The sequence below is a fragment of the Sebastes fasciatus genome, chromosome 4 (assembly GCF_043250625.1).
Source record: "Sebastes fasciatus isolate fSebFas1 chromosome 4, fSebFas1.pri, whole genome shotgun sequence".
Taxonomy (NCBI): Eukaryota; Metazoa; Chordata; class Actinopteri; order Perciformes; family Sebastidae; genus Sebastes; species Sebastes fasciatus.
This window is the reverse complement of record NC_133798.1, coordinates 18,226,386-18,438,734: the sequence shown is the minus strand read 5'-3', so window position 1 is coordinate 18,438,734 and position 212,349 is coordinate 18,226,386. Positions and strand designations below refer to the sequence as shown.

Below are 212,349 nucleotides of genomic sequence, written 5' to 3'. Positions count from 1 at the left end.
GCCTCATCTTTTTCCTCTGTCATTATGCCTTTGCATTTCCTGCATTATGTTACCCACTTGCTAGCTTGCTAAACTGTTAGCCTCTGTGGCTTCTAGACGCCAACAGTAACGTTAATATTGCCGTTTCTTAGCAGTGGTGTTCTCACGACTTTGACAACTTGAATGGCAAGCATATCATGTACAAGACTTCCCGTGTTGTAAACACAAGCTCATGAGTTTAATTTGAAGGCATCAAAAGACACCACAGGCCAGTGGTGCCAGTTGAGCTGGTTTATTCAGATAACAGACAAACAGTGCGGTCACACCGGGCTGGAACATGTCTGGAACATTTATCTTCAGTAATGATGTTACTAGAAACATTCATGTTACCACACAACAACACACAGCTTGGTAGTTGGCAACATAGCACATGTGGTTGTCCGTAGAACAGACATACTAAAATAAGTCTTTGTCCATGTCTCAACTCCTCTAGGTACATACAGTATACATTTATATGACAAAATTATGAACCAAAAATCTGCACAGTGTAATAATCGTGACTTACCCCCTCACACAGTCAAGGTAAACTGGCAAGAATGTGAGGTGCGTCATTCCCTTAAAGGCAACCACACATATTTTAAAGTGACAGAACACTGAACCAAAATAATGGCAAGTGTAAGCATTATTAACCGTGTTACACCTGCATGTGACATAGTAAGGGGATCCAAATCTAAATGGCTTGTTGAATCAAATGTTTTCTGATCTAGGCAGCCCACAGAAAACTGACTGGGTTGTCTTATTTCAGTTTGTGGTTTGGTAGGCACTCCAGATACCCAAATGTACGTGAACAAGCACTGAAAACACGAGTTTCTCATGATATGTCCCCTTTAAATTAATAGTGTCAAATTTTTGGGTGCTCAGATCCTTTACTTAAGTAAATGTAGTATTTCAATGTAAAAAATACTCTCTTCCAATTAAAAGTTCTGAATCCAAAAGGTATTATCTGAAAAATGCAAATAAAATATCAAAGTAAAAGTTTATTGAATTCTAAGTAAGCAGCATTTTAATGTAGCTGATCAACTACTTTATATACTGCTGGGTAGTTCAATCTAGAATAAGAGGTGATATCTTAATTGTATGTTCTGAATGTAAACTCAATTAGTTAATAGCTGTCAAACTAAAGTGCAATACTTCCCTCTGAAATGTGGTGTAATAGAAATATAAAGTGGCATTACATGTACTGTAAATGTACTTTTCACTTATACATTACTTATTGTGTGGAAGTATGTGGAAAAACATCTAAATCAAATCCATAATTCAAAGGAGAGACACATGAATTGTAAAAAATTTAAAATGAAAAGTACAAATCATGTTTAAAGTAAAAAAAAATAAAGCTTTACCTGAAATTATCCAAAAGATGTTTAAAATAAGAAAATGACTTGAGAGGAATATGCACAATAAACAAGTGTGAGGACTAATGTGAAAATAATAATTTTGTTTCAGTGAAAGGGGTGAACATACAGTAGGCTACTGTAGGTAACGGTTGAATTGAGGATCTAATTAAGTGTAAGTAAAAAAATGTTTAAAAGTAATTTATTGAAATGTATGACAAGAATGCATTGGTACAGTAGGAAGCGGTAATATTGTAAGTATGTGTCTGATACTCTTCATGACAAATATGTTGTATATTGTAGGAAGAGTTGTAATAAACTGTATTTTCAGCCTACTCAGTCTGTTGAAAATCCTCTATGTTGTGCTATTGTGTGGTGTTGTATCCTACAGGGTTGTTTTTCTGGACGTAATGGTCTGTTTTGTTGCTTTTTTACTTACATATTCTTTACTTTATTGTATGTATGATAATCACCTTTCATGACATTTTATTTATTTATTTTATATTTAGAATTATTAAAGCTATATCTGTAAGAGTAAATTAAAGTTAACATCAGAGACACCTTGTTTTGCAGCACTTTCCCCAATTTCGTTCAAGCAGTAAAAGCCAAAGCCCAAAGAAGAGGCCATGGGAATAGACTGACTGGCCCTTTCACTCACATTCATTCAGCTTGGACTGAGCTAATCCACCTAGTTGTGAAAAGCCCACGTTGCATAACAAATCGCTTAACCTTTACAGTTAACACACAATAAGTATATTTGTTTTTGCAGTTGCAAATTGTCTGGGTCGTCCTCTTTTGTTTGTACAGTGACATGCATTAACCTCTGTGGTTCAAAGAAGGTGAAGTGATGTGATGTGATGTGGTGATATGATAGGGCTGTGGAGAATCACATAAAGAGCTACAGGATAACACTGAACAATGGACTTCTAAAAACAGCAGCAGACAATATCATCTGGTCATCAAGTTTTAATGGAGTTAATCAGTGGACACATTCACTGGGTAACTACAGCACAAGAAAGCATACAGGTGTTGTCCTCTGTTCACCCATATCCACAGAGCACTGATGAAAAATTGATTTGCTAATAACACTCTGAAAGTCTCTACAGTCGTTTGCACTGCAGCCTGCGACATCTTCTACCTTCACGTCACTTGACACAACAGTAAGTCACCGGGGTAGGATACAGATTTTGCATTATTAATTCAGAAGGAGCATGTAAACAATCTGCCGTGTTTACAGAAACGGGCAAGATCCATGGTTACTGAGTTTTCTTGACACGTTTATTTAAACTCATCATGTCTGGGACAAAGAGCTATTGCAGGTTTTCTCTGGAAAGTTGTCCAGATAAATCAGTAAACATGCTTCTAAACAGCCCCAAAGTGGGCTGATAAACACATGCCAGCCAGAGTCAAATTGTGAATTAATGCAGGATGGCAAGACACTCCAAAATATTAAAACTAATGGCAAACTAGTGGCAACCTACAGTGGTCGAAACATGTTGGCTTTTTTAACGATTTAGCCACTATAATAAGGGCTTTTTAAGATATTCTCGATCCTCGTTTGCCACTTGTTTTAATATTTTGGAGTGCCGGGATTACCTTCCTGTCTATCCTGATTTTTTTACCCATATTCCAACAGCAGCTGACACGTTTTGCTTCACGGTTGAGTACACCGAGCAACCAGTCATCTCTCTTTCCATTGTGAATTAATTAGAGTTGTCAAAGTTAACGCGATAAGAATGCGTTAACGCAAATTTGTTTCAACGGCACTAATTTCTTTAACACATTAATGCAACTTTTGCAACGATTTTTAGGTTGCTCAGTTTTAAAGCTGGAGTGAAGTTATATCATATGAAACTAGAAAACCAGATAAATCCATTGGTACTACATCATACTAGCTTGTCGTGAAGGAGCCTAAATAACTAAATAAATAAACTTAAGCTACATTTTTGGCCAGGAAAACCTGGCATGGCCATTTTCAAAGGGGTCCCTTGACCTCTGACCTCAAGATATGTGAATGAAAATGGGTTCTATGGGCACCCACGAGTCTCCCCTTTACAGACATGCCCACTTTATGATAATCACATGCAGTTTGGGGCAAGTCATAGTCAAGTCAGCACACTGACACAATGACAACTGTTGTTGCCTGTTGGGCTGCAGTTTGCCATGTTATGATTTGAGTATATTTTTTATGCTAAATGCAGTACCTGTGAGGGTTTATGGACAATATGTGTCATTGTTTTGTGTTCTTAATTAATTTCCAGTAATAAATATATACATACATTTGCATAAAGTACGCATATTTGTCCACTCCCATGTTGATAAGAGTATTAAATACTTTTACAAATCTCCCTTTAAGGTTCATTTTGAAGAGATACAAATGTGCAATTAATCATTAACTATGGGCAATCATGCGATTAGTGACGATTAAATATTTGAATCGATTTACAGCCATAGGATTAATGCATTCGAGGAGGCAAGAGACAACATTTCTCACCCCAAAATCAAATGTTTATGTGTAAGGGGTCAGTTTGGATTGACAAAGGTCAAAGGTTGATTAGCTTGGTATACTCAGAGGAATGTTTGCTTTGAACAGTTTGAATACTCCATTGATGTTTCTGTCTTAAACTGATTACCTGGCACAGAATTTACGTAAGCCTGTTTTTGCATTTGCAGGATTTTTGCAATAACATGCAAATACACTGCTGCCTCTTTAATCAAGCGGCAAAAAAATGGGCACTGTTACAGAAAGTACTTGCCTGCTCTTCACCCACACAGAAAGCCTATTATGATTCAGACTGCTGACCTCCCAATTTATCCCAACATGACTGAGCATTGGTCCAACACATCATATTTTTGGCTATTTGGTAGTCTATAGCCGCTGTCCCAAATACTGAGGCAAAAACTAAATAGTGTTAAAAAGCATAGAGCCTGAAAAAGAACACTTGATTCTTGCAATCAGTACAATCAACAATCAGCTCCATCTATCCTTTACTGATATCCAATAAAAAAATGAAAGCGCTATCAAATAATATGGGAACATGGTTGAAAGGCGTTTTTATTTTCAAATGAATTGACCATTTTCCATCCACATTAATTTGTCCAAAAGATGGAATTCAGGGAATTACCAAGTGCTGCCCATTTTAGCCTCCTTGGTGCATTCTATATACAAATCTATATACACACACAATAACTTCATGATGTCACATATTTGACAAGTGATGCTGCCCGATCCTTTGGATTGGCAAACAAATAAGAAATAAAGGTTAGAACCTTTTTTGCGATAACAACATCTCACAAATCAATTCACATTATGACAAGTTTTTTTTCCTCATAATTATTAGAAAATAAAAAAAGCATGAGCATGTAGGAAAGCCGTGAAAAACAAACCTGAATCCTGCAAAGTAGAAGCAAGATCTGCAGAAAAAGGAAAGGCCTGGAGGCGATGAAGCATAAAATACTATGTACAATAAAAAGCGCAATCTACTATGCAGGTTTCGAGGGTTCGTTCCTGAATGGGCAGATGTTGGCAGGCTCACTTTGCCACTGGAGTTGATTTGTGTTTGTCCTCTTGGTGCTCTACTCGTTACCAAGGAGTCAGAAACAAGAGCAAGGTGAAACAGAAGTCCCATAGGATGCTGTGTCATAAATACAGTATGTTGTGACCACTTAGTGATCGGACCGTGGAGTACTCTGATTGGCTGGCTGTCCGGTTTTCACAGTCCAATGTTGCAATTATAAATGGCACACTTGTGTCAGACCCCGGAGACCGCCTGGCTGTTATAATCGGTGGACTCCATTTTGAGGATGTAAGGGATGATGCTGTCGATCTGCACGTTGCCGATGAGCCCGGCGAAGAACAGCTCCTCTGTGACAGCTGCACTTATCAGCCGGAGGGCAGGGAGACGCAGCAACAGCTTGGATAACCTGAGAGCAATGAGAAGGGAAATGAGACATAACATTAAAACATGTGTACTGTAGCAAGTACATCTGTGATATCATCACAAATCTGTCTTGCTTAATATAAAGCAATACATCAGACAGGCATTGCATCCTTTTTTGGGGGAAAGAAAGGCGCTGTCACATATGGAGAGAAACGGGAAATGCAGAAAAGCAGTTGTGTAGGCTTTCACACTGAGATTTGAGAAACTTAAGATGAGTGAATATTCACTGTCGGTGTGGTAAATCACTAAATGATGTTGTGACAGTTACTACTGATGGATAAGTTAGCTTAGCTAGCTTGAGTGGGAGGCTGCTGCATATGGAGTCAGATCAGTCTCTTTATTAATGAATGCACACAGAAGGATTTACAAATGTATTTTCTGATATATATACATATAATATATATATATATATATATATATATATATATATATATATATATATATATATATAAATAAATATATATAAATAAAAAAAAAATATATATATAAAAATATATATATATATAAATATAAATATAAAAATATATATATATATATAAATATAAAAATATATATATATATATAAATATAAATATATATAAATATATATATATATGACTCTCTCCAAAAATATTTTTCAAAGCACACATAAAATATTATATATTGTTGTATATAAATGTAAACAAAATCCACATGAAAAAAACCAAGGTTCACAGATATTTTTTCTGATGCACACACAAATATGTCTTGTTTTAAATAAATGTAATAGAAATCAACAAATATATGTATTTAAAAATATTTGCATTTCTCATCGTAAACATATTTGGATGTTACATTTATTTACAAACGAATTGTCATGTGTGAACCTTATTTTTTTTACATTTATATACAGCGATTACTACTTTTGTGTGCATTGAAAAATATTTTTGTGGAGAGTCATTTATATATAAATCACAAATTACATTTGTGAATGCTTCTGTGTGCATTCATTAATATAGAGACTGATCTGACTCCTTAGCTGCAGTACAGTCATACAGTACGGCAGCATCAGACTGTTGTCTCTGACTAAATCTCAGCCTAAAGATCAAGCAGTTGGCTATTAACAGGTTAATTATTTACAGATAACGCTAAGCCTAACAATACCTGGTGATTCAATCAAATATGTGGTTATAGATGTCTGGATAAGCAATATCAGGCCACTGTGTCAGGTCATTCATCCACTTGGGGAAGACTGAAAGGGCATGACGACGATCAACATTAATTTATTAATTTATCGCGATTGCTCAGATTCAGGCAAGGTCGCAAAATAATTATTAGAAATGTGTATAAGACAAATGTTTCTATAACAAGAAATAAATGCATACAAAATTGTCAAAATTACAATCCAAACACTTCTATTCGATCTTTGGTTTTCAATCCAAAAAAGGATTGCGACCTTGACGTTGTTAAAGTACCGTATGTGCCGGTCTGGTGTATTCTGTATTAGTACATCATTATGTAGTACAGAGGTAAAGCCTACTGACCGATAGCAGTCTTCCGGGTAGGTTCTGGTGACGTAGTCCTGCAGCTCCATGTAGGCCTTCTCCTGAAACCGCTCTATCTGTGGGGTATTATCTATGCCTGGGTGATCTAGTACAGAAACAACACACAGTCAGACAGGAGTCAATGCACATTTGGCTCTAGGTTTATATACAACTTCTGCTGAGGATTTTCCTCTAAGGATTCTGCCCCAACAGGACGACAAGAAAAATTTAATTTTCATTTTGTAAAGTGGTCGGTTGTCTACGCACCAGGACTAAAGAGCACGATGGCTTTGAGGTAGGCATACTCATAAGAGTCTGGGGTCAGCTTGATCATGCTGTTACAGAACTCCTGCATCCTCCAGATGTGCTCCATTACCAGTTTGACTCGATCTGGGGACAGCTTATCTGTAGGAGATAAAAAAAAGAAGAAGAGGAGTCAGGGATACATGGGGAAGAGCATCAGTATAGTTTTTCTTTTTGCAAATTCAAGACAGACTGAGCCACAAAATAAACATGACAAATCTCAAGGTAGGGCTGTCGCTGTGAACGAATTTCACCTGCAGTGATAATGATTGGCTCAACAGCGCGATATGCAGTATTACTGCCATTTCTATTGCAAATTACTGGTTTTAGTGCTATATAAATAATCTTTATTGTTAGGCTATTATTAGGTAATGTATATTGTTGCTATTTAAATTACAAAGATGACAGTTTTAAAACTAATTAAATACATGTTTATTGTTAAATGCAGAACACAGAAGGGCAACGAGGCGCAGCGTTTTTTTGGTTGCGTCTGGTTGCTATGATGTGAAGTAGAAGTAAAAATGTCGGCACAAGGTAGAGTATTTGCTCTGGGTGAAGGGAAGGCTGAAGCACGTCGGGAGGGGGGACGGACCCGCCGGTCTATGTGAATTAATTTCTCCTACATTATTGTTGTTTTTGTTCAGCAACATTTGTAAACTCTCGACGACCAGAAAAAAAACAACAAACGAGCAGCACTCAGCGCAGAATAGACACTCAGCGCCTTGTCAGGCTGTGGTGTTTATAGTGTAAATATGCAGCGCTCTCGTTACAAATAATTCAAAAAAGAAAAAAAACTTGAACATAGAGGTTGTGGCAGTTGGCTTGACAATAGTATTACAGTATTGAGGTTATTGCGACAGCCCTATCTCGAGGTCTGCTTGGCATTAATTGTGTTAAACCTTGCAGACAATCCCAGCAGAGCCCTCCTACCTTCCTGTAAGCTGGTCTGCAGATGGTTGATAATGGCACCTAGGATGGTACCAACATTCATGACGTTGGAGCACTGTGCCAGACCCAGGGCAAACAGCTCATTCCAGCAAGCTTTCATTAAGTTAATGTCATTGTCTTGGCCACTGTAAAATAAAATAAGATTAATGTTACTACAGAGAACGGTGTGGCCGCATTAGAGAAAGCTCACTTAGCTGTCATTTTATAACTGACATGTAATGACACACTCCAATGCCACCATTTAAAAAGGTGTTATAAAACAATGAAAAAATCTTGTGACAAAGGCTTACCCAAGGGTTTGAAAGGCAGGGATGGAGCGCGCCCAGTGCATAGAGAGGAAAAGTAGCCGGGAAGCTGACTCACAGATGTAGTTGACATTGAGGTACTCTGGCACAGGCAAAGGCATCATAAGCTGTAGGAACAAATGGCAGAGTAAATGAGGAACACATGAATGCAGCGCTTATGAGACAAAATGTTTAAAAATGTGTAACTCAGTAAAACATATGTTCACATTTCTTCATGCTTCAACTGCTATATACAATACTGACTTAACTCAACTGTACAATAATTTAACTGTGCAATACTCTGTCATTAATACAGCACATTTCAAGAAATATTCTTATTTATACCATTCTTGTTTTTATTTAACACACTTAATAGATCCCATTTCTAAGCATTTTGTATATACTTATTTGTACTGTGGTTTCATGTTATATATATTGCATGTTGTACATATTTCTTATATTCTCATTTCTTATTTTCTTATTTACTTATATTTCTCTATATATATATCGTGTTATATATTGTAGCATTATGTAGATAATTTACATGTTACATAATCTATTTCTATCTTTTTACGTTTCTTTATGTTTATATAAGAGCAACTGTAATGCCCAATTTCCCCCTGCAGATCGATAAAGTATTTCTGATTCTGATAAGCAGGGGTTTTGGTCATCCTGAGCGTAGAGGTCAGTGGCCGTGGTTTTACCTTGAAAGGGATGTGGCTGTCGGAGAGTATCGGTCCCTCCAACTCCACCACAGGACCTGTCTGGTCCCCTGACATCAGCTGCATTGTGGCCTCCAAGGACTCTCCCGCTGAGCCATCACCAGGGTGCAGCACTTTAGCCAGGGTATCAAAAGCTCTAATTGTATGCAAAATATGAACACGAAAAGTTAACATTAAAAAGATCCAAGTTTTGAGTTAAACGTCTAATTTATATATATATAGCTTACACAGAAACACAAAATATAGGATATAACTCAGAGCAGCACTGTAGTGCACCCTGGACATATGGTTCATTTTGATCGACTATGGGTGAATCTAATTAAGTCCTTAAGAGCGGAGTCAGAAACCACATGGCCTTCCAGGAAATTCTATTAAAGCTTTTATGATGAATGGGAAATAACAGCCCCTGGGTTTCTTTATAGCCCTCTAAAGCTCATGTCGATCTCTAGTATATGTATCAACTTATTCAGACACAACTTCTGGTTAGTATCAAAGCCTCTTGATCCTTTATGACATCTCCCTCACCGAGTGATATCACTTGCAGTTTGCTCATCTCCTTGGAGGTCTGTCATCGAGCTGTCCCCGTTGCTGAGCGTTTCATCTCCCATCAGATCATTGCTGCAGTCACTTGCTTCCCTGGCCTTGTTGAGGTGGGCGAGGGACGTCACCACATTTGCCAGCGTGCCGAGGTCACCTTGAGAATGGTCATCCTGCTGAACAGGAAGCAGTCATGTATCAACCATGTATCATAAACACAAAAGTTTTTAAATTTTGTTTTGCACCACAAGCAATTATTCCTTTCTAAATTTTAAGTTAACAATCTGATGTATTTAAAACCCCAACAATCTCAGGGGCTTTAGTATGGATTGATTATAGACTGACTAGGTAGGACTACGTTAAATGTACTGTCATTTGACTGCATCAGTGTTACCTTGTCAGGTGATGCTGGAATCAAGATGGTGTTTTCCATCTTGGAGAAGGGTTGTTGGATGTTGAGCAACATGCTTGACTCAAGCAAACTTGTAGACCTGAAGTGAAGAGATTTAATAATTCAAATTGCATTATGTAATATGGAATCATGCAATATGATTAAATCATTACTCAAACTCTTATCAATTTATTAGTTACACTTGTACAATCTAAGTTAATTCAGTCCAATGCAACAAATTCCATATTTCTTGATCTTATACTGGTCAGATAAAGACAGTGTATCAGAGAGACGCTAAGTCAACTCTGTGGCATTTTTGATGCTGTAGTGATGATGTTGTATTGGACTACATTAGATTGAGAGGTGTTTCTAGTTTCCTTTCTCCATAAAGTATGGGAGGAAAAACGTATGACAAAAGTGCTACAGGAATGAGTCATTAAAGCTGGAAATGAGTTTGCATTTTAGCACTTTCGGTTCCCTCGTCTGGAAGTCTGTGGTTAACACAAGCTGAACAGATTTTTATGTTTTGTTCTACTACATAAAATACATCAACAAATATCCCACTTGTGAATTTTGAAGCCTTTATGTGTGCTAAAAAAGGCGGTTACTAACAAGTGACTACTAAAGGTCATCACGCCGACTCGTCTGACGTTACAGTCTCATTGTTTATACTAGCGTTCATGTGACCGTGGTGTTGTTCGTTAATAGCCTCACGTTAGCTTTATATTTTTGAATCTGGCGATTGCATTCACACTTCAAAAATCAGAAAAGTGGTTTTCATTTGTGAAGATTATCTTGCTGAACAAAACATGCAAGTAATCCAAAACCCAACAGAAAAATCCCATTGGCAAAAATACGTCATCCCTGCACCACCATCCGCATTCGCAGAGTTACAGACGACCCTTTCCCAATGTAAGTCTGTGGGAAAAAGTCTTTTTGGGACCAATGGCATCACGTGATGGACACAGAAATTGTAGTACCGCCGTTTGGCGACTATGAAAATTTGCTTCAAAGCCGAGCGCTTTTCCTGGGGGCTTGTTCACCACTCTATATGATGCAGTCCATAGAGATATTAGAATTTAACAGAGATATTCTTCACACCAGGGCTATTTATTGTGTTGTATTAGACTGTACAGGTGTATCTAATAAACTGGTAAATTAGTGTATTGTATTTTGTGAAGTGGCTGTACCTAGCAGTTTCCTTGTCGGACATAAAAGTGGGTGTGGCCGCCAGAGGGCTACACAGGTTTTTACGGATGTAGATTTTCTCAGTGGAGGCTGCGCAGTTGACAGATTTTTCTCTGGTGGTCACTTCAACGGGCTTCCTCTCACATTGCACAGCTAAAGACAAAACAAAGACATAACAAAGACATCAGACCATATCTATGTAAATGACATATCCACAACTGTATGTATATAGAATATTACACTCTCTTACAATCCTGTTTCATGCCCAGAGATATGCAGCGCTGCAGTCGACAGTACTGGCAGCGGTTTCGGTGGAGCTTGTTGATGGCACACTCTCCGGAGCCCCTGCATGTGTACACAAGGTTCTTTCTAATGCTGCGTTTGAAGAAGCCCTTACAGCCCTCACAGCTGACAGCTCCGTAATGGCGCCCTGAGAGAGGAAAGAGAAAAAAGGGTCAGATTAGTGAATGCTTGCTCATGTGTGTTACTGAAAAATAATAATGTTAAAGAAAATTAAACTTATTTACTACCAGAGGCCTTGTCCCCACAGACAACACAGTACTCGACAACCGGCTTCCCAATGGACTGGTCTGACCCTTCAGTCACAAACTGACAAACAACATGAGACAATGAAACCATTTAATACAGCAAACATTGCAATGCGTGTAGACTGACTAAACATGTTCATGCTTCAGTCATAAGACCTTTCAGTAACTTGTTTATGGCTGAAAGAAGCCGCTAATATCCTCCAGCAATACCTGAATCTGCTGCCCAGCCAGATCAGGAGAGGCAAACAGCAGCTGGTTAACCCCAGAGCCGTCTGGAGCGGCGAGGATGACCTTGTTGGGTGAGCCTTCCTGCTTGGCCAGGATCACCTTCCCACCAGAGGAATAGTCAGCATTTGCTAAGATATACTGCTGCTTTCCAGGGGAAGATGGCTCAAGTGCTGTGACGATCTGGATCTTCTGACCAGTCTGCTGATCAGTTACAATCTATTAGAAATAAAAAAGCAAAACATGAGTGAGTGCTGACTGTATGCAAAAAGAATTTGGGAGAAGTTAAGCTAATGATATAATAAACGAATAACATTTTTAAAAATAAAAAAGTGCTTGTCATTGGAGGACTACGGAGAAATTGTGCAAATACGAGACAGTGCCGGGTAAAACCGCTGGCTATTCTTTGATCTTGGATCCAGTTTTGCCAAAATTAAGCGCAGATTTTGTTTATTCACACACAATTTTAAAAAGAAAAGCATTCTCTAGAGGAGGACAGGCTGTCACATCACCTGTATTCTGTGTCCTAATGCCATGTTGCTGTCTGCCGACACAAGTTGAATCCTTTGAGTCTGTCCATCCATTCTGATACTGCACACACCTTCTTGTACCGTTCTTCACATCAGTGCCCCATGAGGCATGCACACCTGTCGAGAGAGCATATGTTTTCTTTTATTCAAGCAACCTTTGAGTCAGGTAAGGGAATTCCTTCAAGGTCTTCATAATTTTTTTGCTGCCATCAAATCCCTTGTATAATACTTTCTGTCGTTTCTGACTTCTTTTTTCCTTAAAAAACAGGTCATAGTCACGTTTTTTAAAAGGCAAAGTAATTTCCTAAAACAGCTGGGCGCTGTAGTTTTAGCAAACGTTCATTAGGTGTTCTAGTACTGGGGCTCTCAAACTTAGTAATAAAACATAAGTATTTACAGAAGCAGGACAGTGTATGTGAGATTGGCGCAAAATAAACTACAAAGCCTCATGTTCAAGGTACTGCAGAAACATGTCACCCAGTGCAACAGTGGGGCTCAGTTGTGTTTTTAATGGTTCTGGGCGACAGTGGAAGTCTATGATACGGAGTAATCAGCTCTATCAAGTAGTGTTGTCAAATATTGAAGCATCAATACATATCAATACTGAATATTTGAAACGGTTTCAATACTCATTTTCTGCACTATCGATACACGGGTACCAGCTGCACTTTATGCTCTCCAACAGTGAGTTGACACACACACACACACACACACCGCTATTTATGTTTTAATAAAAATCTAAGTTTTGATGACCTCAATGTTGTGTTAATTTTTCCCCGCGGTATTGAAAATGGTATCAAATGTTGATTTTTTCAAGGTATTGGATTGAAGTTAGAAATTACATTATCATGACAACACTACTACTGACAATACTCATTGATAAGATCTCAATGTATTGTTGGTTTTGGTTTTGCAGGGAAACTTTTTGACGATAAAAAAAATATAGAATATTAACGGCCTTATCATTTAATAGATTATGTTTGTAAAAACACTCCATAAAACATTTCATAAAACTTTTAACACGTGTAAATAGCATGCATTATATACTGATGCTGCTTGGACTCTAAATGATTTGGTACCCTGTATTATAGCTCAGTGATGTTATTAAGATGACAACTAAGAGCGGATAAGTCTTACAAACACCATTATCATGACAACACTACTACTGACAATACTCATTAATAAGATCTCAATATATTGTTGATTTTGGTCTTGCAGGGAAACTTGTTGACAATAAGAAAAATACAGAATATAAACAGCCTTATCATTTAATAGATGTTTGGGATCTGTTTGTAAAAACATTTCATAAAACCTTTTATACTGTATCACAGCTCAGTGATGTTATTAAGATGACAACTAAGAGCGGATAAGTCTTACAAACACCTAACTAACTCATATCCCTCCTGTTTACTAGTTTAACTAACGGTACCTCTCCCTTTAGCTAGGAGATATTTCTGGACCAAACTTGATTGGTGTTAAGAGCCAACTAAATATAAATTAGCTTGAAATTATCTATAATGAACCAATAGGTAAAACATCTGATTTATTATATTGCGTGCCACTAACTAATATTAGTTTGTGGCCTATGCTAACCTGGTCTTGCAGGGAAACTTGTTGACATAAGAAAAATAAAGAATATTAATCATATTATCATTTAATAGATGTTTGTAAAAACACCCCATAAAACATTTCATAAAACTTTTAACACGTGTAAATAGCATGCATTATATACTGATGCTGCTCGGACTCTAAATGACTTGGTACCCTGTATTATAGCTCAGTGATGTTATTAAGATGACAACTAAGAGTCTTACAAACACTTAACTAATGTTACAACTACTCTCATCCCTCCTGTTTACTAGTTTAACTAACGCTACCTCTCCCTTTAGCTAGGGGATATTTATGGACAAAACTAGACGATGTTAAGAGCCTACTAAGTCTAAATCAGCTTGAAGTTATCAATAATGAACCAATAGGTAAAACATCTGATTTATAATAACTAATATTAGTGCGTGGCCTAGATGCTAACCAGGCTAGCTAACCGGCGCTAGCTGGAAACTGATCTATAGGATGGCCTTGATATGAAAATCCGGCTTTAATATCACTGTAAAGTGACAACGCATGAGCTGGTAAAGCTGCAGTAGCAAAACACAAACAAGCTCCTGACAGCCAGCTATTTAAAAATCGATACGGAAGATAAAGGTATTTCTTTTCCTGTGGGTGAAAGGTCAACATTGAAGGGTTAAAGCACGCCAGGGTTCAAGGCCCATCATGATGAAGAAGAGTAACAACAGCGGAGCTTCTGCTTCACACAAACTGAAGCTAAACTCACCTTTAACATGATACTGGACTTCCACATTAACCGGCAATTTAACAAGACTCGTGATTGTTAAACACTACGACACGCTGCTGTCACACTCAGACTTTAAATTAACGATGTGGCTGCTTAGTTACGGAGGAGGCTAGTTAGCATAGCAACGCTAGCTTAGCAACGCTAGCATAGCAGCTAACATTGAGCTAACTAGCATGTGCGTTAACTATATATTGCTGAATAGTTAGCTACATATTAACATATAAAGTTAGATACAGAATCAGCTGTGCAGTCGCATACCAACACCAACATTATTGCATACTTGCCTGGTTTAATGTTTTAACCGCTGAGCTCCGGGAGGACAGTGCTAACAGGCTAGGCTAGCTGTGTTAGCTGGTTAATGGATGCTCTGCTGCTGTAGCAGCTCTCTGAACACTCCCTCTCTTCCTGTGTGTGTTACACTGGTGTCTGCTTCTTCAGCCTCTCATGGGTTAGAGTTAGTAGATATCTCTTACCTGCCGAGGAGCTGCTGGGTTCAGATAATGTATAAGTCTTCAATTAATTAATATTTTAACTGTTTATTGCTAGTTGTTGGGAGGGTCAGAGTTCGTGACCTTTTCTCCATCAATAAACGTGGTTTACGCGCATGCGCAGTAAGGTAGTTCATAGCCTGCACCAGTGAGTGTGTGTATATATCTGGGGTTGTGTGTGTATATCTGGGGTTGTGTGTGTCAACCTGTCAAAATGTATTTATTTAACTTTTTTTTGGTCACAGGAGTAATGGCATATCTGTGGCAGTCAGTTAGATCACTTCAAGGAGAGGAAAACATGCACATTCTCAAACCTGTTTGTGGTGCTAGGAGTAGACCCCCTCCTATATTTACTTTTCCAAAATACTCCTGCACACACTTTTCTCTGCTTTATTAGTCAACGTTTCGGTCAACAAGGACCTTCAGTCAGTTAGATGGCATCAGGTATAATTATTGTGTTATTTTATGAACAGTTCTGCATGTCACAGTGAGAACAAACACACGTTATGCTCAAGTAGAAGTACTCATACCACAATATTTTACTTAGGATCAGGGTCTGAAATTCACCTTTTTCCTCACCTGCCACTGTGGCAGGTCACTGAACATTTCTACCGGCCACTCATTTTTTTTTGTCTGCCACTTCTGAAATCTAGGTAGAACGCTTTAACATTGTAAACACTGAGTCAGAGGTACCAGACTGTAGAATTATGGAATATATCATGTAACCTTAATGCATGACTATATTTAATAACACTTTAAAATTTCATGGTAATTAGGTGATAATTAGCAAGTCACCTATTTGAAATTTCTTTGGAATTACTGCCAAATTACCCAAATATTACCTCAAGATTTATCGAAAATTACTTTATTATAAACATGATTTTAAAATGATATACTAAAATAGTATATAATCGTTAAAATAGGGCCCTTAGGCGCTGCTCTTCATCGGAGGTGGAAAACCAAAACTAATAGAAGACACTTCTGATCAGCACAAATCTCACTGTGTGACTTATTGACTACACAAATGTAACCTGGTAGCTGATGTCATGATTCAGGGAGCTTTTAGAGAAATTTCAAAGAAGTTATTTGCTAATTATTATCTATTTCCAGTGTGTGTCTGTCTGGGGTTGTGTGTGTGTGTGTCAACCTGTCAAAATGTATTTTTTTAAAAACTTTTTTTTTGGTCACAGGAGTAATGGCATATCTGTGGCAGTATGGAAGTTTTTATTGGACTTTATTAGTTGTAACCCACAGAAGACAATTCACAAATATGTACCATGATCTGCAAATATTTCACTTCCCACAAACGTATTTTTGTATTTGTGTTGTGTAAGGTCACATCCACAGAAATACAGGGCGATTTGCAAATACACATAACTTACTCTGTAAATTCGTATTTTAAGGTTTACATGTAAAGTGATAAACACGCATTTGTGCATCTATTTCTACACGTGGAATGTTATTTCCACATTTGCAGATTGCTTCCTGTTCATTTGGCAGTCTGTTAGATCACATCAGGTATAATTATTGAGTCATTTTATTAACAGTTCTGCATGTCACAGTCAGAACAAACACACGTTATGCTCAAGTAGAAGTACTCGTACCACAATATTTTACTTGGGAGTAATTAAAACGTACTCAGAATAATATTTTTTTTTACAGAGGAATGGCTAGATCATTGGATGTAATATTATGAATACAGATGTCTGAGAAGACTTCATCGTAAAACCAATAATATAGTGAATCAGCCTATTGCTCTTCACTGGCTACGCAAGGCTCTACAGTTGTAAAATTGCTGGTATTTCTGCAATAGAAACCACATTTTTGTACTCAAAATGCTATTCAGTTACAGTAGGCTACAATAAGTATTTTAAATATATTAAAAAATATATATTTTAATCAATTAACAGTCCTAATATTTATGTAATTTATTTCCCTGTTTGCTGACTATTGCTTTTCCACCATATTAATGTGCAGCCAAATTGATGACCGTGACAAAAAGCAAAGTAAAACAAATTTATTACAGTGACAGAATTTAAATAATAAAAGTGAGATTCATGGAAATTTGATTACATTTCATTTACAATGCTCTATATTTACAGAAGGTACGTGTGTGTGTGTGTGTGTGTGTGTGTGTGTGTGTGTGTGTGTGTGTGTGTGTGTGTGTGTATATAATATATACAGCCGTTTGTGTACAATTACAATACACATTATGGTAGTTATGTCCAAATAGTGAATAATCCCCTGATAAACAATTAACACTCTAGGTTAGACTCAGTTACAGAAAGACTTAATAATGTAAGGTGAACGTTTATTAACATCTGTGCTACGGAGATCCAAGCAGGTTACTAGGAAAATAATTAAAAAGTTGTGACAATAAACAAAGTGTAAAATAGCCACAGATGATTGTGGCATATGATTCTAAATTTGTAGCCAAAATTGCATAAATCCCGGTGAAAAAAATTAATGTTAATATACAAAACTAACATGGCTAAGTAAAAGGTAGTATGTCTGATAAAAGCAATAAAATTATATATTTGCATTTTATTTCAGACAGTGCAACTAATACGGTGTCTCCAGATGCTGTTTTGCAGGATTCAAAGAGCACTGAGGTAAAACAGTATGTTGACCAGCTACACACACTGTCAACCGATATTAAAGCACCGTGGCTCCTTTGAATGAGTCGATCCATCTGTGTAAAAAAACAAAACAAAAAGTATTATTATCATTGCCTTCACCATATGCAACAATAAGTGTCACTCTTCTTTATACTGTACCTCTGTGCTGTTTGGAGGTCGTCAGCTTTAAAATTGTGGTACAGTGTCTTTTTGTGGTAAAGCTTAAACTGTAACTTCTGTGATGAATCAACTTTCAACATAAATCCTAAGAGGGGCTGACTCTCTAGGGCTGCAACATCCTGCAGGAAGACACAATAAAAGACGGTGTTAGATGGACATGAAATCAATACCCTTTGGTTATATTAAGGGCTTTCAATCGATTAATATATTTAATCACGATTAATCGCATGATTGTCCATAATTAATATTGATTAATCACACATTTTATCTGTTCAAAATGTACCTTAAAAGGAGATTTGTCAAGTATTTAATACTCCTCTCAACATGGGAGTATGCTTGCTTTATGCAAATGTATGTATTTATTATTGGAAATCAATTAACAACACAAAACAATGACAAATATAGTCCAGAAACCCTCACAGGTACTGCATTCAGCATAAAACATATGCTCAAATCATAACATGGCAAACTGCAGCCCAACAGGCAACAACAGCTGTCAGTGTGCTGACTTGACTATGACTTGCCCCAAAACTGCATGTGATTATCATAAAGTGGGCATGTCTGTAAAGGGGAGATCGTGGGTACCCATAGAACCCATTTTCATTCACATATCTTGAGGTCAGCGGTCAAGGGACCCCTTTGAAAATGGCCATGCCAGCATTTCCTCGCCAAAATTTAGCGCACGTTTGGAGCGTTATTTAACCTCCTACTATGACATGGTAGGTGCCGATGGATTCCTTAGGTTTTCTAGTTTCATATAGTGCCAGTATTTTCACTCGCTTTAAATCTGAGCCTGCTACAAACTCTGACAGATTGATAGCGTTAACATGTTATTATCGCGTTAACTTTGACAGCCCTAGTTATATTATAACATGACACTGACACAGGCAGGAGATCTTACCTCGCTTGCAGCGTACGTGTATAGGACCTTGTTTTTGATAACGAACCATAGCCTCTTCCCCTGCTTCTTATTGCCCTTTGACCTCTGCAGGTACCCACTCATGGAGGAGTTGTCTGTGCTTGCTGTCACCTGAAACAAACAAAACCCATCTGATGAGCCATCAGGTCATTATCACCACAACAATGCATCTTGATCATGACAAAGCATCAGTCACCTCTTTGAGTGCTGCGGGTATCTTCTTCTGCCTCCTGGAGAAAGGAAACGTTCTGTTTCCAGGGGATAGTGGTGATGAGGGGGCTTCCTTACCTGATGAACACCAAATGTGGAACATGCAGTTGTTTAATACATAGAAAAATACATAGAATAAGTGGATTACCTGTGTCTAATTCACACTGATGTTTGTTGACAACATAAAAATATGAGGATGACAGTGTGTTTGGATCATATTGTTCTTCACGCTGCACGAGTTGCAGCTTGTTACAGCAGCGCCTGCTCACTGTTGAGCTTTTCTCCTTCAATCTCTTTAATTTAATCAACGTTTTTATTAATCAACGTAATTTATCTTATCTTATTTTACTGCAAACAATGGTAGAAGGAAGCCCGACTTACTTTTCTGGTGCTGAAGAACAGGGAAACACTGGTCACACACTCGTCCTAACTGGTTCTTTAGGTATTCAAGACAGTATTTGTTGGAGGAACAAGACTGGCACACTACCTGATGGGACGATAAAGCATAAAATATGTTATCTCTCTCTTCATTTTAAAACAGCATTTTTTCCTATGTTTTTTAAGAAGCCATTTTCTTTTCTTGTGCGCTTCTTTTTTTGCACTTCTTTTTTATTCATCCATCACACTCAATACAGAAAACATACAACTTGGAGGAGATGCTTATACATAGGAATACAAATAAATAAAATAAAATAAACGAGAGTAAGAAAAGGAAAAAAGAGGTGATTAGGGTGTTCTGGCATCGCCAGTATTAATGGTGACCATCTTTCAACAAACTTGTCTGTTTTCAACTGTAATCTTGCTGTGATTTTTTTTCCATAATAAAGAAATTTTTTACCCGGCTATGCTATACCAGGAAATGTATGCTTTTTTTAGCTATTAAAAGCAGGATTCTCAGTAAATTAATTAAATCTGTCCGTCATATTATCAAAAAGTTCAGCTGTCATTCTTTGATAAAGAATATTTCAGAAACTACATTTGTTTTAAATGGGAGAGAATTTTTCTAGCAGAATTAAAACATAGATCCGCACACCAAATATCTCCCGTTAGAAGGATCTTTATTGCTGTAATGTTTCGATCACCAGGATCTTCCTCAGACTTCTTTTTGTCCCCTTACCTTTCCACATGCGCGGCAGTGATGTCGCCTCCATGTTAGGGTGAACTCACAGGTGCAGATCATACACATGGTGGTCCGCGGGTCAGGGATCCAAATGGGGGCTTTGGATCCCAAAGGAGTGTCATCATCGTCATCCCCCAGCTCTACCTGAATATTAAAAAGACACAGACAAGAGTTAACTCTCATTGCACATACATGCACTATAAAATAGTATTCATCACTATAAAAGAGTGCAAACAGGAGATGTATAAGGTTGAACTGGTTTTCTTACCTCTTCTAGAGATTTGCCAGATATGAAACTGATCTTCTTCCTTGTGTAGTCGTTGATCGCCGTGGAAATGGCCTCAAGCCATTCGTCTCGCTCTGTGGCTGAACTGCAGGGAGAAAACACAGTGTGATTAACACACCTACACAGTATTCACAGACCGTATGCACTGCAAGGAAAAACAAAGAAACAACACATGTTCATTAACTACCAAGATATACACCAATCAGCCATAACATTAGGTCAGCATGGGCACCCTGACCGGTCTGCAGCTACGCAGCCCCATACGCAACAAACTGCGATGCACTGTGTGTTCTGACACTTTTCTATCTGAACCAGCATTAACTTTTTCAGCAATTTGAGCTCCAGTAGCTCTTCTATTGGAGCGGACAACACGGGCCAGCCTTCGCTCCCCACATGCATCAATGAGCCTCGGGTCTGACCCTGTCGCCGGTTCAGCATCCCACAAGAGCTGCAGTTTTGGAGATGCTCTGACCCAGGCGTCTAGCCATCACAATTTGGCCCTTGTCAAAGTCGCTCACATCCTTATGCTTGCACATTTTTTCTGCTTCCAACACAAAGTTCAAAGTTCAAAATGTTCACTTGCTGTCTGATATATCCCACCCACTGCCAGGTGCCATTGTAACGAGATAATCAATGTTATTCACACTGTTACGGCTGATCGGTGTATATCTTTTGTTTCTGATCATTACCTCGCTGAGAGGATGAAGGAGCGCTCCACGCTCTCAATGTTCAGCTCGTTCTGATAGGCCTCTTGGCTTGGTTTGCTAACCTGCAATTATTTTCATTGTGAGCAGTGATGGCAGTGTATAATATATCCTGAGATAATAATATAAATTTATATGTGAAAAGATGAAGAGTGCAAAGAAATAAGGAATGAAGTTCTCACCTTCATCCCAGCCAGAGGCAGCATGTTCTTGACCTTGTACTGGCCAGACTGAACAGGAACGGTGTACAGCAATGTGTCGTTAAACTAAAGGAGAAATGACAAAGACACTTAATTTCTGTCCATTCTGTGTTTTCTAATACAGTAGAGAAGAGCTCAGAGTAAGATTAAGAAAATACTGGTAAAAACAATTTGATTTCAATATTTATTTGGCTTCATTAGCCTCAATAATGTTTTGATAGGAGCGGTTACAGCGTTTGAGGTCATATCATCGAAGGGCTCGATCACATTTGAGCCTTAATCTCAGGACTTCCTGAGGATCTTTAGTTAACACTTCATTTTACAGGTCCGCAAAGTTCATGGTAATTAGGTGATAATTAGCAAGTAACCTATTTGAAATTTCTTTGGAATTACTGCCAAATAACCCCAATATTTACCTCAAAATTAAAAAAAAATTACATTATTATAAACATTATTTAATAATTATATTCCGCTATTCCCCAATAGTTGATCATTTATTTAATACATTTCCAGGAAAAGAATACAAAGTTAAGTGTCTTCTATTAGTTTTGGTTTTCCACCTACGATGAAGAGCAGCGCACAGCCGCTTCTCAAGCCTAAGTGCCCTATTTTAACGATTATATGCTATTTTAGCATATAATTATTAAATAATGTTTATAATAAAGTAATTTTCAATCATTTTTGAAGTAAATATTGGGGTAATTTGGCAGTAATTCCAAAGAACTTCCAAATAGGCTACTTGCTAATCATCACCTAATTACCATGAAATGTGCGGACCTGTAAAATGAAGTGTTACCGATCTTTACAGCAGCATAAGAGCACATCAGCTCTGATAGATACAAGCATGTATGACTTTATAATGCCTTAGAAAAGAAAGCCTTCACAGAAAAACAACGCCAGAGTGATTATCTCTCTGATCAATCAAAGCTCCACAGAACACACTTTGAAGGTCGGAGTGAGTGCAGTAGATGGTTTCGGCCGATTACGGTCATTGCAGTAATACAATGATTATGTTGTGTAAGAATGAAATAAGGAAGAGATGGATGAGATGTTGACGGTGTTTTACTGTACCAGGAAGAACATTCTGGGCTGCATGACCTTCCTGGACAGCTTCTTCAGGGAGCCCTCTTTCAGGAAGATCTGGAGCACAAAAATGTCACAAGTTCACATTAAGTCATGTTTGTTGTTTTACGTATGATCACGATGGCTATTTTCTGACTCTTGATCTTAATATGCATAAAAAGAAGGAGATATATAAAAAAAGAAAGACTGACATTTTAAAGTTAATAAGTTATTATTTTCTTCATTTTTTCCCCACATTATTATCATTCATTTTTCACTATAAAAAGCATAAACATTGTAAGAATGCTATAAGTATGAGCAACATCATATGTAAGCAAATGTAAACATATGTTAACTCCTGCAACAAAGTATGATTTTTAAAAAATGTCTGTCTTCAAATGAAGCACTATATTACAAGTCCAAGGTAAGAAAAAAAACAAAAAACATTTGCATGATAAAAAATAATGTAACATTTTTATTTATGTATTTCCAGTTAATCAGTAGTTATTAGATTATTGTATTTACTTTAATTTTGAACCTCGAGGACCTTGAGGTGAGATTGTTTAATCAAATGTTACTTTCAAGGTCAACACTGAACTCCAACATGGACTAGAAGTACTTCAAGTAGAACAACAAATGGACATTTAAACATGTACTAGTTCATGACAACTGGGCAGACTTCATCTGCTGAGGAAGATCGAGTGATACAATCGAAAGCTCCAGACTAAATGGAGGAACTTAACATGAGACTGTGCGTTCTCAACTTTATTAATTATGTTGCTGCATCTGAAAAATGTGTTAATACATATGTGAAAGGGTTTCGGTGATCAATGAAGTGCAGTTCAAAAATTTTAATTGTTTTATTAATGGAACAGAATCAAATGTAGGTATGTTTCCAAATGGTTTATATTTAAAAGAGCAATACTATCTTTTTATTTATTTATTTATTTCATTTTCCTACCCTATTTATTAATTTTCAATTTTCTTTATTTCTTGACTTTTTTCTGTTACTATTAAGGTGTACTGTAGTTATTTTTTCTCTGTATTGTTGTTTATTATTTTAACTTTATCCATAATTTAGAATATATCTTCTGTCGTCAGCTGTGTGTTTGTTGTTTGTGTGCGCAGATGGATGTGTGATGGGACACGGGTGAGCTTTCTTGAGAAAAACAAAATCCTTTCCCTACACAGTTATTGTTTTATTTATTATTGACGATTAATAAAAATACATCTGAAAGAAAGAAAAGAGCAACACTCTATAAAAGAACAAGTCTTGGCAATATCTTTATGGCCTTACCCTCCCAGGTTGGACGATCTCATGGTGGCCGTTCAGACGGCACTGCACCTGGATCAGCTTCTGGAAGTTATCCTGAGAATCAAAAACAGTGGACATCAGCGATCGTATGGAGCATTTTACTGTACCAACATATTAATAGAATACGTCTGATTGGTTCTCACCCCTTGTTTCATGATGTCGTTGGCGTGATTGGCCACCTCTTTCACTATTTCAAGAGCAGCTGAGTGGATAGAAATTTGAAAAGATGTACATCACATCACATACACGTCGGACAATGTTTCTATGTCAGGTGAGTTTACAGTGTACATATGTAAAAAGGTTTACCTTGTGTGTCCGTGTAATCATCTGAGTCTTCAGACAGGTGTTTTAGATAATCTGAAACACAATTAGAAACATTTAAGAGTCAGCACCAACAGCGAAAAAAAACTCCTTTGTACACTGGGCTACAAGCACAGTAAACTCCTGGAATTAAAATCCTGGATAAAAAGGTCTGCAGGTGCTTACATAATACAATTACACAAGAGTGACGTGAGGAACATTCTTCACATTTTGGTCCCGAGGGATCGACCCTGATCCATTAGACTCCTGAAACACTAAGCTCACTTATGATAAAGCTCGTGTTATGTCACCAAATCTGATTTGGGCTGCACTTCAAAAATCTGATTATATGAGGATTGAAGGGGCAAGACAGAAATACCAAACTATGTTTGTTTTTCTGGCCACCAGAGGGCAGCATGACGCCAATAATGACACATCACAGGTTGGTGCAACGTTTAGGAGCCAACAAATACAATGATGAAGTGATGTTGGATTTAAATAAAGCTTTGACTTGCATATATTGTGAATGAACGAGATGAATGTTATGCTGTGAAAATGACTCTTTTGCAGATATGTACCTGTGAGCAGCATCCGATACTGAGGAATCCTCTGAACGGGCTTCAGTAGGTAATGCTTCAGAGCCAAGTTGGCACAGCGTGGACTGGCCTTGGATAAAATAAAATGACACACATTATATATGACACATTTTACAGGATTAAACTCACATGCATAAACAATAAAACCCAACAGACACACCCCCTCAGACAGAAAAAACAGGTCAAGCAAGCCTCATACCTCAAACTCCCGAACCACAACGCCGAATGCTGGGTTCTTCTTCGTCTGCTCTTCCAGTAGAGCCACATTCTTATCAAACTCGCGGATGTAAGTGGAGTACATCTTCAGATAGGGCCCTTTCTTCAGGAAGATGTCTGCCAGCTTGGCGTTCTCATCCCTGTACACAGAATAAAGTAGAATGAGATAAACTAGACACTGTGACACCACCTTGTGAATGTATGTGTAACTAAGCTGTATTCCTGTAGCAATAATCATAATATATATACACAGTATATACACATACATACAAATATAAAATATCATTGTATTCAGTAACATTAAAACTATTGTTAATGGAATTACGCCGTCTAGCCTAAACCATGGAAAATCTCCCCGGACCAAAATTACACACAAATATGGGGACAGGGGTTTCCATATACCTTTGGCCTTATAGACCTTTTGAAACTTGACAACATAAACATGTTCATGTCTAGAAGGTAATCCCCAAGTTGTGAAACTCTCACAAAATGGTTAAGGTTAGGCATTGACCTTGGCTACGTTTCAAATTGCATACATTTTCTTTTTACTTTTAGTACGTACTGCAGCTGCTCTTACAAAGTACATACTGTTGCATGCAGTATGCATACAATTGGTACATACAGTACTACTTTGTTATAACTTCCATACTAACATGGTATTTAGTATGCTAAAAAAAGTGTGTTCGATTTTTAAGTATGTCCGAACCTTATTATGAAACCAATAGCATGCAAATTGCATACTATTTCCGCTGAAATATTACAGTATGCAAACCCTGGACACTATGGCGACATAAATATCCCACAATGCAATGCGGTAGGGACGACAATGTTCATAACAGACGCTTAAATTTTACTGTAAGTATAAGATTTCACTTTGCTAGGCGTAATATACATATATATTTTAAATTAATTCAGATTTTGAATCTCACAAAGCGTCGTTTTGGTCACATGAGGTTGGTACGGGTTACCATAGTTACACGTCTCCAACCGGCAAGGAGGCTCACAGGAAGGGACGACGTAAATTACTGCTCAGTGCGTCCGAAAAGATACAGACTACTGTTTATTCACTGCATTGTATGCGATATCGGACAAAAGCCTCAATCTTTTTCTGGCATACTAACTAGTATGGTGTATGTTTGTTGTAACGCACAGCTCGAATGGTTACGTTAGGAGGGGTTAAGTTTGGATGGGTTAAGTTAGGATGGGTCTTCGGGCAGCGAGTCTCGCGAAAGTTTTGCACCTTTTCAAAACTTGGGGGTTACCTTCTAGACACAACCCATAAACATTGTAAATGGGCCCCTTTGTATTTCCTGTTGCAGTGTTTGTTAATGCAGTAGCTGACAGGAAGTCAACCTGGATTAAAGCTGTTGCCCTAGCAACAGAATGACAATGAAATGCCATTGTGTTCTTCGTTCATGACTCAGGAATAGGCCTATTATTTATTTTATTAACATTTTATATTTGTTTCCAGTGAGATATTATTGAGTGTATATAGTGGCTTTTCTGTTGTAAACATTACCTTAGAACAACATTTTGTTATATTTAAAATATAAATAAATTCTAATCCTGTTCTGAATTTATTTGTTTTTTAAATAGTATATTAAAAAGCAATTATTTAATAATGAAGAACCGATAAGGGTATTGATAAAGAACAAAACCGATAAGGAGAATCGAAAAGAGTAGTAGGCTATTATTGATAAAATCCTAACAATAGCCATCTCTACTCGTGTTATGAATAAAATACGTTATGATGTTATTTTGTTATTAATCGTTACGGATCTCTGACGTTGAATAAAAATCAGATGAGGACCTTTGAGTAATAAGTTTGAGAACCGCTGGTCTATAGTGTTGCTGCATATGTTGCTGCTTCAGCCAGTAACAGTGATCAGTACACACAAAGGTTAATACACTTTTTAGGATTGTGTTGTACCATTTGGCTACTCTCTGCTTCAGCTCTCTGAGCAGGTCGTGGTTGAGTTCGTAGAGCTGTGGGAGGTAGTACAGAATCTGGTTGAGAAGACGCTCCTCAATCACGGGCTTCCCACTCTGACGAGACGCCATGGATGCTGCGTCACGGAAGTCCTGTCAGACACATAAAGAGTCAGGTGGTCAAATACAGGAACTCAGGCACATACAGGGGAAAACCCAGAAGCAAATTTCAATGAAGTACTAAAGAAGAACTGCAACATGGTCCCAAAAACAACGCAAACCAGAAACCGTCAGTATAAAAGATGAAGAGAAATAGTGCTGACACATGACCTACACACACCTGACTCGCATTAAGTATTTGTGAAGTTCCACGATACCATGAATCAGAACTAAGAAAAAGAGAACAAGAGACCCTGAGGGTGCAGTTTCTGCTTCTTTTTCTGATGATGTGGAGTTTTTTTGTGGTTTATGAGGACACATGGCAAATAAAAGTGCTTACAGACTGAGCCCCCACTAGAGAGCTCCTGTGGTTAGCACGTGTGATCTGATGGCGAAGGAGGTGCGTCATGTGGAAACGGATTTGTCCGGGAATTAGAAAAAAAAGCTGGATGGTTCACGTGATAAGAAAAGATTACAATGAAGACGTAATCTTTTCTTAGACTAGACTAGACTAGCTGATTTAGACTGAATCAGCAGCAAGTGAATACAATCTACAAGAAGCTGTGGTTCTTCAGCTTGGTGCACGTTTTCACTTCAAATAAAAGCTATAAATCAAAGCTTTTCTTGTCTTTCTGTTGCTGGAAAGTTGACATTTTGGAGACAATATATAGGTTTTCACCTAACAGCAACAGTACACAGAGCACTGCTGAAAATATGGCTCAGTTCATAACTCAGATAAAAACACACAACAAATGGCGTGTGGTGTTATCATTAATCAGTTGGTGAAAAGCTGGCCGGGTGCCTGGTAGAGATGGAGAATGAACAAATACTAAGTCACCTCTACATTCTTTTGAACTTGGTATGACTGATCCTCATTACTGGACTCCATTCCTCTGCAGTCTGCAGAGACCCGAGCACTTCCTGTCTGAGCTCTGCAGCGAGGCGTCATTGTTTATGACTCAGTCCCACTACAAGCTCGCTTCGAGACCTTTGTCTCTCCAAACATCTGCTCACACTCATTCTTTTTTTGTGAAAATAAAGAGGCTGAAAAACGTTAACTTTCCAGTAAAGGACTTTAACTTTGAGGTAAAGCAACATTGCAAAAACAAAGGAGGGTCATATTAGGATGTATGACGGTTAGCAGTCTGTCGGCCCTTTATGTATTAGATATGATCTTATGTGTCCAATTTTTAAAGGCTTAAAGGGTAACTTTGGTATTTTTCAACCTGGACCCTATTTTTCCATGATTTTGTGTCTAAGTGACTAATAAGGACAACAATTTCTGAATTTGGTCCAGTATTGAGGGATAACGCTGTAAACAGCAGCTGCTCACAGGCTGCAATATGATGCTATTGGGGCAAGCTGGCACCGTCATTTACATCCACTAAAAGTTCTTGTTTTTGCCATACCAGGCTCTTATCGTTATTATAAGTGTCTGACATTATGGAAAGAGTCTCACTCAAGGAGAAGTCGCGTTTTGAAATCTGGCGAGGTGACGTGTTGCTGGAAGACAACGGTGGAATAGTGGAATACATCCACAGTGGAAACGCCAGGGCCAGCTGGGCAGAGTTTGTTATGTTGGAGTACAGAAAGTTTAGAGCTGAGTGTTATCTAAAAGATTTTCAATCACATGGCTGAATATTTAGAAGATTCCAATAATGTTGATGAGGTCTTTGGATTCAATGGCCGCCCGTATTTATTTGAGTCAGAGTATACGGATATTCAGATTTCATGACTAGACTTCTGCTTGAGCGGGACTTGGACAAAATAACAAACAGACCGGATCAAGAGAAAGGTAATAAATTGTTTTATTTCTCTATAGGGTTCTTTCCATAATGTTGTCAGACACTTATAATAACAATCTGAGCCTGAGTCAGCGGCAAAAACAAACACTTTTAGTGAATGTAACGTGACATTGAGGCTGCTCACCGCCCTCGCAGCTCGTTTCGCGGTTGCAGCAACGCATTATTCCTCAGTACTGGACCAATTTCAAAAAGTGTTGTCCCCATTAGTCACTTAGACACAAAAACATAGGGAAATAGGGTCCAGGTTGAAAAACCAAAGTTACCCTTTAATTGTCCTTAATGCTAACACGACCCACCATTGTGGTTGCGTTTGTAGTTGTGATTAAATTACATAAGAAATCAAATCCTTTTTTCATAAACTGTCTTTGTTTCTTTTGTCTGAGAGAGCTTATGTTTAGTTTATGATTTACATTTGGGATTGTGCTCCTTTATTCGTTTATATACTGTACATTTCATATCATGTGCAAAGCAACTTAGTGAATGCAACAAGACGGTTTCTATTGTGAGATTATTATTGTAAGACAGCAATGGTTAAAAGTTGGTTAGAGTTACACTGATCTGGGCGTGGCGGATATGGTGGGGACTGGAGTAGGAGAGGGATGGGGACTATAGTGGAATTATGTCATTTGTTGATTTTGTGATTTATAAACTTCAAAATTTAAAAGTTCAAAAAAAAGATTTATACTGATCTGACAATAGATACAAATACTCAAATTTCTCAAACATATTTTGAGGGAAGTACAGCACAGAAACCAGATAGCCGTATCATTTTGGTGGATTTGATCCGTTACAGATTACATTTCTCAAAACAACACAAAGAGACAACATGTCTCCATTTAAGTCCAGACGTACAGCATTACAGTCAGATCACACTAGCTCTGAAAAAGCCGGTGAAAACCGTGAGGAATGTGAGCTGTGTGGTGGAGACTGAGGGTCTAGTGCACAGTCGGGTCTACACACAGTCTGATCCTGCATGGGGTGTGCCCCAGTGGCTTTAATCAAACACATATGGAGAATGTGGGCTGTTGACTAGATAAAACATATAGAGAGAGCCATAGTGAAACTGTCTCAACAGTACCGTATGTGGTGTGGCACGCTTCATATGTTTAGATAAGGATGGTAGTTTTTTGAAAAAGCATCTAATATTGTTTGGTCAATTTTTAGTTTCAGTTTTATTTGTCATATGTAGGTTAACACAGGTTCAATGGTACAATGAAATGTATAGGGTGAGAGAACGGGTCAGCAATAAAAGCACTAGTCGCATAAGTTGAGATAAAATGACATTAATAAGATAGAAAGACAACGATAAGATAAAAAGTGATTACATAAATAAAATAAAATATAGTAATATATACATTTTAAAATGAGGATTGTGTGTAAAAGTAAATGACTGTATCTCCAGTATCAGTATTGCATAAATGTAATGAGTAAGAGGAATGAGACATGGGTTATAAGACAAATAGATAGATAAATAAATTAAAAAAAAGAGAAAAGAAAGCGATATTTATATGTTTTTTAGCTGCCTTTAACGAACACCATTTCACATGTGGCCGATTTCTGTACTCTTAAAGTTGGCTGGCTGTGATAATATCTTAAAAAAACAAACTTCAATATGGAATTGTATCTCTCACTTTGTTTTTAGGAGGTTTAAAATGTCTTACGGTGTATGATTTTAGACAGAATTTTCCTCCCTCTTTGCAGCTCTATAACACCAGCCTCTGCTCTTATCACAGCAACCATTAGGCTTGTTTCTGTGTGACGCCAATAACATGAAGTGTGAGGGTACTTACGACATGAAGCAGCTTCAGGACATCAACAAACCTAGAAAACAAAGAATGGAGAAAATTAAAGAAATTATAAAGAGTCGCTTCCCCAAAAGAACACTGTTCACTGTTTATCTATTTAAATCTGCTTTTAATCTGTGACCCCTCCCCTTCAATCATTGTTGTAAATCTAATGTAACTGTATTTAAACAGTTTTGAAGTATTTTGATTGTCTTTGACTGTTATTGCTTTTAGTGCATCTGTTGCTGTTTTTACCATGTAAAGTGCCTTTGAGCACCTTTTAAAGCGCTATATAAAATAAATGTGTTATTATTAGTATATGCCAGGGTGTTGAGATATCTGTCTCCCCCAATAAAATGGGGGTGAATGGAATTTCGTCTGTGTTGCTCATAGCATTAAAAAAATTAAAAATTTAAACAATTCAACAGCTATCAAAAACAATGTCCTTTTGATAATACATAATTTAGAGAATTTCTGTTACTTTGTGACAGACAATAAAGTTTATTTAATCTAATCCAGTCTAATGGGAACACTGTCTTCAACATAAATGCTGCTGAAGAAATTTTAAATGTCCTTTTCCAACGTTGTGAGCAACACAAGTAACATTCCTTTCACCTCAAATTGGTGGAGGCAGAAACCTTTTTTTTTTTTTTTCATAAACCTACACTTAAAGAAAAACAAATGAAGACTCTTACACACTCTCGGAGGTCATGATTTCTGTGGCGATGTGGTGAATCTTGCTCTTCTTCTGTCCACTCTGCATAAAACAAAAAGGTGCAAAAACAAAGACGTAGAATTACAATGCAGTGTAATAAATTCTCACTGCAGACACATACTGTGCATCATAATATATTCATACAGAATTAGTATTTACCTGATATTAACATACTGTAATATTGTATGGGCAAGTACTTTTCCAACTTATCTGAACAAAGTATTGCTGCTACAGAAACAGTTTATTAGATTAGCAACATTTTCTAACGCTGTTATACCAAGTGCACCGCTTTCTTTAAAATGACTGTACAGTTGTTGACTATATTTGACATCAACAGTCTTCAAACCTGCACATTTGTCTTGAAAAGCGAGATATAAGGATGCAGATTTACCTAATAGTAATAACTCTCAATTCCATAATTACCAACCAGACAGGCTGACAATCTTCATCTTCCTTTGTATCCCGCGGTCAGTTTTCTATCTAACTTTGTGGAGTTATCTTATGGAATGAAAATGTACATTTAATGGATTCTTTTGTCATTGTCTATGTACAAAAAGAGACAGAAAAAATGATCACTCTTAAACTGTAAATATGGCAATTACTCCTGCTTCTCTGCATTGTTTTGTTTGAACTTTACTCCTACACTTATTTTCATATGTGAAACTTTTGAGCACTAATATCTAAAATGTACTGGTTACTTTTGTATGGTAGTATTTTTACCTTTGTATGTCCTTTGGGTGTGGTTTTTATAGGTTTCTACCACACCCTCGCACCCATTTTACATTCCTTTCATGTGAATTGTATTTTGATGTCTATTTATATGTGTGAAACAAATAAACATATTAATGAAAGTTAACAGTGTCAAAAGGAAGAAAAGTGAAATGTTATTGCTGACAACTTGCAAAGGACAAACCCTGTGAGATGATACCAGGAAGTACAGTATTTCTGAAGTCATAAATCTAACAGTGTGTGCTTCTCACCGTACTCTCCTCTGGCTGCTCAGCGTCTCCTTTACTTGAGAAGGAGCTGCTATCGTCCTCGTCCTCAGAGGTGTTGCCCAAGACGTCATCATCTGAGGGGCCATCATCTGAGGGATCATCCAGGGGCGTCACCTCCTCATCGACAGAGCTTCTGTCAAAAGGGACAGGATGTTAGGGTCAGAGAAGCAGCTGAAGACATTTGTTAAAAACACTGAATGCAGCACACAATGACCGCATCATTCACATGACACGTGATTATTATAAAAAGTACAAGAAAGAGAGGATGCTATTCATAGAAGAGGGGGAAAGAGATGAGACGAACGATGTCTTTCAGTCAGTCCAGCAGTATTTGAACATTTCCTGCTCTGATCAAGTGGGAATCATAAACCAAAGCACACACAGGAAAGGGAGCACTTGACACAACCGACACAAAAAAAACATTTAAGGATAACCATCAACGCGGTCACATGCTGATGCTAGCCTCGTCCAACAGCAACAGAAGAAGAGCAAACCACTAACCATCACACATAGCTTTAAAATGACAGCATGTGAACAGCTAAAAGAGAAACTACATATCTAAAATGCCTCAATTCCCAGAGGGAGAACTACATGTGAAGGTTCCTCCCTGAATTAAACTGCAGAAGAAGAAATAGGCCAAGGCTGAGCTGGAGTCTGTGGGTCTAACACACTGTGGGATGTTTACAATAGCTGTTGCATTAAGCTGTGGCTGCTCTCTGTTTGTGAGCTTGTTAACATGTGACTGTTGCACAGTTTGAGCTACAGAGGGGCGACTCACTAAGCTGTGCGAGGCCGAGTGTACAGTTACACAAACTCTAATCCTATTTTTCCAACTGACTTCTGCTCACTGGTCATTCATAACACAACATATTAGGACTTCTTTGCATAAAACATTAATTAGAAACATCACTACCAAGAATATAAACATACCAAGTTTAATTGAGCTGATTAAGTATCAAGATAGTTGTTCTAGCCAAACTCTTTAAGGATCGGTTCACTCAAAAACATATTTTCTCACCGTCCCGACAGCTACTGCGTATCACATGCAGATATTCTAGTTTTGAGCATTTAAGAATTTAATTTGTAGAGGAATAGAAGTGTCTTTATTCACAATTTCAGTGTTTTATAGGGACCGTTTCTTTGAAAGAAAAAAAAGACTTTCAATTAAAACTGTTGACAGTGGGCTCTGTGGCTTATAATTGAGATTATTTTGACTGATATTGCAATATTATTTACAATATTAGAGGGAATGATGATTTTTGCATTGTTATTTTCGTTGAAAAACATATTAAAATGATTATTGAGTTTGTTTGGTACAGATCCCTGCAAAGATCATATGGGGATCTGTACCAAACAAAATGTTTTTTTTAAGTCTGTAGAATATGATGTGTAGACCAGGACATCACAGCAGCATGACAATATTTAATTTAAAATAGTATTTTGACTCATTTCACCTTAAATATTGCGCCTCCTACGATTTGAAAATTATAGTGGGCCATATTTGTGATTTCGATAAAAATTGGATTAATTGTGCAGCCCTAATATGAACATGGTTTCTGGAAAGACATCCGCTTTCTAAAAATACCTTTTCATTGCTCTGAGCATCGCACATGTAATTAAATCACTTCCATTATATTTGAGTGTAGGCAAAGATCTCAGCAACAGATCTCTCAAAACCTGAGCAAACTAGAGACCATCTTGTAATGGATCACACCAGCTGCAACGCCAAATTGCCAAATACTTTTAGTAGACTGAAAAAGATAATGATAAAAACTAAATCCTTTAAGAAAAAATAAAACTAACCTGAAACGATATTGCCTGGGTAAAAACTAATAAAAAAAATAAAAATAAATAATGTAAATTCATTACAGTTTTACTTTTATTTAGCTATAATATAGCACTACCGAAAAGAAGAAGACAGCATGAATTTCCGTCAACTCTCGTGACATTGAACAACAGAAATTGAACAGGCTTGACATTCCAGGAGGAAGTTCCTACCCCCTACTTCCCCCTCATCTTTCACCTCTGCCTTTATTTTGATCTGAACTACACACATGTAAATTTCGTGACTGCAACTTGCATCGCGATGTGACGCTATTGTGTTGACAAAAGCTGACAAACATACTGTATAAACACCTGGCAGAGTAAAACCGCTTCTGTGGTAGTTCCTGCTACAGTAGGTGTCCAAGACCACATTTCACCACGATGACACACAGACTCCCAGGTGAAAACAATAACGGCCACACACTGTTGACAAAAACTGTCTACATGGCTAGATAACACTGGAGATGTACCCGAAGTGTCCTCTTAGCCTATAATAAAGATAAAAAAAAACTAAATATACACTCTTGCCTTTGAGGCCAAAAGTTGTGTAGTGTTAGAGCTGCTTCTCATAATAACTTACAGCATGAAGTGTATATTTTAAAAAGACTATGTGCAATCTTAATTATTAGTCAACCCACAATCCATCAACACCTGAAAGGCTGAGCACGCGTACCACTATACTCGTCCAACTCCCCGGACAGGAATCTGCAACAAAGGACACAGTGTGACATTCTTCTCTGTGGCTTTCCCTGTTAACTCCCTGTAATCAACTACATCAATTACTGATGATTGTTTTTAAGACGCCGACGGTGTTTTCCTGCACTCCCTTCAGAAAACAAGAGAGCATCTAATATATTCATAGGTAAGATCAGATGTGAGGTACTGAGAGAAACAAGACAGAAATGAAGGCCGTCATAATCTACCTCTCATAGTCTGTTGGCGTCTGACACTGTTGGCGTCCAGTGTTTTTCTCAAAGGCCATATACGGCTCCTGCTCCTCGTAGATGCCCTCATCATTATACTGCCAGTCTTCAAGCTGAGAGATGGAGGCCTGAGGGGACGTCACTGCCCTTCCTAAACGCACATTCATGTAGTCTGGTATCTCCTCATAGTGAGGCATGTTCTCGTAGTCATCAGCTTGTTCTGCTCCAGGAGAAAACTCATCTCCGTCCACACTTTGCTCTACTCCAATCAGCGGGCAGGATAATTTGCGCTGAGCACTGAAATGCTCGAAGAGGTCCTGAGATCCGTCTTGGCCCCTGTCGATGCTTTGTTCGTTATCGCTCGCGTTGCGCTCCGGGCTCTGGCCTCCTTTTGCTATCAGCTTGGGGAGCATCTTCACAGAGAGCTTCAAGTCTAGCAGCTTCCGGAAAGAGTTTCTCTTCTGCCCGTCGGAGCGAAAGAGGTCGGCACCCGAGAACGACTTGGCTCTCTGTTTGCCCAGGCTGGACCGAGAAGGCTTGGTGATTCCAGGTATTGTGAGTTTGCTGCTCGGTTTCACATCTGGAGGCGAAGGCAGCTCCCTCATCACTCTCTCCTTCAAAGCACTGTCTGGTACAGGAGGGGCCGTTTTTTTCTCGTCGTCTCCTGACTTCCACTCTTCCTCAGAGAACTCCTTCCTCTGCATCCACGCCATCGGGCTGCTGTGTCTCTGGGACTTCTTTGGAACGACCTTGACCGTCTCGTCTTCTGCTGCTGCTGCGGTGACGGCAGGAGGCCGACTCAGCTCCGGTTGATTGAGCAAACTGCGAGAAGGAGGTGTGAAGTCACTGTAGAGGGCGTCCTGATCATCGTGCGTTACTTCCTCCTCCACCTCCACCTCTTCATCTTCCTTGTCAACCGATACCTCCATCTCCTGGCTGCTGCTGTCCCAACCCAGGTCGTACTCCTCCACATCCTTTGGGAGAGCAGAGGTCGGCGCTTTCTCAGGTGCAGACAGCAGAGGCTTCTTCCTGGGCGGAGGTGCCGGCTGAGCGCAGGCTTTTCTCGCAGTCAGCGGCGGCCGGTTTCCAACAGGTACACTGACAGACAGCGATGAGCTGCCTTTCCCCTCCGATGACACCTTCACCTCTTTGACGTCCATCTCCCTCCCTTCCTGCCTCGCAATCTCTACACTCTCCTCCTCCACCTTTTCCTGGCGGGCAAGCACAGGCGTCCTGGGTTTCCGTGGTACCGGGACAGGGATGGGCTTCCTAGAGGGGACTGGTTTGGCCTGGGGTGCACGAGATACGTGCTCTGAGCAAAGAGCATCTTCCTTTAGTCCTCGCCCAGGTGCACCCTGGGGCGTTATATTACCGTTTGCCTCATCGCTCCATGTTCTGTGAGGAAGGGACGGCCTAGCGGTCGCATCGGGACTGAAGGTGTCTGTGTTGAGAGTTCTGTCTAAAGTTTCAAGAGGTTTATGATTTGTGAGGTGAGTATTGGCGGACGTGTTCATCACTTGATGAACGCCGTTATCCACAGTACCTCGGGGAAGCTTTCTGTTTGTGTTCCTGACGCACGTGCAGTTTAACTGGCTGCACAGACAAATGGGAATAATATAATCCCAATCTGACTTTTTGTTCTCCTGTTGTATTCCATTGTGGGAGTTAAGAAGCCCCTCGATCCGCGGGGTTTCTGTCGCAGATGTTTGGAGCAGGCTCTTTGAAGCGAGCGGTTTGGTGGGTTTGGAGAGGCAGGGTTTGGGGGCCAGGGCTGGTTTGACTCTCCTCGGCGTGCCAGGAGATGGGAGCGAGAGGACGTCTCTTTTGGGGGTGGAGGGAGACAGCCCTGGCCTCTGGGGCTGCTGGGCCAACTTTGGTTTTGGGGCCAGAGGTGGCTTTTGCATGCCTGAGGAGAGAAAAACAAAATATACGCACTTGAAATTCAAATCTGAAACCCATCAAAAAGATTATAGATCTAATCTGGCACAATAAAAAAAAGCACATTTTTAATATCCAGATTTTGTATTTGATGCATTTTCAGTAGTCAGACAGATGTTGCCTCATTTGGTTCAGTCTTTAACTCACTGAGCCTAGTGACAGCGTAGTGGAAAACTGCTGTAAACCACCTCACCAGGGGGGTCAAATATTACAAGGCTTATGTTTGCCACTCACAACAGCACAGTAATCCGGCTAATGGTGTGTGTCAACAGGCAGAAGAGGAGGAGGAGGAGGAGCAGATGGGAGATGAAGAGTGGGAGAGACATGGAGAAGGAGGAGGGGGGGGGTGAAAAAAGTCATGCAACCTGGTACATCTGGCTCAGATAGTGGCCTTAAAATGTTCAGTGGTGGACAAAACAATAACAAAGAATGACAGGGAGGGATGTTGTTTTTTCCCCTCAGCACATTATTTCCTCATTGAACAAGCCACAGGTTTGACACTAAACACATCTACAAGCCTACAAAAAACACTGTCATGAGTTTTGATTTGGAGATCTGGGCACAACCAAACACTGACTGACTGACAGACACATGCACACAGTCTGTTTAATGTCTTTTGATGTTTTTATCTAAAAATCTGTCAATAGACTATTTGTTTATCTGTTTTAACTCAAAGATTTAAAAGTATATTGAGGAACAGAGGCTGCAGATTCGTTTCTTTGCTTCTCCCTCTGTGTAGCAATGTTTATTGCTTTAATAAATAAACTAACACATCAATAAATACATAAACTTCCTGATTTGCAGCACTCACTAACAAATCTTTCATCGAGTCTCTCCAGTCACTTACCTGAGTTCATCATCGCTTCTCTTTTGTTTTCTCTGTCCTTATTCATCAGTAAACATCTCTTGTGTCCGGATACATCTCAAGCAGTCGACTCCAAATAAGTTATCGGTCAACAATCGACATTTTCATCGCTTTTTTGTTCGAGCAACACATGTGATCCCGATGCACACAGTTAGTTCATTCTCACCGGAGCAACAACTGACTGACTGGCTGCCAGCGACCTGAAGCAGACAGCTTCCTCTGTGCTTCCATCAAGCACCCACTAGAGGTCCTCAGGGGCCACACACACAGCGATCTAGATAAAAAGGTTGGTAGCTCTAAAGTGTATCATTAATTAAGTCAGAAGAGTGTAAGAGAAAATCCTGAATACTGTGAAGGAAGGTTAGTTCTGTGTAAACTACAATCTACTGTCATCTATCATCATTACATGGGAATTTCCACCCACTCACATCTTTCCACATACATCATCATCACTGCTATATTAACACCACTAGTGTGACTAAGAGACCAGAAATACGTGTGGAAGCCAGCTGATGCTTTAAAAGCTATATTTGATATATAGTTGAGGAAGTAAAACAAAAACAAAAAAACATAATTCATCTGGGTGGGGCTTTCATCATGCTGTAACTTTGTCACCAGGTTGATTAATCAGTCAATCTTACAGGAAACTGGACAACACACGGAGGAAGGGAGGTAGATGGCAGCTTGTCAAGATCCTGAGACATTAGATAAAAAAAGGAACCACAGTTCTGGATAGTTTGGTGTTTTTATTAGTTTTTCTCATTCGCTTTTGCTCAATTCTTGAATGAAAATTGCTTTTTTCCCAAAACAATAAGTTCAAATTTCTGACCAATTAGTTTGTTGTTCACTACAGTTTTGAATGTCTCATTCTTTTAAGCAAATTGCACGTGTTTTGGCATGTGTGTGCAAAAGAGTAGGTACAATAACCACTTGCACGTCTTACTGATGAGTTGATTCTCTTCACAACTTCTGCACATTATTTCATCATTTGAGCCGTCACATGCAAAATGATCCATTCAGTTTTCAAAAATCTGTCAGACATGCATGTATATTCCATAAATATCTGTGACAAAGAGGTACAATTTGTTGTTTTTTAACTGAACTACTGCATGTTTTTTCATTGTTGCAGGGATGTTGTTGTGTATTTGGCATGGATGTCATTTTGGAGCAAAATTTCTGTTCACTGTATATGAATTTACATGAAAGATCAAAACTGATTTTTTTGTTCACAGTAACACATTGCTACACAAATATAATTACTGTACACATAGAAATGTGCATATTCTTTCTGTGTACTATTGTACAGTATTGACTTTTCCCTGTAAACTTTGACCTGCTGTTGAAATGGGAATCTAAACATCTCAGTGTGACACACAAGAGCCTTCAGCTGGACAAAACTGACTTGTATAGTACTGTCAGTCAACACTCAGTGTCAACAAAAAAGGAATCACAAAACAGAAATTTGTATATAAGAAACACTTCCAGGGTTGACTGTCATGGTGAAAAAACACCTAATCATTTTGACCGGTACGGCTCACGATGACAAAATAACTTTTCGTTTTGGTGGCATTGGCCAACTTACTGACACAATAACTAGGTTTTGAAGCATGATTTAAATGTTTTGAGCGACTTACTACCTTTTGCACACCTGCAATAGATTTGTGATGTGAAAATGTTGTGACAATTGCACTTCCATTTTATAGAAAGTTAAGACTGTTTAAATAAATGAGCTGAAGCGATCGAGAAAAACTGTAAATCTGCTCATAAAATATTACAATGAATACAGATGTTTCCCATTATATTATATATAAGATGAAAAGCCCACTGAAACATCAGCCGTCCCTGATTATCTTTGATGATAGATCTTTAGCTCTGATGCCTCTCAGAGTTGTCTAAAAACATTTTGCATTTCAGGTACAGATTACACTAATCACTGTTGTCAACCTGCATATAAGCAATTGAGTCATTTGCAGTTTGATTGCACATTTACCTGAAGTATTAACCCACAGTTGATGCAGTTTGGAGACTTTTTAATACATGTATATAATCCAGTCACTGGAGCGTATTCAGTGTGTGATAACAGGAACATGAGGGAGTGCTGGAGTCTCCTTTGGTTTGATACAAAACTCTCTCTGTCGTTGGTTTGACACCTCAGGAGCTGGATTGTTTTTTCTGTTAAGGAGGAAAACATTGAGCATCTTTAACACCGTTACTGTAATTAACAACATGGGCAGAATCAAAGGCGGTAAAGATTTATGAGAACACAACACATGAATTAAAGAAAATGTGCGTGTTGTGAACCATCAAGTTACATGTCAGGAATATGCAGGGATCTATATAGTCACATACCTCTCGCTGGCCTTTCCCTTTTCCAATGGAGCAGTCGGCGTTGTGTCATCTCCTCCTTGCAGTGTTGCATCTTGGGAGTTGTGTGCATCTTTGGCTGCAGGGATTTCAACTACATCTCTGCAAGGAAAGGACAGAAAACGATGAACACCAGTGGCGGAAAGTCACTGAGTACAACATACGGTTTTGAGATACTTGTACTTTACTTGAGTATTGAGTATTTTAGGATATTTTTAATTTTAATTTCAAAACAGGTGGACCTGTTGGACCAGTTTACTTTAGATTAAAATACCAAATAATATATGAAACAGATAAAATTAGCTCCTCCTCGACTAACTACAAAATTGAAGTACTGCTTGTACATCATTACAGTAATAACGATCCAATGATAAAACACTGACAGGCCATTCTGCCTCATGAGTACTTTTACTTTTGATACTTTAAGTACATTTTGGTGGGAATAGTTTCATACTTTAATATTACTTTATGTATTTTAATAGTGTGGTATTGCTACTTTTACTGTGCCAAAAAAGGGGCCAGTACCCTAATTCAGCAATTACATGACATGATCATCACGTGTCTTGTATATATTTATATTTATACGTATATCTTGGTAATATATCCCACTTCAAATGTATTTCTGTATGCATTTCATTACATACTTTAGGCCTTCATACAACATAAATTTCCACAGTTTGTACATAAATGTATATACGTATGGTTAGTAAACACTTTTTATGCAGCTACTGATACAAATCAAATTGTACACAAATATAATATTGCATATACACTAAAATAAAACCAACTGAAAATATGATACAGTACTGGTTGGCCTACAGATTAAATTGGATAATGAGAAGGAATACCAAAAGCATTTATAGTGTTGTTTTCTCAGCGTGAAGCTAGCTATGTGTTTACACAGAGACACAGGTATACAGGTTGTTTAAGGGTCCACACCTAGACTCACCAGGAGGTGGTGGTACGCAATAAGAAGGGTGCTCAAGTAGACAAAAATTATACTCAGTACTGGTGAGTTTCATTGACAATTGTTGTTTAATCCCCTTACATTCACACTATATCACTACATGACTGGGTGCGGTGTAGTAGTACCTGAACTTGTAGTCTGCAGGGAGGCTCAGACCTGATCTGTAGTCTCCCCTGGTTTTGGAGATTTGCTCCTGAAGGTCTCTGACTGAGCAGCCGTCACCACTGAATACTTGGCCGACAAACAGCAGCTTCCCTCTGATGTACATCTATCACATGAACAAGGACAGTTTACATCAGATGTGTGGAAACGGAGAAAATAAACCTGCATACACTGCAGTTGTCATTGTGACATTTACAGTATAAAGCATGACGCCATGTATTTCTATTTAGATTATAGAGAAGTGGTTTGCGACACCATGCTTATTCCATCATTTCATCAATAAAGTGGATATTTTTAGATTTCACAACAGAGGATCCTACAGTGTGTGAATACATCGTACAGCTGCCTCCTCTTAGTTGGTTAGTAGATTAATCGACCGTTTTGGTCTTAGTTAACTAAGATTTCTTTAGTCGATTAGTTGTTTTTTAAGCTTTTTTCATGCTGAATGACTTATTTCTTAGAAACTTACGAGCACATCTCTGGTAAACACAAGATTTAAAGTGGTGCTTTTTTGTGATTCTCTGTGGAGAAACTCAGTTTTACAGATCTGTTGATTAAATCGAACTAATCGATTATTCGAAAAATAGTACGAGTGTTAGTCGACTAAGAAATTCTTTGGTCGAGGACAGCCTTAGTAGTGTGAGTAGGACTTCAAGGTCTTCTGTTTGATTTATGGAGTGAAGGAGGGATTTTCATCTTACAGCAAAAATCAGTAAAGCAGCTGTGAAGACCTTGGGTTAATAATTAGACCACCCTTTTGTAATTAAGAAGTGCCATCCCTCACTGCTTGTTAGCCTACAGTACTTTATAATAAATGTCTGGGTTTCTTGGAAAGGACAGCACCTTACTGCTGTCCTCCTCACTGCTGCTGCCACCCAGTGGGAACCATGAACTCCTGCACCGAGCAGAGCCTGCAGTGGGAAGGTTTACTGACCAGGACCATGCCAGGAGTAACGTTGTGCTGCTGCTGCAGCAGGATGTTCTCGTCTCCCCAGCTGGGCTCCCCGGATGACATCTCATACCTCACCAGGCGAAATGAATCCATCTGGCACTAGATTAAAAAAACAAACTGTTACTGAGTTTCCAGAAAAACATGCTGTAGAATATCCTGCTGACTAGTATGTCTTTCACTGACCCATTGTTTTGTAGTCTGTGCAAAGCTGTACATATTTACTGTAACACATTTAGTGTTGCTGATTATGTAAACTGGATGCTATTTTAACTACAGTGATACAGGAAACAAATGATGCACACACTGTGAATCAGACTGTAACCAGAAATTGCTGCTTATTGTGTTTTTGTTATTTCGTCCCCCCCGTGTATGTAATACAGCAGTCACACCTGAGTACACGGCATGGTTCTGTGCTTGTTCCTCCTCCTGTAAAGCTGCTCCAGTACGTCCTGGTTGGACACTGCTGCATGTGCGTTGACAGCTTGGCGTGGCTGAGGAGTCACGCACACCACCAGGATCTGTTGACTGTGCGGAGGCTGGCCCATAACGAAGGCATCGTACTCCAGGTCCGTCACCGCTGGCATCAGCGTAGCGCTGCAGCAGCACCGCCGGTGCCCCCCCTCCCCCAGCAGGGAGGCTCTCAGCCAAGCGGGGCACACTGTGAGGGGGATACAGGGGGGGTACAGCGACGGTGGAGCTGGACAGCGGGTGTCAGCGAAGGGCTGCAGATCTGCACTCTTTGGAATAATCCCTGACCTGGCAGGGCGAGGGGTGCTGCTGAAGCTGTCCCTGAAAATATACTCATGCTCTCATAAACTGCAGTAAATGTCATTTTCTAATATAATAACATTTGAATGTGCCTCAGTAATACAGGTGGGTCATACTCAAGTTTGATGCTGCCATGAATTTGAAGGAGTCCTATCTGAGTGACACAGGGCTCCTCTTCCTTTGTTCGCTTTCTTCGTGTCCTAACATAGAGGTCAAAACAGTGAAATATCATATATTATTATATTATATATTACATAATGCAGCATGCATCTGTGCAAAGTATAGCAGAGCTCAAGCACTTGAAACTGATCAATAACCAGTGTGTCTCTGTCACTACCACAGGATGGATAGGTAGACAGACAGACAGATAGACAGATAGATAGATAGATAGATAGATAGATAGATAGATAGATAGATAGATAGATTGATAGATAGATAGATAGATAGATAGATAGATAGATAGATAGATAGATAGATAGATAGATAGATAGATTGATAGATAGATAGATAGATAGATAGATAGATAGATAGATAGATAGATAGATAGATAGATAGACATAATAGATGAGACAATTTAATATTTCATATATATTTAACACAATCAGTTAAATTTATGTCAACTCACAAAAAGCGACTAAATTATGATTTTAAAGTTATATTAATGGGCTCTTCCACACATTTGCCACATTTCTCATGTTTAAATCTGTTTTCAGGCTTTAAAAAATCTAGCCCGTGACGGGAGACTTGTGATCCGGCCGCCATATTGAGATCAGTTGGAGCAAACTTTCTCATTTTACAGCTAAACAGTACACTACCAGATTTTTCTGAAATCACTTGAGGCGAGACATAGAAATTACAGTAGCAGAATATTGATTCATATTTGATCCGCGTTGCCTAGTTTGACCGTTCGATCAGAGTTCGTGACTGATTTAGAGCCGGCTCTCATAGACGGCAGCTGGACGGCAGCCTCTGACGGCTCTGATTGCTTGTTTTCCTTCGGTCTGTGAAATCATGCAGATGCCATTAGGAGCAGCGGAGGACACCGGAGGACACAGACGCACATGATTTCCTTCAGATTACCTGTCTCATGCACTACTGTCAGGATATAGTGACCATTTTATATTAATAACTTTTTTCTAATCATATATCCATTTATACCCACTGCAGCTTAAGTGCAAATGTAATGATGTTTTCACTTTGCAACGATGATATTGGATCATTGATCTTTGAATCGATATATCAATTGAGATAGATAGATAGATAGCTAGCTAGATAGCTAGCTAGATAGATAGATAGATAGCTAGCTAGATAGATAGATAGATAGATAGATATATAGCTAGATAGATAGATAGATAGATAGATAGATATATAGCTAGATAGATAGATATATAGCTAGATAGATAGATATATAGCTAGATAGATAGATAGATAGCTAGATAGATAGATAGATACTGGACTTTGGTCAAACATTCTGGTCTTATGTATTGATGTAAAGTGTGCACCTTGGCAGCTTGACGCAGGAGTCCAGAGATCTTTCTGTTGGTGCGTCCACTGACGCAACGTCTGAGTTACGTCCGCACAGATCCCGTAACTGAAACCATACCATCTCCTCAGGCTGGTCCAGTTTAGCATCTACCCGCTCAGGTGGGTTCAGAGAGGGCAGAGCATCTGACTCTACCTCACTCCTCAGCCTGGTCCTCAGTGGGCCATCTGGCATCCGCTTCACATTGAGACACTTGATACCTGAAGGAGAGGAAGAGGTCACTCAGAAATGCACACAGACACCGAGTGACACGAGTGACCGTGAACAAGATCCTGATGGAACTATTCAATAATGTTGAGTTTGCAGGATGAGGCGATACTGTAACTTTTTCACTTCACTGAATCACTCTGAAACAACCTCACTGGGTCAACTTTTATCTGCACTGCTGCATACTTTGATAACTCATAATGTTCAGTACATCACACCCACTGGTTGCAGTTTTTATCCCAGCTGGGGGGCGTGAGCACACATTGTACAGTACAGGGTGCAGGTACGTACCGACGGCCACGCGATAATAATCCAGCCAGTCATCCAGGGTGTTTCGTGCTCTCTGCTGGAGCTTCTTCACCTCCCTGCTGCCAACATGCTCTCCACTTCTCCACGGTGCTGACGGCTCCTCCACCTCTCCGACCATCTGGAGGATCTCCTGGGAGCACACAGACACCTGCCATACATCATTACTCGCATGGTAGATTACATGATATAGAACAACATAAGGCATTTAGCGAGCTGTTTTATACAAAGTGACTCAGTGAAGGCATCTTCAAAGGTACTGCCTGGGCTGCCCTTTTGATATTCAGGTGTTTTGAGTCAATAAAATGTATTTCATGCCTTCACTGAAGCATATGGTGATAAAATGTACAGGTGTTAGCACCAGGTTCCTCTTGCTCTCTGGGACCACAGCGGGGGATTTTGTCTTACTCACCGGCAGGAAGTCTTGAGCAGAATCAGAGATAGACGTCCGTTCAGTCTGCAGGGTAGATGTTAATTGTTTATCATAAATCTAATACTTTTACTCATTTTACTTTATAATCTTAATCTCACCATTTCCTGTGGTTGGTTAATGTTCGACAAGGCAGAAAGAGGAAGTTGAATGCTTTCGTTGTTACACCTGAAGCTGAGCATGGCAGAAGTACCGCTGAGCAGCCTCACAGAGATTACATCTGACAACTGTAGGAGACAAAAAACAAACACATCTACCGGTGAAAATTGTGAGCACTCATAATTTGTGATGAATTCCTCTATGGTTATCTAATCTGCACGCTATAGACCTGTTATAAAACCTCTCTTGGTCCTGTCAGAGGCAGTTAGTGTTGGTTCATCAGTAGGTCATGCGTCATACCTCACATGCCCTGCTTTGTTTCCCCTAAATGTGACATTTCCCATATGTACATCTCACAATTATCTCACAAGACAGGTTCTCCCCAGACTCTTAGTCCCTCTGACTACCCTTGTCACTGAATATATTTCTTGTCTGCCGATTACCTCTGGCCTGGTCTCTATATGCCACATGTTGCTGACTCTGTTTGTATATTACACAAAGAACGTGGACATCATTTTTTATAACAGTACCGGCAATGATTTTTGTCCACATGAGTAGCCTTCCCTTACTTCTTATTGCGTACACCTCCTGAATCTAGGTACCATTTGAAAAGACCTCAGCTGCGATGTTCAACATGCTATATGTGTATTTACTGCGAGGGGGGAAATGTTGATTTACCAGAGGATAAGGATGACATTTAAATAATGTGCTTTCAGTTATACTCAATTTATATTTATTTGAAACGCTGACATTTGATGAGACTGCATTATTGGAGCTAAATAAATGCAGTCTTGTCCATACATTATGGACTTGCCTTTGCCATTTTCAGTTGGTTCTATTGTAGTGTATATGCAATATATGTTTGTGTACAATTTGCTTTGAATATATATTTACAAAAAAAAATATGAACCAAATACATGTATGTACTAACTGTGGAAATGTATGTAATTAAATGCATTAAAAAAATTTAAGTGTGATATATTAAGATACGTGTATAAATATAAATATATCCAAGACACGTGATGGTGATGATCATGTCATGAAACTGCTGTATTAGGATACTGGCACCTTTTATGGTCCAATTCATTCACTGGTCAGAGGTAGAAAAAGTTGTGGTAGTCTCAAGGTCACTATTCTAACATTGTGGCTGCACCTGTATAACAATCTTGTCCATCTGTGTGCGGTCTGTCTGCCAGCTCCACTCCTTCGTTATGTCCCCATGATGGTCACATATGAATCCACCATGCTGGTCCCACACTGCTGTAATGGCAGAGCTGGAGGAACATGTTATATAGCATGTAAACATGTTCTAGTAGAGCATTAAAAATACACACATGTACCTGCAAATGAGCATAATATGACACTATATTTCATGCACTATATTAATTTCTAACAGTCTCTTCTGCACTATATTCACTTTTTTAATAGTCCTGTAACACAGATGTTACCCTGCACTATATTCAGTTTTTCTTCATCTCCTTGTATTTTTATATCTGGTATATTTTTTTGTACTTTGTACTTTGCACTACTAACTTTTTTACTGCCTTTTTATTAACATGTTTTGCACCATGGAACTGTGATGCTGGAAACTTGAATTTCCCTCTGGATCAATAAAGTTACTATCTATCTATCTATCTATCTATCTATCTATCTATCTATCTATCTACAGTATCTATCTATCTGTCTATCTGTCTATCTATCTATCTATCTATCTATCTATCTACAGTATCTATCTATCTGTCTATCTATCTGTCTATCTATCTATATATCTGTCTGTCTGTCTATCTATCTGTCTGTCTATCTATCTATCTATCCATCCATCCATCTATCTACCATTAAAGCTGTCACCAGGGTCCAAATAACAGGGGGGATGGAAGGGTGGGGTCTGACCCCCATAATTAATACTTGGACCCCCTTAGAAAAGGTAAAAACAACAGGTCGGGGGTTTCGAAACATGTTTATATCCTTCTTACCTGTAATCGTAGTTAAATATTACAATATATTCCCCCATATTAATAATCATGCCTTAAAGAATCTTGTAATACGATTTCAGACACCCCTAAAGTGGACCATACCATTTATTACCCTTGACGTTGGTTGAACGCAGGTTAACGTAAACCGACGTCAACGTCTCTTCTGCCTGTAATGTAAGTAGCTAGTTACCTAGCTCGTTTAATATTCTTTACTTTCTTACCTTCAGAGTTTCTAAATTAAACTGTGTGAAGTGTCTACGGATGAATGCTAACGTTAGCTAATTACTAACCTTTGTCTTTAGTTACAGTAGCTAACGTTAGCTAGTTACTAACTGTTGCCCTTAGTTACAGTAGCTAATGTTAGCCGGTTCAGTTGGTCGTCTAGAAGGTAACTATGGACACTCGCTGCCCAACAACCCATCCTAACATTAAACATCTCGCGAGAGTTTCTCAATTTGCGCGTTACTTTGAGGACAGGACAGTTGTTGTGTTGAAGTCAGGTATGGTTCAGCAGGTTTGCGTAGGACAGGTGTCTGTAACCTGTGGCTCTTTAGCCCCTCTCCAGTGGTTCCCTGTGGATTTATTAAAGATTAGTGGAAATTAATTACTGTTTTTTGTTTACATTTTAATTTTTATTTCTCATTGTTGTAGGTCTATGTTACGACGGAGTATTAGGGCCACATTGAGGAAAAAACATAAATCTGAGATTTTGAGAATAAAGTCAGAATATTACGAAAATAAAGTCATAATATTATAAAGTGGTAATTTTATGTTTTCTTTTATTCTCGTAAAGTTATGACTTTATCCTCGTAACATTACAACTTTTTTTCTCGTAAAGTTATGACTTTATTCTCGTAACATTACAACTTTTTTCTCGAAATATTATTTTATTCTCGTTATATTACGACTTTTTTCTTGTAAAGTTCTGACTTTATTCTCGTAAAGTTATGACTTTATTCCCGTAACATTACGACTTTTTTTCTCGTAAAGTTCCGACTTTATTCTCGTAAAATTACAACTTTTTTCTCGTAATATTATTTTATTCTCGTTATATTACGACTTTTTTTCTCGTAATATTATGACTTTATTCTCATAGCATTACAACTTTTTTCTCGTAAAGTTATGACTTTTTTCTCGTAATATTATGACTTTATTCTCTTAACAATACGACTTTTTTTCTCGTAAAGTTCAGACTTTATTCTCGTAACATTACAATTTTTTCTCGTAATATTATTTTATTCTCGTTATATTACGAAAGTTATGACTCTATTCTTGTTATATTACAACTTTTTTTCTCGTAATATTATGACTTTATTCTCATAACATTACGACTTTTTTCTCGTAAAGTTATGACTTTATTCGCGTTATATTACAACTTTTTTCTTGTATTATTATGACTTTATTCTGGAAATCTCAGATGTTTTTCCCCACAATGTGGCCCTAATACTCCGTAGTACATTGTCTCTTTGGCCCTCACTGCATCCAACTTATATACTATATACTTAGACTATAAACTGTGTTACCTTCATCACAATGCTCAAATGTTTTGCGGCTCCAGACAGATTTGTTTTCTTTTTTTTTTGCCTAAAATGGCTCTTTTGTTAGTAAAGGTTGCTGACCCCTGACATAGGGGGAAAGACATATCGACGGGAAACAGTACTCGACACAACACCTGTTCGGTCCCCACCCCGATATCATGCCCGATATGCCCTCACTTCATGTGTACTTTATATTTTTGTAGATAAATGTTACTGTGTGTGTGTATATATATACACACTTTGTATTTTCTGTAATTACTTTGATATTTATATTAAAGTACTTATTACTTAACTTATTATATAAGTTGCCATGCCATTACAGGGTAAACACATGTGTAATTAATGACATTAATTATGGCCCTGTTCCATTTAGGTGGGCCAGGGCCCTGGTATTGTGCATGCTGGCTCACTGGAATGGCTGTGACACTAAATAGAAGGGGACCATAATTAATTTGATCAATTACACCCTGCAATGACAGGTCAAAGTGGCTGCTGTGAAAAGGGCCTATTGTCATTAATATATAATACATTAACATAATATAATAATTCGCACTCTAGCTGTCACACACACTTTATTATAAAGAAAAAGACACAGTTTAAAGGTATTCAGCATTTTGGAGAACACACTTTGGGGAGTGAGAACACCGACATCAGTCTCATGTTTGTGTGTTAAAGGGAACCCCTTTCACTTATTCTGACATTCTCCCATATCAGCACTGAACTCACCTATGAGGATGTGTCACAGCGCCGTGCCCAAACGCCGTGATAGTCGCCAGAATAACGGGACACTCGCTGTCACTGAATACGTTAGTATAGAAGCCTCTACAGGGCAGACCTGAGTGGCTCTGGCACACTGCGATACAACCAGACGGGTAGCTGAGAGGACAGAGTCAAAGGTCAAAAGGTCAGCTGCAGTGACACATTAGATATATGCCGTACATTTCATTTGTTTCTGGGACAACTACTATAATTAAAATAGTTATGGATAAAGATGAGAGTAGGATACTATATGAACGAGGAGCCGTTGTTGATCTTGTAGTGTAGTTTCTGCTGTTCTGGATCCTGCTGCTTCACTTCTGGTATCTGGGGCATCCCATTGACTAGAGTGGCAGGTTGGACCTTTTTCCTCGCTCTCCTGTCCTTCAGTTTTGGCTCTGGATCACCATAGTAACGGAATATGAGGTTCAGGTCCTGTTCAGCTGTTTGCAGTTTTCTATGTAAAGATGAAGTAATGTGTTATGCTTAAATCTTTCATTTAGCATTAATGAGGAGTTACATTGCAAAATAAAACATTTACAAGTTTCAACAGCAGATGACCAAAATGTTGTGCCAGTCCATCTAATAAGTAGATATGTCTATGGATTAGTGAAAACTTTGACCTGCTGGTGATGAAAAGTCACAGGATCACCAACGTTTTGTAACGTAACCCCTCATTTGACAAACATTTGCTGTTGACTAAATGCAGCAGCAAAGCTTAACAACCCACTCAGCACTTGTTGCCGCCCGGAGTTTCTCCAACACCCACTGACACAAACGGATCTGCTGCTCAGGCTCATCATAGGAGGGCTGCTTCTGCTGGATGATCCAACCTGGACACAAACCACATCCAGCTGAGGCTGCAGGGCCACACAGTCGACCGCAGACACAGTGGCCTAAATTAACACACAATGCTTCGGCTCCACGTCTTACCTGCATTACTGCAGCGGTCGGATGACAGGGAGAAACTGGTGGTGGTGAAGGTTTGAGCTGCTGGAGAGTGAGAATATGGAGCTATCAGCTGAGGTCTACATTCACCTCTTTATTGAATCTGGATACTATACTGGCCGTATATCAGTCACTTACAGTGGCATCAGGGAACTTAATAGTGTAACTCAATAGCCCTGTAACTGTAACAGGCAGCAGTACATCTGTGCCTAGCGACCAGCTACCTTGTCCTGTCTGGTAAACTAATCCGCTCACTTCCACCAGCTTGCAACCAAAACTGTCCTCATGTTCAGCCTTAAAAGGTCACAAGAATTACTTAATGGGTTTTCACTTTTATCACTCTCCTTGTTATTGTTTCTTACTTACATTAACTATGGCATGTAGTAAAAATGTAGTTCTGTCTGTCCTACCTTATTCTTTTACATATCTGTACCCATAACACTAGCATTTTCTAAAGCTATGTATATTTTATAAAGGGTTTGTGTGCTGTAACTAAAGGCTTAATTAATGGTTAATAAATCATTTATTAGTACTAACTTTGTAAGCCATTTGTAAAAACGTTTGGGTTGTCACTTTGTAAAAAAGGCCCTTTCGCTGATGTATATACTCTTGTAGCGTAACTTGTTTTGTATTTAGCAAAAAATTTATTAACATTTACAACTTGATTGATTATTGTAGTGCAGAACTAGAGCTGCAACAATGAATTGATTAGTTGTCAACTACTAAAATAATCGCCAACTATTTTGATAATCAATCAATGGGATGAGTATTTTTTTTAAGTAAAATAATCTCTAATTCCAGCTTCTTAAATGTGAATATTTTCTGGTTTCTTTACTCCTCTATGACAGTAAACTGAACATCTTTGAGTTGTGGACAAAACAAGACATTTGAGGACGTCATCTTGGGCTTTGGGGAACACTGATCGACATTTTCTGACATACTATAGACCAAACAACTCATCGATTAATCCAGAAAATAATCATTAGTTGCAGCCCTATATAGGAACAACCCATAATGACTTATTTCTATCTGCAAACCTGATGATTTCTAAAGTGAGCATATCACTTTTATTTATGACTTTCCATCCATCCATCCATCCATCCATCTGCAACCGCTTATCCCGTTAGGGGTCGCGGGGGGGCTGGAGCCGATCCCAGCCGACATTGGGCGAAGGCAGGGTACACCCTGGACAGGTCGCCAGTCCATCGCAGGGCTGACACATAGAGACATACAACCATTCACGCTCACATTCACACCTACGGGCAATTTTAGAGTCCACAATTAACCTAACCTGCATGTCTTTGGACTGTGGGAGGAAACCGGAGTACCCGGAGAAAACCCACGCTAACACGGGGAGAACATGCAAACTCCACACAGAAGGGTCCCAAGCCGGATTCAAACCTGCAACCCTCTAGCTGTGAGGCGCCAGTGCTAACCACTGCACCACCGTGCAGCCCTTTATGACTTTCTAATAACCCAATTATACAATCATAAACCGTGAAGCATTCAGTTGTTATTAAAGGTCCCATATTGTGCTCATTTTCAGGTTCTTACTTGTATTTGGAGTTTCTACTAGAACATGTTTACATACTTTAATTTAAAAATATATATATATATTTTCCTCATGCTGTCTTCTTGAATATACCTGTATTTACCCTCTGTTGGAAACGCTCTTTTTTAGCACATTTCAATGAAATTGCAACAGAATTGCATGGTCGAAATATTGTAGATTTGTGACATCACAAATGGACAGAAATCCTAATGGCTTGTTTCAAAAGCTCAGTTTCTGAATATGGGATGTGTGTATTACTCTGTGGATTAAGCGTTTCAATACTTTCACAGTATTTATATAGAACTTTAACCTGCTTTTATAATATAAAAGCCATGAAAATGTCACTTTTTACATTATGGGACCTTTAAATCAATATAAGCTATTGATTTTGCTACAGATGCTCTGCAGCGCAATTTTGAGGGGGATAAACCTCAACCAGATGGTGTTTTAATCTTGAAGGTTTTAATAAATAATGTATTAACCATTAATAACAATTATACCCTTATATGAGATATGTCATGTAAGCCAAGAAGAGAACAAAATAGCTAATGTGAAATGTTTGCAGTATCTCACAGTTTTGACTTATTATGTCTACTTTTTTTTTACATATATCATGAGTATTTTATGTATTTTAACTATTTAAGGTAATTTTCTTTTCCTGGTGGAAGTGGGTTTCCCAAAAACTGTGACCCAGAGATTGATTTACCTTTGGTAGAGTTGAGTTTATGCTTTTTCATTTGAGGATTTGAGCTGACTTGTGGTTTTCTTGCAGAAACATTTCCCACAACACGCGAGTTTCTCTCTGCTGCCTCCCTCTTGTTGTCATCTGCGGACACCCGTTCGTTAGTTTTTGGCGGATCCTCCCAGGGGCAAGTCAGAATATTTTCAATCCCCTGAGGAATCAGTCCCTCTTCAGTCCAGTCATGTTGTGAGAGCAGAAGAGCCACTTGCTTTAACAGCTGAGGAGCTGCTCGCTTGTATGCCTCCATCAGATCGTGCGTTTTTCTGTTGACAGCGGATAAGCTGTCAGGTGCACCACGTGTTTCACCTGACAGCTTATCATCGCCTGCTTTGTTGCCTTTCTCTCTGTGAGAAAAATGTTGAAATGTAGGTATTAGTTGCACGAAAAGTAAAATAATGTTGAAGTACTATAGGGGGATTGAATTACCTTTGTTTTGCATCTTCTTCCTGTGCCAAATTAAAACACAATCGTGCCCCTTTATCTCGGTCTCGTTTTGTTGGCTGCAGAGAGATCAGTTACAAGGTTATGATGACATCTTTCTGTTTATTTTAAACCAGTAAAAAAATGAATTAATGTAATTAGCCCACCTGGTCAAAGAAATACAAAGGTGTAGATTCCGTCCGCAAAACAGAAGAAGTCATTATTTCCTTTAAAAAAATCTACTCTAAAGAGTCGCCACACGCAGATAACAAACGTCCCTGCAAGAAAACATCAACAAACCCGAACTGTTGTGCTTTAAAATCCACCTTTCATTCCTGTACGTGTCCTCTCAATGTGCTGCCAGGCTTGTTGCTTGGATACGTCTCCAAATACTCGCGATACGCACCATTAATGATCGACTCCGGGCATCAAACCTACAATACAAACAACAAAAACATTACCTACAATAACAGATGAGATGTTTTCCAATGTGGACACACTGGGAGAAGTGACACTAGAGTGTTTTACGAGCAGCTGCAGGTGCGCACAGTAACCTGAAACTGGATGTTCAGACAAAGTGATGATTCTTATCATGCAGTGCAGCTCTATACAGACCATTTATCAGGACACGATGGACACATAACTACGATACGATCATCTAACTCTGTTTCCACTTTTAAAAAACGTTTGAAAACACATTTTTTTAGGATAGCATTCCTATAAGTAGAAGGGTATAAATATATGTATGTATACATATACATACATATACATTTATACACATTTATGTATATATATATATACTGTATATTTGTTTTATCAACTTGTCCTACCATTTTACCACTTCTATTATTATTGATATGTTCTGTGATGTTCTGTTTTATCAGTTACCAAATCTTTTACTTTATCTATCTGCTTTTATTGTCTTGTGGAGCACTTTGTAACATCTGTTTTGAGAAGTGCTATATAAATAAATGTATTATTATTATTATTATTATTATTATTTTATAACTAAGCATTTCAGCCTTCAACTTTTTTTTTGTGTGCCAAAATGTAATTCCCCCTATACAGAGGAAAACAAATGTGATGATGAATGAAAGTTTTCTGCTCCTCAGGACAGATGCAGGATCGTCTTCCTGCTCGGGTCAAGTTGTTGCACAGAGATCGTCTTAATGGCTCATTATTGGCTCAGCATCCTCCAGCACACTTTTCCGCTTTGACCACTGGAGGCTCTCAGCAGTTTATGCGTCACTTCACCTCTCAGTCGCTGATCATGGCGGAGCTACAGCTACAGCATGAAGTGGAGCCGCAACTTCTTCTCAACGGGGGCGACTTGAACGAGGAGAGGGAAGACGCAGACGCCTCGGAGTCAGTGAAGAAAAAGAGAAGAAAGAAGAAGAGGAGTAAAGCCACGGCAGCAGGTAAGAGGCATCACTTTGTTTGTCTTGAGAATGGGTTGAAAAAAATAGCGCAAAATTGTCTGATATGGTGCCACTCGATGCATCAAATATGCAGGACAGGAGACTTTTTCAACCTGTCAGATGGTGTCCAGTTTGTCCCAACTCCAGCTCACATGGAAACAGGACAATCTCTGAATGTACCATCAGAACTGATTGAAAGCTGTCATTTTGAAGATATGGGTGGAATAAAATAAAATTTTACTCCAGCTTAAATGTTCCATAAATCCCCCCTAAACTGCATGAAATTATGTAATAGAAGTATCCACAGTTTTAGTGCAATAAGATGACAACCACTCTAGTGTAAAAAAAACAACATGATAATTGCAGCCATACTGCCTCATAATGTGGAAAAATAAAATCCCAGAAAGTATGACTTTTTGAACCTGACATAAGTCAAGTGTGGTCCCCACAGCTCTGTCTTTGAAGGACTAAATGTCATAATGCTGCATGGTACATATGCCCTTGAGGATATTGACTCCCAAGGTATAGAAAGAAATTATGCATAGAGCCTGCCAAGTTGAGATCGTAGTGGATGCACTTTCTTGAAATGACTCTGAACCACAAATAATTTACTCACTCTATGTGTGTGTGTGTGTTTGTGTGCTGTAATGTGCACGTGCGTGTTCACCTGCACATGCATGCACGATGGTGTGTGACTTTGCAGCAGGGACAAACGAAGCTGAGGGGGACGGAGAAGCCGGAGGTGTTGGTGATGTGACAAAACAGCTGGAGCAGCATACACTGGAGGACAAAGAGAGGGAGGAGGATGGAGAAGAAGGTAACTCCTGACCATCACCATAATTATCACCATCATCATCATCATCATCTTCTGCAGTGGTGATTGTGTTGAACTTTAAGCCCCTGGAAAGTGCACAGCGGAACCCAGCTGGTCATATCTGCAATGTGATATCTGATTTTCAGTAGCACGCTGGGAATTGTGCCCGAGCTCCCTGTCGATATTTCTCACTTTGCAAAAACTGTATTGAAACTAATGACGCTTTCAACAGATGGGGATGAAGGAGAGAACTCAGCTGGAAAGAAGAAGAAGAAGAAGAAAAAGAAGAAAGGATGTAAGCCGTTTTCTTCTCAGTGCAGCAAACAGTCTGCAGCAGATCACTCTTTGGCAGCTGAATCACATTCACATTTACTCCATTCAGAATTTGAATTGAAACTGCACAGGACAGAATATTTATCGTCACTGAGGCACATCAGATTTTATAGATAGACTAGATCAGGGGTTCTCAAACATTTCGGGGCCAGGGAACCCTTATAGCGGAGAACATTTTCTAAGGACCCCCTCTTAATCGTAACATTTGTACTCTTAGATGCCATTGGAACTATTTGTATTCAAAAACTTTTCAACCTAAAGAAACACATTTCAACTTGGATCATGTGGAGATGAGATAATCCTTTATTAGTCCCACAGCGGGGAAATTTGCAATAAACAGAGGATGAGTTTATTCAAATTGCATTTGGACTCAACTTGACAGCTTTTATAGCCTACATTAATTGATCTTAAAAGCTCTCAGAAAATGAACAGTAATGAAGGCTGGCATAGTCCTAATAAAACCAGATATTTAAACTTACCAGTCTAAAGCTGACTGTCAGCAAGTGCTTCAATTTAAAAATAGAGAACTTATTGCTGTGTGTCACAATCATATCAGATTTTATATTGCCCTGAAGCTAACATGGGTGGGATTAATGGACACAGTATTCTTGTTCTATTGGCGCAAATGGTCCCCATCTGTAGATATGCACTTTTTAATGATACAGCACAATTTTATAATTCATAGAAAATGAACCCCACTTTGAGAATCACTGGACTAGATAGCACTCTACAGCGAAAGCTTGTCTGTGTTTGCATTGAGTGCATCAGAGTGAATCATTAGGTAAATACAACAAGTGCACAAAAGCAGGTTGACTTGGTTAATTAGTGTCATGAGACTTACATAACGTAGGACTGACACAGGAGGTGTAGGACAAAATGCCACAGGACCTTACACGACAGGAGAAAATTAATGACATCATACTCAGTATGTCCTACATGTCGTTATAACCCACTACATGAACTACAAGTGCTTTTATATCGCCACAGAATTTTCTAGCAATATAATTCAATGGGTTTCTTTTACTCGAGGGTGTCTTGCCTAATTAGATCTGCAAGTCAAGAGCTGTACTGTATTCTCTAGCTAGGTTAAAATGCTAATGTCACGGACACGGGGAGCATAACTTGAGTTTTCTTTTTTCCTCTGCTTCTCCTTCTCGCTATCTGGGCCACAGCGAAGGGACAGACTGACCCTCCCTCAATCCCTATTTGTGAGCTCTATCCCAGCGGAGACTTTCCAAAGGGAGAGGAGTGTGAATATCCACCATCGAAAGACGGGTGTGTGACCTCCACATCGTCCCTCACACTCAGCAGTTAGTCTTTCACTGTGTGACATGCGTAGTTTGTATTTAGGTCTTTGCACTTCTTCATACTGGACAACATAATGAGGTGCCGTGTTTAGTGTGTGGTTTCATTTTCTTTTAATTGTCAGATCTGACAACATGACTTTCACCTGTGCAAAGTTTCCACAAGTGAGTCATATACCTCATTACAAGTCTTTGTATAATGAGAAAATAATGAGTTCCTCCTCTCTGTGGTGTGCCTGTCAACCTCCCACCAGGCGCAGTGCAGCGTGGCGAACCACCAGTGAAGAGAAGCGGGCGCTGGACATGGCCAACGAAGAGATGTGGAGTGATTTCAGGGAGGCGGCCGAGGCACATCGGCAGGTCCGCTCGTATGTCAGGAGCTGGATCAAGCCGGGGATGACCATGATTGACATCTGGTGAGACATGCACTGAAATATTCTCCTTTTAATGGACTTTAATCTCGGCTGCTCATACCTGCCTGAGCTCATTTGAGACTGAAATGGTCTCAGCACTTCTTTGTCCTTAGCCTGCAAGAGACTGTTTCAAAATGATAAAAGAAAGCACAAGTGCTTTTGTGGTTTCTCTGAATGCATTATCTGCCCTGACAACAGTCTCATTGTTCCTGTCATCCGTCATCTCTTTGTGCTGCTTTCTGTTTCTGGCAGTGAGAAGCTGGAGGACTGCTCCCGGAGGCTCATCAAAGAGAACGGGCTAAAGGCGGGCCTGGCCTTCCCCACCGGCTGCTCCATCAACCACTGTGCTGCTCACTACACCCCGAACGCAGGAGACCCCACGGTGCTGCGCTACGACGACGTCTGCAAGATCGACTTTGGGACGCACATCAACGGTGAGAGCTGGCTAGTAACTTTTTAAGTGCTTTTGGAGTTCTGCTTTGCCATTTCACACTTGGCATTTATTAGGATGATTACATTATAATTCTTACTGCCTGGAATAAACTGTTCTCGTAAGTTAATTAACTTTTTAGATTAAAACATTATGAATATTTCTGCAAAATGATAACCTCACAGAAACTGTTGTGAGTAACTAAACTTTTTGGTCTTTCAGGTCGAATAATAGACTGTGCCTTCACCGTCACTTTCAATCCAAAGTATGACCGGCTGCTGGAGGCTGTGAGAGATGCAACTAACACCGGCATTAAGGTAACACAGCTCTACCCCCTGCATGGTGCTTCTTTGTGTACGAACAATCCTGACTACTTACCAAGGAACGAGAATCATCATATTCAGAGCACATTTACATTAATATTTATATCTAGATTGCAATCTTATTATGATTAAACCTTTAAAATGATACAGTGATTGAGAATTGAGTTCTATGTGGCTCTAATGGTGGATTCCAAGTAAATATTCAGTGGCAAAATGTGACTTGATGTGACACAAAAATGGCAAGTTAATGTCATTAAAAAGCAATGATGGATTCCTCCTAACATGACACATGAAGGGGTACACGGGAGGGCATACAAATAATATTGTCTTAAACAAAGAAGTAATGGTTAAAATAAGAAAAATTGCAAGTCAAATGCACAAAACAAATTAATTTCATATTTATGTATTTATTTATTTACCAGGGACTGTGCACATTAATCAACATTTCAGTTTCTACCTTGATATAAAAGAGCTAATTTGTATCTGTAGTCCCTGGGCAGGTAATTACAAACTATAAATATTACCAATACAATGCTTCAGCAAGCACTACAGTACAACACAGTGCAGCACAATACAATACTATTCATAAATACATTACAAAAGTAGCAGATATATAAAAACAATGAGAGTATAGGCGACAACAGTGCCATATGCTGAATATGTGCACAAATACAGGCACTGAGTGGCATGAAGAACACTGAAAATATAATTTATATGCTTTAGAAATCAGTGGATCCCCTAGTTTGAATAAGATACCTTAAAAAAACGACACATTTTGAGCAAGCGCTGTATACGATATGGAAAATGAAAAACAAGTATAAGAGGTACAATATACAGCTTATATAAAGAGTAACTACAAAGTGTGTTGAGACCCAAATAATCAGGAGATAAGGAAGTTACAATAAATGATGAAATACAAAATTGCATTTGATTAGGTTTTGGTTTTGTGCCTCTAAGTATCTGGTTCAGAGTTCAGGAACGAGTCATTTAAGTGGTCAGTATACAGATTCACATTCAAGGAACTAATCATTAGATACTAGTATACCATATACTAACATAGTAGCTACCTGACAAGCAGATTTTATAGAGGTATTCAGGAACTACTATTCATTTATTAGCAGTTAGTTTCTGATTTGTTCCTTATTTGTGCCCTTGGTAACTACTCAGGCAGGCTGTTCTCATACACCGTTCGTAGATTCGTAGAACGAAGTTGTTTCCTGTGAAGATAGAAGTTTATTTAGAAAAAACGGGAGCGGAAATTGATACTGGATGTTTGTAGGATAACGCACAAAAAATGAGGAATTACCTTTAGTAAGATTTTTGCAAGTTTTTGCAGATCTCAGATCAGATTTTCGAATTTACGGGTTACCTTCTAGACACGACCATGATACGAACCGTTGTATAAGAATACGTTCACTCAGGAGTTAGTATACTTTACTGTTAAGTGTTTCCGCGCTGCTTATAAATACGACACATCACATTACTGTCCAGACTGTCTGTTTGTGAGCAATGTGATGATGTGAGTTTACACCTCTCTGTCTCAGTTTGCAGGAATTGATGTGCGCCTGTGTGACGTCGGTGAGACCATTCAGGAAGTCATGGAGTCTTATGAAGTGGAGATAGATGGGAAAACATATCAAGGTAATGTGAGTTTATCATCTTTTATTTTCATGCTGCTGCTTCCTGTTTACTAAACCTCTGTATCTCTTTATAGTGAAGCCAATCAGGAATCTCAACGGCCACTCTATTGGACAGTACAGGATACACTCAGGGAAGACGGTCCCTATTGTGAAAGGCGGAGAAGCCACAAGGATGGAGGTTTGTGCAGCAGTTACTCTTATTCATCTGAGCCCAAATGTGGATGTGACTAGATTTTTGAGCACAAAACAACACTGCAGCCTCCTTTGTCTGAAATTAAACCTTTATTAGCTGCTTGACCTTGCTTATAAATAACCCCTTTTTAATTCTTAAGTGTAATTGGAAGAACATGTGGTTGGTTAGGGTTACGATCGGGTGTAGAGAAGTGTTCCAATTCACCGCACTAACAGCTTCTTAGTCACCCTTGTCAGCACTTTAATTACACCTTTTAATGGAATTACCAGCCGCATCGAGTGGCAACACGTGTTAAAACTACAGCAGTAGTGAGCAGTGAATTGTGGGCATCCAGAGTTCATTAACAAGGCCGGTGCTTCTCCAAGGAGAAACATGGCTCTGCACTATCTTACATTTCACGCTGAGATCCACGGCTGCCTCACGCCCGCACAGCTGCAGCACACGACTGGATTTGGACAGAACTGAGCATTTTAATTGGCAAGTTGCTGAGTCGAGCATTTTACCTGATGGTTCCAGGAGGGTTAGGTGTATGTGGGGGAGGGGGGGCGGGGGGGCGGGGTTGCTGCTGAGGTGGCAGCTCTGCGTGTTGTATTTTTAGCTGAAGCGTGTTGGTGTAACAGGGCCATTACCCTCTTTGTGATCAGAGAGTGCACGGCTGGAGTGGCAGCTGGGCGTGCCATGGGGCCGCGGGCACTTTGACTGATTATCGGCGCAGCAAGAGAGGGTGTCGCAGTGTTATCAGCTAATACCACAGGGACTCGAACAACAGCCACGCGCTGATAGAGACACAAGACGGCAATGAAACCCAGCCAATCAATTCGCACGAGGCGCCACAAAGGACACTACTGTCCTTAATAGACTACCCACGAATATGTCAGCCGCTGGCATTTTGAGGTTTTTATTAAATTCACTTTCAGTCCCCCTGGAGTGTTTTTGTCCTTTCAGTAACATCACACCCACTCAGACCTGCATAAAGGTGCATAGATACAGACTTTAAAGGACCAGTGTGTAACAATTGGGGGGATCTATTGGCAGAAATGGAATATAATATTAATAATAGGGCTGTCTTTAATTTGTTTTTAATCACATGATTGTCCATAGTTAATGCGATTAATCACACATTTTTATCTGTTCAAATGTACCTTATAGGGAGATTTGTCAAGTATTTAATACTCTTATCAACATGGGGAGTGGACAAATATGCTGCTTTATGCAAATGTATGTATATATTTATTATTGGAAATCAATTAACAACACAAAACAATGACAAATATTGTCCAGAAAATGCAAAATGCTACTAAAATATGATGAGACAATTTTATTGTTTATTGTTTAAATGAAAAACATTTTGAAAAAAAACAAAAAAAAACTGATTCTTTTCAATAAAAAGAATACATATAAAGTGGGAATTTCAATATAAAGGCGTATCTAAAGGCCCAGACACACCAACCCGACATCAAAGAACTAGCGGCAAAATGCTGACGGTTGCGTCGCCTCACGTCGCCTTTGTCTTGGCCAAAAAGTTGCACTCGAACACAACGCAAAGACTACAGCCGACGGCCAACTACCATGCAGTTTTTGTGCCTGCATGAGATGAAATAACTCCACACCAGCAGGCGGCGGTAGTCTGTAGTCATCATTCAAAAAGGGAAACCTGAAGACCGAGGACAGCGGATATACAAGCTGTTGTTATGATACGTACATGAAATAAAGTGGTGTATGCTGACCATTTTCACACCACTCTCACTCACCACTTAGCTTCATTTCAGATGGCCATGTTGCTGTGAAAATATCTCTGTATTTTAATGACCAGATGAGATGAAGATGAAAAAGCCTTCTGTGTGTGTCCTGTTTTTACTCGTTGGCTTGCTTTCCCCTCTTCCGTTTCTCTTCTCGTGCTCTGATTCGTTTAAGCCAATCAGAGTGATTTCTTTGACCGACGGGCGCCGCCGCCGATTCAACATGCTGAATCGGCCGGAAAAAATCTAACACGGGCAGACTAGAGCCGACTGTGCAGGACACACCGCAAAAACTAAGCCGACAGACGCTCACCGACGGCCCCAAACTGTCCGACGGCCGGCGTGGGCATGGTGTGTCAGGGCCCTTAAAGATGATATGTTTCAATATTTTCACTTTGCATCGCTGATATTGGATCGTTGATCATTGAATCGATATATAGATCCAGATCGATGTACCTTTACACCCCTAAATTCTACATTTTACATCAACAAATAAATCAAGAGTTTTTGTGTTTTTGTTGTTGCCCTTCAGGAAGGTGAAGCGTACGCCATCGAGACATTTGGCAGCACAGGAAGAGGTGCCGTCCACGATGACATGGAGTGCTCACATTACATGAAAAACTTCAATGTTGGACACGTACCAATAAGGTTGGCTCCGCTCTTTTCATCCCTGTATTCAAATGCAAAATATTGATTCTGTAAAATAATTTAAAGTTTGATTTGCTCCTCATATTGTCTTCCAATCCTTAAATCTAACAAAAGAGACGCCGTATCTGAATGTTTGTTTACATCGATAGTGTCGATCTCCGGTTTGTCTCACTATCGACTCCCGTGTTGTTCCTTTGCTGCAGACTTCCAAGGGCTAAACATCTGCTGAATGTGATCAATGAGAACTTTGGCACCCTGGCGTTCTGCCGCCGCTGGCTGGACCGCCAGGGCGAGAGCAAGTACCTGATGGCGTTGAAGAATCTGTGCGATCTTGGCATCGTAGACCCGTACCCGCCTCTCTGCGACATCAAGGGCAGCTACACCGCTCAGTACGAGCACACCATCCTACTCAGGCCCACCTACAAGGAGGTAGTGAGCCGGGGAGACGACTACTAAGCATGCGCCAAGGCAAACCAGGAGGAGCATGACCGCTCAAAGACAACCTAACCTCTGCAGACTGATAGCAAATTATGCAATATTTCTCTGACCCGAATTTCCACTGCTTGAGTAGGTAATTATTCTAGCAAGAGCAAAAGACTTGTGTCATGGCAGTAGCTTACCAGTATTTATTTTCCAAAGGATCGAGCCAATAGACAAAGGGCATATCTTTAAGAAATGTAGTCATTTTAGTCATATTGTGCTGCTTTTAGGAAATATGCAAAATTAATATATGCAAAAGAAACATGCAAAAAAGGTTTTGGCGAACACCTCGCCTAAAATGCTTTGCTTCATTGCGTTGTTAAAACCTTGTGAGGAAACTGCAATGAATTATTTATATTTCTACATTTATTTGCTCTTATTTTAATTTGAGGCAGTTTTATAAAAAATAAATTGTTATTAATCTTGCATCGATTAGTGTGTGCATATTTATAAGTGCTTAAGAAGTGCTGAAATGTAACTAAAGTACTGTACTTAAGTAGAATTTTGAGATACTTGTACTTTACTTGAGTATTTCCATTATGTGCTACTTAATACTTCTACTCCACTTCATCTCAGAGGGCAATATTGTACTTTTTACTCCACTACATTTATTTGATACTTAGTTACTAGTTACTTTTTCCATTTAAAAATATATGTAGATATATAAATTATGGCTGTCAATCGACTAAAATATTTAATCAAGATTAATCGCATGATTGTCCATAGTCCATCACACATTTTGATCTGTTCAAAATGTACCTTAAAGGGAGATTCGTCAAATATTTAATACTCTTATCAACATGGGAGTGGGCAAATATGCCTGTTTTATATAAAATGTATGTATACATTTACCTGTATACAGAAACCTTCACAGGTACTGCATTTAGCATAAACAATATGCTCAAATCATAACATGGCAAACTGCAGCCCAACAGGCAACAACAGCTGTCAGTGTGTCAGTGTGCTGCCTTGACTATGACTTGCCCCAAACTGCATGGGATTATCATAAAGTGGGCATGTCTGTAAAGGGGAGACTCGTGGGTACACATAGAACCCATTTTCATTCACATATCTTGAGGTCAGAGGTCAAGGGACCCTTTTGAAAATGGCTATGCCAGTTTTTCCTTCACGATCAATGGATTCCTTAGGTTTTTCTAGTTTCATATGATACCAGTATCTTCACTCTAACTTTAAAACTGAGCCCGCTACAACATAAAAATCGCAAGTTGCGTTAATGCCTTAAATAAATTAGTGTCGTTAAAACGAATTTGCGCTAACAAGTTATTATTAACTTTGACAGTCCTAATATAAATACATACCGTACTATACAATGCATCGGAAACTGGGTCTGCATTGACAAACAACAAAATCTTAAAATGCTCTTTAGGTGTATTTGTCAGTGATAAAAACATAATAATATAATATTCTATAATAATATAACGCTGTGAAAGGAGCCATTCTGCAACTGAAGCCTCTCATGTGTGCCAAGCGTGTTGGAGAGCTACGGTGGCCGAGGCGAAAACACGAATGGCCCTCTCTAGAGCCATTTTGAGCAGAGCCAGTGTGTAGAGCGTGTGTGTGTACGAGGGAAGTGAGTGGTGAAGCAAGTGAGAGAGAGCGGCGGTAACGTTATCGACTCCGGCCCAAGCAGGGTTTGGTTTGTCCGTTCTGTGCTACTGTAGAAACATGGCGGAGCAACATGGTGGACTCCGTGGCGAGAGGACTCGCTCCCGATGTACAGTAGATATAAACGGCTCATTCTAAGCGAAAACAATGATTCTTATTTTCAGGTGATTATACGCTAAAGAAAACATAGTTAATTAATATTATATTCCATTTCTGCCAATAGATCACCCTAACTATTACACACTGGTACTTTAAGTACATTATGCCGATAGTACTTACATACTTTTACGTAAGTAACATCTTGAATGTAGAACTTTTACTTGTAGTGGATTATTCTCACAGTGTGGTTTTAGTACTTTTACTTCAGTAAATGATCTGAATACTTCCTCCTCCTTAAGAGTTCAGCGTAGAAGATATAAAGGTGTATTTCTCTCTTGTAACCAAAGGAGGGCGGTACTAAAACATGGGTCAAACATCAGTCAGCCACCTGTAGATATTACACACAAGTAACACACATCAGGCTATTCATAGTCATAATGTCACCATGGACGGAAACAGACTTTTCCCAGAAGCATTAAGAAATGAGCACACTGATGTGTCGTTTATACAGTTTAGATTTAAAACAAAAAGAACACGTAGGACACACAGAAATAGAATTACAAATATCACAATGACGGCAGAGTACATTCATCACCACTTTGTCCTTTACAAGGAAATCTCCGGCCCGTTTCTCTTGTTTTGGTAAAGTCTTTGGGACAAGGACACGGGCGCTGATGTCATGTTTGAGGAATGCATCGTGTCTCCTCGCAGAGTTTGTCCTTCTCCTCGGAGACAGCGGACCAGACCTATTCTTAACTGGGCCTGGCTCAAAAATGGGCCTGTGGACTCTGGATCTGATACACAGTGATGTCAAAGGCTTTTAATACATGTTTATTTTGGGGCCAGCGGGAGTCACAGGCCAAAAAGAGGAGCATATGTTAAGAGAGTGCTCTCTTTCTCACACACACTGGCTCCCACAGGGTCCGGTTCGGAGAAATCCTCCTCATATGGAAGCAGGTTGAACAAGGACAGCAGAAACTCACAGAATCTGACCGAAGCACTCTGACGATGAGCCACTCACGCTGTGAGAGCAAACTTAATCCTGAGTGTTTCAGTCGGTTGCTTGTACTCCAGACCAGAGAGGGTGGAGCGGAGTGTGTTTTGCTCTCAGACAGCAGGCGGGCGAGTTTTGCCAAAGCAGAGCTGTTCAGATTAAGCCGGCTGATTCCTTTAATGTTTTTTTTTCATCCAGGAGTTACTTGTTCTGACCTGCCACAGACTCCCTGCCATCAAGGACATCCAGCGTGCGCACACATCCACGCTCACACACACATCCTTATGTTGACTTCATTCATGATTTATCGGCGATATCTTGTGAGACGACGAGGATAATTCAGTCTGCGCCTTTGCAAAATATCAAAGTAAACAGCACTCAATGAAATTGATGCAGGAGGACGTGACTGGCTCATCAACTTCGACGGCAACTTTGGCCAGGAAATAATTGAGTATTTAACATGCATTCCTTTATAAATAACCTGGAAAATATCATACAGTAACACAGGAACGGAATTCAGCTTTGTCTTTGTTCAGATGAAAGTCTTTATGGCTTGCTTTGTTCTGTTTGAACAAGTGACTAGTCTGGCGAGGTATGTGCTTATTTCTACCACAGCACTGTGGCGTTGTAGCTGTTTCTTGTGGCCGTGGACTCCACTTTAGAAGCAGAAGAAACAGTGAAATCTCTGTAGTAGGCGTGGGGGTTTTGCTTTCATTTTAGTGTCAAAGCAATGCCTAATTCAAACAGTTCATTCTGCACACTCCTGTATGTCCCTCTGTCCGCTGCAGTCCTTGGCGATGCCCTACCGGCGGCCGCAGTCTCTTCTGATGATGTGGAGGATTTTGCGTCCCAGGGTTGACTTCCACGGTTTAACCAGGCTCTTGGTGTTGATCATCAGTCGGCCGGTCTTCCAGTCCTCGTGACCAGCCACCACATACTCAGATCCTGGAGAGAAGAGAGAGCAGAGTAAGCCTTACTGAATTTCAAGTCAACCTAGAATGTCACTAAAATACACAGAACAGAAGAAAAATATGTAAAAAGATCATTATATAACTATAATCAACCAGTGAAACACTGTGCTCCTCTGGCTGGCTTGGATGAAATGATTATTGTGAAAGTTTTAGATGTGAAATAGTCTCATAACAGAGACGTGGCTCTAATATTTAAGCTGTAAATGTCCAATCTAAGTGAGTGATGCTGGGACGTTGGCAAACCACTGACAGATCCTTCAGAACGAAGCTGGCAGATTGTTCACCTCAAGAGTTAAATATTTAATAACCTTTTGTGAGCAATAAGTGGAAGTGAGTGCAGCTGACCTGGGTTGAGGATGGGACATGTGCAGCCCTGGGTGGTCCAGGACTCTGGGTAAAGGGTGACGCTTCCCATCTGGATCTTCATCTGAGGGTTCTGGTACAAGACTTTCTTGACCTTGACCTCCACCTCCGCGTGGGAACCTTTATCGTGAGCTGACATGACCTTCCCCACCAGCACTGCCAAGGCAACACAACGAAACATACAACACATTAGCAAAATACAATTTCCACTTCTCAAACTTTTATTCTTTCGCACCAGACATATTTCTAAGATTAAAGGGGAACTCCAAATCAGTTTACTAGTCAGTTCAAGTCTAGGAAAATAACCAGTGTCAGGATTTGTTTCTTGGCTTGGGTTTTGGAGACTGCACATATTTGACAGACAGCCTGCATTATATACTGGGGGCATTGAATTTGAAAGATGTGTCTGTGAGTCAGGGAAAGACTAATGAAAAGATGCTATCGAGTTGCAACATGGGAATTGTAGGATCCAGCGTTGATCCATGCTGTGGACTATAAAGCCTTGTTTATACTCCCAACAGCTGCGGACAGTTATTAGTTAGTAGTTCTGTTTATACTGTACGCTCGGAGACCGAGCTCCACACATGCGCAGTAGATCGCTATGCTAGCACTGGTAGTATAGTGGATGCGCAGACAGGTCCGCGCAGACAAAATGTACGTCATGCAGACCCTCACGTACACACGGATGCAGAAGGTATATCTTGGCCTCTGCTGCATCAATTTTAACCTTGATGTGCAAAACAAAATTTCTTTAAAGGTACCCTGTGGAGTTTTAGAGCAATGTTTTGGTGAGTGGAGTGAACTTTGTTTTGTTTGTCCTGGTGCACGTGCACGAGGACGACGGGATGCACATTCCTGCCGATGGTTTCTCACTATACCATTGATCCACAAGGGGCAAGAAACGCAGTGATATGCCAGCAAAGGCAGGGAAGAAGAAGACTTCTTGCAAGTAAACATGGATGTAAATCAAGCTCCCAGGAAGAGCGCAGGGCTTTGAAGTAATTTTCGTAGTGGTCAAACAGGGGTACTAAAACTTCCGTGTCGATCACGTGATGCCATTGGGCCCAAAAATACTTTTTCTCATAGACTTACATTGTGAAAGAGATGTCTGTAACTCAGCAGATTTTTTTTTTTAGGTGAATCAACTCCCCAGTACGAACCCTCTAATAGCCCTTATTTAAATCATTAGGTCCTAAAAGGTGTCAAATGCATTAATAGCTGAATCCAGAGTTATTTCCCCTCCTCCGTTCATGTGAATGAGGCCCAGACCGAGGCCTGAGCGAGGGCTGGGAGGCGAGGTTAAAGGAAACGCTACTGCGCCAGCTCTATGGGCCCAATGACTGCAGAAGATTGACGGACGATCCGGGTACTTTATCTCTCCGGAGTCGAGCCATTTTGGCTTCATGCGCCACTGAGCAACTCTCATAGGAATGAACAGGAGACCACCTACAACGCTGTATCCAGTTCTCTTTTATACATCCATGATGAAAACAAAGCAGGTTTTAAAAAAATCCAAAAGTGGCTTTGCAAAAGTTTTATGAGGAAGAAAATTCATTCAACACGTTTGATAGGCCTCAATGATACACATAATGTGTTTTGATGTAGACAGAAAATGTGTTTGTTTACAAGAAAACTTTAAAGAATCACTGGACAAGATATGAAGAGGAACAACCAACATTTGGAATTTTATTAAAGACAGATCTGATGGGTTTTAAACACTCCATTATGTTGTTGAATAGTGTCCTTCAGTGGTGTAGTGGTCATGATAAGGTGGGTGTACTAGTTGGGTAAGTTACCGAGGAGGAAGTGGGTATACTCTACAATGTATTCCAATGGCTTTTTGTGGCTGATAGGTGGGTATGCTGTAAACCGCCAGAAAAAGATGTGGGTGTACCCCGCATATACCTGCGTATACCCTCCTTCACTGCCACAACTGGCTCACACAATACTGAATCGATTCCCTCTGTCAAACAGCACTTACCATAGTCGTACTCTGCTCCACAGAAGAGTTTAGGACTGCCAAGGGTTACTTCCACACACTCACATTTCTCTGTGAAAACATGAATAATAAGATTCATATATCATCATGATGTATAGATTTCAAGATCAAAAGAGCTGTGTTTTATCTGCGTGGGCTGATGAGTGTGCGGTGCATTATGTGACCTGTGACTCACCAGAGTGGTGCAGTGCAGAGAAAAGCTCCTCTACCCTAAAGAGTGCCGTCTCACTATTATTGCTGCTGCTGCTGTGTCCCATGTGGCCGGTGGCTGTATAGAAGACCTCCACATCTGAGCTGTGCCGCAGAGGTAAAACCAGTCAGAGGCAGGGCTCCACTCAGCGTTAATCACCCAGAATGCACTCCACCTCTACGCCATACATCACTTAATCCAAGTACAAATACATATGGATATGGCATTAAGCCTTGGCTCTCACCCAGAGACGCAGTCACCGTTGTAGGGGTCACAGTCTCCCGTGCAGTCACATGGACGGCAGCCGTATTCATGAAGCCCCCAGTATCCCAGCATGCAGCTGTCACAGCTGGGCCCCCCAACACCGGGCTTACAAGTGCACTTCCCGCTGCTAGGGTTACAGAGAGGGCTACCTCCTGAGAGGACGGAGCCTACAGGGTGGCAGGAACAGGCTGCAGAGGAGCGGGGTGACAGAACAAGATGTTAACATTTCTGTTTGTAGGTCAAAAGACGTCGTGTCTCCTTTTCTGGCACGGACCTTGAAGCACTCAGTATACATTATGAGCCTGCAAAGGACAAACACACTTGTAGAAGCACAAACAAACACATTTAGAGTGTACACAGTGAACTCCCGTGGCAATATAAAAAAGTGTAAACTGTATTTTTTCAACCTCATGTAACAAGCAACAAGCTGGGAGAATGTACTCAGCGTGCTTTAAGCAGCAAAAACAAACAGTAAATCATTCCCTCTCTACGCTGCCAGACCGGCCGCCTGATGCTCCCTCGTGATGGCAGATTGATTTTTTGTTACTTGCTTTGTCTGTTTCCAAAAACGGCATGTTTGGTCTTAAAAATGCTCGGCGGGCCTGGCGGGGGGAAAGGGCAAGAATGGGAAAAATGTGCTCGCATGGTCCGTGGGAAATTCCTCCATTGTTTGCAATTACAGTCACATTCCAAAACAGTGCGGTCGCCGTCATTCCTGTTTAAGAGCGGACTAGAGTCGTCTTACTATCTCATCACTGGGGAGGCAGTGACTCAGAGAGGTGCTGGGGGGAAAATAGCCTTATCAAAGAGATCAATCTGCTTTAATCTCGAGGGTCAAAAGAAAAATCAAATCACCATTACCCGCCCTCAAAATATCAAAGGCTCGCCCTCTTAATTGGATTTCTCTGCTGGCATTCATCCAGACAGAGTTATGGTTTAAAGAGGATCTATTATGCTTTTGTGCTTTTCCCCTTTCCTTTAGTGTGTTTTTTGAGCATGTAAAAGGTCTGCAAAGTTACAAAGTCCACGCCAAAGGCTCTGTTCAGACCTGGCATTAACATGCGACCTCAGTGATCGGATCACAAGTGGACAGCTTTAAGTACGTCTGTTCACACCTGGCATTAGAATACGTCTCCACACGCGTCTCCAGTGTCCACTTGTGATCCGATCTCACTTCCCCGCTCTATATGCAAATAAACACGTGGTAAACACACAGCTACTACAGCAGACGTTGTGTCGCAATATTACAGGAATTTCCGAAGTAATATCCTACATTCGTGAATACATCAATTCGTGGTACATTTTATTAACATCAAAATATAAGGTTATTGTACTGGCGGTTCCCTGGGACCCCCATGCTGCTGACAGCGCTGCCTTTGCCAGGCACCAGTGGGGTGCAGAGCTTCAGAGAGCCGGGGATGAGAGAGAGCGAATATGTGGGGGAGCAGGCGAGCGAGAGAGCGTGCGGGCGGACCGGTGTCAGCTCCGTGCAAAGCACCAGAACGAAAACACGACACATCTCCGACAGTATGATAATAATGCACTTCGCATGCCTAGCCTGACGGTCTATAGATTATGTAGCCTATAGATAATATATAATATATATATTTTAATAAAATAAAGTTGTACCGACAGAATGCAGTAGAGCACAGAAGCCGTTTCCATGCTGTGAGGCAGACGAGGACTTGCGTCTGCCTGTCTATTCACATGAGGAGCGCAGAGACCCACGGATCCCAACGAGATGTCAGTTGAGTAGGCGGTCCTTCAATGTGGCCCAAGACACATTCACGTACACACAGCTAAAATAATGTGGCCATATGTGACCCAGACCACCTCTGAATGTGATCTCAATGCGTCTTGAGTGCGTAAACACCTGTACTTAAAGCTGTTCACTTGTGAGCCGATCACTGAGGACGCATGTTAATACCAGGTCTGAAAAGGGCCACAGAAACACTGCTTCTGAACTGTCTGAAATGCCTTGCTTGAAGTCCTGCCTTTTCTTCCGTATTGTGGTGATGTCACCAAGTAACACATTTACATAACACTTGTCTAGCGGTTAGTTTGGCACGCCCTCAAACAAAGCTATTTAGAGTGGAGCTGGAGCAGAGTCTGAAGAGTTTGGTTCGGTTGACATGCGTTTCAGACAGAGGGTGAAAAGAGGTGCTGCAGCGCAGCCGGTATAAGAAAAGTAAAGCGTTTTTTTAACATTAAAGCATGCAAACGTGTTCTAGCAGGAACCCGAAATACAAGTATGCAGCTGAAAATAAGCATATATATGATAGGTCCTCTTTAAGGAAAAAAAAAAAGGGCTACACTTTGCAGAAAAAGATTTACCTTTGCAGGAGTCAGGGGCGGTTTTTGGTCGGCTGGGGTCTCTGAAGAAGCCCTTCTTACAGTTCTGGCAGTGACGGCCCTCCGTGTTATGGCGGCAGTCGTCACACACGCCACCGCTTCGCCGTCCCGATGCCAGCCACAATCCACGACTGAAGTGACAGCTCTTGGCATGACCATTACACTTGCACTCTATAGGTTCAGATGGACATGTACAATCAACACACACTGAGACGTTTTTCTTTGCTCGGCTGATCTCTCACAGCAGTGATAACTCTTAACAGTATAGCTGACATAAAAAAGAGGAACTGCTCTGTTATTCATCTTGCGTGAGTGTCTAGGTCATATGTGATTTATGGGACTAAATTCACTTTCGAGATACGTCTGCATGCTGTGTGTCCTACTCTGTGTTTGACTCTTTGCCCCATCACTCACTTTGGCACTCATGCGGTGTCCCTATGATGCCGTTGGCGGCCTGCCAGGGCTGGTCATTGTGGAGAGGTGCACAGCGCTCGCAGTGGTCGCCGGCTGTGCTGTGTCTGCAAACACACTTGCCGTGGACCTGTCAGAAAAACACCACAGACAGAAACGGATTAATTTGATTGTATCTGCATGCATCTTTTAATTGTTGACTGTATGTTTTTTCAAGTGCTTCAGGAACATTGCTTAGAGAAAAGTGAGCAAGTGGTACTGCAGCATACTGTGTATTGTATCAGAGCTCAACACTAACTTTTAAAAGTGGTTGCCAAGCTGGCAACCAGGCAACAGCTTTTGGTTGCCGAAACAGCAAATAGGGTTGTCATTTTTATTAACTATATATTTTGAGTAATTACTATGCAGCTAGATGTTAATAATGAAAATGTGACATACGTACATACATGCTTTGCAGTATAATTTTCCGTCCAGCTCAAAGATGCTGAGATACTTCACCTCCCAAGAGAGAGATTTCCTTTTGTTTTTTTGTTCAGGTTCATCTGGTCTCTGTCAGTTGAATCAATTTGCACATTCGTTTTTAATGTTAACTGAATGTTGCAAATGTGTTACTTGGTGACATCACCATGTTACGGAAAAAAGGCAGGACTTCAAGCAAGGCGTTTCAGGCAGTTCAGGAGCAGTGTTTCTGTGGGGGAGAGTAACTCCCCCTGGCGAGGACATTGGGCTTTGTAACTTTGCAGACCTTTTACATGCACAAAAACTATATAACCTTAAAGGAAAGGGGAAAAAGCACAAAAGCATAAAGTCCTCTTTAATTAAATGTATGGTCTTTAGTTGTATGCAGGCGTTACTCTTTTCATTGAGCCTGATATACTTCTGAAGTGGTTACACTGTGCAGCTTATTACTACCTGTGTAACGTGTCCACACCCCCTTAGACCATGTTGGAATCAAACAAGTGCTTCTATTCTCCATTTACAGTAAAGAGAATAACTCGACAGAGACTATGGGCTGTTAAAGCATTAGGCTGAATACCATAATTAAGGTTTCCACATCCTTAAATCCCTGTAATGGTAGGTAAAGCTACCCAGTCTTCACTACAGCCTTCATCTTCAGCGGCACATACCAGCATACAGCTGAGTAACAAGGGAGGGGTGGGAACAAAACCACAAACCTTCTACTCCCAGTCTCACCCCATGAACAAATAAAAACGAAGCCATCGGCAGATCTTCAGTGTGACACAATATCTCAGTGAGTTCTCACAACAGAAGAGCTTTTCCTTGGTGGAGTATCACTCACCACGTTGTTGGTCTTCTGCAGGCTGGGTTGGTAGCCCCCGGCTGGTACACAGTGGTCAGCATGTCCATTGCAAAGGCAACTGCCTTTGACAATAAAATCATAGATGGCATAGTGGTCTGTGGGGAGGACGGCGGCACCGGGATGTTTGGCCTGGCAGGGACACTGCTGGCGCTGCAGCAGATGGACTCTGAGGTTGGTGATCATGAGCTGATCCTGGGCAGCCGGTCCATACGGATCCACTGAGTGCCACGGCGACAACGCTCGATAGATCACCTGGAGATAAGAGTAGAGGAGAAATGTCTGTTATTCCATTTGTAAAAGCCTCTTTAACAAGTGAAAAAAACACTGACAGACCATGAACATAAATTATGTCAGTTTCTCTTTTTTCTTGCTCTGCCAAATAAGAAACAGGCATCAATCTGGTTCGCCTTTCATGTTCCTCAAATAGCTGCTATTCTAGGAAAGTCAGACTAGCTCCAATGTAAACGTGGACAAATGGTTCTTGTTCTCCCTCGTTAAGTTAAGTTGAATGTTGATCTTTCAGATAAATCCTCTCTGTCTGTTTATGAAAATGTGCACAGATATTAAAGAAAAAACCATAGGTCATTACTCTTCATCACATCAGGAATGAAAACTGGCAGACACACAATAAGAATTGTGTGTTTTATGGAATAAAATTGAAAGAAGGAAGCATGAGTGGATAAGTTCGAGACCCCAAAAATATAGAAATCTGGACAAACTATATCCTCAATACATTCTGTTTCATTTTTCAATTTTTCATTTTTTTGTAATTGTCTCTGTATCTGTTTGTACTTATGAGCATATGTACAATAAAGAAAGTATATATATTAAAAAAAAAAATGTCAACAAGTTTCACTGTATAATCATTGCACTTGACAAATAAGCTAATTCTGATTTGCAATAAGAAAAAGTTCACTTGTGGTGACCATATGTTTATACTTTAGCTCATTACTGCAAGCAGAGAGTTTAAAGTAAGTATATGATGTCTGTAGTGTTACTTTATTATTGAAACTCTACTTGTTGAGCAACTAATTATAAAGGGTGACAGGCTTACACAAGAGAGCTGACATCTACTGTAGCAACAAGACGCATACTTGTTCCAAATACACTGCAATTATGAGATCAGTCAAAGCCATATCTTCATTCAGAACCTCCCAGCGTGGTCCGAGGTTCCAGTGAGAGTCTCTCTGTGTGAATGAACGGCCTGCTCATGAATTAACCATCGCTGGTTATCTGGCTCAGACCTCCCTGATACAGCTGCTCCAAAACAATGCTTTGAGGGAACATCAGAGGTAACATTGATATTCTAGCTGTGCATGTCAAAGCAGTTTGCAGCTTTTGAAGGCTGACCTAACAAAAAAAAAGTCTCCCAGCCATCAGAGGAGGTCAGTTTACACAGCGACTGTTAGTTCAGTGTGTGATATCAGCTTATATAGAGCATCCTGGTGCCAATAAATGGACAACAACAGCAGCAGAGCAGAGTGTTACTGCTGTGAAGTTCTGTTTTGATGTGGTCACTCTCAGATCTGAGAAATAAAATCACAATCCAATATTGAAACTTTTTCTCTGAGCGACAGCAACCTCAAAGATCACTGATCGTAGTTATAATAGAGTTTTAATTTAGTGAAGATTAGGCTTGGGATGGATGGTCATTTGTCTCGACCAAAGTGATTCTTAGTCGACTAACACTCATATGATTTTGTCTGAGTTTCTCCACAAAGTATCACACAAAAGCACCACTTTAAATCTTGTGTTTACCAAAGATGTGATCATAAGTTTCTTGGAAATAAGTCATTCAGCATGAAAAAAGCATAAAAAATGACTAATCAACTAAAGAAATCTCAGTCGACTATAAGACCAAAACGACCGATTAGTTGGCTAAATGACTAAGAGGGGGCAGTCCTAGTGCTAATTCTATATTATTGTCCCCAAACTTTCTGTGGAATAATATTGTGACAATATGACCATATTTTGTTATCGGTTCTCCAAAAATCTGTAGTTTAAATTAAGTTTTTAGCAAATTTCGATTAAAAACTAAAATGAATATTAGCTGTCAGTGTTCTTGTTTTATAGATGTGAAGCCATAAACATTCATGCACACTTACAGCAATCTGGGGTTTAGTATCTTGCCCAAGGACACTTCAACATGTAGACTGCAGGGATCGAACCATCAACCTTCCGATTAGTGGCTCCTCAACCTCCAGAGGCATATAAAATGGTTGTGCCTAGTATTTTTGGTGCCCCTAAGTTCTCATGTGGCCCCAGCCTGATATTTGTATGATATCATGCTATGTATTTATTTTGCATTTGTTTTATGTTGTGGCGTCTGAAACTTTAATATATGTTTAAATGCTGCTGTCTTGGCCAGGTCTCTCTTGCAAAAGAGATTCTTAATCTCATTGAGTACTACCTGGTTAAATAAAGGTTAAAGGGACTATTTGTAACTTTTTACACGTATAAATCTACCGGGTTAGGATCCCATATGCATATGCACGCTCGCGTGCTCTGCTCCTCTGCCTGCTTGCCTTCATTCACACACCGTGCGCGTTCTCGCTGTCTCGCTCCACCTTTAGACGTGCATGCACGCTCACTACACACTGCAAAAGAGTTAGTTTAGCTCTGAAAATATCTAGTGGGCGTTTGTGCAGAAATAACTGCTGCAGCTCCTCCAGACCAACAGAGGTTTTCCGTGACGGGGCTCTGCAGCGAGAAACGTTATTGTCTCTGACCGGGTGCCGGTGTCTCCCAGCGGTCGCGGTCAGGAGGCGATAAAGTTTCTCTTCCTGCCTCAGCCCCGCTGCTTCAGCCTCTGGGGCTGAAGCAGCGGGGCTGAGGCAGGAAAAGCCAACTCTAGGATCAGCATTGATTCATGGAGAGACCTTCGTCTGGTCAGCTAACATTACTGTCAAGCAGGTGAAATGTAGTGATATTGTGGTTTTAGCTGACGTGTGTCGCCTCACTGTTAACAAGCAATTCTGATTCTTACAAACAGTCCCTTTAAATAAAATAAAATAAAAATATATAAATCTGTCTAGACCAGCTCCTCACCTCTCCTCTGGTACAAGGGAAAGCTCCTGAATACTTGGAGGTGCATGTTGCTCCACTCTCCCCGGCTGCTGACCCCTCAGCCGTACCAAACACCTCCTTACAGTCTCTGGCAAAGAGCCTGAGTGCTCTCCACGTGGTCCCGTGGTCCTGGGAGCGCTCCAACACCATGGCAGCCGGGCGTGGTGAGCGGAACACCAGGATGAGATGAGTGAGGAGGAACTCCGTCTCCAGGTCGAGCTGCAGCGTCTCCTCCTTCACCCCCTCTGCAGACTGCCACCAGGTGTCCGGGTATCGGAAAGAGGAGTCGCTCATGGCGGATGCAGGGTGCGCCTGGCTGGGGATGGCTGAGTTGCACTTGGTGCATTTTGCTACCGAGGAGCAGGACTCCTTCGTCCGCGAGGAAGCTGTCTCTCTGTAGACGCAGTAGGGCTCCGAGGAGTTGGAGCCGCAGACCGACTGGGTGCTCAGCACTCTGCCCTGCGCCAAATTACCCATGCGGGGGTTGCAGGCCCTCCTGGAGCAGCGGCTCTCCACGGCTGCTGGCAATCTTGATTTAGACATCTCTGGTAAGAAAGAGGTGCGTTAGTTTTTAGTATAAACCAGTGGCAGCTGGTGGAAATTTTTCTAGGTAGGGCTGTGCCACATCCAATCAATTTCAGCAAACATCCGGGTATGATTTAAAGGGAATATTGTAACTTTCAGAAATGCTTGTTAACAGCAACACTTGTGGCTGTTAAGTCAACGAAAGTCAGTGTCGGGCTCGCGCTTGCTCGCTCTAAATAGACATGAACGAGCATCGCTCAAAACAGTGAGGTGACACACGTCAGCTAAAACCACAATATCACTCTATATTTCACCTGCTTGGCAGTAATGTTAGCTGACCAGACGAAGGTCTCTCCATGAATCACTGCTGATCCTAGTGTTGGCTTTTCCTGTTTCAGCATCCGGGGCTGAAGCAGGAAAAGAAACGTTATCGTCTCCCGACTGCGCCCGCAGGGAGACACCGGCACCCGGTCAGAGACGATAACGTTTCTCGCTGCGGAGCCCCGTCACGGGAAACCTCTGTTGGTCTGGAGGAGCTGCAGCAGTTATTTCTGCACAAACGTCCACTGTACATTCACTAGATATTCTCAGAGCTAAACTAACTCTTCTGCAGTGTGTAGTGAGCGCGCATGCACGTCTAGAGGTGGAGCGAGAACGCGCACGGTGTGTTAGTGAAGGCAAGCAGGCAGAGGAGCTGAGACTCCGGCAACACGCGAGCGCGCATATGCAAGCGTGACTTGGTAGATTTATACTTGTAAAAAGTTACAAACAGTGCCTTTAATGCAAAAAAAAGTGAAGGTATCAAAAACACATTGCTACTTTGCAGTTAAATAATTAACAATTATTTTATTCCAACAGGAAGAGTAAATAATGCTTTTAAAAAACACAGCAGTATAAAATGTACTCAGTGGTGGAATGTAACTAAGTACTTTAATACAATTTTGAGGTACTTCTACTTTACTTGAGTATTTCCATGTTCTGCTACTTTATACTTCTACTCAACTACATCTCAGAGGGAAATATTAGACTTTGTACTCCACTACATTTATCTGACAACTTTAGTTACTTTACAGATTCAGATTATTAATACAAAATATAATCACATTACAATCAAATTACACATTACAATCAAATTATACATATTACTGGGTGCATTCCATATTTAAAACACAAATATTGACAATTTGTATAATTTTTATTATTATTATTATTGTTATTATTATTAGTAGTAGTAGCCCTCTATTGGCCGGCCGCCACTGTTTTTTAGTATAAACTGAGTTAAAGTGAGAGAAGAACTGCACCAACTGCCTTTCTTGAAATGTGTGCACATATAATGCTGTGGGGTCAACTGGATTTCCCAGGATAACACGCGCAAAGCTTGTTTTATTCATTCACATCTCCATGAAGTGCGTAAAAGTCTCAGAAACTCACCGGCTGCCAGAGGAGAAGATGCGCACACCTGGATGAACACCTGGATGAAGACGAGTAAAGTCCACAGTCTCATCCTGGAGGAGTTTGTTGTCTTCTACATAAAGTCACCTGTCCAATATAAAAGCGCCTTTAACAGCTTGATCCAACGATATTATCCAGTCGTTAATAATCCAACATGTTCCTCTATGATATAAACTCACAAAAAGTTCCAGAAATCAAGAAACTCAGCAGAGTTGATGGTGATCTCATGTCTGTCTGTCTGTCATGGTGTAGTGATGCCTGTCTGAGCGCTCATTATTATCCTGAGATTATTCCAGCCGACGCACTTCAGGGTTCAATCTGCTCTCTGTGGAGAGTTCATTGACATTTGTGAATATGAAGAGGTTAGCACCGCCCTCCTCTTCTCTTCTTGTCTTCTCACTAACCCCGCCCACACTGCTTCCTAACATCAGACGTTTCAAAAGGAGCAATATAAAAACTATGGAAGACTTGTTCACTCTGTTTTAAAGGGGATGGTTTCATTATGATTGTCAACATCTTTATATGTTTTCACCATTAATGAACAATCATCTAAGACCATTTTTATTAGCCTCAAACTAATAAATGCATATTTTTAGAGTAAAAAAAACTACTTTTGGGTTGCCAGGTTGTAAACCTGTCTGATGTATATACTCTTGCTTTATCTTTGTATTTAGCAAAAAAAGTATTAACATTTACAGCTTGACTGATTTTTGTAGTGGAAGAACCAGATGCAACGATTTATCGATTAGTTGTCAACTATTAAATTAAACAGCAACTATTTTGATAATCAGTTTGAGTAATTTTTTTAAGAAGAAAATCTAAATGATCTGATTCCAGCTTCTTAAATGTGATTATTTTCTGTTTACTTTACTCCTCCATGACAGTAAACTGGATATCTTTGAGTTGTGGACAAAACAAGACATTTGAGGACGTCATCTTGGGCTTTGGGAAACACGGATCTACATTTTTCACCATTTTCTGACATTTTATAGACCAAACATGATTAATCGAGAAAATATTTGTTAGTTGCAGCCGTATAGATATTTGATCTGAGAGCAGCGTTTTTCCTCTACATTCCTCAATAAGCACATATAATGAAAGCAGTTGGCTGTCATCAGAAGGGTAGGAAAAGCACTGGTCTAAAACAATATGTGAGACATTTAGATTGCCTCCACTAACCACCCAGGCACTTGAGCGCTGACCGACAGGCACGTCATTGTGTTGCATTCCTGCCACACATCAACACTTATTCCTAACTGCCAATCATTAACAACGCTTTACCTGCCTCGTCGTCAGACCTGGACCTGAAGGGGTCACGCAACTCGTGACCCCAATAATCATCCAGTTGCATGCCATTTTATAAAAGCTTTAACAGTGACGTCACCTTATTGAGTCATTTCAAAAAGAAATAATCATATGATACTACAGGTAGATTTGCCAGCGGCTAACATTATGTATCATATAGTCATTTGATACATGTAAAAGCAAAGACAGGACAAGCTGACGAGTGAAGATGAAAAGGGAACGGTGTCATTGAGCATATGCATCATACCTGTGAATACATGAGGTCAGGTGTTCTCAGAGTGAATATGACCTGTCATATGAATCATCCTCTCTCATATGTTAAAGGAGAAGAAGGGGGGTCGTGAGCATTCTCCGTCTCTTCCCTAAAGGCATCCCGGATCAGGACATTCCTTGAATACTGCTACTCTCGTCACAGTGACGGCCTCTTCTCTTTAAAGGGGGACATGGTTCACATCTGTGTGTTTTTAGATTTGCATGGGTTATTTTCGGTTGTCTCCAGATGATCCGCCGGGGCAAAGGGGTGATGCACCCTGAGCTGTTCTCTTTGTACATCACTTGCATGTTTTTCGATCCTTAAATCCCAAGAGGAGTCGCCGTGAAAAAAATGCTGCAGAGGAAGGATGTCTAATCTCGGCCAGTCTGTGGTGTATTCCCCTGGCAGGATGAAAGCTACATGACAGACAAATTCCTTTACTCTCTTTAACTCCAGCTGTTTGTTGTTTTTTCTCTGTTACACAACTTGAAATCTACTGAGCCAAATCATTAAAGGACATTTTGGGAAATATTCGTATTCTCTTTCTTGCTGAGAGTCACATGATTGGATGAGAGTGGTATCAATCTTCTCATCTAACTCTCAGCAAGTAAGAGAATAAGAATTTTCCCAGAATGTCCAACTCGGTGGGCAACTCTGGGGTCTGAAAAAGTGAAGTCAATCATGAAATGCTTTAAACCTGCATTATTTCTAATAGCCAGCAGGGGGCGACTCCTCTGGTTGCAAAAAGAAGTCTGATTGTATAGAAGTCTATGAGAAAATGACCCTACTTCTCACTTGATTTATTACCTCAGTAAACATTGTAAATATAAGTTTATGGTCTCAATCGCTAGTTTCAAGTCTTCTTCAATACAGCATGATATTCATTTAGTAAATTATGGTCCCATTTAGAGTCAAATAGACCATAAAGCAGGGTATGCTTTAGGGCGTGGCTACCATGTGATTGACAGGTCGCTACTAAAGCGTTGTCTGGTCTGGGTGTTGTCCGTGTTTTCGTTTTACAACTTTCACAGTGTGTTTTCAGTTCATGAAGGTTGATCATAACTTTTTTGGTCACCTAAAACTATCATATTCAGCATTCAGTTGTACTTAGCTCCACCCTCTCATGTTACTTCTGGTTGCAAAGAACCAAGATGGTGACGACCAAAGTGCTGAACTCGAGGCTTCAAAACGGCAGTTCACAAACCAATGGATAATTACGTCCACTTCTTACAGTCTATGATCCAACTATTCCATTAAAGGTACTGTGTGTAAGATATTATATTATTATATTATATAAATATTATATTCAATTTCTGATAATAGATCCCCTGAAAAGCTACACACTGTTCCTTTAAGAGAAAAAACTGTACTCTTATTCCATTAAAAAGCTCAAACTAGTAATTACCCCAGTTTTGTTGTATGATTATAAGAAGCTCATGTATCTATGTGGGAATACTACAGATACGTCCAGTTATGAATAATGTCAGGCATTAGAGCACAGTCAGAGGGGTTAGTTTAACAGCACATGAAATATTGGGATGAAATACTCTTCTCATGTTAAATCACCTCCCTGCCAGCTTCAGTCTGGTGCTGGACCTCCACAGCCGGTGGTGCTGCTGTGGCCTCGTCATCTAATGGCCCAATAAGATGATAGACGTGGGGCCGCTCCAGCGCCGCCGGCCTGCTTTATTTCCAGACTGTAAAAGGATATGGTTCCCTCCCCCTCTCATGCTGCCATGTCACCTAGTACCTTCAGCTCACTGAACCGTCTCAACCCTTGCAAGTAATCTGTCTACTCTGCTGTAAAAGCCAGACAAAAAGCCAGACATGCTCCAGGCAAGGAGGAGTAGGTGCTTTGCCCACAGGCTAAACACCTTCTGTCACTGGTTTCCTTGCTCCTCGCTTCCATCTTTATGACGTTTATCATTGCTATCTGTCTGCTTCTTCATAGCCATAACATTCCCTTCACCCACATTTTATCACATGGTTTGATCTGACATGACACAAAAATGAAGCAGGATCTGCGTTATGTAAATATTAGTCCTACAATGCAACTCTTCCCATGATGTAACTCGTTTGGCATTAACATTGTTTGTTATTCATATTATACAATGACAGTAGTAAGACTTTTGATACTACTTAGCACAGCAAAGGCCTCCACACACGTCCCCCCTAAACCCATCTCCATCCAGACACTTCTGGAAGTTTATACTCTATATTTTACGTCACCTTTTGACACATTGCACAGGAAAGACTCAACAGATGACTGAGCACAAGCCTGGTTTTTAAGAGCGGACACAGAAACAGGGGAACTGTGGGAGTTTCACCTTCATAAAACCCAGGCAGGCGGATGTGTCCCAGTTTTATTTTTTAGTGTTATGTGGGGGGCGGACGGAAAACCCATAGAGGGCTGAAGTGTACCTGTGTCATGTCATCTGCCACATGGTATGATTAATAAAAAAAAAATACAATGAACAGCAGGAGAGGAAACAGTGAAACGTTTTAAGATCGTACAAACCCCAGGAGTGAGTTCTTCTTTTGTGTATCTGACAGGTGAGAGCTGGAAAAGCAGACTAGCAGCCAAACAGGCGGAAATTACTATTGATCCCTTTTGCATAATAAATACTCAATGTGAACATTTTAAAGGGCCAGTGTGTAACATTTAGGGGGATCTATTGGCAGAAATGGAATATAATATTTAGAACTATGTTTTCTTTAGTGTATAATCATCTGAAAATAAGAATCGTTGTGTTTTCGTTGTGTTTTTTCCCAGAACGGCAAAAACAAACACTGGCTCCGGATAGGGCCATTTACGTCTTTACGTCTTTACGTCTTTGCGTCGGTCACTGTAGTTCTCCTAGACGTTTGGCACACGAGTGAAGTTTCAGTTGGTTGCAATCTGCAACCTCACCGCTAGATGCAGCCAAATCCTACACTCTGCACATTTAAAGGTTTGTCTAGTACAATAACATTGGAAAATAACCAAATGCAATGTTCCCCTTCATTTCACCTTTCACTCGACATGGGGTTGGAATATTAAACATGAATTCTTCTTGCTATCGCTTGTATCATCATTCATACTATTGTTGGAGATCCCCATGTCATACATCAGCAATAATGTAGCTTTACAAATAATTGTTGTTGGGATTTTTTATGTCAAAATGTTGTATTCTGTGAGGATGTAGTTAAATCCACTATAGTGGACAATAAAGTTGTATAAAATTCCTAAAGTGGAAGCTCACAGTCTCACAGCCTGAAAAAGTGATGCTCCCGGAAAACACATATAAATTATATATTAGTTCAGGAAAAGACTGTTTTTCAATCTCACAAAAGCAGTTTTTCTAAAAGAATACACGTTTTCCTTCAAGACTTTATATTAGATACATTCCTACATTCAACACTAAATACTTGGTACACACAATTACATGTTATAATTACATGTTTTAAAACATCTAGAATGTAAAACGTGTTTATTTTATTGTATTTGTTCTCCCTTACTGGTGTTGTCCTTTTTATTTTATTATATTTCCATGTATAAGATTTGATTGTACCCTACCTGGGTACACCGTTTAACACTTTTGTTAAGAACTTTCTTTTTATTTCTTTTTTATTGTTTTTTCTAAAACAAAAAGACAACAACGACATTGAAATTTGTTTACTAAAGAAAGAAAAACATAAGGAAAAGAAAAAAGAAATGATATATATAAAACAAAAATGGTTGTAAAATAAATTTGTATCCATAAACCAAACTAAATTATTACAAACAAACATGGTTAAAGCTGTAGGCAATGAAGACTCATAATAGTAAGGGTACATAAGTCTAACTGGTAATGATTCTTACATCCCACAGAAAGGGAGTAAAGAACAATTTGGACAGTTTAAGAAGCAGTGAGCAGCTGGATGTCCTCCCTAATGTAAACCAGAAAACGGTTCCATAGGAAAAAGACATGCTTACTTGCTATTTGGGAGATTTTCAAATATGATATTAGTTGCAGCTCAATTGACATTCACTGGCGCACGCATAGTTCTGTCATTTCCTGTCAGCACAAAATGTAGTAAATAAATCTATTGTACCCTAACCTCCAAAACAGTGCACTATAAAAGGTACTACTTAGCAAGTGTATACTTTATAGCTTTGGCATGCAGTGTGGAAGTGGGACACGGAGAGATGTGGTTGGCACAATGTCAGAGTGTTATGAGTGTTTTGATCTCCATTGTGCAGGGCTCATTAGGAAATGCCCATGTAAGTCAGCCCAAAGAGACTGTTTTCCATTGTATATGGTGCATAGCAAAACACTACAAATACCCTCATGGGTCACATGGGATGGCCCCTGAGGATGTGACATACATGGTGACCTTGGAAAGCATATTGAAGACCGCTGGCAGTTGTTAAAGGGACTGTTTGTAACTTCTTACACGTATAAATCAATCCGGGTCGGTGTCCGCGTGTGGCTATGCTGTTTTTCCAACAAAAACTACATGGAAGCACCAAAAACGCAAAGTTATATCTAGTGAAGCCCGTCTTGCAAAACAGTGTTGGCCGCAGTCGCGAAATAACTGCTGCAGCTACTCCAGACCAACAGAGGTTTCCTGTGTCTTGTGAAGTGAAGGGGCTCCGCAACGAGTTACGTTATCGTCTCCAACCAAAACTCTTGTGTGTCCCCTGTTCCCTCCGGCCGCGGTCGGGAAGCTGAAGCAGGAAAAGCCAACACTAGGATCAGCATTGATTGTATTGTGGTTTTAGCTGACATGTGTCGCCTCACTGTTTTGACCGATGCTCGCTCACATTCAGGTAGCGCGTGCACACAGGCGAGCGCAACAGGACACTGACTTTCGTTGACTTAGTGGCCACAGGTGTCGCTGTTATAACCAATTTCTGATTCTTACAAACAGTCCCTTTCATCATGAGGATGCCTTTGGGCTGCTCCGTGCTAAAACTTCACCTTTTCCACCTAAAATTCCACCTACTCTTCCATTTAGTTGTCCTATTTACTGCTTTTAAACACACTTCAATGAGGAAAAAAAGTCATAAAACATCTGAAAGTTGCAGCTAGATTGAGGATAAGCATGATGAGTGTGTTGTGAAGCCGTCTATTAGTTGGTTATGATTGATGGTAACAGGTCTTGAAGATTTTACCTCAGGCGGGTGAGGTTAAGTAGCTCCTCGTGGATTCTCCGCTGAGAGGCTGAAAGGATGATAATCTCAGAAAGAGATGGATGAGATTTGAGCCTGCCTGTATTATGCGAGGAATGTCTGCTGCCTCACCAGTGTGACCCTGCTTTAGCCTCCATGTCTGTCACATTGTTGTTGTAATGTATATGTTGAAGCAGCAACACATGTAACACATTGCCTTTCTGTGTAACAGGTCAGGACAACATGAATATATCTTCCTTTTAGGTGAGTGGACGTGTACAGAGAGAGCAGTCTGACAGCAGGCATTGCTATTTATCATTACATGCCTTTAATAAATCTTGCTGAAAGCATTTATTGTCGTATATAATAAACAGTAATATGAATCTTTTAGGACGCACTGAGCAGTAATTTACATTACGGTTGGAGACATGTAACCATGGTAGCCCGTGCCAACCTCATTTGACCAAAATGACGGTTTGTTAGAATCAAAGTCTGAATTAAATCAAAATATATATTACACCTAGCAAAGTGAAATATAATACTTATAGAGGCGCTATTGATGTTACAGAGATTTTCTAACATCTGTTATGAACGTTGTCGTCATTACTGCATTGCATTTTGGGATATTTATGCCGCCGTAGTGCCCAGCGTTGCATTCTGTAACATTTCACCAGAAATAGTATGCAATTCATATACTATTGGTTTCATACTAATGTTTCGGACATACTTAAAAAATCTCACATACTGTTTAAGCGTACTAAATAGCATGTTAGTATGGGATTGCGGACGTAACCTAAATATTGTAGATTTGTGACATCACAAAGTTACAGTAATCCTTAAAGCTTGTTTTTTAAATCAAACGCACAGTTTCTGTGATATGAGCTGTGTGTTTCTCCATGGATTGAGCTTTTCGATACTTTCACAGTAATTATATAGCACTTAAAACTGCTTTATACTAAAAAAGACATGAAAATCTCACTTTTTACAATATGGGACCTCTCAAATAAATGTCCTGAAGTAAAAAGCACAATATTTCCCTCTGAAATATAGTGGAGTAGAAAGTAACATAAAGTAGAAATACTCACATAAAGTAAAGAACTATACCTGTACTGTCAGAAGACACTGATGTTTTCCAGCGCTGGTGTTTTTCTGTCACTGATACCAATATCTGGGTTTAGTGACCCTGGCTAAAGGCTGATTCTGCAGGTGGCATATCCCTTGCTTGGCTTTGGCGTGTAATAATGTGTGGAATTGCTGTTTGAAATTGAATTTCCCCTTGAAGGATTAATAAAGTATACTTTCTTACTTTCTTATTGTGTCAGAGAATCATGGCCAAACTAACAGCAATCACATACAGACGTTGGAGGCTGATCTGTCATTGTGACAAAAACACAAGAGGATTGTGATACAACACCTGAAAAATCCTCATTACATGCATTTATCTGGTAAACCTGTCCTGATACTCAAACCACTGGCAAGGTCCTGAAATGAAGCACACGCTATAAATTTAAAAAACCAAGCGAACTTCAAAACAGGAAATGATTTGCCCTGACCCAAAATTTTATTTTTCTCAAGGAAGTAATTATATAGCATATACTGTGTGATTTTATTTATCCCATTTTAACACTTTTAATCACACTTTTTGTGTAAATTTGTAACGCTGTATTATGATTGTTTTCCCCTTTATGTGGACCACCTTGAGCTTTTTGTTGTATTTTAAAGTGTGCTGTATAAATTAAATTAATTACTGTTATGATTATTATTATTATTATTATTATTATGATTATTATTATTATTATTATTATTATTATTATATAGTAGGTGTGTTGATTCAAGGAGAAAATGGTGTGATATTGCCACCTAGTGGTTAAAGTTGGATTTAGCTTGAAAGAAGGAACAATGCAGTAATTTGGTCAATAGAAATGACATTCATAAATATAAATTGTTGCGGTTTTAGACAAATCAAAGAAATACAAGTCATCCTCAAGCTCCTTAATGCTCATCCAACAGACAAAATATAAATTAAATAAAAAATATAAGCCTGTTTTCTAGAAATGTCTTGTTTTAATCACTAGAACAAGACACATGGGATGTATACATTAGCATAATTTGTAGGCAAACATGCATCTTTCTACAGAGATCTTCTGCTCCTGTCTATCAAAGGAGTTTGTTCTGTTAAATTTGTTCAGAGCAAAAACATAGTAGCTGTCAATACATCAGTGTTTAGAAGATACACTGACCCCAGGACCAGCAGGAAGAAAGGAAAAGAGTGCAACCCCATCCCTGATTATACAGCTCAGGTGCAGCTTGAGGAAACCACCAATCCTCAACTTCTCCAGAGAGCAATCAGTGCAAGACCTGTTACACACCTGACTGTGTCTGTGTACAAGGCAACAAAGGTAATGTTGCTTATTTATTAGTTTTCACACCTTTAGTAGTATTGTTAGTTTGTTGTAATTAGGATCGGTCGTGGGTTAGCGGTAATGCACCAATTAGCTGGATGTCAACTGCCTGCTGCTCTACTTTGTGACCGCACTCTCGTCACGTATGCTGTTTAGATGTTAGCTATGCCAAGAGGCTAACTATCAGGATTATTCAATAAAATAATAGCATCATATTTCGGTCAGCTTTTTATACGGATGTGTGAAAGATGGTTGTCAGCGTCCCTTCGATAGCTCAGTTGGTAGAGCGGAGGACTGTAGTGGTATCAAGCTGAAATCCTTAGGTCGCTGGTTCGAATCCGGCTCGAAGGAGACAAGTTTTTTGTTTTTCTCTCTCACAATTTTTACCGTAAACCTATAAAGCCAGCTCTATAGCGCCATCTAATCGTCACCATTTGTATACTGTTTGCCCCGCTAGCAAACATTTCTGCCTCGTGTTAGCTGGCTAGAAAGTGAGTAGACTACCCATACATTTTTTTTTTTTTTTTTTACTTGTGTATATTCTTTTCCTTATTTTTTTTTTCGATATAATATGTTTTTCCTGTATCTATACTGGCTTATTTTATATTAATATTAGGTTTAAGTGTCTTTGTACCGAGGATGTTATTATTAGTGACGTTTGTGAATGTTTGTTCTGTTGTTTCAAAATGAACAAAAAAACAATAAATATAATATTGAAAAAAATAAATAAAAAGTACTTAAAAATCATTGTAACCTTTGCAAACTAGCTACAACTTTATATTGGATTATTGGTTTGCTCAGATTAGATGGATGAATGGATGTTTTGAAACAATCGCAGGCTTGCCATGCCATTTAAGAACATTTAGATTAAAACACTTCTAACATGGGCCTGAACTGTAAGAAATAATGGTGGCAATGTTTTTATTCTGTTGTTACCCCTTTTAAAAGACTCCTCTCTGCTTAATCAGGAAGTACTGAATTTAAACCTGTATGATTGTGGTTTGTGTAGCACATTTTTGCCTTCATTCAATGATGAGTAAAGTCAAATCTGTGCAGAAAACTTAATTCAGTTTAGTTTGAGGGTATGTTTTGGAAAAAAAGTGAGATTGCAACGACACATATGAAAGCTAAGCACACAATGACAAAGTCTTTACTGTAAGACTGGACTATTTATGTGCACAACAGACTTCTGCCCCCTTGTGCTACTATCTGTGATGAGTTGTTTGTGTAACCTTTGAATTTGTTGACCAATGCTGCCTTTGCTGTTTTGTGACATATGCCACTTTATCTTCCTCAGAGGCCTGTACTACGAAGCAGGATTTGCGGTTATCAAGGTATCTTCAGGGTTAACTCTGGGTTTTCCGTACTACGAAGCTGGTTCACTTCTTACCGGGGTAGATCACCATGGTAATTTATGCTGAACGGCTAACCTGCTCCGGAGCATGTTATGTTCCTGATCAGAGATCAACTCCTATGAAAGCACCTCCTACTGACCCATCAGAGCTCAGTGCGGTGATTGTATGATAATATCACACACATGTGAAGAAGTTTAAGTCATAATCCAGACTAAAACAACACAATTTAAAATGACAAATGCAAGAAGGATAGTTTGATTTATGTTGTAGGTGTTTAACTCTTTGAATTATATTTTTATATTTATTTATTTTTACTTCCTCTTGAGTCCGTTTCACACCGTCACAGAGGGGGGAAGCAGGTGAAAGGATTTTTAAGTAGTCATTCATCTATTATGCTATTTATATTTAGACGATTATATCTGACTTTTGAGTATTCCGTTAAATTAATAAATCTGTTAATTTACGCATTCACACATCCGGAGTTTTTTCTTTTACCAGCTGTTCTTCCTGCATTTGGCCGCTTCAACTGTGTTACTTTTAGCCTGGATTAAGTGTTTAATTTCTTCGTATTTGTCTACTATAGTTTACTCTTTGTTAAATGTGCCCATCAGCCTGTCTGTCAGTAGACTTGTTCATGTCTGTGATTGGTCAGATGCTGCAAACACCTCCTCGTTCATGTGAACGCGCTCATATCCAGACTGAGAAACCCTGGGTTGATTTACCGAGTTGATAACCAGTTTCGTAGTACAGTTTAGCGAGATCTCGTTTGTTAGGTTAAGTGAAGCCAGATAACGAGAACATACCCTGGGTACGTTGAACTCGCTTCGTAGTACAAGCCTCAGGTATTTCATCACAGCACCTCAGGGTGGCAGTGTGGGCATCTCAGCCTGGACAGGTAGGTGCTGTTTAACTGGACTAGGAAGCTTCTGTTAAACTTACTTCCTACGGTTCAGCACACAGAGAACAAAAACATGTAAATATATAACCCAAGAACACATTGTGTATGTGACTTAGATACTCGACTGAAAGATGATTAAATATCTTTTGGTTAAGAAAACCAGATGACGTCCTTGTGAGGCTGATATTCATTGTTTGGATTTTTTTGATGGGTTGCTAATGCTCACTTAGATAAAGATTTATATTATTACTAGCTGTGCTCTTGATTCCTATATTACAGGGTTTTGTTTACATTCTACTTTTAACTATTTTTTATAGGTTTTCTGTAAATTAAAGCTCAATAAAGTATTTCTGGTTCTTATTCTGACATTACCCAGTGGTGGAAGAAGTAAGTACTCATATATGTTACTTAAGTAAAAGTAGCAATACCACTCAAAACATACTAAAAGTATTAAAGTAATACTTGTTTGGGAGAATGGTCATTTTCAGAGTGTTATGTTATTATATTAGGGCTACAGCTAATGATTTATTTTCATTGTCGATTAATCTGATAATTTTCTTGATTAATCGATTAGTTGTTTGGTCTATAAAATGTCAGAAAATGGGGAAAAATGTAAATCAGTCTTTCCCAAAGCCCAAGATGACGTCCTCAAATGTCTAGATTTGTCCACAACTCAAAGATATTCAGTTTACTGTCATAGAGGAGTAAAGAAACCAGAAAATATTCACATTCAAGAAGCTGGATTCAGAGAATTTTAACTGTTTTTTTCTTAAAAAAATACTCAAACCGATTAATCGATTATCAAAATACTTGGCGATTAATTTTAATAGTTGACAACTAATCAATGAATCATTGCAGCTCCAATATAGATCATGTTATTGCATCATCTTATGCTTTTAAAGATATATTACAGCTGCAGATGGAGCACATTTGAACTTCTTTATATACTGTTGGATAGTTTAATCTATAGCACAGTATCAATTTTATATCTTGACCACCAGTTGTTTGTAAAATCTGAATCTGCAAAGTAACTAGTAATTCCAGCTGTCAGATAAATGTAGTGGAGTAGAAGTATAAAGTAGTAAAAAAATTTGAAATACTCAAGTACCTCAAAATTATACTTAAGTACTTGAGTAAATGTACTTAGGTAATATCGGTGGTGGAACAGTTATAGGAGATAGATCACTCCTGCTATTGCAGACACTACTATCAGTACTTCTACTACTAACAGTAACCTTAACAGACTGTAATAACAAACCAGAAATAAGTATCAATAAGCAATATGCTTTCTGTCAACCACAAACATGCCCTAAATGTATAATCATATTAATAGGAATAGTAAGCAGAAAGCAGAAACTTTTATTGTTGTATTCTCTAATGGAAATATACAGATAACATTCATTTAAGATTTCATATAATTACTACAGAAAACAATATTTAATCATAGTAATATTTGTGCTACATCATTAATTGATATGAAAATGGTACAATGGCTGAGGTAGTCATGTGGCAATAAAAACTAAATTAGGCACATTTTAAAGGGACAACAAAAGTGTAGATAAATACAACTCTAGTGCACAGCGGTGCAGGGCAAGCTATACGCCCAATAATTACTAGAGAAATACCCAATTATTAAGTTACCAAGATATCCTCAATGATTAAAAATGACAGAAATCAAAGTGTGAATTCAGTCTACGAGGGTCAAAACATCTTCCAATCAATCTTTGATCTTCAATCAAACATTTTAGGTGGTTTTCATTCAAATCCACACAAGTCTCAATAAATTATGCTTTTAATTATAGTTATTGCAAAGTAACAAAATGGTTTTCACTCATGACGGCAACGCTTCCTCGGAGATGCTGGAGCCTCCAGAGAGAAGGCGGTAGGAGAGATGGGACGGGACTCAGGGATGACCTCAGTCTGATACTTGTCGATGTAAGGTTTGGCCACGTTCCACACCTGAGTTAAAAATATAAACACGTTACTTAAAAAAATCACCATTTTTGTCTTTAATTTCCATCCCTGTGGAGCTTAAATGTAGATATACAGTAGATTGGACACATTTAACAGCCACAGTAAGAATGAGCATTACTTCCTCCGTAAGTGTTATCACTTGCCTTCTGGTCAAGTAGAAGACGGTGAACGGCTTCAATGTCTGGAGACATGAATCTGTCTTTAATCCACGGTCTGTTAATGGCAGAATGGTTGAGAGTCAGAAGTTGAACAGTGGATAAATATTAACTTTCCTGTACATCATTTCAGTGGACTGAAAGTTGTGTACCTTGTGTACCACATCTGTTTGACTTACTTGACCAAACTGCGCACAAGTTCATAGACCTTCTCCAGCGGAGTGGTGGTTTTAAGTGGGCGGAGGAACTCAATGCCCTGACAGGCTGCCAACAGCTCTATAGCAAGAACTGATCACAAGAAACAGACGTTAGATCTGACAAAATGCATAATCACTTTTTGAGTTTTAAAAATGTCTTATTTAGGTTAGTCCTCTTTTTAGTGTTATTTATTTCAGTCACAAAATTAAAACATTACATAACATCTGATGTCACTACTTTTGGCGTGTTAAATGACAATCCAGTGTTTGCAGTAAGGTAACAGTGCGTCTAGTCAGCACTGCATACTGAACACATTAGAGTGGATTATATAACATGATTCAAATATGAATCAATATTCTGTTACTGTAATGCCTATTTCTCACCTCAAATGTTTTCAGAATCATCTCGTAGCATACTGTTTAGCTGTAAAATGAGAAAGTTTGCTCCGGCTGGTGGGCGGTGCTTCATATTTCCTCAAGAGATCTCAACAACTCTTGTCATTTTACAGCTAAACAGTACACTACAAGATGTTTCTGAAAACATTTGAGGTGAGAAATAGGCATTACAGTAACAGAATACTGATTCATATTTGATTAGCGCTGCCTTGTTTGACCGTTTGATCGGAGTTCATGAGTGATTTACAGCTGCTCAGAGATGGCAGGCTCCAGCTCGGCTCTGATTGGTTGTTTTCCTCCAGTCTGTGAAATCTTGCAGATGCCATTAGGAGCACTGGAGGACACCGGAGATTTTTTTCAGTTTACCCGTCTCATGCACTACTGTCAGGATACAGTATAATGACTGTTTTATAAAAATAACTTTTTTTAATTATATTTGCTTCAATTCTACCCACTGCAGCTTTCAGGAGAGATTTGTGGAGCCCAATGAAGATGCTTCAGTTCATCCAATCTTTGAATTAGTTTAGCAACGTGTCGATTGTAATCCTATCATTTTAAAAATCATAAGAGTATCATGTAAACTAGATATTATATGTCCATATAGAGCAGCCACTGGACTCAACTCACAGTACTCCTCCAATACCATTAAAGATCCACTACCATTTTTAATAGTTAGAATAAGCTGTTGATTTTAGCTTTTCAGTCTATTCCAACACGTATTTTTCCACAAAAAAATAAGTGATTGATTTAGTTGTTGTTGTTTTTTTACCTATAGTTTAATAGTCAACCCCTATATCCATTCAATATCACAGTCCTTTGCGATGCATTTATCAAGCAAGTTAACATTGTGATGACGATAAAACTATATATTGTGCAGTCCTACACTGTATACGCTGCTGCTTGTTGCTTGCGAAGCTTACTTAAAGTTAAGTGGTTATTGGATCTTTTTAAAAAGTGCTGATCATTGAACTGTATACAACTGAACTATATCGCAGCTTGTTTAACTGATTTTATCGCTTTAAAGTTAGCCATTTTTCCATTGGTGTTTCAGTCATTTTGGCCTTTTGACTGGTTCATTTATTTGATGCAGTTGATTTGAAGTCCAGAGTACCTACATTAGATTTATTTGTATTTTGTTAGTGTAATTACTGCATCTCTGTGTTTAACAATTTTATGCCCATATCTACGCCTCACAATTACTGTAATAGGATGTTTTTAAAATATTAATAGGAGCAATAATCCAATCATTCCTGGATTTTAAAAAAAGGCTTACCTTGCTCCACATGCTCCACGACCCTCAGGGCCTTCCTGGCAGCCCAGCCTCCCATGGACACATGGTCCTCTGTGGCAGCACTGGTGGACAAGGAGTCCACAGACGATGGATGACACAAAACTTTATTCTCTGAAACTAGACAGTACAAAAAGGAAGATTAGAGTTAAAATTCATGCTAAAACATTGAGTACTAAGGGGCATAAATACAGATAAATATGATAAAATGCCACACCATATATATATTGGTGTTATTCTACCTGAAATTCATCATTCAATATTAAAACCAATTTAATTTTACTGACAAAAATCTATTTTATTCAACATAAAGTAGCATATAATTAACTTTACTGTTGTTAATATTACATTTTATTTAATTTTTTTGCACACTAACCCAAGGCAGCAGCGGTGCAATGAGCAATCATGAAGCCTGAATTGAGTCCTCCCTCGTTGACGAGGAAGGCCGGCAGCTCGCTCAGAGACGGGTTACACAACCTTTCAATCCTCCTCTCACTGATGGAGGCCAACTCATGGACTGCAATGGCTAAAAAGTCCATAGCCTAAAAGAAAGGAAAGGGCAATGAAAAACAGGACGAAAAAATAGAAATACCCAAAAAATGTTTCACAAACATGCATACCTTAGCTGGGTATTCGCCATGGAAATTCCCCCCTGAAATGGTCTCACCTCTTTCTGCAAATACCATCTTGTATGGCCGTTAAGAAAAATAAATCACCTCTGATTTACAATAAAATCCAGTACATAATTTGTGGCAGAACCTAGAATTTGTGGTTGAACCAATTTACAGTTTTGAGAGACAAAAGTGGCACATCTAGATTCACATAATGGATTAGTTTTCTGGTCTTTATGCCGGGGAAGGATACAGGATTGTCAGTGGCGCTGTTGATTTCTGTATTGATGATGTTCTGGACAAATTTTATTGTGTCAACGGTGATTCCATGAACCTGTGTACAGAAATGAAAAGGCATGCTCAGAAACCGTTGAACAACATTTTAAGCACAGTCCTACTCCCAATTCAAAAAATCTGAATGCTCTGCTTCAGGACTATCATTCATTGAATCTACCACGAGAGAATCCACCACAGAGTTTTTCCCAAATTGAAAGTGTAAGGATCGAGGGTGTACAAACTGTTCAGTCCTGAGGGAGAAACTTATGATTTTGGGATGTATAAATAAACTTGACTTGAGGTTACCTGAGGACAGCATCGCATGGTGTAGGCATCCTGGACTCTATCACAGAACCGGTGGCTCTCTGGAAAAACATGCCAACACCAGATGACACACATTAAGTACTACGTGCTTAACAGGGAAATGCGTGCATAATATTACCAAAAGCTATACTTTTATTAATCCGTCTGGGGAGATACGCCCTTTGCATTTGAACCATTCTAACTATTTATGAGCTGTGGAGCAGCTGTGCAGCCGCAGTGCTCCAGCTCTCAAACCAGTGGTAGAAATATTCCTTACAGATGTTTGTGTTTTGGTTGGGAGGAAGCCCCCACAAACATGTGACATGCAAACTCCACTCATTGTGGCCCTCATTTGACATTTGAACACAGGACACACTTCTTGCTGTGAGGACACAGTGCTGCCCAGATGTTAAGTGTATTACAATAACTTATTATATAATTTTGTGCTACTTGTCTGTTTTAGAATATGTCTTCTGACCTGCAATCTCGGATGGATGGTGATCAGAGTCCAGCAGCGAGCGGAAGCGTAGGGCCACCTCGATCTGTCCGGGGTGGGGCCGCAGCCTATGAATGTCTGCAGGAAGACACCAGAAAATGAAGGATGGAACGGATACAGAATCTTCAAGTTTGCGGTAAATATTTCAATCTATTTTTGTGATTTTTGTTCACCACCACGACTGCTGCTGCTCACCACTGTCAAAGGCCTTGGTGGTTCCCTTTAGCACCTCCAGGGTCAAAGCAGCAATGATGTCTGCCTGGCGAGCAATCGCCTGGGCTCGCTCCACGGCCTCAGCCCCCAGAGAGGTGATCATCTGGGTCCCGTTGATCAGAGCAAGACCCTGTTAGGGAAAGACAGAATGAGATGGACATATTTTCCACTTTAAAGGACCAATATGTAGCACTGACAACTATCGTTTAAAATGGGTAGCGCAGTCCAAATTCAAAACATTGGAGCCATGGCCCGTACGCTCCTCTCTGGTGTGACTGATAGCAGTTAGCGTGTGTTAGCGTAACGGCGTTGGCCTCTGGCCACCAGCAGGAGTCGGAATCACTTCACCAGCTGTGTGTTTCAAATACTCGCTCCCTTGATAACTGAGCTGCACACGGATCACACAGAGATGTGCCGAGGCTTTTCAGGTTTGGTAGAATCTAACGTTAACATTATCTCTGTTGTTAGCTTGCTTTCATGGCTGCAGAAGGCTGTTTGTGTGCCAATTAGTTTCATATGTGGCAGCGGGGTGTCGAAATGTGCCGTGGACAGGATCACACCGGCCAAAACAAAAACAGACGTTCTGGACCGGAATGGAAATTTCAAAGGAGAACATACTGGCTGTAACGTTGTTGTCGGAGAAGCCAGTATTTCAATTTTCCATGTTTCCTTAACCTCTGATTAAAAAAAGCTGTGGGGTATGCACATCCGAAAGGTTTTTACAGGTGCTGGATCAACACAAGGCAAGAAAACGGGATCCGCCCACTACATTGGTAGCTCCCAGCAATTTTAATAAAGCAATATCATGGTGATTTTATGATTTATTGCAGTAGACATATTGGTCCTTTGAAGAGCCACTAGGAGAATACAATGTAGTATGCACTATATTTGTTGTATATTTGTTGTTTGTATAATTGTAAATATGATCACTTATTGTTCTTCTAAATTCTGTCCTTGAGGAGAAAGCACAATGTATTGCCAGTGAACCCTGGGTCGGGTCTTTAGTGCAGGCAAATCAAATATGAGAGAGCATGGTTGGTTTTAAACATTACCTCTTTAGGCTTTAGTGATATTGGCTTCAGTCCATGGGCCTCCAGGACCTGGCCACAGATGAAAGGAGAAAAAACATGTAAAAGGTCAAGGGTCATCAAAAAGCAAACATGTTTTCCTACTGGACCTTGCAACCTGTCACTGTTACAAGCAAAAGGCACATTCCTCCAGCATTATGCAAGTTATTGTTGTACAACCACGGAATAGTAATTATGACAGGATCTTACATATTTGGCATCTGCCCATCCGCTCTTGGGAGACCACATTTTACCCTCTCCCATCAGCCCCAGGGCCAGGTGAGAAAGGGGTGCCAGGTCTCCACTAGCGCCCACTGTTCCCTTCTCTGGGACGAAGGAGAGGCAAGAAGCTGCAGAGGCAGAGTGGGTTAGAGATTATTAATCATACGACAGTCAGCTTCCCAAATACTGATCCCTAAAGGAAGTTATCAGCCATCCACTGCAGCTGATATGTCAGGTCAGATAAGGTAAAGTGCGGCCGGTGGCTGACCGTTGAAGGCTTGGATCATGGCATGAAGCGTTTCCGGAGAAATTCCACTGTGCCCTTTGGCCAGAACATTGATCCTCAGAGCGAGCAGCATGCGGGTCCTTTCTGGGCTAAGTGGGTTCCCAACACCTACACACCATAGCATAACATTAATGGCAAAACCTAGCAATGAATATCTTGAAATTTTAAATTCTAGACTAAAAATTGATCTTTACAGAGAGCTTTATTACCTGCGGAGTGTGACCGCACCAAGTTCTCCTGCAGCTCCCTACGGGACAAGCACAAATCAGCACATAAAAACAGCTCATTGTCCAACAGAAGATCTAACTCTGACAAAGAAAACGGACGGTAAAATATTGTCTTTACTTGAGCTTGCTGACAGGAATGACTGTTCGGGCAAATTTGCCAAAACCTGTTGTGATTCCATAGACAACTGGAGGAACACAGAGAGATACAGAGAACTCAATATATGGGATCATTGATGAAATACTGCATTTTTGCAGTAGCTGGATAACCGTAAGATCAATGCATTTAAGGTCTTTGTCCTACCTTTGTTTTCTTTGACGATGGTGTCCAAAAGCTCTCTGGATTGCACAACTTTTTTTTCTGCCTCCATAGTCAGCTGAAAAAGTGAGTAAAGGTAATGATTACGATAAGTCAAAGATTACACTGTCCAGCCGTGACAACAAATACAATTTGTTGATCATTACCTTTATCTTGTAGAGTCCCCTTCCTAAGTTGACCAGATCTGTCGATGACAGGCTGTTGCCATCCAAGGCAATAAACTGCACAAGGAGAGCCGTGTTACACAGAAGTAGTCGGTAAAATAGGTTTTAAATTTTAATAGAGAATGGGTAAAATAAACACTTACCTCTCTGGGTTCTTTGTATGCTGCTGTGCTATTTTACATAGTTTAATTAAGGATAACATTCAGCCAAATAAAACGTTGCCCTATACTGTTATTTTATTACAGAAGTGATAATTACAAAATGTTTTTTATTAAATATATGACTGAGATTTATTTTATTCTTTCAGTCAGTGTTACCCACAATTGAAAACAATGTACATGCATAAACAAAATTAAAAACTAATTCAATAAATTGGATTTAGTACCTAGTAACTATAGTACCCAAGTACCCACAATAATTAATATGGCACACATGTTTAAGGATACAGATGAGAAACTCCAGGCTCATACGGGATAAAGTCAGGAGACATGGTGTCGCCTTCAATAGCTGTAAGAACAGGATAATAATAATAATACACATTGTACACATTTCCTCTTATTGGTAGATAATGTAACTTTATTAAATGTCTTGTATCGTTGGCACATAACTAAACATGCACAGTTACTAGTGGCAAAAACTGGACCCCAAACTGCAATGCCTATACATTTCTTATATTTTATATATGCATACAGTCACTTTTTATATGCATACAGTCACTTTTTTATATATAGTCACCTATTTATATGCATACAGTCACTTTTTTATATGCCTCACTTTTTTATATGCATAGTCACTTTTTTTTATATATATATAGTCACTTTTTATATGCATAGTCACTTTTTTATATGCATAGTCACTTTTTATATGCATAGTCACTTTTTATATGCATAGTCACTTTTTTATATGCATAGTCACTTTTTATATGCATAGTCACTTTTTATATGCATAGTCACTTTTTATATGCATAGTCACTTTTTATATGCATACAGTCACTTTTTTATATGCATAGTCACTTTTTATATGCATAGTCACTTTTTATATGTATACAGTCACTTTTTATATGCATACAGTCACTTTTATATATGCATACAGTCACTTACCCAGCTCGACAAAGTCATTATCCTCCAGCACATCCTCGACGGTGTCGTCCGCGTCCAGCAGACCCTGACCCTGACACCTGCGCACCCTAAACCGAGTGTCCTTCACGACCTTGATGCCACCGTTGTCCGGTTTGTTCTTCATGTACCGTTTGAGAGCTTCGTGTCCGAGCCACTGGATGGTGTTGGTGGTGTCCCGGCATGGCACCGCCAGCCACTCATCTCGGATGTGGACAGTAAAACGAGGCATTGCGCTTCAGCTTCAGACTCTGCTGCAGTGAGCGCTGCTAGACGCTCCTCGGAGGTACCACCCAGACACCTAAAGCTCAGCCGCCAATCAGACGCTCCGCTCGGGAGCCACGCCTGGCTGCTGTGCCACACCTCTGGAGACCACTGACCTCTAAAGGCCACACTGCTCCACAGTCACATACATGTTGGGACATATTGACCCAAATGCGTTCACGTGATAGAAACGACTGCGAAAAAACATGGAAGCGTTCAGGCGTTTGAAGGAAACGTGATGAGTCTACTGACTTTTTTTTTTTTATATACTGGTTGACACATAGCCAATATTGTGTAACAACCGAACCAATTATTGTTTTACTAGCAACAACAAAATCAAGTGAAACATTCTCAAAATGTAATCACAGATTAATCTGAAGAGAGCGAGCCTACCCCAGGGTTCAGCAACCTTTACTATCAAAAGAGCCATTTTAGACAAAAAAATAAATAAAAAATCTGTCTGGAGCCGCAAAACATTTGAGCATTGTGATGAAGGTAACACAGTCTAAGTATATAGTATATAAGTCTAATGCAGTGAGGGCCACAGTGCAAATGTACTACGGAGTATTAGGGCCACATTGAGGAAAAACATCTGAGATTTACAGAATAAAGTCATAATATTACAAGAAAAGTCATAACTTTACGAGAAAAAGTCGTAATATTACGAGAATAAAGTCATAATTTTACAAGAAAAAGTCGTAATATTACGAGAATAAAGTCATAACTTTACGAGAAAAAATTTAAATAACACGTAAAATTAATACTTTATAATATGATTTTATTCTCATAATATAACAACTTTTTTTCTTGTAAACCTTTGACTTTATTTTCATAATATTACGACTTTTTTTCTTGTAAATTTATGACTTTATTCTCTTAATATTATCACTTTATTCTCGAAATCTCCGATTTATTTATTTTTCCTCAATGTGGCCCTAATACTCTGTCGTACCAAAGACCTACAACAATGATAAATAAAAATGAAAATGTAAACAAAAAAACAGTTATTCATTTCCATTTTTATAAATCCACAGGGAGCTGCTGGAGAGGAGCTAAAGAGCCACATGTGGCTCCGGAGCCGCAGGTTGCTGACCCCTGGACTACCCTATTACTACTGATGCCTTCACTTGCTGTCAAACATTTCGAGTGCTTGTAAATGTTATAGGATGTGGACACAATATTATGAACATTTGCGACTCAGTTAGTTGTTGATTAAACATGTTAGGTGGTAGGGGTGCAACAATTTTATGATTAAAAGCATCATCTAAATCTCACATTCTACCCACAATTTAACTTGATTAGAAATAAAATCAATTCTCCCAAAAAGTGCTCAATGAATGTAAGCTGTAAAAAATAACTTAAATAATTCATGTAACAATTATTAAACATGTCCTTGCACTAAGGCACTCAAAGAATGACATATATTTACAGTCATTATTTACAATTTACAATCGTTCCTCCTATGCAGAATGGAGCTCACAAAAATTACCTAAAATTCAAAAGGCTTTTGCAGTTTTCTTTATTTGTTTAAATTGATTCAAACATTGGAATTTGATGCAGTTCACCTCCGACCGACGTAGTGTTTTGTACACCACTGTTTGGTAGCAAATAAAGACTTACATGTGCCGATAAAACCTGAGCAGCTTTCTTAAGAATCACATTTCATTTATTAGCAAAAATGCCGACAATATTATCCTGACCATAACTACATACCAAATGTTTAACTTATTCCAAATTAGTGTTTTTGATGAGATTAGGTTTGCTTTGTCAGATTTCTGTAAAAATGTCCCTTGCATCACTGAGCAAATACTGTTTACAAAACCTATTACAAAACAAACATTCAGTCAATCAATAAATGTCATAACACACTTCCTCATCGACCGCTTGATCTACACAGGCTTAAAACACACTATCTGCGTGTATTACGTCAGGTCTTCTGTGTAACGTTACCTCTGGACTCCTGAGAGCCCATACGTAAGGGATAATGTAGATCATTGAAAGAATCCCCGACAGGTCTCTCATCGCCCTGAACGGGATTCTTTCACAAAAATGACCCGCTAGCTGTACATTATCCCGCTTATTACACGGCTTCTTACTTAAGAAATTTATATTTTTTGTCACAAAAACGGTCACCCACAATCCGACATCAGAGCTGCGCCCATAGCAACGGTCTGTTATACATAGCAACGGTCTGATATAGAGAAATTACAGACAGCAGAACGCAGCAATTGACCAATCAGAATCGAGTATTCAACACAGCCGTGTAATATTCTGATTTAACAAACGGAGGAACAAGAGTTTATTTGTTCAGTCTAAACTGACTGATCTTTGTTGCATGTCATCCCCCTTTGCTCTTTCTATTGTCCCTATTATCAAATAAAGGCAAAAATGCTTAAAAACCAAACTTAAAATATCTATCAAAAAAATTAAAAATATCAATGTATGTATCAGTAAATTTGTAATGTATGTAAATATTCGTCTTTTAGATTTCCTCTGAAATGTGGCACATCTAAAATGTTGATGTAGAGGTCACTGGAAAAGCAGCAGAGAAAATAGTTGCAGAGGCCAAAAGGAGGAGATGGTACTCCGGTACCAGAGGGCACTCAGCCAGGAATGTGAGGAGACACACAAACTTACTTAGAATTTTATTTGAGGTTCTTGAAATAAAGTTTGCCATCATTTCTATGAAAACTAATCCAAGTTTGTTTTCCCCTTAGTACTCGACGTCGGTGCTGCAATACTCCCGCTCCCCTACCTCTTCAATGGAAATCCAGTTGCTCCTGAAGGTAAGAGCACCAGCAGTCCTTCATAGGTAGGGCTCTTGTATACCTGCTGTGTTTTGTTTGTTTTAATGGAACTGTGGAGTGTATTACTCCTTTGGTGTGGTTTATTTGGATAGGTGAGTACAGAAATACATTAGCCCATCATGCCTACTGGAAATTGTGGAACTTTCTTTTGCTTATCAGTCTTGCAAATAATATATTTCTATAATTTCTTATTGCATATAATTGGATGAACAATATAACTTACTGCCAAAAACGCTGCTCATGTGGTAAACATGATCAGGTAAAAAATCAGATGCGCTGACGAATTGCACATCATAACCTTTGGAAATTGCTGCATTGCAAGAAAGACAGATGCAAAATTGGTGCTTGAACTCCCTTTAAACTAGAAGTGCACCTGGAGAACGCAGACCTCCGCCAAGGCAGGTTTCATGTACGTCGCTGCTCCCCTGTGGTGGCCTGTGGTGTTTATGCACAGGCTGAGCAGAGTTATTAAAAAAAATTCCTGAAGCCGGATCATGATCCGGATCGCTACCAAAATCTAATGAATTGTTCATCGTGCCACAACCCACCCCTCCAAAAAACATCATTCAAATCCACTGCAGATTTTTGGAGTTATCCTCCAAATGGACAAACCAACAAACAAACCAACCAACGCCTGTGAAAACATAAACTCCTTTCTAGGCCTTTGGCCTTGGTGGAGGTAAAAATGCACTCACTTGTTACACTTGGAAGTTTGCTTGTTCCACGATCACCTTTTGAAGGTAGCCCTGGCTTTTGATATTCAGTGCGCATCTTGGATAGATTAGGGCATCCTCACCTCCCAGAATGAACCTTGAACCTTTTTTTGAAGGTTCCTCAAAGCACCTTAAGAGGTTCCTCCACAGTTTCAAATTGAAAAACCTCCAAAAGTTCCACAAGGATCTTGTTGTTTTTACAGTGTAACCATCTAGAAGCTCCTACCCACACAGATTAATATTTTTTGGGCCAATCATAGTGCTTCTGTCTTGCACAGTAACAATAAATATGTCATTAAGTAGACATGCAACAACTGATGTGATTTCATTGTGACATTTCATACAAATGGGATAATCACCAGCCTTTGATAATTTTGACAAAATATTCAAAATGTTGACATAAATGCAATTCCTGAATGTACATTGGGGGCGTCGCGAACCCAGTTTTGGAATTTTTGTCCTGTACTTTAAGGTTCAAGATTCTTTATTTGTCATTTGTCAATTCAGTCATTGGCAATGAAAATCTTTGGTCTCAGGTTCTTTCACCAATGCTCATGAAATATATATATATATATATATATATATATATATATAAAGAGTATTTCCATTTTATGCTACTTTATACTTCCACTTTACCTCATTTTGGAGGCAAATATTGTAGTTTTTACTCCACTACATTTATTTGACAGCTTTAGTTACTAGTTACTTAGCAGATTTAGATTAAAACAAAATATAAATAGACTAAAAAATAATTATTTTATTATCCCCACATTTACCAGCTACAACATTAAAGTGATATACAATTAAAATTCAGTAATATAGTACAGTGGTTTTCAAACTGGGGTCCAGTGACCCCCAGGGGTCCTTGAGGGGGTTCCAGGGGGTCCCCAGCAAAAAGGGGAATAATTTATTTTCACAGTAATTACATCCATAAGTAACACAATGGCATAATATATGACTATTTTGGCCATGGGTTTCATACACTTTCTGTAATATAACATCTAAAAGCAAAAATCCTGTAGTGTAGGAACCACTGGTGTAGTGTATATATATGAATCTGAAATTGGCCATTCTGCATAATGAGTACTTTTACTTTCGGTACTTAAAGTATATTTAATGCTACTTTTGTACTTTTACTTTAGTGCTTTTACTTGCGATTTTAAAATGCAGGACTATGTATTTAACTATGTATTTGTACAATGTAGTATTGCTACTTTTACTTAAGTAAAACCGGAATACTTTTTTAAGATTTTATTTTAAATCTGTGAACAATACAATAAACAGTTAAACTGATACATAGGTAAATAAACCATATAAAGGAAATGAAGGGATCAATCAAATAAAATGAAGTAACATAAAACTTGCCAGGGGTTAATATAAATAAATAAATAAATAAAGAATATTAACTTAAAGGTCCCATATTATAAAAAAAGTGAGATCTTCATGTTTTTTTTTATTATAAAGCAGGCTTAAGTAATAAGTGACGAATATACAATATTTAGACCCTTGACACAATTTTAAACGTAAACAATCTAAATGTGTCCCAGTTTATTTCCTGGTTGCAGTGTAGAAGAAGTACACATGGACCCAAGCTGTTGCCTAGCAACGCAATTCCGTTGCAATTTCCGTCAAAATGCGCTAAAACGGAGCGTTTCAGACAGAGGGTAAATACAAGCATATTCAAGCAGAAAGAATGAGGAAAATAAAGTGTTTTTTTTAACATTACAGCATGTAAACATGTTCTAGTAGAAACACAAAATACAAGCATGAACCTGAAAATGAGCACGATATGGGACCTTTAAGTTAAAAACATTAAAATGGGAGCACAATCTCGCCGTTTTAGTTATCTTTTTGTTTTTTTGCCAAAGTTATTGTCTGAATATATATATATATATATATATATATATATATATATATATATATATATATATATATATATATATATATATATATATAGTTCCATTGCTTTCTTGAAAACATTAAAGTGAGGTTTAACTCTCGCAAATTTACATTTATGAAAGATTGGAATACTTTTCCACTATACTGCGGATACGATAATACGATACGATAATACTTTATTGTCAGACAGGTCTGAAATTTGTTTTGCATCACACCAGCTCCATTTGCAACATCCCAAAAAGGACAAAGACAACAAACAAGGATACGTACATTTAAACATTATAATCACAGAAGACAATATTCAGGGCCCTTCAACGTACATTTGATCTGGGATTAGGCTCCATATTTAGTTTTAGGATTGACTGGTGCACAAAAGAGTGCTTCAGTCTAACCTTATTAAATCGTCGAACCCTGTGTCTCCGATTTGATGGTAACAATTCATATTCACTGTTCAAAACATGGTTGGGGTCAGAGACGATGGTGTTAGCCAGCCTTAATATGTTATTATGATAGGCTGATTCATAGAATTTCTCAAGGGGTTGACTTACAATCTTTAAGTAGATTTTCATTTGGTGGAGCAGTTTTGACTTTAAAGGGACTGTTTGTAACTTTTTACATGTATAAATCTACCGGGTCGGGATCCCATGCACGCGCTCGCATATGCGCGCTCGCGTGTGGCCGGAGTCTCTGCTCCGCTGCCTTCTTGCCTTCACTCACACCGGGCGTGTTCTCACTGTCTCGCTCCACCTCTAGACGTGCATGCGCGCTCACTACACACTGAAAATATCTAGTGAATGTACAGTGGACGTTTGTGCAGAAATAAATGCTGCAGCTCCTCCAGACCAACAGAGGTTTCCCGTGTCTTGTGAAGTGACGGGGCTCCGCAGCGAGAAACGTTATCGTCTCCGACCGGGTTCCGGTGTCTCCCTGCGGGCGCAGTCGGGAGGCGATAACGTTTCTCTTCCTGCTTCAGCCCCGGCACCGACCCGCTTTTCCTGCTACAGCTGTTACTGTAATGCCTATTTCTCACTTCAGATGTTTTCAGAAACATCTTCTAGTGAACTGTTTAGCTGTGAAATGAGAAAAAATGTTATGTCAATCACAGACCAGTAGAACTGACAAACAGAGGTCGACGAAGGACAGCAGATAAGTTAATAACATATAATAAGTAAGGTTTAACTCTCGCAAATTTACATTCATGAAAGATATGAATACTTTTCCACTATTGACTAATCACATGACTTGTTGAGTGTTTGAACTAACGAGGCGCGCCTGAACGCCTCACACCCAGCAGCAGCCTGCGGACCGATGATGTCAGTGTTTCTGGGCTGTAGGAGTTCGTGTATCACCATGTGTTCCGACACAGAGTGAGTGAGTAGGCCTACTGCTGCTGCTGCTGGCCGTCAGCAGGCAGAGGAGAGAGGAGAGAGGAGAAGAGGAGGGGAGGAAAAGTGTGTTTACACAGACGGCAAACTGCCTGGGGAATCGTCGGGGAGAGGAAGTCAGCCGGCTCTGTGTCTGCCTGCTCCAACTTCCTGCTCAGAGAAAGAAAAAGCCCAGGATCCTATTTCAGTCCAGCACAACTGTGTAGACCAGAAGTAAAGCATGGAAAAACAAGGAATCACACAAGCTTCACCGTAAAGTTACAGAGGGAAAACACCGAGCCACAGATCGCAGGTAACGTAAACATAATCTTGCTTTTGTTGGCTTGTAGAGCTAAATATATAATATAATGCATGATTAGCAGTATAGCGACTGTATTCACATAGATTATCTTAAAGTAAAGTGTTCCACATGTGTTAAACTCTTCGGATTGAGTGTATTTGTTAAGTTTAAAGCAAAGCAAGGTTTAGATGCGGACATAATTGTGTCGTCTTCCGGTCCGAGCAACATCTTGAAAAATGAGTCAGTGGGGCAGAATAGGGATCCAGACCTCTGTTCGTAATAACAGTAAGTAAAGTAGTGATCAAGAGTAACAGTAAGTAAAGTAGGGATCCAGACCTCTGTTCGTAATAACAGTAAGTAAAGTAGGGATCCAGACCTCTGTGCGTAATAACAGTAAGTAAAGTAGGGATCCAGACCTCTGTGCGTAATAACAGTAAGTAAAGTAGTGATCAAGAGTAACAGTAAGTAAAGTAGGGATCCAGACCTCTGTGCGTAATAACAGTAAGTAAAGTAGGGATCCAGACCTCTGTGCGTAATAACAGTAAGTAAAGTAGTGATCAAGAGTAACAGTAAGTAAAGTAGGGATCCAGACCTCTGTTCGTAATAACAGTAAGTAAAGTAGGGATCCAGACCTCTGTGCGTAATAACAGTAAGTAAAGTAGTGATCAAGAGTAACAGTAAGTAAAGTAGGGATCCAGACCTCTGTGCGTAATAACAGTAAGTAAAGTAGGGATCCAGACCTCTGTGCGTAATAACAGTAAGTAAAGTAGGGATCCAGACCTCTGTTCGTAATAACAGTAAGTAAAGTAGGGATCCAGACCTCTGTGCGTAATAACAGTAAGTAAAGTAGTGATCAAGAGTAACAGTAAGTAAAGTAGGGATCCAGACCTCTGTTCGTAATAACAGTAAGTAAAGTAGTGATCAAGAGTAACAGTAAGTAAAGTAGTGATCCAGACCTCTGTGCTTAATAACACTAAGTAAAGTAGGGATCCAGACCTCTGTGCGTAATAACAGTAAGGAAAGTAGTGATCAAGAGTAACAGTAAGTAAAGTAGGGATCCAGACCTCTGTGCGTAATAACAGTAAGTAAAGTAGTGATCCAGACCTCTGTGCGTAATAACAGTAAGTAAAGTAGTGATCCAGACCTCTGTGTGTAATAACAGTAAGTAGTGATCCAGACCTCTGTGCGTAATAACAGTAAGTAAAGTAGGGATCCAGACCTCTGTGCGTAATAACAGTAAGTAAAGTAGTGATCAAGACCTCTGTGTGTAATAACAGTAAGTAAAGTAGTGATCCAGACCTCTGTGTGTAATAACAGTAAGTAAAGTAGTGATCCAGAGTAATAGTAAGTAAAGTAGTGATCCAGACCTCTGTGCGTAATAACAGTAAGTAAAGTAGTGATCCAGACCTCTGTGCGTAATAACAGTAAGTAAAGTAGTGATCCAGACCTCTGTGCGTAATAACAGTAAGTAAAGTAGTGATCCAGACCTCTGTGCGTAATAACAGTAAAGTAGTGATCCAGACCTCTGTGCGTAATAACAGTAAGTAAAGTAGTGATCCAGAATAATAGTTAGTAAAGTAGTGATCCAGACCTCTGTGCGTAATAACAGTAAGTAAAGTAGTGATTCAGACCTCTGTGCGTAATAACAGTAAGTAAAGTAGTGATTCAGACCTCTGTGCGTAATAACAGTAAGTAAAGTAGTGATCCAGACCTCTGTGCGTAATAACAGTAAAGTAGTGATTCAGACCTCTGTGCGTAATAACAGTAAGTAAAGTAGTGATCCAGACCTCTGCGCGTAATAACAGTAAGTAAAGTAGTGATTCAGACCTCTGTGCGTAATAACAGTAAGTAAAGTAGTGATCCAGACCTCTGTGCGTAATAACAGTAAGTAAAGTAGTGATTCAGACCTCTGTGCGCAATAACAGTAAGTAAAGTAGTGATCCAGACCTCTGTACATAATAGTAAGTAAAGTAGTGATCCAGACCTCTGTGCGTAATAACAGTAAAGTAGTGATTCAGACCTCTGTGCGTAATAACAGTAAGTAAAGTAGTGATTCAGACCTCTGTGCGCAATAACAGTAAGTAAAGTAGTGATCCAGACCTCTGTACATAATAGTAAGTAAAGTAGTGATCCAGACCTCTGTGCGTAATAACAGTAAGTAAAGTAGTGATCCAGACCTCTGTACATAATAGTAAGTAAAGTAGTGATCCAGACCTCTGTGCGTAATAACAGTAAGTAAAGTAGTGACCCAGACCTCTGTGCGTAATAACAGTAAGTAAAGTAGTGATCCAGACCTCTGTGCGTAACAGTAAGTAAAGTAGTGATCCAGACCTCTGTGCGTAACAGTAAGTAAAGTAGTGATCCAGACCTCTGTGCGTAATAACAGTAAGTAAAGTAGTGATCCAGACCTCTGTGCGTAACAGTAAGTAAAGTAGTGATCCAGACCTCTGTGCGTAATAACAGTAAGTAAAGTAGTGATCCAGACCTCTGTGCGTAATAACAGTAAGTAAAGTAGTGATCCAGACCTCTGTGCGTAATAACAGTAAAGTAGTGATCCAGACCTCTGTGCGTAATAACAGTAAAGTAGTGATTCAGACCTCTGTGCGTAATAACAGTAAGTAAAGTAGTGATCCAGACCTCTGTGCGTAACAGTAAGTAAAGTAGTGATCCAGACCTCTGTGCGTAATAACAGTAAAGTAGTGATTCAGACCTCTGTGCGTAATAACAGTAAGTAAAGTAGTGATCCAGACCTCTGTACATAATAGTAAGTAAAGTAGTGATCCAGACCTCTGTGCGTAATAACAGTAAGTAAAGTAGTGACCCAGACCTCTGTGCGTAATAACAGTAAGTAAAGTAGTGATCCAGACCTCTGTGCGTAACAGTAAGTAAAGTAGTGATCCAGACCTCTGTGCGTAATAACAGTAAGTAAAGTAGTGATCCAGACCTCTGTGCGTAACAGTAAGTAAAGTAGTGATCCAGACCTCTGTGCGTAATAACAGTAAGTAAAGTAGTGATCCAGACCTCTGTGCGTAATAACAGTAAAGTAGTGATTCAGACCTCTGTGCGTAATAACAGTAAGTAAAGTAGTGATCCAGACCTCTGTGCGTAACAGTAAGTAAAGTAGTGATCCAGACCTCTGTGCGTAATAACAGTAAGTAAAGTAGTGATCCAGACCTGTGCGTAATAACAGTAAGTAAAGTAGTGATCCAGACCTCTGTGCGTAATAACAGTAAGTAAAGTAGTGATCCAGACCTCTGTGTGTAACAGTAAGTAAAGTAGTGATCCAGACCTCTGTGCGTAACAGTAAGTAAAGTAGTGATCCAGACCTCTGTGCGTAATAACAGTAAGTAAAGTAGTGATCCAGACCTCTGTGCGTAACAACAGTAAGTAAAGTAGTGATCCAGACCTCTGTGCGTAACAGTAAGTAAAGTAGTGATCCAGACCTCTGTGCGTAAAGGCTACTGCAACTTACTTTACAGTCCTGGATACATCTGTAGGAGAGACGCAAACAAAAGACGACGCAACTGTTTAGAGATGCTTCTCTTTAATATTGGGCCCCTGTTGAATTTTCCACCGTCTGAGAACAGGAAGAGTGCAGATTTAGTCATGGCTAAGTAATGTCTGCACACACCATCTAATCTCATTAGCAGTTTCCGTTCAGCCAACACTGGATGGCTTTGTGCGCACAGCGAGACGTCTCAGTCCAAGCATCCGCAGCAGGGCTCCTGATTCCCGACCAAAAACCAACACAATGATCCTGTAATATTCCTAGAAAGAGTTACACCATCACAGATACCTCATTGCAGGGGATTGTATCCCTGTGTTGCTGGGCATATCACTCTAATATTCAAATAAGGTGAGGTTATCACTTAAAGCTCTGCAGTGGGTAGAATTGGAGCAAATATGATTACAAACTGTTTTTTTGTTTGTTTGTTTTAATACAATAAAACGGTCATTATATCATGACAGTAGTGCATGAGACAGGTAATCTGAAAAAATAAATCATGTGCCTCTGTGTCCTCCGGTGCTCCTAACGGCATCTGCAAGATTTCACAGACCGGAGAAAAGCACCCAATCAGAGCTGAGCTGGAGCCTGCCATCTCTGAGCAGCTGTCAATCACTCGCGAACTCTGATCAAACAGTCAAACTAGGCAGCGCTGAGCAAATATGAATCAATATTCTGTTACTGTAATGCTTATTTCTCATCTCAAATGTTTTCAGAAACATCTTGTAGTGTAATGTTTCGCTGTAAAATGAGAAAGTTTGTGTCCCAGCAGTTATGTTGAGATCAGTTGAGGAAATACCAAGCACTGCCCACCAGCCAGAGCAAACTTTCTCATTTTACAGCTAAACAGTACACTACAAGATGTTTCTGAAAATTTTGGAGGCGAGAAATAGGCCTTATAGTAACAGAATATTGATTAATATTTGATAAAGCCTAGTTTGACCGTTTGATCGGAGTTAACGAGCGATTGACAGCTGCCTCTGCTGAATGAACAGCCAATAGGAACGCTCTCTCTGAAATGACCTGTGATTGGTCAAAGTCTCCTGTCATGGGCCAGATTATTTAAAGCTTGAAAACAGAGCCATGAGGAGGTGCAGAAGTCTAGTTTTCTCTCAGAAAACTTGAATTACAATATGCTGAAAGCTTATTATGCAATGTTTGCCCAATGATGCCAAAAACATTCTGCCTACCGCAGGGTTAATTGTACTTTATGCTTAAAATCTGATTTCTGTTAGAGGTATTTCTGACCTACAGTAGCTGCTCCATACTTTCAAGTCCCTCTATGCTATTTACAGCATCTTGCAAAGGTGAATGTTTATAAGTCACACTGGGCTAATTGTAGACCTGTCAGCTCAGCAGCCCTGTATTGGCAAGCTTTACTTTTCAAAGTGTTTAAAGCCAAGCTGAAGTCTGGGTTCAGATTGGTTTAAAGGGTGGAGCTGTGGAAAGGGGACAACCATTTTTTCTTTTGACCTCTCCCTTTGGGATTTTAGTGGGAAGTGTGGCAGGACTGGGGAAATGCTCCCCTGCTGTGGGATCCTCTCTCCTCAACATTTGTCCTTGGAAGTAGAATAGGAGGAAGTCCTGACTTTGACAGGTTTGTAGTTTCACATGGCAGATAGAAAACTCAGGGGATAGCTTGTGTCGGAAATGAGTTCAGCCCTCCCTCTCTCCTTTCTGGACGGAGATACGTAGTTTGTTGAAAGGTCTGTTATCATTGTTTTTTAGCATCAGCCACTAATCACTCCTCACATCCACAGATAAGACAGCAAAGTATACAAGATGAGACTCAGTCAGGTCCATCTAAGGGCTGTGTGTAGTGCCCGAAACCATACCTGATCAGCTTTTTTGTTTTTGATACCTGACTTTGAGGAATATAGATTTGCTCAGAGACGGGAGGTTCCAGATCGGCTCTGATTGGTTGCTTTCCTCCGGTCTGTGAAATCTTGCAGATGCCGTTAGGAGCACCGGAGGACACAGAGGCACATGATTTTTTTTCAGATTACTTGTCTCATCACCTACTGTCAGGATATAGTGTTTTATAAAAATTACTTATTTTAATCATATTTTCTCCAATTCTACCCACTGCAGCTTTAACAATAGAAGTCAAACTGCTCACACAAGCAGCTGAAGAACAAATCTGGATGATTACAAATTTGTCTAAAATTGTTAAAACTCTGATTTAAAATGGTAAATATCTGTTTAAAGAATAAGACTACAAATCAATTACGGACCTGATCAGGCATTTAATACCAACTTTTGGTACTTGACAGTTTCTGTTACTTAGTGCTACGGACTAATTACAGTTGGTAACAAAAGAGTACTTGAGTATGAGCCTATCTATACGCGTCTCTCCGGCGTAGGACTGCAACTAACTATTATTTTCATCATTAATATAATTTTTTCCATCTCTAAAAAGACCATCACAGTTTCTCAGATTCCAAAGATTCTTCAGATAGTTTGTTTTGTCCGATCAAAAGTCCAAAACTCAAACATGTTCAATTTAAAACAATACAGGACTAAGAAAGCGGCAAAACCTCACATTTAAGATGCTGGAAAACAGCAGAGTTTTGTCATTTTAGCTTAATATATGACTTAACGATTAACCGATTATCTAAATGTTTGCCAATTTATTATGTCATTCAACTAATTGAACACACTCACACACACACACACACACACACACACACACACTATTAATATGTGAGCTCTTAGTAGGCAGACAGGAGCTTCGAGGCTGCACATTCCTCTATTAAAGGAATAACCCACCCTGGGCCCGTCATACTTCCTGTGGAGAGAGGGCCAGGTTGAACCGCAGCATATTTCTGGCTTGAGCTGTTGTTCCTCCTTATATTTTTTTTTCTCTGCTGCTGCTACATTACACTACACTCTTTAAAACACACTGTTCTATTCATCACCGGTCTACTCTTCCTTACACCACATGTTACAGGCTGTTTCCTCTTCAGCTAGTAACCTAATTAAGTCTGTATGCAGTGAAGCACCAGGGGTGTAAATCACAAGCTTCATCACGATACAATATTATATTGATTCTTTGAACAACGATACGATATTTGCTCATATCACAAAGTCTGCCACGTTATGTTTTTGATTAAAGTCAGGGGCCTGCTGTCGATATATCATATGCCCATTTAACACAATCGGTTACATTTATATCAACTCACAAAAAGGAATTAAAATCTGATTTGACATTTTTATCTCGAGGCTCTTCCAGACATTTAAATGAAAAACAATCTATTCTTTTTAATAAATAGAATAAATTTAGAGCTGTTGCACTATAAGGTGCAACATTTATCATGTTTAAGTGCAAATGTTTTTTAGGTGCGCTTGGATGGAAATGGGGACACAGACGTGCCATGGAAATGTCAAAATAAAGGCATATTTTAAAGATAATATGTATTGATCTTTGCCATAAAAATGTCAAAACGGTCATTGTTATAAATGTCTTGAAAAATCATAATTTTTTAAAATGATACCCAGCCATAAAAGTCATAGTATATTATGTCATAAAATGTTATAATATGTATATATATCATGTGTGAGAAGGGGGCGGGGTGTCTGTGAATTTGATTGGATTAAAATTTAAACAGGTTCAGGTATTATCAAATGTATGTACATATTTTTTTAACCTTTAGCGAGCCACACAGAAACGGGTAGCGAGCTACAGGTAGCGAGCTACTTGTTGGAGATCCCTGGTATAGTATGTCGTAAAATATGGCATAATAAGTCATAGTACAGTATCTCATAAGAAGTCATAGTATTTCATAAAATGTCATAGTATAGTATGTCATAGATACATGACATAATGTCATGTCCTCATACCACATCATATTATGAGTTTAAATATGACCAATGGGGGTTTTGATGTTGAGTGCTCCGTTCCATCCGAGTCAAATGTTTTCACTCACGATGATCATGTCTTGCTGCAGGTATGGACAGTGCGATCACCCTGTGGCAGTTCCTGCTGCAGCTGCTGCTGGACCAAAGTCACAAACACCTGATATGTTGGACGTCCACAGACGGAGAGTTCAAGCTCCTGAAGTCAGAGGAAGTGGCCAAGCTGTGGGGGCTACGCAAGAACAAGACCAACATGAACTACGACAAGCTGAGCAGAGCCCTGCGCTACTACTATGACAAGGTGAATTAAACTGGCTATGGTTCATGTGCAGGAGCTGCCTCTGTGTGATAGTCCCACTAGTCATTTCATTGCAGCTTTGCGACTGATGGGACGTGAAGGCACGTGAAAGGAGCGTAGTACCATGACAAATTCTTTGTTGTTCTGCTCTTAAAACCACAATCTCCCCTGATAGTCACTTCCACTTCCTCTTTCTCAAAAAAATGCAGAGTAGAAATCCGGCTGTGATGTAGCGCTCTAACACAAAGTATCAGTATGTTTCAGTTTGTCCTCGCTGGAGTGAAATGCTGTCGTCATCCCTGTGATAATCAACATTTCTAATGTTATTACTTTGTAGATTTATCAGTTTGCTGATTATAAGAGTTCTCCTCTTCAGTAATGGTGTTTGTCTGTTTTACAGAACATCATCAAGAAGGTGATTGGCCAGAAGTTTGTCTATAAGTTTGTGTCCTTCCCTGAGATCCTGAAGATGGACCCTCAGGCGGTGGAGATGGGCCTGGCTTCTGGAAGGTTTCCCCTTCAGGAAGGAGAGGTCTCAGAGCTGGAGGTAGAGGTAGAGGAGGAAGAAGAAGAGGAAGGCGAAGAGGAGGCCCAGAGGAGGACCCTGGCAGCCCTGGGGGCGCAGCAGTGTCGGAACGACTACCTCCGCTCGGGTCTCTACTCCTCCTTCAGCATCAGCTCCCTGCAGAACCAGCCTGAACTCCTCCGTGCCCTGAGGGAGCGCCAGGAGGAGCCGCGCTCCGTCATCCGCTTTGGCAACAACGCCAACGAAAGGAGCTCCCCTCCCTCTGCCAAGCCCGAGTCCTATGTCTCCCCCAGGTTGTCCAAACTCCATTCCCCGTCCTCTCCACACACCCAACCCTTCCGGCCCGGCCGAAGCTGGAGCCCCGCAGCCAAGGAGGAAGAGGAGGACTCTGACCAGAGCGCTCAGCCCCTCAACCTCTCCTCTGGGCACAGGGAGCGAGCCCTGCAGCCTCCCGAGAAGAGGAGCAGCAGCAGTGGTAGAAGTAGCTCTACTAGTAGTAGTAGTAACCAAGGAGATGGACTCCCTCCAAAAAGCAAAAAGCCCAAAGCTCTAGAGATCTCATCCCCGTCCCTGCTGCTCGCAGGGACTGACATCGGCTCCATCGCCCTCAACAGTCCAGCACTGCCGTCCGGCTCCCTCACTCCTGCCTTCTTCGCAGCACAGGTGAGATGATTTATCTGAATAATACATCACTATAACTTCAACTCTGGGCCACGCAACCAAAATTGATAATAGCACTTTGTGCGTGACGTGTGTGTGTGTTCTGCTCATGTTCAAATAGGTCTCCTCTGACACAAGTCTGGTGGTTTAGAGACTCAAAGTTATGATTATCAGCACTCAAAGATAGGGTCGACGATGTTTGAAAGGTAGCGTAATTTGAAATCAGCATCGCCTAAGGAGCTCCGTCTAAACCCCCCTCTCCCCTCGGGGCTCCTTCCAAGGCAACGCCCCCACACACACATGCACGAGCACCGCCGCATCGTAACTACTTCATAGACACAGAGCGGAGAGAGGACCTCAACTCAAAAACGCTACCTCATGACAAGTAACCGCGGCAGTGCTACTTTTGGCCGACGCGCTTTGAGTTCAGGCTGGTGCACGCTAAGGGTAGAGTATGAGCAGGGAGGCATCTGATTGGTTCTTTCCAAGCGGACCGCAAGGCAGTGATTGGTAGACGTTTTTACAGGATTACAGCGGCTACAGATGACGGCTCTTTTCCGGTCCTTTTTCAGAGCTCATAAGTAATCGATCGCTGTCGGAGTGTAAAGACGATTTCAACCAATATATCAAATAGTGTATACTGGAGAACATCGTCAACCCTGCCTTCAAGGGAACTGGTGACCCATTCAAGGTGTTCCCCAGCATTTTGCTCAATGTATACTGGAATAGGATAAATACTGTTAATTAATGTTAGTATGATGACCCCTCTAAAACCTTCATCTCTATCTAGTCCAGACATGTTTATTCACCCAATGCTACTATTTGACACATGTTTACAAGCTATCTTATTTCTGCTCTCAATAATTTAAGGTAGACCGGAGATCTTGTCGCTCTGTGCCAGCCACAGCGAAAGCACAGTGAGCCCAATAATAATCAAATCTCAGACAGAAAGAGAATAATTCTGTGATGCTATCTGTGTCTGTCCTGTCTGTGCGGTGGCCTGGCTGGCCACAGGGAGTTGATGGGATTTATCCAGAGTATGATGTCAGTGTCCCTAAAGTGGTCAGAGAGCAGCAAGAGACATCTGACACAGCCTGGCATGTGCTGGTGGAAAGACTACTGCTATATTTATTTAGTATTTATTAAGTAGTCACTTGAGCCAAAACTTCCTTAAGAAACAAACAGAGAAAAGGAATGAAAAAGGTACATTTGGCATGATTTTAGTGTGAAATGTGCACGGGCACTTTCATGGCAGAAAGACATTTTACATAATTTTGAACAAATGCAACTTAATGAGTCATTGTCTGTGTTTGGTTTGGGATTAAACTTTCCAAATAATTTCTATAAACAGCTCTGTGTGGTAAAAGCCTAAATACTGCCGAAATGTTTATGCGCTGCAAATAACGGGGCTTATAGAAGTATGTCTGTACTAAAATTAAAGTTTGAGAAATTAAAGTACACAAGCAAATGTAGATTTGATATAATATATACAGTGTATATATATAATACTTTTTTCATGGCATACTATACTATGACTTTTTTTTCGACATCCATTGATTTTTTTTGACATGCTATACTGTAATTTTTTTTATATACTATACTATTTCTTTTTATGACCTTATTTTCGACATACTATATTGTTAATCATAACTTATTTTGACATACTATACTATGACTTGCGACATTTTTCAACATGCTATACTATGATTTTTTTTCAACATACTACTATGACTTTTTTTTACTTTTTTTGACATAGTATACTATGATTTTGTTTTTTTACATACTCTACTATGACTTTTTTACGACATACTACACCGGCTTTTTTTTACTCATTTTTTCAACATGCTATACTATGACTTTTTTTGAAATACTATGCTATGTCTTTTTTCAACATACTATACTATGACTTATTTTTTTATATACTATACCGTCCTTTTTTTTGCCTCGTTCTACATACTATACTATGATGTCTTTTACTTTTTTTCCAACATACTATACTATGACTTGTCTTTAACTCTCGGTACTATACTATAACTGTATTGACGCTTCTCAACATACTGTAATATGAATTTTTTTTACATACAATACTACGACTTTTTTTAGACATTATACTGACTTATTTTTGACATTCTATACTAGGACTTTTTTTGACATGCTATACTATGATTTTTTTTCGAAATGCTTTACTATGACTTTTTTCTGACATACTATACGATTACCTTTTTTTTACTCGTTTTTCAACAAACCATACTATGATTTTTCCCCGACATACTATATTATGATTTTTTTTACTCGTTTTTCGACATACTATACTAGGACTTTTTTTTACGACATATTATACCAGGACTTTTCTGCGACATGCGACATGCTATACTATGATTTTTTTCGACATACTATACTATGACTATTTTTTATATACTATACGACTTATTTTTCGACATGCTATACTATGACCTTTTTTATGATTTTTGTTTTTTACCTCTTTTGGTTTTTCAGTCTTAAACATCATGACGGCTGTAAAGTGGATTCAGGTTTTACGGTACTTTAGTGTGTTCTTCCACAAGTTTAGTGTCCAAATTAATCAAGCTGTGACATTTGTTTGTTTTGGTCTTTGTCACCACAAAACTCCAAAGGCTCTGCTACAAGCATAAACTGGTATTTAACAATGTGTTTCAGTTAATAATGTGTTTGCATTGGACTTGTTACAACGCAAAATGACTCTGCCACATCAGAGGTTCGTCCACATGTTGAGAAAGCCATTAATACTACACTCACACTGTCTGTTTATGAGGGCACAAAAAGTGAGATCAGAGGCAAACAAGCAATTTACAGGAATCTTCTGCAAGTCCAACCTATGAGAGGGGGGTGGGGGGGAAGAGGCCCTAAGTGATGCCATATGCTCCAATAATTCCATTAATAATGGGAGCAGGGCTGGGTCCCTCTGCAACACTGGCTCACTTCTCTGAGGTGACACAGGGGAAAGTAGGGGGGAGGGGGAGAGAAGACCAGGGGAGAGAGGCAGAAATTGATTTCATATGTTTTCTCTCTAGTTGGCGTTCCAAGTGCTTTAGGACCCCCACCTCCCTCCCCCCCCCCCCCCCCCCCCCCCCCTCCCCAATGAACAACAACCCCCACCGTCCACCTCCTCCTCTCCTCCCCACGTCACCCCTGTATTCTGGGGAGAAACCACAGACTTCCTTCCTGCTCCGTCAGTTTGTTTTTCCAAACGCCGATACACGTCCATTTACCATTTCAGCATGTTTTGCATTACCGAAGCCCTCGGAGCAATGCTCCTCTAACCAGTGGGTCTCTTGTGTCTTTATTTTACTTCACTGGTTTCTCTTATTTACATGAAGCTTCCCTCCCTCTGTGTTCCTCTCCTAACAGACTCACTCTGGTTTGCTGCTGGCTCACAGTCCGCTGTTGTCAGGCATCCACTTCTGGAGCAGTTTGAGCCCCGTTGCTCCGCTCAGCCCCGCCCGGCTGCAGGGCCACAGCTCCCTCTTCCAGGTAAGAAGCACACACAGGTGTAGACACATCGGGTACAAAAATAGCACGAGATGAGATCAGAAGGTGTGCTGAAAACGATTGTTTACTGGTAGTGTTTGAAAGCCCAGGAGGAAGTTGTGAAGCTGCACAGGTAAAATTAGCGCTGCTGCAAAATCCCCGTACTTCCCAGCAGTTGTTAAAATCAGCTGAGTCGGCATTATGCCAGGAGATTAAGATGATGGAATTTCCAAATATTTGCAACAGGTGGGCTCCTTTTATGAAATCATTTGTTTCTTATACCCATCATGTGGGTCATGCTCTGTTATGTCCTTAAAGTTAAGTGCTTGTGCAAAGCAAGTGCCACTCTTGATCTTCTACATCTTGCATTTTTCATGCAGGTATTTACAGAAAGCACACATAAAACAATATGTTTTTGAGATCTGCAAAAATAGCAGACACTTGTGAAACTAGTTGCGACTTAGTAAGCAGGTCCAGAAGAGGTGTCCTGTTTCAGCGCTTGTGAGAGGGAGAGGAAATCCTGTGAATACTTCCTGTTTGAGCCCAGGGGAGCTAGTCTGAACAGGGTGGACTGGTTTGAGAGCTGCTCCTCATTTGTGAAACACACACCACACCCCCACCGCACACACCGTACCGGATTCTTTGTGCACAAATAATGTTGACTTCTCCTTCTGTTGTGGAGGTGCAGGGCACAGAGACGAGAAGGAAGAGACACAATGAATTAAAAAAAAACAGGAAACCAGAGCAGTGACAATGCTGCAGTTCCTTACCGGAAAGCTGCTTTCATAGAGCCTCCGTCCTCTCCTCGCTAACTCTCAGCCCCTTTCTCTTCCTCCACAGTTCCCCAGCCTCATGAACGGACACATGCCTATGCCGCTGCCAAACCTGGAAGGAACACCCTCATCCCTGCTCCTGTCCCCCACCACCCACAGATCCTGATCCAGGGTCTGTGAAAAGAACTCCCATCTTCATCCATCTCGGTTCTCACCATCATTGTCATCATCAGCAACGATCTCTTGTCCGTGTTGTTAAATTTTGCTTCAGTCCTACGAGACAGTATGTGACCTCACTTTTTTGCACTTGAGTTGCTTCAGATTCCAGTGGTTGAAAGCACTTGGTAAAAGCCATACGCCACGATGTCTGTGAGACGTCTGGCTCTTTGTGATAAAGTACAGCACATTTCCACATGACCCTGTCCACGATGGACAGTAGTGACGTGTCGCTAGCTGCAAAAGGCTAGCCCAGCCGCTCATTCTGTGTAGAGAGCTTGGTTGTTTTAATCTTGTATAAAAAAAAAAAAATCTCATTTTTTCCTTAAGTGTTTATCACAATGTGAAACTAGTTGTTTCATGTGTGGTATTGTATGTATTGTATGCACTATGCTTCTCAGATAGTACCGGCTGTGCCTTGTTGTCCTATTTTTCTTTTTCCACAATCTTTTAATGAAGACGAGATTTCAAATCAATGAAAAAAACCTTTGTAACATGTTCTTTTTTTATACTGGACTTGGTATACAGTTTGTATTCTGTATAATTTTGTATTGTGAAGAATGTCTTGTCATTTTCAATAAATAAAGCATTGAATGCTTGAGCGCAGTGCCTTGAATTACACATCTTAAAGTAGCTGAAGTGTCTGTGCAAGAGGAAAAAACAAAACAAAACCAGTTAACGTGACTTCCGTTTAAACTTTAGATTTAATTTTCTTTACTCTGGAAAAAAAACATATGGGAGGGCATCTGCAACGAAATCCCACACCAATAACATAACAAATAAAGTTAAAGAATATCATACAAAACATCTTTTGTAACACTGTTAAATAGACTTTGACTCAGTATCGTATTCACTAGGGACAGGACTATAGCTAGTGCTCCCTGAATTAGGAGTTCAGTGGCTGTGTGCTTCCTCATACAACAGAGCAGGCATGCAACAATGATGGAAGCAATCCAGAAAACAGGGATACATTTTTACAGTTGATGGAGATGGAGATGGGAATGGCAGAGAGGAGAACACATCTGTCATGCACAGAGGCAGCAGATTCCAACACACGGGATTCACTTTGCATCTCCTCTTCGCAACAGACTGGAGGAGATGAAGTGTCAGATTGAGTTAAATATTTAGGTTTCCAGAAGAATTTAGGAAGCGTAACTAATCCTGTAATGCCCTTGTTATTAATTCTACGTTGCCTTTTTCCTCCTGCATTTGTTCATTGGTCACGACAGGGACCGCAGCACCCTGGAATGATATGCCAGCATCTGACAAGAATGTGTTTTTTTTGCACAGGAGGTTGGCAGCACTGCTCTCATATTAGCCTCCAGCTGGGACAAAATTATCAGTTATATCAAAGCTGGCCTCAAAAACCTTTCGAGTAAACGGTCACAAATGATTTGTGCAGCAGAGAACAGCACCGTCCGACAGATAAATCAAACCCTTTTGAGTTGCTACAGAAACATCCCTCTGCTTGTCTGTGTGCATTACATACCCACACATACTGAGGAGCTTTGAGGTGGTTTCTCATGTATGAAAATGTAAATAATGACAAAAAGAATCACTTAAAATACCACTTCAAAAAAAAGAGAAATTAACAATCTATACACATTGCATGTACTCATTAAAGTGACTGAGCCAGTTAGAATTCTAGACAGTAGTTGGATTTAGCAGCAAATTCTCTTCTCAATAAATATAGATGTACAGTATATAAATGTCTCTTTTGGGCCAGGTTCAGGCCAGACCTGGGAATGGGGTCAGTCGCACTGTGGACAAGTTTCCCAAGTATCTTGGGGGGGAGTGATGATGATGATGCTCCACGCCAACATCCATCTCGGGTTACTGATCCATCGGCAAGACTGCACAGGTAGGAGATTCTTCCCAAATAAAAAAATGACAGTCCAGAGAATCTAAAACAGCATGCTTTGTCTTCTGCTCTTTCCGTTGCCTGAGGGGAGACAACGAAAGAGCATTAATCTTTGTTTATATAAACTGGAAAAACAAAGTTCGGAAACTTGTGTTTGGTGGATTATTTCTCTGTTGTTACAATGCTAATGGTCATTGTATTTTACATGGTTGGAAAGCCTGTTTATTTACCTTCGCAATAATGTCCAATTTGCAAGGATCATGCATTTGTGGGATTAGGAGCACAGCTGATTATGTGGGTAGCGCCCAAGAAAAATTTGCCAAAATGCTCCGTCAATGGTAAACAGTGTATTCTCCTGTTGGTGTTGACTCTTGTTTTGAGTTGTTTGGTGGATTGGATGATTGAACTCTCTATCAGTAACAAGGAACAAACAAGACATATTGGCAATTTTACACTTTATTCATTTAATGCAATGTGTCAGGAGCCTCAGTAGCGGTGGAAGATCCATACGCAGCCACAACAGCCTGGCACCTCCTCCTCATGCTGGTCACCAACCTGGTCACACGTTGCTGTGGGATGGCGTTCCATTCCTAAACCAGGATTCATTGCAGGTCAGCCAGCGTGGTTGTGTTGGTCACTCTAACACGTACAGCACGCCCAACCTGATCCCACATGTTGAATTGGGTTGAGGTGTGGACTCTTGGCAGGCCGTTCCATTCTCTCTACTCCCACATTTTGGAGGTAGTCTGTGATAACCCTGGCTCTGTGGGGGCGAGCGTTGTTTCTTGGAGGATGAAGTTAGGTCCCAGATTGTGGAGATATGGGATCGCCACTGGCTGCAGAATCTCATCCCGATATCTCACTGCATTGAGATGGCCTTCAGTGATGACAAGCCTTGTTTTGCCAGTGAGGGAGAAGCTGACCACCAAAAGCTGTTACTCGATCGGTGCAACAATCAGCATAGCGTTCTCCGCGTCGTCTCCATACTTTGACCCCGCCATCCAACTTTCGCAGACAGAACCTGGACTCATCACTGAACATGACATTCCCCCTCATGTTCAGGTTCCATTGTCTGTGTTGTCGACACCAGCGTAAACGGGCCTGACGGTGAAGGGCAGTCATTGCAGGCTTCCTGGTAGCCTTATGAGAATACACTTTTTACCATTGGCAGAGCATTTTGGCAAATTTTTCTTGGGCGCTAACCACATAATCAGCTGTGCTGCTCATCCCACAAATGCATGATCCTTACAAGTTGGACATCATTGCGAAGGTAAATAAACAGGCTTTCCAACGATGTAAAATACAATGCCAATTAGCATTGTAACAACAGAGAAATAATCGACCAAACACAAGCTTCCGAACTTTGTTTTTCCAGTATAGTTTACAGCAGGGAATGTTAGAGTCAGACACTGTGGGCCCCCACCCCAGAGACGACATTGAAATATGATATTATTTATAAATAATGAATATCATTCCTCACCTGACTCAGGGTATGATGAGTTCCGGTAGCCAGGATCTCTCTGCAACTGGACTTCCTTCAGTGTGAATATGGATATGCCTGCCAGACGTAAAGAGTCGGTCAGTAAAACAGACATCAAATCTTGGCAGGAGAATCGTGTCTTTGATTTGAGGCTGTAACCTATCATCACTGCAATATCCTTCAACATGTCATTGTCTTGTTAGAGTATGACATAAAAAAGTCAAAGTATAGTATGTCATAAAAAAGAGTAAAAAAAGTCAAAATATAGTATGGTGAAAAAAAGTCATAGTATAGCATGCTGAAAAAAAAGTCATAGTATAGCATGCTGAAAAAAAAGTCATAGTATAGCATGTCGAAAAAAAAATTTAAAAAAGTCCTAGTAAAGAAAAAAGTCATCGTTTGCAAAAAAAAGTCATAGTTAGTGTGTCGAAAAAAAAAGAGTAAAAAAAGTCATAGTATAGCAAATTGAAAAAAAAGTCATAGTATGCAAAAAAGAGTAAGAAAAAGTCATAGTATGTCGAAAAAAAGAGTAAAGAAAGTCAGTATAATATTTCGAAAAAAAGTCATAGTATAGTATGTTGAAAAGAAAAGTTCTAGCATAGTATGTCGGAGAAAAAAAAGTCATAGTTTGTCGTAATAAAAATCTGTATAGTATGTCGTAAAAAAAAGTTAAAGTACAGAATGTCGAAAAAAGTCATAGTAAAGAATGTTTTAAAAAAAAAAAGTGGAAAAATAATCATAGTAAAGTATGTCGAAAAAAAGATTAAAAATAGTTAGTGTATAGAACGTCAAAATAAAAAGTCATATAGTATGTTGAAAAAAAGTCTAAATATAGTATGGCGGGAAAAAAAAGTCATAGTATAGTATGTTGAAAAAAAGAGTAAAAAGAGTCAAACTATGGAATGTCGAAAAAAAAGTCATAGTATAGTGTGTCGAAAAAAAGAGTAAAAAAAAGTCATAATACAGTATGTCGAAAAGAGGGTTAAAACAAAAATCAGTAGAGTATGTCTAAAAAAAGTCAAAATATACTTTGGCAGAAAAAAATCATACTATAGTGTGTCGAAAAAAAGTCATAACATAGTATGTCGAAAAAAAGAGTAAAAAAAGCCAGTATAATATTTCGAAAAAAAGCCATAGTATAGCATGTCGAAAATAAAAGTTATAGTATAGTATGTCGGAGAAAAAAAAGTAAATTAAGTCATAATATAGTATGTCGGAAAAAAAGTTAAAGTACAGAATGTCGAAAAAAAGTCATAGTAAAGTTTGCTGAAAAAATGAGTAAAAATAGTCATAGTATAGTGTGTCGAAAAAAGAGTAAAAAAAAGTCAGCAGAGTATGTCTAAAAAAAGTCAAAATATAGTATGGCGTAAAACAGTCATAGTAGAGTATGTTGAAAAAAAAGTCATAGTTTTGTATTTTTAAAAATAAGTCATAGTAGAGTATGACGAAAAAAAGAGTAAAAAAAAGTCATAGAATAGCATGTCATTAAAAAGTCATTGTATAGTATGTGTAAAGAATTAATTAAAAAAGTCATAGTATAGTATGTCAAAAAAAGAAAAGAAAGTCATTGTACAGCATGTTGAAGAAAAGTCATAAAATAGTATGATGAAAAAAGTCTTTAAAAAAGGTAATAGCATAGTTTGCCATTAAAAACAAAGTCAGTCAGTGTAACAGAAATCCCATCTTGTCAGGAGAATAGTGTCTCTGTTATGAGGCTGTAACCTCTCCTCACTGTACACTGCAATATCCTTCAACTTGTATCTAGCGGAGCCTGCCAAGTCTGCATTACTGCATTGCCATTTCATTACTCACTCTCTGGCAGTGTGCGCACACGTGGCCCCAGGCTCCTGAAGTACGGCTGTCTCATTGCTTCATCAGCAGAGATCCTCTTTTTCGACTCATACTGAAATTCGGGGTGAAAAAAAGAAACACAGTCATTAACGAATGACGAATGACAATAAAATGGAGTCAGCAATTCGTGATTGCGCCTTGATTCACTTCTCTTCAACAATACAGTCCTAACATAGCTGCAAAATGTGTCACACTGCTTTTAACATCCCAATCATTCCTGACAGATATAGTGATACTCACTCTTAGGAATGACAACAGCAGGTCAATGCCATCAGTGTCCAACCTACAGGAGAGGAGATCGGAGAGGGAGGGGGAGAGAGAGCGCGAGAGAGAGAGAGGTCAGTGGAGGTGGGGTGACTCACAGATGCCGGCGAGTGTAAGGAAGGAAACACAGTCAACTATTCCACAGGATTTCCTTACAGGAAGTGACAAAGAGCACACAGTTCTAACTAAACAAACCAATAATACTAATGTAACTCTCTAAAATCTAAAAAGCTCTACATGCAGTAACTTGTCTCGTACCTGGGTCTGATTAGAAACATTTGCTCATTTCCATCTCCACTGATTACAGGGCTAACAAGAGAGGTGATGGGGAAGTGTTAAGAAACTGTAAAGTTGTAGAATTGCCATGTAAATATCTTAAATAACCCTATGTGATATTTGATAAGCTGCAATACACTATATCTGAAGTAATACAAAAAGATTATCCATATACTGTATAGTAAAAGAAGGATAAAAGGTTCCCAGTCTTACCTGGGTGCGTGGTTAATGAGCGGCTGGATCTTGTACTTGGGGAACTTATAGGACTTGAACTCGTCCATAGAAGATATTCCAGGCCAGCTGTCTTCTGTGGGAGTGCCTGTGGAGGAACATTCAATCGACCCTGTTAGTCAGGCTTTACTATGGCAGCTGGAGGGGCTTTTCACGCTGCCACAGGGGCTACATGCCGTGGTTAATGCGATTAAAGGATCATATTAAATGTCTGAGTGCACCGCTGTCAGCAGAGGGCAGCACTGACCTAGCAGCCTGAAGATGAGGTGCAGCTCGTCCTCCACCGTGGAGCCTGGGAACAGGGGCCTGCCGGCAGCCATCTCGTAGAATATACAGCCCACACCCCTGACAGGAAGACACAGACAGGAGTCATAAATAGATGACTAACACAAACTTTTTGGATCAAACTCCCTGAATTGTACATTAACTTATCCTGTTTCAATCTGTCCAGTGAATGAACTAGAATTGCGGTTGTATGCCTCCGCCATGCAAGTCAAGTTGCAGTTTACATCCGTGTCTGTCTAAAATGTCATCGGCATATTTTCTTGAGTTGTGGCCAACAACATGTTTTGTGAGGTCACACAACACTACTTTGACCACTAAAATCTAATCAGTCCATCCTTGAGTCCTTGTGGATGTTTGTGCCAGATTTGAAGAAGTTAGCTCAAGGCGTTCCTGATCACAAGAATGGGACAGACGTGAGGTCACAGTGATCTTGACCCTCTGACCACCAAATTCTAATCAGTTCATCCTTGAGTCCAAGTGGACGTTTGAGCCAAATTTGAAGAAATTCCCACCAAGAGTTGGTGAGATATCGTGTTCACGAGAAGGAGACGGACGGACAACTTGAAAACATATGGCCTCCTGCCACAGCTGTCGCCGGCGCGGAGGCATAACAATCAAAGGAATAGGCATGAATTAATTTAAGAAAGCAGCAGGGCACTTTGAAGTTTAAGGAAAACCACTCACACTTAAATTCCATATCAGCTTGTCAATTAACAGCCGTGTTCCACATCAAAGTCTCTTTATTGTAGATTAGGACACCGGTCTGCTGCTGCACTTCATACATTGCTCAACATAAAAGCATCTCTCTTCTTGAGGATTCTATTTGCCTCCGTACCTCCACTGCGCTCAGTCATATGGACATGCTTATTTAGTCATGCGTATTTATTCCAGTGTCATCTTTAGCTGTGTAGCATGTACAGTACCTGTTAACGTTGTATTCTAATTAGGGCTGTCAATCGATTAACATATTTAATGATAATAATATCGTGATTAATCACTAATTAATTGCACTTTTTTTTTAATGTTAAATTTTATGGAGATTTGTCAAGTATTTAATATTCTTATCAACATAGTCAATACTGTATATATTAGTAATATTTCTCCTTGTTTATATTGTTCCTATTTTTATATTTCCTTCTATTTAAATTGTTCATATTTTGTTTAACTTTTGTTTTGCTTTTTGCACCGTGTTGTATCTTGCTTCTTGTTTTTTGCACTATCCCCTTTGCTGCTGTACACTGCAAATGTCCCAACTGTGGGACTAATAAAGGAATATCTTATCTCTTATCTTATCTTAACATGGGAGAGGGCAAATATGCTTGCTATAATGTATATATGTATATTATTGGAAATCAATTAACAACACAAAAAAATGACAAATATTGTCCATTAGCATACAAATATGATCATAAATCAAATCATAACATGGCAAACTGCAGCCCAACAGGCAACAACAGCTGTCAGTGCGTCAGTGCGTTGACTTGACTATGACTTGCCCCAAACTGCATGTGACTATCATAAAGTGGGCATGTCTGTAAAGGGGAGACTCGTGGGTACCCATAGAACCCATTTTCATTCACATATCTTGAGGTTAGAGGTCAAGGAACCCCTTTGAAAATGCCATGCCAGTTTTTCATCAAGTTTAGCACAAGTTTAGTTTATCTTCTCTAGCTTTAAAACTGAGCCTACGACAACCTAAAAATCGCAAGTTACGTTAATGCCTTAAAGAAATCAGTGGCGTTAAAACAAATTTGCATTAACACATTAATATTGCATTAACTCCGACAGCCCTAATTTTAATGTATCTGGCTGCTATGACGATTTAATTTCCCTTCGGAGATTAATAAAGTCAACTAACTCTAAAGAGAGAAGTGTTTTCTAACAGTTGTAATCATCCCTGTTGAATGAGGCCCACTCACCACATGTCTATCTGCGTGGAGTACTCAGAGGAGCCCAGCAGCACGTCGGGAGGTCGATACCAAAGTGTTACCACCTCGTTAGAGTATGTTTTAGTGGGCACAGATTTGGCCCTTGCCAGGCCTGTGGAGCAGAAACATGAGAAATAAAAACAGATCCAATTGGCACATTTTAGTACAAACTTCATATCAAGGGTTTAATTCCAAAATGCCAAATATTAATTTTTAAATATGGCTCAATATAGATGAAATATGTTGGAGCAGCTTCATAAATGTAAAACAGATGTCCCTTTTCATCCAAATGGTAGATAATTCATGACACAAAATAATCTTACTCTTACACAGATTAATAATTGATGTCAATTTTTACCAAAGTCAGCCAGTTTGAGTTCTCCTCTCTCGTTGATGAGCAGATTTTGAGGCTTCAGGTCTCTGTGGAGAACTTTCCGTCTGTGACAGTACGCTAATCCTCGCAGGATTTGGAACAGAAAAATCTGGGGAAAGAGATATTTTAGATCAGCAACTATCATCATATCGGTGAAATCTGTTTCAAATAGTGATGCTGAAGAAATGCTGTTGCTACATTACATGCAATTCATCCAAACCCCTTTAAAACATAGATATAGAAGAATAAAATCAATGAATTCTGGACTGATCCTTATAGAAACACAATATTTACATGCTCCTTCCAAACGGCCCAAGTTAAGTTTTAATATTCAGTTTAAGTATTTTTCTTTTTTAAAGCAACATTAAACCAAATTGCAACAAAATGCACACAAACAAAATAAATTTTTGTGGAAAAGTAAGGTTAAGAAAACAAATTTCACTTCTCCCTCCACTTCCTACTCGCCACCACCAGGGGGCACACTAGTAGTGTTTCTAGTATTGACACTAGCAACCACAAAGTCATGGCAGTAGATGAAGTTGGCCGGGCCAGCAGGCCGCCTGCGGAGGCTCACCTTGACATTCTGCATGCTCAGGATGTTCCCGCAGTCGTCCATGTACTGCTTGAGGTCTTTGTCCTGGATGAGAGAGAGAGATGGAGGGCGTTAGAAGAGTAGAAAGGCCGAAGGCACAGCAACAGTTGTGCTCCTGTATTATCATCCTCAACTCTGCATGAATAATCATGAATACTAATGATGCGAAATATATTCATTTTAGCGTCCGTGCACAGAATAACATGCGAGTCATGCGGGAAATGAAGGTCAAAGTTTTGTTTGTCTCACCAGGTACTCGAAGACCAGTGTGAGCGACTTCTCTGTGTGGATGATATCGTGCAGCGTCACAATGTTGGCGTGTTTCAGGTCCTTCAGTAACGACACTAGAGGGAAAGAAAGAGGGGACAGCTGTAACAACTGGATGGGTTTACATCGATTAAGCCAAGTGAGGTTTACTCATAAAGCCTTACGTTACACTCCACTACACTCAGATGTATGGCCGTTGATTTAGGGTCCCAAGGGTCAACCGCAACATTTATAAAAGCCTTTTATTCCCTCTGCCATACAGGCATTGAACTCACAATGACTGTCTTTATATATTATATAACCTGCCCATTGTACTATTGTATATTGTACACTGTATATTTGTATCTTTTAATGTTGTGTTATGTAACTTTGTTTTATTTGAAGAAGCCAAAGACAAATTTCCACTGAGGTGGACAATAAAGTCTATCTATCTATCTATCTATCTATCTATCTATCTATCTATCGAATGTCTCAGACTTACAAAGAAAGCCTCATAGATTTAAATAATCAACAAAGTCACAAAACAAAGAGGTAAAATACTGTATTCAAAGAAAAACAAAACACAAGGACACAGAACGCACAAGATACAAACATCACTAACTAACTTTAGCTTATTTCCAGTAGTTGGTCTGACATTCTCACTCTAAACTAACCACAATGCATTTTTCCGGGAGGAGGGCAACCTGTAGTTTCAGGCACTTTGATGAAGTTATGTACTGAATAAGCACCTGAGTTCAAATGTTTAATCAAGTGTTCGACGTGTTTTATTAACTGCACCAAACAGAACTGGGGTTGAATTCTTGCTAAAATCTGTGGATTAGGCGGCAGTGTTGCCAGATTGGGCTGGTTTTCAACCAATTAGGCAACTGTTGATTAAGTTGGGCTGGGAAAAATAGGGATTTTTTTGCTACAAGTGTGTCAGAGTGCATTTATGTGTTGACACAAAGACACCTTGCCAAAACCTAATTAACGCTTCCATGCAGCTGTCGTAGATAATAGTACAACCTTAAATTGTAGTTTAAGGTGTAAATTGGATCAACTTTTCACCACCGCATTTTCAATTACTTTTTTTAACATTTTATATTTTAGCATTCAACAGGTGACCATTATGTGTTTAAAATCAAACTTCTTTTACGGCGAGAAATCCTACGATTCCCGGGGAAAAGAGCGACATATTCCTGGTAAGTTATAATTTTAAAACTGGACTAACTGGAGGCAACTGTGGGTAATGTAAGAGATTTATGGTACAACACTGAACCTTTAAAGGGACTTTAAAAGTTTTTACACATACACATTTTTAATAATTTTTTATTGCCAATGTGTGAACAGGTTGTAACCTAACATAAAATATGAGACCTTCTGCGATTTTCGGGGTTTCCTCCATTAGCCTGTAGACGGCTTTTAATGTGAAGAATAGAGCCATTTTTTCCAGGAAAATCCAACAGATGTGACGTCATGAACGCTCACGTTCAGCTACAGGGCTAACTGTGCAACGATAGCAAACGTTCGGTTAGAAATGGAGTCTGCTAATGCCAACAAACGACCAGCCCCCACCACAACTCAGACTCCACGGAAGCAGAAAAAAACAAACAAAGTTATATCTAGTGAAGCTCGTCTTACAAAAGAGGAACGTCGGGGGAAACTAGGATCGGCCGGGCCTTTGATTCACGGAGGGACCTTTGTATGGTTTTAGGGATCAAAACGAACCCCGAGCTAACATTACTGTCAAGCATGTGAAATATATAAAATATAATATAATGTTGCTAACGTTAATCATCATGATGCCTGTCAATAACGTTCAGTCTCGTGTGCGTCAACTTCAGTGTTTTAACCGATGCTCGCTCGCGTCTACGTAGTGCGAGGCGAGCAACTGGACGCTGACTGTTGTTGACTTAATGGCCACATGTGTCACTGTTAACAAGCAAGTTCTGATTCTTACATAGAGCCCCTTTAATACCTTCTCTGATGGCTGTGCATGGCGCCCCCTCCTCGTGCTCCAGTCTGATCTCCTTCAGCGCCACAAGGTTGTCTGTCAGCTTACTCCTCCCCTTGAAGACTGTAGCGTACGTGCCCTGGAGGACAAGACAACAAGGAAAGAGGTGAGTCAGATTGTCAGGGGTTACATTTAAGCTCTATAACTGTGTCTGCATGTGTTACTGTATATCTCCATCAGCACCTGTGAAGAAGTCAAGGTAAACACACACACTCTCACGTACCTCCCCCAGTTTGTCCAGTTTGATGTAGGTCTCCAGCTTCCCAAATCCAATCTCTGACTGGAGGAGAGAAAAGGACAAACAGTGTTAATGAGGATGGCGTCTTTATTAGCACTGACAAGCTTACAGACACTACGGCAAATCCTTATGACGGCCTCGCAGCAACAGAGGGGGGGATGTAAGGAGGTCGACACCCCCCCAACCACCATCATAGCTAATCTCTTGTGACAGCAGACTGTTGGCTTTTGGCTTTTACAATGTGTTTGTTTATAGGGAAGGCAAGGCAAACTATTTATAAAGCATGTTTAATACACAATTATTGTGCTAGTTAATTGTCAGAAAATTTAATGGCAACTATCTTTTGTTTATTTTTGTAAGCATTAATGGGAACATTTTGCCAGTTCCAGCTTCTCTACTGTTTGATTTGATGATTTTCTTTATCATGTATCATAGTAAACTGAATATATTTGTTTTATGGACCGAATAACATAAGCTATCTGTGGGAAATTATAACAGGCATTTTCTGATATAGTTTCTTTCATTATACAGATGAAACTATTACTCTATTAATCGAGAAAATAATCCACAGATTCATCGATAATAAAAATAATCACTAGTTGCAGCCCTAATGTGCTTTAGAAAGTAAAAATTAGAAAAAGGACACGTGCAAACAATTTAATAACTAAGATTTGAGAGTCTGAGGTCATCTTGAGTCCTCAGGAACGCTTTTCCAGCAACAAGGAGAATAAAAACTCACCATACCTAAGCATAAACTGACCCTCTGTCAGCATGAAGACGAGAGCCAGATGAGCTGAGAGGTCTGGGTGCATCAGATATCCTGTGCTATATAAACAACTCTGCAGGGGAGCGTGTACGCAAATGCAGTGGACTGGGTGAAGCATAGTGTTGATACTTTTCCTCTCAAAGTAAAACTAATTATTGAGGCTGCTGACAAAGTGCAGGCTGGGGTGCAATGTAAAACAACAGGCTGAGAGGATGAGATGAGACGGGGCAAGGTGTGAGCTCTCACGCTCTCACTTCTCTTTCTAGCTGCCTTTAAATAAAACATAACTCTCACGTCTATCTTTATGTTCTGCAGCACCTCCCTGATGGCCTTTCTGTTTCTATTTCTCTTTATTCTCCTCTGCTGTCGATTCTCAAATCAGAACTGCTCGCTCTCAGACGTGGGCAGTGAGTACTGTACATTTACATAAGCACAGTTTAGAGGTATCAGCAATTGATTTATTTTTTTAATACAACATTTAACAGGGAACTATTGTAGTTTCTATTCCAATACATTTTAGCTGCAAAATGTTAGATACCTGGAAACCGTTACCCACGCCTTCATAACTAGTAGATTACTGTAATTGTTTGCTCTCTGGCATCTGCAAAAAGTTCCTCTCCCGCCTCCAGCTCATCCAAAACTCTGCAGCTAGGATTTTGACCCGGACAAGGAAACATGCAGCATCTCACCGATCTTTTGTTTCCTTAAATTGGCTACCTGGTGCTTTTAGAATTGATTTCAAAATATGACTAATTACTTACAAAGCTCTGAGAGGCCTCGCCCCAAGTTATTTATTAGATCTTTTACTGCCCTCTGTCCCTTCCTGCACTCTGAGATCCTCAGATGCGTCATTCCTTGTGGTTCCAAGGTCCAGATTCATACACAAAGGTGATAGAGCCTTTGCAGACAGGGTTACCTAGAATAGGGCTGCAAACTCTGTCGCGTCTTTTCAAATCACTTTTAAAAACTTGACTTTTTTAGAATTGCTTTTCTGTGATTTTATTTATGTTTTATGACATTTTAGTTGATTTACCCTTTGGGTTTTTATGTGTGCAGTTCAGTTATTGAGTACATTTCGTTATCCTTGTGTTTTAAATGTGTTCTGTTTTCATTGTAAAGCACTTAGTAACTGTTTTGAAAGGTGCTATATACATAAATATTATTATTATTATTATTATTATTATAAGACGAGGGTTCGGTGATACAACAACAATTATATGCCATGAAATGATATATACATTAGGGCTGTCCATCGATTAAGTATTTAATATTCTTGTCAAGATGGGAGTGGACTAATATGCTTGCTTTATGCAAATGTATGTATATATTTATTACTGGAAATCAATTAACAACACAAAACAATGACACATATTGTCCAGAATACATATTTTCTAGGCCTTTCTAGTTTTATATGATGCCAGTATCTTCACTCTAGCGTTAAAACTGAGCTCGCTAAAACCTCCAAAATCGCAAGTTGTGTTAATGCGTTAAAGAAATTAGTGGCGTTAAAACAAATTTGCTTTAACGCGTTATTATCGCCATATCACCCTAGAAATTATATAAATTATATATAAAACCTCAGAGTCTTTGGGTGTATTAAACCATTGTGGGCGATGTTGAAAATCAATGAGCAGGAAGTACCTTGATTTGTCAGGTATGTAATATGCTTTATTAGCTAAAACAAGTGTTTCTAAATTGAAAGAGACGTGAGGCAAAGATACTGCATGAGGTGAAAGGGCCAGGCGTATAACAACTAGAAGTTAGGAAAGCATAACTGAACCTTTACACTTTCCATCGCAAATAAACATCCATAAATCCACTTAGACATCGTAGAAAAAAGATGCTTTTAACTACAGAACGTGCTTGAGAATCTTCATATTTTTGAGGTTTCATCAATATCAAAATAATCCAGTGATAGCCGTCTATACAACCAGGGTTACATTGCAAACAGGAACTGCTAATAGTTAATTTGGCACAATTTTAGCCGAAATGTAAACAAATATAGGCTAAAAAAGGGAGATCAAGTTGTAGCCGTAACCGTAACTAACTGAATTTTTGTATTTGTGTCCTCCTGATGAATGTAAGTCCAATAATCGTTCTCCTTTTAGCCCTGAGAAAAATATCTGTCTCTTTAGCAGCTAAATGCTCCACTATGTTCACCAGCTATTCGTTAACTTTGTCTGCTGTTTGGTGCAGGGCAGGAAGTGTACGGTGGGTTCATTAGAGGTTGAAAACTGAATCATGTTTACTTTGCATTTATTATCCATCTGACTACGCCCTTTCACTTTCTGGTTTTCCTTCTCTTTCTATCCACCACATTGTCTTTTCTTTCTTGCCCTCTTAACAGTTTCTACACTTTTTCCATCCCTCTCCCCCGTTTATCTCTCCGTCTCACCAGTGATGCTCTGCGGGAGCGTCGGCTCAGCGGCTGGTCGAAGGGCGGGCTGCTCAGCTGCAGCTTCTCCAGGTAACCGTCAGGTATCCGGATGTCGGCCGGCAGGGACAGACGTTTGTTCAGGTCCTGCGCACACACACACAAATGGATAAAAACAACAGAGAACCTAATTTAAAAACAGTGTCAACATGATATAAAACCATGAAAAAACAGGAATAAACCCTCAGCAAACAGCATAAGCTCTGAATAAATACCCGTGATTGACAACAAAATGGCTGAAACCCAGAGTAAACAAGTAGAATCCGTAAGAACCAGCCAGCTTCAGGCCTGAATGGTCAACAGAGAGAGCAGTGTGTGTATATGTGTGTGTATAAATACATGTGTAGCAGCATGCGTCTATACAGCTTTGTGTAGCAACATAATAAAAGCAGCCTGTGGAGCCTTTAAGAGTTCGAAGTAAAGTCTTTCCCAGAGCAACAAAGTACTAAAGCATGATCCTAATGACTTGTTACATAAAATCAAACACACACACACACTCACAATGCAACGTCTGGATTCTTCCCATCATGCATTTCCTCTATTTGTTAGATTACTGTTAATCCGGCCTCTCTCTCTCTCTCTCTCCCTCTCTCTCTCTAGCTGCTTTAAATCTTTCACTCCCTCTGAGGTAACACTGGACACTTAGTAACACCCCGCCGCTCCACCTCTTCCTCACCAACATACAACAATATGCAACTTTGAACTTTCCACATTTCAACAACAAGCCCATTGATGAATCTGTAACTGAAAGTGACTGACTTGTGAATGGGTGAACTGACCCTACAACCTTTCATTCAAGCCACAACAGTGACTCAGCTTTTTGAGATATGGTCAGTTTTTATACGATGGGATGTTTTTATTACAATTTCAGTAAAATAGGCATTCTGTGTACATTGCACACAGCGGTTAATAAATGTATTAATATGTGGACATGTTTATTAGAATTGTTATTCTAATGCAGAGTGTAACAAGATAGATTTTGCTGCTGTGAAGATTTTTTTGTTGTATGATTTAATAAAAATATGTTTTATTAAGTTGGTCAAGAAGCATGTGCAAAAAAATAAATCATTATTTCAAGTAAAGAAAGGTGTGTGCTTCTTACCAGATCTTTATATCCCTAATTTACAAGCAGCGTATACTATACTCCAAATGTGTTTTGAAAATCATATAAATATTAGGGCTGTCTATCGATTAAAATATTTAATCTCAATTAATCGCATGATTGGCCACAGTTAATCGCAATTAATCACAAATTAATTGCACATTTTTATCTGTTAAAAATGTACCTTAAAGGGAGATTTGTCAAGTATTAAATACTCTTATCAACATGGGAGTGGGCTAATATGCTTGCTTTATGCAAATGTATGTATATATTTATTATTGGAAATCAATTAACAAAACAAAACAATGACAAATAATGTCCAGAAACCCTCACAGGTACTGCATTTAGCAGAAAACAATATGCTCAAATCATAACATGTCAAACTGCAGCCCAACGGGCAACAACAGCTGTCAGTGTGTCAGTGTGCTGACTTGACTATGACTTGCCCCAAACTGCATGTGATTATCATAAAGGGGGCATGTCCATAAAGGGGAGACTCGTGGGTACACATAGAACCCATTTTCATTCACGTATCTTGAGGTCAGAGGTCAAGGGACCCCTTTGAAAATGGCCATGACAGTTTTTCCTCACCAAAATTTAGCGTTTTAAGGTTGGAGCTCCTTCGCGATAAGCTAGTATGGCTCTAGCTTTAAAACTGAACCGTTACAACCTAAAAATCGCAAGTTGCATTAATGCGTCAAAGAAACTAGTGGCGTAAAAAACTAATTTGCGTTAACGCGTTATTATTGCATTAACTTTGACAGCCCTAATAAATATGCTATGATGTATTTGTATTTTAGAATGACGTTATTTCCAGTTTTGCTTGTCTGTAGAGTCTGTGTTGGATCAGGATTGGTGGTTTTTCCCCAGAGCAAGGGATGCCATCCATCACCTGACCTTTGCACCCCCACCCCCCCCTCCAGTTGTCCAATCAACCCGGCCTAATCTGTTACAACAGGGGCCCATCTGGGCCGTATTACAGTAATCCTTGTGATGTAATCCCAAAACAGCACGGCTTCCTCTCCAGCGAGAAACATACAATCCTCCACCTGAACACAGACGGAGGGATTTCCTCACTCTTCCTCCTCTTCGTCTTCCTCTACCGTCCCTCCTCTGATTGTCACATCAGCACAAAGGCAAAGATTGAGGCCACACAGTGATTTCGCTGCTGGATCACTTTATCAACAAAAAGCACGCGGTCAATCACGCCGCTCACACCAGCACAAACTACACAGAATGATTGTTTGGGCTGAAAGAAAGTATAACATTGTGTGCTTGTTTACGTGCTTCTGTCCAAATTAACCTCTTCTGGTTGTGAAACAGTCACAGGAAGTGTGGGGTGCACTGCTTGCACACACTGTCGATACACAGCGAGAGGTGATGTGTCATGTCTCTGTGTGTGGGTAGCCCAAAATGGAGTAAGCTGCTTAACTACGCGTTTAAGGGTTTTTTTCTTTTCGTGCAGTCTTGCGTGCTCGGTTTGACTGTGTAGCTAATGGTATCTGCTCGTAAATCCCCAGAGGTCCTGCAATCATACCAACCAATAAACACTGCCAGAGGGAGGGAAGTGTGTGTTCTTCAATCATAAGACGTTTCCTCGCATGATCACCCAGCAGGTACTGTGCAACATGTGGTTCACTGGCAAGATGTCAACATCAACCACACAGAAAAATACACATACAGTACAATAACAACAAGTACACGACTGTTCTTTTTGTTAAATGTTGCAGCTTGTTTTTACATCTAATTAGCTTTCTTTCATGAAAACTTTGTTTGAAACATCTCAAATTGGTCAAATGTCATGTTTTGATTGTATTTAAGAGTGTGTGTGTTAATACAAAGCAAAAAAAAAAGGTTTCTTCAACCCATCTTAACAGCTGCTGATGAGATTTGTAGGATTTGCAAGAGACTTTACATCTCAACCAGTATTTTGAGAACAGTCCCTGGACGTTTAAGACCTCCATGTAGAATGAAAGGTCAAGTGAAATTGGAAACAAAACCGTCAAATCTACAAATCTATTTCCCAAACAAATCTTTAGTATGTTTCTTCTGTAAGTAGTATTAAAAGGTGCAAAATGTGAGATTGGGAGCATATCTATTGCCTCAACACAACATGTGCGACCGGCCAAGTCGAAAAAGCACAGAGAAACTCGGATTACAAGACACACAGAGGAATAGCGACTTCATTCTCTGCTCAGGTAGACATTACTCCTCGATATCTTTACATAGCAAAGATGTTATATTAATATTCTGGATATCGTACTGAGCATCTTTAAACTTAATGACCATGGAAATGGAAACGAAGAAGGCGAGAAGTAATTTTCTTGTTCACTTTCACTATGAACCTGGACGGCCGTAAATCCTCAAATCCAATTAGTAGCCATTAAGGTGGATTGAAGGGACCAAGTCTTGGCTTTGTTGTGAAAAACGGAGAGATAAACACTCAGTTTCAGATGTTGTTTAAAGTCCTCAATACAATCCAAACATCATGTCCAAATGTATGGTTTGTTTTGAACACTAAACAAATGAAAGAAGCATCAAACACTGGTGTCCTTTTGTCCTATCTGATCTGATCTTTACTACTGAAACCTAAAAGATAATCAGATTTAAGTCAATGTCAGAAATATGTGATAGTCAAGAAAACCCCATTGAGCCCACGTTATCCGTTACCTTCAGATAAAGCAGTGTGATTTCTCTTCTAACTTCAGGCTGCCTTTCATGTGTCCCTACGAGCCGAATGTATTAAAGCTCTCACTCTTGATCTGATTCTACATTTGTGTGCAAGTCAGTCTTTCCTTATGCTCTCTGCTGAATAAAACTCTGCGTAGTGTGGTGCAAGCCATGATATTATTACTATCATCTCTACAGTGGCTTGTTTTTGTTCTGAAAAAGGGCTGGGCGATATGGCCAAAATCTTCTATCACGATCATTTCATACCTCAATAATGACATACATCTCGATATACCATGTTTTCTGGTGATTCAATAAATAATAATTTAATATAAAAAAAGCCACTTGGTAAAGTCTTTTTTTGTATACTCCTGTGTGAATTAAATACTTGACAAATGAAAAGTATTTTCTCATTTTAAGAACTTGAGTGATAAATGAGCATAACAGTTTTAAGTGGAATTATAGAGAAAAAATAAATAAATATATGCCTAGCCTATATTGCGATACAACAGATAAACAGATATAACAGATAAACGTGCCCAGCCTTATGAATTTGGGATAATAACAACGCTGTACTGTATTTAATACAAGCAAAATCACACGCCCTGGATTCAAAAGATGCTTGTGGTAAAATTAAATCCCCTCTTAGACAACAACACCAAAAAATTAATAATGACAGCGAGAAGTCTTTCCATAATGTGTTGACATTATGTTACCACCAGAGGAATGTCAAAATCTGCCTGTCCTTTACCGACTCAGTGTGTGTGCATGTGTGTGTAAAGTAAAGTAAGAAAGGGGGTTGTGTGGGTGGTACGTTAGCGGCTGGGAAACCTTTATAAAACAGATTTACAGTACAGTATGTGGAGTCACTGTGTGCATATGTGTGTTAGTCCCCTGCTGAGATTTTGTGGGCAGCTGAGGACTTCAGCGTGTTCATGACACACTACGAGAATTCGCCTACGCTGAGTAATAGCACGGTGCTGTAATGCACACACCATTAAATACCAATTATTGCATAAAGTCCATTATCTAACGTTCATTATCATTTACTTTTAATCAAAATATAGCTTCAACAGTAAAGCGGAGGCTGACGAATAAATGTGTCATGATTCATAATAGTAACGTATTCAAACGTTAAAGGTGGAAGTGACTCATAACACCCATCCACCATTTAAAAGGTTATGCGAGGATGAATAAAATGTGAAAGAAACAATCCCCACCTCTGCAGAGATGCGTCTGTTCCCTCGGTTCCGCAGACAAACACCCGTGGGCGACTGCACCTCATCGGAGGAAGTCCCCGACGCCTGGTCACTCTCCCCGTCTGACCCCATCTTCAGGTTCTCATGGACGATATCTGGAGTGGAGGAAGAAAGACAAATAGGATAAGAGGTCGACAGATGGAGCAGGTCTGTGGAAACACCGGCTGATGACTTCAACAGGAAAGAAAAACACTCTCTTGGACACTTTTACGAGCCCCTCTGTTCTTATCAAGCTCCTGGCTGTGTCGAACGCAAGATATACACAAGAAGTATATTAGATCTAATAAGTTTGACTGATAGATTTAATTTATTTCATCGCCACAGGGCCTTACAAGACATATCCATACATCACACTGTAATTATCCCATGCCTTAAACAAACACGTTGCCATTTCCTCCAGGCGTCATGCTTCATATTAGGGAGTGTTGTGAATTTAAATATTGTATCTGGGTTGGGGATCCAAGTTGCTGGTCTGCTGTTAGTGTCCAAAGTCATTATTTTTAGTCTCATTTTTCAACAAATGGCTTATTGTGTGACTGAATGTAACACTGGAAGGATTGTACTGATATTTATGTGCGTGTCTGCACTAATACAGTATTTGCCTCTAGCAGTGGTTTGTTTAAACACATAATACATCACTCTGTGCGTGTGTAGGCTCAGCTGACTCAGTAGACATGTGGAATACAAGGATTTTACATGCAGTTTAAGAATATTCTACATGTGGACTTTTAATTTAACGTAACATAACTTTTAAATTAACATCTGAAATAACAGCCACTGTAGCAACTTAAATAAACCTCCTGTACTAATCCTTCGTTTAAAGTCACCGGAAAGACAAATATCAAATGTGATCACAGCCTGTTTATGTGTGTGTGTGTGTGTGTGTGTGTGTGTGTGTGCGTGCGTGCGTGCGTGCGTGTCTCACCGAGGCGACTGCCGTTGCGAGGCATGACCATGAGAGAGCCCAGGCCTCCTCCGATGACGCTCTGAGGCCGTCGGAGCGGCGGCTTTTTAAAGGAGCCTGTGTACTGGTGGAGGAAGGAGTGGACACTGTGGGCCGACGGAGGACGACCGTTCCTCACTATGGGCTCTGTGGAAGAAGACACAACATTTTATTTTTTTTAATTATGACAAAAATCTGACAAAAAAATGACTGAGCAAGCATATGAGTCAGTTTGTGACTGAACGAAGGCAACTGGTAACAGAAACACTGAATCCTATAAAAACAAATAAAGTTTTCCAACCATTCACAAACTTCAAATCTCAGTAGGCATCAGTCAAAATGGCTAAAAGTTCATTAACTATTTAATGATAAATGGAAGTTGGTGATGATTTCAGGCATTTTGCAGTCTAAAAGCTTTCTGATGCACTAACTATACATTACTGGTTACATAGCATAACACCAGCCTGCATAAAATAATCACAGTTACATAAGCGGTTTCAACTCGTAATCTACTGATGGTTAGATTTGCGTGTTATGTCAGTTAACGGCTGTGACCTAGTGAGATAGTAAATTGCATGCTGAACAAAATATTATTCCACATTAAGCATGTTTCCATAAATGAACAACAACACTGAATTTTCTTTTTCACAGGTTTAAAACGGATAAACAAAAAATGTCAAACAGAGTGAGAAACAGAAGAAAACAGGTTGTTTGCGAACAAAGAACTGTGACAATACCGATGAATACAAGAGAAACAGCGACACGGAGATGATGAAAGTAAAGGACTGATAAAGGAATTGTTATACAATAGATTATACAGTAGATTGTGTACTTATATAACACAAGTGAAATGTGTTAAATATACATAACAATAACAGGAGAATTTTAATGTGATCATCATATTTTTAGCACACCTGAAAACATCATTAAAAAAAATCATAATGCTGCCTCGTCGTAACAGTACTTGTCCTGGCTATACAAAAACTTTATGAAAACCAACCTGATTTGGTGCAATCTAATCTTTATGTGCTTTAATTTGTCCAGAATATCACATTCCTGCAGCCTCCCAATGAAACAAGGGGTTACCCAACTGTAAACAGAGCTGGGGCTGTTACAATGTGGTCTGTTCTCTCATCCAGTGTCAGCAGTGTATTTTGTCTGGAGAAAAGAGTCTAAAACTGCTCTAAATCCACTGACAGAGGAACATTTGTCCAAATGCAAGAATGGAGCTGACAGAGGTGAAAGATTTATAGTGTATAGAGTAGCACCAACGAAGACGCCAACAGTGAAAGTGAGTAGAAATGGAGCCCTAGAGAAGCTGTTTAGCAGGCAGACGGAGCTCAGACAGAGTTATACTGTAGGACATGTGCAACAAGAGCAGTGAAGATTAGGACGAGACATAACAGTTAAAGAGTAACATAAAAGAAAGATGGTTATGGAGCATATTGGTTTGTCTCTGAAAACAGGACGCTTTTAGCCGTTTTAGTACATTTTACATGCATGATTAAAATAAGGCTTTACAGTTACACTAAGATTTTAGCAATGTGTGACGCATGTGTTTGGCACGTAGTGAGCATATGATTAGAATGAGACTTGGATTATACTGCTCAAGTTGTGTGAGAGTTTGTAAACAGATGTTTTGATATAGTTTTGCTGTTGTTAAACGCGGCCTCATGGTAACATGGGGTGAGAAATAAATATACAAATGATCTTTGTGTGGGTAAAGTATTCCTTTAATATGGTGAACCCTCCACCCAAACATGCAAACAGAGGCGGAGTGGTTAGAGTGTGTAGAGGCTTATCATCATATCATATGTCTGAAGCAACAATGGGAACAAAGGGCAGTCGCCACGGTAGCTATCCCTTTAATATCTCTGGTTTTATTAGGCACTGGGAGCAATGTTGGAAATCAACAAGTAGGACTGACTGATGGCAACACCGGATTCTTTTGATGGTACTTTTATTTCTTACATCAGTGTTATGAAATACTTTGATTGGGTGTTTTATCTGATAGAAAAACAGACATTTCTCTTCAGTTATTCATTACACACAAAGCATCTAGAATCACAGCTTCAGCGTGACTGTATTGCCTGTCTTTTGTTTTGCGTTTTCACAACATTTTTGGTTTGCGAATCATAGTTTTTCTTTCACATTTCACATTGTCGCTCTTTGTTATATTTTGAAATGATGGTCATTTTCAGTTGCAGTTTTTTGTTGAATGGCTTGCGATCCTACATTTCTTTCCATTTTTATTGGGATGCACCGATCTGACTTTTTCAGTTCCGATATCGATACCTGGTGTTTGGGTATGGGCCGATATCGAATACCGATCCGATACCATCCAATCTGATGGTGTTTAATCAATAAGCTGTATGCCTCACTGTGTGGAAGTGACTGAGATCATTCTTTTATGTGGAAGGCAACATCAAGCTTGACTTAAACAATTATTTCCCATTTCACAATGTAAAACAAAATGTAAAAAATAAATACATAGATATAAATTGACTTAATTGTTTATTATTAAAAAAATTAATCCTACACCAACTTGGAAAACATCTTCAATATTAATAGGAATCACCAAAGTGTAAACATTTTTAATGTGACAACAAACATAGAACTGAATTGAATAGATCAACCCCATTGTCACCGATACCCGATCCAGCTATTTGAGTCTGTATTGGCCCGATATCCAATCCGGTGGATCCCTAATTTTTTATTAACGGACTAATTTAACCCCATACAGGTAGCTTTTATAAGTGTTCTGAAGGTCATAATAAAAAAATAATCATGTTTTTCATTGAGTTAGACTTACAAAGACACCACTAACATTTTGTTTCAGTCACTGTAGTCCTACTGGCCTCAGAGGGTGTTTGTTTTGGGCTGTATAACAATGACTGAATGTGCTCTACCTCACGGAGACATCACAGTAACCCTTCCCAAACCCCATTAGATAAATGCACCCCTGACTGGGCTGTCATCAACCATTGGCTCTGATTTTCAAGCTGGAAAAACAGGGCTGTCAAATCTATCTTAATCTTGAATAAATCCGAGGCAGGAAATAAGACATGTAGCTGCAGAGTCATGCTTCATTTTATTTCTGCTATTCCTAATAATAAATACTGAACAAGATTTGAGAGGTTTGAGAGGAGGCTCTCCACATCACCATCTAAACCCCCACCACCCCCAATCGCTTTCTGATTAGTCTAGCTTTTAGTTTCCAGGGTCAACCAATTCTCAGTCCATTTTTTAGACTTAAATCTTATTTACAAAATTAAGCTCACAAGGTTCAGGCTGATTCAGAGTGCTCTGGGCGTGCGTGTCTTGTTAACCTAAAAAAACAGATGTCCCTACGTAACCGTTTTGTAAGCACCGACATAAAAACTTTGGAACATTTGGTGTGTCCTATTTTACAAGACATGTCCTCAATTTGTTTTTTTTGTTATTGTATTTTTGTTGCACACATCATCAACAATCCCTTCTACACCAATGAGGCATTTCCTAGATTTCCTATGAAAACAGAAACATATACACAGCCACCATGTAATATCTAGGGCCGGGACGATTCACCTATCTCCCGATTCGATACTATCACAATACGTGGGTGCCGATATGATATTCAAATCAATTCAATTTATTTTTATATAGCGTCAAATCATATCAGAAGTTATCTCGAGACACTTTTTATATAGAGCAGATCAGACCGTACTCTATAGTCTAGACCGTACTCTATATGTATTGTAATTTTTAAGTATTGCATTCTACAAGTATTGCGATTTTTGTTAACTTTTTTAACACTAGACCATGGGAAAAAGGTTGAATCATACACTTCTAGGGAGTTTTACTTTGGAAAATATCTAAATGAATACAGTAAAAATGTTTGATTTTCAGCATGTATGTAGTCAGAGATGTCCTGACGTCAAATATATCAGTCATTGTCAGGCATTATTTATAATTTTTTTTCCAGTAACCCAACAATCAAAGACTAAAAATATATAAATTAGTGGTATTTTCTTTTTAATTTATAAGGGACATGTAATGTTTTATACTTCTGGTGAATATAATCCATCAATCTTATTTCCATATATGTATTTTGTATATACAGTTCACTTTCTTAACACCTTGTTTTGAAAACCGGACGTAGTCACACGTGTATACTTCCGCTAACATCGCCAAATCCGTCGTTAGCTCTCTCTAGCTCTCCTGTCAGCTCCCTTCTCTTTAAACATCCATGGTCAGCTCCATCGGGGTCACTTGAATGCATTTAACATAAATGTCAGTATTTGGGTGCTCTACAGTTGTAACGTAGACCGATTTGACCACGGAGATACGAGTGACGGCTGATTGACCGCAAAACGATTTAGCATGCAGGTTTAGCCATGATGTCTAGCTCTGCTTTTCCTGGCAATGTGTGAAACCCAAAGTGTTCCCATACTATACTGTATGTGTAGTGATTACCACTTTGGATTTAACATGTGAGGGTGCAGGTTGTATCCAGGCGGACCGTTCGTCGTTTTTTACTTTTTCGTTTTGGCTCGCAGATATGGACATGGCAACACGTTACTCTGACTACAACAATAAAAGTGGTAACTTCCTTCTACCTCAGCATAGACTCAAATGAAGCAAATATATCGATTCTAGCATTAAGAAAAACAATTTCAAAATCGTAAAAAAAAAAAAAAGCGCGATACAAATGTGAATCAATTTTTTTCCCACCACTAGTAATTTCCCGCCCCTTATGCCACCTCTCCCTTATCTCTCTACAGCTGCTGCTGCTGCTGGCCTGAGTTATAAGTGTTATATAATCAGATCAGGACCAGAACGCTTTCCCCAATCACAGAGTTCAGATCACTTCTCATCTGGCTACTCCATTCTGTCTCCTCTCTACCCTACTTACTGTTACACAGGCTGATAAAATCCCCTCACACACAAACACAAACACACAAACAGAGCATGACTCTGTGTCCCCACTCACCAAGCACAGAACACTCTGGCCAAACCTGGTGTTAATCACTACACAAAAAGCTCTTTGCAAAGCCCAGTTAGTTCTCAGAGGGAGGTGGGGAGGGGGAGGTTGGGGGTAGGCGGACTTGGACGATCTGATTGATTGAAGAAGGGGGAAAAAACTTCTCATTTGGACAAAAGACAAGAGGGGAAAACTGAGGACAGGCCTGAAAGAAGCTGGGGGGTAAGGGGACCTCTGGGTGGCCAAAAGAGAGGAAGAAGAGTTGAAAGATGCAACAAAAAAAAAAGAAAGAGGGGAAAAATGCATCAAGATGCCTGGCTGGTTTCACCAAGTCATCCAAGTTGCCGTGGCAATGTCATGGAAACTCCAGAATGTTTCCAGATCCTGAGCGCCATGGCAACAATGTGGTAGTCCACCGAGTCATGCTCCCTCCCTCGCTCCCTGCAGATTTTGTGAATATCAGCGGAGATAAGCCGATGTGCCACTCTGCTTTTTGTTTTGACGCCTTTAAGGCCACAACCTTCAGTAGGATCCAGATGAATGATGTAACCAACTACAGTATCTGATAAGTGTGGAACAGAGTGTGTCTGCAGTGACAAATAAAGAGTCATGTCAGACAATATAGATCTGTGAAGTTGTTTCTGTAAATGTCACATTAACTTTCTGAATAGTCAATGTCAACTGTGACTAGATTTCCAAGGCTTGCACGTACATAACAGCTTAAAGGGATAGTGCGGATTTTTTGAAGTGGGGTTGTATGAGGTACTTATCCTTATGGTACATGTCCACGGGGGCGTTTTTATCGCAAGGGATCGCCTCGCTTCCCAGCATTGGACGCTTGACGGGCTGCAATTAGACACAAGACACTTGGCACCTGATTGAACGCTTTCCCTTGTGGGCTGCTGCTCACACGCTTTCAATAATCCATGCAGTTGCTGAATCTGTCTTTAGTTTGGATCGACAACACTTAGTTTACAAGTTTCTTGGGAATTTCCAGAGAGGGCGAGTCGCGTCGGACGCCCGTGATTTGCATAAAGTAGCTTAGACCTCAACTTTTAAAATGAGGAGCAGCCAACGTGACGCCCTGTCTCTCGAATCGCGCCACCACTCTACCAAAAAGCATTGCACGGCTGCTTACATAGACAATGAATGGGAAGCGTGGAAAGGACGGAGGCTGTGGATATGTACCATTAGTCAGTGGTGTTTTAGGGCATTTTCACAAGCCTTAGTCTGTTTGGCTAATCCGACCAACCAAGACCACCTCTCGCAAGCGGTCTCAGACCAGTTGTTTTGGTCCATACCAGAGTACGCTTACTGCATTCACAACTGCCCAAACAAACTGCACCAGAGGTTGAACTGGACCAGAGTTTGATTAATGTGGACTAAGGGAGAAGGGAAATATCCTAAATATAATGTACACTTAAGCTGAAATAGATTTTTTTAGGTGGCTAAGATACGTTTTGCTGCTGCCCCCGTCCACAGCAGTACATTGCTTTATTTCCGTGCCGACCACCATCTACTGTAGACAATACACTGACTATGGATACTATAAGTATTGCAGTAAGAAATATCCAATCATCAAGCTTAAACTTCTGTTGGAGTATCGCTAACAGCGAGCTGAAGCGTAGAGTAGACTTTGCAGAAACCTGATAACATATTCAGCAGTTTAACTCCATCCACTTTCAAATTCTAGTGTTAGATAATATTTGGATTTGGCTTTGGATAAAAATGCTATATAAATGTAGTCCATTAAAATGCAGCAACTAAATCCCTTTTCAGACACGCACTTCATTACATAAACATGGTGGAAATTTAACACGTCAGTCTGGTGTTTGAATAAAGCCCCGAGTCATGACGGCAGTCTTGGTTGGTAATGGTTAGACTACAGTGTCCCTTATTCACTTAGTGATGGAGATAAAAAGTCATTCAACTGCAGTAAAAGTTTGAAAATCCATAACTGATGTAGCCTGTCAGAACTCATCACTGTTCTCCAGCAGCATTGCAGATTTACCCATATATAATCGTCTTGTCATGCTTAAATAAAGCAACTACGGAACAGTTACATAACAAAGACCTATGAATGTAGTAGTGAATGATATGTATACCAGCCTCTATCCCTGTATATGTAATTTTATGAAATACCTATATAATACTGTAAATCAACATGCACGTCACACACACAGTACAGCCACACACACACATACATCATCATGTCGTCAGCGTGGAAGTTCTTCAGCGTGAGTGAAGTTGCAATAAAAATATTTTTTCCCTCAAATCTAGGGATAATTGTGATAAATAATCGTGATCTCAATATTGATCAAACTAATTGTGATTATTAATTTGTCCATAATCGTGCAGCCCTACTGTATACAGTCTATGCTCATTGCTCAATACGCATCAAGTTTTACAAACTGCTTCTAAAACTCACCGCTGTCCTTCAGGCCGTTCTCCTCGATGGTCATCTGCTCTGCCAGCTCAGACAGCGACTCGTCGATGGTGTGGCTGCCTCGTAACGTCTGAGAGAGACGCCGCTTGAACCGCTTCATTTTCTCCATGGAGCTCTCGGGAAGGGGAGGCCTGAGGATGCCAAATAAAACAACACATATTTGAGTGTAACCCATGTAAGACAATGATAAGAATAGATACAGCTTGTTTTAGTTACAGAAGACTACTCTACCACCGCTATCTGTAATCTGTAGTGTTGATTCAGGCCTTGACATTTCACGGACAAAATCTGTAATGTAAACTGCCTTTGATACAAAAGAATACACCTCATCCGCCTGCAGCCATGTTTCACAATCCCACATCAAGAGTGAAATCAAAGACGCTGTTGATCACCCGGTATCTGACAAGGACAGATCAGCACTCTGACGTTAATTATGACTCAGCTCATTGGGGCACATTACTTTACATTCCTCCTGCTGGGAAAACATGACAAGTTGGTGAGAGATTCTTACGGCTGAGTTTAGAGTACGGTCCCTGGCACACCGGACTGTAAAAGCAAATCCTAAACCAGGGGGATTTGCTACTGAATGGAGCAGGACTAGTCTGGGCCGCATCGAGTCCACATCACACATTCCAGCTGCATTTACTGTGTACATGAGAGTGTGAGAGCTAGAGACAGTCTGTGTGTGTGTGTGTGTGTGTGTGTGTGTGTGTGTGTGTGTGTGTGTGTGTGTGTGTGTGTGTGTGTGTGTGTGTGTGTGTGTGTGTGTGAGAGAGAAGAAGAAGAGATCAAATCAAGACATCAAGATATTTGGCAATGTTTGGCAGGAGCAGATTACAAGCAGCCTCTCCCTGTGACCTCAATGTAGAGATCATGACTCCACTACTACTGCAGATCTGGACAAGAGTCTGTCTGTGTGTCAGCGACGATGAGTAAAGCCAGACATGAAAACACATGAGTAGTACAGCCCCGCAGGGCTCGCTGCCTGTCAACTATTCCCTACTGACATCCTTTGTCTTCCAAATATCAGTCATAACCCGAATACTGCAACAACATACTCACACGGCCACTAGTGCCAAATAATGCGAGCATGGTAGCAGAACAGGGTACGGCTGAAACTAAGGCTGCCCTCTAATTCGTCATGATTTGAATCATCAGTTAAAGGATAGGCTCTTACTTAAAACAATACTCACATGGCTGTATGTACATCTAAACATTTTTTGGTCACTGTAACTTTTCTTCCTGTCCATACTGGCCGCAAAGAGATGTTGTTTAGCAAGGAAATATGAGGCTTTAGCAATGACAAATCAAGTGGGGGTCTTCCAAAATCCCTCTTTTAAAAAAAATAAAGAGTCAATAATTTTGGCAAACACCCATTTGATTTGTGTAACTCAGACTGTTGAAAACTCATTTTATCTATGGCTAATCTTAAGAATGTATTTTTTCACAGAACGAGGACTGTGTCCCATCAAATCCACTGGAATTGCGGTGGGTAGGTAATAGGGATAACTTCTTGGCCAGTATGGAAAGAAAAAAACAATTTAAGGTGCTAAATGCGAGATTAGGAGCATTCCTATTGCCTCTGTTCTCGGTTCTCGACATGGAGCAGGCGCTAATAACAGTAACAGTGAAAACAACGGCAACACTGCTGACAGAGCTAACAGTGTTTACCAAGGAGGGAACCAGAGGGTGTTTGCTACGTTTCCGCAACGGCGGCGTCAGTTGGGATGTTTTATCAGCTGTAACCACCGTATGAGTGCAGAGCAGCGGCAATGAGCTAGCCAGTGGGGCACGCTCATATGCACTAACATGCACTAAAAGGCACGTGCGGTCGACCCGGCTATGTCAACAAAGCACAGAGAAGCTCGGATTACAACACACACAGAGGGAGAGCAACTTCACTCTCTGCTCAGGTAGACATTACTCCAAGCCATGATTTAAACTTAATTTTGTCAGTTTCATTGTACAAAAGATGAGGATAACAAGGGCAACTAACAATTCTTTTATTATGAATTCATCTGTTGGTTGTTACTTCCATTAGCAATTAGTCTAAAATGTCATAAAATACTGAAAAATGCCTTTAAGTTCCCAGAGTCCGTGGTCGTGTTTTGTCCAACCAGCAGCTGACAAACCAAACATATTCAATTTACAACTATATGAAACAAAGAAAAGCAACAATCTTCACATTTGAGAAACTGGAAACAAAGATTGTTTGCCGTTTGTGCTTGATAAACAACTTAACAGATGATTAACAGATTGTTGTTGAGTATTGCAGTGGAGACTGGGAGAATCATCAGCCCAAACTGGAAAATCAGCTGCTGCATGGCCTATTTCTCACCCCAGATACTTTAAGTTTAGAGCTAGAGCGGCTGGTTTAAAAAGTTTGTACACAGAGTTTTAAGAGGCAGTGAGCCTGCCCCCATTCCCTCCACACAACGGACAGCAGCAACCCTCTGTCTGAACTGGGCTTAAGGCCAAAGCAAACTGGGACAGTGCAAAGACGAAATATTAAACTGTAGATCATGAGCAGTTAAACCACACAAGGAAACTTCATACATTCACTGCTTCAGATAGCAGTGAAGCAGCTGAAATGTCTCAACTTGAATACCCCAAAACCTTGTAACATGACAGTAAAATGCATCCATGGCTGTCCTGTTGGTTAAGATTTAGTATGAGTACCATGTACACGTGACGTTCCTGGTTTGATTCTGGCCAGCAATCTTTGTCACAAAGTTTCATTTTGGCAAATAGGGCAAATCTACGAGGTCATAAGTACAATGAATGGAGCTCTCTTCTCCACTACAGCCATGTTACTGGTCAGAGTATATATTTTTACATAACAATCTTGTCTTGTCTACATTTATACATACTGCCCTTCTGTGCTCTTAGTCAAGCATGAATCAATCTAATTAATCCAGGAACCGAGATGAGGCAGAACGTCAACTCGACTGTCATAACAGCTTCACATCAGTCCAACTCAGCAGCCTGTCGTCTCCTGAACAGCTCACTGCGTTACCCATTCTCCTGCTGCAGCATTACGTTTCCTGTCTTTCTTCCCACAGCAAGTGACACGCTTGATATACAGTTATATACAGTTAGTCAATGGCTATGCTTCCATACAATTGTGTCAAGCAAATTTTAAGCAAACTTTTGAAATGTTGCAAAAAAGAACAGGTGAATTGCCATCAACTGGTTTGGATCGAATAAACTCAGCTTATCGGCTACAGTGTAGTTTGGTCATAAATTGGCGCTATAGGCTACGCATGGCTGTAATCCGCCAGTAAACAGAGTAGAAGTAGTTGCAAACAAAAAACAAAAAAGTCAGCTTGGTCATCTAACCATCTACGATAGAAAAATGTCGGTATCGGCCAATACTCAAAGCCCATGTGTCGCTATCAGGACTGAAAAAGTTGGATCGGTGCATCCCTAATATTGTGGACATTTCATAGATTTACGGGATAAATCGAGAAAAAAAATAATGGACAGATTGATTGATAATAAACACAAGCATTAGTTGTGGCCCTGATATTATTCTGGACAAACAAAATCACTATAATGTGTTTACAATCATTGGGATAAGCTCAAATCTGGATTATCTGGCACCAACATTGGGATGAACTGACAGGCCATTCCCTGTAGGTTTTTTGCAGTAAATCTCAGTAAATCAGTTTCCATGGTAATATCCAGAATCCCCGCTTATGAATGTACTGTATCTGATGGGGCTATGAGGGGGCACATTAACATCTCATAAATAACCGGGATATGACCTACTATCCAGCAGACTGTGTGGATACAAATCACTTTCTGAGCGTTCAATGGAAAGTTAATGGCTGCAGTGGAGAGGAGGACAAGACGGGGGGGTTGGGTTTACCGTGCACCCGATTCCGCTGGCCCACAATCCTGCTCTGGGATCGAGTGTGGAGCTTTGGAAATGATCCCTGTTCCGAGCCTTATCCCTGCTCCCATAAGTAGGCCGGTCTGAGGTCTGAGCTCCAGATCTCCTGGGAGGAGGCCAGTGAGGAGGAGGGAGGGGGGAATGCGGGGTGGAGGGGTCCGAGCGCTGTGCCGATTCTGGATTTGTTACCACGGCAACCCCACTGCTTTTTCCATGTTGAAAATGCAGAGCACGGCAGGAGATTGCATGCATGCTGATTTTCCGTCTCCCTCCATTTCAGACCCTATAGCAACCCCAACCCCCCCTCCACTCCTACGTGTGCATTTTCATCCCCTAAACCGGCAGCCATCAATACCATAACACAACACTCGCCTCACAGACAAACTGACATCGGCAGCTGTATGCTAAATTGCATTTTCCACCTCTGTTTTCCTGCGGAAGGTAGCGGGGAGGGGATGCAGAGGAGAGGAGGAGCGTGGAGGCATTATGGATGCTGCAGTGGTGACGGTAAACATATGCTTCATATGGATACTGTCCTTTTCCTGCTGCAGCCACGAGCAAACAGCGACTGTGCGGATGATGAACAGAGGGCTACTAAAAGGGTAAGAGTTCCTGCTGTGAGGAATCACCACCCCCCACGGATAGCCCTGTAATGCCAGACTACAGCTCCACAAGCAGTGTCTGAAATTAACTTTTTGACTCCCCGACACGCATATTTTTTACCGGCAAAAATAATAAATTGCCTTTTTGTGTCACATATACATTTGTTTCAGTACATGTCATTAAGATAATGAGGTATTATGTTGAATATGGAGGTGTAACGATACGTTTTTACAACGATACGATTTCCATGGTTCCGATACGATTCAAGGAGGATATCTGGCTCATCTAGAGCGATACGATACGATACGATACGATACGATACGATACGATACGATACGATACGATACGATACGATACGATACGCTACGATACGCTACGATACGATGATTTGAAATCGATACAGTAACTTTTTTCACCAAAGATTCAATCAGTTTGACTACGAAATAAATAGCTGGATACTGGACAGAGCAGGTCAGGATTCCTCAAAGTTTTTTTTTGTAAGGGAGTCAGGGATTAATTAATTATGGATATAAACAAGTAAACAACAATTAATGGCAAATACATACACCTTTTATTTGAAAATAATAAAAAGTGCAACTTCAGGACCCGCTGCTTCAGTTCTCAAGATACAAGGCAGTGCAATATTTAACAAAAATATAATAAACCAACTTCTATTCAAGTTAAAGGAACAGTGATTTAACCTGCTGCTTCTGTCCTCGTTTTTTAATACTAGAATGGCACTTGGAGAGCGCAGACCTCCGCCCTCCTCTCCGTTCAGCTTGCGCCATCATCCATGTGTATTTTTGTTTATGTTGAGATCAGCTGTACGTAGCGGAGCATCGTAAAACACTTCATTCAAACTGGACAGAAACAAGTAAAAACTCACCTAAACCGTCGTCGTTACTCTTTCCAACAATCACCAAGTGTGCTTTGGTCGAACTCAACTGTAATTTCACAGAGTTTAATGTGAAAAAAACGTTGTTTCTACAGTCGTGTATGTATATGTTTTTCATGTAAATTATATCGAATATTGAATTACATCAGATCTAAAACATTATTCCTTCATTTAGCGCGTAGATTTCAAAAGTGGCAGATAAAGTTTCTGAGTAGCAGACAAAAAAAACACTTGCCTGCGAAAAAAGTAAATTTCAGACCCTTCCCGCCAGTGTGGCAGATAGCCTTCTGAGATTTACTCGCCAAACAGGAAATCTACCCGCACTACAAACGCTTGGTGGGTGTTAGCTTCGGACCCAGTCCACAAGCCACCATCACTGCAGAGGTCTGTGCAATTGTCCCACTTCTGCTAGATGAACCAATCACAACACAGCCACCATCACTGCCACAGGGCGCCTGCTGTCCAGGACACCCGCAGAAACAGGAAAAGCAAGGTCGCAACCTCTCCGTGACCCCTACAGGGTTCAGTAAACTACCTAACGTCACTGCCTTCAGGAGAAAATGTCTGACTCTTTTCTCCTCCCCCGGCTGCCTGGCACACAGAAGACGTCAGAGAACAAGCGTGACTGTTGGCATGATCCACGGGTGAGCTAAGCCTTGCTTTTCTAAAGAGCAGCCTTTTCTCATCCTGGCCAAGACAATGAGGACATGAGTGAAGGAGCTGGCTCCATTATGGGGCCCTTATATAAAGGCTACATTGTGCACAGTAAAAAGTAGGCTTTTTCAGGAGACACAGGAGGTGGCGGTGTGCTGCGTGGTGCTGAGCCGAGCATGACAACCAGGCAGGCATGCTTCCCCCACGCACTTCAGCAGGTGAGGCTTTAATTTGACAGTAAGATGTGTTTGAACTTCACCAAGTACATGAAAAAGTCTCATAAAATTTTCTTTGCTCTTTTCCCTCCTCGCTTACACACACTCTTTCCTCGCCCTGCTTTCACACTTGTCACACGTGTCACCTGTGTCCGCAGGGCTGAGTGGTGCTGACAGACAGGTCAGTGCTGATGTGTGTGTGGGAAATACAACAGATGCCTTAGCCAGAGCCCGTGGCCGAAGGAGGCCAGGCCAGACCAGACCCGTGACGCACGGCCACAGATCTCACAGGCAATAAGATTCAACACTAGCTGATTAACGCTGCTGCCATGGTTACAGAGGCTTGAGTGACAGGCCTGCTCCTCTCTAAGCTTTCTCTGTGGCCCGATATCACCTGCAGTCAGACAGCAGATGACATTATTGCAGTTCAATAGTTTTCTGAGCCATAATATAGTTTTGTAGACTCCATGAAGAAAAGGTAAAAAATTAGGGCTGTCAGTCAATTAAATACTTAATCGCGATTAATCGCATGATTGTCCATAGTTAATCGCAATTAATCACAAATTAATCGCATATTTTTATCTGTTAAAAATGTACCTTAAAAGGGAGATTTGTCAAGTATTAAATACACTAATCAACATGTGCGTGGGCAAATATGCTTGCTTTATGCAAATGTATGTATATATTTAATATTGCAAATCAAGAAACAAAACAAAACAATGATAACAATTGTTGTCACTGATATAACAAAAAATGTTTCTAAAATCTTTACCAACCCTACCTTTAAAAGGGACTGTTTGTAAGAATCAGAAATTGCTTGTTAACAGCGACAACTGTGGCCGTTAAGTCAACGAAAGTCAGCGTCCTGTTTCTCAAGCTTGTGCTCGCTCTACATAGACATGAACGAGCATCGCTCAACACAGTGAGGCGACACACGTCAGCTAAAACCACAATATCACTCTATATTTCAGCTGCTTGGCAGTAATGTTAGCTGACCAGACGAAGGTCTCTCCATGAATCAATGCTGATCCTAGTGTTGGCTTTTCCTGCCTCAGCCTCCCGACAGCAGCCGGAGGGAACAGGGGAGACCGAGTTTTGGTCGGAGACGATAACGTTACTCGCTCCGGAGCCCCGTCACTTCACAAGACACAGGAAACGTCTGTTGGTCTGGAGGAGCTGCAGCATTTATTTCTGCACAAACGTCCACTAGATATTCTCAGAGCTAAACTAACTCTTCTGCAGTGTGTAGAGTGCGCGCATGCACGTGAGGTGGAGCGAGCTGAGCGAGTGAGAACGAGCGCGGTGTGAGTGAAGGCAAGCAGGCAGGCAGAGGAGCAGAGTACAGCAGAGACTACGGTCCTGGAGACCAAAGCTACGGTCTCCCCCGCGTCCTCTGACCGCGGCCAACACTGTTTTGCAAGACGGGCTTCACTAGATATAACTTTGCGGTTTTGGTGCTTCCGTGTAGTTTGTGTTGGAGTCTTGTCTGAACAGCGTAGCCACACGTGAGCGTGCATGGGACACCGACCTGGATTGATTTATAAGTGTAAGAAGTTACAAACAGTCCCTTTAAATATACAATTATACCCAAAATTATCTTAAGAAAAAAAAGTTAGAAAAATCACAAAACTAAATTTGAGTAATTCCCCTTCATAAATATGTCATAAATAACATCAACTTTGAAATTAAACACCATTCATTTGAAAACGATACATATAAAGCACCACTTACACTTCACAAGATAACACGGTTTATGAATGGAATGAAAGGCCTGCATGAATTGTGACAGATAAGCCTTGTGGACCCAGCTGAGATCGACAGATAGGACCTGATAGCATCTGGCAGCCAGCAGACTTGTGTGTCACTCCAGTGTAATACATTTTTCTTTGTTGTGAAATCAATTTTTTTTTTTTTTGAAAACAAATTTTGTGGTTGGAATTCTTTGTGGATAAAAAATGAGGATCAAATAAAACTTTTTCAGACTGGATCCTTACAGTTACAAGATTTTAGGTGTCAATTTCTCCCCATAAATACAAATATTTAAATTGATAGTTTTCATTTATTCTAGATAAAAGGCAGCCTGATTATCATAGACTCCTGTTTGGCTCATTACGGAGATAATCGCCCAGGCGTGGACTCATCTGATCTGAGCCCAAGTTAAGTCACCTGGCGTCCATTTGTGAGCAGAGCATTAGCATCAGAGAGCGACAATTAGCCTCCGCCTCCCCCTCCCCGCTCATCACTGCACCAGCAGCCCCAGCAGGTCTCCATAGCCTTTCATGGCTGTAAAAAGGGAACAACAGGCCACGATGCTATCTAACTAAGGGCAGACGGCAGGATGGGGTTATCAGAATATCAGTTTCAGTATCAAACTGCAAACACAAACAGCTCTCAGCAGCCTTTGTAGTATTTTCAAACAGCCTGCATGCCAGGCCCAGTGGTGTGTTACAGCACTTGAGGGAAAACCTGCGGAAAGTGAAGAGGGATCTTGTTTGTAACTGACCTTTTTTGTATGTGTTAGAGCTGCATAAAACACAATATTATTCTTATTTGTTTGGTTTAGGGCTGCAACTTAACAATTATATTCCTTTTTCGATTAATCTGTTGATTATTTTCTTGATTAAGTGATTAGTTGTTTGGTCTATAAAATGTCAGAAAACAGTGAAAAATGTTGATCAATGTTTCCCAAAGCTCAAGACGACATCATTTGAATTTGAATTTGCATTTGAATACAAGGAGAATGTGGAAAAACTTGTTTCGATCGTGCTCCTTCTTCCCACGTGTGAGTGGTGAGAAACTCACTAAGCTTTGAATTAAATGGAAAATTGATAACTTCATTGAGAAGGAACTTATTTTTAGCCGTTGAACATTGGTCTACTTTCTCAATCCCTGATTATAAAACCCTACTGAGCCAAGGTACAGCAGGCCTGGGGGTTTCTAAATTCAGCTAATTAAAAAACCAAACACATGGATTTAACCTGATCTTTTATTAAACCAGTGAGAACTTAATTAAGAGCACTTCAGCACATCTCAAATATGTGAAGCGATGCTGGCTGTAATAACGTTGGTTTGGATGAATATGTGTGTGTGTCTGTATCCAAATAAAGACCAGACAAGTGTTCAGACAGTTCCCGCAAATCCTGCCAAGAGTGACGGAGAAAAAAGGCAATATTTGTCCCTCACCTGTTTCAGACATTAATACATCAGATGACGGCCCAGATATGTGGTGTAAGGTATTACAGTTTAACTCGATCAAACAGGTTCTCAGCCAGCTGGCTCGGTGGCTGCAGTGGGGTCTTTACTACCACCGGACACTTCCAAGATTCAGACTGAGGTGGAGAATCTGGGAGTGGAGGCGGCCAAACTTGCTAGCAGCAGCATTTGTCTTGTGGGGCAACTGCATGACGGGCCTGAAGCTGCATGCCGGTGCTTGAGTTCTTGTGTTAATGCAGCAAAGAAAAGAGGAAGAGTTTGTATTCATGGCTATCTATAGACAGGAGTGGTGCCTGTGACATAGCAGCTGCTCTCCAGAGAGCGGTGACACATTAACCTTCAGCCAGCTGTCTTGGTCTGCCGCTTAAACATGAGCTCACACACTCAGAACACACTATTTGTATAAGCGAAACCTTGTACATGGAATTAAAACTGGCAAAAACTCTATTAAGTTTGGTTTGAAATCATTCTGTGTATACAAAAACACATGTGCATGCTCCCACACACACACGTCTATACACATACTGGACCATCATCTGATCTGCACTGGGACTCGAGGGATCAGCACCGCGTGGCTACAGCTGTTTCACAGCGGGTCAGGTTACCCTGCCACCACCATCCCCAAGGCCTTCACCAAGGGAACGACCCCACGTCAAACCAACACACACGGGCACACTGTCCCCCAACAGCTCCCCACCCTCCTGCAGGTACCAGGCTCAACACCAGGTATTTAAAGCCCAAAAAACGACACAGGACCTCCTGGAGCTTTTGAGTGGTATACATCTTTCAAGGAAGCTCGACAGCTTGTGGCTGTCAAACGGAAACCTGGAAATGAGAGAAAGTGCTTTGACAGCGCTTTCATTCGGCAAAACAATATAAACACGACAAGTAAAACTGGCTGGGTATCGAACCTAGTTTTTGACCAAAATGATTCCGTAGTACAGTATCAAAAGTGTCAAAAGCTTTCATTGAATGCTTGCTTCTATACTTATTTTTATCAGAGGGCTTCTAGTTTAAATCATATTTTTGACTGCATTTATTTAAGCAAAGTTCTTGTTTGGCTGCTAAACATTATTGAACATTTCAGAAGTTTAGAAAGGAAAAATGTCTCTGTACAAAAACACTGATCCTCCTCAAAATACGGTATTTTAAAAAGTATCGTTTTAATATCTGTGCTGAAACTATCGGCTGACCTGAAACGATATCTGAACTGGTATCGGTATATCCCCAATCAAGGAAATAATCATCAAATTGATTGATAATGAAAATAATCTTTAGTTGCAGCCCTTTTAGTTTCTGAGCATGCTATAATGGGATGTATTGGACAGCAAGTGAACATTTGGAACTTTTTGTTGGAAGCATAAAAAATGGGCAAGCGTAAGGATGTGAGCGACTTTGACAAGGGCCAAATAGTGATGGCTAGACGACTGGGTCAGAGCATCTCCAAAACTGCAGCTCTTGTGGGATGTTCCCGGTCTGCAGTGGTCAGGACTAGGGATGGAACGGTTCAGGTAAAAAATCCGTATAACACATGCAAGTGTAACTGAAGCTGTGGTCGTGCGTTGCTATTGGCTCAATTTTGGCGAAGTGCAGACCAGATTTTACTGCATATGTCTTGTACCCCAAAGATATGACGCGTTGATGAAGCGTGACCCAGCCTCCTTCTCAGTTGGCACGGATGAAGTGCAGAGTGCGGCTGTCAGTCAGTTTAGGAAATGGCAAGTGGACACGATACAGTACAGGATCCACCAGCATCGTTTTGCTCTGCTGTATGGGAGCATTACAGATTTAGTGTTACCTATGAAAATGACGGAAAAATATGGTGGATAAAACAGCGACTGTATGTAAGCACTGTGCAACAAGTCTGGTTTATGCTAGTGGCAATACTCCGGTGTGTCCGTCGTTAGCGCAAGGAGAAGAAAGTCGGGTAGGAAAGAGTAACTCCTTCCCCCTGCAGCATTTAAACAGCCTCTACAAGCAGATTCAGACAGGGCAAAAAACAAAACTACAGCAATCGGGAGGTTTATAGCGAAAGATATGCAGCCTTATGCACTCGTGGAAGACGATGGATTTCAGCATATGATTAACGTAACGTTACTTGAGCCGCGCTATAATATTCACTCACACCGACACTTAAGCAACACAGTAATTCCAGCAGCACAATCCCTGTAATATGTTTTATATTTATTAATCATTTTTAAATAACACAGAGGCACAGAAATCCAACCGTATTCCTTTCCAAATACTGCACTTTTTGAGTTGAAAAACTAATCTTTCAATTAAGAGCTGATAATCAGGGAATTGAGACATATATTAAACTGTTCTTTTTTTTATTAGTGTAGTTCTGGTTGAGCTTATGCTTCAATTTATGTTGATGGTCTTAGTCTATAATTTCATTATATTTATATGAAAATAAAGCTGCATTCTTTGTTTGCACTAATTACTGTAGAAGACCTACTCTTTCAATTAAGATTTTTACAATGAAGAAGTGTTTATGTTCCTTATGTAAGCCATACTTTTTTTAAGGCAAACATTTGTTAACTTATTTTTGCCAAATAAATGAAAAGCATGTTGAAATCAGTACATGACCTCCTCGCTGTAACATAAATAAACCGAACCGAACCGAAAACCATGACCCCAAAACCGTGATATGAACAGAACAGTGAATTTTGTGTGAACCGTTCCACCCCTAGTCAGGACTTACCAAAAGTGGTCCAAGGAAGGAAAACCGTTGAACCGGCGACAGGGTCAGGCCCAAAGCTCACTGATGCACGTGGGGAGCGAAGGCTGGCCCTTATTGTCCGATCCAATGGAAGAGCTACTGTAGCTCAAATTGCTGAAAAAGTGAATGCTGGTTCTGATAAAAAGGTGTCAGAACACACAGTGCATCGCAGTTTATTGCGTATGGGGCTGTGTAGCCGCAGGACGGTCAGGGTGCACATTTTTATATTCTAAAATGTATTGTAATATTTTTTTAGGTATCATAAGGCAGCACTGTTTTTAGCTTTTAGGTGAAAGTGAAGTGTATAGTGGCAGCAAACCATCTGATGTCAGAGGAGAGATGAGGAGTTTTGTTGTGAAACAATTTTTTTAACTGAGCCATGCTTGTTTTTGAATAAGCTGACTTTTTCAGAATGAAACGGATCACTGCTGACCTAATGTTATGGCCGATTGGTGTGTGTATAGAACATAACATTTACCATACACGCCCTCCTGAGTCTGTAGGTTAAAAATGAGGCTGTTAACAACATGGAAAAACAAATAAATGTGGCAATAAATATGTAACCACATGGGTGTTTTTTACACCTAATGAACTTCCTCATGAGTTTGCCATGCATCCCTCCCCCTCTCCAGAACAATGATGTCTTCCTTTTTGGACATCCTGCTAACTTCACATCCATCTCTCTACTGTTTTACTACCACACAGGTTAACAACTCCCTGTAAGGAAGAAGAAGACATACAGGATTTCATTGAGGGGGGATGAGATTCCTAGAAATTGCAACAATGATGTCTTCCTTTTGGACATCCTGCTAACTTCACATCCATCTCTCTAACAGTTTACTACCACACAAGGTAGCTCATTTAGTGAGCGACTAGTGATGCTTCAGTGTTCTACTGAACGACTCAGGAGGTCTTTTGTTCCAGCAGCGGTCAGATTTTTTAATGAACATTCTTAGATATGGCCTAGATCCATGGTACCTTATGATGTTATTTATCGATGTGTTGTGAATACTGTGTTTTTGTTGTTTGGTTGTTGTTGTCTGACTTGGTGGCAATTGAATTTCCCCACGGGGATCAATAAAGCTATCTATCTAAGGTTAACTCCCTGTAGGAAGAAGACATACAGGATTTCATTGAGGGGGTGAGATTCCTAGAAATTGCCACAATGATGTCTTCCTTTTGGACATCCTGCTAACTTCACATCCATATCTCTGCAGTTTACTACCACACAGGTTAACTCCCTGTAGGAAGAAGACATACAGGATTTCATTGAGGGGGGTGAGATTCCTCGAAATTGCAACAATGATGTCTTCCTTTTGGACATCCTGCTAACTTCACATCCATCTCTAAATTATTTGATAATTTGGGTTTTACTCTTGTGTGTTATACTCTATTTTAGCTTCTATCATAGCTTGTTTTTATTTTCTAATCTTTAATGTTTTTATAACTGTTTTAATTATGTCTTAATGTTCTTTTGCACTTTGTCGCAATGTTCTTTAATGTTTATGTAAAGCACTTTGAATTGCACTGTTGCTGAAATGTGCTATACAAATAAAGCTGCCTTGCCTTGCCTTGTAGGAAGAAGATATACAGGATTTCATTGAGGAGAGGGGGGGGGGGGGTGAGATTCCTATAAATTGCAGTATCAAACTATTTCCCATGCAGCAGCAGCAAGGCAGGCTCCTGTCTGCTGCTGCTGGCCTTCCACACAAAACAGCTGAGAGGGCTTAAAGCTGCTAATACAGACTGTGTGTGTGTCTGTGTGTGTGTGAGCTCACAGGCTGGTACAGTGCTTCCAAGTAGTTTGAGAGAAAGAAAGACAGTCCAACTCTGAAATGTGGGTCAGTGAATGTTTTGCAAGACGATACATGCAGAGACAACCAAACCTCATATAGTGATAACTAAATGACACATATGTTTACCTGTGAGAGGACAGACAAGATGAAACTTACTTTACCATGTATGTAGCTAACCTCACCTTTTAGTTAAATGCAGCCATTCACAGGTGAAAGGGGACAAACTGAACAGCTCACACACACAACAAACAGCTGCATTCACTGCTGAGAGGCTGTGAAGTAGCTCAACATTGTTATAAGCCCGTTGTTGTGTGTCAACGCAGGGCGGTTTTGAATGTTTCCTGTAGCTCCACCAACGAATTCACACACAAAACAACACCGACAATATGTGAGTGTGACTCTCACCAGAAACGATGAGCGGTGCTCCGACCGGAGTCCCCGACCTCGGAGCTTTTTCTCAGGCCGGATGCCGTCTTTACCTCCGTGGAGCGTGGAGAGAAAGAAAGCTTCTTCTTCTTCTTTGTGGTGTTGGTGGCGGTTGGTGGTAGCAGCTACTTTCTGCTCCTCACTGTCGCTTATATATCCGCGGGGTTGTAGCTGTAGTCGCCCAGCAACATGGCTTTAAAGTTTCACTCCCGTTAGAAAATAGGAAGCGCTGTTGTTGGTTTTTTCGACCATGACAGTGTGTGAGAGAGACGATGGTGATTACTGGTTGATCTGAGTGTGTCCTCCTCTCTCTCTCTCTCTCTCTCTCTCTCTCTGACTGACTGCCACCACACAGCCGTGTCGTCAACATGTCCTCCGGAGGGGAAACAGCGCCCCCTCTCCGGTGGTGCTGGGTACTGCAGGGACACACTGTGTCAGAACGGCGTCACAGCGGCTCCTAGTGGAAGACATGCTGCACTGCAGTACTACAGTACATCCACTAACCAGGCAAGAAGTACTCACATATTTTAGTACCACAGTATAGAAGTACTTTGTTACAAGTACAATTCCGGCATTGCAAATTTTCACTTAAAGGTCCCATATTGTATTATTACATTAAATACATTTTTATTTTTAATTATCATTTAGGTTATATTTTTTTATTTACTATTTTGTATTATATACTATTTTTTATTATACTATTTCTTTCCCTTTTTCGAGGTTGTTTTCACATATGCAATTTACAGTTCGTAATTACAAGTTTATAAATCATTTTTTAAGTAGTTGAGCTTATAGACGAACTCATTAAGTACACTAGAGAAAACAACTTCAACATTCAAAATACCTTAAAATAGTATATATATATATATACATATATATATATATATATATATATATATGTATATATATATATATATACATATATATATACTGTATACTATTTTAAGGTATTTATTTATTAGTTTTAGTTCATTTATATTTGTATAATTTAATTTATCTATTTAATTTTTATTTATTTTCAAATCCCTCTTTCCGTGTTACTGTTATTATTTTCAAGAGGGGTTGTTCTGTTGGTTCATTGTGTTTATGTGTTTTTTTTTTCTTTCTTTGTCATCCTTAAATTCCTTTGGTGTTGTGTACCTTTTTTTCCAATATCAATTGTGGTGCCCTTTTTACATTATACACGCATCAATAAAACATTTGAAACAAAGGTCCCATATTGTGCTCATTTTCAGGTGCTACTAGAACATGTTTACATGCTGTAATGTTAAAAATAAACTTTATTTTCCTCATACTGTCTGTCTGAATACGCCTGTATGAACCCTGAAAAGCTAGTTTTAGTCCATTTCAACGGAATTGCGTTGCTAGGCAACAGCTTGGGTCCATGTTTACTTCCTGTCAGCTGATGTCATTCACATCATATAAAACAGTTTTGTTTTATAAAAAAAAATATATTTTTATAACAATAAAAAATAAACTTACTGTTTCTGAATGACTGTGTGTATTTTTCCATGGATTAAACGTTTCGATAATTTCACAGTATTTATACAGCACTTAAACCTGCTTTATAATATAAAAGACATGAAAATCTCACTTTTTACAATATGGGACCTTTAATTAAGTAAAAGTATCATCAAAATCAGTGGTGTAAAGTAACTCAAGTAATGTATTTAATTTCTTTTTTATTAGATTTATTTTACTTTTTTTACAATTTAATATACTAAATACTTTTTCATACTTCTACTCCATTACATTTCAAAGGGAAATATTGTACTTTTTTATTCCACCACATTTATTTGAGAATTTGGGTTAATTGGCAGATTCAGATTAATAATACAAAATATAAATAGATTAAGATAAGATAAACCTAATTAAAATCAGCTCCACATTTACCAGCTGCAACATTAACGTGATGTACACAGTAATACACCAATAATTATAATCCAATATTATAACATACATTATTCTGAAATGGGCCATTCTGCATAGTGTCTGCATAAAAGTTTGGCATGACAGATATACTCCAAAAACATAATCATTTTAACGTCCCACCAAATTTCATTGAAATCCGTTTTTGAGATAACCAGCTAATTAACAAACAGACTATGGTCTAATTGCAAAATGACTTAATTACTCTACCACAAAAGATTCATCACTTGACATGACCGTCTGAGTCTCACTCCACTCGACCATAAAATATGCAGGTTGTGGAACAAACTGGCAACCACTTGTTGTGAAGTGAATGCAGTGGAACGGGGAGGGAGAATGCAACATCTAGTGGCTAAATGTTATCAATGTTATCTATAGCACCTTTAATTCAAAACTTACCGACTCTGTTGAATATAATGTCCTAATTCACAACATGCTTTCCTCACTTACCTGAACAAACATACATATTCTGACCCCCCCCTCACCCTTCCCCCTCCAATTTCCTCTCACTTCCCCGAGCAACAATTCCTCCACCTTGGACTGCCCCACAAAACAATTTAAACATTCAGTCTTTTCTGGTGCATGGCCAGAATTCAGGTGAGTAAAAGAAACTTAAGCAAACAGAAGTCTGCATACTTTCCGCGAGGAAGAAGCAGAGAGAGCGGCCTTGTTGAGGGGCCTCATTCAGCTGCATCTGCAAAGGAGACATTTGGCAAGAAAAACTCTGCTCCAGCTCTGGGCCTCGGCTTGTTTTCAGTCACTTTTTTCCCCAAGAAACGTCAGTGTTTTTGTTGTCTGTCAATGTTTGTTTTAACCAGGCAAGTGGTGCATATTCTGCCTGTAGTGTAATTTCTATAGTGAGGCCTTTAAGTTGTCCCTACAGAAACAGGCCCTCACAGGCCCATGCTACTTAGAAAAAGAAGAGGTGCACAACATGTTTATCAAGTCAAAATTAAATCCTCAGCATCTTCCTGTCACTTGCAAACACTCCCTGTTGTTTGTTGATTATCAGATCTGCGCCATCACTCCCTCCCTCTCCTCTGACAAGCAGTCGATATCCCTCCAGACTCCCTCCCACCTCTCACATACTCACCTCTCCCTGCTAGTCTGCCACATTACTCGTATCTCTCAACACATTCAGAGCTGAAGATGTCCTGGACGTATGCAACCCTCCTGACTCTCCTCGCTGTGCTTCTGGCACTTTCCTGTGAGTCTGATGATGCAGGAGAATTAATGTGATGATTGTGTTCTTTGTATTTCACGCAGAGGTAAGCGTGGGAGAGTTTTAATTTAGATTCTTCATCTTTTGCCCTCTGACCCAGTGTCTCCTGAGGCCGACTCTGCAGCTGTGCCCAGTAAGACAGGCAGTGCTAAAGAGCCACAAGGTGAGGAGCTGCATCAGCTTCATCCCTTTTACACCCCCCTCTCTTTATCCCTGTATGTTGTGAGCTGAACCTCCTGCTGCTGATGCTCCCCACTGCAGGTCCACTGAGGAAGATCTTCATGAAGGAGGCAGATGCATCACACTTCTTCAGAAGACGCAGCAGACGGGGAGCAAAGTCTCAGGATGAGATTAACGGTGAGTTCACTCTGGGTCTGTTTGTGGCGGTTTGACCTGAGGTCTGGATGGAAGTCATCACGTTGCATCTAAATTGGTGATAATATTAATAACCTAACAATTTATTACAAAAACAATAATTTCTTCTAATTGTCAGCATTCAATGTCATTTTTTCTTGAAACAAGAAGACACCAAAAAAAAATCCTGCACACTGCTGATCACTTGTTCTCAATTTATTATTATTAGTGATTTATGATTATTTAAAAGTGATCCAAATTACGTGGGATTCTTTGGTTTCCTCACATTCATGAGTTTTTGATCCTACATACCTGTCTTTACAACTTTATGATGTGCAAAATCTTTGTCACAATTGTTACTTCTTAAAACATGTGGAAGGTTTACATACTTGAGGAATTTCATACAAATTAGCGTAATTCTCTCAAACATGAGAGTGAAGACTGCCGCACTATAGTATCAACATTATAACATTTGATTAGTCTCTTGCACAATAGGCCCTTGAAAAAGTATAGAAGACCTACACAAAAACATTAGACATCACCGGGAAAGAAAAAATTATGCTAATATGCTTGACATGGACAAAAACAGTATTGATCATATAAACAAAGTAAAAAAAAAAGTCTGTTAAGCATTTGAATAATGCGTGAAATAAAAAGATATTTATTTTTGTCCCCATCCTGAGCATAAAGATGCACTGTATTGTAATGGAAACATTGTACAGGATTATGGAGGACGGAAATTAAAAAATAAAGAAATGACTTAATAAATATGACATTAAATGAACAAAAAATAATATTAAAAATAAGTGTAAACATTAATTTATTGATAAAAATGTGACATAAACTGATAAGTGTTTTAATTTGCTTCTTTATTTATTTATCTTTGTACTACTTCCCCTATCTATCTACTCCTCTATTTAATTTTCCCTTTTTTATTTATTATTTATCTTTAATTCATTTTAAATGTATTTATTTATTCAATATTTATTTTTATTAACTTTTAAATTATTTATTTATTTATGTATTATTTATTTATTTATTTATTAACTTTTTACTGTATTAATTAATTTTTTTTTTATTTGGCAGGTTCCGTCCTCCATTCAGGATAACCATACTGACATGTTTCTTTCCCTTGTTTGAAGAAAACGTAATTTTTAGCACAGTGAGAGATGAAATTACTCTTGAAACTGGATTTTTTTTTTTGCAGTTTGCAGTTTGAATAGACAGCAGTGGTGGAAGAAGTATTCAGATATTTAACTTAAGTACAAGTAGAAATACCATAGATTAAAAATAAAAGTATTGATTTCAAAATGTCACTTAAGTAAAGTGCAGAAGTATTATTATCAGCAAAATGTACTTAAAGTATGAAAAGTAAAAGTACTCATTATGCAGAAAGGCTCCCTTCACAGTGTTATATTTCTATAGAATATTATATTATGCTGTTTTTGTCTCTAACACATGAACCCATGAACGAGCATTTTAATGTTCCTCAATTGTAGATACTTACTGTACCGTGTACTACTGGGTAGATTTTAAGTAAAGTACTGCATCATATCATATAGGAATATAATGTGTTGTATGGAGTAGTGTGTAGTGGAGTAAAATGTAAAACAGTTCCCTTTGAAATGTAGTGGAGTAGAAGTATAAAGTAGCAGAAAATGGAAATACTCCATAAAAGTAGGGAATTTAATAAAAAATAAATTAATTACAGTACTTGAGTTACTTTACACCACTTATTATGATGATACTTTTACTTAATTAAAGGTACAAGTATATGTCAAAATTGTAATTAAGTACAGTACTTGAGTAAATGTACTTAGTTACATTCCGCCGCTGATGGACAGTGAGCGAACATGTTAATGACAGCCTGGCTGTTTTTATGGCAGCCAGCAGCTGTTAACTGTGTTGTGAATGTGGCCTGACCTCAGACCAGTCTGGTCAGACAGCAGCTCTGCCTCCTCTGCTGGATGCTGCAGAAGGAGCCACAGGGCAGCATGGAGCTCATAACGACTAAATCAGTGAATATTCTCATATTGTACAATGTTTGACATCGTCGAGTGATTTAACGGCACTGTTATGTACAGTCCTGCCAACAGGAAGGTGAGAGCACACACTGAGACCATTGGAGCTGTGTAATAACACACCGTGGGTCTGTGTGTGCAACAACAAGACACTTTGTACAGTTAAAAGCAGGGATAAAGTGAACACAAAGCAGTAAACACGCAGTGAAAAGACTGAGAGATGGTCTCAGAGTGAGTGGGTGAGCGGTTGGCTCGCTGCTGAATGTGGAATGTGCCGACACTCGGGCAGAAAGGGGTCAGAGAAAAACCAAGTTAAAAAAGTGAGACAAACAAACTGTGCTCACTTTGAAGAGCCTCTCCTGCTGCGTAATGACATAAAAGCACAACATCTCGCTTGCAGGCAGATGAGGAAAATATTTGATAAATGATGATGATGATAACATGTTTCAGTAGGTGGATGAAGTGAATTTGAAGCAAAGTATTGACATCAAAACGTAGACATCAGACTGTAAACGAATGCTGCTGTTTGACTTTATGTGGGAGTTTGTGAGCCAGAAGGAGCAGGTCTGCTGTCAGGTGAAGAAAACAATGGATGATTAACGCCGCTGTGCAGAAAGAGACAACAAAAATAGCAGATAGTTGCCCTCAAATGTTTACGAATACTGCAGTTCATCTGTTAATCATATAAACATTAAACTCTGTAACATAAAACTAAGTGACTTCCCAGCATGAGTTCCAGCTCCAACTGCAAGCACAGACTAGTGCTGGGAATCTTGTTAAAAGGTCAAAGGTGGTGACCTGACTGTGGAAAGGTTAGCATGGCTAAACATTTCTTATCTCAGCTAATGAGTCTTCCTAATGTTACTGCAGTCAGTGTGTGAGACACTAACATGACAAATGAGTATTTTATTGTGCTCCGGGTTTCTTTATATGTCCAGTCCTGCAGGTCAGAGGTCACATGCAGGTCATTTCTCTGTATCTATGTTAGTACCAACATGGAACCAGGTCCAAAATGAAACCCATCCCTTAAAGGACAAGTGTGTAACAATTAGGTGGCTCTATTGGTAGAAATATAATTAATATATTAAATAATATTAATAAGTGTGTTTTCTTTACTGTATAATCACCTGATCTATTAGCAGAAATGGAAAACAATATTCATAGCTATGTTTTCATTAGTGTATAATCTCCTGAAACAAAGAATTGTTGTGTTTTCGTTAGCTTAGAATGAGCCCTTCATATCTACATAGGGAGCGGGTCCTCTTCATGAAGTCCACCATGTTGCACCGCCATGTTTCTACAGTAGCCCAGAACAGACAAACCAAACACTGTTTGTCTGTTTTTTCCTGCATGGGCCAGAGTCGATAACGTTCCTCGCTCCCCTCGCCGACGCTCTCTCTCTCTTGCTTCACCACTCACTTCCAACGTACACACACACTCTACGCACTGGCTCTGCTCCAGATGACCTACACTACTCTTACAAAAACTGACTCTAGAGAGGGCCATTTGTGTTTTCATGTCTGCCACTGTGGCTCTCCAACACTCTTGGCACAGAAGAGAGGCGTCAGTTGGTTGAAATCTCCACATCTCAATGCTAGATACGCCAGATCCTACACGCTGGACCTTTAAGAGACTGTTATGTTGCAAAATACCCACTTGATTTGTCAAACTTCACACTGCTTGTGAGTTTTGATAAAATGTGAACCTATCCTTCGAAAAGGTGCAGTGTGGAGGATTTGGCGACATCTAGTGGTGTTGTTGCAGATTGTAACCAACTGAGTACTCCTCCGCTCACTCCTCCCTTTCCAAGACTGCGGTAACGTGTGCCGCCGAGTGCAAAACCATGGTAACGCCGTTCACCTCACTCACCATACCATACCATAATAACACAACTTTAGGAGCAACGAAAGTGAGACAGCGGCTGGCGGTACCACTGTTTTACACTCTGCGGCTCACGTTACTGCAGTTTCACAAGCGTGACGGAGAACTACGGTGACCTTCAGGTATCATAAAAACACTTAAAGGTCACCTATTATGCAAAATGCACTTTTCCATGTCTTTTAAACATCAATATCTGTCCTCAGTGTGTCTACAGGTCACCATAGTGTCATAAAAGACCATCCTCTCTCTTTTTCTCCTGCTCCGTTTGTCCGGAAATGGGTGTCGAAAATCACTTTGCAGCTTTTCCTTTCTCTTCTGACGTCATTAGAGAATTGCAAGCGATGGGTTGGTTGAACTAGAGAACTCGCAGCTAGCTGACCCCGCCCCACAGCGCGTCACTCTGTGTCATCCACAACCGAACTTGACCAAAGTAGCCCCTTCTGTTAGTCTCCAAGAACCAGCAGAACAGGCTTCATGTACTCCCATCATCTAAATATAACATGTTCTTTCACAAAGGCTTTATGTAATTACACTGTTTAAACAGATGATATTTATATATTATATATATTTGATGTCATGCATGTAGCAGAGTACAGGTAGTAAATAGTGACTTGTAAGCAACACAACACATTTCTGTTTCACAGTCAAACTTTATTTGAGTTGACAGATGACAATATTAATTATTCACAGCATTTGTAATCATCTTACCTGTTAGTTAGTTATGTTAACATGGTACAGGAGAAAGTCTTCAGCTCTGGTAAACTATGGTAAGCTAAGCTCCGGTGGTCTGTAGTCATGGTAACACAGAGACAGCTCCTACTGTAAATAATATACCATTACTCTGATCTTCCATACATTTATCTTTTAGCAGAAATAATGAACTGACTACTGTTTCACATCTTCTATTTTCCACCCTGATGGTCGCTGTGTTTACACACCGTGTCATAGCGGTAGCATGTAGCTAACCCGTTAGCATGTAGCTACATGCTAACGGGTTAGCTACATGCTACCGGGTTAGCTTTGTATCTCCATGTAAACAGAGCCATCTGCTCTCAGCTGTCTGCTCTCCTCTGGGATGATTCTGTCGGTCATTTCTCACAGATGGATCTGTAAAGACAGACGTAAAACAGAGTGTATGTTTACGGTTTACAGAGTTGATGCATGAGGTAAACACTGAGTTAACTAACAGAGCTATAAACAGCATTATTTACCTGAGAGAAACCGTCAGGAAAACCTGGAATCTGGACCGCAGATGTTCATCATTTGTCGCCGATTTCTGATCAGATTCCTCCGGTAACGTGCGCTGGGTGAAGTTTCTGGTTTATAAACTTTAAAGTGGTTTATAAACTTTATTCTAGCTGCTATCTCTCCACTCGTCTCTCCCTCTCTCAGAGAGAGAGGGAGAGAGAGAGAGAGCTGCTCCGGGAGGGAGGGGGAGGGTGACGCTGTTGTTGTTGAGGAAGTTTGATTGACAGAAAACGCTGACCAATCAGAGCAGAGTGGGAGGAGACAGACTGTGAATCAGTGGTTTTCAGACAGAGGCTGAATTAGGCTCTGAGGCAGGCAGACTCAGGCTGCAGTATGAGAAGAATAAAGGGTTTTTTGAACATTGCAGCACGTAAACATGTTCTAGTGCAACATTAAAATACATCTATGAACCTGGAAATGAGCATAATATGTGACCTTTAAGGCTCTCTCTAGAGCCAGAGTTTGGTTTGTCCGTTCTATGCTACTGTAGAAACCAAGGAGGGTGAAAAGAGGAGATGTCACGTGTCATCAATGTGTCATATCTTTGGGGTACAACACATGTGCAGTAATTTCGGATTTGCACTCACAGAAATTGAGCCTATAGCAACGCACAACAGCAGCTCCCGTTGCACTGTGCATGTCATACCCCATAGCTCAAGATCGTGTCCCAGCCTCTTTCAATAGGCCTTGGCAGAAACATGGCGGAACTACATGGCGGACTCCGTGAAGAGGACCCGCTCCCTATGTAGATATGAAGGGCTCATTCTAAACTCATGAAAACACAACGATTCTTAGTTTCAGGTGATTATACACTAATGAAAACATAGTTATGAATATTAATTTTCCATTTCTGCTGATAGATCCCCCGAAATGTTACACACTGTTTCTTTAATTTTTACTTTTCTAGTAAAAAGGTGAGACATTACTCATAAGATTTCTTTCCGTCACTTGGGGGTCCAGGTTTTTGTGTTTTTGAGTGTTGGCCTTGGTAACAAGCAGCTTCTGTGAATCACAGCTTCATCACAAATACCAGCTTTATGAAGTTCACAAAAGGCCGTTTTTGTTCAGACACAGTGATTCAGTTCTCTGGTATTTTTTGAGGTTGTAGTTTTGTCATTGTGTTGAGTGTGTGTGTGTCTCTACTTGTAGGTGAGCTTTTAATTTAATCCGTGCCTCCTGTTTAGTTGATAAACAGTTGATTTCCAGACCAATGCCATATTAATGATCCTCTCTTTCAGAGCACATTCAGAGTTGTGATATTTTGTTGAAAAATGAATTGTACTTAACACAACCTGATTGAGTCGTTAGAAGTATGTTAGGCCTAAAAAATCCCCAGTGTGCATCGTGGTTTTCAGAAACAGACCTTTTCAGGTGGCTTCATGGGCTCGCTTATGGTTTTCGTATTCTATTTATAGCTCCAATTCACAGGTCGTAGTGAACATAATATATAAATGAATACCCTCCAAAAAAGTCTGATATCTTTGTAAAAAATATTTAATAACTTGCTCAACCAGCTTGCTCAGGCGAGATGTCCATTAAGCGAATATTATCATAGATTACAATATTTTCTGATAGTAAACTGTTGTCAACATGATAAATCTAATGGTATTCCACAGTATATTTGTTGTAAATATTATATCAGCAGGATTTCGTGTACATTTTTTAGATGTTTTCAGTGAAAATACAGTCACTTCTCAGGCAATACTGCTAATATTGATAATAATGTATCAATAAGAATGAAAAAATGGCAAGGTCTTTTGTTGTAATACATAAAATAAATAAAAAGGTATTTTTTTTCTGGACCATTAAAAGGACAATCAGGCTAACTCATGGTGTCACTGTGTATGTTCAAATTTGTTTAAAGTCAATTACTGTGTTCAACAGCTCATTTATGTACAGTTTGTCTGCGAATCCTCCTCCTGGGTTAATATTACAATAAACTAGTGAATCTAAGATGTTTATAATTTTACATTCAGTTAATTCATCCTCCTTTGTGCTTGCAGCTGAGCAGAGGCAGGTTCTGGCTGCAGATGAACGGAAGAGAGAGTTTCACGAGGAGAACAGGAACGAGTTTGAGAGCTTCGCTGAAGAGGAGGATGATGGTATATCTGATGTAGATGAGAGGGATGAGTTCATTCACTCGACCGGGTCATTCACCCACTAAAATTCTCATCATCTTCCCAGAACAAAACGAGAGGAGCAGAGTGCGCACCGAGCAGTGGAGGGAGTTTCACTACGACGGGATGCATCCTCCTCACGAGTAAAATCGTCAGTCCATCTGAGCCCGAGGGCAGCGAGAGAGCAGAGACGTGATGCTGGAACATCTTAACAACACAATGAGGCCTTGACAGTTATATAGTAAAGATATCAGCTACAGATATATCAGCTTGTTTTTCACTCTCAAGTTGTTGACATTGGCTTTTACTTCTCATTGTTTGGGATCCCACAGACCCCACTGCTGTATGTGTAAAAGTAATAATAATAATCAGCATAATCTTTGTCTTGTCTTTTGAACTACAACCCAATATGTGGAAAGGTATTTAAGTGCCTTTCTCTTTGCTACAAACTGGGCTTACTGTACACATTTAATGAATGTGACACAGTACAGAAATAACCATAAAATATTGCTATTATAAATAAGGAAATAGTTTTATATGTCATGGGATATGGATGATCAAATAGAAACATTATTTTCATTATCGATTAATCTACTAATTACTTTTGTAATTAATCGATTATTAATTTTAGGGCTGGGCGATATGGCAAAAATCTTCTCTCACGATAAAGGTCATTTAATTTCTCGATAACGATATACTGTATATATCAAAATATAGCATGTTTTCAATAATTCAATAAATAAATAGTCTATATGAAATAACCACATGGTAAAGCCTATTTTTGTAGACTCCTGTGTGAATTAAGTACTTGACAAATGAAAAGTATTTTCTCATTTTGAGAACTTGAGTACAAAATGAACACAACAATTTTAAGTGAAATTATAGAGGAAAATAAACATAGGCCTAGTCTATATCGCGATAGAAATGATACAGAAAAATATATACGATAGACATTTTTATATTGTTTTGATGATCTATATCATCATCTTGCCCCGCCCTAATTCATTTGGTCTATAAAATATCAGAAAACAGTGGTAAAATGCCATTAATCCCAAAACATACTTAATTAAATTCCTTGGTTTGTCCGACCAACAGCCAAAAACCAAAGATAGTCAATTTAATATTATAGTGGACTAAGAAAACAAATAGCAAATATTTACATTTGAGGAATTGGAACCAGTGAATTGTCTTACGGTTTTGCTTAAACTAATTAAATAATAATTTACAGACAAAGAAATGTACAACATGTTGTTGTCCTAAATAGTGACGTTACTTATTTTTGGGATCAATTAGAGCCCATAAAAGGTTCCTGTTAGAACAAACTGTTATAAAACTCCAATAATGGAAATCCAAAAACACTTATTCAGGATTATGGAGGGGTAGTGCTGCATAAAAAGTTCTGTCAACACCAATCATAGATATAGAGCAGATGAAAATCCATTGTATTTATTACACAGCATTGTTGAATACTCTATTCTGATTGGTTAATCACGCCGTTCTGCGATCTGTTATTTCTTTATAGCAGACTGTTGCTATTTATAACAGACCGTTGCTTTGGGTGCAGTTCTGATGTCGGACTCTGGCGGACCGTTTTTGTGTCAAATTATTGATTTCTTAAGTAAGTAGACCCGTGTAATAAGCGGGATAATGTACAGCTAGCAGGTCATTGTTGTGAAAGAAACCCCTTCAGGACGATGAGAGACAGCATCGCCCTGTCGAGGTTTCTTTCACAACAATGACCGGCTCGCTGTACATTATCCCTTACTTAACAGCTGAAACCCCACATAGAGGTAATGCATCATGTATGTAGCTGATAAAACAATATTAAGTATGTTTTTTAGCTGTTAAAGGTGCAGTGTGTAGGATTTGGCGGCATCTATTGGTGTGGTTGCAGATTGCAACCAACTGATTCCCGTAAGCGGTGCTAACGCTGGCTCTCTCTAGAGCCAGTGTTTGGTTTGTCCGCTCTGGGCTACTGTAGAAACATAGCGGAGCAACATGGCGGACTCCATGAAGAGGACCCGCTCCCTACGTAGATATGAGGGACTCATTCTAAGCTAACGAAAACACAACAATTCTTAGTTTCATGTGAATATACACTAAGGAAAACATAGTTATAAATATTATATTAAATTTCTGCAAATAGATCCACCGAAATGTTACACACTGTTCCTTTAAGGAGGGCCTGGGTTAAATAGATGTGCAATGATATTATGCTACATTACCAGAGGAGGAAGAAGTGTGAATATACTGTATTTACCATACAGACGTAGGCAAAGTTGTTGGTAACGTTCCGTTAAAGAGAGAAAAACCCACAATGGTCACTGAAATAACTTGAAACTGACAAAAGTAATAATAAATAAAAATTTACTGAAAATGAACTAATGAAAATCAGATATTGTTTTTGAATTGTGGTTCAACAAAATCATTTTAAAAAACAAACTAATGAAACTGGCCAGGACAAAAATGATGGTACCCCTAGAAAAGATGTAAAATAATGTGACCATAGGGACATGTTAAACTAAGGTGTGTCCTGTAATTAGCATCACAGGTATCTTCAAACTTGTAATCAGTCAGTCTGCCTATTTAAAGGGTGAAAAGTAGTCACTGTGCTGTTTGGTATCATGGTGTGTACCACACTGAACATGGACCACAGAAAGCTAAGGAGAGAGTTGTCTCAGGAGATCAGAAAGAACATTATAGACCTTCATGTTAAAGGTAAAGGCTATAAGACCATCTCCAAGCAGCTTGATGTTCCTGTGACTACAGCTGCACATATTATTCAGAAGTTTAAGGTCCATGGGACTGTAGCCAACCTCCCTGGACGTGGCCGCAAGGGGAAAATTGATGACATATTGAAGAGACGGATAATACGAATGGTAACCAAAGAGCCCAGAACAACTTCCAAAGAGATTAGAGGTGAACTCCAAGGTCAAGGTACATCAGTGTCAGATCGCACCATCCGTCACTGTTTGAGCCAAAGTGGACTTAATGGAAGATAACCGAGGAGGACACCAAATCATAAAAAAGCGAGACTGGAATTTTCCAAAATGCATATTGACAAGCCACAAAGCTTCTGGGAGAATGTCCTTTGGACAGATGAGACAAAACTGGAGCTTTTTGGCAAGTCACATCAGCTCTATGTTCACAGACGAAGAGATGAAGCATCCAAAGAAAAGAACACTGTACCTAATGTGAAACATGGAGGAGGCTCGGTTATGTTATGGGGCTGCTTTGTTGCATCTGGCACAGGGTGTCTTGAATCTGTGCAGGGTGCAATGAAATCTCAAGACTATCAAGGCATTCTGGAGCGAAATGTGCTGCCCAGTGTCAGAAAGCTTGGTCTCAGTTGCAGGTCATGGGTCCTCAAACAGGATAATGACCCAAAACACAGCTAAAAACACCCAAGAATGACTAAGAACTAAACATTGGACTATTCTGAAGTGGCCTTCTATGAGCCCTGATCTAAATCCTATTGAACATCTGTGGAAGGAGCTGAAACATGCAGTCTGGAGAAGGCACCCTTCAAACCTGAGACAGCTGGAGCAGTTTGCTCACGAGGAGTGGGCCAACATACCTGTCAACAGGTGCAGAAGTCTCATTGAGAGTTACAGAAATCACTTGATTGCAGTGATTGCCTCAAAAGGTTGTGCAACAAAATATTAAGTTAATGTTACCATCATTTTTGTCTAGGCCAGTTTCATTAGTTTGTTTTTTTAAATGATTCTGCTGAACCATAATTCAAAAACAATATCTGATTTTCATTAGTTAATTTTCAGTGAATTTTTATTTATTATTACTTTTGTCAGTTTCAAGTTATTTCAGTGACCATTGTGGGTTTTTCTTTCTTTAACGGAACGTTACCAACAACTTTGCCTACGTCTGTATATTGTATTTGCTCATATTTACTCACGTGTGATGAAATTAGTTGAACCTTTTAACATAATCATATACAAATCTGTATTTTTGCTGTAAGAAATGTGTACAAACTGTCACTAACCTGATATTTACTTCCTCTCAAAGAAGCAACAACTCATGCAAACAAGCTTCTTTTTTTAATACATGAATCTCTACAACTACAAATCACATTTCTGCAACAATTACATGCAAACGGAGGGGTTTTAAATGCTTCATATTTTCTGTTGATTTGTTTTTTGGGTGGCTTTAGGGAAGGCAAAAATAAACACTCAAGACCCAAACTAACTGTGTTGTTGAGATTTGTATTTACAGTAAATATTCACCACAACATTTTTAGATAATTCAAAATCGCCTCAATATTTGGCATGTTCTGGTGGAGTGTTATTTTTTATTTTTTTTTACCATTCATGTTGAGTGATTTGAAATTAAATAGAGGTACCACAGAGAAAATACAAAGACGGATCCCTTCTCTTCTCTGTGTGAGAGTCTCTAGAGAGCGAAGGAGAAAGAGTCTTTCTGCTAAATTCAACAGGCTGGTATGAAAGCACAGTGATTAAACACAGAGTGAGCGAGCTGTTCTCAGACCAGCCACGTCATGAGCGGAAGCAGGTAGCACGATATTACCACCACTGAACTGTACACTACTGATTATAGACGACTCTGCAATGATACGTTTGCATTCATTTGTCATTTTACATTTTTACTGCAGACAAGAATGCACACTTCACTGATAAACACTTTCTTTAAATCCAAATAAGATTTTTAAAGGGAAAAACAATCCATTCAGTACAAGTTACATTACACTCATACTGTCATCAATAATGATGGATTTAAAGAAAGAAAACATCCGTCAAACTCTCCCAATGGCACATTAGAGTAATATGCAGTATTTGGAGGTCATATTTTTCAACTATTTCATCCTCATCACCAGGGGTGAGAGGGGTTTGGTTGGCTTCATCCCTGAGAACTGGTCACACAGCAACAACACGTGGTTGCCCTCCTGTGGTCAAGGAGGACTTCACAGTCACGTCCAAAAAATTAATTCATCAAATAAAACAGCAATTACAAAGAAACAACTATTAGATACTGTATCTTTATCATATTCAATAGCATTTCAGTCAAGTCTAATAACACATTTACACATTTCTTACAAAAGTCGGAATATATTGTAAGAAAATAAATAATCCATACCTTAGTGCAATGCACCGGCCCTCACAGCGATCACCGTTCTGCTCCACTTTAAAGCAAAAAGATATAACACATACCATCACACCGTCGGGAGCCATTGTAGCAAACACCACAGCAAATTAACAAGAGCTGTCAAAACGACAAGAAGAAGTTCAGAGTGCAGATGATGTCACAATTATTCACCACAGCTTGAAGCTTATATTTCACTTGCATAACATGACTCCACTCAACATTTCCAGGCAGGATATTTACACAAGGCATACAGCGGAGTGTCCTCTTCTCAAAGACGCTCACAGTCAAAACTGATAGCAGCTTCAATTCCCTTTAGTGTGGCACTCCCCAGCTGCTTGTTTATCTGCCAGACAACCGTGATCCAGGCTGAACGTGGCTTCCACAATAACAACTTCTGGTGAGCATCTTCCCCTCTGTGCTTCCAGGTCTGTGTGACAGTGGGAAGTGAAGCAGCCGGGGTGCCGTGCTGAGCCAAGGCTCCTCAAATTCCTCCCGTGGTTGGCAGAAACAGATGGGAGGCTGCGGGATGGGCAAACTGGGCGACGACGTTGAGGCCTGAGGGATGGTTGTGTCCCATCTCAAAGCTCCGTGGTCTCCCAGCTCACCTCCCGCGGAACCTGGCGTCATTTAGTCCCAGTGTGGATGACCGTAACGGTGGAGGGTCGTGGTGGCCGCGATGACTCGGCCACCGCGGATGGTTCCTCTCGTACGGGAGAGGAGGCGTCAGAGTCCTGATTGTACGCTTTAACGGCAGAGGGCAAAGGTGCGATTGGAGGACCTGTGGGAGAAAATATAGTTTCAGCAAAGCGTTGCATGTCATTAACATCGAGTTTTATTTGACAAGCAGGAAAAATGCATTAAAGTTAAAGCATAAGTCTGGAAATGTTTTGATTATTGTCAACAAATCCCATGAAAAGACCAAAACTACTAATGTGTTAAGGCGCCAGTATGCTTCTTATTGGATGGTCGAATAGTTTCGGAAACGCCCTCCCCGCACTCCTGTCTGACGTTGGGTTACATTCACACCCACTTCATGCTGTCATTAGCCAGCTGTGCGGAGGCCAGAAGGAGCCATGGTTTTAACTTCCCTCTCAGCTTTTTTTAATTTGTTAAACTATTTCTGTCACTTTTTCAGTGTCTTCCAGGAGAAACTGTCCCCTTTATTTAAACGATAATGCGTCTCCCCCCTTTCTATGGCGTAGTCAGACATCACATCCTTCACACTAGTTCTGATCGAGCGTAACTCGATCTTAAAAGGAACAGGAACAGGACTCCTTTGCATGTTTTTGTACGTAGTTTTTGGACAACAACGGAGCTCTATGACACAGAGGAATAAGCTTTGGGATTCATGGGATTTATTGACAATAAAAAATATATAGAATATCTCCAGACTCATCCTTTAAGCTTTCTTTCTTTCATTCTTGACCTTGAAAATAGTATAAACATTCCTGAGTAGAAGTAGTAGAAATAACACTGAGCTATTTCTATGACAGCTGAGCAACTTGTTAACGAAAACCATGAGATGTGGTTGAAAAGCCAGATAAAAGCTAGTATGTGGACCTTGAGTGAAGATTACTTTGTCGAATGTTGTTGTCATCACAGCACATACAGTACAATATACTTCAGCACACAAACGCTAATGAACACAGTAAGACTGCAAATAATAATTAAGTCCATTGATTGATTTAATCTAAAGGTGACACACAACCAGCAGTCCAAAATCCAGTTATTTAATGCACTAAAATATGAAACAGAGAAAAGCAGGAAACCCTCACAATTGAAAAGCTGGAACCAGCAATTGCTTAGTTTTTTTGTTTGATAAATGACTTAAATTATTGATTAAGTAACTAGTAAATAGAAAAGTTTGTTAGAGATGTGGTACGGCAACAGATCTTATGTTAATTAAATGGCACCACAATCGTAGTGACCACATCAAATCAGTTTAGTCTATTTAATTGAAAATTACACCTCAAGGGATTTCTAAACCGTTTCCTATCATCTCAATGAAAGAGGGCAGCAGAGTGTACAGAGAGTGCGGCACTAAAACTTGGACATGTTTGTGTCTGCAGAGACATCTGAAGTGTCACTCACAGTCCTTCAGGGAGAGCGGGGCGCAGTCCACGGACTGGCTCTTGGCTGGAGCACGACTCTGAGGGTTGGACACCGAGTTGGCGTTGTGAATGCTGCTGTTAAAGCTGGTGCCCAGCTGCAGGCGCCTCATGTGGCGGATCACAGCCGTCGCATTAAAGGCTTGCTGTGAACAGAGGGTGTAAACAGAGAAATCACTGTATGTTTTTGCCAATTAAACAGATAGAGAATAATGTGTTTTTAGTAGGGCTGCCAAAGTTAACGCGATGATAACGAGTTAAAGCAAATTTGTTTTTTAATGCCACTCATTTCTTTAAAGCAACTTGTGATTTTTAGGTTGTAGTGGGCTCAGTTTTAGGTTAAAGGTAGATAAAATATTAATTGTATATACTAATTATATATATATATATAATTAGTATATACAATTAATCGCGATTAAATATTTTAATCGATTGACAGCCCTAGTTTTTAGTGGGATGTGATAAGTCCTGTGTACTCACCCTCCATTTGCTTTTGGCAAAGTTTTTCCGCATCTGTCGACTGACTGATTCATGAATGTTCTTGCAGAGGGCCGTGTCGCCAGCAATCCTGAAAATTAAAGTCAAGTCCGTTTAGATCATGTAAATAACATTTCACACACAGAGCATTACCCAAATGGTTAACAATTGTATCAGTAACACCTCTGGGAATCGTCCTCATGTTGTTTTCCTATTTGCTCGGCTCATTTATTTCATTCTGCCAAATCATCTTTGATTGATGGGTGCGATGTTTTTGCAGGAGCTCACACGCTGCATCACTTTCTGTCACACTAATCATAATATCTCTGTATGAAACCCTGTCAATGAAAGCCATTTCTCTCTGTTATGACACCTGTTACCAGTGTCACAAACCACATATTTGTATCAGAGGGACCACCTGCCCAGGACCCAAAAAGCCCATTAATGGCTAACAGGCCTATTCATATTGGCCACCTCAGCCGGAGACAGCAGCCCACGCCCGCTCGCTCTCGTTAGCTCCGGCTCAGGCCTGGGAAGACATCCTAATTGTTCATTAAAGTTTCCACATTCTTCAAGGATCCTTCAGGACGCCAGCCACTAATTGGCAGCCATTTATTCAGCACATTTCTCTCTGAGGCCTGGCGGTGCCGTGCAGAGGTGGGTTCGGGGCTCGGAGCCATGGCGACAGATGACAGTGGGAGGACATGCTCTCCATGACAAATGCGTAAGCCTGGCAAGCTGCGTCATACTGCTGTTTAATCGCACTGAGATGTGTGTGGTTCCCTGTGATTGTCTGGTTGAGACGCAGTGTGGCGACGGGTGGTTTTCTCACCAAGGGTGCTGAAGAGCCTGGTCACATATGAATCTCTTCTCTGGGTCCTTCTCCATTAGGCAGCTGATGAAGTCTTTGGCTGTGGAGGGAAATGAAAAGGTGAAAAACATTTCCAGCGGAGAACACGTTGTATAACCTGCAACAGCAAAGGGTCCTTAGACAGGTCCTGGAAAGAACTATGTAGTAATAATAGAGAAATAGAGACAATGTTCTGAGACGGCACACATACCAAATACCAGTTTTACCAGGAAACCCGCAAATTGCGAAATCTGGCGGACACTTGCAAAACTCTCACGAGACTTGCTGCCCGACGACCTATCATAACCTTAACTATTCGAGATCAATGCCTAACCTTAAGTTTCCCAACTCGTGGGTTACCTTCTTGACAAAACCCGGATTTCGAGAAGAATTCCCTTGAAATAACGGTAATATTTAAACCCAAGAAGATACTAATGTAATCTTGTAAACTTGTTTTGTTGAAAATTGTTAAACATCATGCGTGCCCGTAAAATACACATTTTTCATTTTAGCATGTGAGCTGACCTGCTGAATAGAAGACTCTCATGTCACGCCATAGGCTAATAATGTGAAATTATTAAATGAAAATCTACAAATAAAACATGATTAGCGTGAGTTAAAAACTTACATAATTAATTTGATTAATATCTTAGCAAAATATTATATCCATAAAATGATATGGCTTAAAAAACGACCCTCCTTTTATATTTTTAAAGATACTGATTTTAAAATGTATTTAACTACTGTTGAAAAGTTAAAAACTCAAATTACAAATTGGCAAAAACTATTAGATTATTTAGACATTTCAAATTGAATCCAACTGTTTTTGTTCTTTTATCATTATTATTATTATTATTATTATTTTCCTTTCACTGCATTTTGTTATATTATTTATTTGATTTTTATATTTTTATACTGTGAAATATATTTTCTACAATTTTATAATTAAAAAAATGGAAGATGTATACTCTGTTAATAGGTACATAGGCCTACGTATTAATATTCTTGACTCATCTAATAATCTTCTACAGTTTTCAGGCCGTTATACATCAGTTCCTTTATTGACAATGATTAGAAAGCTATGGGACCTGTATAATAATGTGTTACCTCTTATGTTCTAAAAACACAGTGTACACTCACATAAACACACACATGCGTCATAGCTCACCGGAGTCTGATATGTCATCCCAATACGGAGCGTCAAACTCGTAGTCTGCCTTGAGAATCTGCTCAAAGAGCTTCGAATCGTTCTCGTCGTAGAAAGGAGGGTACCCACACAGCCTGAGAAGATGAAGATGGATGATTACATAACAACAACAGTCTGTGTGACTGCCGGCATCCCGCTGATGTAGGAAACTTTAACCCAAATCTAAAAAGGATTTGCTGAGGCCTAATCTCACTCACTGGCAGTTTGACTTTTCCTATAGCATGCAACAGGAGACGGTTCAGAGGAATTATAGAGACTACATGAATGCTATGAGGGAAAAAATAGCACAAAAACAGTCTATTTTCATCGGATATGGGGGAAATTACATGCAAACTGCAAAACTACAACATTAATCTGTGTATATTTAAATTGTGATCTTGAATATAAAACAGTCTAAATCATTCCACAACAACCACCAGGCAGGAGCCTCATTTGAGAGGGCTTCAGACACTCTTCCACTTAATTACCTTAAAATTCTTCACACCTAACGAATGGATAACGAGAGCAGGGATTTTCTCTTTGCTAACGAGCAACACCACTTAATTCATTTGGCAGCTTCATGTAACACTTTCCACTGAAAGCTTTACAGGCTCCATAAAATAGGAAAAGTAGCTGTGGGAATCGTTCAGACTACGATCAAATGGTGTATAATATAATTAGAGAGATGTGGTTTCATTTATTTGAGGTTTGATGGTTTTCGACTGCTTTTAGGTTTTCTTTAAAAAGGTGCCGCATTGTGTTGTTTTTAGGATGTGATCTTTTGTATGATTCTTATTGATGTTTTACTATCTCAGCCACGCTATGGTGTGCCTGTAGGGATGACTTCGTCAGTCTTTTGGTCAGACTGAAACATCTTGACAGATTCACGGATGGTTCCCATGAAATGTTGTACAGACATTCATGCTCCCCAGAGACAACTGTTGCCATGAAATTAGGCACATATATTCATGTTCCCCTCAGGATGAATCCTAATTACTTTGGTGATCCCTTAACTATTCATCTAGTACCATCATCAGTTCATATTTAAATTTGTCCAATACTTTGATTTATATCCAAAAACCTGCAAAACAAATGACATTCCTCACTCTTTAGTGCTAATTAGCAAATATTAGCATGCTAACATACTAAACTAAAGCATTGTTCCAAATCTTTACTAATGCTATAGCTACAGTAGGCTACATACTAATCTTCATAGTATGTAATACTAGAATTACTGCCTCACAGTTGTATGTGTCCGCCAACCAGTCAAGCTGTCCAAAACGTCAATACTTCATCATTTTATCCTGTTAGACATTTGTGTGAAATTGTCATAATTAGCACATGAAATCTTGGTAATGGCTGTCTACAGCGCAGAGGCATAAAACTATCAGACATACTTAACCATTTGATATTTACAGGAAATGATACAATACATATGAGGTCGGTTGTCGATCAAAGTGCCGACTGAACTTCACAAATAGACATCAAAATGTTTTTCTTACTACTTTCTCACTACTACATACTTCACAGAGGTAGCACGGCTGAAGACTCTCGTTTATCTTTCAATTCTAATCTTCTTATCGGTGTTATTGTAGGTTCTGTAACTCTTTACTTTGCTCCCTTTCTTGGTCAGGACAATCTTGATAAAAAGGTTTTTAATCTCAATGAGGTTTTGCTGGTGGTTTCTGGGCTTCCTGTTTAAATAAAGGTTTAAAAAAACCAACATGAACACAATCAAGCTACCAAACACACAAAACAAGCTTCAGTTAAAGAGGACCTATTATGCCTTCATTGAAGTCCCGCCTTTTCATCCGTAATGTGGTGATGTCACCAAGTAACAAACGCCCTCAAACAAGCAGGAGCTCAAACAGAGCGTTTCAGACAGAGGGTGAAAAGAGGTATCAGGTAACAGTATGACAAAAATAAAGCTTTTTTTAAAACTAAAGCATGTAAACATACAAGAATGCACCTGAAAATAAGCATAATAGGTCCTCTTTAATAACCATATATATATTTAAAAGTGAGCACTTACAGAATATAAGCGATGACCCCAATAGACCAGCAGTCCACGGCTTTACTGTAGGGCTTCTGAGCTAAAACCTCAGGAGCTGGAACAAGGAAATTATTTTTAAAAAATGGTCAGGCAAAACTAGTGAAACAACAGTTTTCGACCATTCATCATGACACAGAGGCTGGAGAAGAATGTAAATGTGTGTTGGTTTGCCTGTAGCAGATGGCTAAGGTTGACCTGCGGCTTCTGGCAGATTAGATTAGATCATGTTTAGCCAACTAGTGTATCTAATTATCTCGGAGGAAGTTTCCAGAGCTCAGAGGGCGTCCTCACCCACGTATCCTGGAGTCCCACAGGCGGTGGCCATCACGTCACCTGTTCCCTCCATCTTTGACAAGCCAAAGTCACTGATCATGATCTTTGATTCATTGTGGGGACTGAAGTACAGCAGGTTCTCCGGCTGGAAATAAGAGGAAAAGAGTTAAAAAAGTGTGTCTGTGTGTTTCACGTACTGTCTGTGTGGATTAATTTCAGAAATCCAGGCGGTGAGATATCAGACAAAACATGAAACTAAATCCCCTGGATATGAGAGTTCGAGAGTTGGGGGAATTTTACGGCTCATCCAAGAGGCTTCATCAGTTTTACCGAGAAGGAAAATCCTTGACATTTAACCTCTGTGGGTGATCCTCATGAAGCGCTCACGCAATGTCACTCACGCTGGTTAAATAGCAGGGATTTCCCCTCTCAGCTCGTCTGAAGAATTCTCCTGGATGAAACATTTTCAACTCTTGCAGTGGATTTTCTGAGGAGCCATGTTTAAATATTAAACACCGTCGTACCTTTAGGTCTCTGTGCACTATGCCCATAGTGTGCAGGTAGTTGACTGCATCCAGAACCTGTCGAATGAGTCGACTGGCGTCCATCTCTGTGTAGAAACCTTTCTCTACGATGCGGTCAAACAGCTCGCCTCCAGACACCCTATCAGCAAAAAATGACAAGTTTATGAATGATATGGGGTTGTCCTCGACCAAAGACATTCTTTGTCGACTTTAACATACGATTTTGTCGACTAGTTGATTTCAGTTGATTTAGTTTCTCCACAAAGAATCACACAAAAGCACCACTTTAAATCTTTACCAGAGATGTGCTCATAAGTTTCTTAGAAATAACTCATTCAGCATGAAAAATGCATAAAAAACGACTAATCGACTAAAGAAGAAATGACAGATTAGTTGCCTAATCGACTAAAAGGGGGCAGCCCTAGAGTGATACTTGATTTTTTTAGTGGCATTTTCATTGTAATATTAGTAAATTACTTAAGCACAAATTATGTAAAATCACTGAATACAAATTGTTTATTTGTTGACTAGTATTTGGCATTTGAAGCTGTGAGGTGGCCTGAACAAATTACAGACACCTACTGCTCTGTTTTCATTCCCCTTTATAAAAGCAATGTATTCTTACTTTTGTAGCCATACTGTATGTTCCTGCACTCAACCTTAAATCCTGCAGATTGTGCAAACTCTAAAAACAGACTCCTTGTTGATTCAATTCCTTTAAATCTCTCCTGAAGGTTCATCTTCACACACACCTGCATTTCTGTAGTAAGTGGACTTTTTCATGAATTGTCTGTTTTCATCTAATTTGATACATGTTTATTGATAAAAACCCTTGTATTGTCCAAACTGCTTTAGTTATGTATCATTATGACATGTATTTACATACTTCTTTTTTTGACTGTGAAGCACTTTGTATCTTTGACATAAATAAAGATTATAATAATTACTGGGATGCAACAATGACATTGGTACATGTACAGTACACGGAATGGACAAAATAATGGAAATATCTTATACAGTTCATTGCAATAATTGATTGAATTAGAGCTGTCACAATATCAGATTTTCACTACACGATGATTGTGGACAAAATAATTCATAATAACGACATTATCGCAATATCTAAAGAAAAAGAGAAAAAAAAAGAATAATGCTATCAATCAAATTCATCTTTAACTTTGTTTATTGTCCGTTTTGTCTATTTTTTGTAGGGAGCTGAAGAGAGAGTCTGTAGCCATACTGTACATATAAAATGATTTAAGAGGCGCTGGATTATTTACACAATATCATATGTGTATTATTGACATGATATAAATATGTAATTTTTAAATATCAAAGTTATCGTCAACACCGGTAGATCAACACCCCTAGATTGAATTGTTAAATTTGTGGCTTAAATTAGCCAGTAATGCTAACATACTTTGTTTTTCCAGTATTCATTGTATGTCATCATGACTTTTGAGACTTGTCCCTTTGTCGCATTATGTAACTTTGAAGTGTTGGCAACCGATGTGCCAGCGATTCATCTCAGCTTCTTTAAAGCCCAATGACAAAAGGCAAAAAGACACAACAAGTGACTCATATTAAGTTGAGCGTCAATTATGAGTATGTGCCCGCTTTCAAGGACGACTGGCAATCACTGTTCTTATAAGTGAGACTTCAAGGCAACATTATTCACCTTGCAGAGGCACAATGAGGGCAGATAATCGCTGCCTAAATGCGGGTGCATTAGTCACAAACACTGAAATTATGTGGTGAGTGAGGGGAAAGGTCTCTGAAATGACGAGATGTGCCACACAGGAAAACGGCATAGGTTTTCACACGCACACCTTCACAAACACTGACTGAAATACATTTCACAAAATATTCTGCAAACTAAAATAACATGTTAACCATTTGAACTCTGTAATAGAAATGGTCCGCCAGTGCCGACATTGGTATTTAACTTCTTATTGTGATGTTTTGATCTTCAAATGCTTCGTATCCCTAAAATCGGTACAACCTAAGCTAAAAGGTTATGTAAGTCAATAAACCATAACAATTGATAAAAGTATTGAAATTGAAAAATACAAAAGTCTGACGTGTTTTTTTCATCAAATTTGACTAAATCAACACACAAAACATCTTGACCCAAAAGCTTTCTAAATGAAAAAACATGAACTACATGTTTCTTAACACTCAATACGTTATTTGAACCATGCACAGTTTTACCTCCACCAAGGCCGAAGGCCTAGGAAGGAGGTTTTGTTTTCACCTGCGTTGGTTTGTTTGTTTGTCTGTTAGCAGGATTACTCCAAAAGTCCGCGATGGATTAGAATGACATTACGTTACACGGAAACACACCTTGTTAATAACAAGCCAACCACCTCACGGTACCGCCAGCTGTGAGCTGTGCTCTGTTTTTTAGTTTTTCAGATTTGCTCATTTTTATGAACAGATCGAGTGCAAAGGCGTTTTGAGTTTTGTTACATTCCGCACGTAATGACGTCATCACGAGCGTACAACGTGATGACGCGAAGGAAGACAGAAGCCTTAGTTTTCTGCTGTAAAAAGAACGAATGCTCTAGCTGTTATGGTTTTTATTTTAGATTGATTTAAATAGGATCATGCAAGCAGCGATCTCCTGCGGCTATTACGGGGCAATACTCTGGTGCCACCGCACGTTTTACCACGTTTTGTACCGCAAAACGTACTGTAATGATGTCAACATGAGTGGACAATGTGATGACGTTGAAGATAGAAGCCTTAGCTTTCCGCTGCAAAAAGAATGAACGCTCTAGCTGTCATGGTTTTTATTTTAGATTTATTTAAACAGGATCACGTAAACAACTTTCTTCTTCATCCTTTTAAATGATTAAACCAGATCCTCAAAAATGACCATTAAGTTGAATCAACAGCTGTGTGTAACGTTTTGTTCTACGATATAAAATACGTCAGTAATTATCCCACTCGTGAATTTTGAAGCCTTTATGTGTCTTAAAAAAGGCGGTTGCTAACAAGTGGCTAAATGAGACTACTAAACGTCATCACTCCGACTCGTCCGCCATTACAGCCTTGTTTTTTATACTCGCGCTCATGCAACCGTCTCCAATAATCCCAATGGAAAAATCTCATTGGCTTTTTGTCGAGGGAATCAGGGCGATGTTAACTCCCTGGTTGGCCTACAAAAATACATCATCCCTGGAGCACTCTATGACTAAGTGGGTAAAGGCAAATAAAAGAACAGCTGGAACAGTCTTGTAAGTTCAGATAATTAATCACTTTACTGTAATGCTGCCTTTAAAACCAGGAAAAGACAACACTTATGCCATATTAGGATATCCAAAATCAAAGACGATATCTAGTCTCTTATAACAATATCAATATATTATATAGATATATATATATATATATATATCTATATAATATATACAATACAATACTCTATATTGCCTAGCACTAATTCCTTTGTAATTTCTGGCCACCTGGATAACAATATAAATCTTGTAGCAAATATTTTTGCATCCAGATGGTCTGTGAGGTTCCTGGAAATACCTTCATAACAACAAAAAGTGATTATAAATGACCTTCTGGGTTTTTCCATGATCACCGGGTATTCATTTTATTAATAACAGATGCTTAGCTCTGTGACTCCAATATGATAATAACAATAAAACCTGAGAGGAACAAACTGGGGCTAGTCCGCCACAGACAGATATGAGAGTGGTATCAATCTTCTTATCTAACCCTCGGATAAGCATATGTCGTAATATCTCGTTCATCTTTAAAAGACATTCATCTGAGGGCAAAAATACCGCAAGGACATTACAGACGCTTATTCAAGCAAAAAAAATAACACAACACATTATCAAAATGACCGGCCGAATGGGAGACAAAGAGCTGACCTACACAAAAAAACGATGTACTTACAGCTGCATTATGAGGTACAGGTGGTTTGAGCTCTCGTAGATGTCCTCCAGAGCCACGATATTCTCATGCTTTATCCTGCAGAGGGAGGACAGGAAAACACAGGCCATTAACGAGGTGCAATTAGCCTTTTCTTCTGTTAAAATGATGCCCTGCCAACTGGAAACCAAGCATTTTTTTTGCTTTATTTTGCAGCATTTGTCTGTAATTACACCGTGTGTGTGTTTGTGCACATGTGTATGTTCTCGCTTGTCGAAACTAAAGCTGGCAAAGTGTATCCTTCACACAAGGGAGAAACCTTTTGTGCGTGATAGAGAGCGAGGGGGAGGGGGGATTCTTAGAGGATGCTAATCAATGAGTCATAAAGCGGCAACCCCCGTCAGCAGGAGCACCTGAAGAGAATAATACAGGACGGGATCAAGATGCTGGGAGTCTGTGTCCAGGCAACCAAACAACAAGGTTTTACTAGAAGAAAAAAAAAGCCTCTGCAAGGAGATATGCAGATGACAGAGCGTGTTCACAAGGGCAAGTGGCTGAAAAGAAGAAGGTGGGGGTGGAAGAGGAGGAAGAGGAGGCGGGGAGAGTCTCAAAGGACTAAACAACCTTCACAACTTCCTTTCAGAACGAAGTCCAGAACGAAAATGAGGTTGAGGGCTGTTAGACTAACAGAGCCGAGGAAAGAGTGTGAAGACGAGGGAGAAAAAAAAAGGATGAGAAATCAAAAACAGTGAGAGAGTCAAAGGATAGCAACCGTAACCAGGCAACTACACCCAACAACTGTCGTGCTCACTTCAAGAGTGACTGATAACTGAGCTTCTCAGGGGAATTACCCATCAGGCCCTGGAGGAGGATGGCGTGTCACCTAGTGTCAGTGCAATCCTGTGTATGTGTGAAGACCCAAAATGGTGGATAGATGGGATTCGACAAGGAAGTCACTTAAGCCCGACAACGGCTGTTAAATAAACTGTACCAGCATCCCGAACTCTGAGTCGTTACTCAGAGACACACACACAAGCTTCCCCGAGGACGCCGCGAAGTGGTGACCCTCTCTAAAGTGGTGTTCTTCTTCTTCTGCAAACTCCCCCCGCGGCTCAGTCATGCGGTACCTACTTCCTAAGCACGGCGATTTCATTTTCGATGCTCGTCTCCTTCCCCTTCAGCGCTTTTTTCGGGATGCACTTGATTGCGACCATCTTTCCCGTGGCCTTCTCCCGAGCCATCACCACTTCAGAAAACGCACCGCTGCAAAAGAGAGAGAGAGAGAGAGAGAAACATGTTAGTTCTGCATATGCGCTCAGTCAATATTGGCGCAGAAAAAACCTATCGTCAGTGAGTAGATAGAGGGCACTCAGAGGCAGACAGGCCAGAGTACACAAACAGCATATTGTGAATATTTACTGAGAACTGGCAAAGTCCCTGACTATGGCCAACAGCCGTCTGTGTTGGCTTACGCTCGGCGCTCGTGTGCAGCCAAAAGCACGGCAAACACTTTTAAAACCTCTAAAAAACACCCATTTAGGACGGCAGATAGCGTGTCTTCCTCGGACCATCTGTCTCCATACACGACGAGAGCCTTTAAAAACAAATACGGAATTAAGGGAATATTTGCTCAAGCAATCTGTATCTGTTGCTATGATACCACAGTCAGTCCACCTTAATAAATCTCGCTGAGCAGGCAGCGTGATCGCCTCCACCCCCCTCTTCTTGTTTTCATTACACACCTTCACAGGCACCTTTTTCCTCCGTGCACCCTCAGAAGGGCTTAATGTGAAGAAAACTGTGCATAGTTGACATCTGACCGTGCATGCCTTCTAGCGCATGTTAGTGCATGTGAGTGTGCCCCACTGGCTACTGTAGTTCACTGCCGCTGCTCTGCACTGCTGATAACGCCATCCCGACCAACGGCATTGTCGTCGCAGAAGCGTAGCGCCCACCCTCCGGTTCCCCCTCAGGTTAAACAAGGGGCTTTTCGCATTCAGACCCCACGGATACAAGCGAGTACACATGCGGAGTGTCGCTCTCCGTCTGAAAAGCCCTTTACACCGTTAGTCGCGAGCCATCAGCTCAGCTGTCGCCATGTTGAGAGCCGTGTGGGGGCAATAGCACCTTTAATATTTTCAAGCTAAAGGAGTGGGCTGATGTTGGATACACAATACTTGCACAACAAAATGGTCTTTCAATGACATACAGTATGTAATGGGTTACATGTTATAATATAGGCACTAAGGCTGTCAATCAATCAAAATATATAATAGCGATTAATCGCATGATTGTCCAGAGTTAATCAGGATTAATCTCAAACTAATCTCACATTTTTTATCTGTTCAAAATGTATCTTAAAAGGGAGATTTGTCAAGTATTTAATACTCTTATCAACACACAACAATGACCAATATTGTCCATAAACCCTCACAGGTTCTGCATTTAGCATAAACAATATGCATACATATATAACATGGCAAACTGCAGCCCAACAGGCAACAACAGCTGTCAGTGTGTCAGTGTGCTGACTTGACTATGACTTGCTCCAAACTGCATGTGATTATCATAAAGTGGGCATGTCTGTAAAGAGGAGACTCGTGGGTACCCATAGAACCCATTTTCATTCACATATCTTGAGGTCAAAGGTCAAGGGACCTCTTTGAAAATGGCCATGACAGTTTTTCCTCGCTAAAATTTAGTGCAAGTTCGGAGTGTTATTTAACCTTCTTCGCAACAAGCTAGTATGACATGATTGATACCAATGGATTCTTTAGGTTTTCTAGTTTTATATGATACCAGTATCTTAAGTGGCGTTAAAACTAATTTGCGTTAACTTTGACAGTCCTAATAGGCACATACTGTTTATATAGTAATTGTTTCAATATTTTACATTCAGTTCACATAACTGATAGAAGGTCAGTTTGTCCATACTGTTTATTTCAATCCCGTCGTTCTTGTTGGAGCGTTTTGCCAGAAGCCATTTCTGTGTGAAGGCTTTCTTGCCTGCAGCCAAATGCTTTTTAAGGAAATATTTATCCTGTGCCATAAATGTATCTGTGATGTTGCCAAAGGTATAAATGTAACAAAGGAGCAATCAACTTCTAATCCACTATTATCTCTTTAGTAATCTCCTGCCAAAATGAAAAGCCCAGAAAATATGAAAACGGCAGCCATCTGCGTCCTGCATTATTGTCCCCCCTTTCTGACAAAGAGGTTTAACTGCAGAAATAATAAGTGTCTCGTCATCAGTTATACAAAAGTGAAAGTGACTTTTAGTGCTCCAGCGCCTTACAAAAAGGCAAGATGGCCCACATCTAAAGGTCCATTATGTTCTCAAAGTGTAATCAGTTCCTCCCAACGGGCTCTAAACTCAGCACCACTCGCTGCACTAAATCCCACCGAGGCCATCAAATCCACGCTAATCCCCCACTCCACCATCACACGGCGGTGGGGGGGGGGGAGGGTCAGTCTGAGCCACGACACGTAAACACAGACTGTGCATAAACACACTACCTGGTCACACAGCCCGGCCTCGGGTTGTGATGAGGTGGATCAAAAAAACAGACCTGAGAGGGCTCGGAGCTAACGCCCTTCTGACTTTGACCTCATTCTGACACATGATGTGGGACCATATGTAAATTCAAGGGCTCGTGTAAGTGAGGGAGCTGGTGCATTATTTGTTACAGCACTATCTTCCCACCACAGCTGCTGCCGTGAGGACAATGAGCATCATTTCTATTCAGTGCATGCAACCAGTTTCCCAGCTGTGTGGACTTTAGGAGGAGAAGAACTAAATTCCTCCACCAGCACGCCGAGCCTGTCATACGACTCTTGCACGTATTCTCTCAGAGCACGCTTTCTGCTGCAGGAGACACACAGAACGATGAAAACCACAGGAAACCCGTGAACTGACTGAGAGGGTGGTTAGAGCGTGTAGCACCATTTCTGTCCCCCCTCCCTGCTCGCCACATTGACAAGCAGCAGCATCACTTCCTGTGAATTACAATACGACAGAATCCAAGCCTGTGACTTCCCTCGCTCTGTCAGTGCATGAAGCATGACAAACTGTGCTGCGAGCGTTCTATCTATTAATGCCTGGTTCACAGGAAAGAAAAAGGTGCGATGTCTGTTAGAGACATATGGTGATGCAGTAACACATCCACAACAATCACACAGAACTCTAGAGCTCAAACAAGTAGTCAATCTAAAGGCAACTATTTCGATAATTGATTAATCATTTCAGTCATTTTTCAAGCAAAAATTACAGATATTTGATGTTTCCAGCTTGTCAAATGTTATACAGTATATGATAGTCAATGAAATATCTTTAGGTTTTGGACTGTTGGTTGGACAAATAATGCAAAATAGAGCTTCAACGATTAATCGATTGGTTATTATTATTATAATTTTGATAATCAATTTATCGCTTTGACTCATTTTTTTAACCCTCTGAGACCCACAATAGACCTCCGAAGAGGTCAAGGGACTCCTTTGAAAATGGCCATGCCAGTTTTTCCTCGACAAAAATTGGCGCGTTACTGAGCCTCCTTTCCGCTAGCATGACATGGTTGTCACCAATGGATTCTTAAAGTTTTTCTAGTTTCATATAATATCTGTACCTTCACTCTAGCTGACTTGGGATGCAGTTGGTGTCGAAACATTAGTCTTTAAATAAAGTTTACTGCCTTAAATCCGTGTGCTCCAGTGTGCTTTGGACCTGGTCTCTGAAGTCTCTCCTGTTACAAGATTGCCCCGTTCTGTGAGCACCGGACAGGCCTACTATTCCTTGTGAGGCGTTTGAAGCGTGTTTAACCTCCTCTCTTCATAAAATTACCTATATCATGATAGAAGATTTTGGCCATATCGCCCAGCCCTAATCAAAATAGTTGATTAATCGTTGCAGCTCTAAATTTCATAGACTAAACGATTAATCGAGAAAATGATGACCAGATTAATCGATGATGAAAATAATGGTTAGTTGCAGCGCTATATGTGACAACCAGCACATGTAATTCATCTCTGGAATGATCCTACATGTGATCTGGTGATGAGCATTAAGTGATGAGAGGAACCTTCATCTAAACTGGACCCATTATTGAAACCAGTCTCAATCTATTACGCAAGATAAATACGAGTGTACGGCTGCAAAATGTTTCTGACCCGGTGACACGAACCGAACAATCAAGTCAGCAGCACATTGACTCAATGGGTTGAATAATAATATCTGAATTTATAAGTTCTTTCCAGAGCTTCCTCTTCACGGCTCTGGTATGAGATGTGTGTGTGTGTGTGTGTGACAGTCTGCAGTCATCGCCGCACTATGTGCAGGACAGCCGAGCCAAACCGGCTGACTAATGTGAAATGTGAACGTGGGCGGCGCTCTGTGAGAAACCCGCGGCTGATGCTGCAGATGCAAAGTGAAGCCACGTGTCAAACAATTTATACAGAAAACTTTTTCAGGTTGCGACCTTGTCCTTTGGCGATTATGAAAATGAAGGGTCACTGTTGATGGGAGAGGTTTTTTTATGATGGAAAGGGGCCCGACGACTGCGGCTGGCTTATTGACATTCACTATATTGCGGTGCTGCTGAGTAATCACCCTGAATCATCTTGTGTAAGATGCATTACATACAGCCGCCCGTTACGCAACATATGGGACGGAAGAGACAGATAAACCAGGTAGAGTGATCACCTACCTGAGTTCAAAGTCACCCTTCAACGATGGAACGACAGCTTTAACCAGAAATATGACGGATTATATAATCTATGCTCTCAAAATGCAGGCAAAATTATAAATAACGGGCCAAAGCAAGCAAAAGACAGATACTGGATATTTGGGAACATCATCGACTCTCTAATCACGAGCACAAGCATGATTCATCAGAATCATTGTGCAGTAAAAATAATTATACACATTTTAGCTAAGATGTCTTAAATTTGGTAATAAAAGTTAAGCTGACATCAGAAACAGTTAAACCTTTCTTATTTTTAACTATCGTCACACCACAATATGCTCAGATATGCTGCTCTGTGTACTGGAGCTGCAACGATTAATCGTTAAGTTGTCAACTATTAAATTAATCTGCAACTATTTTGATAATCGATTCATCGGTTTGAGTCATTTTTTAAGAAGAAAAAAATTCTCTGATTCAAGGTTCTTAAATGTGAATGTTTTCTGGTTTCTTTACTCCTCTATGACAGTAAACTGAATATCTTTGAGTTGTGGACAAAACAAGACATCTGAGGACGTCATCTTGGGCTTTGGGGAACACTGATCAACATTTTTCACCATTTTCTAACATTTTGTTGACCAAACTACTAATCAATTAATCGCGAAACGTTTTGTAAACTGTTATGTCAGCTGGATAAACAACGTGAAAAATTCTAACTAACAGGAGCTACTTCCTACAATATGTGCTTCATTATTCTCATCATCTGGAATACACCGATACTGGCCGATATACTGGCTTCTCTCCTCGAGGATCAGTTTTCTATGTTTGCTGGAAAGAATATTTATAAGGGCAGTAGTGGAAGAAGTATTCACTTCCTTTAAATAAGTAAAAGTAGTGATACAACAATGTAAAAGTACTCCATTATAGCCTGGCTGATGCTTGATTTTTTTAGGCCAATACCAAAGTAAAAAAAATTATACGTGTATGTAATGATACATATCGGCTGATATTGTTGTTTTTTGTCAATAAACAACCCTTAATATTTTATTAAAGATCTATTTTACAGTTGAAAAATAAAGTTAATCTAAAAGCCTGGCTTATTTATTATATAATAATTCAGATTTTAAATATAAATCTAGATCCATTACAAGTAAAAGTCCTGCATTCGAAATGTTAATAAGTTAGAGTATTATCTGCAACATTTACAGTGAAACATACCGAAAGAGAAAGTACTCATGCTGCAGACAGAACGGCCCCGTCAGTGTAACATTATTAGATATAAACAGAATATTGTTACTGGTAATAGAGGGTCACGGCAAACTATTTTTAACTACTTTACATCCTGTCGGGTAGTTTAATCTAAAATGTGCTTGCTAACAGTATCACAATATATCTAATTGTAACCGCTGTATCATGATACATATTGTATCGCCAGATTCTTGCCAATACACAGCCCTACGTCTTAAGAACATTGTTCAGCCCAGTCTCATGGCAAAGCGTGGAATAGACCTGCCTGTCCACCAGCAGAAAGCGTGTCAGTGTCACGTTTTGTGTCGCCAAGACATGAATATTACACGCCTGCATGAAGGGGCAGTGTTTTGTAGTGAAGGTTGTCACGTGACGTTTGTCACGTGTAGTGTAGTGACAGAAGTCTAACTACCAAGCTAGTTAGGTAGACTTTCAACCAGGAGACCGGCTTTTTGTTTTGCAAGTTACGTTGCTGAAGTTTGTCACCTGTTTTGTAGTGACGGTTGTTTTCCATACTGACTGTTTCCGTACATGTTTTACTTAGTTTACGTGCTTATTTTAAGCCCAACCATAACATTTTCCCTTAACCTAACTAAGTGGTTTTGTTGCCTAATCCTAAATGAGTGTGTAATGCAATATTCACGTCTCTGCGAGGCAAAACGTGACACTGACACGCTATCCTCTGGTGGACAGGCAGGTCTATTACGCAATTTGGCGTGATATTGGGTTGAAATTCTTATGGATTTATTTCACTATTTTCTAATTTGTAGATTAACCAATAATGAAGATAATCCCTAGTAAAGTATCTTGTAACTCTTTCAAGAAATTGTAGTGTAGAAAAAAAGCACAAGTTGCAAAAAACTGTTACCACTCAAGTACAGTACGAATACCTCAAAACTGTACTTGAGTTACTTTCCATCACTTCATAGGAGTGATGTCATCATTTCAGTTGTGGTTTTCATCTCTGGTCCTACTGCCAGACTAGTCAACACTGGTTTTCGGTCTTCCCAGGTAGTAAACAGCATTGATCTGGTGCTGCAGAGTTAAATCAACTCCAATATTACGACTTGAATGAAATCTCACAGCTCTCACAGTCCCGACGACTGAAGCTGGAAACCATTATACCCAACAGCACACTGGGCCTGAGGCTACTTTCCAGGAATGTGCACTTCAGACTGTTGATCAAACAGAGAGAGATGGTCACTTTACAGCGTGATCAGAGCTAATGCCGCTCATCAACAACTAAAAAGGACTCTATCGCTCCAGGGAGCTGTTTGGCAGAAATGTGTCTGAAGCCACAGATGGAGAGAAAGCTGAATTATTTTAATAAGGGTGATTATCGCTCGCTGTGCTTTGATACAGGCCAGTCTGGTACACTTCAACTCCCTAAGTGCAGCTATGGCTTTGTAGGCATTCACTGTGGTGAGAGGGACATGAATACAAATGGAAATCATAAAAACAGACTACGCATCATCTTATTTGACTCTCCATCATTATGGTCAATGACAAAGTATCTCCACCCACAGTGAATGTAGCTGGAGGACAGTGGTGGTGGTGGGAAGTGGGAGGTGGTGTCTTCTTCAGAGGGAGCAACCAAGGACTTCCATCATCCTCGTTGCCTAGCTGCCATTTTCACTGCATCAAGGACCCAACTAGTCTCTGCACAAGCTGTGTTTCAGAAAATGATCAATGCGTGGAGGCAGTCACTCTAATGCACCACAGACTTTGACAGAGCCAGTGTCAGTTTAATATCTAATGATAGCAAAAATAATAATAAAGATGTGGCTTTAGGGTGGCAATAAGAGACATTAATGTGTCTGCAGGGGGAAAAGAGGGATTCTGGAGAAAAAAAACGTGACAAAGCATAATTTTTGGACCACTTTTTGGCCATGACATTTAAATAAATAAAATATGTGCCTTCTTCAAGTGATTCAAGTTAAGAAAACCCTGCAGCGTCATCAACCCCCAACACAGGTTTTTCCAACACATTCTCATCCAACTCGCCACATACTGACGCTTTGTCAGACCCCTTGGCGTCACTTTACGGTCGTAGTAAACACTAGGGATGCTGGGAAATCAATACAGCATAGTATCGCGATATTTTGCATGGCAATATTGTATCGATACATGGCATCAAGTATCTATCTTTTATTATATAAACTCTTAACCTCTTAACAATCCGGCTGCTATTCTGTCTCTCAGAGCTTGTAGTTAGAAGATACTGGTATCATATAGAAAACCTAAGGAATCGATTGGTACCAACCATGTCATGTAAGCTTGTCGGGGAGACACTAAATAACTCTCCAAAGTTACACAAAATTTTGGTGAGAAAAAACTGGCATGACAATTTTCAAAGGGGTCCCTTGACCTCTGAACTCAAAATATGTGAATGAAAACTCTGAGATGAACAGAGTGAAAACTATAATTTATTAGATTAAAACAAAGTTTATTAGATAAAAAAAAAGGTGTTGACAAACTGCATAATTTGCGGTTGAAAAAAGGCAACATATAGCGTAAGGATGCTAATTTTGAAACATTTTCTTAACGATTATTAACTGTTAACCGACAAGATTTTTGTCTTGCATGCAGCGGTGCGCCACCTGCAGTGTATGAGCAAAACAGACAACTGAGTCACCAGTTCACCCGTACGGGAGCGTATATACGATAGCGTTAATCGATAAAAAATGCTTAATGTCGGTTAACGGTTAAACGGTTCATTATTAACATCCCTAATATTGCAATATATCTTATCGCAATACTCAGCATATCGCAAAATTACAATAAGATCATATCGTGACTTAAGTATCGCGATAATATCGTATCGTGGGGCCTCTGGTGATTCCCACCTCTAGCAAATACGTGCTTAATGTTGTGAATTCAAACAAAACACTTAAGTTTAGGCAACAAAAACACTTAGTTTAGGAAAAAACAACATGGTTGGGCTTAAAACTACTACGTTTGTAAAGTAAAAATGAAACCGAACGTTGTGAACACAGGACATGAACAAACAGCTAATTGTAAAGTGAAAGTGAAACTTAATGCACGGGAAACAAACAGCGGTCTCCTGGATGAAAGCTCTGTGTTTGTTGGACCCATCCACCTTCCCTCCCGCCCGTCTTTAGGCTCTTTAAACTACATAACCACACTCCCGGAGCACTTGGATTTATATTGATGAAAGCCCTATGTGCCTCCTACAAGCACTAAAGTACCTTGAGCGTAAGTATTTGACGCCCTGGGAATGAGAACAGGCTGGTTTTTCACACATATGCCCTCTGGCAGAAGGTACAGAAGCGTTTATCCTCAGGCCATCAGTCTGATCAACAAATCTAATCCACTGCCCCTGGCTGCCCTAACCCTTGTGTAAACAACTTTTGGTTCACCCCCACCGCTCTCATAGCGTCGTTGTCAGCCACAGCAGGCAGCTGTTTTCAGAGAACAAGCTCTTAAAACTAGAGCTGTTTCGACCAAAGAAATTCGTAGTCGACTAACACTCATACGATTTTGTCGGCTAATCGATTAGTTGATTTAACCAACAGATCTGTGAAACTGAGTTTCTCCGCAAAGAATTGCACAAAAGCACCACTTTAAATCTTGTGTTGACCTGAGATGTGCTCATAAGTTTCTTGGAAATAAGTCATTCAGCATGAAAAACGCATAGAAAACGACTAATCGACTAAAGAAATGTTAATCAACTTAGATCAAAATGACCGATTAGTCCACCAAACGACAAAGAGGGGGCAGCCTTACTTAAAGCCCACTTTACACCACCTGCTACGCACCAAACGGCAGACAAAGTTCAGGACTAGCAGGTGAACACGGTGGAGCATTTTGCAGCTAAAGAGCCAGACCAAAAACAGAGCTAAATGAGAGATAATATTAGACTTACATCCAACTTATGAACAGAAACACGACTCCAAATGATAATGTTGCTCTGTAACTGCTGAGTGAGTAAATAAGACACAGTTACAGCAAACATATCTTTGGCATTATCATATATGAGCCCATTAAATTATCAGTAGGGCTGCACCGATCCAATATACTGTACCAGTATCCACAGTGATACAGGCCTATTTAAGCAGATGGAGTATTGGCCTTGATGTGACTCATCCACATTAAATACAGTTTCTTGCTCAATGTTTCCACTGTCTGGTACATTTAAGTTGTGATGGCTGCTGGTTACCTTACATAAAAAATGACACTAATGAGCAACCCGTTTAGTGAAGTTTGCAGATTTGAAAACTGGGAAAAACCAGTATCAGAGCAGTGCTCAGTATCGGCAGTTATCTGAAAGAGAATTGGTGCATCCTTATTAATCGGCTCTAGTATGTTGTTAAAAAAAACATCTCAACATCCCCACTGGGAGTAGCAGCAGGTCCACTTCTGCTGCACAGTTACAACACTAGCCAACTGGGATCTCTGAAGGTGCTTGTGGTCAGGTTACTTAATTTGTTCCCACAGAGTCTCAGCAGCTTAAGGCTCTGAAATTAGCCACAAGGCAAAGTGGAGGTGAGGTAGGAGGACTGGGTTCAGTTGCGAAGATCTTATTAGCTCACGACAACTACCGCAAGAAAACACGGTGAAGAAGTGTGACCAAAGCTTTAGGAACACCGCCGCAGGCTTCTTACTCCCCTAACTCCTTTCAATATCTAATCAGTCATAACGCTCACACACAGAGGGCCCAGCCTCCAGCTGCTGTCTAAATCAAATCTCTGTGCAGCACCGGTGGAAAATGTACTTAGCAATAGCACAATGCAAACATACTCTGTTACAAGTACAAGTCATGCATTCAATGGAAGTAAATACTAGTACTGTCCTCGACCAAAGAAATTCTTTGTCGACTAATCGATTAGTTGATTTAATCAACAGATCTGTAAAACTGGGTTTCTCCACAAAGAATCACAGAAAAGCACCACTTTAAATGTTGTGTTTACCAGAGATGTGCTCATAACTTTCTTGCAAATAAGTCATTCAGCATGAAAAATGTGCTTAAAGCATCAATGAAATATAGAATGTGTCAATAAAATCAGTAAAATGTACTTAAAGTACACAGTATGCAGCAGTTTTTGTATTTAATAATTTCTTATCTATAATAATGTAGAGCTACAACTAACAATTATTTCCATAGTTGATTAATCTGTTAATTATTTCCTCAATTAATCTTTTAGTTGTTTCAGTCGATCAAAAGTTTATCAAGCAAAAATGCCAGACATTTGCTTGTTCAAGCTTTTCAAATGTGAAAACTTTGTGTTTTTCTTTGTCATTTATGATAGTAAATTAAATATCTTTAGGTTTTGGACTGTTGGTTGGATAAATAAACCAATATGAAGATGCCACTTTGTGCTGTTTTTAACTAATTTTAATTATTTCATTACGGCTGCAACCAACGATTATTTTCATTGTTGATTATTTTCTTGATTAATCGATTGGTTGTTTGGTCTATAAAATGTCGATCAGTGTGTCTTAAAGCCCAAGACAATGTCCTCAAATGTCTTGTTTTGTCCACAACACAAAGATTTTCAGTTTACTGTCACTGTAAAATGATTTAAACCAATAAATCGATTATCAAAATAGTTGGCGATTAATTTAATAGTTGACAACTCATCGATTAATTGTTGCAGCTCTATAATAATGCATCATATTTCATAAACTATCAACAGGTTTAGCGTGTCAAATATTAATCTGCAAAGAAGCTGTCAGATAAATGTAGTGAAATGCGACATTTTCCTCAGTGAAATGTAGTGAAGTATAAAGCCAATATAAAATGGAAATACTTAAGTAATTAAGTATTTTAATACTTAAAATTGTACTTAAGTATGAGTAAATGTGCTTCCACTGCTGGTGTGTGAAGAGGGATGAATGCTGCAGAGGGATGATCCCTCTTGGACGCTGATGGGGAAACCTGATGAGGAAGCTACAGTTGAAAGGTGGAGCAGCAGGAGGAGGAGGAGGAGGATAATCTATGTCTCTTCCTCTGACCAACACCCTTTCCTTGTCCATTTTTAATCCTTAAGCAAAGCTGCAGGGTTTCTCTGCCCCAGGTGGCGGCCTGTTGTGAACCCCGCTGACTGACAACGAGGCACTCCCTGATCAAGACACACAGGAACGAGTAACTTTATCTTAAAGTCCATCAGGACGAGTACACGCTGTAGGATATGTAGCGACAAACTGACCACAGAGATGTGCGCTGCCGAGGGTTGTGGGCGAGGGATGTGTGTGTGTTCCTCCAACCTGGCCATTGTGTGTGTGGACAGTATATCACGATGATTCACTGGTGTTATTCACAGGCGCTTCACACATAGATGAAAGCCTTGGGGAAATCAGAACAGCCTCCAGGTAGGAACGTCTCTGACTGTTTAGTACAACAGATGAAGTGTCGCTTTATGAATCATCCAATCTGTATAAGAATTTTCATGATGCAGCTCCTCAGGAAAAACAGGTCTGCGGTCAGGCCGAGCAGCACAAAATGAGAGGATGCTGAAGACAGATTATTAAGTTTGCACAAGTTGAGGATGCAAATAGCAAACCACAATATGTCTGCTTTATCATCTGCTACAAACACAGTGACTGGAGGACATATTTTGCTCAGCTTTGACACCAGCTTCTGAGTCCAAATTTTTAACAAAACAACATATTTCCCCAGGGAGACACCTTCCTCGAATCTCCAACAATACAAACATCACCTCGTTAAATTCCTCTCAGTCAAGGGAGGAGGGACATGTCTTTAGGGGACAAAGATCAGCAGGAAAAATTAGAGATATACTGTGATATGGCACAAGATTGACTGCCTTGAGCAGTTTGGGGTCTTCCATTCATTCAGGGAGGCTCTCTTTTCTGCAGCATAACTTATTCAAAGAGGAAAAGACATGAAGTCAAGCGGCACTAACAGCGGACCAAAATAAACTCTGGTATTTGTCTGGTTCAAGGGCAAGAACTCCAACGAAAGTGGTCCCTAAACGAATGAAACCCACCAGTGTGTACTGTACAAACAAGTCTGTAAACCCAGACATAATGTTTCTCTGCTAAAAATCTGTCTTTCTGTTTGAAGAAGAAAGAATAAGAGAGTAAAATAATTAAAAAAAACAGTGACTGTTTACTTTGAAAGGAAGTCCTTGGAATAGGATGGCAGTCTGGAAAACATCCAAAGCATCTCTTATTAAGACATGGATAACACCACAACGCATTTCGACTCAACAAGTCTTCATCAGGGTGTGTGTGTGTGAGTCGTTGGTGTTATCCATATCTTCATAAAGGATTTTTAATTCACAATCAGAGTGCCTGTCATGTTTTCCAGACTGCCATCCAGCCCAGTCGCACAGCAGTTTGTGAAATAGTCACGGAATTTAATGTATTGATTTGTGTATATAGTAATGGTCAGCACAAAATCAATTTATATGCAACCCACATAATTGTGAACTGGGAAGTATAAAGAGCGGCAAAAAACACCAGACTTTCGCCCAAGCCCCCAGGAAGAGCGCCGGGCTGTGAAGCAAATTTTCGTAGTGGCCAAACAGCGGTACTACAACCTCCTCGTCGGTCACGTGATGCCATTGGGCCTGTATTTTAACCCAAACCATGATCTTTTCCTAAACCTAACTAAGTAGTTTTGTTTCCTAAGCCTAACCAAGTCGATCTTTTCCTAAACCTTACTAAATAGTGTTTTGTCACGTTACTTCCATACTTAAAGCTGAAGTGAGATTGGAGCAAATATGATTAAAAAAAGTTATTTTTATGAAAGGGTCGCTATATCGTGACAGTAGTACATGAAACAGGTAACCTGAAAAAAATCATGTGCCTCTGTGTCCTCCGGTGTCCTCCAGTGTCCTCCGGTGCTCTTAACGGCATCTGCAAGATTTCACAGACCGGAGGAAGTGTACGGTTTAGCTGTAAAATGAGAAAGCTTGTGACACGCCATTGTAAAATCTTTTGAAGGAATGTCAAGTTCCGGTCACATGACCGGAGCACAGCCAATAGGAACGCTCTCTCAATGAAATGACCTGCGATTGGTCAAAGACTCCCGTCACGGGCTAGATTTTCTAAAGCCTGAAAACAGAGCCATGAGGAGGCGCAGAAGTCTAGTTTTCTCTCAGAACACTTGAATTACAATATGCTGAAAAGTTATTATAGAATTTTTGCCCAATGATGCCAAAAAGATACTGCCTACCGCCACTGTGAACGCACTTATGCACTCAAAATAGTAAGTGCAAGTACAGAAGTACGCGGGTTGGAACACACTGACAGAGTTTCCTGACCCAGATTGTTGCAACACTCACAATTATTTCTTTAAAGAATCAGAGATAATGGAGCACAAAGACCATAAAGTCACCACAGATGGTCCCTTAATTATGAAAGCTGGTTTCATCATGTGTGTGTGTTAATAGGCCCTGCTGTCTTTGTTGTCATAGTTTTGTCATGTTGTGTACAAAAACAACCCCAAAATAAATGGCTGCCTGTCTGCGTAGCTACACGATGATGCACCGTAGAAGAAAAATAAAAACACGCTGCAGTAGTTTAATTGCCTAAACCTAACCAAGTCAATCTTTTCCTAAACCTAACTAAGTCGTGTTTTGACACGTAACTTCCATACTTAAGTGACCCCATTTCTGCTGTTATTTTAACCAAAACCATGATCTTTACCTAAACCTAACCACGTAGTTTTATTGCCTAAGCCTAACCAAGTCGATCTATTCCTAAACCTAACTAACTAGTTTTATTTTTAAAAGACTGGGCGGAAATTGACACGTGCATCAGGTGTTGATGGACATTCGTAAGAGAAAAAGCACGAAAATGAAAGTCGTGCTGAGCGTCAAGAAAAAAAGGGAAATTCGTGTCTATGAACACAAATCAAATAGATTCAATTTTGTGACTATTTCACAAATTGCCGTGAGACTGTGTTGCACGCCATCCTATACCAAGGACTTATTATTCCACTACTTGCCCCATCCTTGAAGAGCTCAACACAGTTTCCTGACCCAGACTGTTGCAACATTCCCAATTATTTCTTCAAAGAATCAGAGAGATAATTGAGCACAAAGACCATAAAGTCACCACAGATGGTCCCTTAATTATGGAAGCTGGTTTCATCACTTGTGTGTGTGTAAATAGGCCCTGCTGTCTTTGTTGTCATAGTTGTGTCATGTTGTACAAAAACGACCCCAAAATAAATGGCTGCCTGTCTGTGTAGCTACACGATGATGTACCATAGAAGAAGACACGCTGCAGTAGTTTTATTGCCTAAACCTAACCAAGTCTAATCTTTTCCTAAACCTAACTAAGTAGTTTTAATACCTAAACCTAACAAAGTCAAATCTTTTCCTAAACCTAACTAAGTAGTTTTAATACCTAAACCTAACAAAGTCAAATATTTTCCTAAACCTACCTAAGTAGTTTTAATACCTAAACCCAACCAAGTCAATCTTTTCCTAAACCTAACTAAGTAGTGAATAAATTTAATGAATATTTCACGAACTGCCGTGAGACTGTGTTGCACGCCATCCTATACTAAGGACTTCCTTTCAAAGTAAGCTGGATAGCCAAGTATAACCAAGAATAAAAACATGCTGCAGTAGTTGTATTGCCTATCCTAACCAAGTCAATCTTTTCCAAAACCTAACTAAGTAGTTTTGTTGCCTAAACCTAACCAAGTCAATCTTTTCCTAAATGTAACTAACTAGTTTTATTGCCTAAACCTAACCAAGTCAATCATTCCTAAACCTAACTAAGTAGTTGTATTGCCTAAACCTAACCAAGTCAATCTTTTCCAAAACCTAACTAACGAGTTTTGTCACTTAACTTCCATACTTAAGTGACCCCATTTCCGGTGTTATTTTAACCCAAACCATGATCTTTACCTAAACCTAAACTACGTAGTTTTATTGTCTAAACCTAACCAAGTCAATCTTTTCCTAAACCTAACTAACTAGTTGTATTGCCTAAACCTAACCAAGTCAATCTTTTCCTAAACCTAACTTAGTAGTTTTGTTGCCTAAACCTAACCAAGTCAATCTTTTCCTAAACGTAACTAACTAGTTTTATTGCCTAAACCTAACCAAGTCAATCTTTTCCTAAACCTAACTAACTAGTTGCATTGCCTAAACCTAACCAAGTCAATCTTTTCCTAAACCTAACTTAGTAGTTGTATTGCCTAAACCTAACCAAGTCAATCTTTTCCAAAACCTAACTAACGAGTTTTGTCACTTAACTTCCATACTTAAGTGACCCCATTTCCGGTGTTATTTTAACCCAAACCATGATCTTTACCTAAACCTAAACTATGTAGTTTTATTGTCTAAACCTAACCAAGTCAATCTTTTCCTAAACCTAACTAACTAGTTGTATTGCCTAAACCTAACCAAGTCAATCTTTTCCTAAACCTAACTTAGTAGTTTTGTTGCCTAAACCTAACCAAGTCAATCTTTTCCTAAACGTAACTAACTAGTTTTATTGCCTAAACCTAACCAAGTCAATCATTCCTAAACCTAACTAAGTAGTTGTATTGCCTAAACCTAACCAAGTCAATCTTTTCCAAAACCTAACTAACGAGTTTTGTCACTTAACTTCCATACTTAAGTGACCCCATTTCCGGTGTTATTTTAACCCAAACCATGATCTTTACCTAAACCTAAACTACGTAGTTTTATTGTCTAAACCTAACCAAGTCAATCTTTTCCTAAACCTAACTAACTAGTTGTATTGCCTAAACCTAACCAAGTCAATCTTTTCCTAAACCTAACTTAGTAGTTGTATGGCCTAAACCTAACCAAGTCAATCTTTTCCAAAACCTAACTAACGTGTTTTGTCACTTAACTTCCATACTTAAGTGACCCCATTTCCGGTGTTATTTTAACCCAAACCATGATCTTTACCTAAACCTAAACTACGTAGTTTTATTGCCTATAAGCCTAACCAAGTCAATCTTTTCCTAAACCTAACTAACTAGTTGTATTGCCTAAACCTAACCTGTACATAAGCCCTGCTGTCTTTGTCATAGTTGTGTACAAAAACGACCCCCCAAAATAAATGGCTGCCTGTCTGTGTAGCTACACGATGATGTAGAAGAAGAATAAAAACACAACTGTGACATAACGCCTGTCTGACTTCAACACAACAGTATTTACACCCCCTGAACAATTAACTCAGGATGTAATTCACGGTTTTCTGTCGGTCAGTTCTCAGTTAATTCAACAGCTGTCAGTCTGCTGCTCATTTCCGTTAAATCCCTACATTGTTTTGTTTAGTCTGCTGCCTAATTATCAACAATAACTAAACACACAAAGTTTCTAGTCGCCCACAGGGCTGCGTTTATCTCTGTTACTCACGTCCCGAGGACTTCCTTGAAGTCAAAGATGTTCTTGATATCATCGACATGCTTCTTCCAAGATGATCCATCGCTGGACTCGCCGTTTTCTTTCGCCATTTCGCACCAAGGAGAGGAAGAAGATGATGAAGAAAGGAGCTGGAGGACTACTGACTCACCCAGCAGGAAAACAAAAGAAAAAGAAAAGTAGTTGTGTGTTTCTCTTCCTTGTCAGACTGTTTCTTCCTCTCAGCCCTCAGCAGGAGAGGAGAGAAGAGAGGAGGTCTATGTCCTACCTCCAGAGAGAGAGGGGTTATCTGACTAATCTGCTTGACGTAGCGGATTCTCAGTCTGAGCTTCTCCGCTGTTCAGATCACTGTGACGGGGGAAACACAGCCTCTCCTCTTCCTCCTCCTCTTCCTCCTCCTCCTTCCTTAAAGCTAGGAGATCCAGTCAGTGTCTTATCGGTACTGTGGTGAGCTGAGGTCGGGCTGTTTGCAGGATGACACTCCGAGCTGCTGCTGCTGTGTGAGCCATCGAGTCGCACTGAACCGCCCTGTGGTTGTTATAGTGATAGGAGGAGGAGGAGGAAGAGGAGGAGGAGGAGGAGGCTGCTGCTCCAGCCTGTCTCTATCTGACAGCCTCACACAGTCAACCAGACAAGTGTTCGCATTGCACCAAATATCACCGGCCCAGTGCAAACTCTGATGCACTGATCAGTCAAGGTTTTTTTTGCAAAAAATAAATCACATTTTAAACCTTGTGTTTGTGTCTTGCACAAATAGATGCTTCCATTTTAATATGAGCTGAAATGTAAAGGCAGGGGTGCAGCTAGGAGTGATGGGGGCCATGCATGCACAGCAGGTGACTTGGCCCCCTTTAAACTTTCCTCCATAGAATTGTAGATGTCAAGCTGCTTCAAAAAGCAGAATAAAATGTGCATAATTACAGTGGATCAAAAAGCTTGGGGACAGAATCATTCCTATACAAACGCTGTTTAAAGGAACTGTTTGTAAGAATCAGAAATGCTTGTTAACAGCGACACCTGTGGCCGTTAAATCAACGAAAGTCAGCGTTGGGCTCGTGCTTGTGCTCGCTCTAAATAGACATGAACGAGCATCGCTCAAAACAGAGAGGCGACACACGTCAGATAAAACCATAATATCACTCTATATTTCACCTGCTTGGCAGTAATGTTAGCTGACCAGACGGAGGTCTCTCCGTGAATCAATACTGATCCTAGTGTTGGCTTTTCCTGCCTCAGCCTACCGACCGCGGCCGAGGAGGGAGACACCAGCACCCGGTCGGAGACGATAACGTTTCTCTCTGCGGAGCCCCGTCACTTCACAAGACACGGAAAACCTCTGTTGGTCTGGAGGAGCTGCAGCAGTTATTTCTGCCCAAACGTCCACTGAACATTTACTAGATATTCTCAGAGCTAAACTAACTCTTCTGCAGTGTGTAGTGTGCACGCATGCCCGTGAGGTGGAGCGAGCTGAGCAAGAACGAGTGCGCTGTGTGAATAAAGGCAGGCAGGCAGCCAGAGGAGCAGAGTACAGCAGAGACTCCGGCCCTGGAGACCAAAGTTACGGTCTCCCCCGCGTCCTCCGACCGCGGCCAACACTGTTTAACAGACGGGCTTCACTAGATATAACTTTGCGGTTTTGGGGAAAGGAAAAGTCATCTCTGAATGAAAAACGAATGCGCACGGGGAAAAAGTGGAGATTTCTAATGTCTGGTAATGTAATGCCCCCAAAGGGAAACTTTTTCCGATCCTCAACCGGCTCTTGAGGCACACATGCAGACCGGTGCCCATCTCCCTCTATGCTGCTACCTTGTGAGGGAACGAGGAGCCCCGGCAAAGGGGCACCATTCATCTGCGTGCACACTCGTCACCCTTGGTGAGGGAAAAGACCAGTAAATAGCAAAGCGGTCCGTTTCATTACTTTATATTCATGTAATAAATACACAAACGTCAATTAGATGGTAATCTGCATTAGAAATGATGCACAACAACAAAAAATAATTTATAATAATCATCCGCTTAAAGTGATCAATTTGACCCGGACGGACGTGATCACTATAAGCGGTTTCCACTGTATATATTTTTTCTCTTTTTTTCAATTTATTTATTCATGACTATTATCCTGTTTCGTTGTTTATTATTTTATTTTATATTTTACCTCATTTTTATTTTATTCTATTTTGTCATATGCTCTGTAATTATATAATTTCTTAAAATGCAAATAAAAAAATGTGCATACATGTACAACTGTGCGTTCCAAAACCCAAACTACCCTGTTTAGTATGCCAGAAAAAGATATTGGCTGCGTTCCAAATCACATATTTTTTCTTTCTACTTTTAGTACATACTGTAGCTGCCCTTATAAAGGACGTACTGTTGCATGCAGTATACATATAATTGAGACATAGTACATCGTCATAATATTACACCTTGAACTTTGACCCTCTTGCTCATTCAGTATATCCGCCGTGCAGAGGATTGTGGGTCAGACTAGCCAGAAAAACATGCTGACTTTCTTACTGCGACCGGATGTAGTAGGACATCCTGGTATTTTTGGCATACTGCATTTGACGTACTATGTATTGGGACATACTAAATCTTTTTCTGGCATACTAAATAGTATGGTAGTATGGGTTACTGAAACGCACAGCATGTCTCAGGCCCAGACCGGCCACAGGGAGCACCGGGAGAATCCCCTGATCATCGGCAGGTTTTGACAGGAAGAATGTATGGAATAAAAAGACGATACCTCTGGTTCTGCTGCAAAGGTTATAGGAGTGCAAAGCTAAATCAGTGACTATGTAACATTAATTAATTTAACAATATATATATAATGATGTACACTTTATCAAGCTGTAAATGGACAGCTTACTAAATTTACCTGATGTCATTATGGCTGGGTTATCTGGCCAAAATCTTCTATCACGATATAAATCATTTTACATCTCGATAACGATATAAATCACGATATAGCATGTTTTCTGGTAATTCAATAAATAATCTATATGAAATAATCACATGGTAAAGCCTATTTTTGTATACTCCTGTGTGAATTAAATACTTGACAAATGAAAAGTACTGAGTATTTTCTCATTTTAAGAACTTAAGCGCAAAATGAATATATGTATATATTTAAGGGAATTTATAGAGAAAAAAATAAATAAATATATGCCTAGCCTATATCACGATAGAAACGATATAGATAAAATATATATAGTAGACATTTTAATGTTGTTTTGACAATATTTATCGGCATATTGCCCAGCCGTAGGTGTCATCCTCCAGTGTGTCCCTGATTTTAACTATAAGTCTTTATTTGGAGTCAAAATGAGCAAAACTTCAATGTTAAGCTTTTATTTATTTTTTATTTTTACATAAAATCAGTTTGATTCTGTCTTTTCCCAGCAGCTACTGATTATAAAGCTGAGTGTGAGTCCTATCACAGTTGTAGATTGTCTTTAACAGTGGAGCTCATAAAGAGTGACATTATGATCTCTAGTTGATCATAAAACAAACAATATAAATAATTACTTGAAAGACAATGTTTTCATATTACATTAAGTCAAACTTAACAGGCTCTTAGAAAAGCACAACATTAGGAGAAAAGAAACATGATGCATAAGCGTGAAAATAGATTTATTTGAAAATATTTCCATTTGAAATCCATCCGTTTATTTACATTAGCCCTTTAATGTCTTTATTTTTCACTTCAAGTCTTAGTTTGAACCATGATTAAATAATGATAATGATCAAGTACTTCTTTGCCCAAATTTTTACCATAATATGTCC

The 212,349-nt window shown here is 39.8% G+C and overlaps 10 protein-coding genes, 1 long non-coding RNA gene and 1 other non-coding gene across 22 annotated transcripts; 5 read left to right on the top strand and 7 right to left on the bottom strand.

Annotated features, from left to right (window-relative positions):
• Nucleotides 1-4,410: 4,410 nt before the first annotated feature.
• Nucleotides 4,411-15,463, bottom strand: nr2c1 (nuclear receptor subfamily 2, group C, member 1). 5 transcript variants are annotated; one of them, XM_074632436.1, is made up of 14 exons: nucleotides 15,316-15,463; nucleotides 12,472-12,606; nucleotides 11,945-12,178; nucleotides 11,714-11,795; nucleotides 11,437-11,616; nucleotides 11,189-11,339; nucleotides 10,002-10,098; nucleotides 9,596-9,783; nucleotides 9,053-9,206; nucleotides 8,355-8,476; nucleotides 8,047-8,189; nucleotides 7,081-7,218; nucleotides 6,814-6,919; nucleotides 4,411-5,294 (listed from the first exon to the last, which is right to left on the bottom strand). In XM_074632436.1, the coding sequence occupies exons 2-14, from the start codon at nucleotides 12,541-12,543 to the stop codon at nucleotides 5,123-5,125; spliced, it is 1,839 nt and encodes a 612-aa protein (XP_074488537.1). In that variant the 5' UTR covers nucleotides 12,544-12,606; nucleotides 15,316-15,463; the 3' UTR covers nucleotides 4,411-5,122. The 5 variants fall into 5 exon arrangements, with proteins under 5 accessions (XP_074488537.1, XP_074488540.1, XP_074488539.1 ...); XM_074632439.1 differs by having other exon boundaries at nucleotides 9,596-9,780; XM_074632438.1 differs by having other exon boundaries at nucleotides 11,717-11,795.
• Nucleotides 15,464-17,332: 1,869 nt separating this feature from the next.
• LOC141766013 (FYVE, RhoGEF and PH domain-containing protein 6-like) lies at nucleotides 17,333-38,397 on the bottom strand. 2 transcript variants are annotated; one of them, XM_074632432.1, is made up of 21 exons: nucleotides 37,979-38,397; nucleotides 35,194-37,099; nucleotides 32,429-32,576; nucleotides 31,429-31,490; nucleotides 30,740-30,770; nucleotides 26,987-27,138; nucleotides 25,040-25,196; nucleotides 24,823-24,910; nucleotides 24,251-24,301; nucleotides 24,088-24,146; nucleotides 23,927-23,998; nucleotides 22,639-22,707; nucleotides 21,550-21,633; nucleotides 21,353-21,432; nucleotides 20,646-20,748; nucleotides 20,375-20,521; nucleotides 19,639-19,744; nucleotides 19,244-19,335; nucleotides 19,030-19,158; nucleotides 18,108-18,247; nucleotides 17,333-18,022 (listed from the first exon to the last, which is right to left on the bottom strand). In XM_074632432.1, the coding sequence occupies exons 1-21, from the start codon at nucleotides 38,022-38,024 to the stop codon at nucleotides 17,986-17,988; spliced, it is 3,759 nt and encodes a 1,252-aa protein (XP_074488533.1). In that variant the 5' UTR covers nucleotides 38,025-38,397; the 3' UTR covers nucleotides 17,333-17,985. The 2 variants fall into 2 exon arrangements, with proteins under 2 accessions (XP_074488533.1, XP_074488532.1); XM_074632431.1 differs by having other exon boundaries at nucleotides 32,429-32,579; nucleotides 37,979-38,393.
• Nucleotides 38,398-39,151: 754 nt separating this feature from the next.
• Nucleotides 39,152-54,235, bottom strand: LOC141766014 (uncharacterized protein C3orf20-like). Of its 2 annotated transcripts, none has more exons than XM_074632434.1 (18): nucleotides 53,891-54,235; nucleotides 53,730-53,803; nucleotides 53,268-53,647; nucleotides 50,995-51,054; nucleotides 50,792-50,894; nucleotides 50,312-50,518; nucleotides 50,032-50,181; nucleotides 46,948-47,068; nucleotides 45,797-45,922; nucleotides 45,678-45,722; nucleotides 45,251-45,416; nucleotides 44,712-44,952; nucleotides 43,326-43,409; nucleotides 42,831-43,230; nucleotides 42,424-42,540; nucleotides 41,453-41,595; nucleotides 40,346-40,462; nucleotides 39,152-40,168 (listed from the first exon to the last, which is right to left on the bottom strand). In XM_074632434.1, the coding sequence occupies exons 1-18, from the start codon at nucleotides 53,942-53,944 to the stop codon at nucleotides 40,063-40,065; spliced, it is 2,694 nt and encodes an 897-aa protein (XP_074488535.1). In that variant the 5' UTR covers nucleotides 53,945-54,235; the 3' UTR covers nucleotides 39,152-40,062. The 2 variants fall into 2 exon arrangements, with proteins under 2 accessions (XP_074488535.1, XP_074488536.1); XM_074632435.1 differs by having other exon boundaries at nucleotides 45,251-45,398; nucleotides 53,891-54,232.
• On the top strand, nucleotides 47,825-63,884 carry LOC141766016 (methionine aminopeptidase 2-like). Its single transcript, XM_074632441.1, has 12 exons — nucleotides 47,825-47,941; nucleotides 54,836-55,141; nucleotides 55,845-55,958; nucleotides 56,188-56,250; nucleotides 57,461-57,563; nucleotides 57,847-58,008; nucleotides 58,258-58,439; nucleotides 58,658-58,752; nucleotides 60,303-60,399; nucleotides 60,473-60,576; nucleotides 62,863-62,978; nucleotides 63,182-63,884. Exons 2-12 carry the CDS (start codon nucleotides 54,841-54,843, stop codon nucleotides 63,432-63,434), a joined length of 1,590 nt encoding a protein of 529 aa, XP_074488542.1. The 5' UTR covers nucleotides 47,825-47,941; nucleotides 54,836-54,840; the 3' UTR covers nucleotides 63,435-63,884.
• Nucleotides 63,885-65,680: 1,796 nt separating this feature from the next.
• On the bottom strand, nucleotides 65,681-79,438 carry LOC141766012 (netrin-4-like). Its single transcript, XM_074632430.1, has 10 exons — nucleotides 79,071-79,438; nucleotides 77,097-77,659; nucleotides 74,028-74,300; nucleotides 72,731-72,857; nucleotides 72,299-72,487; nucleotides 69,945-70,152; nucleotides 69,686-69,804; nucleotides 69,493-69,561; nucleotides 67,494-67,667; nucleotides 65,681-67,122 (listed from the first exon to the last, which is right to left on the bottom strand). The coding sequence occupies exons 1-10, from the start codon at nucleotides 79,141-79,143 to the stop codon at nucleotides 66,980-66,982; spliced, it is 1,938 nt and encodes a 645-aa protein (XP_074488531.1). The 5' UTR covers nucleotides 79,144-79,438; the 3' UTR covers nucleotides 65,681-66,979.
• Nucleotides 79,439-88,448: 9,010 nt separating this feature from the next.
• trnay-gua (transfer RNA tyrosine (anticodon GUA)) lies at nucleotides 88,449-88,536 on the top strand. Its single transcript is given in 2 exon segments — nucleotides 88,449-88,485; nucleotides 88,501-88,536. It is a non-coding gene; the product is annotated as a tRNA-Tyr (tRNA).
• Nucleotides 88,537-88,588: 52 nt separating this feature from the next.
• On the top strand, nucleotides 88,589-102,640 carry LOC141766011 (uncharacterized). Of its 2 annotated transcripts, none has more exons than XR_012593560.1 (4): nucleotides 88,589-88,676; nucleotides 89,483-89,519; nucleotides 96,102-96,270; nucleotides 102,495-102,640. It is a non-coding gene; the product is annotated as an uncharacterized LOC141766011 (long non-coding RNA). The 2 variants fall into 2 exon arrangements; XR_012593559.1 differs by lacking the exon at nucleotides 102,495-102,640 and adding an exon at nucleotides 101,043-101,647 and having other exon boundaries at nucleotides 88,595-88,676.
• hal (histidine ammonia-lyase) lies at nucleotides 91,790-100,025 on the bottom strand. Its single transcript, XM_074632429.1, has 20 exons — nucleotides 99,730-100,025; nucleotides 99,076-99,136; nucleotides 98,773-98,800; nucleotides 98,612-98,686; nucleotides 98,451-98,523; nucleotides 98,268-98,334; nucleotides 98,132-98,169; nucleotides 97,905-98,030; nucleotides 97,625-97,764; nucleotides 97,400-97,447; nucleotides 96,330-96,477; nucleotides 96,117-96,212; nucleotides 95,642-95,700; nucleotides 95,313-95,393; nucleotides 95,069-95,134; nucleotides 94,825-94,990; nucleotides 94,434-94,568; nucleotides 92,747-92,855; nucleotides 92,556-92,625; nucleotides 91,790-92,397 (listed from the first exon to the last, which is right to left on the bottom strand). The coding sequence occupies exons 1-20, from the start codon at nucleotides 99,974-99,976 to the stop codon at nucleotides 92,266-92,268; spliced, it is 1,965 nt and encodes a 654-aa protein (XP_074488530.1). The 5' UTR covers nucleotides 99,977-100,025; the 3' UTR covers nucleotides 91,790-92,265.
• Nucleotides 102,641-106,709: 4,069 nt separating the features above from the next.
• Nucleotides 106,710-121,031, top strand: LOC141766009 (ETS domain-containing protein Elk-3-like). Its single transcript, XM_074632428.1, has 5 exons — nucleotides 106,710-107,104; nucleotides 114,545-114,753; nucleotides 115,151-115,939; nucleotides 119,324-119,446; nucleotides 120,284-121,031. Exons 2-5 carry the CDS (start codon nucleotides 114,547-114,549, stop codon nucleotides 120,380-120,382), a joined length of 1,218 nt encoding a protein of 405 aa, XP_074488529.1. The 5' UTR covers nucleotides 106,710-107,104; nucleotides 114,545-114,546; the 3' UTR covers nucleotides 120,383-121,031.
• An 82-nt stretch (nucleotides 121,032-121,113) lies between these two features.
• LOC141766008 (cyclin-dependent kinase 17-like) lies at nucleotides 121,114-163,405 on the bottom strand. The gene is made up of 17 exons (XM_074632427.1): nucleotides 163,053-163,405; nucleotides 148,637-148,785; nucleotides 141,228-141,392; nucleotides 140,264-140,397; nucleotides 135,233-135,358; nucleotides 132,057-132,113; nucleotides 131,798-131,912; nucleotides 129,823-129,917; nucleotides 129,556-129,618; nucleotides 128,967-129,090; nucleotides 128,600-128,720; nucleotides 126,643-126,740; nucleotides 126,378-126,483; nucleotides 125,865-125,907; nucleotides 125,586-125,676; nucleotides 123,774-123,851; nucleotides 121,114-122,374 (listed from the first exon to the last, which is right to left on the bottom strand). The coding sequence occupies exons 2-17, from the start codon at nucleotides 148,761-148,763 to the stop codon at nucleotides 122,337-122,339; spliced, it is 1,581 nt and encodes a 526-aa protein (XP_074488528.1). The 5' UTR covers nucleotides 148,764-148,785; nucleotides 163,053-163,405; the 3' UTR covers nucleotides 121,114-122,336.
• A 2,712-nt stretch (nucleotides 163,406-166,117) lies between these two features.
• On the top strand, nucleotides 166,118-174,291 carry ucmab (upper zone of growth plate and cartilage matrix associated b). Its single transcript, XM_074634319.1, has 5 exons — nucleotides 166,118-166,209; nucleotides 166,325-166,387; nucleotides 166,486-166,581; nucleotides 173,732-173,830; nucleotides 173,913-174,291. The coding sequence occupies exons 1-5, from the start codon at nucleotides 166,152-166,154 to the stop codon at nucleotides 173,990-173,992; spliced, it is 396 nt and encodes a 131-aa protein (XP_074490420.1). The 5' UTR covers nucleotides 166,118-166,151; the 3' UTR covers nucleotides 173,993-174,291.
• Nucleotides 174,292-178,045: 3,754 nt separating this feature from the next.
• On the bottom strand, nucleotides 178,046-209,090 carry camk1db (calcium/calmodulin-dependent protein kinase 1Db). 4 transcript variants are annotated; one of them, XM_074632423.1, is made up of 11 exons: nucleotides 208,558-209,090; nucleotides 191,451-191,582; nucleotides 190,344-190,418; nucleotides 186,435-186,573; nucleotides 185,929-186,055; nucleotides 185,617-185,692; nucleotides 183,567-183,679; nucleotides 182,381-182,459; nucleotides 181,552-181,639; nucleotides 181,055-181,217; nucleotides 178,046-179,741 (listed from the first exon to the last, which is right to left on the bottom strand). In XM_074632423.1, exons 1-11 carry the CDS (start codon nucleotides 208,653-208,655, stop codon nucleotides 179,587-179,589), a joined length of 1,245 nt encoding a protein of 414 aa, XP_074488524.1. In that variant the 5' UTR covers nucleotides 208,656-209,090; the 3' UTR covers nucleotides 178,046-179,586. The 4 variants fall into 4 exon arrangements, with proteins under 4 accessions (XP_074488524.1, XP_074488525.1, XP_074488523.1 ...); XM_074632424.1 differs by lacking the exon at nucleotides 208,558-209,090 and adding an exon at nucleotides 191,852-192,007; XM_074632422.1 differs by lacking the exon at nucleotides 208,558-209,090 and adding an exon at nucleotides 191,739-191,905.
• Nucleotides 209,091-212,349: the final 3,259 nt, after the last annotated feature.

What these genes read in the sequence shown, in the direction of transcription:
- nr2c1 (XM_074632436.1), bottom strand. Translation starts at nt 12,543, where the DNA reads ATGGATGGACAGACTCAAAGGATTCAACTTGTGTCGGCAGACAGCAAC. An exon ending in TGGCTGGGCAGCAGATTCAG is followed by an intron (nt 11,796 to 11,944) that starts GTATTGCTGGAG and finishes GTTGTTTGTCAG; the next exon opens with TTTGTGACTGAAGGGTCAGA. An exon ending in CATCGTGCTCTTTAGTCCTG is followed by an intron (nt 6,920 to 7,080) that starts GTGCGTAGACAA and finishes TTTCTGTACTAG; the next exon opens with ATCACCCAGGCATAGATAAT.
- LOC141766014 (XM_074632434.1), bottom strand. Translation starts at nt 53,944, where the DNA reads ATGACTTCTTCTGTTTTGCGGACGGAATCTACACCTTTGTATTTCTTT. An exon ending in CGGGCGGCAACAAGTGCTGA is followed by an intron (nt 50,519 to 50,791) that starts GTGGGTTGTTAA and finishes ATCTTTACATAG; the next exon opens with AAAACTGCAAACAGCTGAAC. An exon ending in GCTGTGACACATCCTCATAG is followed by an intron (nt 47,069 to 50,031) that starts GTGAGTTCAGTG and finishes ATGTTCCTCCAG; the next exon opens with CTCTGCCATTACAGCAGTGT.
- LOC141766013 (XM_074632431.1), bottom strand. Translation starts at nt 38,024, where the DNA reads ATGAATAAGGACAGAGAAAACAAAAGAGAAGCGATGATGAACTCAG. An exon ending in AAGCAGAGAGTAGCCAAATG is followed by an intron (nt 25,197 to 26,986) that starts GTACAACACAAT and finishes TTCTGTGTACAG; the next exon opens with GGATGAGAACGCCAAGCTGG. An exon ending in AGATCGTCCAACCTGGGAGG is followed by an intron (nt 22,708 to 23,926) that starts GTAAGGCCATAA and finishes TTTGTGCTCCAG; the next exon opens with ATCTTCCTGAAAGAGGGCTC.
- camk1db (XM_074632422.1), bottom strand. Translation starts at nt 191,890, where the DNA reads ATGGTCCGAGGAAGACACGCTATCTGCCGTCCTAAATGGGTGTTTTTT. An exon ending in CTGTACCTCATAATGCAGCT is followed by an intron (nt 186,574 to 190,343) that starts GTAAGTACATCG and finishes TTTTGCTGATAG; the next exon opens with GGTGTCTGGAGGCGAGCTGT. An exon ending in TAGTGCACAGAGACCTAAAG is followed by an intron (nt 186,056 to 186,434) that starts GTACGACGGTGT and finishes TCTTATTTCCAG; the next exon opens with CCGGAGAACCTGCTGTACTT.
- LOC141766012 (XM_074632430.1), bottom strand. Translation starts at nt 79,143, where the DNA reads ATGAGACTGTGGACTTTACTCGTCTTCATCCAGGTGTTCATCCAGGTG. An exon ending in ATCTTCTCCTCTGGCAGCCG is followed by an intron (nt 77,660 to 79,070) that starts GTGAGTTTCTGA and finishes CTTTCTTACCAG; the next exon opens with AGATGTCTAAATCAAGATTG. An exon ending in GACACCGCATGAGTGCCAAA is followed by an intron (nt 72,488 to 72,730) that starts GTGAGTGATGGG and finishes CTGAACCTATAG; the next exon opens with AGTGCAAGTGTAATGGTCAT.
- LOC141766009 (XM_074632428.1), top strand. Translation starts at nt 114,547, where the DNA reads ATGGACAGTGCGATCACCCTGTGGCAGTTCCTGCTGCAGCTGCTGCTG. An exon ending in CTGCCTTCTTCGCAGCACAG is followed by an intron (nt 115,940 to 119,323) that starts GTGAGATGATTT and finishes CTCTCCTAACAG; the next exon opens with ACTCACTCTGGTTTGCTGCT. An exon ending in GCCACAGCTCCCTCTTCCAG is followed by an intron (nt 119,447 to 120,283) that starts GTAAGAAGCACA and finishes CTTCCTCCACAG; the next exon opens with TTCCCCAGCCTCATGAACGG.
- LOC141766008 (XM_074632427.1), bottom strand. Translation starts at nt 148,763, where the DNA reads ATGGAGAAAATGAAGCGGTTCAAGCGGCGTCTCTCTCAGACGTTACGA. An exon ending in GCTCCCGCAGAGCATCACTG is followed by an intron (nt 132,114 to 135,232) that starts GTGAGACGGAGA and finishes TCTCTCCTCCAG; the next exon opens with TCAGAGATTGGATTTGGGAA. An exon ending in ATGCACAGCCATCAGAGAAG is followed by an intron (nt 129,918 to 131,797) that starts GTATTAAAGGGG and finishes CTTTCCCTCTAG; the next exon opens with TGTCGTTACTGAAGGACCTG.
- ucmab (XM_074634319.1), top strand. Translation starts at nt 166,152, where the DNA reads ATGTCCTGGACGTATGCAACCCTCCTGACTCTCCTCGCTGTGCTTCTG. An exon ending in GTCTCAGGATGAGATTAACG is followed by an intron (nt 166,582 to 173,731) that starts GTGAGTTCACTC and finishes TTGTGCTTGCAG; the next exon opens with CTGAGCAGAGGCAGGTTCTG. An exon ending in CGCTGAAGAGGAGGATGATG is followed by an intron (nt 173,831 to 173,912) that starts GTATATCTGATG and finishes TCATCTTCCCAG; the next exon opens with AACAAAACGAGAGGAGCAGA.
- hal (XM_074632429.1), bottom strand. Translation starts at nt 99,976, where the DNA reads ATGCCTCGTTTTACTGTCCACATCCGAGATGAGTGGCTGGCGGTGCCA. An exon ending in CCATCCATCCGAGATTGCAG is followed by an intron (nt 95,701 to 96,116) that starts GTCAGAAGACAT and finishes ATGTTTTTCCAG; the next exon opens with AGAGCCACCGGTTCTGTGAT. An exon ending in CCATGCGATGCTGTCCTCAG is followed by an intron (nt 95,394 to 95,641) that starts GTAACCTCAAGT and finishes TTCTGTACACAG; the next exon opens with GTTCATGGAATCACCGTTGA.
- LOC141766016 (XM_074632441.1), top strand. Translation starts at nt 54,841, where the DNA reads ATGCAGGATCGTCTTCCTGCTCGGGTCAAGTTGTTGCACAGAGATCGT. An exon ending in TATCCACCATCGAAAGACGG is followed by an intron (nt 57,564 to 57,846) that starts GTGTGTGACCTC and finishes ACCTCCCACCAG; the next exon opens with GCGCAGTGCAGCGTGGCGAA. An exon ending in CTTTGGGACGCACATCAACG is followed by an intron (nt 58,440 to 58,657) that starts GTGAGAGCTGGC and finishes TTGGTCTTTCAG; the next exon opens with GTCGAATAATAGACTGTGCC.